Source organism: Ciconia boyciana, chromosome 14 (assembly GCF_034638445.1).
Source record: "Ciconia boyciana chromosome 14, ASM3463844v1, whole genome shotgun sequence".
NCBI classification, from domain to species: domain Eukaryota; kingdom Metazoa; phylum Chordata; class Aves; order Ciconiiformes; family Ciconiidae; genus Ciconia; species Ciconia boyciana.
This window is the reverse complement of record NC_132947.1, coordinates 1,065,133-1,322,529: the sequence shown is the minus strand read 5'-3', so window position 1 is coordinate 1,322,529 and position 257,397 is coordinate 1,065,133. Positions and strand designations below refer to the sequence as shown.

At 59.1% G+C, this 257,397-nt stretch overlaps 23 protein-coding genes across 48 annotated transcripts; 15 read left to right on the top strand and 8 right to left on the bottom strand.

The window, feature by feature from the left end:
* Nucleotides 1-1,822: 1,822 nt before the first annotated feature.
* On the bottom strand, nucleotides 1,823-4,004 carry NRSN2 (neurensin 2). Of its 2 annotated transcripts, XM_072879334.1 has the most exons (3): nucleotides 3,796-4,004; nucleotides 2,441-2,622; nucleotides 1,823-2,329 (listed from the first exon to the last, which is right to left on the bottom strand). In XM_072879334.1, the coding sequence occupies exons 2-3, from the start codon at nucleotides 2,615-2,617 to the stop codon at nucleotides 1,958-1,960; spliced, it is 549 nt and encodes a 182-aa protein (XP_072735435.1). In that variant the 5' UTR covers nucleotides 2,618-2,622; nucleotides 3,796-4,004; the 3' UTR covers nucleotides 1,823-1,957. The 2 variants fall into 2 exon arrangements, with proteins under 2 accessions (XP_072735435.1, XP_072735436.1); XM_072879335.1 differs by lacking the exon at nucleotides 2,441-2,622 and having other exon boundaries at nucleotides 1,823-2,398; nucleotides 3,796-3,865.
* A 1,240-nt stretch (nucleotides 4,005-5,244) lies between these two features.
* SOX12 (SRY-box transcription factor 12) lies at nucleotides 5,245-9,302 on the bottom strand. Its single transcript, XM_072879470.1, has one exon. The coding sequence runs from the start codon at nucleotides 9,291-9,293 to the stop codon at nucleotides 8,403-8,405; it is 891 nt and encodes a 296-aa protein (XP_072735571.1). The 5' UTR covers nucleotides 9,294-9,302; the 3' UTR covers nucleotides 5,245-8,402.
* A 1,605-nt stretch (nucleotides 9,303-10,907) lies between these two features.
* C14H20orf96 (chromosome 14 C20orf96 homolog) lies at nucleotides 10,908-20,036 on the top strand. 3 transcript variants are annotated; one of them, XR_012045171.1, is made up of 11 exons: nucleotides 10,908-11,603; nucleotides 12,001-12,064; nucleotides 12,299-12,416; nucleotides 12,763-12,905; nucleotides 13,519-13,677; nucleotides 14,153-14,252; nucleotides 14,680-14,837; nucleotides 14,965-15,066; nucleotides 15,967-16,141; nucleotides 16,346-16,461; nucleotides 19,339-19,358. XR_012045171.1 is itself a non-coding variant. In XM_072879457.1 (11 exons), the coding sequence occupies exons 1-11, from the start codon at nucleotides 11,566-11,568 to the stop codon at nucleotides 19,397-19,399; spliced, it is 1,143 nt and encodes a 380-aa protein (XP_072735558.1). In that variant the 5' UTR covers nucleotides 10,908-11,565; the 3' UTR covers nucleotides 19,400-20,036. The 3 variants fall into 3 exon arrangements, 2 of the variants coding, with proteins under 2 accessions (XP_072735558.1, XP_072735557.1); XM_072879457.1 differs by having other exon boundaries at nucleotides 15,967-16,050; nucleotides 19,339-20,036; XM_072879456.1 differs by lacking the exon at nucleotides 19,339-19,358 and adding an exon at nucleotides 17,669-19,316 and having other exon boundaries at nucleotides 15,967-16,050.
* Nucleotides 20,037-20,480: 444 nt separating this feature from the next.
* REM1 (RRAD and GEM like GTPase 1) lies at nucleotides 20,481-23,862 on the top strand. 2 transcript variants are annotated; one of them, XM_072878803.1, is made up of 4 exons: nucleotides 20,481-21,017; nucleotides 21,239-21,321; nucleotides 22,514-22,718; nucleotides 22,918-23,339. In XM_072878803.1, the coding sequence occupies exons 1-4, from the start codon at nucleotides 20,702-20,704 to the stop codon at nucleotides 23,193-23,195; spliced, it is 882 nt and encodes a 293-aa protein (XP_072734904.1). In that variant the 5' UTR covers nucleotides 20,481-20,701; the 3' UTR covers nucleotides 23,196-23,339. The 2 variants fall into 2 exon arrangements, with proteins under 2 accessions (XP_072734904.1, XP_072734903.1); XM_072878802.1 differs by having other exon boundaries at nucleotides 22,514-23,862.
* A 3,944-nt stretch (nucleotides 23,863-27,806) lies between these two features.
* On the top strand, nucleotides 27,807-42,243 carry HM13 (histocompatibility minor 13). Its single transcript, XM_072878805.1, has 12 exons — nucleotides 27,807-28,046; nucleotides 29,678-29,776; nucleotides 31,710-31,792; nucleotides 32,786-32,874; nucleotides 33,681-33,766; nucleotides 33,913-34,038; nucleotides 35,867-35,924; nucleotides 36,502-36,585; nucleotides 36,899-36,935; nucleotides 38,016-38,118; nucleotides 38,668-38,753; nucleotides 41,857-42,243. Exons 1-12 carry the CDS (start codon nucleotides 27,861-27,863, stop codon nucleotides 41,936-41,938), a joined length of 1,119 nt encoding a protein of 372 aa, XP_072734906.1. The 5' UTR covers nucleotides 27,807-27,860; the 3' UTR covers nucleotides 41,939-42,243.
* A 5,713-nt stretch (nucleotides 42,244-47,956) lies between these two features.
* Nucleotides 47,957-48,836, top strand: ID1 (inhibitor of DNA binding 1). The gene is made up of 2 exons (XM_072879106.1): nucleotides 47,957-48,341; nucleotides 48,539-48,836. Exons 1-2 carry the CDS (start codon nucleotides 48,021-48,023, stop codon nucleotides 48,578-48,580), a joined length of 363 nt encoding a protein of 120 aa, XP_072735207.1. The 5' UTR covers nucleotides 47,957-48,020; the 3' UTR covers nucleotides 48,581-48,836.
* A 3,508-nt stretch (nucleotides 48,837-52,344) lies between these two features.
* LOC140659589 (bactericidal permeability-increasing protein-like) lies at nucleotides 52,345-57,047 on the top strand. Its single transcript, XM_072879406.1, has 15 exons — nucleotides 52,345-52,501; nucleotides 52,674-52,788; nucleotides 52,885-53,013; nucleotides 53,113-53,268; nucleotides 53,400-53,463; nucleotides 53,578-53,638; nucleotides 53,804-53,895; nucleotides 53,984-54,196; nucleotides 54,322-54,381; nucleotides 54,814-54,981; nucleotides 55,918-55,985; nucleotides 56,283-56,325; nucleotides 56,574-56,637; nucleotides 56,725-56,801; nucleotides 56,879-57,047. Exons 1-15 carry the CDS (start codon nucleotides 52,345-52,347, stop codon nucleotides 56,918-56,920), a joined length of 1,509 nt encoding a protein of 502 aa, XP_072735507.1. The 3' UTR covers nucleotides 56,921-57,047.
* A 2,620-nt stretch (nucleotides 57,048-59,667) lies between these two features.
* On the bottom strand, nucleotides 59,668-77,505 carry BCL2L1 (BCL2 like 1). 6 transcript variants are annotated; one of them, XM_072879400.1, is made up of 3 exons: nucleotides 77,311-77,505; nucleotides 75,619-76,269; nucleotides 59,668-60,161 (listed from the first exon to the last, which is right to left on the bottom strand). In XM_072879400.1, the coding sequence occupies exons 2-3, from the start codon at nucleotides 76,159-76,161 to the stop codon at nucleotides 60,024-60,026; spliced, it is 681 nt and encodes a 226-aa protein (XP_072735501.1). In that variant the 5' UTR covers nucleotides 76,162-76,269; nucleotides 77,311-77,505; the 3' UTR covers nucleotides 59,668-60,023. The 6 variants fall into 6 exon arrangements, with proteins under 6 accessions (XP_072735501.1, XP_072735500.1, XP_072735502.1 ...); XM_072879399.1 differs by lacking the exon at nucleotides 77,311-77,505 and adding an exon at nucleotides 76,988-77,144; XM_072879401.1 differs by lacking the exon at nucleotides 77,311-77,505 and adding an exon at nucleotides 76,471-76,904 and having other exon boundaries at nucleotides 75,619-76,264.
* A 573-nt stretch (nucleotides 77,506-78,078) lies between these two features.
* TPX2 (TPX2 microtubule nucleation factor) lies at nucleotides 78,079-92,928 on the top strand. Of its 6 annotated transcripts, none has more exons than XM_072879392.1 (18): nucleotides 78,079-78,324; nucleotides 83,988-84,164; nucleotides 84,436-84,561; nucleotides 84,764-84,884; nucleotides 85,441-85,572; nucleotides 86,051-86,101; nucleotides 86,235-86,357; nucleotides 86,797-86,930; nucleotides 87,260-87,417; nucleotides 87,845-88,016; nucleotides 88,168-88,306; nucleotides 88,839-89,055; nucleotides 89,285-89,383; nucleotides 90,110-90,286; nucleotides 90,430-90,576; nucleotides 91,135-91,246; nucleotides 91,906-92,093; nucleotides 92,515-92,928. In XM_072879392.1, the coding sequence occupies exons 2-18, from the start codon at nucleotides 84,062-84,064 to the stop codon at nucleotides 92,623-92,625; spliced, it is 2,310 nt and encodes a 769-aa protein (XP_072735493.1). In that variant the 5' UTR covers nucleotides 78,079-78,324; nucleotides 83,988-84,061; the 3' UTR covers nucleotides 92,626-92,928. The 6 variants fall into 6 exon arrangements, with proteins under 6 accessions (XP_072735493.1, XP_072735495.1, XP_072735492.1 ...); XM_072879394.1 differs by lacking the exon at nucleotides 78,079-78,324 and adding an exon at nucleotides 78,644-78,797 and having other exon boundaries at nucleotides 91,927-92,093; XM_072879391.1 differs by lacking the exon at nucleotides 78,079-78,324 and adding an exon at nucleotides 78,645-78,797.
* A 9,162-nt stretch (nucleotides 92,929-102,090) lies between these two features.
* On the top strand, nucleotides 102,091-110,809 carry MYLK2 (myosin light chain kinase 2). Its single transcript, XM_072879469.1, has 11 exons — nucleotides 102,091-103,811; nucleotides 103,949-104,268; nucleotides 105,334-105,439; nucleotides 105,680-105,773; nucleotides 105,942-106,051; nucleotides 106,612-106,753; nucleotides 107,051-107,121; nucleotides 107,384-107,512; nucleotides 107,888-108,040; nucleotides 108,425-108,557; nucleotides 109,054-110,809. The coding sequence occupies exons 1-11, from the start codon at nucleotides 102,091-102,093 to the stop codon at nucleotides 109,132-109,134; spliced, it is 3,060 nt and encodes a 1,019-aa protein (XP_072735570.1). The 3' UTR covers nucleotides 109,135-110,809.
* A 3,310-nt stretch (nucleotides 110,810-114,119) lies between these two features.
* FOXS1 (forkhead box S1) lies at nucleotides 114,120-116,332 on the bottom strand. Its single transcript, XM_072879325.1, has one exon. The coding sequence runs from the start codon at nucleotides 115,525-115,527 to the stop codon at nucleotides 114,169-114,171; it is 1,359 nt and encodes a 452-aa protein (XP_072735426.1). The 5' UTR covers nucleotides 115,528-116,332; the 3' UTR covers nucleotides 114,120-114,168.
* A 175-nt stretch (nucleotides 116,333-116,507) lies between these two features.
* Nucleotides 116,508-120,898, bottom strand: LOC140659550 (interferon regulatory factor 4-like). The gene is made up of 8 exons (XM_072879326.1): nucleotides 120,045-120,898; nucleotides 118,835-119,024; nucleotides 118,632-118,675; nucleotides 118,236-118,338; nucleotides 117,801-117,902; nucleotides 117,322-117,717; nucleotides 117,048-117,166; nucleotides 116,508-116,930 (listed from the first exon to the last, which is right to left on the bottom strand). The coding sequence occupies exons 1-8, from the start codon at nucleotides 120,216-120,218 to the stop codon at nucleotides 116,790-116,792; spliced, it is 1,269 nt and encodes a 422-aa protein (XP_072735427.1). The 5' UTR covers nucleotides 120,219-120,898; the 3' UTR covers nucleotides 116,508-116,789.
* Nucleotides 120,899-122,797: 1,899 nt separating this feature from the next.
* On the bottom strand, nucleotides 122,798-132,098 carry DUSP15 (dual specificity phosphatase 15). Its single transcript, XM_072879140.1, has 7 exons — nucleotides 131,689-132,098; nucleotides 129,922-129,955; nucleotides 127,649-127,731; nucleotides 127,153-127,202; nucleotides 126,415-126,489; nucleotides 125,793-125,964; nucleotides 122,798-125,621 (listed from the first exon to the last, which is right to left on the bottom strand). Exons 1-7 carry the CDS (start codon nucleotides 131,707-131,709, stop codon nucleotides 125,409-125,411), a joined length of 648 nt encoding a protein of 215 aa, XP_072735241.1. The 5' UTR covers nucleotides 131,710-132,098; the 3' UTR covers nucleotides 122,798-125,408.
* A 111-nt stretch (nucleotides 132,099-132,209) lies between these two features.
* LOC140659639 (uncharacterized) lies at nucleotides 132,210-139,654 on the top strand. The gene is made up of 6 exons (XM_072879507.1): nucleotides 132,210-133,209; nucleotides 134,121-135,391; nucleotides 135,967-136,152; nucleotides 138,070-138,129; nucleotides 139,069-139,262; nucleotides 139,523-139,654. Exons 1-2 carry the CDS (start codon nucleotides 132,210-132,212, stop codon nucleotides 135,323-135,325), a joined length of 2,205 nt encoding a protein of 734 aa, XP_072735608.1. The 3' UTR covers nucleotides 135,326-135,391; nucleotides 135,967-136,152; nucleotides 138,070-138,129; nucleotides 139,069-139,262; nucleotides 139,523-139,654.
* A 5,729-nt stretch (nucleotides 139,655-145,383) lies between these two features.
* Nucleotides 145,384-147,197, bottom strand: PDRG1 (p53 and DNA damage regulated 1). Its single transcript, XM_072879142.1, has 5 exons — nucleotides 146,967-147,197; nucleotides 146,762-146,837; nucleotides 146,567-146,641; nucleotides 146,120-146,200; nucleotides 145,384-145,792 (listed from the first exon to the last, which is right to left on the bottom strand). The coding sequence occupies exons 1-5, from the start codon at nucleotides 147,048-147,050 to the stop codon at nucleotides 145,710-145,712; spliced, it is 399 nt and encodes a 132-aa protein (XP_072735243.1). The 5' UTR covers nucleotides 147,051-147,197; the 3' UTR covers nucleotides 145,384-145,709.
* A 5,694-nt stretch (nucleotides 147,198-152,891) lies between these two features.
* XKR7 (XK related 7) lies at nucleotides 152,892-161,350 on the top strand. Its single transcript, XM_072879239.1, has 3 exons — nucleotides 152,892-153,337; nucleotides 159,755-159,954; nucleotides 160,055-161,350. Exons 1-3 carry the CDS (start codon nucleotides 152,892-152,894, stop codon nucleotides 161,005-161,007), a joined length of 1,599 nt encoding a protein of 532 aa, XP_072735340.1. The 3' UTR covers nucleotides 161,008-161,350.
* A 3,662-nt stretch (nucleotides 161,351-165,012) lies between these two features.
* Nucleotides 165,013-169,024, top strand: CCM2L (CCM2 like scaffold protein). Its single transcript, XM_072879289.1, has 10 exons — nucleotides 165,013-165,042; nucleotides 165,334-165,501; nucleotides 165,824-165,907; nucleotides 166,014-166,197; nucleotides 166,924-167,378; nucleotides 167,501-167,636; nucleotides 167,778-167,841; nucleotides 168,041-168,188; nucleotides 168,365-168,503; nucleotides 168,741-169,024. The coding sequence occupies exons 1-10, from the start codon at nucleotides 165,013-165,015 to the stop codon at nucleotides 169,022-169,024; spliced, it is 1,692 nt and encodes a 563-aa protein (XP_072735390.1).
* Nucleotides 169,025-170,984: 1,960 nt separating this feature from the next.
* Nucleotides 170,985-181,183, top strand: HCK (HCK proto-oncogene, Src family tyrosine kinase). Its single transcript, XM_072879129.1, has 13 exons — nucleotides 170,985-171,083; nucleotides 172,786-172,909; nucleotides 173,349-173,391; nucleotides 173,664-173,763; nucleotides 173,912-174,010; nucleotides 174,166-174,269; nucleotides 174,691-174,840; nucleotides 175,305-175,457; nucleotides 175,781-175,963; nucleotides 176,456-176,532; nucleotides 179,045-179,198; nucleotides 179,469-179,600; nucleotides 180,981-181,183. Exons 2-13 carry the CDS (start codon nucleotides 172,787-172,789, stop codon nucleotides 181,181-181,183), a joined length of 1,521 nt encoding a protein of 506 aa, XP_072735230.1. The 5' UTR covers nucleotides 170,985-171,083; nucleotide 172,786.
* A 1,602-nt stretch (nucleotides 181,184-182,785) lies between these two features.
* TM9SF4 (transmembrane 9 superfamily member 4) lies at nucleotides 182,786-201,442 on the top strand. Of its 2 annotated transcripts, XR_012045133.1 has the most exons (19): nucleotides 182,786-182,941; nucleotides 189,384-189,497; nucleotides 191,107-191,206; nucleotides 191,618-191,786; nucleotides 191,866-191,995; nucleotides 193,001-193,124; nucleotides 193,954-194,072; nucleotides 194,213-194,324; nucleotides 194,824-194,894; nucleotides 195,328-195,460; nucleotides 196,010-196,091; nucleotides 196,199-196,274; nucleotides 196,642-196,725; nucleotides 196,927-197,102; nucleotides 197,456-197,519; nucleotides 198,123-198,242; nucleotides 198,781-198,870; nucleotides 199,266-200,244; nucleotides 200,558-201,442. XR_012045133.1 is itself a non-coding variant. In XM_072879128.1 (18 exons), exons 1-18 carry the CDS (start codon nucleotides 182,852-182,854, stop codon nucleotides 199,413-199,415), a joined length of 2,004 nt encoding a protein of 667 aa, XP_072735229.1. In that variant the 5' UTR covers nucleotides 182,786-182,851; the 3' UTR covers nucleotides 199,416-201,442. The 2 variants fall into 2 exon arrangements, 1 of the variants encoding a protein (XP_072735229.1); XM_072879128.1 differs by having other exon boundaries at nucleotides 199,266-201,442.
* Nucleotides 201,443-202,925: 1,483 nt separating this feature from the next.
* On the bottom strand, nucleotides 202,926-217,400 carry PLAGL2 (PLAG1 like zinc finger 2). 2 transcript variants are annotated; one of them, XM_072879130.1, is made up of 4 exons: nucleotides 217,302-217,400; nucleotides 214,153-214,262; nucleotides 212,238-212,633; nucleotides 202,926-211,305 (listed from the first exon to the last, which is right to left on the bottom strand). In XM_072879130.1, the coding sequence occupies exons 3-4, from the start codon at nucleotides 212,498-212,500 to the stop codon at nucleotides 210,084-210,086; spliced, it is 1,485 nt and encodes a 494-aa protein (XP_072735231.1). In that variant the 5' UTR covers nucleotides 212,501-212,633; nucleotides 214,153-214,262; nucleotides 217,302-217,400; the 3' UTR covers nucleotides 202,926-210,083. The 2 variants fall into 2 exon arrangements, with proteins under 2 accessions (XP_072735231.1, XP_072735232.1); XM_072879131.1 differs by lacking the exons at nucleotides 214,153-214,262; nucleotides 217,302-217,400 and adding an exon at nucleotides 213,826-214,132.
* On the top strand, nucleotides 217,389-222,568 carry POFUT1 (protein O-fucosyltransferase 1). The gene is made up of 7 exons (XM_072879132.1): nucleotides 217,389-217,614; nucleotides 217,712-217,833; nucleotides 217,991-218,173; nucleotides 218,760-218,872; nucleotides 219,563-219,755; nucleotides 220,023-220,265; nucleotides 220,700-222,568. Exons 1-7 carry the CDS (start codon nucleotides 217,461-217,463, stop codon nucleotides 220,886-220,888), a joined length of 1,197 nt encoding a protein of 398 aa, XP_072735233.1. The 5' UTR covers nucleotides 217,389-217,460; the 3' UTR covers nucleotides 220,889-222,568.
* A 342-nt stretch (nucleotides 222,569-222,910) lies between these two features.
* On the top strand, nucleotides 222,911-236,653 carry KIF3B (kinesin family member 3B). Of its 5 annotated transcripts, none has more exons than XR_012045120.1 (10): nucleotides 222,911-222,969; nucleotides 228,034-229,472; nucleotides 230,054-230,155; nucleotides 230,825-230,947; nucleotides 231,059-231,177; nucleotides 231,409-231,522; nucleotides 232,199-232,304; nucleotides 232,514-232,692; nucleotides 232,960-233,623; nucleotides 233,733-236,653. XR_012045120.1 is itself a non-coding variant. In XM_072878974.1 (10 exons), the coding sequence occupies exons 3-10, from the start codon at nucleotides 228,090-228,092 to the stop codon at nucleotides 233,051-233,053; spliced, it is 2,220 nt and encodes a 739-aa protein (XP_072735075.1). In that variant the 5' UTR covers nucleotides 222,939-222,969; nucleotides 227,548-227,638; nucleotides 228,034-228,089; the 3' UTR covers nucleotides 233,054-236,653. The 5 variants fall into 5 exon arrangements, 4 of the variants coding, with proteins under 4 accessions (XP_072735076.1, XP_072735073.1, XP_072735075.1 ...); XM_072878974.1 differs by adding an exon at nucleotides 227,548-227,638 and having other exon boundaries at nucleotides 222,939-222,969; nucleotides 232,960-236,653; XM_072878975.1 differs by lacking the exon at nucleotides 232,960-233,623.
* Nucleotides 236,654-237,729: 1,076 nt separating this feature from the next.
* ASXL1 (ASXL transcriptional regulator 1) lies at nucleotides 237,730-256,257 on the top strand. 6 transcript variants are annotated; one of them, XM_072878954.1, is made up of 14 exons: nucleotides 237,739-237,862; nucleotides 238,488-238,749; nucleotides 242,238-242,310; nucleotides 242,785-242,867; nucleotides 245,748-245,856; nucleotides 246,983-247,103; nucleotides 247,179-247,276; nucleotides 247,616-247,709; nucleotides 247,997-248,149; nucleotides 248,564-248,727; nucleotides 248,833-248,929; nucleotides 249,419-249,524; nucleotides 249,991-250,606; nucleotides 251,348-256,257. In XM_072878954.1, exons 4-14 carry the CDS (start codon nucleotides 242,812-242,814, stop codon nucleotides 254,276-254,278), a joined length of 4,545 nt encoding a protein of 1,514 aa, XP_072735055.1. In that variant the 5' UTR covers nucleotides 237,739-237,862; nucleotides 238,488-238,749; nucleotides 242,238-242,310; nucleotides 242,785-242,811; the 3' UTR covers nucleotides 254,279-256,257. The 6 variants fall into 6 exon arrangements, with proteins under 6 accessions (XP_072735054.1, XP_072735053.1, XP_072735055.1 ...); XM_072878955.1 differs by lacking the exon at nucleotides 242,238-242,310; XM_072878953.1 differs by lacking the exons at nucleotides 238,488-238,749; nucleotides 242,238-242,310 and having other exon boundaries at nucleotides 237,730-237,862; nucleotides 247,997-248,128.
* The last annotated feature ends 1,140 nt before the right edge of the window (nucleotides 256,258-257,397 follow it).

Below are 257,397 nucleotides of genomic sequence, written 5' to 3'. Positions count from 1 at the left end.
TGGCACGCTGTGCGCGTGTGCAGCCTTGGCACGGCTCAGCACCGTGCTGAAGGTGGGGGCCACGGCTGTGCTTGACCCCCCCCCACGCCTGCTCCCGGCCATCGCGGCTTTGCTGGTGGCACAGTCCCGCAGCTCCCCGAAGGCACGGGGTTGGGCACCCGGAGCTGACGGCGCACATGGAGCCCCGCCAGCAGCATCCCAGGCAGCCGCATCCTGCCACGGCCACCAGCTGCGCTCCTGGGCACCTCCGCTCTCGGGCCCTGGAGCCCTCCTCTTCCTCTCCTGCTTACCAGCACCGCCGGGCGCTTAACTGTGCAGCTCTTCCTCCTCATCCTCCTCGGGGAGCGGTTGCCCACGCCGGAGAGCACGGGGTGTCCGTACCTGGGAGCTGTACTTGCCCTTGGTGGAGCCGAGCAGCCCCCGTCCCGCAGCTCCAGCGGGACGAACGGCCCGATCCGCCGGGGCCGGCAGTCAGGGGGCACGGCGCAGAGGGACGGCACGCGGGGCTGGGGGCGCAGGGGCTTTGGCCTCACTGGCTCAGGGCTCCTCCAGCCGCTTCCTCCAGGCTGGATCCAGGCTGGGCTTGGCGGCCGCCCGCTCCCGTCCCGTCCTGTCCGTCCCTGCTGCGGCTGATGCCGCTGTGAGCCCAATTGCAACATTGCGGCCGGGCCCGGCTCCCCTGCCTGTGCTGCCCGCCCTGCCTGCCCCACCACCCTCCCCTTGTGTGACCAGTATCAGCACCCAACAAGAGCGTGGAGACGGGCCCTTCTCCCGCTCCCTGTCCCCCCCTCACCCTCCCGCCCTGGTCCCCCGCTGAGGCGATGGCTGCCCTGCTGCGCCCGAGCCTGGCCGGTGTGACCGGGTCCAGCCCAGGGTTACCGGAGGAGCTGCCGGGTGCCACCGGCCAGGTCCCTCCACCCTGGCTCTGCTGCGGCACGGTCACACTCTCTGACGCTGCGGGAGGCGGCGCGGGGACGTGCCAGGCCACAGGCCGTGCCAGTCCACAAGAGCAGCTCGGCTTTCTCGAGGACATAGGGCCAAGCCGGGGGAACGGGAGGCAGAGTTTGGGGCCCTGGCACCCCCCTGGTGCCCGCCGCAGCCCGCCCATGCCGGCAGCGGGTGGGCGCCCCAAGGGCCACGCGGGCCGGGGATGCCGGGTGTGCTGCACGCCTGCGTCTTGCAACACACAGGTTGCCGTGGGGTGACACAAGGCCCTGGTGGGTCCCGGCCTCGGGGAGACGTGGGACAGGAGCCTCACGGCAGCGGGGAGCGCGGGCAGCCCCCGGGCGAGCGGCAGCGATGGCCCCAGGGGCTCCAGGTGGTCTCTGCTCCCAGCACGGTGCAGCGAGGACCCTCCCGCCGAGACGCAGCAGCACCCTGGGGTGCAGGGGTGTCCCAGGGGAGCTGGGATGTTGGTGGCCAAGGCAGGCGTGGGGCTGCGCCGGGCCGGCAGGAGAGGGCACGTGGCTCCGTGTGCCCCCGTACACCGTGCCCCCTGCTCCATCCCCACACCCTGTGCCCCCCGGGTGCCCACCGCTGCGCTCAGCCACCAGCAACGGCCTCAGCAGCCTCCGACAGGGAAACTGGGCCAAATGGTTTCGTTCCTGGGTTCTGTTCTGGTTCCACGCTGAACTGAATGAGGTGCTGCCGGCGGCGGGGGCCGGCGGTGGCTGCCACACGAATCCCGGTGCTTCTGACGCAGACGCAGCAACAGCCACCGAGCCGCCAGCGAAGGGATTTCTCGGCATCTTTACTGAGCAGCGGCAGCAGCGGCAGCTGCGGAAGTCGGGGTGCGGGGGCCACAGGGGGAGGGGACGGTGGGACGTGACAGCCATGCCGGGACTGAGCCGAATGCTCCGCGGTGCTCACCGCAAACCGGCTCCAGGTGATCCAGCCGGCTTCCGGGGTGCAGCACGGCTTGGCCCCGTGCCGGGTGTCACCCGTCACCTCCCCGGCCTCAGGTGTCCCGCCGGGGCTGGATGCCGTGAACACGGGAGACGCCGAAGGGCATCGCCGTCCCCACCGGGGCGAAGACGGCGGGGGGGCTGCCACACAGAATGGGCGAGAGCTGCTGCTCGTCTTCCCGGGGGCGGCGCGGGGCCAGGGCACAGGAGAGGAGCCCGATGGTGCCCAGCACCCCGGCCGCCGCGCACAGCGCCGTGCCCACCAGCCGGCACGTCCCCAGCGCATGGTTGTACCGTGCCGCCTGCACGTCCAGCACCACGAACTCCTCTTCCCCGATCCCCTCCAGCTTCGGGGGCGCCAGGAAGCCGGCGGCCAGCGCCGCGACCCCCACGAGCAGGAACAGGGTCCCCGTGGAGAGGCTCACCTGGGGACGGGGGCACCCAAACGCCATGGCGGGCTGCACGCCGCGCAGGATGCGGGCGGGGGGGTGCATCTGCAGGGGAAGGCAGGAGGAAGGGGTTTCGGGGTCTCTTACCTTCCAGATGAGGGGGGCCCAGGCTCTGTGGGGCAAGGACCCCTCCCGGTCCCTGTCAGCGCTGGCCCTGGTGCAGTCCTCGTAGAAGAGGTGGAGGTAGGAGCGGACCCCGTACCGCTTTCCCTGCGCCGCGCTGGGCCCACGGCCGCAGCTGCAGTCCGGCTCACGGGCGGGCATCGGGCCTGGGGGGCACAGGGGGGCTGGGCCGGGCCGTGGGGACGGCAACGGGACCCTGGGACCCCCAGTGACTCCCCTCCTGCAGCCACAGCGCCTGCGGGGCTGAGTCGGCTCCTGCCCTCACCCCAGGGTGCAGGGTGGGGGACAGGGCACCGGTGCTGGATGCACACCCCCATGCAAGGGGCCATTGCCTGTTTTGGGAGCACCAAGAGGGACCCCAAGAGCAGCCCCCCCACCCCCCCCCACCTCCCCGCAGGGCTCTGTCTTGGCCACCAGAACCCAGCCAGGGCAACGAGGCCGAGGCCACATCTTCGGGGTGACCCAGAGCATCGCTGCCCTTATCCTGGCGGGGCTTCCGCACGGGATGGACGAAGGGAACCCCCCCGCTGCACCGCGGGGACCTGCCCGTCCTGGGCCAGATCCAGCCCCGGCACAGCCCCGGCACAGCCCCTGCCGCCGTGTTGGCAGGATCAGGCCCGACATCAGGCCATCCGCAGCCACCCAATCGCCGGCGATGGGGAAGGAGGGGCGGTGGCAGGGAGGGATGCGGCCACCTTTGGGGTGGCCAAGGGGCCGCTGCTTTGCAGGAACACGGGGGACACGGCCACCACATTACAGGGACAGGGCCACCACGTCGCCTCCCCGCTGCCTGCCCAAGGATGGGGCATTGCCATGGGAACTGCCTGCTCAGCCCTTGCCAGGGCAGCCCCGCAGCCAGGCGTGCGGGCGCGGGTGCGGGTGCGGGGGGGGATGCGTGTGGAAATGTCAGCCCGGAGGAGGGCGAGGGGGGGGGACCGGGACCCTTTCGGTGCCGGCTGCGGCGCTGAACAAAGCCCTGCGCCGGAGAGGCCTCGCAGGGGGAACGCGCTGCCCGTGGGGCTGGCTGTCCCCCCCCCAGCACAGCCCCAGCCCCTCTGCCCCAGCCTGGGTGTCCCCAGCAGTGGGGACACGCTTGTCCCTCCATCCCTTCTCACATGCAGGGGTCTGGGGGAGTCCAGCCTGGTGCTGCCGTGGTTTGGGGGGGCGGGATTCACCCTGGGGACCACCCTGGTGTGCCCCTGGTGCCCATCACTTTGCCCCCCCCCCAGGCTGGCCTCATCCTGCATCCCCCCGTGTCCCCACACAGGCTCACCTCTGCCCACACCCCTGCCCCCCAGCCCTGCCTGCTCCCCCCTTACCTCTGGGGGGGCAGAGGCCTCAGCACATCCTTCCCTGTCCCAGTGCCGTCACCAACAGCGGTCCCTCTGCTGTCCTCGTGTCCAGGAGGGATCCCACGGCACCGTCCACGGGTGGGCAGCCAGGCCCCAGCTTCAACACAGCCCCGGCACCGTCCTCCCCCACAGGGACTTGGGGTGGGGATGGCAGGGGGGGCCGTGCCGGGGTGGAGGGGAGCGGGCAGAGCGGGTCCCCGCTGCCAGGCCGGGAGCTGCCGCTGCCTGCGGAGCCGGCGAGATGCTGTGTGCAGCCGCTGTGCGTGACTCAGAGCCGTGGCGGTGACATGTGCACGTGCCTGCGCGGGCAGTGCCGGACACCGGGCACCGGGCACCGGGCACCGGGCACCCAGCCCCGCGTGGCCTCGGCCCGTGGCGAGGTCAGGAGGGCAGCAGCGATGGCCGGCGAGCCAGGACCAAAGCCACGGGCCTCCCTGCTCCCGGCCGAGCCGGGGGCTGCTGTGCCGCCAGGCGGGGGCATCGCTGCCCCCGCGGCTTCGGGATCGCGGCCGGGGCACCCCGGAGCCCGGAGCGGTGCCGGGTGCTGTCCCCTGGGGCTGGCGGGGTCACTGCAGCGCGGCCGCCCCCCGGCCACCTCCCCCCCTCCCCCCCTCCCCCCCTCCCCCGCCGGGCCGGTGCGGCGGGAGGGGCGGGCGGTGCCCGGGGATGCTCCGGGCTCCCCTTGTTGCCGTGGCAACAGCTGCGGGGGGGGGGGGGAGGGAGTGACGCAAGCGGCGCGTGCCCCCCGTGCCCCCCCCCCCGCCGGGTCCCTTCCCCGCGGGGCCGGATCAGGGCCCCGGAGCCCCCCGATCCCTTCCCCACGGGCACTACCGGCGCTGCCCCCCCCCGCCCCACGGGTGGAGCTGACGGTGCCGTGGGGCTGCGTGTGCAGGGAGCGGGCACAGCCCACGCGTGCACAGGCGTGCACGGAGCACACGCGTGTGCGCACACACGCACACACACACACTGTGCATCCACGCAGCGGGCAGGCACGGACAGCCTGCACACGCACGGGGTGCACGCGCACGCCACGCGGTGCTCACACACGTGCAGGGAGACGCACACGCAGGCGCATACGTGTGCGCACACACGGGGACACACGCTCACACCCCCCCCCCAGCAGCGTGGCACTGCTCCCGGGGGACGTCCGGCCCGCTCTGCCTGATTGAGGGCGACCCCCCCCAGGGGACGGTCAGGGCGGGGGGCCCACGGGACACGCGGTCAGGGTGGGAGGCCGCGGGCTGGCGTGGGCACCCGTGGACCAGGGTGGGGAGCTGCCGTGCGTGGGAGCTGGATGCCGGCCCCTGGGAACCCCACATCCCCTTGGGGATGCCGCAGCCCCCGGGGAGCCCCGCAGCCCCCGGGGAGGAGCGAGGCGGCGCAGGAGGAGCCGGAGCCGTGGGCAGCAGACCAACACACTTTATTCCATAGTCACAACAGTCAGGATAACCGTTAGCCGAGCTTCCGCAGAGCCGGAGCAGGCCGCGTCGCACCCCTCCGGGACGGGCCAGGGGCCGGGGCTGCCCCTCGGCTGAAAGCCTATTTCTCCAAGACACCAGATACAGGAACCCTTCACTAACACGACACTACAGAGGTGACCCCGAGCGCTGGCGCCCGTCCGCAGGCTGCGCCGGGGCCCCGCCGGCTCCGGGGGCCCCCGGCCCGCTCAGCCGCCGCCGGGGCGGCTTCTTCCTGAGAGAGGTTTGGTTTATTTTTATTATTCATTTTTTATTATTATTATTATTATTCGCTTTGTCTCTAGTGATGATGGGATGTCGCACGCGCACGCACACACGCTCGCACACGCATGCCAGCCAGCACCGGGCAGCGGGGAGGCGGGGGGCGCAGCGGGAGAGGGCCGCACGCTGGGGGGGTCTCTAAGCACTAACAACCACACGGCACAGAAAATCCACCACTGTCCACAACGGTTCTCCCCCAACAAATACACCCAGCGAGTCTCGAGGAGGGGGCAGGAGGGGGACGGGGGGCGGGGGGGCGACGGGGACGAAGCGGATGGTGTTGTGCTTGCGGCCGGGGCGGGTGCGCCCCGGCTCTGGCTCCGGTTCTGGCGCTGACCCAGAACCTGCTCCTGAGGAAACGTTTCGCCTGGCAGTCCGTGGAGGGAGCACCCCGGCCCGTGGGTGATGCACGGCACGTGGCGGCCGCGTGCCCCGCGAAGGCACCGAGGTGCTGGGCGAGATCTGTGCGCGTCAGAGAGCCCCAGGACCCCGCGGGAACCCCAAACCCAGCTCACGCGTGGGAGGGGGCTTGGGGTGCTCCTGGCACGGGGCTGCCCGGGGGTGGGAAGGCAGAGCCCGCCGGGGCGGCGGCGAGGCGGGAGCAGGCTGCCGGCATCGCGGCTGGCCCGGCGCTTATTTGGCTTTTCCAGCTTGGGTGGGACTGGGTCCGGTGGGGAACGGCCTGGGGGGGGGGGGGAAGGGGGGGGCAGGGACGGGGACGCGCTCTATACGGGGAACACGTGTCTGATGCGTGACGCCCGCCTGCCTCCGCAGGCTGGCACCCGCACCGGGGCTACTGAAACACCGTGGCTAACGCAACGCCGACACACACGCACACAGCTACCGCTACACACCGACACATCTACAATGCTGATGGCTGACCATCGGGGAGGTGCCGCCTGGGGACCCCGAGGCCACCCGGGACGGGGCTGGGGGACACCGAGCATCCCTGCAAAGGGCCTGGGGACACATCTCTCCCTGCGCCACGGTGCCTGTCCCCACAGCCGAGCCAGAGCCACCGGCACCTCTGGCAGTGGGGCCAGGCGGGTCCCCCCCCTCCGAGCTGCCCCGGGGGGATGCCAGGACCCAGCGGGGGGATGCCCTTCCCCTGGTCGCGGCTCTGTCTGGCCCCACGGCATGGGGCAGCCTGCGACCGGAGGAACCGGCAGCCCCAAAACGAGGAGACAGAGCCCCAGGGAGCGGGTGCCTCGCTGCCCCCAGCACCCCACTGCCCGGGAAGGGTCCGAGGGGGTCCCGCACACCCAGAGTCCCTGGGGAATGGGGGGCATGGGGGACCTCAGAGGCTGCTTCAAGCAGCGGTCCCTGCAGAGCCCAGTACAGCTCCTCCGGGCGCTGCCAGCCCCTGCCACGGCCACGTCCCCGGGCCTGGCAGCTCGGGGTCGCCGGGGTCCCCGCCAGCACCCCACACCGCACAGCCGTACCTGAGCACAGCCCCTGCCCCACAAACGCAGTCTGCGGCAGCCGCCGAGCCGGTGCTGCAGCCACGTGCTCCTTGGCAGCGAGAGGAGGCGGCTCGTTGCAGGAAGGAGCCATTAGGAAAAGCAAAGAAAAAACCGGCTGGAGGAACCGCTGCGGCAGGACCTTCCCTGCCGGGAAGCTCCTTGGCAGCACTCCGCCGGGATGCCCCTGCTCTTGGCACAGCCGGCAGCGGAGCACGGCATGGTGCTGCGTGGAGGAACACCGCGCCGGAGCATCGCCCACACCCCACACGCCCACCGGTGTTGGCGGCTGCTGCTCTCAGCCCCGTTTGGGTGGTTGCTTAAGGCAGATTTCCCACAGCATCCCTTCCCGGCCACCCTGCCCTGCCTGCTCCCTGCCACCCCGGCAGCATCGCCCACCGCGGCCAGGCACGGTGGGACGCGGCTCCACCGGCCAAGGCGAGCCAGCCACAAGTGGGTCCTGCGTGGGCACCGGCTCCAAGGCTAAAATGGGGGCTGGCTGCTTCAGGAAGGGCTCGTCCCTGCCGGGGTTCGGGGTGGCTCCGGGCACGGGCTCCCCGCGTGGCACAGCCTCCTCTGCACAACTGCCTGGCGAGAGGAACAACACAGCCTCCCGCGTCCACGTGCGGATCACGTGCGCGCAACTTCGCTCTTCCCAAAGCGAGCGGCGGGGAGCGCGCACCGCAGGGAAAGCGCAGGGAAAGAGCCGGTCCTGTGGGACACCGAACCCCGGGACCCCCACGAAACAGGGCGTCGGGCAGGGAGGGCTCCGCGTGGCTCTGCCGCCCCCGGACGCGGTGCAGCCGGGGATCCCTCCCCAAGGGCTGCAACAAGGAAGAGGAGAAAATTGAAGCCGTGCTTTAAATGCAGTCAAAAAGCAAAAAGAATCGGCCATTCACCAAGGAATGGGGAGGGTGGGATGGGCACCCAGAGCCAGGGCTGGCGTGGGTGCTCCCGCTGCCCGGAGAGCGGGAAGTGGCCGGTGGGGATGGGAGCGGCCGGGAGCAGCCATGGCCGGCAGTGCCGCAGCGGCCAGAGCCACGGGGGGAAGGGGCCAGGCGCGGGGCGCTGCCAATGAAAACCCGATTAGACGCTCGCATTTCACGGGCAAATAACCGCGGCGGCCAGCCACGCGTCCCGCGGTGGCGAGGCGAGGGCCAGACAGACGGACGGACGAGGAGTGGGTGTGTGCCAGGGGGATGGGGTGAGCAGGGAGCTCTGCCTTCCAGCGGCTTCAAGGCAAAATACCTGATTCCTGCATGTAAACAGCTGGTTTCGGTTCTTTTTTTTTTTTTTCTGGGGTTTTTTTTTTTTTTTTTTGATACGACCTGATTGTGGGAAAAAAAAAAAGAGCGTTACCTGCAGAGCGCGGGACTCAGTAGGTAAAGACCAAGTCTGAGATGCTGGACATGAGCCAGTCCCCCGCTATCATCTCTGTCACCTCGGGCGTGCAATAGTCCGGGAACTCGAAGTGCGAGGAGCCTCCCCGCGGGAAGAGGTCGTGGTCCTTGTCGAAGACGGACCAGTCCAGGGCACCGCAGGCGGCACTGGCGGGGGCCCGCCCGGGCAGGACCCCCAGCAGCTCTTCCTCCAGCTCCTCGTCCGAGGAGCTGAAGGAGGAGGGAGGGGACCCGGCCGACATGGGAGAGGGGGACCCGCTCTCCGGGGACCTCCCCGGCTCGGGGCAGGCGGCGGCGGGACTCGGGGGCGCGGGGGGCTCCTGGGGGCCACGCTCCCCGGTGGGTGCCCCGTGCCAGGCGGCCGTGCCGGGCACCGTGGGGGAGTCCTCGGTGGGCACCTCTGGCGTGGGCTCCTGCGGGGCGTCGGGCGGCTTGGCGGGCTGCCTGCGGCCGGCAGAGACGCGGCCCAGCACGGAAGGCTTGATCTTCACCGGGAGCCGCGGGCGGGACGTGGCGGTGCCCACCTTGCCCTTTTTCCGAGGCCGGTACTTGTAGTCGGGGTAGTCGGCCATGTGCTTGAGGCGCAGGCGCTCGGCCTCCTTGACAAAGGGGATCTTCTCGGAGTCGTGGAGGAGCTGCCAACGCCGGCCCAGGCGCTTGGAGATCTCGGCGTTGTGCATGTCGGGCCACTGGTCCATGATCTTGCGGCGTTCGTGCTGCGACCACACCATGAAGGCGTTCATCGGCCGCTTGATGTGCCCGCTCGGGGTCTTGCACCAGGCGGGTTCAGCGTCGCGGGTGGGCAGTGGGGTGCAGGGCTCCCGCCGAGCCTCCGCGCCCCGGCCCCGCATGCCGCGCTGCACCATGCCGGGGCCCGGGACCCCCCCTCCGCCGCCGCCTCCTCCGCCTCCTCCTCCTCCTCCCCGCCCGCCGCCGCCGCCTCCCCGCCCGCCGCTACGCGCCGCGCCGCGCCGCCCCCATTGTGCGGAGCGGGCGGCGGCGGCGGGGCGGGGCGCAGGGGGCCGCGCCGGGGCCCGGGGGCGCACGGCGGGGGCGGCTCCGCCGGGGCGGCGGCCGCTGTGATGCTCCGGAGGGGCCCCGGCCCGGCCCGGCGGTCTCCGGCTCGGGGATGCTCCGCAGCGATCCGGTCCGGGGATGCTCCGGGATGCTCCTCACCGCTCCGGGGATGCTCCGCACCGGCCCGGGGACGCTCCGGGATGCTCTGTCACCGGCCCGGGGACGCTCCGGTTCGAGAATGCTCCGCGCCGGCCCGGGGACGCTCTGCACCGGTCCGAGGATGCTCCGCGCCGGCCCGGGGACGCTCCCCCGGTTGAGTCGGCGGATGCTCTCGGTCGGGTGCGGTGCGGGGAGGCTGCGGCGGGTGCGGGTCGGGGGGTGCGCGGGGGCGGTGCGGGCAGCCCGGGAGCCGCACGCCCCCCGGTGCCGCTCTTATAGCCGCCGCCGCCCCGCCCCCGGTAAACACCGCCGCGCCGGTTCTGTCAATGGGAGGCACCGCCCCCCCCGGCCCATTGGCCGCGGGGCGGGGGGGAACATCCGGCTCGGCCAATGGGCGCCCTCCGGAGAGGGGTTGCTGGAGAGAATGGCAGGGCGGCACGCCCCGGTACGGCCGCCCGGTAGCTCCCGGTGACCCCGCCTGAGCAGCACAGCACCCCGGGTGACCCCCGGTACCTTCGCACGAGCGTCCCGGTACCCCGGTGACCCCCCGGTACCCGCCCGGGGATGCGCCAAGAACTGCCAGTACCCGCTGCTCCCCCGGTCTGGGCAGCCCGGTGCCCCCCACCCCCGCACGTGGGCACCCCCAGGAGCCCCCACACCCCTCACGGCCCCCCCCCGGGGAGCTGCACCCCGGCCCGGGCACGGCTCTGCCCGGCCGGGACGCTGAGCATCCCCCCGGGACGCTGCTCCCGGACCCCGCCCCTGCCGGTCCACCCGGGGCGCCCACTATCCCCGGTCCCCCCGGCAGAGCCCTGGCCCGGGACAGCCCCCGTGTCGTCCCGCTGGGGCTTGCGGCGCTCGGCTCCCCGCGGCGTGGGAAAGGCCGGTGCCTTCGTGGACGCGTGTGTGTGTGTGTGTCCCCCGCCACCCACCCCAGCGGCGTCTCCCCGGGGCTCGGCTCCCGGCGGGTCAGAGCAGGGCGGCGGGGAGCGGGGACGGCGGCCGCCGGGCGGGGAATGCGGTGCCCACGGGGCGGCCACGCCGCTCTCCCGGTGCCACGAGTGGGGGCCTTGTCCCCCGCGGCGCGGCGCGGCCCGGCCCAGCCAGGCCCCGCCCCTCCCGGCCTGGCCCCGCCCCCTCCGCGGGGCTGCGGGCGGCACCAATGGCGCGGCGGCGGCGGCCCTGTTGCCCCGGAGACCGCGGGCTGCCCGCCAGGGGCCGCGCCCATTGGCTGCCGCCGCGGCGCGCGGGCCCGCCGCAGGGCGCGCACCCATTGGCTGCGCCGCCGCCGCCAGTTGCTGTGGTAACAGGGGCCCGAGCGGGGCCCGGGGCCGCGCCGCCGCCCGCGGCCTGCCCCGGGGCCTGCGGCCTGCCCCGGGGCCTGCCCTCCCGCGGGCCCGCTCTGAGCCCCTGGGCCCTGCCCACGCTCCCCCCGGAGCCCCGCTACCCGGGGAGCACCACACAACCCCCCACCGCGGCTCCCCCGTGGCGCTGGGCCTGGCAGCCCGGGGCCTGCGGGCGGCGCCTGCCCGAGCCGTTGCCGCCCGGCGAGGCCGGAGGCCGTGCTCGGCACCGGGCACCCGCCACGCGGCTCCCGTACGACCCTGGCACCGTGCCCCGGCTCGGCCGTTCCCCCCGACCCACAAGGCTCTCCGGGGCGGCCGGCCGTCGCCCCGTGCTGCCACCGCGGGCTCTGCTCCCTCCCAGCCGTAGCGGCCCCGCAAGCAGCCGAGTCCCCGTCCCACGGGGCCCGTCTCGCAGGGCTGCCCGGTCCGGTCCGGCCCGGCTCCCACCGGGCCCGGGCGCCCAGACCCCTCGGTGGATCCCGCCCCGGTGGATCCTGCCCCTCTGCCCCCGGGCTCCTGCCGTGCGGTGCGGGGGCGGAGCCGGCAGGGGGCGCCCCTCCCGCCCCTTCCCGTGAGCGCGGGCCCCGCCCGGCCTCCGTACCCGCCTGCTGTCGCCATGGAGACCGGCCCGGGGCCGGCAGACGGGGACGCGGGGTACGGGGGATCCCCGGGGGGCCGTGGGGTAGGGGGGGACGATCCCCGGGGGCAGGAGGATGGCGGGGGGCCATGGCGGAGGGGGTCCCCGGGGGCGGGGGCTCCCGACGGGACAAAGGAGCGGGCCGGGGGGGTCTCCCCGTAGGGGACAGGCAGGAGGACCCCCCGTGGGGCATGGAGTGGGGAGGGGGGCTCCCCGTGGGGCAAGGAGGAGGGGTAGGGGGGGTCCCCGTGGGGAAGGGGAGGTAGGTGAAGATGGGGTTCGCCGAGGGTACCATAGCCCAGGGGGTGTCGCTGCCCCTCTGCTCCGACTTTGGACCCGCAGAGGCTTATCCGTGGGGACGGGCAGAGCTGCGGGGCTCAGCCTCCTCCGTGGGGTAAGGCTTTTTCCTTCCAGAGCCTGTGCGGAGGTGGATGCAAAGGGCCGGGTCCCGAGTATCATGAAAGAGTTCAAGAGAATAGTAAGTCTCTTGTTCCCGTGGGGGTTATGGCGTTTACAGCACTGCGGTTATAAACGCAGCGTCTCTCAAACAGGCCTGGGGCTTGCTGCTGGTAAAGGGCACGAAGGGACACCTGGATGCCCCAGAGGAGTCGCGGAGGGGAGTCGGAACTGTGGGTCACGTCAGAGAGGTCTCTGCTCACAAACCTCCTCTGACTCCCCGGTCTTTTCTGTGCTGCTGTCCTGCTGAGTTTAGGCTTACGGCGAACGGCAGAAGGCAGAAGCAGAGGGGAGGAGATCTCCAGCCCGCGGGCCGACTTTGCCACCCCTCACCAATGAGGACAAGAAGAAGAAAGGGGAGAAGAAAAAGCCAGGTTGGGGGAGATTCCCTTATACACTGTCCCTGCCCACTGGTGCCGCTTTTGCATTAACCCAGTGCTTTCTGCTGGGAGACATTCGGCAAAAGCCACAGAAAGAAAATTACCCAAGGGGAAATGCTGAGAATAAAGGGGGAGAACTAGAAAAGACCAGGGAGCGCTTTGTCAGCTCAGCTCCCGGGCTGTAACTGCGAGCCGCTTTTGCTGGGGCCGCAGAAGTTTTGAATTCAGTCTCTCAGTTCTTTACATTTCCCTCAGCCACATACGACAGGAGAGAGTAGATGTAAGGCGTTGAAACTGGACTGTGAACTAAGCACAGGCCTCTTTTTTTTTGTTTCACCAGTTGCATTTATGCTGAGTAAAAAACCACCCTTGCCTTCGGAGACATCATCATCCCAAGAGAAATACAGCAGTTTTACTCAGAGGAAATTAGCGCTTAAGAAGGCTGAATTAGCTAAAACCTTGGAAGAGATCAAAATTACCACGGTACGTGCAACATATAGCCAGTGCTGAGATGTTAAGTAGCAAATCCATACAGTTACCCTGGCTGCCTTTATGGAGGAAATTCTAGCGGTCTGACTCACTCTTGCAAAATGGCACATGTTTATTTATTAATACACTGGAGGTAATTATGCTGCTCTGCTTAATGCTGGTGAAATCTAACCTTGATATCGTCTATCAAGAAAAATTAAGAGAAACCAGGAGAGAGTCCAGACTGTAGCAGGAGGAGGGATGAGATTTAGGAAATGTGACCTGTTAGAAAAGACTGTCGGTATCAGATTTTCTCAGTCTAGCAAAGAGAAGGTTGAGGTGGAGGACGTGACCACAGCTTTTTAGGAGGTGAAAGATGGTTATAAAAGAGACGGTGATCCTGCAGCTGGCAGTAAGGAACGTGGGAGCAGGGGTGTGCTGTTGGGGGAAGTCAGAGTGCCTCGGCACTGAGGCTGAGGTTTGTTGTGTGATGCCGGGATGGCCAGCGCCTTGTTGGTGCTGTTACCATGGGACAGGAATGTCCCTGGGCTGGCAGACGATGGTAAGAAAACTTGGGGCGGGTGGGACTGGAGGAGTCTGCAACACTTTAATCTACAAATTCCCGTAGAATCTGACCAATCTGAAGAAAAATGCCGTCGAGGAGCTGAAGCAGCGCAGTGCCCGCCTGGCAGAGGCCAACTGCCGGCTGATCAAGGACATCCAGCACACCGATGACAGCACTGCCAAGCAAGCAAGGGTCTTACTGCAGCAGTATGAAGAATTTCAGGTGAGGCTTTAGGGTTGGCCAACAGACCCGATGCAGGAGAATGCAGAGCTTGTCATTACTCGTTAGTACTGGAGAAGGGTCAGGAGCTGCCCGGCCCCTTCCCCTGCGCCGAGTGTGACTGGAGCATCCCCAGTCCTGGGGGGACCTCTCTGATGCCCTGCAAGGTGCCCTTTGTTTTGTGCCTGTGTTTTAAAGCCACGAGAGCGCCCTCACTCTGACCGTCCCAAGCAACAGTAGTCACCCCTCTAACACCCCAACTACATCCCTCCATAATGTCCTTGGCTCCAGCTGGCTCCTGAAGCACCACGCTGCTCCCCAGAGCAGCTCCCGCGCACGAGCTGGCACCAGCCACGGCGACGGATTCCTCTGTGCTGCTAATGCAAGCAACAGCACGTGAGAGGAAGGTCAGGGATGGTGCAGGGGGACGTTGCAGAGCTCTGTGGAATGAGCAGTGACTGGATTTCTCCCTGTGCAGAGGGTGAAGGCAATGGTGCAGACCTTCAATCAGAACCAGCTGGATACAGCAAGGGCAGAACTCCAGGAAATGGAGAAAACAATGGAAAAAAATCTGGGAAGTGAGTTGCTCACATTAGCATGAAGTGCAGTCCGTACAACCGTGTTACCTTTGCTTTCCATCTTCTTAGGTTACAGACACTGTGTTGATCTTATAAATGCCAAACAATTCCATTTCTGAAAATGAATCCCGTTTGCTCTGTGGGGATGATCTTCCCGTCAGCCTGTCAGGAGGCAGAGAGCCCTGTGACACCCGGCAGCCCGTGCTCAGGGCATCGGAAGAATCGCCTCCTTGGCAGCTGTTTGCACTGTCCCGTTGGGGCAGGATCTGGTCAAGGTGCTCTGATGTGGGGTGGCCGTTCCCACTCCCCACGGGGTGTGTAGTCTCTGTAGAAAGAAAGACTCAGGCAAATGCAGGACGGACTCCTTAGCTCAGTGAAGAAGCAAAGCTCTGGAACCCCTGGGTTGAGATTTTCTGTTTTCAACCAGAGCTACAGCAGCAGCTGGATGAAGTCACATCAAAGGTACACGTTCTCCAGGACGAGCTCAGCATCCTGCGGACCTACCTCGACGGGCAGTATCTGGAACAGGCTGTCCAGATAGTCCTTCTGCAGCGCAGCATCCAGACCCTGAAGGAGCAACAGCAGGTGCTGAGACCTCTCCTTCCCTGCAGCATTGCCAGGGGGGAAGGAGAGGGCAGGGGAGGAAGGAACGCAATGGTTATCTTGCCTGACGCTCCTGTTGTTTCTGTGCACCGCTTCCTGCCGTTCTCAGGAGGAGATAAACAAGACTGAAGAAATGGGGAAGGCCATCTTGGAGGAATTGGAAGAGAAGGCACGGGCGGAACAAGAAGCGCTGTTACAGAAAGTCGTGGAGGTTTGTGGAGTTCACGTGACGTCCCAGCGAGGGGGATCAGTGTCTGGGAGCTGGGAGACAAGGCAGGGGCTGCCGCACATTGCCCATTAGCAATAGCATGGTGCAGCCAGCACCCAAAGAGTAACAGAGCATCGCTGCTCCCCTCCTGATGCCGTCCTGGAGCTGTTTGTCAAGCTGGGAGGGTGCATGAGAAGCGCTTCTGAGTTGCTGCTGTAGTCCGATGTGTTGAAAGCTTCTCAGACTCGCTCCTGAGAGTTTGCCGCGTGGAGGTGAGTGCACTGTGACCCAGCATTCACCCTGCTTTTATGGTCCCTGTTTTATTACATTATTTAGGTAGCTGCTTCGCTAATTGGCTGTGACACCACTGTGGCAGCACACATATGTTTATAATAAATTCATGAGGAAATTAAACTATATGCAGCACTACAGAGCAGGGACTGCTCTTGTTCTTCCCAAAATAGGAGGAACTCCTGTTGCACGGTTCCTGCTCGCATGATGTGCTTAGCACTTTTCCTGGGTTAGCAGCTTGAGAGCACTAGGAAAATAATTAATTACTGACTCCGTTTACAGCCTGCTCTGATGCAGAACTGCTGCGCCCTTTTACAGGTGAATTTATAAGGACGGTGATATAAGTTACCCAAGCAATATTAATAAGCTTTCCCTGGGAAACTGAACTGGATCTCTTGAGTTCCTCAGTCTTGTTCCGTGATCAGCACAATGTGATCTCAATGACAGTCTCTTTCAGGAGCTGGAACCCAAACCTTGTTCGAGCAGAAATCATTTTCTTGAAGAGTGACGCATCTGGACACGGCCAGCATTGGCAGCCGGCAGCGGCAGGGTTTCATGCCGGTGGTTACTGTGGAGTTTCTTCAGCTGGTTTTCCTCTCTTCGCCCACACAGGAGATGTTGCTGCACCAGGATGGCCTGAAGCAGATGGTGATAAACAATCACGTTCTGCGACGTGAAATACTGAGGCAAAGGGAGGTGAGCGAGCTGGGGAAGAGCCAGCACAGTGCCGCAGAGCCAGCCACCCTCAGCCCTTGCCCTTCGTGAGGATTTTGTCTGCCTTAGTGGGGTACGTTGCCTTCCATTTCCACTGGAGTCAGTGGGCTGTTAGGCCATCCTGAGGACAAGCAGTCCAGCAGGTATTTCAGGAAGCCTGTTAGGGGCTTACTTGCGCGAGGGATGTTTTCTAGCTTTGCTGTTTGCAAAATCTCTCAAACTTTAATTCCTGCTTCTCTTGCAAAGTAAAGAACTCTTAGAAATGTCATTCATTCAGATTATTAAGGACCTGGAAGAGGAGATTGGTGAGCTGAAGAGAAGCATCCAGACGCTCCGCCAGAGTGCAAGAGACCCAAGAGAGCTGATCTTCGCTGATGTTCTCCGCAGACCGAAGTAAGGCTGGTCAGTGGGCACGCACAGCCCTTTCTCTGTGGCCTTGGGTTGCAGAGTCTTTGGCACTGAGCGTTAATAACCTTACCCCATTGTTTCCACAGACGTCACTGTGAAACCTACACCCAGCCCAGGGTATAAACCCACGGTTACGTTGGGTTCTGCTTGGGAAGACGGCTGCAGGGTCTCGTGGTCTTGCCTAAGAGCAGCTAGGAACTAGCCGCAACTCTAACACTGATGTGCTGTCAGCCTTGGTCACATCACATCTCTCTTCTGGGCTTCCCTTTGTGCAGCCTGCAAGTGGAGATCATTAGTGGCTGCAGCCGGGGACAGTCAGGACCAGCAGAGCTTTCCAAGGCCTTTGTGCCTATGCTGACTCTTACTTTATTGCTGTTTTCACTTTGTAGTTGGGGAAACAAAACTGAGGGAAGGGGGCAGGCTCCCACGGAGCATCCCTGTCAGGGCAGGTCTTGCCCATCGAGAGCCGCCGTGCTGGTTGTGTGAAATGGCACCAGCGTTCTGTGAGAACAAAGACAGACAGCCATTTCCCTCATATGTAAAAAAATGGATTGGTGACATTAGCTGGCGGCAAAAAGGCAAAACTTTGTTATCTTTCTCACTGCTTTTTCCCTGCCCTGGTTCACTGGTAGCTAATTACTTCCTGAATGGAGGCTGTGGGTAATCCCCACTCCTGCTTACTGGTGCGTGCTGTGCTGATACTGGATGTAAGAATTACAAAGCGTAAGGCGAATCCTCACTTAGCATTGATGGGGAGAAGGCCCTGCTAGCTCGATCACAGGAATACCAGGCTCTCCTCTCCAGGGTCAGACCCAGACGGGCCAAGTCTAGGCTGAAGCATACCAACAGCCAGCTGTGACAACCTATTTTCCACCATACCCACGGCAGGCTGAGGGCGTAACGCTGCCCCTTGTCCCGTGGCAGTGGGGTCCTGCACAGACCAGGACAAATCGCAAAAATCACAAATGATTTAGAGCTACCGAGGTGCCTCGGCTTTCTGTGCTGTCTGCTGACCAGGGATACAAACCTGAGAAAAAAATGGGTCGAATGTGTTTAAATGTCGAGTGTGCTGTAGCCTGAAACGCATAGCTGTGTGCAGAACAGCGTGCGTATGCGTGTTTATTTACAGCAACTGCCTATACAAATTGTTCTTGGCACAGAGACGTCTGTTAACAGAGTCATTCCTTTCCAGCAGGTCCCGCCGCTGCAGGTGCAGGCCAGGCCCTCAGCTCCTCCGCACCTCACGTGCACAGGGGGGTTATTTTGCGTGAAAATATCATCCCTAGCGATGAGCAGACGCTTGCCCGGCAAACCGATGGTGGAGCGGGCAACGAGAGGGGCTGGATCTCCTGCTCCAGGCCCTGGGTTTTAGCTGGAAGCCGGGTTTGGCTGCAGCACTGCGGAGGCATGAGCTGAAGCAGGAGGAAAGCCTGGAACGTGTCAGGAGACCGCAGGGGGAGGCGAGCGGCTGCGTGATGGATTAGTGCAACTTAATTTTTTTCCGATTAAAAAATGATAAAAAAAAGGGAATTAATTAGCCTCAACAGCTGGTGGGGCTGGGGTTACTGAGGGTGGCTGGGAGAAGAGTTAAAAATAGCAGGAAGGCCCAAGTGGAAAGTTTCTGTAACATCACAAGTCAGGCATTTGGTGCTTACCCGCCCTGACAGGCGGGAGCCCGTGCCAGAGCCCTCTCCGCCATCCCTCAGCCCTTTCCCACTGACCTCCCTGCAACTTTTCACACGACTTCACCAGCCCTTCATTTTTTCTAATTAACCCTTTGGTTCCAGACACCGGATTTACTTCTTGAAAGAACAAAATCAGACACGAGCTGCGCTCAGCCTGGAAGTGGAAGGGTGTGTAGGTGCCCAGGACTCTTGCTGGCCCTCCGTGGGTCCCTGTGTGCTGCTGGCAGCGCGTGGAGCCCGGAGGAGCTGTAACCGCCTGCGTATCCATTCCCGTCTCCATTTCAGTTTCCCCTTGTTAAAAATCTTCTTGCTCCAAGGGGCCCCGGGTGGATTTCACCAGCAGCTTCAAGCCCTGCGCTGGGGGCACTCTGGACACACAGTTTGTCCTGGACTGAGATGGAGATGGATGAGAGCAGCTCTGAGCAAGCCCAGCTTGCTGTGCTTGTCCTCTCTCTGCGAGAAAGCAGATGTACCTAGCTGCTCCGATGGGCTTTCTTCGCTTCTGTTTGTCTTTTGGGATTAACAGTGAGGGGCGGCTAATTTCATTCCTTCTCCCTCTCAGAGCCCCAGGGGTTACATCTCGCTCTGCCTCTCTGGGAAGGCCAGCGAGCACCGAGCCTGCCTTGCAGAGGGCTCAGTCGCAAGCACCGTCTTAAGACGGGGCTGTGGAGCTGGGCCCAGGCTTGGAGCTGATTTCTTTTGTAGGCAGAGTCGTTAGTGGTCGGGCTAGACCATGAAGGGTGAGCCGAAAAGCAAAAAGGAGCTGGAGGTCGGGCTGTGCTCTGCTTCATGCTGCACAGGGGCTGTGCACAAGAACCCTCATCTGGTTTTCAAAGGTTTTTCCTCCCTGCTCCCACAGCTGCTCGCTTCGTCCTGTGTCCCACAACAAGCGTCTGGTCCCTCCCCACTGAAAACCGGTCCCAGACCCTGGGGACACAGAGAAGGTGGCACAGCAGACTTCCCTCCACCCACCTCCTGCCCTCTGATGCCGGGGCTGCCGGGCAGGGGATGGGACACCTCCGAGCCCTGAGTGGGCCGCACAGAGCATCCGAGCAGTCGCCCACCTCCACGCTGCCTGCGCAGGAGCTTCTCCTCCTCCTCGCACCGAACCAGCCGAAGCACGGTGGCTTATTCCCGCTCTTTGCTTTGCCCTTCCTAACTCTGCTCTCTCGCTCAGGTGCATGCCGGATACCGAGGTGGTCCTCAGCATCCCCGCCGAGGAGACGCCACTCGTCTGACGCTCGGCCGGGCTTGGATGAGGTGCCGAGCTGCAGAGCCCCTCTTTTGCCGTCAGCACTTCGCCGTCCCAGCCCCACTCAGCCGCCTTGAGGACTCGCTGATGTGGTTATACGGTGCAGTAAAGGTGTGACCGTCGTTCCCGGCCCACGTGGGCTGTGCCGCGCTCACGGGCTGCAGTCCCTTGGAAGGAGCACTGGGCGAGCCCCGCGACCGCAGCTCCCGAGGAGGCATCACCAGCCCTCCCGCACTTGCAGCCCGACCCGTTCCCTTCGTGCCATCGCAGTAACCCCGGAGGGGTTGCAGCCAAAGCCAAAAGGGGCCTTCCCGTCGCTGCGTTCTGACGGTGAGGGGTGTCCTGGGACTGGCCCTGCGGCCATGAGGCTCTGCCAGCACATCCCAGTGTGGCCCGGACTGGTGTCCCAGCACGGCGTCAGACTGGTGCCCACGCGGGGCCGGTGCTCGGGCAGTTTGGTGCCAGCGCCAGAGGTGCTGCAATAAAATAAACGCCAGAGGTGCTGGCTCAAATAAAACCAGCTCCTCTTCTCGCCCGTGCCAAGAGAGCCTCCGGCCACGCTTTCCGTCACCGGCCCTCGGCCACGGTGCTGGGGCATCTGCCGAGCAGGGCCCGAGCAGGGCTCCGGGTGCCCGGCAAAGCACAGCCCCACCGGGCACCGGGCACCGGGCACCGGGCACCGGGCAGGACCGGCCCGGCTCGGTTCGCTCCTTACTTGGCGAAGCGGTGGAGCCGTGCGCTGCCCCGCGCCGCCGCGAGATGGAGCCGGGCCGGGGCCGGGGCCGCGGGGAGCACGGCCGTGGGGCTCGGGGGACCGGGCGGACCCTGCCCCACGGAGGAGGGGACGTGGCGGAGCCCCCACCCGCGGCAGCGCATCCCGCCGCGGCGCGGCCGGGACGTCCCGGTGCGAGCGCCGGCCCCCGCGCTGCTCCCCGGGACCGAGGGGGACGCGCCCCGGCGAACTCGCCGTGCCCCCGCACCGGGAGCCCCGCGGGGACCTCGGGGACCGGCCGGGGCCAGGACCGGGGCCGGTGCGGGCGGGGGTGTGTCCGGCGGGGGAGGGACCGGGCGCGGCGGAGGGGCTCCACCTCCCGGGGTTTAAGGCCCGGCCCGGGCGGCGGCGAGCCCGTCCCGCGGAAAGTTGCGCCCGAGCCACCGCCGGCCGGGACGGGCACCGGCACCGAGACTGACACCGGGAGCGACACCGGGAGCGGGGCTGCCGGGGGCCGCAGGGAGCCGGGGCCCCTCGGGGCGGCCTCTGCCAGCCCCGCTGCCCTGGGCGCCGGGGATGACCCTGAACACGCAGCGCGGGAGCAGGAGCCCGCTGCGGAGGAGGGCCAGCACCCCTCTGCCACGGCCGGGGGTGCCGGGTGCCGCGTCGCGGGGCGAGCCCTGCCACCCCCAGCTTGGCCACTCCGCGTCCGAGCCCGGTGGCCGGGCCGCGGCACCCCGGGGCAGCTGGTCCTCCGACTCCTCGGGCTCCTCCGGCTCCTGGGAGCCCCTGTACCGCGTGGTGCTGCTGGGGGACCCCGGCGTGGGCAAGACCAGCCTGGTCAACCTCTTCGCCGGCGTCCAGGAGCGGGACCTGCTGGAGCAGCGCGGAGGTGGGTGCCTGGTGGGGGCTGCTTGGGGGTCCCTCCGCAGCAGGGTCACCCACCGCCGGGCCTGGAGGAGGTGGCGGGGAGGCAACGCGCGTCCGGGCTGCGCGCACGGCCCCGTGATGGGAAAAAACCCGTGTGCGAGGCGGAGAGGAGCCCGGCAGCGGGGCCGAGGCCCGGCTGCCCGGGCATTGCCGCGCCGACCAGGCCCTCCCGGTGTCTCGCAGAGGCCGCGTACAAGCGCACGCTGTCCGTGGATGGCGAGGAGACCACGCTGCTGGTGATGGACGCCTGGGAGCCGGAGCAGCGGGTACAGCGGGGCCGGGGCTGGGCGCTGCGGGGAGCCCACGCTGCCAGCGGGGCCGGGTGAGCTGGGACGTGCCCGGGGGACGTGGCACGGGCACAGCCGCTGCTTCGGGGCCTCTGGGCACCGCAGAGATCTCCCTGGGGCTTCCCTGGCCGTGTCCAGGGCTCACCGCCTTGCTGCAGAGCGGGGGACACAGGCTGGGCAAGACAGGGGCTGGGGTCACACCTCTGACCGGCTCTTTGCCCACCTTTCCCCGGCACGGGAGGCTGCCCACCGTGTTCTCGCCGGTGGGGGCTCTCGTGGCGAGGCACCGCGAGCGCAGGAACAGCCGTGTGGGCACAGGGCGCCCCTCGTTCGAGGGGGAAGAAGGGGCTGTGGGGAAGGAGTGTGGTGCCAGCCCACTTTGAAATGCATGGAAATGGTTTGGGAACGGGGCTGAAGGAGCTGACTGGGCAAATCCACGTGAGGTGGTGCCGCCAGCCAGGACACGTGCTTTAGCAGGCAGAGCGGTGGCCCTGAGAGCCTGGCACGGGGCATTCCTTCCGCCCAGCGCACGGAGGAATCTCCTGGGCAGAAATGCCAGCGCCGCTGTCACTGCCTCCCTCGAAATGCCTCTTTGCCTCCCTCCATGCCAAGGCCTGGCATTCCCGCGGGTGCCACCGGGCAGCGACCGGTCCCCAGGAGCGGGGACGGAGCCGGTGCCCGGGCTGCGCACGTGGGCGCAGCACCTGCGTGGGCTGGGGCTGCGTTCTGGCCGTGTGGCTGCGCTGTCCGGAGATGCCCCAGCACCGTAACACCCTGACAGCGGCCCTTTATTTCCGCTATCGCTTAATCCCACCCTGCCCAGCAGGGACCGGTGCCTGGTTCACGCAGGGTGCTGCACCCATGACGCCGGCGTTGCGTGGCGGGGGGCGGCTCTGGGAGGTGCAGCCCCAGACCCCCCGAGCCAAGCTGAGCCTACAGCCCCGATTTGTTGCTGATAGAGGAGGAAACTCTCAAACACCCCCCAAAATCAGGAGCTTTTAATCTGCATTTTATTAACGGGGCCACATGTCTGCTCCCCATGATGGGGGGGCTGGTGGGGTGCGCTGGCAGGTCCCCTCAGTGCCGGGGTGCTCTGCTGTCCCCCAGCAGCGGTTTGGGCTGCCAGCAGCCCCTGCAGAGCAGTGACAACTCGTTCCCCATGCGGTGGCAGGGTGAGGAGAGCTGGCGCCGCAGCCAGTGCCTGCAGGTGGGGAACGCCTACATAATCGTCTACTCCATCACCGACCGCGGCAGCTTTGAGAGCGCCTCGGAGCTGCGCATCCAGCTCCGCCACGCGCGGCAGGCCGAGGACATCCCCATCATCCTGGTGGGGAACAAAACCGACCTGGTGCGGTGCCGCGAGGTCTCCGTCGAAGGTGAGCGATGGTGGGGGGGTTCTGGCTGGTGGGGACCCCTGGGGTGGCCCTGCACCCCGGGCTCCCTGCCCAGCTGCTCCCCCTGCGTCTGTCCCCTTGTCCCTGGACGTGCAGTCGCTGCCCCGCACGCAGCAGCGCCCGTCCCCCAGCGCCCGGGGTGCCAGCGGGGCCGTGCCCCCTCCCTGCCCTTCCCTTGCAGAGGGCCGTGCCTGCGCCGTGGTGTTCGACTGCAAGTTCATCGAGACGTCGGCGGCTCTGCAGCACAACGTGGCCGAGCTCTTCGAGGGGGTGGTGCGGCAGATCCGCCTGCGCCGAGGGGGCAAGGAGGCCCGAGCGTGCCCCGCGCCTGGCCAGAAGCGCAAGGAGAGCCTCACCAAGAGAGCCCGGCGCTTCCTCGACAGGCTGGTGGCCAGGAACAGCAGCAAAGTGGCCCTCAAAGTCCGCTCCAAGTCCTGCCACGACCTGTCCGTGCTCTGAGAGCCACCGCCTTCCCATCCCTCCACACACGCAGGCTGGGGACTCTCCTCTCTGCCAGCAGCGTGGCTGGCGGCTCCGCAGAGAGCCCAGACAGGGCCGGAGCGATGCTGAGGACGTGGAGCTGTTTTAACCAGCGCTGAGGGATGCCTGGGGTGCTCTGGATCTGGCCTCCGGGAAGGGGGACAAGTGGGGCCGGATCCCCTGGGCTGCACCCGTGGAGCAGAGGGTGGGACGGGCACCTGTGCTTGGGGTGGTGGGATCCTGGCTTACAGAGGCTCCTGGGGAGCCAGCGGTGAGGGGTGGCCATGCCCCAGTGCTGGGCTGCCTGCAGGGCTGGAGCCGCTCTGGAGGCTGCCGGGAGCGTGGCCAGTCCTGCTCGTGGTACCCGTCCTTCGCAGGGCAGCAGGGACCGGTGAGGGCACCGTAGCGGTGTCCACCTCAAGGACATCCTGGAGCCTGGCCGGGGAGAGGAGCTCGGGGAGCACCGGCAGCATCATCTGGCACCCCTGGCCCCTCCATGACAGCACTGCACCGGGGCTTTGTGCCACGTCTCCCTGGCTCCAGCGTTTCTCGGACTGAGGTTTTTCTGCTGTCTCTGTACTGGTGCAATGGGGAAAACCCTCCATCTGCAGAATAAACCACGTCAGGGAGGTGCTGGTCTCTGCTGGGTCCCTGCCATGGGGAGCCGTGTCCTGGAGCCGTGGCTGGGGACCAGCCTTACCAGCTGAAACACCTCGGGGCAGGGCGAGCCTCCGTCCGGGGCTTCCATTGCCCGCCCTTGGTGGAAGACCTGATTCCTCACCCAGTGGTCGCAGCATCTGCGATGGCAGAAGCTCCCAGCCCCGCTGCACCTCCCAGCTCCCAGCCGGCTCTGGAAAAGCCTCTGGGAAGGGCTGAGCTCTGCTGAGGTGCAGGTTTCAAGCCCCTTCGCCCCGTGGGAGCCGCAGCCCGGGCAGGGAGCCGGGCGCTCGGTGGCTCCTGGTGCCCCAGGAAGGGGCAGGGAGGCAGGAGCTGAGCAGCACGGCACCGGCCGCAGCGCGGTACAGCCGGGAAGGGACGTGCTTGACTGCAGCGAGCAGCGAGTGACCCTGGGCACCCGGGGAAGTGATGCTGGAGCCGCGTGGGCTCTGCTGGTTGTTTTTAGGCTGTGCTGCCCGCGAGCAGCCGGGACGCCGCAGGGTAGCCTGCTCAGCAGCCCCGGGCCCGGCGCCAGGGAGGATCAGCGGTGCCTTCCCTCCACGGGTCAGGTCGGGAGTTTCCACTCGCTCTGCGGCTCGAGCGTGGGGAGCCGCTGGCCGTGGCCGGCGCGGTGCAGCCGAAGAGGGGGTCACCGGTGCAAAGGGATGGGGCAGCACCCTGTCCCTGTGGGAAAACAGTCTCTCCACGGGTGCAAACCCCAGCAAGGGCTTCTCCCTGACGGCTCTGTCCCCAGGACCAGGGAAGCCCGCTCAGGCTTTTCTCCGTGCTGCTCGGTGCCTCCCTGAACCGTCGGTGACCGTGGCATTGCTGCTCTCTCCTTGCTGCGGCTCTGGCTCCGGCTGCTCCCCGCACCCCGGTTCCTGGTGCTGCTGGACGCGATGCTGCGGTTCGCACAGCATCAGCCACACCGGGGCCGGGGGCCGCACGCCAAGGACAGGGGCTCCTTGCTGCTGCTGGTCCCTCCCGCAGCTGCAGCCGGCGCTTCCCTGCGGCAGGAGGCGGGGGGGGCCACGGAATGGAAAGTTGGCAGCCGGCAGAGAGGGGAGTGGAAAGAATGAGCTCAAACCTAGAAAAATGCGGCCGCGCTGGAGGGTGGGAGGAGAGGCCAAGGGGGGCCACGGCGAGGCGCTGGGAAAGGAAGGAAGGAAGGAAGGAGGAGGTGCTGGCGGGGGTCTGGGGCAGGTAGTGCGGGGGCTCGGCGGCCCCAGCCCCTCCAGCAAGTGCTCTCGGGGCCGCCCCAGTGCCCCCCGTCCCTGGGTGGCCATCGGCCCCAGTGCAATCTCCCCCAGTGCCACCTGCTCCCCGGTGCCGTTTGCCCCTGTGCCAGCCCCCGCCGGTGCCATCCCCCCCAGTGCCATCGGTCCCAGCGTGTGCAGCTCCGCTCACCGCCTCCCTGGGACAAGGGACCCCGCTGGCTCCTGGCTGGCATGCGGCCGCGGTGGGATGCCAGCCCCACGGGTTGCCCCGGCCCTCCCTGCACACCAGCCCTGCTCGAACGGGCTGCGGAGTCGCGACTACTTTTTGCTCGATTTCCTCAGTCCATGCACAAGGACATCCCGGCCGCCTGCGGCAAAACCCGCTCCCACCCGGCAGACAGTGCCGTGCAGAGCCCCGAGCGCCGGTGCCGAGCCAGATCCAGGCCCTGGGCCAACACTGGTGGGTGCCACAGCCGGACTCTGGGCACACGGAGATGGGCTGTGGTCCGACTGCTGCCCCTTCCTCCTCCAGCCCCCTCACCCATCTCCCGCGAGCCCCCGGTCCCCCCGTCTGCCACCAGCCCCGAGGGGACAGCGTCTGCAGCCCGCGGGGACAGAGCAGCCGCCGGGACGTGCAGAGGTTCATCTTCTCATGGAGAGTGGCTAAGAAAAGCGGAGGGGAGGAGGGCGGCTGCTGCTTCAGGTTCTGGTTTAACAACCCCCTGAAACGCCAGGCGCGGCTCACCCCCCGCCAGCCTTCGCTTCGGGCTCCCCCCGGCTCGGGATGATGCTCCCACCCTGGTTAACCCGGGTTTGGTGCAAAAAAGAGCTGAATCGGGCACCTCGACTCCCTGCCCTGCCGTGGCAGCGCCCGGGGCCCCGCTGCTCCCACCTGCCTGCCGAAGGAGTGCCGGCGGGGGGGTTGCACGTTCCTGCTTCCTGGGGACATGGTGGAAAGCAAGCGGAGCTGCTGGTCTTGCTCCTCGGGCAGAAACCAAAACCAACGGGGAAGCTTTGGGGGATTCCTGGAGAGGGGCTTTGGCAGCCCCCACCTGAGGGGGCTTTGGCGCGGGGGAGAGGGGGGATTGTGTCTTGCAGCCCGAAACAGAGCTGGAGTGCTGGAGGGCTGCGGCGCGGGGGGCGAGGCAGGGAGGGGAACCATCGCCCTCGGTCGAGGGTTCACAAGCCAAGCTGGGAGTTAGGGGGTGGGTGGGCACCCGAAGGGGTCCGTAAGGGGCTGGGTGAGGGCGTCAATAAGGGGGTCAGGAGCTGCGCTGGGCCGTGGCAGGCAGCAGGGTGGGACGCAGCGGGGCGTGCGTGGGCACGCTGCCTGCTGCTGCCTGCTGCTGCCCGCTGCTGCCCTTGGTGCTCGTCCTTCTCCTTTGTGGGAGAACTGGTGGCAGGGAGGGGACAGCGTCCCGGGCAGGAGGCCAGCCCCGCAGAGAGGGGCTCCCGGGAGGCCTTTCCATCTGCCCTCCGCCTGAAACACGAAACTATGAATCACCCCCGCTCCTGAAATAGATCCCTTTTTTTTTTTTCTTTTTCTTTTTAAAAAGAGGAAAACATTCGGGGAAAAAAAAAAATTAAATACTTGCTTTTTAATCCCTGCTGCACTCCCTTCCCCTGCCCGTGGCTCGGATCTAAACCGGGAGCAGCACCATTTAACTTTGCTCAATCTTTATCTTCGCTGGTGTCTTTGCTTCCGAGCAGACTCTCGCCCCGGCGAGGGCGAGGGGGATGCGCAGGAGGAGGAGGCTCGGTGGCACAGCCGGGCTGCCAGCGGCTCGAGAGAGGAAGAAATATTTGTGAGGAAAACACACATTTCAGCCAGTTTTCCAGCAGAGCCCTGGCCCCGGTCCAGCGGCAGGGAGAGTTTGCTCTCTGAGGCATTTTTACAGAGCGGGCGTTCGCCGAGTGTGGCCACGGGCGGGCTGGGAGCGGCCACGGGGGAGGGCCCGAGTGGTCCTCGGGAAATGGCGAAGGGTGGGAAAACCCAGGGCTGGACGGAGGAGAAGCCCGGGAGCCCCCGACCCAACTCGCTCGGGCTGATGGCAGCTGAAGCTGCCACCGTCCCCCTCGTGGCACTCGTGGCTGGGGGCTGCGGGGAGCCGGGCCCCCCTGCCCGCAGGGAGCCCGCCGGTGCTCCCGCCCGCTCCTCGCACCGCGGGGCCTGGGCAGGGAGGGACGAGCCCGTCTTCAAAACCCGCTGCCCATAGGCAGGCAGCGCTGCCCTGCTCCCCCTCGCCGGCATGGCGTCGGAGACGGGATAAACAACCGTAAACCGGGATAACCCCGGGCTGAGGCGGCGGCCTGCGCACAAGCGGGCGCGGGCCGTCCCTCAGCGGGACCATCGGCACCGCTCCGTCCCAGCGGCCTCGGGCTGCCCTCGCGGCTCCCGGTCCGCCCTCGCCCGAGGCCCGGGAGGGGAGCGGGGGCACGGCCTGCCCACACCGGGGCCCTTCCGCCACCAGCCGTGCCCTGCTGGGGGAGGCCGGCCTGGAGAGCGGCCCCGAGCGGGGGCGCGGGGCCCCGGGCCGAGCCCGTGGCCGGCTCTGGGGGATGCGGGCCCCGGGGGGGGCCGGGGCCGGGGCCGGGATCGGGCCCAGCCGCGCTCAGGCCCGCTGTCGGTCTCCTAGCAACGCGGCCCGGGTTGCCGGGGGCGTAGTTAAGCGTCGTCGTCGTCGACGACGCGTGACGTGCTTCCGGTCGGTAAGAGGACGTGTCCCTGGCGCGCGCGGGCCGGAAGCGGACCGCGGTGGGAGCAGCCGCCATGGAGGAGGCCGCGGCGCACAACGGCAGCGCCGCCGGGGCCGGGGCCGGGGCCGGCTCCCCCGCGGCCGCCCGCCCGCCCGCCACCCCCGAGGGCATGGCGCTGGCCTACGGCAGCCTCGTCCTCATGGCGCTGCTGCCCATCTTCTTCGGGGCGCTGCGCTCCGTCAGCTGCGCCAAGAGCAAGGTACCCCCGCGGCTCCGGGGCAGACCGGCCCCCCCCCCCCCCCGCCGGGGCAGCCCCCTCCGCTGCACCCGGGGGCGCCGGGGTGTCCAGGCCTCCCGTGCCCGGCAGCGGGGGCTGCCCCCCGCCCCTCCCGGGACACCCTCCGGGGGCTCTCGGCCTTGCCCCCCCCACTGCCCCCCGAGGGTGTCCCCTCTCCGGGGCTGCGTGGCCCCCCGGCCCGGCCCGCGCTGCCCTGCCCCGGCCCTGTCCCCGGAAAGGCAGAGAGACCCGCGCCCCGGTGGAGGCAGGGGACCCCGGGGAGAGGTCTGGCCTCCCCCGGGGGCTTCTCCTGCCCCCTCCTCGCTGTCCCGGTAAACTCCAGCGCTGCAGGACTCGTAACCGCCCCCGCAAGAGAGGCTGTGTTGGGGGGACTCGTGTGTGGCTTTGCTCCCCTGCCCCGCAGCACTGGGGCTGGTCCCCGGGGTGCTGCCGCGCTCCCCTGCCCTGCCCGCACTGCCTGCCCTGCCCGCACTGCCCTGCCCACACTGCCTGCCCTGCCCGCACTGCCCTGTGCTGTCCCTGCAGCCCATCGTGCTGCTCTCTGCATCTCCCGCCTGGCCTCGGGTAGCACCTGGGACTTAAATTCCAACACTTCGGCTCCTGAAGCTCAGGAGAGGGGACCGTTGTACACAGTCTGATTTATTACTATTTTTTAAAGCCCCTTGTCTGCCCTGAAGCCTTACACCGGGGGTTTCAGCTGATTTTAGTGGAGTTCCTGGCAGCCCAGGCAACCGAGGTCTGCGAGCAGGGCCTGGCAGTGGTCCCGGGGGGGATTTCTCTTCGCTCACACCACAGGGAGCCAGTGGCACTTTGGGCACTTGCTTCTGTGCCGCCGAGCGCTGCGTGGCAGCTGCCGTGCCCGCGATAAGCTGTTGTTCCTTTGCAGGGTTGCTTTGCATAAGGGCTTCCCGCTAACGTGCGCTACGTCCGGCGCTGGCCGCAGGTGTTTGTCCGTGCGAGATTAGATCTCTGAGCGGCAGCCAGCTGGGCAGGAGAGCAGGCAGGGGAGCAGGCAGCCCTCCGCCTCTCCTCTGAAAGCTGAAGGTGTCTCGTGGGAAATGGCTTGAAAGGGGGCTGGTTCAGTTGGTGCAAAGATGTCTCAGAAGGCGAAAGGGGTTTAGAAATGTGGAGCTTTTGAGCACAAGGAGTGTCCCAAGAGCGAGGTGAGGGATGAAAAGGCGATTGGAGGAACGTCACTCGGAGGGTGATCGACATATGGTGTGCACAGATGGGGAGGCTGACGGGGACGGCCGGGCGTGAGCGGCGAGGGAGCTCGGCTTCCCTCTGGGCAGGGGGAGAAGGAACAACGCCAGCGCAGTGGGCAGGGTTTGTTTTTTTTTTTCCCCTTCTCCAAGAGGAAAAAAAGCAGTAAATCGTGGCAGCCCTTGGAAGGATGAGTGCGAGGTTTGCTTTTTCCATCTCAGGCTCTGCCTGTGACACAGCCCTACCTCCAGGAGCGACGGGGGTCAGCGGGTGCCCTGCCCCTCTCAAAGCCTCCACGGAGCCCTGCTCCTTGTCTCTGTTCACCTCCTGCTCAGGTGGGATGCCAGAGCAGGGGCTGACCCACTCCTGTCCTCTCCTTCCTTCCCCAGAACTCCTCAGAGATGCCGGAGACCATTACCAGCCGAGACGCTGCTCGTTTTCCCATTGTTGCCAGTTGCACCCTTCTGGGGCTCTACCTCTTCTTTAAAGTAAGTGAGCAATGCCGGCAGGCGCCGGAGCCCGTGCCTGCCATCCCTCCCGCCTGCTCAGGAGCTCCCGAAGTGGGACTGACTCGATTTTTGGCTTACCCTAGTTGGGGGCCCTTTAGTGTCGGGACGAAAAATGTGTAAGGCTGCACAGCTTGAGCTCTTCAGTGTCAGCACGCAGGAGGACGTCAGTTCTCACCGGAATTGTAACAGCTTGGGGGAAATCAGAGCCTGTTTGTGCACAAGTTGGTTCTGGAGGGCTGCCGAGGGGCCGAGTTCTCCCCTGAGCTCTGCCTGCCTCCGAGGGCTGACCTGATGGTGCACGGTCTGAAACCAGAGGGTGCCAGGGACTGCTGAGTTGCAAACGCTGCTGTCTCTGCGCTGTGCTCCGTGCTGTGCTTCCGAAGCTGTCTCAGCTGCAGGCCTGGGGGATCGCTAGCTCATGGGCGAGCCCCTGTGTGTTCAGGTGAAGTATTTTAGACGTGGAGAGCCCACAGGCAGAGTAAGATGACCATTCCTGAGTCACAGATAGGAGATCCCAGCAGCGGGTGCTTTCGGCTGTGTGGAGAAGGTGTCTTGGCTTAAAGCACCTTTGGCCGCCCGTGCATGTCTGGCGTGTGGCTGAGCTCCTGGCCCTCCAGCCATGGGGCTGCCAGCACGGTGCCGTCCTGTTGACACGGCAGCTTCCAGCCCCGCTGTCCTGGGCTGCCTGCGAGGCAGAAGGGTGCTCCTGGCTGGCCAGGTGAGGTTTAATGTGCAAAAGTGGGAATATTTCAGTTTACAGTCCCTTCTCCGCCCTTCGCAGTTACCGCACAGCAGCCGACTGATGCTGTGGGCTGCTGCCCTGGGTTGAGCGGCTTTGTGGGCTGACGGCCGCGCCGTGCAGGTCCTTACCCCGGTGTGGGCCCGGGCGCCGGCCTGCGCTGCGGCTACACTGGCAAGGCGAGTGTGTGCCGCAGCCTGCACAGCCACAGAGGCCAGCTCTGCAGCAGCAGGCAGGATCAGGCCTCCCTAGCAATATGCCCCGCTGTCCCAGCGATGAAGTTTAGCCTGTGTGCTCGTGGAGGCTGCAGCTCCTCTTGTAGGTCACCAGTAGCAAAGCTGAGCATCTGCTGAGCCTCTCCTGATGGGGGGGTATGGAGCGACCACCAGACCCTGCTGCCGGACCCCTCTGGCCACTGAAAGGACGCCCTGCAGCCCCCCCCTTCCCCGCGACCCATGTCTCGGGACACTCCTCTGCCTCCTCAGGTGCCTTTTCTGCCTCTTGCTCCTGGCTGGGACAGAGACACCAGGGAAAGCAGTGCTGAATGTGCAGCGTGGCCCCACTGAAGTAGCTGCACGATCAGCAGCTCTTCCTTTTAATATCTGCAACCTGCCATGAGCTCTCGTATTCCAGCATCCCCCCTCCAGGAGAGCACAGAGGACCCCGGGGTCCCCCCGCGCTGGGCTGTAGGGGTGTGATTCGGCAGTAAGGCAGCGTGTGTGTTGGAGGGCAGGATTTCTAATAATACCCTGTTTAATTAGGGCAGGACGCACTCGGCCCGCTGCAGTAGCGAGGTGGGGGTGCTGCTGCTCCCCTCTGCCGGGGCAGCCCCCGGGAGCGGCGCGGTGCCTCGCTCCCTGCTCCGGCTCGCTCTGCAAGGGACACACCGGGGAAGCTCTGGCCTCCTTTCTGCAGCGCAGGAGTTATTTTTTGACCCAAGCACCTCGTAGATGCGTGACAACTCGCAGACCCATTGTGCTTGTTCTGTGAGCATGCGGCTATTTCTAACGTATTTCACATCAGCGGTGGAAGAATTTGGGTTATTCCAGCTATTCTTCTCGTCTCCCCAGAGCACTGGCACAGCAGCTGCCGATCGCAACGTGAAGCGCTTCCTCATGCTGTAGATGGGGAAGACGCTGTGGTAACTGACCCCTCCCTGGATTTGTCTTGCAGATATTCTCTCAAGAGTACATCAATCTTCTGCTTTCCATGTATTTCTTTGTGCTGGGGATCCTAGCCCTGTCCCACACCATCAGGTACAGCAGAGGGAAGGGTGCGACTGGGGTGGGGGCGTCTGAGGCTGCCCGCTCTGCGAGGCAGCGGGGTGTCGAGTTTATTGGGGGGGTTTCTAGAGCACCATTGCCTTGCGGCAGAGCCAAGTCCCAGCTCGTGGGGTGTTTTCCTTCAGTGGTGTGAAGGGCTCTCCAGGGAGGCAGGCCCAGAGCATGCTGCGAACCCTTCCTCATGGGGCAGCCAAGGGCAGAACCAAAGCCTCGGGGGTCCCAGCAGTCTGGTACCCCATGCAGCATCACTGGGAGAGCTTGTGGAGGTGTGGGTGGCCACTGTTGTAGGAGCCGCTGTGGGCTGGCACAGTCCTTGCTGCCCTGTGGAGGGGAGAGCTCCTCAGCACGTGTCTTCCTCTTATTGGGACGGCTGAAACAGGAGGCTGGAACTCACGATAACGTCCCCGGCCTCTCGTGCCGATGCTTGGCGTGAGGTGTTGAAAGCTCAGGCTGTTTCAGTAACTGAAAAAGGAAACAGGAAACCAGTTTTACTGAGCTCTAGGACATGGGGGACCAGCTGCTTTCCCTAGACTGGCACTGTGGCATGGGCTTTGCCCCCTCTCCTGGCTCTGCAGGAGGGCTGTTTGGTGGTGGCACAGCCAGTTCGGGGTGACCAGACCCATACGGTGCCAAGGGGCTGCTGGGGGGCAGAGGGAACCTGCTGGGGTCTGGGTGGGCCCTAACTTCTTGCGGGTGATGCTTTGTGCCTGTTGCAGTAGAGCATTTTGGGGGACCGTCACATAGGAGCAGATCAGACCTCTGGGGAGGACAAGGTCCCACGTCTGCGGCTTGGTGACTGAAGCTGGGGCTCTTGCCAGTCCCTGACGTGGCGAAACCTGGCGTTTCCCTCTCTCTGGAGGGGGTGTGGGCCGACATCCGTGCTATGATGCCGACACGCAGAGGTGCTGGGCAGCACATCCTGCGGGGTTTCCGTTGAACTGCCCTTCTCTACACCTCTCATTTCAGCCCCGTGATGAACAGATTCTTCCCTGCAAATTTCCCCAACAAACAGTACCAGCTCCTCTTCACCCAGGGCTCCGGGGAGAGCAAGGAGGGTACGTTGACTCGCCGGTCTCTCTGGGGGCCTGAATGTTTTCTGCCTTTACTGTTCTGTTTCTTGCTCACTTGGTGTTTTGACTTTCAGCCCTCTGAAACAACCTTCGCAAAGACTTGCCTCTGGCTCCCTGCTCTGCTCCTGTAGCCAGCGTGAGCCCCGTGTGTCCCTGCAGAGCTGGGGCTGCCATGTGCATTTTCTCGCACCGGCTGGTGCTCTCCCTCTGTGCTGCCTCCGGCTGGCAGCAAAACCCCAGAAACAGATCCCAGAGTGCTATAGGAATGGAGCTATGGCTGCTGTTAAATTCACTGCCTTTATTTAAGCTCCTTGGATAGCATAGTACTGACTTTTTTGTGCTGCCTTAACTGGTCTGATTCAAATCTTTGCACTGGTAGAAGATGCTTTGATAAGTATCCTGCCCAGTAGCTTTACTGGTAAGGGAATGCTTCTTCTAGTGATACCACCAGGAGTTAACTGGTGCAGGAAGAGGGATAAGATTTGCCTCTCCCTGCCTTAGACAGTGCCTGAATCCAGTTTCCTTATTGACAGAAGGATCGCAGATGCTGTCCATGTGGCAGAGTCTGGCTGAAGGAGAAGTTCCAGGCTTGCCAGGGCCAGCTGCTCGCTCGCATGCAGTTTGCACGTGTTTACCGTGGGCACAGCCATTTCTGTGGGTACAGTCCCCTCGTTTGGGATGAGCGCTGTGGTCTGTGTTGCTCCCCAGCTGCAAAGTCACTCATCTCTGCCCTGCGTGGGAAGGGGAGCTGCCTGGGCTGTCCAAAATCTGACTTCTCTGTTTTATTGCAGAAATAGTGAATTACGAGTTTGACACCAAGGATCTCGTATGCCTGGCCCTGAGCAGTGTTGTGGGGGTCTGGTACCTGCTGAGAAAGGTAAGCGAGCCGCAGCCCTTTTGCGGGGAGGCCGGGGACCAGGCTGGATGAGACCCAGGCCCCTTTCCACGCAAGGCCTCTGCGGACTGAGGCCGTGGCTCGGCATGTGCAGTGGGACCCAAATCTCCTTTTCCTGTCGTTCTCAGCACTGGATTGCCAACAATCTCTTTGGGCTGGCGTTCTCCCTCAACGGGGTGGAGCTGCTGCATTTGAACAACGTCAGCACTGGCTGCATCTTGCTTGGGGGCCTCTTCATCTACGACGTCTTCTGGGTAAACGGGAGCGTTCCCCGGGGTGGACGCGAGTTGCAGCCGTTGGCGGAAGGCATGTGCGTAGCGTTATGCCTCTTCAGAGGCAGCACGCTGGCTGGACACACGTTTGCAGTCAGGATTTCCACTTTCTCAGCCCAAAGGGGTGTGGTGGGGATGATGACAGAATCAAACAGTGGCAGAACGTGGCTCAGCAAATGCATTTTCTTTTAATCTCCGGTTTAGAGAGCCTGGGGCTGGCAGGGATCTCATCAGGGCTGTTGTGGGGTACCCCGACGAGCGGCACATCCAGTTCTGGTGACCTGTATTCCCCACTAAGGTCCTCCCAATGCCTGACAGAGCTGCTGGGTGGGCTGGAGGATGAGGCTGCTCTGGGCTACGCTGATCCTGCTTGTACGGGCTGTGCCTCGGCTCTGTCATCTGCCGGCTTCATTAGCATCCTTCTGTTCTCTTGCACAGAGGACCAAACACTGGAATGCCTCTTCCCCTCAGCCAGTGCAGGGCCCTGACATCTTCATTTTGAGGTTTTCCTTCTCTCTCTGCAATGGGCCTGGATGCGTGTTTCTCCTTGTAATGTCCGTATTTCCCAGTCCTTCCTGCTGCCTCCACCTTCTGAGTTACTGTATTTCCAAATGTCTGAGAGCCTTGTATACCTTGAGGTCTGTCCAGCAGCTCTGCAGCTGCCTGAGTAATCCTTCCCTATTTAAGCCTGGCTACTGTGTGTTATTTTGCACTTGGCCGGTGCTGCCCCTGTTTCTTAGGCTCGTTAACAGTCTGGGCTCTGTGGTTCGTTAGCCTGTGTGCCACTTCCTCCGCTGCTCTCAGCTGCAGAGGACTCAGCCTTCTGGCTTAGCACACCCAGTGCCTTGCGCCCTGCTCGGGGTGCAAGTGTCTTCCTGGCGCTTCGGAGACAGTGAGAGCGCAACTCTCGCTGCTCTCCGCTTCCCGGCTGTCTCCTGCCTCGGCTTCCCCGGCAGGTCGGTGTATTGCCGGAGCCTCGTGGAAGGGCCATCTTGAAGTGGAGACCCTCTCAAAGTGCCCCTCTGCAGAGACCGGTTGCTTAGATCTTAGCATGGATTTAATCACAGTGAGATCCAGGGAGGGTTTCAAGGAGGAAGGAGAACTGCTCAGTGGATCGATGATGTGGCCCCCTGCATAGTCTTGGGGCGAATTTGCATGTGACGCTTTTCCCTGGTCCCAGTGTGGAGTCCTGTCACTCCGTGGCCGTGCCCAGAGCTTGCTGCACCTTATGGGAGTTAATCTGATGCCCAGTGCTTCCTTTAAGGTTTCTCTTTAATCCCGAGCTCTAGGATCTTGCTCACCTGGTGCTAACCAGCACCTGGTTTATGTGCCTGCCGCTGGTATAGCCAAGTCTGGAGGCTTGGAGATGAAAAGGAGCAGAAATAAGGGTGGTTGACCTGTGTGTTTACAGTCCATCCCCCAAACGATGCCAGTATTTAAAGCTGATAGTGCAGTACAAATAAATGACCTCGGAGCAAAATGCAGCTGGGAGCTCCTGCCCTCAGATAACATTCTGCGTGGTGGTCAAGCTTTCCACTGACTTGACTAATTAGAGCTGAACCGACCCGCAGGGGTAGGTGTTGGGGAAGACTGGGTGGTGGGCAGCACCGTGGCTCTGTGATGTGAGCGGTCTCCCCGGCACTGCTCTGAAAGCAGGACGGCCGTGGCATGCTCACCTCCTCGAGTGCTGTCCTGTGCCTTCTCCCCTGGGTGGTGGGCTCACTTGCAGGACTCCTCTGCCCGCAGTTTGGTGGCTCTTTGGTTATTTTCTGCCACTGTGGTCACCCCGGACTCCTCTGTTTGCCCCTAGGTCTTTGGCACCAATGTGATGGTGACAGTTGCCAAATCGTTCGAGGCCCCAATAAAACGTGAGTAGATCTTCCCCGTGTGCTGGAGGAGGGGCTCTCCGTTCTGCTGCGGTCGCTGCCCCGTGCACTCTCTGCCTTCTGGAGATGGCTCAGAAGGTGGGACGTGTACAGGAGGGTTTCCTGCTAGGGACCCCTTAGACTGCTGCGTGGTGCCACCGACCTGCAGGGAGCCGGGCCAGGTCTCTGGAGAGGGATGGTTTGCAGAGCCCTGAGCTGGCTGGGTTAGTCTGCACCCCCAGAGTGGGCAATTTCACCTTCTCATTTTAAAAAAAAAAAAAAAAAATCCTCCAAAAAAGCAGCAGGAAGGGTGAATTTCTGCTGTTGTGGAGCGTGCAGTGGTTTGGGTCCTGGGAGCTGGGGCTGAAACCTGCACATGGGGCTGGCCCCAGACCCATTGGTTTCCCATCCCAGAGTTGTCCCAGGAAGGAAAATGGGGGAGCTGCAGGAGAGAAGGGGGCCGCGGGCGGGAACAGGGGTCTTGCCCTGCTCCGGTCCCTTTTCGCCAGGCACGGCTGTGCTGAGGTCTGCTCAGCACAGACGTTCCCCCCCTCACTGTTCCTCCTTCTACTCCTCGTAGTGGTTTTCCCTCAGGACCTGCTGGAGAAGGGGCTGGAGGCCGACAACTTTGCCATGCTGGGTCTGGGAGACATTGTCATTCCAGGTAAGGACAGAAGAGGGGGGACACGACCGGGGTCGCCTGTCTGAACGGGCTGCGGGGAGCTGAGCGGGTGCCTCGCTCTGCCTTTGGCCATGCCAGAGCCCTGTGGGCCACCTGCTGGGTCTGGGGGCTGCGTGGGCTGGGAGCTACGTGGACTGGGGGTCTCCCACCAGGTCTAGGTGCTGTCCCGGTCCCTTGTGCCACGAGAGGGCACTGTCAGCCCAGACACGGCACCCGGAGCCACTGCGGGTCCTGCCCTGCCTCCCTCAGCCTTCCCTACGACTTTTGTCCCCTCACTGTCCCCTTCTCCCCGCAGGGATCTTCATTGCCTTGCTGCTGCGGTTTGACATCAGGTGAGTGGGCGGCAGGGAGGGGTCTCCGGCAGGTTGGATCTTGCAGCATATTTGAGCTGCTTTTGTAGAGGAAAAAGGGGAAGGGGAAGCCAAGAGTGCAGTCGTGTGCTGCCCTCCGGGGCTTGGCGTGGGGACTTGGGAGAGCGGCTGGGACGGGGAGGGGTGCAAGGGGAAGCTCTTGGAAGAGTAGACGTGAGCAGGGCTGGCTTTGCGGGTAAGTCCTGAGCGCTGGGGGTGAGTTGTTTGAGCTGATGGGTGTTGCTGTATGCGCAGCTGGGCGGGCAGCACGTAACAGCCCCACAGAGCCTCGCTGGCTCCCTGGCACCGAGGAGGGGAGGGCAGCGAGGGGAAACGGTGACGGCGTGGGAAAGAGCCGGGGGTGCTGGCACCTGGGAAGTGCTCGTGTGGATGCAAATCGGTGCCTGGCAGTGCTGGCTGCCTCTTGGTTGCTGTTGACGTTGGGGGAAGCGGCTCCTTCCTACGCAGGGAAGCTGCACCTGCCTCTGGGATGTAGCTTTCAGCAGTTGCCCCACACCGAAAGTCTCCGGCTGGGGAGCTGCTGGGAATGGGCTGCTTCATGCGACTGCGGTGGTGTGGTCCTGCTCCCGCTGCTGTTGCACAGACCCTCCGGTCTGTGCCAGCTCTTCCAGGTGTTTCCACCCACATCCTGCCTGCACCTGCTGGGAATCCCAGTTCCTGCAGCCTGCCCTGCGATAAAACAACATGTGCTGAGAGCGGGGTGCCAGGGACCGGCCGTGCCTCCCCTGAGAAGGTGGGACCCTCTCCCTGGGTCCCAGCACTGATTCTTCCCTCCCCAGTAGCCATCCAGCAGCAGGATCGCGCACCTCCTTCCCTTCCCCAGCCCCTCACCTGGCTGTCACCCCATCCAGTCCCGCACAGCTCCCATGGGACCGGGGGCTGTGCTGGTGGCAGGCTCTGCGCTGGCCCGAGAGCACGGGCAGAACACGGCTCCCCGTGCCCCAGCGTGGTGGGAGGTGGCTGAGAACGCTGGGCCAGCTCCGTTTCGGCCACTGGCATCCCAGACCCGAGGTCACCGAGCTCTGCTCCCTTTCCCTACAGCTTGAAGAAGAACACGCACACGTACTTCTACACCAGCTTTGTGGCCTACATCTTCGGGCTGGGCCTGACCATATTCATCATGCACATCTTCAAGCACGCCCAGGTGAGCTCTGCCGTGCCGCCTCCCGCAGATGCACGTCCCAAGCGGGACACGCCAGCTTGGCCACGAAGTTCCTGCATCGTGCCAGGAAAAAGTAGATGCATTCCTTCTCTTGGCTTTGCTTTTCCAGTGCCTGCCTGTACCTTTCTCTGCCCAGAGCTTGTGTGCCTGGCTGGAGCAGAGTCCTGTTCGGGGCAAGGCTGGTTCGGGCAGCTGCGTTTCCAACAGCACCTCAGCCAGACTGCCCTCTGTTTTTGTGGCTCTTTGCAACCAAGCTGCCCCTGAAGACCCACCCTCCGTGCTGCAGAGGGGCCCTGGGAGCCCACACGCTGTGGGTGCTTTTGCTGGTCTGCATGGGGGCCCTTGGTGTGTTCGTGGCTCACGGGGAGAGTTTTGTGCTGCTGCAGCTGTAACTTGGCTCTCAAAGCCACTTTCTGGGGCGTTAACCCCTCTGCAGCACTGAGAGACGCCGTGGCTGCAGAGGGGACAGGGCCAGCTCCTCACGAGGGGTGATTTGTGGTTTGGTTTAACAGTTGTTTTTCTTCCCGACAGCCTGCTCTTCTGTACCTGGTCCCCGCATGCATCGGATTCCCGCTTCTTGTGGCCTTGGCAAAAGGAGAAGTAACTGAAATGTTCAGGTGAGCGTCAGCTGGGGACGGAGCTGTTTTGCCCGCGGCGCTGGAGCGCGTGAAGCGTGCAGATGTTCCCACGCCTGGGCACAGCTGGAGGGACGGGTTCATCTGGGCATGCTCTTGGGTGTGCGCGTGCATGTGCGTGGGTGGAGGGAGCGGGTCTGTGTTTGTACACGCCGGCCCTGGCTCCAGCCACCTCCTCGTAGCCGGGTGGGAGCTTTGGTGCGGTACCAACAGGCAGGCAGCATCTGGTATTGCTTTACGCCCCGGTGACAAACCCTTCCCGTGCGCTGGCAGGCAGGGGAGGGTGGGACCGCACACCTGGTGTCGAGATACTTGGTCATTGTGTCCCAGGGCTCGTGGGTGGGGGAGAACAGAGCCGGATCCAGCTGCGAGAGCAGCCAGGGCTGGTTTGAGCACATCCCAGCCTCCCCGCTCGGGTGAAGTATCCTGGTTTGCAGCAGTCTCCCTGCCCCGGGGACTGTAGGTGCAGAGAAAGGGGTCTGTGCTGTGCTGTTGCGCTCCGGCCCTTCTCTCAGCCTGCCGCGCTCCAGGCATTTGCCTGTTGGCTGTCAGCGGGCGGCTTTGGTCTCCTGCCTGGACTGTCCCCTCTGAGCTGTGTGGGGCATGGCCTGGCCTGCCTGGGAGCTGTTTCTCCACTGTGCTCGAGGCTCGGTCGTGGCCCAGCGCAGTTGCTTGTTTGAGGGCGGCTGAAGCAGAGGAGGGAAGGGAACATCCATCCCAAAGCAGGGCTGTGCACCCCCAGCCTCCCCGCTCTGGGGGTGCCCCTACCCGCGGGGGCCTGCCCGAGCCCCCAGCCTGCTCAGAGGGAAACCAGCACCCGACCGGGGCGCAGCGGAGAGCCGGCTGCCCTCGCCTGCTTCCCCTCCCCTGGGAGATGCAGGTATGCATGTTCCCACCGGGCCGTCAGCTGGGCCGGCTCCCCAGCCCTGCCGCACCTGCCCGTCCTTTGATGTTTGCTTCTGACGATTGCTGCTGCAGGCACTGAGTGTCCTGGGATCATCCTTCCTGTGCACCTGGGATCCTGCAGCCGCTCTCCCCAGTGCCGTGACTCACCGGCTGAGAGCCGCGCCACCGGCCGAGCCTGCACCAGGAAACTGGGGAGAGACACGAGCTTTGAGTCCGGCCTGCCTGGCAGCAAGGCACCCCGGGGAGCCTTGCAGCGGGCATGGGGGGGCTAATGCACCCGCAGAGCATTAGCACAAGCTGCTCCAGCGGCAAAGCGCTGCCTGCTGTTTGCGGAGCGCTGCCAGGGCAAGCGCAGGAGGCCGGGGGGTTGCAACCTTGACGGGCTCTGGGGTTGGACCCCCTTGAAGTCACTCCAGTTGCAGGCAGAGGAAGTGGGACGCGACGGGACTCGTGCTTGGAGGGCAGTGGCTCCCACCGCAGGAATCCCCCCAGGTGTAGCTCCCCTGCGCAGCGTTGGTGTGTCCTGCTCCTCCCCACGCTGATGGCAGCCCGGAGCTGGCAGCTCCCCTGTGGTCTCTGCCGGCCGGCTGCCTGCACGCAGCGAGCTGCCTGCGCATGGTGTCTCGCAGCCGCCGGTGGCTGCCCTGGGAGAGGGCAGCGAGGCTCTGATGCAGTGGCGAGTACAGGCAGGGCTGTGGGGAGGGTGTGAGCGGGCAGATCCGCGCTGCAGGCCTGGGGAAGGGGTGCCGATGGAGCGGAGGTGGGCGACGTCGGGATCAGTGGTGTGGCTCCCAGCCTTGCTGAGCCTCCCTGGGCAGGCAGTAACCTTCGCTCTGCCTCCATCAGCTCTCAGCGGTGGGAAGCCCGTCCCGTCACTCACACCAGCTGCAGACGCGCTGTCCTCGAGCGGCAGGAAAGGGTCTGCCGCATCCGTCTGCTGCCCGCACAGCCCCTGGGCCGCTCTGCCGCTGCCTTCCCAGTGCCCAGGCTTGCTCTTCCGTGGGCTCTGACTGCCTGGCTCTACTCATGCCAGCAGGACCGGCCATCTCCTGGGGTCTCAGCCCTCGCTCTTCCATGCTGCAGCCCTGCCCTGGGGTCTGCAGGCAAGGGGAATGCAGGCAGGAGCCTGCCCGCATGGCCCCGTGGCCACCCCAGCCTGAGCTAGCGGGTGCTGGCAGCCGGAGGGGACAGCAGGCTGCCTGTGCAGAGCGGTGGGTTCGCAGTAGTCTCGCTCCAAAACTGTTCTGCTTTTTCTCTTCTCTCCCCTCCCCTCTCCTTTCTGTCCTCGTCTTCCCCCTGTCCTCTCCTGCTTCCTCTCTCTCCTGCAGCTATGAATCCTCTGCTGAAATCTTGCCACACACACCAAGACTTACCCACTTCCCCACCGTGTCCGGCTCGCCGGCCAGCCTTGCTGATTCCATGCAGCAGAAACTGTCCTGTCCCCGCCGACGCCGGCAGCAAAGCCCTAGTGCCATGTAGCAATCGCACGCGGTGCCCTTTCTCTGTCTGTCGCTCTGGCCAGGTAGGGGCTGGTCCCGGCTCTCCCCTTTCCCCGGGCAGAGGCAGTAGCTGTCGCCTTGCTGCTGCGGGCCGGCTTCTCTCGCTGTCTTTGAGGGGAGACTGTGAAGGGGGAGAGGATTTGACATCTCTGCCCTCGTTGTGCTTCCCGCTGGAAGGCAGCGCTCCCGGGTTTCCTTTGCCAGGGCCCCAGGGATGGTGCTGGGGGGTTTGCAGCCGGAGGAGCAGTCGTGTGTGTGTGTCCCCCCCCGGCTAACCGGCCCCACAGGCATCGGTGCTCGGCCCCTCGCACGGCAGCGGGGGGACGCGTGGTGCTATCCAGGATATCCGATGGCACTCTCGGGAGCGAGGACAGACCCCCGGGCACGGAGCTGGCCTGAGGGCTCGGCCGGGGGAAGCCCCAGCCCCTGGCTGTGTGCACCCCAGCACTGAAGGTGTCGGGGGGGGGCGGGGGGGGTGACAAGGCGCTCATCTCCCTGCCCGGGCTCTGCCCCCTCGGGTTTCCTGTGCTGGGGGGCTGATGGCCAGAGCCCATCCCCTCCTCGGCACCGCACGGCCGCTGCAGCAGCGCAGACCCCCGAGCCTGGGCTGTCCCTGCCTGGCACGGGGCTCTGTCCTCAGAGAAGGTCCGGCCCCACTCACTCCTCCCTCTTGTCCCCAGCTACGAGGAGAGCTCTACCCCCAAGGAGGTGCCGGCGGCCTCCAAAGAAGAGATGACAGAAGCCGCCAAGAAGGAGAAGTGACCTTGCCCACGGGCAGTGCCTGGCGCCGCTGGGCTGGGGCCCTTCCAGACCCTCCGCAAGTGACAGATGACGAAACAATTGTGCAAGAGCATCGTGTTGTGTGTGTCGGAGCAGCCACCCAGGTGGGGTATCGATGTACGCCGCATAGCCACCCCCCCGCCGGCCCCCCGGGGCCGCACCGTCACCCCCCCCCACCTGTTTATCTCCTACGGGGGTACGAGGCGGGTGGGGGGCAAACCACAGTCTGGTTTTTAAATTTTGTATTGTGCATTTGCTTTCTCTCATATTAAACCATGTCGAAGGAAGCAGTGCTGGTCCGGCCGTGCTGGGGCCGCGCCGGCAGCCCTTGCCTTGGCCACTGCTCCAGTTGTAGCCGCCCGGCCAGTGCCGGGATCAGCATCTCACCAGCAGCCTTGTTCTCCCTGTGGGGCCCGTGGCCGTTGTCTGGCTGTTTCCAAGTGACCGTCCCCTTCCCCCTCCCGCTCCTCCGCTGCTCGGCCTTCCCTTGGCTGGCCTCACAGCCTGGCCCCCTCCTCTGCAACACCCAGATTTAGGGCTGCGGTCGCTGACCCCCCCCAAGCCTGTCCCCGGGCAGCTTTGAGCTGGGGTCTGGCCCTGGAGCAGGGTGGGTGAGCGGGGATCGGGGCACGGGAACCCCGTGAGATGGGGACGTGCTCGGGGTCGGCAAGCTGGGGCTGAGCCTCCGCGGCCTGGGGGAGCGGGCGCGGGAGGGAAAGAGCTGGGTGCCCCAAACCCAGCCCCAGAGTGGGGTGAAGAGAGCGCGGGCTGTTCCCCCTCTTGCAGGGAGCCAGCCCCCAGCCTGCGCTCCCTGGGGCTGGGACAGGCAGCGGGGCCGGTGCAGGCAGCGGGGCCGGAGCGGCTGCAGGCAGGGGCAGCTCCAGCAGCCGCCTTGGCTCCCGCTGGGGCCGGCTGCCGCGTGTCCCGCAGCACCGGCCGTGTCCTCCTTGCCTGCCCTCGGGGCAGGCGTGTGGAGGATCCTGCATCCCTCTGGCCGTGCCCACTGCCAGAATAAATAGAAAGTGTTTGCCGGCTTGGCAGCCCCTCCACAAAAGCCATATTGAACCATTATTTCCCGCGTCGGCTGTGAGCACTAAAAGTGGCGCCTCGTGTTCTGCCATCTAATGACCCTTCACAGCCTCCTACAGATGTTTTCTATGACTTACAGCTCCTTTTCCAACAGCCCTGTCCGCAAAAACAAGAGGGGCCACTTTAATTCCAATTAAATACCTCCAGCTAAGCAAACAGTGTGCAGCAGGGCCTGGGCACGGGGCGGCCGCCAGGCCCGGCCCACGGAGTCACTGAGTCTAGACTCCAGATGTGATTTCACCAGCCTCCAGTGTCCCGTGGAAAACGACGCTGGCTCTGCCATGGGGCGCAGCACCCTGCCCCGAGCCGGGGCCCCGCGCACCGCCGCGGCGTGATGGCGCGTGCCCCCCGGTGCGGGTCTGGCACCGCGTCCCGCGAGGCTCTGCGTCCTCCCCGGCTCCGGGCGGTGGGAGCCTGATGCCGCCGTGGCCTCGCACCCATCCCCGTGCAGCCTCCGGAGCCCCCGAGCGTGCAGGAGGAGGCTCGGGGTTGCACATGGTACCCCCAGCCCCGGCATCGCCCCGCTGCCTCCCTGCGGAGCCTGGGGATGCTCGTGTCGGCTGTACGTGCGGTGGGAGCGCGGCAGCGAGCCAGCAGCTTGCCCAGGGCTGCGGGGAGCGGAAGGCTTGGGGAGGGGAGAGCGGGGTCGCCCCTCACCCTGCCCGGCCGATAAGCCGGGGCTGGCCGGGAGGAAGGAAGCGTGCTGGGCCTTGCGAGGAGCCGTCGGCGGAGCCGGCGCCTCGGTGGCCCCGGGCTCGCTCGCCCGCTGCACCTGGTCCCTGCAGCACCTCGGTTCCCGGCACTGCTGCGGCCACACGGCTCCACTCTGTCTGGGCCGCCGCTGGGCCACCTTCCCCTCGCCGCGGGGTCCCTCCGGCTCGGGGGGGCTGCGGAAACACGAACGCAGCGGCTCCGGCAGGAAACCTCCGTGCACGGAGCTGGGCCCAGCCGGGGCAGGGGCTGAAGCCGGAGTCAGCCTGCCCTGCTGCCGGCAGCCGTGGGGTTTGGGGCGATCGCCTCCTGCCCGTGGCCCCTCGGGGCAGCGATTCGGGTGCCCGCTGGCGAGGGGAGCCCCTGGGTGCCCTCTCCTCCTGCCAAGCTCCTGCCAGGGATTGCAGCAGAGCGGGATGCGCTGAGCTGGGGGTGCACAGGGGGCACCCCTGGGTGCAAATGCCCGGCAGTGGGATGGTGGTTTCATGGGTGGGGAGTGCCGGTGCCCGTGACAAGGGGGGGGACACTGGGGCTACTTGTCCCCACAGCTCTGCAGAGCCTCCCCACCGCGGCCGGGAGGGCAGCTGGTGGGATGGGTGCCGGGTGCCGCAGTCCCCGGTGCAGCACCTCATGCCCCACCGTGCAGGGCCAGGGATGCCCGGCTGTGGTGGGGGTACCGGTGGTGAGAGCCGGGGTCCTGCGGGGTGGTGGGTGCCAGCAGTGGCGCCTGGCCAGCGGCCGTGAGCGGGGAGAGGAAGCAGCCGAGAGCAGCCCGAGCCCCGGCCGGCCGGTGAGGAGGGGCAGGAAGCTGGAATAAATCCCAGGAAGGGCTGCCTGGCTCCAGCTGGTCTGGGCTGCAGCGGATGGAGCCGGGGACGGGAAGGGAGAAGGCGGGAGGGGAACGCGCAGGGGCTTTCTCAGGCTTCAGCCCTGCTCCAGCTGTGCGGTGGGTGCCGGCGGCCCCCGCTCAGCACCGTCCTGCGGGCACAGGGGGCTGGAGGCCCTGCACAGCTCCAGGGCGGAGGTGTGCGTGTCCCCAAGGCCGATCTGCAGATGGTATGGGGTGAGGGGACCTGGATGGAGCCCAGCCCCCAGCCAGGGCAGGACCAGCCCGGATTTGGGGGTCCTGTTCACTTGGGGGGGCCCCCAGCCTGACCCGTGCTGTCCGTGCTGCCTTCCCTCCTCCTGCTCGCAGCCCTGCAGAGCCCTGCGCTCCCGAGCGTGGGGCTGGGTGCTGCTGGGGTGCCGGCCGGCCCCCGTCCCCATCATCACCGCGGCACAAGCAGCTCATGGCGGCCCCTCGCCGGCCTGGCGTGGCCGTGCCCTGTGTGGTCCCGGCGGGGCGGGGGGTGGCCGGGGGCTTTGATGTGCTCGGCTGCTGGGCAACCCCTGCTCCGCGCAAAGCAGCCGCCCCCCCCCCGGCCGGGCTGAGCCCAGCCAGCGCCATATGGCCGAGGCCGCTGTTACCGTGCTGCGCGCCCCGTTCCCAGAATTGACATGGAAATTAAGCTATCCGTCTTGCCGGACAACACCGGCCGCGCTGGCCGGCATGTCATGCCGGGACCCCGCGCCCAGCTGTGGCCAGGGCAGGGTCCCAGGGCCACGCCAGCAGCCCCGACCCCCGCACCCCATCCCCGGCCGCAGCACCCCAACACGCAGAGAGCCGGGGTGAGGGCATCCTGCAGCCGGGGGCATCCCAGGGACCGGGGCCACCAGCAGCTGGGGCGGCCATGCCACACGTGCCACGACACCCACCGCGGCAGCGAAGCCCGTCCCGGTCCCCACGCCGCCTGGGGTGGCCAGTGGTCGGGGCTGCGGGCAGGGCGCCCGCCGGGGCGCGGGGGCAGCTCGTCCCGGCCACGGTGCATTGTTGGTGGCGCAGCTGGCGGCACCCGGCCGGCCGGCGGCACTGAAAGGCATTCCTGCGCACAATGTCCCCGGCCTCCCCGCCGCGGCCTGGCTGCCACCGCCAGATGGGGGCTAATTAGCAGCTTTGAGAGCCGCGGTGGGAACCGGGCAGCACCAGGCCCTCCGCCGAGCCCTGAATGGAGGGGGCGACCCCAGCGCCGTGCCCACCCTGGGAACCGCCGCCGCACCAGGACGGGGGACACAGGGAGGAGGGACGGAGGGAGGGATGGAGGGACAGAGGGACGCAGCTCCCCCCAGCCAGGCTGGCAGGGTTAAAGTCCATCCATGCTCTTCAGGATTGCTGCCCCGCCAGCGGAGGAAGAAGAGGGGAGCCTGGGGAGGCTGCAGCCGCCCTGAGCATGGCTGGGCACGGGAGGGTCTGGCCCCCAGCCCACCCCCACAAAGGGCAGGACACCGTGGCCCTCTGCACCCACACCAGGGCCAGCCCGCATGACACGCTCTCCGGCCAGGAAGGGCACAAGGTGTCCGGGCTGTCCCTGTGGCCATGCCACCATGGCGTGCCACCGCAGCGGTGCAGCCCACCCTGGCAGCCCCGTCCCCCGGCGAGCGGGGGGCAGCTGAGCACGGCACAAGGCCGGGGTGCGCTGGAGCCGCGCTGTCGGGGTGCCCCAGCCCCGCGCCAGCTTTGTTCGCGGCGGAGCCCAGCGTGGCTTCCTGCTGCTGCCAACAACGCGGCGGCGCAGCCGGGCCCCGCAGGGTACGCGGGGGGCGGAGGGGGCTGCTCTGGCACCCGGGCACACACATCGGTGTGCAAGGCAGGGGTGTACGTGTGCGCGAGAGTGTGTAGGTGTGCATGCACGTGTGTGTGTCTGTATGTGCATTCATCCATGCGTGCCTCTGCGTGTGCGTGTGTGTGCGTGTACTTACGGATGTGTTTGTGCACGTGTGTGCATCCACAGGTCCGTGTATCCGCGTGAACCTTCCCATGCGTGTGTTTGCGTACGTCCGTGCATCGGTGGGCGCGTGCACGTGTATGTGCACGCCTCCATGTGTGCACACACACGCTCACGGCCGTCTGTCTGTGTGTCGGTGTGTCTGTACACACGTGCACGCTCATGGGTGTGCGTGCAGTGGCTCGAAAGGCCGCGGCTCTGCCTGCTCACCCCCTGCTCGCTGCCCCACCGTTTCGGGCTGGTCGGGGTGGGCCGGGGGGGTCCTTGCCAGCGCTGCCCCACGAAGCTGCGGGTCCGGCAGGTCGGGGTCCCGCTCGGGGCCCCCCCCGGGCTCCCGGCCCCGCTGCTGGCAGGGCGCTGGGCGGTGCACGTGCGGGGAACGAGCAGTAACGCTCGTTACCGCCCGGATCGGGAGCCCTCCGGGGCTGGGACCGGCTTTCGGCTGCGGCTCGGGACGCGGGCAGCCGCACCGGCGGGACCCCCGCCCGGCCCCCCCGCCCGCCGCAGGAGCGTGCTGGCAGCCCACGGCCCCGCGCTGCCCCACGCGAGTTGCACCCAGCGCCCCCTTCCGCCCCTGCCCGCCCCCCGGTGCACCCGAGCCTGGAGACCCCCGCCCCGGCAGCCGCCGCCTCCGCGGAGGCTTCAGCCCCGGGCCGGGGGTGCGAGCGGGGAGACCCCGGGCCGGGGAGACCGAACCGGGGGCGGGGGGCGCGGGGTACGGGCTGCCGCCGGTGAGGATGCCCGTACCCCCGCGTCCCCGTGGGGGTCCCGGTGCCCCCGTGCCCGGGCCGGGCTGCAGGTGCCCCCCCCCGCCCCGCCCCGCCCCCGTCGCCATGGGCACCGCCCGCGAGGCGCCGCGCTGACAGCGCGCGGGGTTTTATGAATGGGTGACGTCACGGCCCTGGCGTCTAACGGTCTGAGCCGGCGGGGAGGCGGGGGGGCGGCGGGGGGCGCGGGGAGTGCAGGGGGGCTGGGCGCCTGGAGGGGCACCGGGAGGCCTGGGGGGGGGCAAGGGGCGAGCGGGGCTGCGGGGAGCCCCGGGGAAGGAGCGGGAGCGGGGGCTGCAGGGAGCCCGACACCGGGAGCCCGCGGGGCGATTACCCACGTGAATGGCGGGGAAGGTGTCCGGGCGGGCGGTGCTCGCCCGCGCTCCGCACCCCGGTAGCCCCCGCACCCCTGGGACCCCCGCGCCGCAGCCCAAGTCCCCGCCGCCCTCTCCCCGCCACTGCCCCTTTAAGGCGCCGCCCTTCGGTGGGGGGGGGGGCGCATGAATGGGGCGGGCGTGGCTGTCCCCGCCTCCGCGGCGCCGCCATTGGCCGCGGCTCTCCCCGAGGCCCCGCCCCCCCGTCGGCAGCGCTCTATAATTGGCGCGGCGGGGCGCGCGCTCAGCTGTCCGCCCGCAGGGTCCTGCCGCCGCCGGTCGCGCCCCGCCGCTCCTCGCCATGAAGGTCGCCGCCGCCGCCCTCTCTCCGCTGCCCGCGGGCGCCGGCGGCGCGTTGAAGGCGGTGCGGCCCGGGGAGGCCGCTCGCTGCGGGCCGGGCCCGGGGGTGTCCCCGGGGGCGGCGGAGCAGGCGGCCGCCGCGCTGCTGTACGACATGAAGGGCTGCTACTCGCGGCTGCGGGCGCTGGTGCCGACGCTGCCGCGGCACCGGCGGGTCTCCAAGGTGGAGCTGCTGCAGCATGTCATCGACTACATCTGGGACCTGCAGCTGGCGCTGCAGCGCGGGCCCCCCCGCCCCGCCGCCGCTGGGGACCCCCCCGAGGTGAGTGGGGACCCCCCCCGGTGCCGCTCTCCCGCCGGGCTGCACCGGCCCGGCCGGGTTTCCCCGGACGCCCACGCTCTGCACCGCGCTGTCCCCTCCCCGGGGCTGCTCTTTCCTCCTGCCCCCTTCCATCCCAGTCCTCCCCGGGACCCCCCCGACCAGCACTGACCGGCCGCTTCGCCCCCCCTTTCCCGCAGGCTCCGTGCATGCCCGCTGCCGACCGGATCCTGTGCCGCTGAGACTGCTCCGGACCCGCCACGGACACCCCCGGGACCCCGGCCCCGAGCGCCGTGGCTCGCCTGCATCCCGGGGCCGGCGGGCCCCCTCCCCTGGCGGGGCTGCCCCGGGGGGGCCCCCCGCAGCCTGGGCAGGGGCCGCGGGACGTATCCTTCTCAGATTGCTGAGAGCATTCCCCGTATTGTATATTACAATGATGCTGGAGAATATTGTTCTACAATAGCTGGAGTTTTGTTATTAAACAAGCCCTGATGACCAGGCACGTCTCTGCTTCCTACCCACCTCCCCCGGGGCTTTGGGGGGGGGCTCTGGGCTCTGGGGACATGCCCCCAGGGAGTGTGGAACTGGGGGGAGTCTGTCTGGACCAGTACGGGCTGGGTGGGTGTGCTGTGGGGTACTGGGGCTGGGCCCCTGTGGTGGGGCTGGGGAGGGGGTCTCCCACAGGCTGGTCCCGGTTGCCCCCAGTGTGCTCCTGTGGTGGGCCTGGGTCTGCGGGGGCCTGTCCCCGTCCCAGCACTGTGCCCCCACCGAGCCTCTCCTGGGGCCCAGTGGCTCCTGTGGGGTCCGTATCCTGCTCCCTCCTCTCACTCCCTGGGCTCAGACGTGGGGTGTCGGGGCAGGCACACAAGGAAAGATGGTTTGCACCCTGTTTACTGCCGTGGGAAGAGAGCAGCGCTGGGGTGCGTCTCCCCTGGGAAGGTGCCTTGATGGGAGGGGACAGTGCTGGGAGCCAGGTGGGGGGCTCCATGCCCAGTGGGGGAGCATGGGGTCCTGCTCTCCCTGGGCAGCAGTGCATTGGCAGCACGGGCCTGCCCTCGCCCCCATTCCCAGCAGGGCCACCCGTACCCCACAGCGTTCCTGTGAATGCCACAGTCACTGCTGCGTCGGGGCTGAGGCTGGGGGGGGACGACATTGCCATTGTGCTGCCCAAAGGGAGAATGGGTGCAAGCCCTGGGGTGCTGCCTCTGAGGTTCCGGCTTGCCTTGATGCAACCCCTGTGAGCCCTGGACAAACTTTTTGGGAGAAGGAAATTGCGTCAGGGGTTGTGCAACCCCCCGGGCTGGGGGTGCCCGGGGCAGCAGCGCTGGCCTGAGCTGCCCCGTGACTCATGAACGCCTCGGGGGACACGCTGCCTCCCGCAGCAGATGTGTACGGACCTTCCTGTGGACCTGGTGGGGGTAAATTGGGGTGCCTGGGGGAGCTCCTGCTGCCCCTGGGACAGGAGGCCAGCTCGGGGCTGCCCTGGCAGGGCCCTTCCTGCCCCCCGGGGTCCTGCAGCTGGGGTCTGTGGGGCTGGCAGGGGTTGCCCAGCCCTGGCTGCAGGTGTGTGCACCTCCGCACGAGCATTCGTGTGTGTTTGCATGTTCACAGGCACGGTCACGGCTCCGTGTGCCCCTGGGTGCCCGGTCACGGTTCCCCAGCCCGGCAGATCCCCTGGCAGGGCGGCGAGCAGGGGCAGGTGACTTGGGGAACCAGGACACTGCCTGGCCCGGCCAACCTTATCCTGGCTGTGACACCGCAGCAGGGGACACGCCGGGGGAGCCGTGGGCTCCGGAGCCCTGTGGATGAACCCATCCGTCAGCCCCGGTGTCCCCTCTGTCATCAGATGGGTGCCCTCCATCGCTTCCCAGGGTCCCCTGTATCACCCCCCCAGTCTCCCCTCCACCCCTCAGGTTCCCTCTGTCATCCCCACTGGTGTCATCCCCACTGGTGTCCCCCCATCACTCCCTGGGACCCCTCCATCGCCGCGGCAGCCCCCGGCCCTGCCGGCTCCCGCCCGGTCCCGGAGCGCGGCGCTGCCGGTGCCGGTGCCGGGGCAGTGGGTCCCTCTCCCGGTGCCTGCTTGCACTGCACGGCCCGGCCCGGGCCACCCTCCCGGAGGAGCCCGGAGGGCCCCGGGGCCTGGGGGGGGCTCCGCTGGGGCCGGGGGCGGTGCGGGGGGGTGCTGGGGCTCTTCCCCACGGCACAGCGGCTGCATCCCTGCCGTGCTCCCCGGTGCCGTCCTTGCCCGTTCGCTGCCGGCAGACGTGGAAGCTCCGGCTGGAGCTGCGGAGAGAGGGGCTCCGTGCGTGCCGATGCGTCCCCCCGCATCTCTGTCCTGACCCCAAGCCCCGTGTGTCCCACGGCCGAGCCCTCGAGATGCAGCCCCGGCCATCGTCCCCCCTCGGGGCATGGGGACGCGGCGTGGCACTGCCCCAGGGCTGTCGCGACCGGGGGCCTGGCACCGCCGGGATGGCCAGAGAGCAGGGGAAGGGGCTGTGCGGAGCTGGCCCAGGCTCAGAGCGGGGCTGGCAGGGCTGAGCCGCCTGCCACGTGCCAGGATGCCGGATGCGGCCGCACCAGGATGCACCAGAGAGCCCGAGGGTGGGCCCAGCCCTGCGGGCACCTGCGGGCACCTGCGGGCACCTGCGGGCACCTGCACCCCAACTGATCCCTTGCTGGTTTTATGGCACCTGATTCATCCCGGAAGGGATTAGGGACCGGGGAACTGGGTGACGTTCTGGTCCAACCAGCCCGGCCACCCCGGAATGGACATTGGCGTCAGAGCTGGTCCCTGCTGCTTGCTGCCACGTACGGCCCTGGGGACATGGCGGAGCTGGGACCCATGGTGGGACCCGCGGCCCCTGCGGCGTGGGGCACCGCAACTGCCTGCCACGGTGAGGCTTGGTGCAGGGCAGGGGCACCCGGGGATAGCGGGGCCATGGTGGGCGCGGGGCTGGGAGTCAGGGGCAGCTCTGGCCTTTGGGATGCTGCCGGCGGCTGTGGCCATCACTGCAGCCGCGGTTGGTGGCACTGGGTGTCCTGGGCAAGCAGGTGGCTGCTCTCGAGGGGTCCGTAGGGTGCATTACACAGGGCTGTGGTCCCTCTGGCGAGGTCAGCTGTGGGCCTTATGTCCCCCCATGGTGCTGGAATGGGGCCCTGGCCCCCCTGTAGGGATCCCTGGGTCCCTGGTGCTGTCCGCGGGCTGGATCCAGGTGGCAGCTGGAGCCCTGGCAGCCATAGCCCATGGCACCGTTCAGCCGGAGGGGCTCACGGCTGGGGGACGGTCCCGCCGGTGGCAGGTCAGGGAGCGCAGACGGTTCCTCCCCTGCGGCCGGGGCTTTTTGGAGGGGATTACACAGTTCTGCTCTCGCTCTGACTGTCCTGACCTTCTTGTCACGTTGCGGCCCTGGGGGCTGCCACCGTGCACCGACCGCCCTGACCCCCACTGAGGCTCGGGGTGCCCCCGTGCAGGGTCCCCAGAGCCCTTCCCAAAGCGGGAGCAGCTGCTGCTCCCTGGTGCAAGCGAGCTGAACCCCGTCCCCCCGGTGCATCCCCCCCACCCTGGGACCGACTCGCCATGTTCTCCCGCTCCTCCATCACCCTGGGCTGGGCATAGCCAAAGCCCCTTGGGACCCTGGCCCAGCTGGGTCCCTGCGTGTCTCCCCACGCTGGCCACGTGTCCCCCCATGGCGAGCCCTGGCCAGTGCCCCTGGCTCCTGTGCTCCTGTGCTCCCCCGGGGCAGGGTGCCGGCAGCGGCATGGCATGGGACCCTGCCTTCCTCCGCTCCCACGATGGGTGAGAGTGGGGAACAATGGGGGAACCAGCTTCCCCGCTGAGTCATGCATTGGGCAAGGCCGGGCTTTCGGCAGCCGGTGTGCCGCGGTGGCCCCCATGTGTGCGCAGAAGGCTGATGTCACCCCGGGCTCTCTGTCCCCAATATAAGTCCTGGCTGGGCTGGTGCGTGGGGACGGGGTCTCCGCAGCAGCCGAGCATCCCACAGCCATGTCCTCTGCTCCAGCCTCCAGGTCCCGGCACCATCCCCAAGGCACACCGGGGCTGTCGCGGCTCTGCCTCCTGCTCCTGCTGACTGCCTGCGTGCCCGCAGCCGGCACCAACCCCGGCATCGAGGCCCGGCTGACCCGGAGAGCGCTGGAATTCGGTGGGTCTCGCGTCCATGACCACCTGGGGGGAACTGGGCAGGGGGTGGAGGGGGACCATGCCCAGGCCGCCTGGGATGGGGGATGGAGGGGTGCCCTGGACCCCGCTGCTTGCCCCGCTGGCACCCCAGCCCCTTCCCTGGCGCCCTCTCCCAAATCCCTCCTCTGCCCCAGGCCGGCAGTTTGGGCTGGAGCTGCTCCGGTCGCTGCTGCAGAAGGAGCACAAGCTGAACCTGAGGGGCTCCTACCACAGCCCACTCCTGGGGACGCTCACCTACACCGTGCCCCGGTAAGAGCCGCCCGTGGGGTCCCTGTCCCCATCCCCATCCCTGTCCCGGCCGTGCCCCGGGTGCAGCCACAAGCCCAGGCTGCCCCTGTCACACAGGATCCACATCCACGAGCTGCAGATAAACGACTCCACCGTGGACTTCGTCGAGGACGTGGGGGTGAGGCTGACGGTGCAGCGCGCCCGCATCCGGATCAGCGCCGAGTGGGGAGCTCAGCTGGGCGCCATGTGAGTTCTCACCCGCACAGGGCACAAGGACGGGGACCTGGGTGGCTCAGGGTGGCTGGGGTCCACCTCCGTCCCCGTGCTCAGCCGCTCTGTCCCCAGACAGGACAGGGGCTCCATCGAGCTCCGCATGCGTGACCTGGCTGTGGCGGCGGTGCTGGGGGTGAGCGTGGATGGCAGCGGCCGCCCCACGGTGTGGAGTGCTAGCTGTGACGCCCACGGCACCGACCTGCACGTGCAGTTTCAGTGGGGACACAGGTGATGCCGGGACCCCCGTTCCCCTCCTGTCCCCAGCACATGGGGACTCCCCGGTGCCCCCGGTGGGGGGGGTGAGCTGGGGGAGGCTCGGGCACCCCGGGGTGATCTGAGGACCCCGCTCTGCCCCACAGCTGGCTCTACAACCTGCTGGCACCGCTGCTCCAGAGAGTCCTGCGGCAGGAGCTGAACAAGCAGGTGGGTGCCCGGCCCCTGCGCCGTGGGGATCTGGTGTCCCTGTCCCCCCCGCCCCAAGTGAGCAGCCTGGGGACCCCCATCCGTGCACCCGCTGACTCCCTGCTCTGCTTCCAGCTCTGCCTCGAGCTCCGCAGGGGCGTCTGCAGGCTGGAGGCTGCCCTGAAGAACATGAAAGGTGAGTGAGGGGACCCTGGGGACCGGGGCTGGGGCAGGAGGGGACCGGGCACGGTGGCCCAGGTGATGCTGTGGGGGGGCTGGTGCGGGGTGGGGTCTGTGGGACTGGGGGCTGCAGGAGGGGCGGGTGGTCCGGCTCCCCCCAACCACCCCCGTGTCCCTGCAGTGTCCACCCAGCTGGACTCCTTCGTCGCCATCGACCACTCCCTGCTGGGACAGCCAGCCATCACAGCAGAGCACGGGGACGTCGCCCTCAAGGTAACGTCACCCGGCGTGTCCCTGGGCCGGCTCCGGGAACGGGGCGCGGGGGAGCTGGGCTGAGCCTTGCGTCCGTCTGTCTGCACAGGGAGAGTTCTTCAGGGTGGGCAAGCACCAGCAGGGACCCTCCTCGGCGATGCCTGTGGCGCTGCCCGTGGCGCTGCCTGCAGCTCTGCCCACGGCGCTGCCCACGGCGCACGAGCCCATGCTGCTGCTGGCCGTCACCGAGTTCGTTGCCAACTCGGCCGCCTTCGCGTACTTCACGGCTGGGGCCCTGCGCAGGAACATCTCCAGTGACATGGTAGGGACGGCTCCTGGGTCGTGGCTGCGGGGCAGGGCTGCCCCCCCCCGGGATCCCACCCGGGTGTCCCCGCGCCCACCCGTGCCTTGTGGCACCAGCGTCCCGACCCCTCTGCTGCCTTCCAGCTCCCGCGGCGGTTCCCGCTCCAGCTGAGGACCAAGAGCATGGGGGTCTTCTCCCCACAGGTGGGCGCAGGGCGAGGAGCAGTCCCCAGGGCTGGGCAGGGTGGGATAGAACATGGGACGGGACAGGACGCAGGAGGGATGGGACACGGGATGGGGCGCAGGAGGGCTGGGACAGGACGGAACGCAGGCAGGATGGGACACAGGAGGGACGGGATGCAGGGGAGATGGGGCACGGGATGGGACGCAGGCAGGGTGGGCGGGATGAGATGCGGGATGGGATGCAGTTGGGAAGGGACACAAGCAGGACAGGACGTGGGCAGGTGGCCCATGGGCAGGACAGGAGGCGTTGCCCACCCTGCCTGCACCGAGCCCAGGGCAGGGCAGCGATGGGGCACACGGGCCCCGGGCGGTGGTGGGGGCCAGCTGGGAGCCTGGGCTGGTGCCCGCGGTGCCCGCATGGCTCCGTGCCAGCCCAGCCCTCGTCCCCCCCAGCTGCAGGAGCGCTACCCGGACCAGCCCATGGAGCTGCACCTCTCGGCCCGCCGGCAGCCCCGGCTCTCCTGCCGCCCCGATGCCCTGCACGGGGCCCTCTTTGGCTCCGCTGAGGCATTCGTGGTGCTGCCCAATGCGACCTGCGTCCCCGCCTTTCTGCTGAACATCGTGAGTGGCCGGTGCTGCCAAGGCACTGGGTCTGCTGCCTGCGCTCCAGGCCGGGGCCGTGCTGGGTGACGCTGGGCAATGCTGGGTGATGCTGGGTGATACTGGGTGGTGCTGGGCAATGCTGGGGTGATGCTGGGTGACGCTGGGCACCACTGGGCAATGCAGGGGTGACGCTGGGCAATGCTGGGTGACGCTGGGCAATGCAGGGGTGACACTGGGCAATGCTGGGTGATGCTGGGCAATGCTGGGGTGATGCTGGGTGATACTGGGCAATGCAGGGGTGATGCTGGGCAATGCTGGGGTGATGCTGGGCAATGCTGGGTGACGCTGGGCAATGCAGGGGTGACGCTGGGCAATGCTGGGGTGACGCTGGGCGCCACTGGGCAATGCTGGGTGACGCTGGGCAATGCTGGGTGATGCTGGGTGATACTGGGTGATGCTGGGGTGACGCTGGGCAATGCTGGGTGATGCTGGGCAATGCTGGGGTGATGCTGGGCGCCACTGGGCAATGCTGGGTGACTGGGCAATGCTGGGTGACGCTGGGCACCACTGGGCAATGCAGGGGTGATGCTGGGCAATGCTGGGTGATGCTGGGTGATACTGGGCAATGCAGGGGTGATGCTGGGCAATGCTGGGGTGATGCTGGGCAATGCTGGGTGACGCTGGGTGATACTGGGGTGACGCTGGGCGCCACTGGGCAATGCAGGGGTGACGCTGGGCAATGCTGGGTGATGCTGGGCAATGCTGGGGTGATGCTGGGCGCCACTGGGCAATGCTGGGTGATGCTGGGCAATGCTGGGGTGATGCTGGGTGACACTGAGCAATGCTGGGTGATGCTGGGCAATGCTGGGTGACACTGGGCAATGCTGGGTGACGCTGGGCAATGCAGGGTTGCAGGCACTGCCCTGGTCTTTCCAACATCTCTTCTTCTTGCAGGACGCCAATGTGACGGCGAAGCCGACCATCACCGGGAACAGGCTCGGGGGCACTGTGAGCCTGAAGGGGTGAGTCCCCAGCCCCCTGCTGGGTCCGGCCGCTCCATGGGTGTCCCTGGGGAGCTCCCCCCACTCTCCACCTCTGGCCTTTTGACCCCCTGGGTCCTGTATCGCCTGCTTGGACCCCATCCTGCCCCCAGCTCTTGGCCATGCCCACTGCCCTGGCACTCTTACCGCAGCTAAGGTGCTCAGCTGGACCCGCTCTGCCAGGCTCTCAGCCCTGCCATGGGGCTCAGCCCATCCCTGCCCTGGGAGGGGACGGTCCCTGTCCCCGTGCCTGGCTCTCACCCTGCTCTCGCCCTGCAGGCTCAGTGTGGCGCAGGTGACATCGCATGTGGGCCCGGTGGAGGTGAGCAGCCATGGCGGGGGCACGGCGGGGCAGCCTCGGGGAGCCTTGGGCTCCCGCCAGCCTGGGAGCAGGGGCTTGGGGGGCTGGGGGCTGGGGTTTGGGGGTGCTGTGGACCCTGTGCAAGGCCAGCGCTGCTGAGCACTTGCACAGGCAGTGGGTGCAGCCCTGGCAGGGGAGCTGAGCCCTGCCTGCGCCACGGCCCCCTCTGCCTGCCCCGTGCCGGGTTCAGGGGGCTGCCTGTCCCACAGGTGAAGAGGCTGGAGACCCTGCTGAAGTTCGGGCTGTGGCTTTTCGGGGTGCCCCAGGCAAACAGTGAGTGCTGTCCCCATCCTGTCCCCATCACCCCGCTCTGGCTGCTCTGGGGCTGCCCCCCACTTCACAGCTCTGCTCTCTCCGCAGAGCGGCTCCAGGCCGGCGTCCCCCTGCCCACCCTGCACGGCCTCAGCCTGCTCAACCCCCGGCTCTCGCTGCAGGAGGTGGGTGCTGCCACTGTCCCCTTACCCTGGTGCCCCCCACGTCCCCCGTGTCCCCCTCTCACCCCGACTCCCCACAGGGCTTCGTGCTCATCACCACAGACCTGCAGCACGAGTCCTGAGACCAGCCGCTGCGTGGGAACCTACCGGCCCCCTCCGCAAGCCATGTCCCTGTCACCGTCACCGCCCCGCTGGCAGCCATGGGGGAGCCGATGCCATGGCGGCCCTGTGGCCGGCAGAGCCACCCGGCTGGGGGACCCACCGACCCCCCACCTGCCGGGGGGGTCCTTGGCAAGGATTAAAGCTGGGAGTGTGGCTCAGCCTGGTGTGGCGTGTGCGGTGTCTTGGGGAGCCCCCGCAGCGGGGTCCCCCAGGCAGGGTCCCATTCCCGGCTCCGAGCTGGGCCATCGCCGTGTCCCCGGCTGCGTGGGGCTCTGGCCGTGCCCGGGTGAGGGTCCCCTCCCCCGTGCCGGGGCTCCGGCAGCACTGCCGGGCGTAGAGGGGTGGGGGGCCGGGGCTGCGTGGGGGGCTCCGAGGGGTTGGGGACAGGGCTGGTGGCCCTGGGGGACCGGAGGAGGTGACCCACAGCCCTCGCGTGTGCTGGCCATGCGGGTGCCCTCCGCCCCCAGCAGCGGCCGCTGCGGCTGCAGCTCCACGGCAGCTTCCCCCGTCGCCCACGGGATGGTGCTCGTGTCCGTGGCCTCCCCCCGCGTCCCGCCGGCCCACGGCCGCTGCGGCTGCCGCCGGGCCCCGCTCTGCCCCGGCCCCTGTGCACCCCGAAAGGGGTGGGGGGTGGGGGTGTGGGGGTGTCGTGGGGAAGGGATCGTCCTGCTGGGGGTGCCCCCCACGCTTGGGGCATCCCGAACAAGCCCCAGTGTTTGTGGGACCGAGCCCACCCGTGTGGGGGTCAAACCATGGTGAGATGAGCCCCCCCAAAGGGAAGGCGGTGCTGGGGGGAGGTTGCCCCTTCCCCATCTGAGCGGGAGCAGAGCCACGGGGCAAGGGGCAGCCCAGGGAACGCGGGGGGGGCTGTGGGACCCAGCAAGGCACCCTCTGGGACGCAGGGTCTGCGAGCCCCCCGCCCTCCTCACCCCCTGCCCCCAGCCCAACACGGTGTGGGTGCTCCCTCTGCCTGGGTCCCCACGGGTGCCGAGCCCACAGCCTCAAAATCAGCCTTGTTCCCCCCCTCCCCAGCCCAGCCAAGAGCCTGGACTGGGCTCTCCCACCCAGCTGGCGAGGCCGCAGGAGCGTGACCCCAGTGGGAAGCGGCAGGAACGGGCAGGGGTCTGCCCCGAAGCTGCCTGTGATGGAGACAGGCAGCCGCGCACCCCGTGCCCTGGCAGGGAGCACCCCGCCACGCCAACCCTGCCCAGCACTGTCCCCTTGGGCCAACAGCAACCAGCCCCAGAGCCCCCCACCCCTTCCCCAGGCAGGGAGAGGACCCCTCCCCTTCCATCCCTCCCGCTGAAGGCAGCTCCTGCCCAAAGCTGCCCCAATTCCCCCTCCCCACCACGCTCACAGAGACCACAGCACCATCAGCAGCTTCAATGACAAGAGTTTATTAGTGGATTCACCTCCACCTGCAAACCGAAGCGTTCAACGGGCTAATGCTAATCCTCGTGCTCCCCGCGCCGGGAGCGGATCCTACGCGGGGAGCGCAAGTCCGTGCTCGGCAGCCAGACGGGACCCCCCGCCCCGGGAGCCTCCGGTTCCCCCCCCCCCCCCCCGCCACCTCCATCCCACCTTGGCCTCTGCAGGAAGCACGGCTCCACACATAAATACGGACAGACAAGATAACAAAAATAGCATTAAGAATATTCACAAATGAATTAAAAACTACTCGGATATGTACAGCAGAGCGCGGGCGGTATGTACACAGACAAGCCCGCGTGGACAGCTGGGTCTGCCGGTGGTGGTCTCCGAAGGACGAGGGGTTATTTTTGAAGCTAATTTCAGCTCAAAGCCCGGAGGTCCCGTGCCCCGGCGGCAGCAGGAGCAGCACGGGGAGGGATGGGGGGAAGCCAGGCACCTCTGCCACTGCACGCACCCGTCACAGCCACACCACGGGGACAGGGATCTGCCTGCGCTATGGGGACCCCAGCAACCGGGGCAGCACAGGAGAGGCCAGCGGCTCCCCTTGTCCCCAAAGAGGCTTCCCGGCGGCGGGGACGGCTCTCAGCCGGTGCCAGCCCTCGCTCCCAGCTCCCCTGAGCTCGCACCCCCACGGATCGGTCACGGTGGGGCTGCTCCCAGGGCTCTGCCTTCCTCTGCGGCCATACCCAGGCCGAGCAGGAGCATCGCTCCCCCCTGCCCCTTCCACCCCCCGGCTCTGTATTCCTGCACTTGCTGGATGCCACGGCCCCGGCTCTCTGGAGAGCCCCTTGTGCCAGGGCAAAGTCCTCTCCCTCCTTGCCTGCCTCCTTCCTTTGCCACCCGGAGGAGCGGGCGTGGGGAGGGACGTGCACTGGCTCACAGCAATCTACATTCAGAGGGAGGAGGAGGAAGAGGAGAAGGATCCCTTGGAACCGGGCACAGCCCTGGGCCTGACACACCATCCTCACCAGAGACCGGCCTCAGCTCCCAGCAGCTGCTGTCTGGGGAGAAAGGGGCTTGGGGGCTGATGCGAGGGCCGAGCTCATCACCCCCGGCCTCTTCCTCTTCCTCCCGGCTCTCCCCCAGCCACAGGGACAAGCCCTGCCTGGAGGAAGCGAGGTCGGGATAGGGACGCTGCAGGGAAGCTCCGTCCCGTTCAGCAGCCTGCCTCTTCCCGGGGCCTGAGCACGCCGGAGACGGGGGCACGGAGCCTCGACCCTTGCTCTGGCTGGGGAACCTTATATTAGTGACACATCTACACACACGCACGCACTCACACATGCAAAAATAAGTCTGTTTATTGTCTTCAAAGTGATCTAGAGGACCCTGCAGGGCTGGGCCACCTTCTAGCCAGTACTCCCCCCAGCTGCCTGGATCTCCCCAGCACTGGGAGCTGTTGGCTGAAGTGCTGCATTGGTCTCAGAGCCTTTAAAACACAACGGAACGGTAAATAAGACAGGCTACGATAAAAGGAGCTGGCGGCACGAGGGAGAAAGCTCCGTAGAGCGGGGCGCTCGCCCGGGAGGCGGAAGGGCTGACCCCCCGTGCCGGTGACGGTGCTCGGGAGCAGAGTGTAGTGGATGTGGTGGTGAAGGCGCAGCCGTCCTGGCGACGGGGGGACTCGGCGGTGGGTCACTTGCGGCTCAGCAGGGATCCCAGCAGAAGCACTCCTGCCACCGTCGCCCCGGTCAGGAGCCATTTGTTGAAGGTCTCCTGGCCCTTCCTCACCTCGGCAGCAGCATCGTTCCCGTAGAGGTCCACAAACCGCTCCTGTGGGAAGACAGAAGCAGTGAGCAGAGGGGTGCGAGCGGAGCACAGAGACCTTCTCTGCCGCTTTTTGGGACTCCTTCCTCCTCTGCAGAGCGGCCCAGAGGGGAAGACGCAGAGGGAAAGGGCAGGAAGGCAAGCAGGCTCCTGCCAGCAGGAAAGCGGTGGTGAGGACCAGGCAGATGACAGACGCCTTGTGCTTCCTTGCTCTGAATCACGCACAGAGGGCGATGGGGGAAGCACAGGACCAGTCATGAGAGAAGTGGATGCCAGAAAGGATTTGCAAGGAGAATACCATGCGGGCAGGGCAGGAGGATGCATCACGTGCTCTAGGCTCTCTAAAATTAGCATCGAAGTGTGATAGAAATCATTGCGGCAGGAAAACGCTGGGCTTTATTCCACGGCCAAGGCCTGGGGGAGCAGCAGCAGGGTTGGTGCCCACGGTTGCAGCAGGAGCCCACACCGCACATCCCCCTGCTGCTTTTGCATCCAAAGCAGAGCGCCCTTCTCCCCACTGCCGCGTCCCGGCAAGGCAAGCTCTCCCCTGTCCTGGCCATCACAGGTTACTCTGCAGCACGATCTGAATTTCACGAATCCCTGTGGCGAAGGCAGACACTGGGTCGTGAAACTCCTGCCTTCCCCCAGGCTTCAGGAGAGCAGGCCAAGCAAGAGGCCCGGCCAGGAATGCAGTCGCTCCGGCCCGGCTCGTCCGAGCCAGCCACCTCCGGTCTTTCAACTCCAGCAACAGCAAGAGCAAAGCAGAGTTCAACAGAGCCATTGCACAGCAAACGGCCACAGCCTCTCTCCCTCCAAGAGAGGCGTGTGACGGGGCTGGGGACAGACGGACATGGCCTGGACTGGGGGAGATGGAGGGCAGAGAGAGAAAGAGAAGACTACCAGAGCTGAACTGCTCCCGAAAACAAGGCTCTCAGAGAGCACGTCTGTCCCCTGTGCCCATGCAGCACCCCCACGGCACACCGTCACCCCTCTGCTCCCCTGGGCCCCGGGACCACCGTGAGGATAGCTGCTTGGGTCCCTGGGCCGCACGCGCTGCAGGGAAGGAGGGATCCTCAGGCAGGCTACATGAAGCAGGGAACTTTATGCCCCAGCAGCTCTCAGGTTTATCAGGGCCGAGCAGGAGCACCGGGGCTAGAGGGAGCTGGAGCTGTGAGGGGGAGCGGGAGCTGTGAGCTCTGGGCTGAGGGATCACCGGCAGCTCAGAGCGCCGGGCAGCTCGGCATCAGCAGGGACTCGACGCTGCCGCACCTTGAGCCCATCTTCCCGGCAAGGTCCCCTGTTCCCTGATAAGTGAATGCAGTTCCAGTAACGCGGCCGCTCTGGGAAAGCAGAGATAAGCCCGGCTGACGCTGTGCTTGTGTCACGCCTTACCACAGCCCCCCTGGAGGCAGAGGCAGCATCCCTGCCTACCTGGGTCTGGCAGCTCTGCCTGCAAGCTGCCTCCCATGCCTGCCCACAGCCTGCGATGAGCTGCAACTGCTGCCACAGGACCTGCGAGGGGTCTGGTGCCCGGATCACGGCTGGGATCGAGAGGCTCTTTAGGCAGGTGCCTCTATCACTCATGGAAACATGGTGCCAGTCCCCTGGCTCCCCTAAAACAGCCCCAGCATGGTCACAGCTTGCAGGGCATCTCCTCACCTTGCCACACGCACACGATCAAGCTCACACACAGCTTTTCACAGCAAGGCATGCAACAGACATGCATGATCGCTCCCAGGGAGCCGGGCTGTGTCCCTCTCCTTGGCCACAGGACTCCCCGCCACGGGGGATCAGGTACTTGAATAACCACCCAGGCGAGCTGTGCACCTCAGCACCCGCCTCTGCCCCACCAAAGCTCTTCTCTGCCTTCCACAAAACACCATCACCAGCATCTTGCAACTTCCCCGGCTGCCTTTCACACCCCCTTGACCGTGAGGAGGTATCAGCAGGCCCAGGGGCAGAGAGCTGGGACAACAGGGACTTCACTAACTCACCTCGGGGCATGTCACTGCTGCCGCCTCACTCTTGAGTCCTCTTCAGGGATGTGACAACCGTCCCCATGACTCCCACCACCTACACAGAGCAGCAGAAGGCAGCTCGCTTCCCACTGGGCCTGCCAGCTGGCGCAGGCTCTGCGGAGGTGTTGTGTTGCATCCCGGCCCCGCAAGAACGGGCAGGACAGCGGCTCACACGCAGGTGCCGTCCAGTGAGAAAGGTGAGGGCTGCTGCTCACTGCCAGCCCCTCTGCCCGGCTGCTCGCCCAGGGCAATGGCCACGCAAACAGCCAGTAATGTGCTCCAGGAGAGGGATGGGAGGAGAGCCCAAACCCACGGAGGGAATATTTTTAATTATGGCACAGGAAATCTCTCTGCTGATAAGCGGTGATGAGCAGTGGAGCGGTGACAGAGCACGGCAAGTGGCAGCAAACCAAGAGCAGGCTGGCAGGGATGGAGGGCACAGGGGAACCAGGACAGAAGGCACGGGCTTCTCCAAAAACACCAGCTGTGGAGTGCCTCCACCGCCCCTGCAACATCCCTCTGTACCGGGGCTCCTGCACCCCAGGGAAGGTCCTCCCCTCGGAGGCACGTCCCCGCCGCACACCCACAGCACCCGATCTTGCAGGAGCGCTGAGCAGGAGGAAGGAGGCTGTGCCCCTTGTGATGTACTCCCCAGAAAAAGCCACTTTGCTTGGGGATTCGGTAAAGCCTGCCCCACCGAGCCCCACGCGTCTCCACAGGCTCCTCCTGACCCGTGGGAGGGGACGTCCCCACGGTCCCCAGGAAGGCTGCGGAGGTGGAAGGGGCCACGCAGTCACCCAGCCTCTCCGCAGGGCTGGCGGTGGGGCAGGAACCAGGAGAGGCCCCCCACATCCAGGGCAGAGAGCCGGGGCTGGCAGCCGAGCCTCTGAGCTGCCTTCTTGATGGTAAGTGCTGCCGAGCTTGGGGAAAGGCAGTTCCAAGAAGCATGTTTTGAAGCCCTTACTTCTAAGAAAAGAAAGTGTTTGCTGAACAAGAGATAAATGGCATACGGCGAACCGAGAGCTATCGGGTGCTACAGACGGAGAAGAGCACAACAAGAGCTCCGCGCGGGCAGGGAGGGGACATAAGCCCCTCTCCTTCCCTTGGGAACAGAGCAGCAGCTGCTGGAGTTGCAGCTGGGGGCCCCAGGGGACTCGGGAGGAGAGCGCCTTGCCCTTCCTAGGGGAAACCGTCCCCAGGAGCTGCGATAGCTCAGCCCCTGCACAACTGTGATCCCAGATGTGTCCCCTGGGAATGGTGATCCCAGACCAGGGGGAGTGGGAAAACAGGCAGAAGCGTCCTCCCTCCCCAGCCTGGGGGCGGGTTGAAGGTTAAGGAAAGGCAGCTTGCTCAGTTCCCACACTGCCCCAGGCCTCAGCCGCTCTGCACCTGAAGCCCAGCACTCCCAGTACCGATTCTGACCTCTCTGGCCTGGTGTTTGGGATTGCAGGCTTGCCCAGACACGTCCAGATATTTCTGGCCTCCCCCAGTCACCTTTATCTGAGAGGAAATATTTGGAATTCCTGAGTTGCTCGCAAGGACTACGGTAGCAACAGCACGTCAGTGTCTCAACCACCCTCTCCGTGTGCCCGTGGGCCTCTTCCACCCCAGAGAGGACAGGCTGTTCCACGGCCGAACACCCGTCACATCCCCTTCCCCACCCCGGGTGACAGACACGTCCGAGAGGAGGATGCTCTGGGGCAGGCAATGAGGAAGCAGCGAGAGGTTATGCCTACGCAAAAGGCAATCCCCCGGCTTTGCCTCTCCTCCCCCAGCGCTGGGGAAGGACACAACGTTTTCTTGCTGGAGCCTAAACCAGCACTTGCTGGGGGGGCTGCCCTCCAGCTACACGTGCTGCTTGCAGGAGACAGAGGACCTGGAGATCCAGACTCCACCAGTGCCCACCACCATGCAGAGCTGGGGTAGGGAGGTTCTGCAGTGCCAAAGGCTCTTGAGACACCTGCAGTGCCCCAAACCGCAACGCACCATCGGGGGGACACGCAGCAGCCATTTAAACACTGCCCAGTGATGATACATGACACTGTGATAGAGAGAAAAGAGGAGTAGGTCTGACCCAAAGCGCTCTGTCTCGGGGGGGAGAGCAGATTAATCAGGCACGAGGTCTGTCTGAGACAGTATTCACATCCTGGCCTGGAAATGGGAAGGGGAAGACCCAAAGTTTCAGCTTCTTGCTGGTACCCACCCCCAGAGGTTCAGCTGGTTTCATTCACCAGCACTGCCGGACGCAGCTCCCCCGGCTGAGCGGGAGGGAGAACAGTTGCTAGATCCCATTCAGGGTGAGGAGAGCAGAGCAGGTTCCTCTTTCAAGATAAGCCCCTACACTGGGGGAGACAGGATTCAGCAAGCGACACCAAATCATGAGGGCAGGTGGAGGAAGCACATGTGGGCAATGAATCCCCATCTGGTCTTTTGTGAGCCAGGGGGAGAGCGGGACAGGGAGGGTGGTGGCTGCTGGGGAGGGCAGAGTTTGGGTGCTCAAAGCTTCCCTTGCACAGGGAGGTGAAGGGTATGGAGGTCACCAGGACACCGGCATGAAGCTCTGAAAACCAGCAGAGAAGAGACTGGCTCTACCGGGACTATTCATGGTGAACCAGTGGCACCTTGACATGAAGACTCTGCCTCCAGCAGGAGCTACACCCCCGATACCCAGCCAGCCTGTCTTTGAGAGAGACACCCGCAGCAGCCAGCGCCGCACATACAAAAGCCTTTCCCACCCAAGGATCTTGATGTGTTTTATCAAAAATATATAGTTGGTTCTCCAAAACCTCCTGCGGGATAAGTCAGCATTGTTCCCAGACAGATCAAGAGAGGTGCGGAGAGGTTAAGTGCTTTCCCTAGAGTTGCATACAAGCCAGCAGCATGAGCCACAGCATCTGACTCCCAACCCAGGCATTCTCATCACGAGGCAATGTTTCACTTAAAAACAAGGCTGTTTCTGTTATACCTTCACCATAACTACAGCTGTGTTACTGCTAAGAGGTCTAACACCAATAGCCGGCCAGGAGTCGAGTCATCTGGATGACCAGACATTTGTTAATGAGATGCTGGGAACAGTTTTGTGCTGAGCAGCGAGACAAGCACGGAAAAAGAAAGGCAGCAGCTCAGCGCAGACCACAACAAAGCCCTGCATCGACAGCAACCTGCTCCCAGAGCCCCTTCGGGCTGCCAGCTCACCACATGGGACTGGCATATGCAAACCTGGAGGTGAAGCACAGGGGGGAAAGGCAGCTGAGATCTTTCAGAAAAAACCCAAAAACATAAGTATTCCCAAAGGCTGCCACTAGGATCCTGTAAACACAGCTCGGCCGGTCCCTACATGCTATGAAAGTGGAAGAGACATCCTGGACGTCCCCCCTCCGCCCTGCTCCCCCAGACACTGCACCCACGTGTGGCCCTGACCACCCCAGCCCTGTCTGCAGCCCAGGCCCTACAGGAGGGCAGCAGGGACACCAAGCGTGGCCTGCCCCAGGCACACAGCACTGCCTGCAGCGTCGGGACTGGAGGTCAACGTGAGCCCCTGATTCAGGCGCATCATGCCAAGGAAACCTGCCATCCAAGGCAGAGGTCTCGGAGCTTCTCCAGACCCCCAGCTTCACCCCTCTGGTCCCTGTCAGCACCCTGGGCAGGCTCGGGATGGGGTGGAGAAGGGGCTCTGGGGACACGGGGAGGGAAGGGGGCTCTGGGGACAGCACACTCGCAGGTGCAAATGCTCCAGAGACCCAGCTCTAACTGTTATGCAAATGGTGACCTCCAGGGAAGCAGCTGCTGATCTCCATGACAATGGCAGGGAATGCCACCCGCCCGCTGCCTCTCCAGTCTCTCCTGCCCTGGGAGTTGGGTGCTGGGGTGGCTGCAGGCACTGGGGTGCTGCCCCTGTCCAAAATCCAGGGCCCTGCATGCAGAGAAACCCACGACCCTGAGGGATGCAGCCATAAACTCAAAAAGGTTAATTAAATAAGCACATCCCCGCCTCGCTCTCCTCTCCGACCGACCGACCTCGCCACACACCGAGCCGCCGGGCTGCAGCCTGCGTGGGACCAGCAGGGAGGCTGTCCCTGGGGCCTCGGCCTGAAGCCCAACAAACCTGCGGGGCTTCAGCCTAGTAAGGGCCAGAGGGCTCTTTTCTAACCAGAAACAAACCCTCACTAGCACATTCCAGCCCTAATCCTCGCCGCGGCAGCCTCCTGTCAAACTGGTTTCATCACCAGCTCCAGGGAACCTGCAATAACCCCACACCATTCAGCACAATTTCAGCATTTTCTAAATACATGAAAGGGGCTACGGTGACAGCTGTAACCCCCGTCCCTGCCCCGGGAGACTGCTGCGCACAGCACGAGATGGAGAGCAGGGAATTGCGCTCTCTGTTCCAGAAATCTGCTGAAACATTCACGTGTATTAAAGCAGGAGATGGTGCGAATGACTAATCTACTTGCATCCATCTTTCATCAGTGTTTCTCCCAGAACTAACCGGGCGGAGGACTCCCGAAGGTGCCAAAGCCCCGGCCGGCATTGGGCGCGCTCGGCAGCGGGACGGCTGGCAGGCGACAAGGCTCCGGTACAAAGGCACAGCGAAGAACACATTGGCTGAGGCGGATCCACTCAAGAGATTAGCACCTGCTGGGAATGGGATTGTTTTCCAAAGGGCATTAAGTGGAATAGTTCGAGGAAAGACGGTCTCTCTGATGCTTCTCCCCACCGGACAGATGGTGTCTGAGCCCCGGCAGGCAGAGCAGCCTGCCTGCCTTTTGTGCGAGGGGCACGCTCGGGGGGCAGGGGAAGGCTCCTGCTTTAATTTCATGGTTATCTGCCGCCTGCAGTGCCGGGGAGCCCGAGTGCCGTGGCCAGTTCACTGCACCGGACAAGCGCCTCGGCAGGGTCCCCCACACTGGGGGAATGAAGCTCAATTTTCACCTTGTCATTGCTTTTCCCAGACGTCACAGCTCCTGTGCAATCGTGCCCTTGTGTAACTGTGGGGAAACCTGTGCCAAGGAGACGTGCCGCGCTCACGAGTGCCCGGCTGTGGAGCCACGTTCCCTCCTATCCAGGGGCCGAGTCGTGCGATGCCGACAGCTCTCCCCGGCACTCAACCGCTCCACGAGCCTTACCCCAAACCCACCCTGCAGGGAACGGCAGCATCACCAGAGCCCGAGCGAGCGAGGCTGGGTGCAGGGACGGTCCTCAGGGGAGCTGGGTCCCGGGAAAGGGCTGCCTGGTTCTGCCACCTCGAGCCACTCATCCTCCAGCATCCCAGAGGAGCACTGGCCAAGCCTCACCACTTCCCGCTTCACCCCCAGCGCCTCACAAGGCTTCTGTAATTCTTATATGCCACTTGAATGAAAAAGGGGAAAGGGTGGAGGTGCAGGAAGGGGAGGAAGATGTGCTCATTCTGTTTTCACTTCCTGTTAGTCCACATGAAATCTCGAATGATTCAGGCCACGAAGTCCCTTTTAGCAAAATCCTTGCTGACTTGAGGGCAGGAAGCAGAGTAGGCAGCTGATGCAGCAAACGCGAGAGAGAGCAGTGCAGCACAAGAAGACTTTGTGCTCTGCCCTGGGCTCCTCCATACGTGTTGTTGCATGAAATAATCACTGGCTGGTGCACTGGAAGCTTCTAAATGAGGTCAGTTGCTCTAATAAAATATATTAGCTCTCCGGCAACTTTAACACACTGGTGAGCCACACCATTACAAGATGGAAGCACTTGCAACACTGCTATGATGGCTGATTTACAGGTAGCAACACCTCATTTTCTCCATACATAAGTCATATGTCATGCAGACACTACCCAGGGCCACATACACACCCAGTTCCCACATCCCAGCCCAAACCCTGAGCCAGCTCGCCATGAGTTACACACACAGCAACGTCATGTACTGCCGCCAGCCGTGCTCCCTGTGCAACGCTTGTAGCCTCCCCAGCCTTCCTCAGCCTCAATGATGGCAAAAACCAGAGACGCGCAAATGGTACTAGTATCGTTTGGAGAACTAATGAAGCGATGCAAAGAGCTGTCCTGCTCCACCTGAGCGTGGCCTTAGCTGCGTTCAAACCAAGCCAGCTCCAGGCCAGCCTAGGCCTCTTCTCTGAGCTTCCCAAAAAGCCCTTCACCCTCCAGCAGAGAAGAAACCCCTTCCATGCTCCGTCGTGAAGCAGTCAGCTCCAGCAGCTCCCTCCCCTCAGGCGCACAATCCTACCCCCAACAGACAGGTCCCTGCATGGCTCTGCCCGTCGGCCCCTCGCACACCTCCCAGTATGAGCAGCTCCTGCTCCCGCTCAAAGCCCTGCCTGCTGCCAAGTTGCAATGTTTTGGAGTGTTTGATTTCAGTCTTAAGAGCACCTGGCTGGCAGCAGCACAGGCAGGGAGAACCTGCCTGCTCTTTGTTCTTGGCCAGGCGGAGTATGGAGCAGAGGACACCTGCCCCGGTTTCCCCCTGAGCTCAGGACCAGGGCTGCGAGCTGGGGAGCTCTGGGTCCATCCTAGATCAGGAGCAGGGCTAGAAAGGCTGAGCCTGGCCCTGCTCCCACTGGAAGCTCCTCATCTCCAGGGCTCATCTCCCTGAGCAGGATACTGATGCCAGAAGCTAGCTACTAATTGGATCTACTTAAATCAGAAGCTACGTCTGCAGACACAGCTGAAACACAGGCTTGAGCAGGAAGGAGGATAACGCAATAAATTCAAGCAGCTCTCCCCAAGGGAATTGCACAGACCCCTGAAACTTCCCTCTTTGCAGATACAGCCTATTACCCTTCTTTGGGCAGGCTGTGTAAATGTAGGGGCAAGCGACGGTCGAGAGAGTAACCAGCCCAAAGCCTGCTGAAACGCCATGCTCACCCAGCTCCCCGCTCCCAGTAGCAGAGGGAAAACAGACCAGTTACAGCACAACGTTCGAACAGTCCCCATGGCCACGGGAGCCTCTCTGGTTAATGCTCCGAATCCCTCTCCTCCCTCCCTCGCTACCCCGGAGGCAGGCAGCAGCGCTGAGTGCACTGGGTTTCCCATTAAAGAGATCCTGAGAGACAGCACTGGGCTGGTACACGTGAGCACGTGTCCGAGAGAAGACATGGGCGGCTGGAGAGATGCTGGCTGCACGGAGGAGCTGCAGCAGGCGTTCCCGCCTGCAGGCAGTCCTTCCCAGCACTGCTCAAGCCCTCGGATTCTTTTTGCTAACTAAATTAAACATGAGGATAAAATAAGCAAAATACCTAAAAATAAAAAATAAACCGAGCATTTCTACAGCACAACTAGGTCACAGCTCCCCAGCATGAAAGTCATGGCAGCCACCGCTCAGCCCCTTGAGCCTCCCCAGTTCAAAACTGACATCTCTCTTAAAAGGCTGCCTCCCAAAACCCACACCTGCTCCCCGGTAAGCCCAGCTGGAGCCATCTGCTAACGGCTCTGCCTCCCGGCAGCCCTCTGCCCCCTCCCCTCGCCGGGCCGCTTTGCTTCTGTGGCAAAGCGTAACCCTTCTCCCCACCTGAACGCAGCAAGGGCCAACCCACACCCTGAAGCTGCCCCGGTGCACCCAGCAAAGCCCTCGCGTCCCCCTCCACGGGCACACCGCAGGAAAGCTCTTGCACGCCTCTAGAAAGCACATTCACTAACTTAAGCCCTTGGCATCCCAAGGACGATTAGGAGCGGGACTTCAGAGAGATCTCGCACCAAACACCCCTCTGCACATCCTTCAGGTGGGGAGCAGGGAGGAGGAACCGTTTCCTTGTCCAAGGCCAGGGCAGCAAACCAAGGAGTGCCCTGGCACCGAGGGACACCGCTTCCCTTTCATGCCTCCATTATCTGCGTTAATCTTTAGCTGCTCAGAACAATAGCGTTTAAGGGTAACATCCCTCTCGGGAGGGTGGAGGAGAGCGTCGCTGCTTTCCTGCCATGCAAAGGCAGAGCCACCCCGCAGAGCATACCTCGGCACTGAATCAGCCAGCAGGTAGCTCAACATCCCGACTGCTATGGGGGTCACCAGAGGGGAGAGTGCAGTCGCTCCCAGCCCCTTTATGCTCCCACGGCAGAAGCCACCATTAATCCCCCGCCTCTCGGTTCAGCAGGTCTGCAACACTTCTACAACTGATATCCATCCCTTCCCTTCCCCCAGCTCCTCCTGGGAATACTCCGGCTTTACAGCTAGTGGGGAAAGAGCTGCTAGAGAAATACTCCTTGTAACGTCAAGACGGGACTGTGCTTACAGCCGTCAGCAGCTTGCTAAAAGTCAAAGGAGAGAAGCTTAAGCAAAGGCCTCGAAGCATCGTGCCACCACGCAGCCTGTAGCCAGTGTGGGCCGCAGGCGCATTGCCACTCCCAGGGGTAAACCACGTACACAGACCATACAGGAGCTCCATGGAAATCAGGCGCAGCACCCCAGACACGTACAGAAAGCTGCAGTTTCCACAGGGGAAGAGAGAGCACGTTGCTCCCTCCCACCCCTTCTGCTGCGGTGGGCCACTCTATTGCTGCTGAAATGGGGAGACCCCAGGCAGCGCTCAGGGGGACCCAGCTCCAGTTTCAGAGAAGAGCAGGATGATCAGGAAGACTGACATTACCAAGAGCAGCTGTGAACACAGAGCAGCAAGAAACAGTTTGTTAATTATTTCACAGGTCTTTTTTTAAATGACACTCCATTCTTTGGATTAAAGAACCTCAGAGTGCTTTACGAATCTGAGTTCCCAGTGGCTCCCCTGGGAGGGAAGGAAATGCTATCCCTTTTGCTGAAAGACCACGGGGTTAAGTGGGCTGCTCTGAGCCACAGCCAGCGATGGGCAGGAGCTTTGCCTTCCAGGCGCCTGCTCTAATCACAGATCTAAGGAACGTAATCAAACTGCACCGCACACCGAGACGCAGCAAGGCAGGGCCCCAAAGAAGGCGAACCAAGTAAATGGGGTGAAGAGCAAAGCTCTGAAAACTCGCCTCTGCATCGTTCTCGGTCTAGCGGCAGGAATGCTGCTGCGGGCCGAGCAGGAAGCTGCAGTGGAAGTCACTCCAATGGCATTTCCTGGAGAGCACTGCAGAAAAGCCTCCCAGGTCGCAGGCAGGGCGAGAAGCTCCCAGGGATCTGTACGCTGAGCCCAGATCTCCAGCTGCCAGCGAGAATACAGCTACCTGGGACGGCCACGCCAGGCAGGACAGCCCGAGCCAAGACCCTGCCGGCAGCGACCGGCAGGCAGGCAGTTCCCACAGCCAGAGAAGAACACCCAGTACTGTGAAGGGACACAAGGGGACTCAGCTGGCAGGACGAGAGTATTTTTTTCATCCCAAGCAGGTGATGACAATGGGGGGCTCGTCTCAGCTGCAAGGGATCCAGACTGTAAAATAATTACAGAGGACAAAGTGGAAAGCAATAGCCCAGCTAAGCTTTGCAGCCCACTGGTTGGGATTCATCTCTAAGACAGCAAAGCGTGACCTTGGCCATGCAGAGTCACCTCCTACAGCCAGCTCTGCCGTGTGCTGGCCAGCAAGTGAAAGTGATGGTTGCAATCTCAAACGGGATTAGCAGCGCCGGGGCATCCTTGAAACCCAGTGTGTTAACACTCAAAACGGCAGAGCTTTGGCAAACAGCGCTCACCCCAGAGGGAGCTGCGTTCCCCATAGGGTGCAATGCACAGCTGTGCCTCTTCCACGCATACCATGCACACCAAGCTCCTCTCCGAGTCTCAGGGCACAACAGCAGCAGAATTCAAACTTGCACTTATCTCACACTGCCCAAAAAGCTCAGACCGAGGAGGCGCGAGGATCCTGGGGCACCTGGGATCACCGATAACAGGGTGGTTGCAGGGAAGGCTTGTGAGGGATACCTGGGCAATGGCAGAAGGCCAAAAAACATTTCTGAACAGCTGAGAATTAAAGTCTAGCTCTCAATCTGAAACCATTGAGAAGGTTGGAGCAAGAGCACAGGATGAAATCCCATCTGCATTCTGTCATATGACACAGGCTGAGTCATTTCCTATCATTCAAGAAAAAAATTAAAAAGATAGAAAATGAGTTTGTTATATTGACATCTTCTAAGGGTTTTCCCCAAACAGAACCACAAGCTTCCAGTCTACCGCAGAGTGACAAAACACGTATGTCCCAGCACACTGAGCCCTGCGTGGCCAGGGCCGGCCGAGAGCCCGGGATGCACAGAGCCAACACGGGAAGCAGCCCATCCTCCTTCTGCCCAGCCCAGCCCAGCTTGTTGGGATTCACATGTCACTGACTGGTGACAAAGATGCCATTTGCTTTCAGTCCTGGCCCAGCACACACCCTGCAAACAGGAAACCTTTTGCCTCTATGTCCACAGATCTACCTCCAAGCCCCCACAGAACACCCTCTTTAAACCTCACTCTGAACATAGATTTAACCTTGAAAGAAAAGCTGTCATCCACTGGAGGGTCACAGCCAGGCAGGAACTACTGCTCACTTTCCTTTCTCAAACAGATTAAGCACGGTCAGTACATCTCTGCCTGCCAGGCTCTCTCCTGCTCACCCTGTGCTTCCCCCTCCTGCATTCCCACTCTCCAGATTCCTCCCCCCATGACTCCCAGTCCCCACTGGGATCACTGTTTGAACTTCACAGCTAGTGGAATCTGGTCCTGGCCAAAGCAACTGCCTCAGGAAAGCCTCCTCTTTGGTTCTGATGGCTTACCAAGGCAGCAGCTCTCTTCTGGCTGGTTATTAAATGCCCTCCTCAGGTTGTTCTTGTTTGTTTTCTCAGGGCCAGACTGCGGAGAGGAGGGCAAACCAAGGCAGGGCCAGTAAATGCAACAAAACACACCCATGTTAGCACTACGTAGCGAGATTTGCCGTTTCCCCCTCACCTCAAAAAAAAAGGTTCCTCAAGAAAAATGCTACAGCCCAGCACACAGCAGCCTTAACAGGCTCCTCTCCAAAGGCAAACCTGCACCCCGCAGCCATCCTACACTTGCCTTTGTTCCACTGGTGGGGAATGAAACAGAGCTTCCTACGCAACCAGGCTGTGTGACTTGTGATGGAGCCGCACTCCTTCCCTCTTTCAGAGGGGCTTTCCAGGAAGAGAAGTGCTGCAGTCCTCCAAAATGCAAACCACCTGGTCCCTGCCAAGCAGGCCTGCCAGAACTTGCATCCCTCTCACCGGGACCTGCCTGCTGCACCTCTTGGGAGAGCTTTGTTTGTATGGGACAGGCTCTAACAGCTCAGATGCACCGAACAGCCTCCCTGTGCAAACAGGGCGGCAGGAGAGGGACCGCTCTGTCACAGTAAGTGCAGGCTGGCACTCTCTTCTTGCAGGGAGAGCTGGCAGCAGGCCAGCAATTTTCTCCCCGCAGCTGGAGTCACGCGAGAGTGAAGCAGAGCATCCCCACGCACGCCCCACACGTGAGGCACTTGGGAGCTCTTATGGCCCCTGTGCTACCGCTGCACCGCGCCATCCCTTCGCATGGAGCGGCACGGCTTCCACCCTGCCCTGAGAAGGGACACGGTGAAACCTGAGCACGGAAGAAAGCTACAGCTGAGATGGCAAACAAGCACGGGTCAGGGTTTGCAACAGGCTGGCAGCAGCCATACTGCCCAATCCTTTTTTTTGGTGGCTGGTGGCATGGGATCCCCAGCACTATGCCCTTTACCACTGTGCCTGGCCCTGCTTCAGCTGCCGGCACAGCCCGGGCAGCAGCACAGCCTGAGCAGTGAAGTTAGAAGCCCCGTTCAAGGTTAGAAGAAGAGAGCAAGGCTGCTCCCCTGGGTGGGAAACATGGCTAGCAGCGATCTTCAAAGCAAGAGCTGGTGGGCGGGTCAGGTAGAGAGGAGTCCTGACCCTTCTGCAATCTGTTGAACAAATATTTGCTCCAAACAATGAATTTACAGACAGACACAAAAAAATTGAAGAGTCTTAACCATGATGGTTGGGGGTGGGGAAGAGAGGGAGGAGGTATTTCATTCTCTGCAAGCAGGGACCAGTGATTTTCCACCAGTGATTTAATCTAAATCCCCCAGAGAGTTCATTTACAAAAAATCAGATTGCATTATCGCCTAGGTCTCCAGGATACAGCCCAATCCGTCACTAACAGCAACAGCCACACTAGCTTGGAAACCTCAATTTGATCACTCAATTCCAAGACTAATCTGTGGCTTTAAAAGCCAAAGCCAGAGGGAGGGGGAAGGAACTCAGCATTTGGCCAGGGCTATCTGCAGGATGAGAGAGCTAATGGGCCAGATACAGCCTGATGAAATGGCTAGCAGATCCTGGGTTATTAATCGAAACCAAGCTCCTCTGCCTGAGCAGCCCCACCCAGGCAATGCCCCAGGGCGGCCGCATTCCTGGAATTCCTGCACCCTGGGTGAACCCACTCCCCCTCTTCTCCGGGGTCCCCAGCATGGCCGGCCAGGCACGAGGAGCCGGGGAGCTCTGCGGGGCTGGCAGGAGGGTGCGGAGCACAGCGCTGGGCTCAAAGCTTCCTGCCCTCTCCTTGAGATGCAGGGGCCTGGTGATGGACTATGAGATGGAGAGGGCTGAAAGGCCTTAGCTCACCAGTAAGGCAATTCCCCACCGTTTAGATGCTAATGCCTGACAGCATGAGCTCTTTCCAGTGAGCACCAGTAAAGGTTACACCAGCAGGGAATCACTAAGATGCAGAAGCAAAAAGAAAACTCGGACATCTGCAGGTCCTGTACCTCCCACTGGCAGTCCCCGGCAGCACCGTGCAGCCGGACCCGGCATCTCAAGAATGCTTCCTGAAGAAATGCTTATTCATGTTAATACCTCACCACTGAAAGCGTACTGGGGTTTGCTGCTGGGGCAGCTGGGAGCATTGCTCCCTGCCAAGTAAGAAGCAGCTGCAGGTTTAGCAGCTCCCCAGCGCAGAGGTTGCCTCCACCTCAGCCCTGTCTCCCACCGCACCAGCTCAGACAGGCCCAGCAGCCCACCCACCCACTCGCCCACCGAGATCTGCTGTGGGATTTGCTTCACCGTGAGCACGGCAGAAGGCAAGGTCCTGTCTCCAGAATGAAGAAGTAGATGTTACCCCGGCAGACCGCAGGCCGGCCCGCTGGAGCACTGTGCACTCGGAGAGGAGGAAGCTCCACTCCCTGCTGTTAAATGACACCAGGAACATGCCTGAGAGCAAGGGCTCCCGCCTGAAGAACAAGCTTGGATGACATTAGATTTCCAAAGGCTCTTGGAAAACAGATCTTTTACGTAACATCCAGGGAGAAGGAGAAGAAACAGGGACAGAGAAGGACACGTCTGAGCATAAATTGTTTGTGTCATTGCGGTGGACTGACCCTCTTAGGGCAGAGCCTCTTGTTAAGAGCACAGAGGGAAAGGCCACACGCCCCTGTATCTCCCCTGCAAGGTCTAGGACACACGCTAGCATAAACATTGCAGGCAGCTCCGCTCCGGTTTGACCGGCACTGCTGCCGGCCTGGAGCGAGGGAGGATGCGGGCAGCCATCCCCACCGGGGAGAGGAGTTCTTACCCATCCGCCATTCTCCTGGATCCAGGGATCTAGGTGGTCGGTCAAGTACGTGGTCATCCAAGATACAATGCGTCCCACCAATACCCGCATCTCCTTGTCAACGCTCTCCACACACAAGGCTCCTCCGAAGGAGAAGAAAGCCACGATGCGACCCCAGTTCACTCCGTCGCGGAAGAGTTCATTCACTACCTGCTCAAAGCTCTGATACGCCGTGCTGAGGGTGATGTGGAGCTGGGAAGTGAGGTCGCTGAAAGCCCGCCGGTACCTCAACTCAAACTCATCTCCCGCCTCTCTCAGCGCCTGCCTCACATCGGCTGCGTGGACTTCGAGGCTGCTCCGGTGCACGGCGGCTCCGTTCACTACGTGGCTGGCGGGTGGGTGCCAGGAGGGGCTCCCGTTGAGGACGCCGTCCATCTCGGCCTCCTCCGCTGCAAAGTCAGTCCTGTTCCCATCCTCCTCCTCCAGCTGACTCCAGCTGTATCCCTTCTGCGAGAGCTTGTAGGAAACAAAGTCAATCACTAACTCCCGGTTACTGCTGGACATTTTCACACCTGGGACGCCCTCAATGAGTCCATGGTCCGGAGCAGAAGCAGATCAGCACTTAGCAGGTCCCGACTCCACTCTTCTTCACGACCGATGGAAACATCTGACCTTTGCACAGACAAACACCAGAAGAGGAGAGAGGCAAAGAAACGGTTAACACTACAGCTTTTAGATGCACCCCTGCCATTAGCACCGATAGCTTATCGTTAGACTGAGGTCATCCCGCAGCTTTACTCCAAGATTCAGGGCCACCGAATTGAAGCCGCACGGAGAACCGACTGCGACACCCCCCCTTCCCGGGAAACCAACCTCGAGCCCCAGGGGAACCCCCGGTTCGCTCCGAGCAGCCCCCAGCCCCGGGGTCTCACCGGGTGCAGGCACCGCCTGGCAGGCCGGCTGCGGGCCGGGCCGGGGCGGAGGCGGCTCTCGCTCTGCTGGAGCTGCGGGCCGGCCCGGCCGCGCTCCGCCAGTCCCGGAGTGCCGCGGAGGCGGAGGCAGCCCCGCCCCGGCCCCGCCCCCGCCCGTTAAAGGGCCCGGCTCTCCCCGCCCCCCTCCGCCGGCGTTGCCCAACGGCGGCCGGCGGAAGCGGGCGGGCAGCGTTGCCCAAGGGTTACGGCAGCCCGGTGCGGGGCCCGGTTTGACGGTAATGGCGGCGCAGCCCCTCCCGCCCCGGGGGTTAGCTCGGCCGGGCGCGCCGCCGTGCACAGCCCCGCCCTCCCGAGGCCCCTCGCTCCCCGCAGGCGGCGGGGAGCCGAGGGGATAAAAGGCTGAAAACCGGCGAGTCCTCGCCGCCAGGGCCGGCCGCCATCTGGCCCTGCGTCCTTACGGGAGCGATTCCGGTCACTCGCTGCGGTTAGCAACCCGCTGCCGCCGGGGCCGGGCCGGTGGCGCGCCGGGCCGCGGCAGGCGGGAGGGCCGCAGGGGGCGGCCTGCCCCCCGGCCACCGTACCGCCCCTCGCGGCCGCCGTACCGGGGCGGGGCGGGGCGGCGAGCACGGGGCCCGCGCACGAGGACGGCGCCCACGCCGCCCGCCCCTCACTCACCAGCCAATCACCCACCGGGAGAGCCCCGCGGGGCGGGGCCCGAGAGCGGGCTCTCCTATTGGCTGAGCCGCGCGTCGCTCACGGCCTGCCCCACTCCGCCCCTCACCTCAGCGGCCGGTGGAGGGTCCGGGTCCTTCCCGCCCCTGCCCCGCGGGCCCGGCTGGCAGCGACGCCGGGGGTCGCCGGGAGCCCCGCCGGGCCTCGGCCCGCTCAGCAGTCCCCGGGCTCCTTCCGCATCGCCCGTCAAGCGGCCGCCGCGCTCCTGGGCCGCGCCGGGGGGGTGCGGTAGGGTGGGAGGGGGCAGGAGGGGGCGGTGCGCATGCGCACGGTGCCGCGAGGCTGGGCGGGGAGCGGCGCGCATGCGCGGGAAGGGCGGGGCTGGAGCGTCGGTTAGACGGAGAGGGAGAGGAGGGCGCCTGCGCGGAGCTGTTGGTGCCAGTGCGCAGGCGCGGAGTTGCCGGACGGAGGGCGGGGCTCTGGCGCCCCCTGTCGGCTGCGCCGGGCCCTCGGAGGCGCCGCCAGGCCCGTGGGCAGCCCCGGTGCCCTGGGAGCTGCGGCCTCCGCCCCTGCCACGCCACGCGGGTACGGTAGAGCCTGCTGCCACGGCCGCCTGTCCCCTTACAGCAGCTCGGGACTAATGCGTGATACTTTTTTTTTTTGCATCTTCGCAGCGCTCCGGGAGCCTGCGGCCGCCCGCTGCGCCCACGGCGGGATGCGGGCAGCGTCGAGGCGGCGGAAGGCAGCTGTGGCTCGGCCCTCTCGTCGGCAGAGCCCTCCCCTGTTAGCAGAGCCCGCTGTCTGGCTTTCTCGCTGCTACGGGGAGTTTAATGCAGGCGCAGGGGTAGGTAATGTTGCCTAAAGGGCACCTGCCCCCAGCAGCAGGGAGCCCGACTGCGCTCGCTGGAAGGGGCGGGTGGTGGAAGCCACCTTCCCTGGGTCAGGCGGTCAGAGGAGCTGATCTGGTGAGGAGCAGCCGGCAGCGGGGGGAAGGCAGGCAGGGCTTTGGGAGTGCGGGCAGGCTGCCTGCGCTTGATCGAGGACACCTGCGGCGGGGGAGAGACAGAGGCCTGCTACCTGCTTACTCACAGCCGCAAGCCAGACGCTCCAGCGATCACATAAGGTACAGCCGTGGTACCAGGGCCCGGTCTCCCCTGCCGCCACCGGTCCCGAGGCCGCCCGGGCCCGGCGGGGTGTGGGCACCGGCCCCGAGCCGCCCCGCCCGGCCCTGCTCGGGGGACCCGCCTACCGGCAGCTGATAGGCCGCCTCCGAACAACACTCAAAGCGCTGCCTCGCCTGATTGGCTGGGCGCGCCCCGCGCAGTGCTTTGTGGGAGTTGTAGTTTGCTTTCTGGCCGGTGTTTGTGGTGCTGTGCGCGCGGGCACTACGTTTCCCGTCAGCCTTTGCGGGCAGCGCTCGAATCCGCGGGGTGGAGTTTGCTCATCCGGGTCTCCTGGCCTCCTGGCGACCCGTCCAATCGGCACGCACCAAGGGTGTGCCCTAGGCGTTGATTGGTTGGTTCGGACGGAGGAGCTGTTTGAAATCCGTTAACGGCGGCAGGCAGCGGTACGGCGCGCGGCGGCCGCGGCGCTGAGGTGAGTGGGAGCGGGTGGGGGTTACCGGGCACCGGGCGCCCCCCGCCCCCCCTCCCGCCGTGGGGGGGCTCTCGGCTTCGCCTCACCTGCCCCTCTCCCCTGGTAGATGCCGTCCGGTAACGGCGACCTGGGCCGTAGCCCTCCCCTGTGATCCGATCGGGGCTCTCCGGCTGTGGGGGATATGGCTGTGCCCTGGGCTGGGCCGTGGGCCTGCTCCGAGTCCAGGTGTCGGTGACACGGCTCCGGCCTCTCGCAGCACTGTGAGGCCAGAGGGCGCGGCTGGGAAACGGAGGGGGGAAGCGGCTCCGGGCGCTTAGCCCGTGCCCGGGTCCGCTTTTGTCGTGGCCTAACATGGTGGCTGGAGGGCAGGAGCCCACCCGGAGCCCCGTGGCGTGGGCCTCAATCCCCGAGGGTTATAATTACAAACCCCGCGTGCCCGTGGGGCTGAGGGAGCCGGGGCCTGGGGCCGGCCCGTGGCTGGGCTGCGGGAGGCCGGCGGCGGGCGGAGCCGCCGTGGCGAAGGGCTCCCTCCCTGAAGAGGGGTTCGCAGTACTGAAATAAGCCTTAGGATGGGGTAACTGCCTCGTGGGTAAAATAAAGTTGCGTGCCGAGCTGTGAGTGTTCAAACAATCACAAAATCCGACGAGAGGCGTGTGCCTTTCACCATGAAATACAGCGTGGAGCAGCCTGCCCGCTGCCCTGTGTCAGTAACTCCTCGTCCACACCGACTGCTCAAAACCTGAAGCGTGCATCTTAACTTTGGGGCTATGAAAAACTAGGTTACTTCTTCTCAAACCCAATCCTGCTTCCTAGGAAAAGGAGGGAAGAAAACCAGGCAAAACCTGGCTTAAGTAACAGAAAAGGTATTAAGTTAGTTATTTTTATACAGCACTTTTTTTAAACTAGAGGAGCTTCAACTTATCTAACAACAAGTTGAGGTTATACTGGCTAAAAATAATTTATTTTTCCTTGAACAGCTATTCTTAGAATGTCCCATCTTCATGTCTTCTAAAACTTGTGGGATCTCATTTACGGAGCGTGAGATGTCATGGCTGTTTATTTTGGGCTGTTGGAAGGGAGGTGGGTCTGGGCCGCCGTGGGCAGAGCAAAGGCTGCTCTGGAGAAAAACTGCTGCTCCAGTACCTCGCTCCTTTTGCCGTAGGCTAATGACGGCAGGTCGGGGTGGTCCGCAGAGCTCTCTGCATGCTCATCTCTCACCTGCGTAGAGTTAAAGAGTCTCCAAATTTGAGTATTACATGATGGAACAGCAGTGTTGCCTCTGTTCTGTACCCGGGATGATGAATTCAGTGTTGATTCCGTGCTGTGGAAAAGTAAGCTTGAGCTTTGAGTGAGGAGTGCCAGAGAGGAAGGAGAAGCTGTAGATCCAGAATTTGTTAAAAGTGTTCACTTGACACCACTCAGGGAAAAGCAAGGATGACTTCTGTTAGTGGTTGCTGGCATAGTGCTGAAGGGGTTCACATGGCGGCTCTGTGGTGGGATACCTTCTGACAGGACTGTATCTCTAGAGGCAGTTTCCAGCCCCTTGTAATGGTCCAATTTACATCTTAGCCCGTGAAAAGCATCTGGGAACTTTGCCTGGATTATCATCTCTATAAAAATGAGGGAAAGCTTTGGGTTGCTGGACAATAAAGAAGCTGCCAGGCTGAATTAAGCAAGTTGCCTGGTCAGTGCGGTGTCCTGCGTTCAAACGGCAGTCGATGTTGAATGCCCAACAGAAGGCACTGGAATTGCTGCAGCAAATTGCCGTGCAGCTTCCTCGGCCTTGAGGAAGCTTCTCTTGCCTATTCCCAATTGTCCATCTTGGGTTTTGAGGCTTGTGGATCAACTGGCTTCAGATTTATCTGCTAATGTAACTCGGAATATTGGTTTTGTGTATCTGGTACTATTTTTTTCCCTTTCCAGTCCTGTTAGAATTTAGAGTAAGTAACGCCTGCAGCATATGAAGCTCCAGTGGTGTATTGTGATAAGGTGTTTTCTCAAGTTGACCAGGGGCTTATCTAATTACATTGCAAGGCGGCAAGAAAGAGCAGGTCTTCTCTGCACCTTCCTTCTGTCTGTCCCTTGCTGCTCCCCCAAACCCAAACTCCCCCATTCTCTCTCCTCCTGACCTCTAATTTCTCATCTTGGAACTGGTTCCTCTCTCTGACACAAAGGCTCACCCGGCCGGGAGGATCTTTGTCCCAGACAGTGGGTGCTGTTATTGTATTGCCTGATGACCATCAGTCGGTGCTGGGCTGCTGCTCTAAAAATAAGAGGCTCTTTTGGTTAGGTCACAATTGTGAAGTGCTCCCTTACGACGCTCTTGGTGCTGAGTTTCACGTGCTGCAGCTAGGCCAATACTGGGTAGGTCTTGTTGGAGTTACTCCTCTCCAGCCTTGTCCACCCTAAATGTTTTTGGCAAGAAATTAACAACTACATTGAGAAAAGACGCTGAGGACATCTGTGATGGAATCATGTCAGCATTTTAAAGCTAATTTGGATTAGAGCGAGGTGTGAAGTTATTCCAAAATACCTATTGCACTTGCTGTTGGATCAGTCTTATTCTGGGATAGGAATGCTTGTTCCAATTTAGCTTAATCCTTTTTCAAAGCTAACCAATCTAAACTAGGCCAAGGCACTCTTCTGGAATGTGCCAAAGAGTAGTTGCTCAAAAGAAACCTGATGTGCAGAGAAACTCGTCCATCGTCTGTTCCTCTTTGTGGATATGGTTGTGCTGCTCTGTACAGAAACCGTGTGGGGTCGTGGCCGTGTAGCACACTTAGGTCAGTGAGGGGAGCAGACCTAGAGAGAGAATTAAGGTTTTAGTTAGGCAGTCACTTTGATAAAAGGAATTTGGGCTATTTTTGAAAGCGAGAGGACCGGATCCCCCTCCTTTCTTGCACCAGTGGTGGTGTGAGCAGCTCTCTGCGAACCAGGTGAAAGCTGATTGTGTAGAACAGGGGTGAGGGTTCCCTGGCTGGCTCGCTGCGAAGCTCTGCGAACACTAGTGTCGACACAGGAGGTGATGGATGTGGGGGAGAGCAGGGTTATGCTTTAAATCTGTGCCGTAGTTATGTAGGATTGCAGTGTGTCTGTAATGTGGTAAAGGCACACAGTGCCTGCTAATTAGGTAATGTCCCTATTAATTAGAAGAAATTTCTGCACCTCGTTTCTGGTGGAAGAGTGCCACAGTGGAGAGAAAGAATTTTGCCTCCTGTTTTTAAAGAAAAGATTGAGATAATGGTGGTTCTGCTGTGAAAATCATGATCGGGTGTTTTTAAATGCCTCAAGGGAGTGGGCAGCAGGCTTCGGGCTGTACTTGGCTGAGCCTGTTCTGATTGCAGAAGCATTGTGGTGGGCATACTGGAGTGATCAATCACCGTAACGTTCCTGAGTGACGGGAGCTCGGTCCCAAGCTGAGTCAACGGGTGGAGGAGCGAGATGCCTTTCAGCAAACTGCTGCTTCACAGTCAATCCTATTCTGCGCAGGCCTCGGAGGGTACGTAGGGATTTGAAAAGCGGATGACGTGAGTTCATCTGACTGAAACGGACCCTCTGGAGTTCAGTCACGATAACTTTTACCTCCCTGCTGGCTCTTTCAAGAAACTTGATGTATGAAACTGTGGCATTGATGCACTCCCCTTCTTTTCATGACTGGCTATTTGCTTCCATCTGGGAGGGAGAGAGAGAAGGGGGTTGGTGGTGAGGTCAGAGATGAGGGTGCTGACACTATGAAAGAATATGGACTTTGCACAGTAAAAAGTTGGAAAGTGCAGCAGCGAAGCAGTGGACACAAGTATCTGTGAAACACGATGCCTGGAGCTCCGGCTCGGTGGACTGACTGGGGAGGGTGAGGGGAGAATGCAGATGACGCATTTGATTTTTAAAAAAGTGGATAGTGTTGACAGAAACTCTATCTTGATTAAGGGTGGTAGGAAAGCATTCGATTCCAGCCGTGTCTTGAGCTCGGTTACAGTTGGTTTTGGCTCTGATTCTTCTGTTTGCCTTCTTTGGGTCCTACCCTGACATCTTCACAGTCATGTAGCTGATGCTTCTCTGCTGACATTCTTCCCCTTAACTATTGCAGTTCTGTGCTGGGGAACTGAAGGCTTCTCAGTGTAGCTGTCTTCGGGAGGGAGGGCTGATGACTTACTCTTGAACATTTTCTTATTTATGGAGCATACAGTCTGGGTTGAACCATGTGTGGTCTGCCTAGACAGATGGTTTAGGTCTGAGACTTTGTGGATTAAGAATACACTGCTTTAGAGTTGGTTGGACTCATAAAAGCAAAGTTCAGGTGATTTCCTTAGGGAGTGTTTTATAACACATCCTCATGGGCTTTGCCTTGCAGCTGTGCGAGGCATCATGAAAGCACAAAAACACCTTTGCAAAAAGGTTTTGTTCCGATTTAAGGGTTTATAACTTTGTCGCTGGCTTTATTCCTGTTCCGCTGAGTTTAATATCACCTGTTGACACAGGGACTCCTCCTGCTGTCCGTGCTCCAGTAATTAACTGCAGGGACTGTTCTTGACACAGTCACAGTGCTTGGTTTGTTTACAGCCTGGCCAGCATCGGGGTAGTGCTGTGGAACGTGGCAAGCGCCCTACACTGCCCATCTTCCTACTTTTTGCCCAGTAACAATACTCTACAGAACTCTCTTCCTGCTTTGGAAAACAATTTACTCTGTAGAAGAGCATGTTTGTGTCTTTAGTTCTTGTTTGTAGCCCTTCAGAGGGAGAAAGGCTGCGCTTTGCAGGGCGCTGGGGTCAGCCTCGTCATCAGGCTCTTGCTTCATAAATCTGTGCCCTGGTAAGGGTAAGAACTTTTCTTTGCTGCCTGTGGTGAGGGAGGAAAGGACAAATCGGTCACACTCTGGAAAAGCTTTGTACTTTACTTCCTTTTAAAAAATACAATTCCAGCACCTACAGGTACCAAGAAAACCTTCAAAATTTGATCTTTTTGATAGCTTTGAACCTGAAAATGTCAACAGTGGTAAAACTTCCTTAGCTTTGCCAGTCAGCAGTAGAATAAAAAACTGCATTGCTTATGAGGCATTCCGTCCGAAGGCTGTGAATTACAAGACAGGAAAATGTACCAAAGACTGTCCCAGGGTCTATCTCTAGAAACTGTGCAGAGGAAGAGAGGTGGAGAATGATTTAGCTGACACCCGTGTTTGGTTTGGTATAACAGGTCACCAATGCTTGTTGTCTAAAGGACTGTAGCAGTGCAAGCAGAGGACTCGCGGGGACAGCGTGAAGGTGAAGATGTCTCACCCGGAATCTCGCTATTCCTTTGATGTCCCAAACCCTTGCATCAACTTTGCAACTCTGAGCGATGATGATGTACATGATGCAGACTCCTGGTTTGGTAAGTTGCTTCCAACTCCTTGATTTGTTTTCTCTTTGGATGAGGGCTTGGCATGATCCTTGTTTTGGGCCTGGCTTCTGTGCCAGTGGATTAGTCATGTTGTTAACTGCATCACTCATCGTGCATGGGTGTTTGTTTTGTTTTTGTATTTAAACTTTGATTGTCATCTGTAACTTGCCAGATGACTCTGTTAACATCATAATGATATTCTGAGGTATTGTTAAAAATTCCTAACATAGTATGTATAGTGAAAGTCTCTCTTCCCTCACAGACCAAAAAGCCAATCTGGAGAATGTCCCTCCTGCAGAAAACCTGGCAGAGGTCTCGCAGAACAGCCCTGCTTTTTCAAAGCCTGATATTAATCTGTCTTCTGTCACATCACAAGGAATAACAATGAGTAAGCTGGCATGGTGCGGGGGGGAGAATAAATTTTACCTGCTTTTCACTGGCAAAATGAAAAGGCCTCAATCTGGCTTTTGTGGGACCATCTTCATATATTGTTGTCTAGCAAGGTCTCGTGTGTTTTCACTTCAGCATTCCTCTCTGTGTGTGTGTATGTATGTGTATATATATGAGCTGACATTTGTCACTGTTCTCAGGTGAAAGCCATGGTGAAGAGGACGGTGAAGCAGGATGTCTGCAGGCCAGTGTGATTCCTCAGAATATTGTTGGATCCCTGACAAGCTGGAGAGCTGCTGCTCCTGCAGAGGCCTCTCAAAGGTGAAATACTTGTCTTCAGTTTGCATGAAGATTGATGACGGTGTAACTAAGCGGGTCCTTGCTCTCAGGATCTGCAGTTCTAGCTGTTTGTGGGTCATCCTATGGGTCTGAAGTTCTCCAGCACAGAGATCGTGTACTGGGACAGCCGATCTGCTTGCTAAGCTGGAGGGACAATCTCTAGGGGTGGAAATGTAATGCAGTGTCTCACATACTTGTCAAATGAGACTTGGTAGCACTAGGAGCTTCTGGAATGTGAAGATATCTGAAACTGAAGTGGCTTATAAAGTTTCTTTGTTTATATCTGCCAGAGTTGTGCAGAACTCCTTCTTGATATGAACGCAAGGGCCTCTGTATGCTCATATATACCAAAGAATATTAAGTTTATGGATTGTTAAACTTAAATAATTCATGCTGCATTTGGATTGTTGTGTTAAACACAGAATTTGCATAGGGGGCATGTTGGGGTTAGGTGACGCACTGATTTAAAAAGTGTTGTACAGATTGTGTGTCTTCAGACCTGTGGGAAAACTAACCTCCATTTTCTGTTCTACTCTAGAGCGAGTAGAAGGCAGGCTACAAAGCAGAGAAAAACACAGCAGCACAAACAGCCAGCTAGAATCAAAGTGGAGAGAAATGCTAATGCCTTGGTTAATAAGGAAGATGTTCCACCCCTGAAAAAAATGAGAATGTACGTCATCAAAGTCCTTCTGTTTGGGCTGGGAAGGGAGATACAGCTGTTTCTTTGGAAAGGATTTCCACATGACTGAGGGGGTTCTCACAGGAATGTTAGGGGGAGGTGACCGAAACCTGATTCCCAAGAAGAAATGGCTGTAAGACCTGAAGGAAATGCTCTGTTTGGAGGTAGAGATGTGAATGAAATAAGCTTGGGCTTCCTACTCCATACTCTGTGTCTGTCAGCTAGCTTTAAATTTGGCCTAACTTGTCCAGCAGGAAGTCGTCAGGCAGTCATAAGCTATGAGAGAGTCGCAGCTAAAATATTTCTCTAATTAGCTTAACCGCTAAGATATCACATGGTGATAAGCTTGAGGGCAGGAAATTGAGTGCGATCTTTCAAATGCTGCTTTACCTAGATGAACTACAGTACACCTACCTCCTCAAGAAAAGCCTGAGTTCCAAAACTCAGTAATTCATCTTCCCTTCTACAGCCTTAGAGTACCAGGGAAAACTAGACGATCTATACCTGGGCCCGTGGTGAGGTAAGGCCAGTCTGGCATACCTTAGAACTCACCAGGTGTTGGGATGTTATGCATGGTGGTGAGGGCTGCAGGTGATCTTTCATTTAGAGCACAGCTAATTTGAGTGGTTTGCCATAACAACCTGTTACTTTAGTTCTAGCAGCAGAGAGAAACTGGCAGAAGTATCCATGAAGAGAGAGCCCTTGCAGAATCCTGACCTCTCCCCAGGGAGAGGGAAAAGCAAGCTGGCCATCCCCTCCACGCCAACAATGTTAAAGTACGTAGCTTTCTTGTGACTTGTCTTTGCTAATCACAGTTGATTTAGGTGACAGCTCTGGCTAGAGTGTTTTCAACTTCAACTTAGCATGTGATGGTATCACATTTAGTAAACACCGGATCAAGACAACAATATTAGGATGAAATGTACTTCACCAACTGAACCTGTGCAAAGGAAAGCTTTTGTTTTTAATTTGAGGAAAACATTGTCTTGCTAATGGATGAAGCGTGCATACAGCAAATGCATATGCAGGATAGCAGTTAGCTGCAAGCTTTCTTGAGCAAAAAAAATCTAAACAGATCTTTTCTAAAGAGTATACTTTTAGAACGAATGATGCTCCTGCAATGAAGTCGGAGATAAGCATGTTCCTTGCACTAACATCATGCTAATAACCAGTGAAGCAAGAAGGCGTATCTCAGTCTTTAACATGCTTTTGCAGGAGGACCAATCTTTCTGGCAAGCTGAAGAGTACAGAGGAGCAGGAGCTGGAAAAGATGCAGCAGTTGCAGCGGGAGGTTATGGAGCTACGGAAGAAGAACGAGGAGTCTCTGAAAGCAGCTATTGCTGGAGCAGGTGGGCTCTAGCTGAATTGCAAATTGAAGCTGTACTGGGCTCAGCTGGAGAGTGCTGCGTAGAGCTGTACAAGTACCTTTAAAAACAAACATTCCCGATTTTGTAATAAGTATTAGGATTATAGGGGGCTTTTAATGGAGATCAGCCCCTAAACTGCCTGGAAACAGGTTTGTTTGGTTTTTTACATGTTTTGAAAGGTTATAGATGAGTTCTCCAAAACCTTTTCAAGTTGTTAGAAAGTAAATACTTCTTTTTTTTCCCATCTTTTTTCTCCAAATCCCCACCCCACCCCAAAAGGCTTCCAGACCTTACATGCTCTCTTTCTTTAGGACAACCTGTGAAGAGAACTGTTGGTCAAGTAACAAAGCCAATTGACTTCCACTTCTGCACTGAGGATAGAATTAAACAGCATGGTGAAAGCCAGCCTGGGAATGAGTACAAGGAAGTGGATTTTGCAGCGGTACTGAGAAAGCATCCTCCTTCTCCGGTGAGAACCAGAGTATTTCCAGCAGTCAGCTGACTAATTATTGACATCACTTTCTTTCTGCTTTTGCAACACACGTGCTGCTGGTAATCCACAAAGAGGGTTACCATAGGAGAGGCGAGCATTGTGCAAACGTAACTGTTTGCTCACTGTGTATCTGCATTGCCACAAGACTCTAAAGGACCCTTTTGAAAAGGGCCCTTTAATGTCATATCTTTTGGTCATTACGCTTTGTGCTTTAATCTTCATACGGTTTCCCAATATGACTAGCTTGTACGTGTTCAGACAGTTAAGACTTGTCTCTAATGTTAAGTGTTATCTTCTTTTCAATAAAGGGAAGGGACAGATACTGTGAATTGGTGGGGAAAGGAAATGTCATTGAAGCATCCTGTGTTAAACGGCCATAATGACTGTAGTTTTTTGTCTCCAGGGGCGAATGCCGAAGGGATGCACTGTCCCCAAACCTTTCAATCTGTCCCAGGGAAGCAAAAGAAAACTCGAAGAAACCACATCAGAATATGTGTCCCTTGCTGAGCAGGTAGAAGCATTCCAAAAACGCACCCCCTCTCGTTACCATTTGAGGAGCAGGAAATCTAACGAAGGTGAGCAGTCCTGGCTATGTCCGGCCAGGAGGCTGTCCACAGAGATGGTGGTAGAGCCAGAAAGATGCTTTGACTACTCTACTGAGCCAACAGTCTGTGTCTGTTGCAGGCCCTGCCATTAACTGCTAGTCTCTGTGACTTGAATTTATAGGCCCAGTTCCAGGAAAGCTGGTGAAGGCTCGGCCTACAAACGCTAAAACGCCAGTGCTTCTAACAAAGCAGCGCTTCAGACCCGTCACCTGCAAAACTACAGCAGAGTTAGAAGCAGAGGAAATAGAGAAAATTCAACAGTAAGTAAAGGTTTACTCTAGTCCTCCAAGAGAGTATTGTACCACGCTGGAAATATCTTTCAGATGCCAAAACACCACTCCTCAGGAATCCCCTTTTTGTGTAAAAAGAATGATAGCATAAAAACATTGAGATTCTTTTCGCTTGTGCATAATCCTGTGGCTCTGATTGTAGGCATGTGAAAAGTAGCCAGTTCATTTTGAAGAAAGTGCTCTTAGGAGAACTGATCTTGGGTTGAGTGCAGCTTATGATTAGTAAAGCAAACCCAGTACAGCCTGCGTACACTTCAAAACTCTCCTGTAGACAAAGTTTTGGATTTCCAGGAAAGCGATCCATAAGGTTTTCCTTAAAGTCTTGCTGTTTCAAAAGCAAAGGAGGAATTGCGAACTAGAGCTGCACGCTACATAACGTGTGTGGCACAACTGCTTCTGTACCTGACTATTACTCTTTTATGCTGTGGGAGAAGCCATTTGCTAGAAGCTGCATCTTGCCATGTACAATATGTCGGTGACTATCTCCGTCTTTCTTGTGTAGGTACAAATTCAAAGCACGAGGACTCAATCACAAAATCTTTGAGGGTGGACCACTCCTGCCCAAGAAACCCCCTGTGAAGGAACTCACGCAACCAATTGGCTTTGAGTTGGAAATAGAAAAAAGGATTCAGGAGCGTGAGAGTAAGAAGCAGCAGGAGGAAGAGCACTTTGAATTCCATTCTAGGCCATGTCCCACGAAAATCCTGGAGGACGTTGTGGTAAGAAGTTTAATAATACCCAGATGTGGGAATTGGGACTGAGGTGGCAATTAGCTTCAAAATGTCTGTTGCTATGTTGCATTATGTATTTAATAATCTTCAGTAAACACTGTTTGTCATTAGGTAAGAACTGTAGTGGGTACGTACTGTGCTATGTCAGGTTGTTTCTCTGTAGTGCTTTTTCTTGGCACTTTGGCTTGGGTAACTCTTTACTGGCTCTTCTGAACAGGGCGTTCCAGAGAAGAAAGCGCTTCCTGTTACAGTCCCCAAGTCTCCAGTCTTCACCTTGAAAAGCAGAACCCGAATGTCTGGCAGAGATGAAGAAAAGGTAACTGCTGTGAATGGGCTGTAGTCGAGCCTTCTGGTCCCACCACGGTGACTGCCTTGGCCTGCCTGCCATACCTCTGCCAGTTGGGTGTGATGGTCTGGTTCAGTTAGCCCCTTCCCTCCTGTGAGGCAGTTCCTCCAGTGGTAATCTTTCTCTGTGCCATTCCCTTCTAACGATCTAGTCGCTGCTACTTATTTTACAGAAACTGAATTCTTGTACACGATGAAATAACTCAATTTAAACACGAGGGCACTGCCTAGGGTTTCTGAGGTGTTGCTGCTATGAATGAGGAAAGTAAACTGCTTAGATCTCTAAAGGACATTGCCCTTCCCTATTCTGTTATTGAGAAGGGCAGGTACTGCACAAGATCTTTCTTCTCCCTGCAGTCACTCTAGATCCCTGGAGGTGGGGAGCAGCATTTGGCGTGCATCGTGTCTTTCCTTCTTTCCCTCTTGTGAAGAGGACATTAAAGAATTACAGTCTAATTTGCATCAGTACTAGAACTGATAGCGGTTTGGAAAGAGGAAGAACTTGCCTGAAGCTCAGGATGCCTGTAAATTGGTAGTTTCTGGATTACTAATTTTTGCAGTGTCCAGAGTGTTTGCTTGATGCTGTTGTGACCCTTATTGGAGGAACTCTAATATTCATGGCTTTGTTTGGCAGGAGCTGTAGTCTTTCTACAGAAATCTGGTGCTGTGTCAGATCCTAACGCTAATATCCCTTTAGGAAAAAGAGGTGGTGCCTGTTATCAAAGCTAACCCTATGCCACATTATGGAGTGCCCTTCAAACCTAAAATGCCAGAGCAGAGGCATGTGGAAGTTTGCCCCTTCTCCTTTGATGCCCGTGACAGAGAGCGGCAAATACAAAAAGAGAAAAAAATAGAAGAATTGCAGAAGGAAGAGGTAAGAACGAAAAGCTATCTTGGATTCCACTCCTTAAGTAAAAAAGGTGTGGCAGGACTTGCCTCTTGCTGTTGGCTGTTAAGCTTCCAAAGCTTCCTGCCTTTCAGGAAAGGGCAAGAAACATTCCAAGTTGTTTCTTTCAGGTGCCGAAGTTCAAAGCACTACCTCTGCCTTACTTTGACCATGTTAAGCTGCCAGAAAAGAAGGTCAAAAACCCAACTCAGCCTGAACCCTTCAATCTGCAGATTGATGAACGGGGAGCTGCCAAGCTACAGAGCTGGAAACAGCAGGTAGGATGAAAAGGATAACAGGTATGACCAGACTTAAAGCAGCTAGTGGAGTTGTGATCGACTTCAGAAAGAGTCCTGCTTGAATTGAATCAGGATCTGAGTTTGAGCAATGAATTATCCTGTTGTTGGCATGAGACTTGTGCTATGGGTTAAAGATTTTGGTGGATTTGGGTTTTTTTTCTCCCTTTATGGTAAATGATGGGATTTACCACAACTGCATGAAGAGCTGTGGGGTATTCTCTAAGCAGCACTTATGTGTAGCTGGATCCCTTTGACCACCTCTGTGCTTGGGGATTTATTGACATATAAATAATATACTGCTTGTCTCATGTGAAGTCTGCAGGGGACACCTGAAACTTTCTTCAGGCTATTTTTGGCAAAAGTAACTGGCAGGCAACAAGCGACACAACTTTTTGGCTTTAATATAATTTTCTACGCAAATTATTTGATCTAAGTCACACTGGCTTTTCCAGTGTTGGGAATGCTGAAGTCATCTGGGGGTCAGGGAGATGGTCTTTTCGTTATGCCTGGCACTTGATGGGCTCTCTTCTCTTGCAGCTTGAAGAAGACTTGAAAAGGCAGAAGGAGGCAGCATGTTTTAAAGCGCGTCCCAACACAGTGGTGTACCAGGAGCCTTTTGTGCCTAAAAAGGAAAATAAGCTGTTATCAGGTGGAGTTACAAGTACTTGCTACACAGGCTTGGCTGATAACTCAGAACTGATGCTATTAAACGATGTGTAGACTGGCTGTTGCCTCTTCTTTATCAGCACAGCCAATAGTGCTGTGCACTTAATCAACTAATTCCCTAACAGCTTGTGTCCCCAGGGAGCAGGGGAGTTTCCTTTCTGCTGCTCCCCTGTCCTGCACTAACATGGCAGCTGTATTTTACAGCTATGCTACAATTGGCAGATGATTGATGTGTGCTAGCTTGGGATAAGGGTAAAGAGTATGCAAGGAGCTCCCTGTAGAGACAGCTGGCATTTCTGCAGCAGCTGTCGGTCTTTTCCTCCCATTTCTGATGAGATGAAGGCATCTACAGCTTAGGGGAGACTAAGCTTCGTAGGGTATAGAACCAGCCAAAAGCTTGTTTGTACTAACAATTGTGTGCTTGCTCCCTCCTATGAGAACACCCGTGATGGGGTCACGTCTGCATTAACACTGCTCATGTTTGGGCGTGAGGTTTTCTCTTTTCCTGAAGCCTGGAGGTACCTACTAACTACCCTTGCAAGGTGAAGCGCTCCAGAGGGAGGCTTCCATTTGACACTAGTACTGCTCTGCTTTACCTGACTGTCTTTGCACCAATGTTATCTCCTCTATTTCCAAACTTAGAGAGCCTTTCTGGTTCCATAGTTCCTGAAAGCTTTGAGCTGGCAACAGAAAAAAGAGCTAAAGAGCGGCAAGAATTTGAAAAACGACTGGCAGATATAGAAGCCATAAGGGAGAGGCATCAAGAGCAGGTCAGACAGCGACAAGAGGAGCGTGAGAAGGAAGAAGTTGCTAAGCTAAGGCAAGAACTGGTAAGTGAGCTATTTCTGAACAGGGGCTGTAAAGTAACCCAAAGGGATGCGTGAATGTACTAAATGAGCTAATGTCAATGTTGAGCTGCATTAAGACTGTCTTTTCAAGTTTCCCTGTTGCAAACCGACTCCTCATTAACTTTACAACTGGTCTTAAAAAAAAAAAAAAGGCAGTTCTGCTGGGATGGCTGACTTCTGGAGATGTACACGTGTAGTCATTGGAGCAGAATGATCTTTGCAAAATCCACAACCCCAAAGCGTGCCTTGCATGTTCCTGGTGGCTCGCTCCAGTGCCCTAGGCGGTGTGGTAGTCTTGTAGACAGACACCTGCCTTCATCCCACCGATGGCTCGCCTGCAAGTTTCAGCTTCATCATAACTGCAACCATTTGCTTCATTTTGTCCTTGATTTTTTTTTTACAGGTTCACAAGGCAAACCCAATACGCAAATACCGCAGCGTAGAAGTGAAGCCCAGTGATCAGCCGCTGACTATGCCGAAGTCTCCCAACTTCTCGGATAGATTTCGGTGCTGATGTGCAACCATGTGACAGTAAGAGGGAGACCGCGTCCCTCTCCACTCTCTTGATAGGCAGAGAGGGAACAGTTGTTTTTACGTGACTGCTCAGTCTCAACTCCTACACTTGGGTCCATTATTGTTCTATTGAGTAGTTTAACTCCACTTGAGGCAGGTGGCTGAGGCACAGCATACAGGCAGTGCCATGGGGTCTCCATGGCCTCCCTTCATATCTAGACATCTTGTTCTCTACAGACTAAACCAGGTTTTGCTATTGTATACAAATATTGTGTATTTGAACTAAATAAAAATTCCTAATCTGGTTGCTGTCTCTTGCTAGTGAGCTGAGGCCCTTTCCTGCAGAAGAGTTTTCGGTAAAGGACACTCGATGAATGTACAAGGATGCGCGCATCTGGAAGAGCTGCCTTGTCTTTGTACATCTAAGTATTGGTTTCAAGTGTCTGTTTCTTAGGCTTTTAGTCTGTATTAAGCTTGAATTGTGTTAAGTAATGTGAGACTTCTGCAAGCCAGCGTATTGCAGGTCTGACCTTTCTTGTTGATGTTTAGATGAGTGCTAATATGAATGTTGCCCACACTTTAAAGTAGTTCCCTGTGTATATTAGAGCATTAAACCTTCTGCTGTTTTACAGCTGAAGTCATTCTATTTGAGGAACCACTTAACTGGCAAATGACTTGCTGTGAGCTGCCTCCCTGGCTCCTGCCAGCGCAGTTATCTTGGCTAAAGACGCATCATCTCCCAGCCAGTCTTGCGCAGCTAGCAGAACTAAATATAGACCAAGTGCTCTAATGTGCTGGAGGACAAAACTCCCAGCATTGTGAAGAGGTGATCAAATTTAGATTAAAATTTACTAAGAATTTTTTTTAACCTTAGCATTGTGTTACGATTTTTTTTAACCTTAGCATTGTGTTACCATTTTCTTATGTTTTAAGACTGTGTTTTAGGCCTTTCCTTGGACTTGTCTTAACAAGAAAGATAACTCCAAAAGGCTGTGTGAGGGCAAGAAGGGCTTAGGGATACAACTACATCAAAATGATGCTCTTGGACGCCACTGCTGCCCACTGACGTGTCTGTGTTGCTGTTACCTTTCTGCTCACTCAGGTGACGCTGTGGTGCTGTTTCCTGAGCTGAGAAGGGACTTGCAAAAAAAAAAAAGGCTGGTATGGCAGGTTGCTGGAGCTGTGCTCAAAGCCGTTGGCAAAAAGAATGAGAGCAAGCCCTCTAGTTCAGGCTTAGAAATGCAGAGAGCTCTTTGGGCTGGCTTGGCTTCTCGTGGCTGTAGTGACACGGAGGCTGTGCCTCTGCTTACGGGTCTCTTACCTCTATTGCTTGCTGGACCCCGTGTGAGCTGGGCTGCTCGCTGCTGTTGTGCTGTTTTGAACAGAGGAAAGCAGGAACCAGAATTAATGTGTCCAGGTAGGACAAACTGCTTCTTGTTTGGGGGTTATGGAAAACATTTGCTCTCATTTCCTCTGAATTTGAATACGTTGGAGAAGTATTCTTAGAGTGTGTGGCCTTTTATTCAGATTTTTGTTTGGGTGGAGAAGAGGAGGAGTTCAAACTTGTTAGGTGTCAGACTCCAGCCGCGGCGTATGGTAAAAGGTACTGTCTCGTTATCCTTGCTGAAGTGTATCAAGCAATTGCTAGTGTTTTACTCCTAATCTGAGAGAGAGAGGCAGAAAGTCCTCAGAGATCTAAATTCAAAGATGAACATTTATTGTATCTGAGGATGATGTTTCTGCGGGGATTCTCCTAAAAAGTGCAACGCTCAAGGGGTACGATTGCAGAACAGCAGCTGCAGTCTGCAGCCAGCAGCGAGCAAGCGTTTTGTACAGGGTACTGAACTTCAGTGCTTCAGAGAGCACCAGCCTCAAGCTTTTATTCTGCTTGGATTACAAGAGAGGAAAAGTCACCCCCACTGAAACATAAAGATTCTTTAAAAGAATAAAAATAAAGGTATTGTGCAGTTAATAACTGAGGAACTGGAGAACAAGGTATTTTGAGGACACGTGTTGGTACTAAAGGATGAACGACCCTGTGACAGCACAGCCTCTTCACAACGGTGAGCTGAGAGACTAAGTTTGCCAAAGTTGAAAAACTTTTGCCAAAGTTTCATCTTTTTCCTTCCTTTCTCTTGAGGATCTTTATGTGGCTGTGGCAGAACCAAGCCCGAACGGTTGCCCCAGTCATACAGGATGGCTGCAGCCACATTTTGCTGACTTTGCCGATAGCCCCGTGTCGCTGAGCTGAGGGTAACGGGGGCGATGGTCAGCAGCAGCCTGGCCCAAAGGCTGTTTGTCACGGGTAACTGTGACAGCCCTGCTGACGTACAAATTACAGGTATGACTGGAGCAAGAGGAGCTTGTAAGCATCCTCTTCCTGCAAACCGCTTGGATCTGCATGGGTCTGACAAAAGGCATGCAGATTTTCTCTCGGTCTGGCCTCCACTTTGTCGCAGCGGAGCTGTTCCGTGGGATCTGCTGGACGGGGACGTGGCAGGACCTCGAATGTGCAGTCAAGGAAACTTCTGCTGTGGCTTCGAGTGCCAGCTCCTCTGGAGCAGGCAGCGCGTGGGCAGCAGGAGCAGCAAATATTTACGGTGAGTCAGAGGAAAGCCTGAATGATGATGAGCTGCAGAAGAATGTAAAGGCAAGCAAGATAACAAGACTGCTGAGCTGGAGCAGATATCGATCCCTGAAGGATGGAGCAACTGGATTGCCAGGATGGCCCTACATGGCCTCTGCTTCAGCCCCGAGGAAGGGTTTGTATGCCTGACAGCTTGTCAGTTTTTTTCCCAACGGTATCATTGGGTCTAATAAAAGGTATTACCTCTTCCTGCAAACACGGCCTCTTATATTCCTCATACACTGCAAACTTAGTGAAAGGGAGCCTCGGGCTGCCGCGCCGTACAAGGGTATCGGGCGTTTGGCAGAGCTCTCCGGAGTCGCCCAGCGCGTTCTCACAGGCTGGTGGGTGGCGGGTGGTTAGTGTAACCTGCCCTCTTAATTCGGAGGAAAGTGGTGACATGCTGGAAAAACTGCTCTAGCGTAGAAAATGTGTGAATGATGGGTGTCCTGGAGGAGCTGAGTGGGTGAGGACGGGGTTGGGTAAGGCTTCAACAGGGGCAAGTGATTTTCCCAGTCTCAGTAGAGCAGAAGTGGGAGAATAAAGTTACAGGACTAGAGCAGGAGATCAGGATTTAACCGAGTGCTGTCTTAGCATCTGCCTCTAGAGTCAGGGTAGGTTGACAAACTGATGTAAAAATCTATAATCTTGCTGTGTGCTTTTTGCAAAAACATTCTTGTATGCAAGAACTCACAACTCATCACCTTTATGAGCGTGCCCTGGCAGCAAGTGGGGCTGGAAGGAGGGGTGATCGAGGGGAGCTGGACCTGCGTACAAGATCTTCCTCTGATGCATTTCTGGTTGAGTTGTTACCAAAGTAATTTGCTGAACTCAGACTAGAGCTGGAACTAAAAGAGCCGATGTTTTTCTGGACTTTTATGTTGAAGGGCAGCTGAGAATTGCAAGATGTTATTAGCTGGTGAATGAGATTCTTACAAAAAGGCTTGATGATGCTCTCAAAACCACAGCTTTGGTTCTCACTGGCCTCTCCCCTGGGCTACCTTGTTGGCTGCCAGCGTGGCCTGGCATGAAGCTGGCAAGGACAGCCTGCGCGTGGGCAGCTCCCGGCAATTTGGATCGGTGCTCCCTGGTGTCGCTGCTGGCAGCCACGTTGCTGTCCTCGAGCTGCTGCGTAGCTCTGGAAGCTCTTTTGATGATGTTGGGATTTTTTCCCTGTCTTTTCCCATCACCTTGATGGGACCTGTCATGACACGAGCGCAGCTCATCCAGGGAAGTCCTGGGTGCTGATGGAAGCAGTTAAGCTGCTGACCGCGTGCCTGGGTTGGTCCCCACCGGGACAGGCAGGCTGGCTGGCTTGTGTTACAGTGGCATGGCCAGGATTCAGGTGGGGATGTTGTTCTCGCCTGCCCTGACGCTCAATTTAGACGGGGTGTAGGGTTTCCTGGAGAACGGGCAGGGCTTGGCTGCGCAGAGAGTCTCCCTTACCCGTGAAAAGCATAAAGGTTAAAGTGTGCTGCCGAAGTTGTGACAACCGCGTAGCTAGGGAACCGGCGTGCTTGATGCTTTGCCAGATATCCCCAGGACAGGCTGTTTTCCAGCTGCAGCCAATGTAGACTCTGGCTTAAGTTCCTGAATGGGGAGGAAAAAAAAAACACAACTCCAGCTTGGTGGAGGTTGGTTTGCTTCTGTGCTCTGCAGAGACCTGGAGCACCGTGCTGCTCATTGGGGTGTGGGTTTTTTGGACCAAGGCATCTGAAATTATAGTGTGCAGCAGCTATTGTCCTTCGATACTACAAATCTTTCTTGCGAGGGGACTGTTTTGAGCTTATTTCCCTTTGCCCACAAATGAATTTTATCTTGTAATAGTGCCAAACCACGGAACGCTCATCCTTCACACGTGCTTCGTTTGGAGAACCATTTCTCTGGCTCCCCAGCACCGCAGTGCCCGCTCTCAGAGCTTTGCTTCCTCGCCTTGTCCCAAGGCTTCGCACCCAGACGCCAACCCTGACTCTCGGTGAGCGTGTGAGATTGCAAGCACCCCGGGAAGGCTGGCTGGCGTCCAGGCAGGTGCTCCTGCTCTCCTTGGAGAATTTTATCCCAGCTTCCATTGCACCAATCGGTCCGAGGGGGCTGCAGGGCACGGCTGCGGCGCGGGGGTGAGTGGATGTGCTCCTTCCCCTCCCCTGGGCTTGCCAGGAGGGTGCAGAGCCGAAGGCTGGCAGAGCGGTGGCAGCGCGTGCCTGAAGTGACATTGGTGGCCTCCAGGTACCTGGCAGCCCTCGGCTGGAGGAGGGGAGAGGCAACATACTGTATGTTGGCGATGACAGTCGGTGGGCAGAGTCTCTGCCCAGAGGCGCGACACCTAGCCAGTTATTCCTGCTGGCGTGCCCTGCGGAGGCCGAGTTGGGGGACTCCCACTCGCCATGGGAGCGGTGGCTGGGCCGGGAACGGACGGTGCGGGTGCCACGGTCCCCAAGAGCCGTGGATGCCAGTGATGCTCCAACCTCTGCACATGCGCGACTGCATCAGCACTGCTGGTTGGAGCCGTGCACGTGCTCCTGCACGATCCCTGTCGGTTCTCACCGCACTCCAGGTCCTGCCCCGATGTTGGGAAGAGGGAGGCTCACCAGCTCCAGTGCGGAGCCGGGCTTGCTGAAGCCACGAATCTGAGCCATGAGGGCCAGAGCGGGGAGAGCCCGGTGTCTGCTCAGGAGCCCCTGGCTGAGTCCAGCCAAGCAAGCGTTGCTCTTGCATTGAGGTGGTGCTGGCAGGTGCCAGAGATGCTTCTGCCACCGCGCCGCTGCCGAGGGGCTGCTCGTTTTGCTGTCGCAACTAGCTGGGCTCGGGAGGAGGCAGCTCCAGCCATGAGTTTTGCTTTCTCCTTAGCTTACACCCTGCCTGCGAGCTGCCTGGGCGACAGGGCTGCAAGCCGCTGCCGGAGGCTGCAGCCACCAAGGGGGCGGGAAGGGTCCCCCGTGCGGTGTTGCAATGGGGGCGAGCACCGGCTCGCTCCCCTGCGCTCCAGCAGCCACCCGAGGCGAGAGCAGCATCCCTGCCGTGGGCGAGGTGGGTACCAGCCTTGGGCTTGGGCTGCTGCCCGGGGCAGGGGAAGGGCTCGGGGGGCACCTTTTTTTCTCCCCATGCGCTGCTTGCTGGGGGTCTCCTCCGCAGCAGTAAGGAGGACGGCAGTCCCGCCTGCCCTGCTGGCTGCTCTTGCTGTGTGACGCTCATTTGCGCTCCCCCGGCAGCTGCCCAAGGCCATGGCCATGGCCATGTCCCCATCCTGGCTTGCCTCGCTCTCAATGCCACGTGTGATGACGAACGATGGAACGAGGATTGAGAAAGAATGCAAGGAACCGATATGGAGCAAGTAAAAGTTAATACAGCGACCCTGAAGAGACAAGGCTGTAAATCTAAGATAAGGGAAGCATCTGCTACCCCACCAGTCGCTGCAGCAAACTACTCGAAGGTAATCTATCCTCATCTTAATACAATTGTAATGTTAAAATACACACCCCTAGGGAAAGGAAACCTAAGTTTGGCTGGCCCCCCCTGGTTAGTGAGCATGCGTAGTTGAATAAGAAAGTAATATAACTTTAAGATGGATATGTAGCACAGTGATAATGTAATGACAACATTACCCGGTTTTGTAAAAGTATATAAATGTTGTAACTTTGCAAGGAGGGTGTGCTAGACTTGTGGAGTTACCACCTAGCACCCATCTCTGCGCAGACATGAAATAAAAAAATATCTCGGCTCTGTGTGTTTTTCGGCTTCTCGCACACCGGGTAAAGAACCCAGATTTGGGACAACGCATGTGAACCACAGCTCACAACGCATGTGAACCACTAGCAAAGCCTGACCTCGCTAGGGGCTGGGATGTGACAACGTGGAGCCACGCCGTCCCTTCCCCTGTCTGGGCAGCGTGGCATCCTCCCGGGAGGTGTTACGGGCGAGGTGAGTGCCGCTCCCGGGACGCCGCTGCTGCTGCCTGTGTCGGTGGCCTGGGCTCAGCTTGGCCGTGCGTGAGTCCCATGTGGGAGCAGCCGGGCTTGGTGTCTGGCAGGACTCGAGCTCCACGTGGCCGCGGGACAGAGAGCTCGGGAGGAGAGACCCGGCCGTCAGCTGGCAGGGGCTGAGGCTGGAGGAGCCCGTGGTAATCTCAGCCTCCCCAGGGGCACCCGGCTAGCCTGGCCCTGGGGAGAGCCCCGCTCCCCCAGCAAGTGCCAGTGCTCGGCCCTTCGCTGCCCGGCCGCCGGCAGAGCCCAGCGGAGGAGCAGGGTGCCCGTGCCCGCGCCCGCGCCCGGCTGGGGTAGCAAGGAGCGATGGGGAGCGGGGCCAGGAGGATGCCTGGTGTGAGGCAGCTCCAGGGGCCGCTGCCTGGCCCCTGCCAGCCTCTGCCTGGCCCCTGCCAGCCTCTGCCCTCTCTTCTTCTCTCACTGGGAGTTGCTCTCGCTGCTTTATCACCTGTCCCCGAGCCCTGGGCTCCCCTGACCCCTGCTAAGGAGCACCAGCTGCGGGTGAGGAGCCAAGCCCTTCCTCCTCCACCCTGCGCTGGCGTTCCTGCTGCCCTGACAGGATAAATGGATGTTCTGGGGTTTTAATAGTTGGTATTATTGGAGTGCTTTTGCCTGGCAGCGCTGGCTGGGGAGGGCTGGGTCCAGTTACCCGGGGTTCCTCCTGCAAACCCCCCCCTCCTCCCCCGCCTCTGCCCCCAGCAGAAACCTGAGCAGCGGGCGGGTGTCTGCACTCTCTTGGTGAGCAAGGCTTTCCCCACCTTAAGGTTCAAAGATTTAAAATAAATGGGGCTCTGCTGGGTGGGGGAACCAGGCGGAAACCTGGCATAGCCCTTGGGAATCCATCGGCTTCGGGACCCGCCGTGGCCGTGCCGTTGCCCAGCTCTGCTCGTGGACTCGGCAGGCCCTGGCATGGCGCAGCCCGCGCTGCCCCTCTCCCCAGGGGTTCTCCATGCCCAGGTTCAGCCCCGCGCAGTCCCTGAGGCCGTGCCCTGGGATGCAGCACCCCAGCAGCCCACACTGCACCTTCAGCAGGGGCTGGCGACGCCTGTGCAGATCAAACACAACCTGACCCATCCAGGAGCCCCCAGCTCCTTTGTTTCTTTCCCTGATCCCAAATTTTGCAGGGAATGAGAGTCTTTCAACTGGTTCCCAGAGGAGGCTGCAGCCGCTGGCCAGTGCCCGTTCCCAGCTGCTGCCAGTCCTGCTTCAGGGACCGCAGCGGTGCCCAGAGCCGGCAGTGCCCGCAGGTGCCGCGTCGTGCTCGCGGAGCACAGGGTCCTCCGGAGCTGCTCTCCCCAAGGGCTGGCACCAGCGGGCAGAGCCTGCCGCAGCTCAGCGGCACGGGGGGACGGCACCGTCACTGGCTGCTCCCGGCCACCATCCCCATGGAGTGGCCAGTGGCTGCCTTGTGTCACCTGTGGGCACCTTGGAAGCACTTGGCCACTTGGACCGTGTCCGGCTCGGCCAGGCCACCCCCGTGGGATGTTTTTGGGGTGCTGCCGTGGCCGGTGCCGGCCCTCCCTGCGGTGCCATGCCGGGGTAGGAGGCGGCTCCGTCCCCTGCGCCGTGTCTGTGCGTCCCCGGCCGGCGGGGGACAGGGAAGAGTGGCGTGTCCTTTGAATGGGCTCCAGCAGTGACAGGTGCTGGGAAAGGCGAAGCGGGATGGCTGCCGCTGCTGTAAAGGATCCTCCTCTGCCTGCACTAATCCGGCTCCGTTACACCCGGGATAGAAGAGGCTGCTCCCTCCGGGCGCTGCCACAGTGCGGATGCTGCCCTCCTGACCACCCTCTTCTGCACTGGGACCCAGGTAAAGGGGCCGGGGGGGGTCCGCATGGCTGCCCGCTCGGGGCACGGCAGTGGGAGGTCCCAGGGAGAGCGGAGCCCCCAGCCCCGGGAGGAACGTGTCTGGCCCCCCAGCCTCCCCGTGCTGAGCTGTGGGACATGGGGCTGCTCGGCTGGGAACCGACTGCTTATAGCTCCCGTCCCCAGTAAGACCAGCAAGCGACTCCCCTGTCACTGGGATGGTCGCTGGTGGGTTTATTCTGGGGCTCGGCTGTCCCAGGCTCTGGACGGTTGCACAGGCTGCGTGTTTTGGGACAGGGTGAGGGGAGGCGGCTGGGCTGGGATGGGCAGCGGAGCCCAGGGCAGAGCGGGGATTTAGGGAACGGGCGCTGGGCTGGAGGGGCCGGGGTGGCGGCTCGTGCTGGCATGGTATACGTTGCATGCAGGTATACGGGCGCCAACAGGTCCCCTTGGTGGGGACCGCTCAGGCAGGAGCTGTGGTTACTGATGGGCAGCGCTGGCGGCTGCTGGGGCTGGGGGTCCGCGTGGCCCCCGAGCAGACAGGGCTCTGCCCGAGCGGCTGGATCTGCCTGTGCGGTTCGGGGTGGGCAGCGGCGGGGCCGTGCCGGGGACGCTCACCTCGCCTGATCCCCACCCTGCCAGCCCGGGGCCGGAGCCACCGTCTCCTGCCCGGCCCTGGGGGGACGCGGCCTTAAATTGGCACCCTGGCCACGCCGGCTGTTTGGACGCTGGAGGCCCCGTGGCAGCGACAGGTGCCGGCGCCAGGCCATCGATCAGTCACTGCCGAGCGGATACCGAGGCACAGTGGGACGGTGCAGGGACCGGCGGCCACGTGGGGCCCCCGGCTCGGTGCCACCGGGCGGCAGGGGCACAGCTCCCGTCCGGGTGGCAGCAGCTCGCCCGTCTTCTGCAGGAGCAGGGCTGCTGCCCGCGTCCCACCGTGCCCCTCTGCGGGGCGTCAGGTCTGGGGAGCCTTCAGTTTCTTTCTTCTCTCCCGCAGGAGCCTCGTCGAACCGGGAGCGTCGCAGGGCAGCCGCCTCCTGCCCGGAGAGTCCTCATGGAGCAGGGCAGCGGGGCGGGCAGCACGTCCGGCACCGGCGGGGCCGGTGGCACAACCCAGCCGGTCCCCGCAGCTCCGCAGGCTGCCCAGCCCCAAGGGGGAAAGGCAGCACCCATGGAGGGGACGGTGCCGGCTGCCACCGGGGCACAGGATGAAGGGAAGGATGAGCCCAGGAAGGAGAAGGCTCCGGCTGCTGCCGCGGCTCAGGATGGGGGACAGGCAGAGCCTGGGAAGGAGAAGGCTGCGGGAGAGGCCGGAGGAGGGAAGGCAGAGCTGGCGGGGGAGACGACCCTGACGGCTCCAGAGCCGGGGGATGGAAGGAAGGCCGCGCCGTCAGAGGAGGCTTCAGCTGCACAGCGCGATGGAGGGCAGGCAGCATCTGCGGAGAAGGTGCCGGCTGCTGCGGAGGCTCAGGATGGGGGGAAGGATGAGCCTGGGAAGGAGAAGGCTCTGGCTGCGGGAGAGCCCAAAGGAGGGCAGGCAGTGCCCGCGGAGGGGAAGGGCCCGGCTGTAGCAAAGGCTCAGGATGGAGGGAAGGACAAGCCCGCGAAGGAGCAAGCCCCTGGTGGGTTAGAGGCTGAGGGTGGTGGGAAGGCAGAGCCCACGGAGGAGAAGGCTCCGGCTGCAGCGGAGGGTGAAGGAGGGAAGGCAAAACCCGTGGAGAAGACAGCCTCGGCTGCAGCACAGGCTCGGGATGGAGGCAAAGAAGAGCCTGCAAAGGAGAAAACCGCGGCGGCTGCAAAGGAGAAAACCACGGCGGCTGCAAAGGAGAAAACTACAGCTGCTGCAAAGGAGAAAACCACAGTGGCTGCAAAGGAAAAAACTACAGCTGCTGCAAAGGAGAAAACCACAGCGGCTGTAAAGGAAAAAACTACAGCTGCTGTAAAGGAGAAAACCACGGCGGCTGCAAAGGAAAAAACTACAGCTGCTGTAAAGGAGAAAACCACGGCGGCTGCAAAGGAGAAGGCCCCGGCGGCTGCAAAAGCTCAGGATGGAGGGAAGAAAGCTGCAGAGAAAACCCCAGCTGATAAAAAGCCTACAAAGGAGAAGGCTCCAGCTGCTGCAAAGGAGAAGGCTCCAGGTACTGTAAAGGCTCAGGATGGAGAGAGTAAAGTGGCAAACACAGAGAAAGCCCCAGCTGCAAAAAAGGCTCAAGATGGAGGCAAAGAGGAGCCTGCAAAGGAGAAAGCCACAGCTCCTGCAAAGGAGAAGGCCCCAGCTGCTCCAAAGGCTCAGGATGGAGAGAAGACAGCAGCAAAAGCAGAGAAAACCCCAGCTGCAAAGAAGCTTCAAGACGGAAGCAGAGAAGAGCCTGCAAAGGAGAAGGCCCCGGCTGCAGCAAAGGTGCAAGACGGAGGGAAGAAAGCTGCAAAGGTGGAAAAACCCACAGTTGCATCAAAGGCTGAGGATGGAGGCAAAAAAGAGCCTGCAAAGGAGAAGGGCCCAGCGGCTGCAAAAGAGAAGGCCCCAGCTGCTGTAAAGGCTCAGGACGGAGGGAAGAAAGCTGCAAAGGTGGAACCCCCCCCAGCTGCAGCGGAGGCTGGGGATGGAGGCGAGGAGCCCGCAGAGGCAGCGGCCACGGCTGCTGCGAAGGCTCAGGGTGAAGGGGAGAAAGCGGCAAAGGCGGAGAAGACGGACGAGCAGCAGCAGTCGAGGGGCCCCGAGCCCCCGCGCCCGGCTCTGCTGCAGAGCCTGAGCTGCCCAGCCGCCTGCCAAAGGTACCCGCACCCTCCTGGGATGGGGTCCCCTCCCCTGGCTGCTCCATGGGGAGTCCCGGGTCCCTCTGGGCAGAGGTGGGCGCTGGGCTCGGGGGGTGCTGGCTGGGCTCTGGCTCATCTCCTGCTCCTGCTTCCAGGGAGGAGCAGCCCTGGGCGGAGGCGGCAGTGATGGAGATGATACCGGAGGAGACGGCAGCAGCGGAGCCGAGAGAGGGTCCGACGGAGCCTGGCCCTGCCCTGCCAGCCCTGGGGGACCTGCAGCCCCCCATCCCCGCGGGGACCCCTGGCACCCCGCAGGAGAGGACATTGCCCGGTGCCACGGGACAGCCCCCGGATCCTGCTGGGGCCAGGGAGCAGCCTGGCCCTGGGGGGCAACCCTCCTCGATGGAGGCAGAGCCACCCCCCAGCCCCTACCTCACCCCCGATTTTGGGAAGGAAGACCCTTTCGAGATACTGGGTAAGGCTGTGAGCTGCCTGCCTTGGCCTCACGCCCCGGGACCCTCTGCGGGGTGGCATCCCGGGGTCCCCCGCAGCCCTGCCTGCTGCCTGCGCTGCCTTCCCACGCTGCCAGCTCATGCTCTTGGCTCGTCGCCTGCCCGGTGGCCTTGGAGCTCCAGTTTCACTGTAAACAGGGCTAAATGCGTCGCGTCCCCTCCCCAGGCTCCTCCGGCCGCAGCCTGGCACGGTCCCCGCGGCCGGGGCTGCCCGGGAGGAAGAGGAGGCCAGGGAGCGACAGCCACTGCCTGGCCGGTGGCAGGGGACGGCGCGTCCCCGTGTCCTGCACCCCTGTCCTTGCGGGGATGGCAGGGCCGGGGGGCTGCTCCCGGCCCGGGGGCAGTGGGTGCTGATGGGGCTCCCTGCGAGGCCGGCTCCTGCCCTCGCGTGGGGAAGGGTGGCCCAGGACTGGGTGCGTGGGGTGCACCGTGCGTGGGGTCTGCCCTGGGAGGGTGAGCAGGACGCGGTGGCGTAGAGGGGTGGTGGCCCGGAGAGGGTGACACACAGCAGCGTGGCCTGGAGAGGGCGAGCGTGACACGCGGGATGGTGGGGAGCCGTGCAGCCGGGTGGGTGCCGTGCAGTAGGGTGGGTGCCGTGCAGTAGGGTGGGTGCCGTGCAGTAGGGTGGGTGCCGTGCAGCCGGGTGGGTGCCATGCAGCCGGGTGGGTGCCGTGCAGCTGGGTGGGTGCCATGCAGTAGGGTGGGTGCCGTGCAGCCGGGTGGGTGCTGTGCAGCAGGGTGATGCTGTGGGCAGTGGCAAGGGACCCGTCAGGGGATGCCATCCATGTCCCCTGGTGCAGCGGGCACCCAGGAGACTCTGATTTGTAGCCAGGCACTGGGTTCCTGGCCGCATCCTGCACCCACGGGCTTGGCTGTGCTGTGCTGCTGGGTGCCTGCCTTCACCCTGCACCGAGGCACCGGCGGCAGGCTTGGGGCACCCTGGGCCTGGGGAGCACCTGGGTTGCCCAGCGGTGGGGTGTCCCAGCCGGGCAGCTCCCCTTCTCACCCCAGCCCTCCTCTCTGGGCAGACGATGTCCCTCCGCCGCCGGCACCCTTCGCACACCGCATCGTCACCCTGCGGTCTGCCAGCGTCAGCTCCCAGTTCAACCTCAGCTCCAAGGATATCCTGGGAGGGTAAGGAGGGGCCCCACGAGGGTGCGGGGCACCCGTCTTTCCCCCGGCACGGCCCCGAGCTGCCGTCCAGCCTTGGGCGATGGTCCTGGGCTGATGGGACGTTTCTGGCCGCGATGGGTTGGTGCCTCAGGCAGGATGGGTGCGGAGGGGAGCATGGGGCAGCACCCCGGAGCAGTGTGGGGGTCCCCAGCAGCCTGGGAGGCTGATGGCGTCGGCATCTCTCCCTCTCTCCCTCCCCAGGGGCAAGTTCGGCGAAGTCCACACGTGCACGGAGAAGCAGACGGGGCTCAAGCTGGCGGCCAAAGTGATCCGGAAGCAGGGCGCCAAGGACAAGGTCTGACCGATGCCGGGGCGAGGGGCTCCTCCTGGCCACAGTGCCACCAGCAAGTGGCATGGCCAAGGTTGTCCCTGGTGTGTCCCCGGTGCTGTGACACAGCCTGTCCCCGTGCCGGTGGCTCGGCCAGGGCTGACACCCTGCTCTGCCGTGGGGATCATTCTGCAGGAGATGGTGCTGCTGGAGATCGATGTGATGAACCAGCTGAACCACCGCAACCTCATCCAGCTCTACGACGCCATCGAGACGCCCCGGGAGATCATCCTTTTCATGGAGTTGTGAGTGCCGGGGTCGTGCTGTGTGGGGCCTGATCCCTGGGTGAGGGGCACCATCGCAGGGGACGCTGTAGCGATGGAGCAGATCTGACGGCCCCTCGCCAAGCAGAAGGGGTTGGCCCCAGGGAACGTCCCTCACCTCGCCCATCCCCTCTTGGCCTCCTCCTCATCTCGCGCTGGGCTCGGAGGCCGCCTCGGGCTCTGCCTGGCCGGGACAGCATCTTCTTCCATCACGGCTGCGTTGAGGGTGGAAATGACCCAAGTCCTTCCCGCACAGCTCCTTTTCCCCCTGCCCACTTGCTCCAGGGAGGCTGGGGCTGTTCTGCTGTACAAACCCCGGGCGAGCTGGGGTGTTTTGGGTTCACCCTCCCACCCCCGTGCCTGCCTTGGGGCGGGTGTCTAATCCTAGCACGCACGCATCCCACCATGGCTCTGCTCAGCCTCTCCACCAGCATCTTCATGGTGGGGCTGGGCTGGGGGTCCCTGGGGTGGGCAGGGGGCTCCGCAGGAGGGTGGCATGGGGCAGGGAGCCCCGGGTGACCCCGTGGTCCGTCCCCGCACAGCGTGGAAGGCGGCGAGCTCTTTGAGCGGATCGTCGACGACGACTACCACCTGACGGAGGTGGACTGCATGGTGTTCGTCCGGCAGATCTGCGAGGGCATCCGCTTCATGCACCACATGCGCGTCCTGCACCTCGACCTCAAGGTGCGGGGCCGGGGTGGCAGCAGGGGACAGCCGCTGCTGGCAAGGCTGGGGAAGGCCGGGGTGCAGGGGGAGCAGCGGGTGTTTGCAGCCACCGAAGCGGGGAGCGCTGCCTGTGGGCCCGAGCCCTGCCGCGCTCGCGAGGGCAGCGTGTCCCCGACGCCGGCTAGCCGTGAGAGGGATGCCTGCAAGTCGGTATCGCTCTGGCGTGGGTCAGCCGCAGGACCCGTGGGCTGCCAGACCCGCGTGCTGGGGACGTCCCCTCTCGGCGGTGAGGCGACGATCTCCCTGTCCCCACAGCCCGAGAACATCCTCTGCGTTGCTGCCACTGGGCACATGGTGAAGATCATCGACTTTGGGCTGGCTCGAAGGTGCCGTCTTCCCTCCTCGGCTCCATCCCTCCTCCCTGTCCCCCTCCCACCCTTCGGCCCCGCACGCCCTCGGGGTGCTGGGAGCCCCAGGACCTGCTCTGGGCTGTGGCTTTGACCGTGACTCTGGCCCTGGCTCTCCCTGGCCCTCCCTGGCCGTCACGACAGGGCTGGGGAGGGCAGTGCCTGCTGGGGAGGGGGACACAGTGGTTTGGGAGAGCAGCCTGTCCCCCTCCTGCTGACTCACCCCCTCCCCCGGCTGCAGGTACAACCCCCAGGAGAAGCTGAAGGTGAACTTCGGCACCCCCGAATTCCTCTCTCCCGAGGTGGTCAACTACGAGCAGGTCTCCTACTCCACGGACATGTGGAGCATGGGCGTCATCACCTACATGCTGTACGTCAGGGCTGCACGGGGGTGCTGCCAGCGCCGTGCCGGGGTGCCGGGGCAGAGCCCCCCCAGGCACCGAGCCGTCCCCAAGCCGTACATGTGCCCCCGGCACCCAGGTGCTTGGTGGGCTGGTGGAGGGTGCTGGGCGGGGAGATGGGGGGCGGGGGCTGGGGGGCAGCGAGTGGGGCCAGGGAGCGTCTGTGCCCATGCGTGCAGGCAGGAAAAAGCTCAGCCCAGCTGCAGGCAGGAGTGGAGCATGGTCCCGGCAGCCCCACGCTGCCGCCCTTCTGGAGAGCCCAGCCAGATTGGCTCTGTCTCAGGGGGTTTTGGAGGTGCCACAGCCCGAGGGCACCCGGGTCCTCACCCCCCCTGCACCCTCAGGCTCAGCGGCCTCTCCCCTTTCTTGGGTGACAACGACACCGAGACGCTCAACAACGTCCTGGCTGCCAACTGGTACTTCGACGAGGAAACCTTCGAGAGCGTCTCCGACGAGGCCAAGGACTTCGTCTCAAACCTCATCATCAAGCAGAAGAGGTGCGAGGCCGGCAGCCGCCGGGGGGGTCCCGGGGTGGGCATCCCCAGAGCTGCATGCCCAGCCCCTGGCTACCACGCGCTGCCCTCTGCGCCGGGGCCAGCAGCATCCCCTGATGTCCTGTGCCAAATGAGCCTCGCAGGGCCCTGCCTGGCTGCTGGCTGTCCCCGGCAGAGCCCCGTGTCCCTCCAGGCTCTCCTGCCCCAAGCGGGACGTGCTGGACCACACGGGGTCCTGCCCAGCCCCACCGGTCCCTGGGCGCATCCCTCCGGCTGGTTCCTCCCCTGCAGGTTTCTGGGGTTTTGGGGCTCTTGGGTGGCTGGAGAAAGGGGTGGCTGGGGCAGAGGGGCTTGAGCAGGGGTGACCCGGGCTCCTCTTGCCCCCAGCGCCCGGATGAGCGCTGGCCAGTGCCTGCAGCATCCCTGGCTCAACAACCTGGCAGAAAAGGCCAAGCGCTGCAACCGCCGGCTCAAGTCCCAGGTGCTGCTCAAGAAATACGTCATGCGGCGGCGCTGGAAGGTGCGCAGGGTGCGGGGCCGGCGTGGGGAGGAGGGTCAGCGCCGTCTGGGGGAGCTGGTGGGGGGGCTGGCAGCCTGTGCCCATCCTGGCAGATGGCATCTGGGACATGGAGGATGGCTCTGTCTCGCTGTGCTGCTGGCAGCTGGGACACAAGGGCTGAGGACCCCTGAGCCTGGAGGAAGGGCTGCCCAGCACCAGGGTCCTTGCGTGGGTGCCCCCAAGGTGGGACCCCCGTCAAGCATAGATCCCTTCGTGGTGGTCTCCCCTGAGCCGATCCCAAGAGCACCTTTTAGGGGCAGGAGTGGTGTCAGGACAGTGTAGGGGTCCTCCTGCCTCCCTCTGCCCTGCACTCCCCTCCCACGCAGCCCAGCTGAGGGGGTGCCCCGGTGGCTGCCCGCTCCCCAGCCCGGCTCCTCACCAGCCCCGGGAGCAGGATCTGGCTCAGCCTCCGGAGCCGCAGCCCTCGCAGTAGGATGAGCATGTCTTCTCTTTACAGAAAAACTTCATCGGGGTGTGTGCCGCCAACCGCTTCAAGAAGATCACCAGCTCGGGGTCGCTGACGGCGCTGGGTGTCTGAGCGGGGGCTCCCGGGGGGAGCCTGAGCCACGTGTCAGTCAGTCGAGGCCAGAGAGAAACCGCTTGAGAGGGTCCCACGTCAGTCTTGCTTCTGGATGGCAGCAGGACCTCGCTGGGGTCGGCCCCTGCCCGCTTCCCACGGCGGGGGCCGGGGGCTGGAGCCGCGCGGCCCCCTCCCTGCCCGTGCTGCTGCCAGATGGCTGCTCTGGACCCCGTGCCGCTGCGGCGCGTGCTGCACCCCTGCTCCGTGCCCCATGCCACCGCCACCGTGGGTGCTGCACTGCTGCGTCCCCTGGGGCTGTGCCCTGCCTTGGCACCCCACGGCCGCGGGACCGCTCGTGGGCTGGGACCCCGCCGGGCTCCTGGCCTGCACCCGCCGCTGCGGAACCGCTCTGCCGAGCTCGTCCCACCCTGGGCGGCATCGCTGCGCCGGGGACCTGCTGCTGGGGATGCCGGCAGCACCCGGGGCTCCAGCCCTCCCCGTTCCCATTGAGCCAACGCTCCCATCTGGATTTCCTCGGACTGCGAGGCCGCTCCTGAGTGGTGGTTTCCGATCTCATCCCTGGCCCGGCTGCGCAATGCCCGACCTGCAGCATCTCTGCTCCGCTCACGCTTCCTTCCCATGGCCTCGGAGGAGAAAGGTCAGCCCGGCGTGAGCCCCGCTGCCCGGGCCGCCCTGCGCGCTTGCCGCTACCTCGGACCCAAAACTTGTGTGCTCTGCCTGTAAATGCCGCAGCCCTGCCTTGCCTTCGCTGTCGCTGGACCCCGAGCTGCCCGACCTCCCTTCCCAGCACTGTGGCTTGGCATGGGGATGCCGGAGGGCAGGCGTGGACCCGCAGCCCTGGTGCTTTGGCACCGGAGCCAGGGCCAAAGCGCCTCCTCCTTGGCTGGCCAGGCGTGCGGGAGCGGAGCTGGCCCCGAGCTGCTGCTCACACAGGAAGGGAGGAAGCGGCGAGCACACTTCCAGCAGCATCCCCAGCTGGGAGCCAGCGAGGGAAGAAGGAGGCTTTGTGTTCCTCCTGCCCTCCCTGCCCTTCGGCTCTGCCAGCGGGGGAAAAACACAACCTCTGCTTCACCCGTCCCCGCCAGATCAAGATGAGCGAGGCGTCCTAATGTAGAGCAGCTGGACCGCGCTCCCCCGCTCCTGCGAGCATCGCTCCAGCCCTGACCACCAACACACAGGAACTGACGGTCGGCGGCTGCGGCTGCCAGCTCCCCACACCGCGCGGGAGGCGGGTGCTGCCCCCCGCTCCTCTGCCTCGCCCCGACCCCCTTCCCCTCCGCCTGCGCCCCTCGGGGCTCCCTGGTGCTGCCGAGGGACGGGCATCCCCCCGGGCTTTGCAGCTTCCAGCCTTGCCCACTGCCGGAGGGGCTGGGGGGCTGGCGGGGGGTGGTCCTGGGCTCCCCCTGCCCTCCGCTTTGGCTTTCACTGTGGCCGAGCCCCCCGCCAAGCCGGGGCTGTGTGTTCGCTCCGGGGCCGCCTGCGCCCTCTGCGCCTGCTGGAAAAACCCTGGGGAGAGACGGGGGGGAGGCACCGGCCCCCCCCAGCCCCACCGGCTGCAGCAGCTCAAGGGGCTTCAGGCTCATCCCCGCCGGGCAGGGGACGCGGCTCACGGGGCCCTGCCCAACGCTGGAGCCCTGCCCGGCTCTCGCCTTCTTGTAAATAAATGTACAGGTCTGCCCGCAGCCCGCGCCTGCCATGCTTCTGCGGGGGGCCGCTCCCGGCCCCCTCCCTGGGCCACTGCTCCCGCCTGCGTGGGCCACGCAGCCGCAGCCCGAGGGCTGCAGACAAGCGAGGAGGGGATGGGAAGTGGCGTCTCGTCCCCAGGGTAGAGGGGACAGAGAGGGGCCCCGGCTGTGCTGGGGACAGGGACCGCCCGGTGCGTCCCGGGTGGGGTCGTGCAGCCCACGGTGCCGAGGGGTTCGGGGCTCTGCACCCCGTGGCTGTGCAGCAGCGACCGGCTCTGAGCACCCCGGGGTGCTGGGGGAAAGGAGGGAGGGATGGTCAGAGCCGTCCTCACGGCTTCAGCATCTGCCCAAGCGGGGTGGGATGCCCAGGCGAGGGCTGGTGGGGGGCCGGTGCCCCCCTGCCCAGCGGGGCAGCAGCCGGCCCGAAAGCGGTTAAGGCTGCCCGGGCCCGGATGCCGGCTCCCGCCGCGGGAGTCCCTCCCAGCCGCTTCCTGCCGGCAGCCTTTGACCGGTTCCTGTCGGTGACCACCCTGTGGGCCTGGAAGCCAGCGCGGCCCCATCTGGTTTGAGTTACGCTCCGTGGCGGTGACGTCTCCTTCCTGTCTGGCCCCTGGAGCCGCGCGTCGCCCCGGCCCCGGCAGGACACAGGGGCTGCAGGGCCCTGCTGCGGAGTGGCCCGCGGGGCTCCCGGCCGGGCTGTCGTCCCCAAACGCTCCTGGTGCCCTGAGGCGCTCCGGGGGATCGGTTCCTGGACGCGGCCCTGCGTGTGCACGACTGCGGCACGGGGATGCACGGGCACATCCCGGTGCCCCGAGCCCAGGGTGGGGGACCCCCAGCCCGCAGCCTGGTTTGGCCCTCCTCTCCTGCCCCGGGACCCCATGGGGGCACCCACGATGCCTCCATCGGGGCTGGAGGAGTGGGGCCGTGGGGCCGGCACCCACGGGAGCAGCCATGGCCCCGTCCCACGCTGCCGGCCGAGGGGCAGGACAGGGCTTGGGAGCCCCCGAAGCCCCGGGGAGGGACCGATCCTGCCAGGGCCGATGGGCACAGTGACAGGGCTGGTCTGGTCCAGCGCAGGCCATGGCAGCCAGTGCCATCCCGTGTGTGGGGTGTCCTTGTCACCCCCATGGGCACACAGAGCAGTCTGGGGTGTGTGCATGCGTGTCCGCAGCACCCACCCCGGGAGCCCTGAGCACTTGCACAGAGCAGCACCCTTTCCCCGTCCCTGCCTGCACGCCGTCCCTGCGGCACCCACCCTGCCTGCACAAGCAAGGAGCCCCGCAGGCAGCGCAGGGAGGGAAGGGGAGCGGGCAGACCTCCGGCAGCGGCAGCAGGTTCACCCTGTGACCGAGTACAGCCCGGTCCCCGGCCGCGGCACGGCCCATGCTGGGAGTGGGCAAGTGGGCCAGGGGCCAGGCCACCCACCGTGAGCCAGGGAGGAGGCAGGGCAGGGAAAGCAGCGGGCCCACGGCCGGGAGCTGGGAGCCGGGATGGGCGCGGAGAAGGGGAGTACCGGGAGAGCGGACGGCCCTGGTCTGCGTGCCCAGGGCGGTGCAGGCAGCCGGGCTCTGCGGGATGGGGGTCCCCATCCCCGGGGGCTGCAGCTTGGGGGGGCGATGGGATGCACCGCGCGATGCCACGCTGCTCCCAGCGCAGGGACCCCAGCCCGGGGCACCGCGTGGGGCCGGGGCCATGCGTTCCCAGGCGGCGGCGAGAGCCAGGGCGGGCGATGGGCCCGGCCGCGCTGCGTGGGAACCAGACGGCCCCTGGGCACGGCTGCAGCGCTCGCTTCCTCCCGCGCCCCCGGGGACCGTGCGAAGGAGGGGGCTGAGGTCAGCCGCGCTCGCCGCCGGCCGCTCCGGAGACGCCAGCATGATGTAGGCGCTCAAATATTGTTTTCCACTGGGGAGGGGAAAAAAAAAAGGGAGAAAAGAGAGGCCCAGGGCTGAGTGGCCATCCCCAGTGACGAAGAGCAGCCCCCCCCTGCCCTGCCCGGGGCTGGGATGCGGCCACGGCCCAGCAGCGACCGTCTGGGGGCTGATAACGGGGCTGACGCGGCCACGGTGCTCCCGGTCCCTGAGTGACGCCAGCGCCGTCCCTCAGTGCCAGCGTGGCCCCAGCAGAGACCCTCGGGACTGGCCAAGCTGGGGTCTCGGGAGGGCCGGGGGGCTCTGCCACAAACCTGCTCCCCGCAGCAGCATGGAGAGCCCCCCGCCAGCCTGGCATCCTCCCCCCGTGCCCGTCCTGGGGCTGGCTGTGCCATGGGGTCCGGGCATTGCTGCTCCTGGGGTCCCCCCTCTCCCAGCCTGGGGTGGGCATGACGGGGGCATGGGCACGGCCCCCCGCTTTGCCAGCATCACTCTGGCCCCACTCCAGAGCTGCGGAGACGCTGGCCCGGCTGTCCCAGCGGCGCGTGGGAAGGGGCTGGCGGCCAGGTCCCAGCCTGGGGCTGTGTGGGGACCCCCACCCACCCTGGGGGCCACCCAGCTGGCACAGGCCCCCGTGCCCAGCCCGGCGTCGGCCGTGGTGACTCAGCCGGTGCCTCCTCACCGGCAGCCGCCCCGTGTGATTCAGGTCGGAGGAATCTGCTTTCCCCGGCCATTCCCATCGCAGCCGCAGCCCCTGGCACAGCCTGGCTCTGGGGGGTGCCCTGGCCTCGGGGTGTCTGCAGGGACCGGCGGGACCCCGGCCAGGCACCGGCAAAGCCCTGAGCAGGGACAGACAGGGGAGGGAGCCCTGTCCCCCCCCCAGAGCAGAGCCCCCTGCACCGTGCCACCGTCCCCGCTCCTCCCTGCCGTCTCTCTGGGGCCATGCGGGTACGCGAGCGGGGCCACACGCTGAGGCTGGTGCCGGTTGTGCCATGTGTGGCACCCAGGGCAAAGCCTGGCACTTTGAGCGGTCCCAGGCGCAGGGAGGCAGCAGCGGGGCTCCGTGTGGGCCCGCTCCTGCCGCAGCACGTCCCCCTGCCCCTCACGGACGAGGTTCCCTCCCGCTACCCCGGGATGGGGCTTCGGGGGCTCCTGGCCCCGCATTGTGGATGGACCTTGTCCCCAGCATCTCCCAGGGACACAGGACCTGGGTGCGGGTGCCCTTACCCAGGCCATGCCCCAGCCCCCTGCGGCCTCGCTGTCCAGCCGGTGATCGCCAACGGAGGGGCCAGCAGGGATGAGGGCTGTGCTGGGTGGCCTCGGGACGCATGTCCCCCAGCCAGCCCCCGGGCTGGGACAGAGGGTCCCCGGCTCGCCCCTGCCCACCCCGAGCGGGGCACAGAGACCACAGAGGCAGCGTTCGGGAATTTGCTTTATTCGGTGCCGGGACTGGGGGTGTCCCGGGGTGGGCCAGTCCTTCACTCGAAGAAGAACATGCCGGGTGTCCGGTAGAGGCAGGGGGGCAGCCCCAGGGGGTAGCCATTGCCCCCTTGCAGCGGGATCGCACCCCCCGGCCCCCACGGCTCCTTCTGGTTGCCCGCCCGTGGCCCCGCAGCCCCGAAGGGCGGCTGGCGGGGGGCGGCAGGGGCCGGGGGGGCCGTGGCCAGGAGATGCTCCAGCGCCGTGCCGCACGGCCGCTCCTTCACGCAGAAGCTCAGCGCCTGCACCCGGCACTGGTAGCTGCCGCCCAGCGCCTCGGGCCCTGACCGGCCGAAGGAGCCGAAAACGGGCAAGGGGGGCTGCGCGTAGCCCTCCCCCTCCAGGAAGCAGGACGGGGGGGGCTTGCCTGTGCCCAGGAGGGTGCCAGGGAACACGGGGGGCACCTGCCCAAAGGGCTGGTCCGGCCCCAGTCCGGGGGTGGCCGGCTCCTCGCCCTCCAGCTGCCCTGGGGGGGTGCCTGGGGGGGCCGGGGAGTCCTGCGGGGGGTCCCTGGGCTGGGCGGGCAGCAGGGCGGGCAGCAGGGCAGGGTGCGGCACCGGGCGCTCGTCGGGCAGCGGATACTGACCTGGCCGGGGCAGCTGCAGCGCCGCCGGGAGCCCCCCGAAGACAGTCTCCTTGGGCGGGCGGCTCTCCGGGGGGACGAAGAATGGCCCCTTGGGCTGCGGCGCGTCCGGCAGGTACAGGCAGGGCTGCCTGGCCTTGGGCGGCTGCGGCCGGGTGCAGGGCTCGGCGCACCCCGGCACCCCGGCACCCTCGGGCAGCGTGGCGGGGCTTGGCAGGCGCCCCGTGGCCGCCGGTGAGGCGTAGCCCCCCTCTGCCTTCCCCTCCTCGGGCAGCGGGGCGGCAGGCGGCCCCCGTGCCCGGTGCCTGGGGGGCTTCCCACGCCCCTCGTCCCCCTCGGTGCCCGGTGCGTCCCGCAGGCCCTTCTTCCTGGTGAAGCGCCGGCGGCGCCGCAAGAAGCTGCCGTTCTCGAACATGTTGTAGCAGTCGGGGTCGAGCGTCCAGTAGTTGCCCTTGCCCGGCTTCTTGTCGTCGCGGGGCACCTTGACGAAGCACTCGTTGAGGGAGAGGTTGTGGCGGATGCTGTTCTGCCAGCCCTGCTTGTTCTCGCGGTAGAAGGTGAAGCGGCCCATGATGTAGCGGTAGATGCCGCTGAGCGTGATGCGCTTCTCGGGCGCGCTCTGGATGGCCATGGTGATGAGGGCGATGTAGCTGTAGGGCGGCTTGGTGGCCTCGGGGCCGGTGGGTGGCGAGGGGCCAGGGAAGGGGCCGCCGGACGGTTCTGGGGCCAGTGGGCTGCGCAGTGCTGCGTCGCCGACGGGGAGGTCCGGCTGCATCCTCCTGGCCAGCCGCAGCCGTCCCGTGCCGCCGCCGCTCCCGCTCTGCCGCACAGCCCCGGCACGGCCCCGTTAAAACCCGCCGGCGGCCCAGCCTCCCGCGCCTGGCCGGCGAGGGGGCGGCGGGCCCCTCCTCTCCGGGGCCGCCCAGGGCGGAGCGGGGCTCCACCGTCCAGCGCTGGTCCCTGCGGACAGACGGACGGACGCGCCGCCAAGGCCTGCGGCCAGCGGCCAACGGCCCCAGGGCTGGCACGGCTGCGGCCTCCCCAGGGCAGGGGCGGGCAGCGCTGGCCTCAGCCGAGCCCCGGGCACGGCCCCCGGCTCCCCCAGCCCCTCTTCCCACGGGAGGTTCCCATGACCTGGGTCTCATCCTGCCCTGCCCATGGTGCGCAGCCAGGCCCCGGCCAGGGACGGCAGGGGGCTGAGCGGGGCGGTGCTGGGGGCACTGGGGCCGCTCCCCAGCCGCCCCCTGCCCGCCCCAGTGCCGCCAGCCTGGGGCTGTGCCGGATCCTGCGCACCGTGCCAGACCTCTGCTCTGTGCCAGGTTCCCGCGCTGTGCCCAGCCAGGACATTGCCTCCAGGCGCAGCATGGCCCCCACCTCCCAGGAGCGCCCCTCCCCCGCGCTCCACTCACCAGGGGAAACTGAGGCACGGGCACCGAGTGCCTTTGGGACAGGCTCCTGCGTTGCCGGGTTGGCAGAGCAGCTACCAGGCACCTCGCCACTGCCCGCACCCCCGGCCAAGGGGCCCGGACCCGGGGCAGGACGGGTCTTGAGCCAGCACAGGGGCAGGGGGGTCGGCTCACGCTGTCCCCCGTGGCTGGGGCTGAGCCGGCTTTGCCCACAGCACGAGGCTCTGCCTGGGCTCGGCTCCCCCAAATGCCCGTGCGCCCCTCGGACCGGCACCAGCCCCCAACACCGGAGCCAGCGGTACCAAAACACAACCTTTATTTTGAAGGTTTGTGAATGGCGAGTCCCCGCGGTGCAAGGTGCAAGGAGAGAGCTGGCTCTGCCCCGGCTCACCGAAGAAGCACGCAGCAAATCCCACCCGGGCGGGCTCCCGGCAGCTCCCAGGGAATAAATACAGCGATCTGCGTGGGGACGGCAGCTGGGCTCTACCCCGGCCGGTGCCCGCCCGCGTCCCGCCCCGCAGCGCCGAGTGCCCCGTCCACGCCAGCTCAGGGAACAGCGGGGCTGCGGGGTGGCAGAGCATCCTCCTCCGAGGCTTTGTCGTGTCTGGGCTCTCCTCCCGCCCGCCCGGGCTCAGGGCTGGCAGAGCTGTTTGAGGACGCGGATAATGTGGCTGGAGGCACCGGGGGTGCAGGTTTGGGGGGAGTCGCGGAGCAGCGTCGGCCCCATGCGCTGGGCGTGATGGAAGAGCTCCCGCGCGAACACCGGCTCCACCTGCGGAGGCACAGAGCCGACGGAGGACGGGCGCAGGTGTCCGTGTGCCCCCGAGACCGCGACGGCCCCGGCGCCCGGCTCGGGGTGCCGCGAGCGCCAGCTGCGGTGCATACTCACGTGGGCCATGATAAGCTTTTGGAAGTGGTGCCCGGCACTAGTGGGGTACTCCTCCCCGAAGCACAGGTGGATCTGGTACTGCGGCATGGGCTGCCCGTGGCTCAGGTACCCCCGTAGCTCTGCAAGACACCGGCCCCGTCAGGCGACACGGGGTCCCCGCGGCCCCACAGCAGCCAGGCCGGCGCAGGACCTGCCCCTGTTCCCGAGGGGACCGGGGTCTCCCGGGGCAGGGGCCGGCAGAGCCGTGTGCCCGGAGCGGCAGGCGGGCACTTACGCTGCAGGAACTGCTGCGTGTCCAGCAGCTTGTAGGTCTTCTCCCTCTCCAGCTTGTTGGGCCAGTCCCTGTGCGGGGCCAGTGGCCCATTCCAGTACACCCTGCCCTGGCACTGGCGCTTCATGAAGACCCCCTCGGGCGCTACCCACAGCAGCACGCCGCGCTCCAGGTGGGGCAGGAGCCGCTCCAGCACGTCGGTCATGCTGGCCACCCGGCCACCGCTGCCAAGCGCCCGCGGCGGGGGGAACTCGATCTGCTCCATGCAGGAGGGGCCGTAGAGGCGCTCGCTGTCGGCCGGCACGGTGCGGGAGGTGATGCGGCAGCCCTCGGCCGTGCGGGTGGTGACCTCCTTCACCAGCACGTCGCAGTAGTAGAGGCGGACGTGGAGCCAGCAGTCTGGGGTGAGGGGAGGGTCAGCTCCTGGGCAGCCTGGTCCAGGGGGGCCACCCAGGGCACTGCCGGGCCAGTGCGGCTCCTACCTGAGTGGTTGACGTCCTCCACCGGGAGGTAGGATGGGGGTCCGGGAAGGAAGTGGCTGTGGGTCGGGTCCCAGCCGTAGAAGACTCCCCTCACGAGGTACCCTGGGCCAGGGCAGAGACGAGGTGGTAAAGGGACATGGGCAGCTGTCCCCGAGGGCTCCCGGGTGCTGTCCTGGCCCCAGCCCCTGGGCCAGGCGGGCAGCAGGGTCCTTTCCCACCGCTGCTGCTCGTTACTGGGCCTCGTTAAAGCCCCTAAGTGCATGATCAAGTGGCTTCGCTGGGGCAGGGAGGGAGCCCCCAGCCCCGGTCTCCATCCCCACGGGCATTGCCTGCACAAGGGACGGGATGCGGGGCTGCGGAGAGGGGGGTCGCTCCTGCCGGGCAGCGCGTGCTCCCTGCCCCCAGCCCCATCCCACTGCCGGGGACCCTCCTCACCTCGCTCGGCCGGGTGGGCAGAGAGCAGGGGCAGCGGAGACACGTGGCACATCTCCATCGTGCCCTTCTGGCTTTCCTCCTCCGGACTCCCCGTGGCGCTGCCCTGGGGAGGAGAGCGGCTGCGGTGAGGGCTGAGCCGGCAGCTGAGCCCCTGAGCCGGCTCCTGCCTCTGCCGTGGACCCTGTGTGCCGGCAGATCCCCTGCCTGAGCCTGGCAGCTGCGTGGCACAGGGGACCCTCAGCGATGCTCAGGGGAGCCAGCTGCCCCGCGGGACAGACACAGGCAGTGTGCAGGCAGGAGAGCAGCCGGTGGACGACGTGGGATTTGGGGCTCCCACCTTCTCCAGCCCGCAGGCAGCCCCTGCGGCAGACGGCACAGGGCGGGGGGCTGGCTCACCTGCTGATCCTCGCCGGCTGGGGACCGCGTGTCACCGTCCCTCTCTGCGGAGAGCAAGGAAAACCCACTGAGCCCCTGGCCATCAGCACCCGGAGAGGAAGAGGAGTGGGGAGGGTGATGTCTGCGGGACACGGGGCTCGTACAGGCACGGCGCAGGCATCAGCCCCAAGACTGGCGCAGGAGGAGGGATGGCAGGGACGCACCTGTGTCCCGGGCGCCGTCGGACACGATCTGATACACCTTGTAGGGCTCAGAGATGTCCAGCTGGCTCCGCTCGGGCACCTCCTGGAAGTCGGTGCTCTTGTTGAGGGCGCAGCGGAGACGTGTCTTCCAGGTGGAGGGGTCGGCCTTGTCCGTCCCCTCATGGTACTTCCCCTTGTAGATGGCCCAAGCCTGCCGGGCAGAGGGTGCCCTGTGCTGCGGGGGCTGCCTGCACCCCGGCCCCCCGCTCCGCTGTCCAGGGGGGCCCACGGGGGTGTGAGTCCACTGGGGCTGGGCGGGGGGCGGCGGGAAGCTGGGGCTGTGCGCCCTGGGGGGGCTGCGGGGAGCTGGATGGTGGGACGTCCTGGGAGAGGGCACGGAGCCGGGCGATGGGGAGCTCTGGGGATGCGCATGGAGCTGGACAGGGGGTCCTGGGAGAGTGCACGGAGCCGGGTGGGGGTCTCAATGGTGTGCATGGAGCCGGGTGGGGGGTCCCGGGAGAGTGAACAGAGCCGGGCAATCGGGAGCTCTGGGGGTGCGCACAGAGCTGGGCAGGGGGTCCCGGGGGTGCTCACGGAGCCAGGCACTGGGGAGCCCCGGGGGTGCGCAGGGAGCCGGGCGGGGGTCCCGGGGGTGTGCAGGGAGCTGGGCGGGGGGTCCTACGGGTGCTCAGGGAGGCAGGCAGGGGGTTCTGGGGCAGTGCCCAGAGCCGGGCACGGGGACCCCCGGGGGTGCACATGGAGCCGGGCAGGGGGTCCCGGGGGTGCGCAGGGAGCCGGGCACTGGGGAGCCCCGGGGGTGCGCAGGGAGCCGGGCAGGGGGTCCCGGGGGTGCGCAGGGAGCCGGGCGGGGGGTCCTACGGGTGCTCAGGGAGGCAGGCAGGGGGTCCTGGGAGAGTGCACGGAGCCGGCTGGGCGGTCTCAATGGTGTGCATGGAGCCGGGTGGGGGATCCCGGGAGAGTGAACAGAGCCGGGCAATCGGGAGCTCTGGGGGTGCGCACAGAGCCGGGCACGGGGAGCCCCGGGGGTGCGCAGGGAGCCGGGCACGGGGAGCCCCGGGGGTGCGCAGGGAGCCGGGCACTGGGGAGCCCCGGGGGTGCGCAGGGAGACGGGCACGGGGAGCCCCGGGGGTGCGCAGGGAGCCGGGCACTGGGGAGCCCCGGGGGTGCGCAGGGAGCCGGGCACTGGGGAGCCCCGGGGAGCCCGGGGTACCTTGAAGAGCGCGGCGTCCTGCTGCTGCCGGTAGTCCTGCTTGGCCGCGTGCTTCCAGGGGATGCGGAAGAGCGTCCGGTGCCGGTTCTCCCAGCGCAGCCCCGGGTACCGGCCGCTGTCGATCTGCGCGATCAGCCACTCCTTCAGCCGCATGGGCGCCCCCGGCTCCGCCATCGCGGCCCCGCGCCCGGCCCGGCCCGGCCCGGCCCGGCCCCGCCGCCCCGGGGGAACGTGTCGGGGCGGCGAAAGCGAAAGCGCGGCTCCGGCTTTCACTTTCCCTTTCCCGCCCGACGCCGCCGGCTCTGGCTGCGCCGCCGGCCCGGCGAGGCGGGGAGGGGGCGGCCCACGGGAGAGGGGACGGGGCCACCCGCGGGAGAGGGGACAGGCACCTCACACCCACGGGAGAGCGGACAAGGCAGCCCACGGGAGAGGGGACAGGGCAGCCCATGGCGGTGGGGACAGGGCCACCCGCGGGGGAGGGGACAGGCACCTCACACCCACGGGAGACGGGACAGGGCAACCCACAGGAGAGGGGAAAGGGCAACCCATGGGAAAGGGGACAGGGCAGCCTACGGGAGAAGGCACAGGGCAGTCCACAGGAGAGGGGAGGGCACCTCACACCCACGAGAGAAGGGACGGGGCCACCCGCGGGAAAGGGCACAGGCACCTCACACCCATGGGAGAGGGGACAAGGCAGCCCACGGGAGAGGGGACAGGACAGCCCATGGCAGTGGGGAAAGGGACACCCATGGGAGAGGGGTCAGGGACGCCCACGGGAGAGGGGACAAAGGCAGCCTATGGGAGAGGGGACAGGCACCTCACACCCATGGGAGAGGGGACAGACCCACGCACGGGAGAGGGGCCAGGGCACCAGAAAGCACAGGGGACTCCTGTGCACCCCTGCACCCCCCAAGTGCCTCCCTTCAGACTTTCAGGACTCCCGCCCACTCCCTGCAGGGGACAAGGGACTCTGCTCCTCCGTCCTCCTGCTTCGGGGACCAGGACACCTCCCTGCCCCAGGGGCCGTGTCCTCCCGTGGGACCAGCATTTCAGCCCGCGGGCGTGGGGAGCTGCAGGAGCTGGCACGGGGTTTCCAGGCTGGTGTGAGCAGTGCTGTTGCCCCATCTCTCGAATCTCTCCTCCGCTCTAACACTCACATCTGCCTTGTGGGGATCCGGGCGCTGAGTCGAATGGGAACTGGGTGGGAAGGGCCGAGATGAGCTGTGCCAAGGGCTGCCGGGGGCCAGTGAGGGAGCCTGACTCATCCCGTGCCCGCACCAGCTCCCCGCCCGCCGTGGGGTTCCTGGCAGAAGCTGTCCCCGCAGAGGAGATGTGGCGCCCGTGGCCGTGGCGCTTCTGGGCACCGGCCTTCCCACGCCCCGGGAAAGAGCTTCCCCCGCCTGCGCTGCTCTGCGGGGAGGTGGGTGCACGTGTTGGTGCACACATGGGTGAGATGGGCGTCAGTGCCAGGAGAGGGTCGGGCTCAGCACAGGGTCCCAGACAGCCCCTTTGCTCCCGGCTGGCTCCTGAGCATCCTTCCTCAATGCCACCGCTGCCAGAAGGGTCTGTCCCTCCCTTCAGAGAGGAGCCCGGGTCAGCCGTCCTTTCAGGAGGAAGCGGGATTTCACCTCGCGTAGGGCAGGGATGGAGCTGGTTGGCACCAAGCACCGCCTGACTGCCCTTGCGAAGGGCCGTGCTGGAGCAGGGCTGGCACCGTGTCCCCTGCCCACCCCAGCAGCTGGGTGGGCTTGGCCCTCTGGGCTCACCGGTGTGACACTGGTGTCGGCTCCTCCATCACCGCTGCAGAGCCGTGCGTCGCTGCGCGGAAACCCGTCTCCCCCGCCCGGCTCGCAGCCCGATGGGTCTCCTTTCGCAGCCCACTGGGTTTCCTTTCCAGCTCTGAGTCAGAGAAAGTCACCTCTCGCGGGGAGGAGAGGCGAGGCTCCCGAGAGCTGACGGGCTGCTTGGGGCTGCAAAGCCTTGAAATGAATAAGCACCAACACAGCGCCCGGCTCCGGGCTTTCCCGCAGGGCGCGGGGACGGGGGCATGGCCGTGTGGCACAGGGCACGCGGGGCCACGCGGGGGTGTACGAGCCAGCCACGCTGGCAGGGGTTTGCTCTCCTTACCGAGCCTGTCCATTGCCCCTTTGCCGCAGAGCAGAGCCTGCCCGCCCTGCCTGCGCCTGCCTGGGGCGCGGGGCCGCAGCTAAGCCAGGGTCTGCCTGCAGCGCGGCTCTCCCTGCCCGGGAGGAAGAGGAGGCAGCGATGCCAGCACTGCGGCTCTGGGCACCAGGAGCTCGGGGAGTCCTGGTTTGGGGGGGGGAGGGGGGGTAGGGTAGGACCCCCCTGGCCTAGCCAGCGTTGGGCCATGCTCGCCCTCACCCTGGCAGCCCGTGGCCATCCTGCTCGGTGCTGCTGTGGCTGGCCTGGCACCCCGCCACGCTCGGGGCGGTGCAGGAAGCCGCTCTGCTCTCCGCACCGCGCCAGCGAGGAGGGGATTTCCAGCCGGCTGCACCTCTGCTGGGAGAGCGCCCGGGCCCCCCCTGCACCCCTCATCCCAGCAAGTCGGGGCCGTGTTCCAGGAAAAGGGCCCAGGACTGACCGAGGGAGGATCCACATCTCCCTTTGGGAAGCGGGGCGATGGCAAGGGGTCATTGCGCAGCCTCTCTCAACAGCTTGCGCAGATCGCATCCAAGGATGGGAGATAATTGTAGCCGCCGGCTCGTTAGCCAGCCCCAGCCCAACAGGATGAGCCTTTATCAGCCAGGGATTTCATCTCATGTGACAGCCACGCGGTGACGTGCAGGATCCCAGATCTAATTACCCCGGCATCAGCGAAGATGCTCAGGAGCCAGATTCCCTGCTGTGTTGCTCCCTGCGCAGGGAAGGCAAAGCCGCTTAACGCTTAAACTTTTCATGCTGAAATGGGCTTCAAAAGGAGTCAAACATTAACTTGCAGTTAACCCTGCCTTCACCTGGGTTTTTCCAGTTGTGCAAACCAGAGTTGCCAAAATAAATACATTTTGCTGTGCCACGGAGCTGGGCTGGAGGTGCCATTGCTCGGTGTTCGGCCTCACCGTGGGTTTACAGCATGAACAAGGAAACCCTGGGTGTCAATGCCTCTGCCCAGCGTGTCCCAGCACGGGGCTGACAGGAGGGTGCAGCCATGCACGAGGCACGCATCCATCCCTGGGGCGCTGGGCCACCACCCTGCTGGGCGCTGGGTGGCCAAAGGGTGCCAGAGTGCCCTGGCCTGGGGGTGAGGGAGCGGGGAGAGCAGCCTGGCAGGAGCTGGGAGGAGATGGGGACCCCACGGCGGAGGGTGCAGGAGCAGCGGAGGATGATGCACGCCCAGTTACTCCGTGGGCGCAGCGTCTATCCAGCGAGGGGGGAGTCGGGCTCCCAGCCTGCCTGGGTCACCCCGAGGCAGCGCCCAGCCCGGCAGGCAGGTGCTGGCAGCAGGGACGAACCACAGCCCTGAAGCTCTGTGGAAGTGAAACGGGAGCGGGTGTGCGGGTCCTGCCAAGGGGCTGCTTACACAGGAACCTCCGGGCTCCCAGGAGCTGTGGGACCCTCCTAAATTACCCTCCCGTAAACGAAGGGGAGGTTTCGGGTGCCAAAAGGTGGAGCGTGGCACGGCGCAGCAGCCCGGGGCGGGGGGCATAACACCATCTCAGCCACCAGCCCCTCCTGCCCCTGCCGCTCCGCGCACCCCTTGCAGCACCCGCGGCGCACGGGGCCCCGCGCTGCCCGAGCACCGGCACGGCGAGCACCAAGGGACCCTCGGGACGCCCAGCCGGCTGCTCACCTTCAACCACAGCCGCCAGGCAGGGGGAAACGGGCGATTATTAATTACTGATGGGCATGCCCTGTCCCACGCTGATGTCTCCTGGAAGCAGCCAGGGCAGAGGCAGTCCCTGCTTCCCGGGAAGTTTCTTTGCTCTGGGACCCCATGCCTGGCACCCCAGCACACGCAGAGCTGGAAACCTCCCTGCAGGCACCTCTCCCTGTTCCTGTCTGGCTCCTGGGGGACACCCTCCCCCGTGGGAGAGGGGTGGCAGGGATGAGGGGGACCCCAGAAACAGGCTCTGGCTCCCAGCAGGGGAGATGCTGATCACCCAGCTGGGCATCCCCAGCATCTTCCCCACCTGGGACCTTTCTCTGCCCCAGAGAAAGCTGTAAATAGGACAAGTCTGGGGAGGAGCTGGGGCTTGTGATGCTCAGCTGGTGCCTGGCTCCCAGTGCTCCCAGCAGCCGGAGCCAGCAGGCTCCTGGACCTGGTGCTCCTGGACCCGGTGAGCGGAGAGGCTGCAGCGAAACAGGCTCCATGTGAGTGCCCGACCTCTCCTGGAGCAGACCCTGTCCCCACAGAGAGCCCTGCCGTGGCACCCAGGTTTCTGGCCTCTCTTGTAACCTTCCTGCAAGGCAGCAGGGTGGTCCCCTGTCCAGGCGTGCTGGTGTCCCCAGCCCGCTCCTTCCCCGCTCCTCCCTGGGCTGCAGAGAGCGGCCAGCAGCAGCCTCCAGACCTGCCCCACGCCAGGACCTTCCTCCTCAGTGTCCCCCTTCTGATCCGGCCATCGCAGGGGAGTCAGACTGCGCCCCAGGCAGACCATGGAGAATAGGTGTTTATTACTGGGGGGACACAGAAAGTCTTTAAGCAAAATGGCTTAAGGCTCTGCTTTAGTGAGGTCTGGCCAGGCTAAATGCTTAGTTCCCACCTTTTAAAGATTGTGCCCTGGGATGGGTGGGAAGGGGGTGCAATGGACTCCTAAAGCTATGGTGCTTGCTCAGGGCTTGTGCTTGGCCGGGCTGGAGCCAGACCCTTGCCTGGGAGCTGGTGTGGTGGCATTACGTGCTAATGCACCCGCATGTCCCTGCTCTGCCGCCGCCTCGGCTCTAGGAGCTTGTGCTGCTGGTGGGAAAACCGCTCCGAGGGGAGTGCTGGCTCTCCCGCACCCTGCGCACGCCGAGGGCCGTGCAGCGGGTACCCAAGTGCTAAAGCTGCTGTCGGCATCACCTGGGTGCCGGCCCCGCGGCAGGAGAGACCCCCTCTGTCACTCTGCTCCGAGCAGGAGCCCGTGGTGACCTGGGGGCAGAGTCCTGTGCCCTTCACCAGGCGTCCCCAATACGCTGGATGCAAAGAGGCTGAGCCCACCGAGCGCTGCAGAGCCTGGCAGTGCACGCGAATCCCCCCCCAACAGCTGAGAGCCGGGACAGAGGATGGCACGCTCACGCCCCAGAAGAGAAGAAGGAACTGGGCATGGCGCGGGTCCCCTGCACAGTGCTCCCCTGGCCCGCTGTGCTGCGGCTCCTTCGTCTCTCTCGGGCTGTTGGGTGATTCTTGCTGCTCTCCCTCGGCTGGGGTCACTTCAGACAAGCCGGGATGCAGGAGAACGTCCTCTTCACCCGCAGCAGGAAAGGAGTCGTGCTCCTGATGTCTCTGGCTCTTGGGACCAGTCCTTGCAGAGCTCCCTCCATCCTGGATGGCCCTCCTCTTCCCGCTGGCAGCAAGGCCTTTATTTCTTCCTCGTCGTTGAAAGGGGATGTCCCATACCTCTGCTTCAGGTGCCTGCGGACCTGGGGAAGGAGGGAAAAGCAAACTAAGGTGCCTGTTCCAAGGGCAGGTCCAGGCCTGCCATCAAGGGGAGCAGGGAAGCAACCTGGTCCCCTGGGGACTTGTCCTTGCTCTGAGACCCGGGGGTAGGCTCAGCTGCGGAGCAGAGCACGGGTGGCAGAGGCTGGTCCCACCTTGCGGGCTGCGCCGCCGCCGAACTCAGCCAGCTGCTGCCTGAAGCCGGGGTTGGGGTTGGCGACGGGCCGGACGGTTCGGACGGCCTCCAGCACCTCCTGGCAGCTCAGCTCCGTGACGGCCATGACGTAGGCGACGACCACGGTGGTACTGCGGGAGATGCCGGCGAGGCTGGCAAGGGAAAGAGCAGAAGGGCTGGTGTCGGCGGTGCACTCTGACACCACGCTCGCCCCTTCCTCCACCCCTGTGCTTCAGCTATTTCGGTTCCTCTTCTCCGAGAACTTGCTCTCCAGGAGGCCTGAGCCCTTCCAAGTTCCTCTCCATCAGTGCCTATAAATACCAGCTCCTCCCTGGGGAAGCGAGAGCAGCGGCCGCTGCTTGGCTGCCTGCCCCAAACTCGCTCAGCTGCAGCAAAAAGCTGCCCCATCTCCAGGGCTGCCTGGATCCCGCTGGGTTTGAGTCACAAGCCATGGCCGAGGGTGCACCCTGGGTGGATCCGTGGGCACGGAGCCCCCTGGCACAGGCTGGCTTTGATCAGGGGTCTGCAGCCAAAGTGGGGGGCTGGATCTTCTCTGCTGTGCTGGGGGGACATGGCATCAGGCATGGCGAAAGAAATGTTACCAGTGGACGAGGCAGTTCCCTCCGTGCAGGCGACACTGGTGGATAAAACTGATGCATTCCTTGAAGTGCCTCTTGCTAGCAGGAAAAATAAACCAGACAGAATAAGGACTTCAGGGGTGGAATAGGATTTTTGGGCTGCAGGCAGAGCAGCCCTGCGCGTTTGAGGATGAAGCACTAACATAAACTGCCCGTTGCTTTACAGGCACTGCCAGCAGCTGCTGAGACCTGAGCAGCTCAGTGCTGTCGTTTCCCAAGGCAAGGTGCACGGGCCAGCTCATGCCGTGCTGGGGACGGGAGCTGTGCTGGGGACGTGCGGGGCTGCCCTGGGACGGCTGTGACTTGTGCTGGGGCAGCGGGAGCTGGGCTGCTCACGCCTCCGGCTACGCCAGCGCCCTTGGCCGGCTCCACACCCTTTACCCGCTCTCCCCCCACTCCAGGCACCTCCCGGGGGGATGCTCGCTGCTCCTCTCCATCGGCGTTGCAGAGGGGCTGCCCCTCGCCTCGCCCGAGGGCCGGGACCTGCTCCCCAGCGGTTACTGAGCTGGGATGCTGTTGGGGTCCGGAGGTGGTCCCCAGCACCGGGCCATCGTGCCTCCAGCCTGTGGGTCGCTGTGTTTGAGGAGCTGGAGGCGGCACCTCAAGGGCTCGGGGTGCCGTGAGCCCTCACCCCTGATCGTCCTGCGGAACCCAGCCCTCCCGTGTGCCCCGAGCCAGCCCAGGCCTCCCCGGGGTACTCACATATTGGCCTCGGGGGTGTCGGGCAGGGGGATGCGGAGGTAGGTGATGTCCTGGAAGACACAAAAGGAAGAGGAGAAACTCGGGTGCCGCGGCCGGGGTGTCACGCACGCTTGCAGCCGGTCTGGCAGCGCCTTTGCTCCTCGCCCCAGTGCTGCCTGTGGGGCTTCGCTCCCCCAACGCGGCATCCCCCTGCGTGGGGACGGGGCCGCTCTCTCCCTTGGCAGGGGGAGGGCAATGGGGGACAGGCGGCTTGTGGGAGGGGGTGGGAAACAAGATGAGGCTGGGGAGCTGGAAATAGTTTCCCGTTAGTGTTCAAGGCCAGGCTACAGTCATAAGACGGCCAGTTTCCCATGCCGGGGGGGCTGCCCAGCTCCTCTGGGACCACTGAGAGGGGAGAGGTGTACGTGCCGTGGGATGCCCAGAGGGGGAAGGAAGATGCTGCAGCATGGAAGGAGCTGCAGAGATTTACACGGTGGCGTCGGGCGTGGGACCCTACCTGCAGCAAGGGCTGGGGAGATTCATGGATCGAAACGATGTGGGTGATCTTGTTCCGGCTTAACTGCTCCAGGTCTTTGGCATCTGAAGGGTAAAACTAGATATTAGCATGTTCTCGTTTCTTAAGTTTCTCTTCCCACAAGTGCATCCGCCGTGCTCCTGCAGACAGACAGCACACAAAGCTTTGCTCCAGAGGATCTGCTACATCACACCCTCCACGTGCAGCAGCGCAGACACGGGCAAATATGCAAATGCACCCTGGAAATTTGGAACGCAAACCCCCTGATACCAAACCAGAGACCTCCTCCCTGTGAAGGCACTCGACCTTGCTGCTCATGCTGGGGCGAGCATTTACACCCGCATGGAAAAACTCCCTCCTTCGCACGCAGGCAGCTTCCCGCCTGCCTGTACTTGTCCCCAGCGTGGGGAGGAGACGCACGCTCTGCCTGCACCTCCCCTGCGCAAACACGCACACGGCAATGGGACCCGCTGCAGCCTGAGGGATCTGCTTTATCTCGTGAACTATGGAAGTGGAGCTGCAGCGGCTCGTATCAACCCTGACTTTGGCTCGGTCTGTCTGAGCTCCCCTTTAGCACCCGAGGGATCTGCGGACAACACCCGAACAGCGACTCGCAGCACTCCGCGTGTCCTCGCTGCAGTTGCACACGCAGCATCGGGTACCCTCAGCCGACTGGGGCAGTGACCCGCTTCTCGCTAACGCTTCAGCATCCCTGGCTGTGACCCTGGCCGCTGGTCCAGCACAGCGGCTGTTACGCTGGGAGGGGAGCGTGCTCGTCTTGCTGGCAGAGCAGCTTCGTAGCCATCTCCTTTTTATGCCACGACCAGCAGATGCTGCACGAGCGGCTGGCGAGGAGGACTAACATTTTCCCATCTCGTCGCTTTGGGTTTCTAAACTTTCACGTGGTGTAAAACCTTGGCTGGGGAATCCAGACCGCGATGTGCTAACGGCATGATGTGAATTTTAATAGGCGTGAGTCTCGAGAGAGACGCTTGCGGGCGAGCCGTGCCACGTGCGGTGGGGACCCTCGTGGGGACTCGCACAGCACCCGTCACCTTCCCACCCGCCTTGGGCAGGCAGAGTGATGGCAATTGGTGACACCGGTGTCAGGGCTTACAGCGGCCGGAAAAGCTTTCAGCTGGAGCAAATGTCTCTGTGAGCAGTCAGAGCTTAATGTAGCAGGCCTGAAATCTCTGTCGTCACCCTGGATTACTTTGTAGAGCGAAGCTTGGGTGGCATCAGGTCACTCGCAGGAACCCCGGTGATGAACCTGGGAGCCGGGTGCCCTTGTCTCTCTGCCCCCAGCAAGCCGCAGTCCCCCCAGCCCACCCCATGGGGTGCAGAGAGCACAGGGCTGCCCCGGCCAGGGCTGCTGCTCAGGCTCTCATGACATTTTCTTAGCAATTCATACCAGTGGTTTTAAACCTTCTCAGCACTTACAGCAGGAATCAAGCTGCCAAAAGAGCCATTAGGGAGGCAGGAGCACTAATAAATGCTGGTTTGTCGTGGTAGATGCCAGCACTTGGTCATGAATTGTCCCCTGATAATGAAAAACCCCTTAAAATAGTGAATTGGTGTGAGAAGGGGTGATTCTGCCTCTGGGAGAAATTCCCTCCCGAGGGTGGACAGCCCCCCCCTGCATCTCCTACAGCTGTGAAACTGGGGTGCGTCACCCTCAGCGGTTCCGGTCCTGCTCCCTCGCGCTGGTGCGGCACCGCCAGCCCCTCTGCTCCCGGCACGGGGTCCGCACCAGCTCAGGCGCGTGGCACAGCCCACTGCAGCGGGTGAACTCCCACAGGACTTGGGGGTTTTGAAATCAAAAGCCTGGCTTGCCCTGTGCCGCCCCGCGTGCCCCCGTCCCCTCCCAGCCTGCCCAGCTCGCTGCCTTGCGCAGGGGAAGCAGGACGGCTGCGAGGGCTTCCCGGTCCCAGCCGACAGCGTCACCCCAGGGACAGGCTGCCGGGACCCTTCCTGCCGAGGCCACGGCCCCGCTCAGCCCCTTCCCGCCGTGTGTCCCGAGAGCCCAGGGCAGCCGTTAAATACGGAAACCAAAGTGAAGGCAGAGGGTTTCTGCCTTGTGTTTCCTCCTGGTGCCTCCGCTCTTGCTGCTGCCAACACAGACCAAGCGGCAGAGCGGAGCACGCGGCGGGCGCTGGCAGGGGGTCGGGCAGCGGTTGCAGGCAGGGAGGCACGAACTCAAGGAAGCCCAGCTCCCCGACTGCAGGACATCTCTGCGGTGGTGGGGCTCCGCTTACCGATGAAGTTCCCAAGGTAGAGGCCGGGGAGGATCTGCGGAACACAAGGAGAAGTGGCGGTGTGAGCAGCACCCTTGTGCCGTGGTACCCACCGCACCGGGACCCCCCGCGGGAAGCAGCGACCTCGGCCGGAAAGGCCAAAGTTCGGCCATGAACATGACCATCACCAGCCCCGCAGCCCCGGGGCCGGAGCGGTGCCGGTGCAGCTGGCCATGGGTGCTCCCGGCGCTGCCGCTGCTCTGGCATCCAGCACGAGGGGCTGGATGCAGCCCTGGCACCCCAACCTGCGCAGCCGCCCGGCGCTGCACCCTCGCAGGCGCTGGGAGTTTGCCACGGCTTTTTTATTGCTCCTCTTGCTTATTATCAATAAATTATTTGTCAGAGCTTTTTATCTGAGCTCAGCAAGCTGCACGTGCCTCCTCCATACAGCCTTGGACTATACCCATGCAGAACTCCTACTGTCTGAGGGACGGGGCAGCAACAGGCATGACGAAGCCTGGGGGGGAATGCAGTGGTCCCCCCCCCAGCCCCAAGCTCTGCTCCCCTCACTCTGCACTGCAGGGAGCCCGCTTCTAACAGCCCAGGAACAGATCGCTCTGGACACCGTGTCTTCATCTTATTTTCCTTGTGAAATTCCACTTTTCACGATGAAAAGACAATTACTTGACAACGCCTCCGTTAATCACACTGTGGCTGCAGAAGCGGGATACCTTGCATCCCTTCTTACCTGGAGCTATTTTATATTTTCCCTTTCTCCCAGCCTGGGCAGCGAGGCTCCCCGGGCTGTTCACCCCCACGTCTGCCCGGTTCCCCTCCAACTTCTCCCTGCTGTGATGTTTGGTGCCCAGGACCTGGGCAGGCAGAGGTGATCTCTGCCAGCACAGCTGGGCTCACGCTTATCTCACTGCCTGCATTGGGAAAGGTTTCTCTTGGTCAAACACCTTAAAGAGGGTTTTTTAATGATTCCTAAGACTTTAGATCATCTATCGACAGGGCGCCTTTCGCTTGCAGCTGCGGCACTGAAATGAGCTGGTAGGAGAGTGTCAGTTAGCAAGGGCAGCTCCCAAGGGCAGGACACCGAGCCACAAAGAGCGGCACGTTCCCGTCCCCAGCACCCTTCTGACCCGCTCCTCGCTGGAGAAAACGGGGCAGTTACAGCCCCGTCTGCAGCACCGGGCGCTTCTCCAGATAACGACCGGTTATGGGGCTGGGGAGGGGTGTTCCAAGCTTAGGAGCTGGAGATTCTTGCGGGAAGGAGGTGTCTCTGTTCGCCTGCGACAAGGGGAAGTCAAACGACCGTAAAATAGCGCCCGTCCCCTCCGCCCAGTGATGCTGAGCCCCACGCACAGCCCGGCCCCGCTGAGCGGGGGGTGCGGGACCGCCGGGCTCGGGGTCGCACAGGGCTCCCGGTGCGTGCTCGGGAGCCGGTGCCTTGGTTTTTAAAGGCGTTGGGAAAGGTTCCACCGTCCCTCGGAGGGGCTCGCTGTCACCCCCCCGTCCTCCACACCCCCCGGGTGGCTGTTGGGACACCCCCGTCTGCCGGCTGGCGCAGCGTCCCTGCCTGCTTCTCCTCCGGTTTCTCTCCGGCAGCGGGTAAACAAGCAGCCTGACAGCCGAGCCCTGTGCCGGATCCGGTGCTGGCAGGTGAAACGCCGCTTGGCACGGCAGAGCGAGCCACCAGGCAAACCTCTCCTGCCTCCAGCGCTGAGACAAACCACCCCGGCATGGCCGGCCCTGCAGAGCAGCCGCCGCAGCACGCCCCGTTACCTGGCTCATGCCGTTTCCCATGGCCGGCAGCGGGTGCCGCAGGGGGAACGGGGTGCGGGTGTCCTTGTCCCCAATGCTGCCGTCCTCCCCGTCCCCAGGCGCAGCCGCTCTCCCTGCTCCGGACGCTCCCCGGTCGTGTTTCCGTCATGAAGAGCTTGGCACCCCTGGGATCACTGCCCGTGGCAGGCGGGCTCGTTCCCAGCTCGGCAAGGCCGAGCAGGCGGTGGCTGCGCCGGGGCACAGGGGACCTCGGCCGCCGTCCTCCGCGGCTCCCGCCAAGGCCCTTCCCTGGCTGCTCCAGCTCTGCCGCGTACCGGCTGCTGCTCTCGCCGGGAGCAGACAAAGGAGGAGAAACTCCCCCTCTGCGCCGTGGCGTGGGAGCGTGGGGGCCGCGCTGGCTGCTGCCTGTCGCCGCTGCCTGCCGCGGCCGCACAAGGCTGCAGTGTTGGGAGAAGAACAAAACCTTTGTCCCGCTCCATCAAGGAAGGTCTGTGCGGCCACGCGGAGAAGCGCCCAGCGCCATGCCCACCCCTGCCTGCACCATGCCTGACCTGGCCTGCGCCATGCCCACCTCTGCCTGCGCCATGCCCGCCCCTGCCTGCGCCATGCCCACCTCTGCCTGCGCCATGCCCACCCCTGCCTGCACCATGCCCGACCTGGCCTGCGCCATGCCCACCTCTGCCTGCGCCATGCCCGCCCCTGCCTGCGCCATGCCCACCCCTGCCTGCGCCATGCCCGACCTGGCCTGCACCATGCCCACCCCTGCCTGTGCCATGCCCACCCCTGCCTGTGCCATGCCCGACCTGGCCTGCGCCATGCCCGCCTCTGCCTGCGCCATGCCCGACCTGGCCTGCGCCATGCCCGCCCCTGCCTGTGCCATGCTCACCCCTGCCTGCACCATGCCCACCCCTGCCTGTGCCATGCCCGACCTGGCCTGCGCCATGCCCACCTCTGCCTGCACCATGCCCGCCCCTGCCTGCGCCATGCCCGCCCCTGCCTGCGCCATGCCTGACCTGGCCTGCGCCATGCCCACCCCTGCCTGCGCCATGCTCGCCCCTGCCTGCGCCATGCCCGCCTCTGCCTGCGCCATGCCCACCCCTGCCTGTGCCATGCCCGACCTGGCCTGCGCCATGCCCGCCCCTGCCTGCACCATGCTCGCCTCTGCCTGCACCATGCCCGCCCCTGCCTGCGCCCATGCCCACCCCTGCCTGTGCCATGCCCGCCCTGCCTGCACCATGCCCACCTCTGCCTGCGCCATGCCCACCCCTGCCTGTGCCATGCCCGCCCCTGCCTGCGCCATGCCCACCCCTGCCTGTGCCATGCCCGCCCCTGCCTGCACCATGCTCGCCTCTGCCTGCGCCATGCCCACCCCTGCCTGCGCCATGCCCACCCCTGCCTGCGCCATGCCCGACCTGGCCTGCACCATGCCCGCCCCTGCCTGCACCCGCCGCAGGCTGTGCGAGACCCCAGCCCCACACACCTCGGGGCTGCCCAGGGGCAGGCAGCGGTGCCCACCTGCAGGCAGGTGACGCAGTGGCCCTGCCCTGCCCTGCCCTGGGGGTTCTGCGTGGGTCTCCCGGGGGCTTTGCAGGGCAGCCGGGTCGGGCAGCGCCAGCGGGTCCCGTCAGCGGAGCGCAGGGGTCTGGTGGGTGAGGGCTCACCCGCTGCCCGTCACCCGCTGCCCCGGCCCCCCCGCTCCTCCCCAGAGCAACGTTCTGGGCCGGATTTTGGAAGGTTTTAGGCCTGTTCGCTGTCCCCCTCTGCCACCGGCCCCAGCAGCCGTGTGCGCCCTGCTGGGCTCACTGGGACCGGGGAAGCGCTGGTCCCCGTCCCTGCCCGGCAGCGGGACGGTGGCAGAGGCAGAGCCAGGGGTCTGGGGACCCCCCCGAGCCCCCAGCCCTGCACTGGCCGGGCTCCCAGGCTGCCTGCAGGGACCCGGCCCCGGGTGCAGCCCCCGTCCTTGCTCCCCCCCCACCCCCCGCCCCGCATGGCCTCCACCTGCCCGGGGGGGGCGGGTGGCTCCTCGGTGTCACAGGGGTAGGGGACAGCCCCGAAACGCCCCTGCCCGGGCCCCGGCCCTACCCCTGCCCCCTGCGGGGTGCCAGGCCGCGGCCCTACGTGGGGCTGGGGAGCTGGGGCGGGGGGGGGGGCACAGGGCGGGATGAGAGGGGATGGGGGCACACGGGGAGGTCGGGGGGGGGGCACACCGGGGGATCAGGCGGGGGCGGGGAGGGGGGACGGGGCACAGCGGGCGGGGGGGGCGGGGGGGCGTCCCGGGGTTCCGGTCCCGCGAGCGCCCCCTGCTGCGCAGCGGCGCGGTTGCCATGGGGACGCGCGCGGCCTGGAGGGCGCAGGCTCAGGCGCAGGCTCAGGCCCAGGCCCGGGCTCGGGCTCGGGCTTGGGCTCAGGCTTAGGCCCTGGCTTAGGCCCAGGCTCAGGCTCAGGCTCAGGCCCAGGCCCGGGCTCAGGCCCAGGCTCGGGCTCGGGCTTGGGCTCAGGCTTAGGCCCTGGCTTAGGTTCAGGCTCAGGCCCAGGCCCAGGCCCAGGCTCAGGCTCAGGCACAGGCACAGGGTCGGGCCCAGGCTTAGGCCCTGGCTCAGGCTCAGGCTCAGGCCCAGGCTTAGGCCCAGGCTCAGGCTCAGGCTCAGGCTCAGGCTCGGGCTCAGGCTTAGGCCCTGGCTTAGGTTCAGGCTCAGGCCCAGGCTCAGGCACAGGCACAGGCTTGGGCCCAGGCTTAGGCCCTGGCTCAGGCTTAGGCCCTGGCTTAGGTTCAGGCTCAGGCCCAGGCTCAGGCACAGGCACAGGCTTGGGCCCAGGCTTAGGCCCTGGCTCAGGCCCAGGCTTAGGCCCAGGCTCAGGCTCAGGCTCAGGCTCGGGCTCAGGCTTAGGCCCTGGCTTAGGTTCAGGCTCAGGCCCAGGCTCAGGCCCAGGCTCAGGCTCAGGCTCAGGCCCAGGCTCAGGCTCAGGCTTAGGCCCTGGCTTAGGCCCTGGCTTAGGCTCAGGCTCAGGCTCAGGCTCAGGCCCAGGCTCAGGCTCAGGCTCAGGCACAGGCACAGGCTTGGGCCCAGGCTTAGGCCCTGGCTTAGGCTCAGGCTCAGGCTCAGGCTCAGGCTCAGGCACAGGCACAGGCTTGGGCCCAGGCTTAGGCCCTGGCTTAGGCTCAGGCTCAGGCACAGGCACAGGCTCGGGCCCAGGCTTAGGCCCTGGCTTAGGTTCAGGCTCAGGCTCGGGCCCAGGCTCAGCCTCAGGCCCAGGCTCAGGCACAGGCTCGGGCCCAGGCTTAGGCCCTGGCTTAGGTTCAGGCTCAGGCTTGGGCCCAGGCTCAGGCTCAGGCCCAGGCTCGGGCTCAGGCTTAGGCACAGGCCCAGGCCCAGGCCGGCTGCCCACAGGGGAGCGCGGAGGCGGCAGTTGCAGCCGAAGGCGGGCGGGGGTAACAGCCTGGAGCAGGGCTCCCAGCGGGCTCACGGCGCTGTGCCCCCGGCTCTTGCAGCGTGTCACAGCCCAGCGCTGCCCGCGCAGGCAAGGGCGAGCACGGCGCCAGCAGGGCCTCCTGCACCCGGGCCACGCGCTGCGTCCCACCTGCCCGGCCAAAGGAGCTTTTGCCTTAACACCGCCTGAGGACGGCGCGTCGCGATAGGCCCTCCGAAGCGGCTGTGTTGCGGGGAGTCGCGTTTGTATCCGTGGGCAGGTTTAGTCGCAACAGGTAAAACTCACAGCCCGGGGGGCCCTGCCCCGTCCTCCCCGGGGCGTTGCTTCCCCTGCAGCACAGCGGCTGAGCAGGACGCGTCCCTGCTCTGAGCCTTCCCGCTCGCCAGCATTGGCACGAACGGAGCTGAGGGTGGTTTGTAGCACTGGGCCGTAACCTGCGGCGGTTCAGGAGCGGTGGAGCTGGGCTGCTGCGGCCCCGGGGGCTAAGCCTGCCCGCAGAGGCGGTTACAGCTGCCGGCGTGGGCAGCGCTGATCAGTGCTGCCTGTCCTGGAGAGGAGCGTGCTGACCACACAGGGAGGCTACATTAGAAATGGTAGAACGTGGATTGTGAGACCTGCGCTGTTCTAGCTTCCCCGTCCACACAGAGATACAGAAAATCAAAATCCAGCCTTCTTCTCCTCAAAGAGAAAGCAGCCCTCAGTGGTATCCATATTTATTTATTTGTCTCCTCGGAGTATGTGGTGCAGTTGATCCCCAGATGTCACCAGAAGCATCTCAAGGGCAATTAAAGTGAGTCAGACTGTGGGAGCATTTGTTGAGCTGAACCTTATATTTCTCTTTCTATTCAGCTGAGTCAGAAGAACTGCTTAGTGAAGAATCTGAAGAGGTTTCGGAAGCAGTTAGAAAGAGAAGCAGGAAAGCTTGAGGCAACAAAATGTGCCTTTATTCCAAAGACCTTCAAAATGCCTTCAGAGTACTATTTGCTTGTGGAAGAATTTCGCAAGAATCCTGGCATCGCTTGGCTTCTGAAACCAGTAAGTATGTGCTCTCCCAGGGAAAGTGAGACAGAGATGAATGGATGCCTTCGTTCTGCGGAGCGAGAGGAAAATGTGCAGGAAATCCACAGGAAGAACTGGGCATAGCAAGGTGGCTAGGAGCAGCAGTGCTCCTGGCCCGTTCCCTGATCAACACGTACTACCAAAACACTTCTTCTTGTGCAACACTTTATTTCTGCAGTCAAAAGACAGCTCAGTTTATTTGTACAGCCAAAGTTAACTCAGTGGTGAAGGTATAAAGTGCAGAGTTCTCGTGTGGAGGAACAGATTGTGCTCCCAGGGCTTCTCGCTGTGGGGTTACAGCCAGGTCCATGCTCGGAAATCTTCCCGTTCAGCTGCAGGTGTGCAAGAAGGTGTGTGTGTGCAGGGCAGCTAACTGGGCTTCTGGTTGAGCAGCGTTCCAGGGCAGCCCCTAAAGCTGGAGCTGTGAAAACATCTGTTTGGTTTTAGGGAAATCCCACTAAGTTAGATGTCAGCCCGTGTTAAGTCCAGCCAACTTACTGAGCAGACTTCCATCCTGAGAATGCAAAGAGATTACGGGAGGCTCCATCAGCAGCCTGGAGCGCAAGGTGGGGTGGATCTGGTTGGCATTAGCTTCTCTCTCCTCTGCAGTTAGAGACCTGAAGGCTAGCCTCACGCTCTGAATCACATTTGTCCCCCCAAACCTATAGCTACCTGGAGCTGTGCTGAACGCAGCAACTTCCCCTTCAGCCAGCGTCCTGGGGACCAAGGGAAAATTGTGTTTCCTTTAGAAATTACGACAATACAACGTGACGCTGAGAAACGCCTGGCTTCTGCCAGAGGATTCAAGCCATTTAACATCATGAGTAGCGTGCCGTGGTGCGTAATTAAAAATACACCCATCTGCGAGACCTGCGAGCGAGCAGCCGCGGTGCTTTGGGCAGCAGGTCTGGCAAGGAGGCTGGGCAGGAGGATTCGCCTTACCCTGCGAGTCAGGCCCATCGGTAAGGGCACACTTGTGAGACGTGAATGGGAGGTAATTATGCAAACCGGCGTGTGAATTACAGCCAGAAGAATAGTAGCTAGTGATTATCTAACTCTACAAATGGGAACGTGTTAATTGGCAACAAAAAACCTTATATTAAGCTGATTTTATGCCCACAACCTCAATTAACGTGGTAAGTAAGCAGAACACAGTAAACAAGGATATATGAAAAGCCTGCGATTACTGAGATTATACCAACACCTTAAATGAAATAGTTTGTGGCTGACCTCAAAACTCACAGACAAGTAAAAATAAACTCCGTGTTACTCCTTCTGGCGGTCTGTGCTCTTGAGCAGCCCCGTGTTGTGACGTCTCAGGTTGCCTGCTCCCACACTCAGACGCAGTAGTAGGTCAGGACGTGCACAGTCACAACACGAGGGAGCCTTGGGGCTCGGGTGGCTTATCTGGGCCGCTCGTCACCCACTTTTAATACATCATGCAGCCTAGGCTGTCTTCGGGATCGTTCTGCTCTTGCTTGCCATAGTTCTCTGACATCTTTCACGACCTTCCTGTTTAATTGAGTTCTTCTGCAACATACACAAATTTAAAATGTGACTTAACAAAATTCCCGACAACATATGTTGCGTTACTTATATTTCTGCAAGCATGTGACAGAGTTTGTTTATTCGGTACTGTGGAACTTCCCCACAGGCTGGCTGCCTGCTCTGCCCTTTCCTCCAGGAATCCTCCTAACGCTTACGAATCCGAGCTTTTTGCTCTAGAGGGCTGTTGTTGGATCCTGCTGCCCCCATAACCTTAAATAAATGTGCTTGCATACAAACAGATGATGAATCAGGTTATGCAGGGCTTCTACACTGAAATGCTGGGAAAGAGCAGGACATGCTAACGTTAAAGCCAGTAACTCTGCTCTTCCACCTGTATGTTGGCAGGTCACAAGGTGAAGGGATTTTCCTGTTCCAAAAACTGAAGGATATCGTTGATTGAAGAAGGTGAGAATGACTCTGTCTTCTCCTTGGGGCATACCCAACAGGCATTTTGGTTTCTTGCTCTTATTTCATCGTCTCCTTCTGCCTGTGACTTGTTCTGTTCTCCTGTGCCTGTCTCGTGCAATACTCCTTCACCATCCCCCAAGGCAACAACAAAGTTTCTTACCATGGCTTTTCCCAAACGGTCAGATACTTTATCTGGGATCTGACTTCTTACACTTTGTGTGCATATTTATATATAAACCTCTGATCTTAGGTACGTCTAACACTAGGCAGCAATATCAGCAACTGGGTTATATTATACATTTCTCTGCGCTTCGTAGGTTGAAAGTTTGACTTGAGAGTTTATGCTCTAGTGACATCTGTAAGTGCAAACCACCATTATTATGCCAGAAATGGATTTCCTTGCCTTAACGCCCAGTTGCTCCTTTCCTCTTCTCCCAGTATATCCCACTGAAGGCCTGGTTATACAGAGGGGGATTTGCTCACTTTTCTAATACATGATTTACTCTGAACAGCAGAGATGAGCGCTATATCCTACCTGTCTGTGTGTGCCGTAAAGAAGGGTAAGAAAAGGACCGCACAGTTCTACTCCTTGGTATTAGATGCATCAGATGAACCTTGTCACTTCTGACTCCTGCAAACACCTACAGGATTCGCTGCTGCTGTCACCCTGTCTCTCTCCAGTCTTTTTTCATTGGAAAACTGGTGTCACCAGATGACTGGCAATGTCAGTTTGACAAATCGGCTAGGACTGAAGTTGAAGTGTCAGTCCTGGTTTTATTGTTGGTGGTTGAATGTTGGCAGCCTTTCTTCTTCCTCGGCTTCGCAGAACGTAAGGACAGGGTGATTCATGGGAGAGAACTTTGATTTCCTATGTGTCACACTTGCTACTGGATTGAGCTTGATAGCTTTCATTGGTTTAACACATCTTCCCAACAGGTGTCCCACCTCAATTTGATGGCTTAGGAGACAGGAAAACTCATCACTTCTCTCCGTGAAAGTTCAGCAGAGTTCGTGCGTGCTCTGAATGATCAAAAGCCTTTCTGGAGCGAGGATACAGCAAGCTGCCATGGGTGAAGGCGCACTGCGGTTTGGAGACGTGCTGACGTGAAGAGCTTCGTGCCAGCCATGAGGTACAGTACGAGCTCAGGCCAGTCACTCGTTCATTTTCCAGATACCGCTCTTGATTACTTCTGATTTTTAATTTTTTCCTGCAATTTTTAGTAAGATATCATCGTGCAGTATTAGACTTAAGCTCAGGTGGCTGAAGCCTGTGATTACAGGCAGGGAAGATAATTAATTGGCACTGGGGCAGAAGAGGACTGTTTAGAGTGAGAGTTCCGTATTTGCTTGTTCCGTGTCTGTTTTGATCCTTATGTCTACTTCATTCCAGATGTTCATCTCACAAATGTGGCAGTGCAAAAGGCCGCATGTGGTTATGATCCCGGGAAGGCGAGGGATACGCGCTGTCTGCGGACTGTTCCCCCGCTGCCTGCCACTGGGGCTCTTCTGGCAGATGCAAGGATGCTGACCTCATCCTGCCAGCTGCCGTGCCGAGGACGTGTGCTGCAGCCGCTCCACTGCGCTGCCTCGTCTCCCGATACCCATAAATGTGATTTCGTTGATAGCAGCTTTAGGAGAGAGGCTGGGCGAGCGTTCTGCTTTAATGTTGCTGTGGAGCTGTCTCGTGCATCTATAAGGCTGATCTTTTTGACTTTAAACCTAATAACTTTCTGGTTAGTGCTCTTCTGAGATGTAGATATCTTATAGCTTAGCCCTTCACTTCTGAGACCTCAGCGGTACAACAAGGTTGACATTGCTGCACACAACTATCACTGTTAAGCTTTCTCTCTCAAGAGGTGGCAGCTGAGAGAAAGAGAGAGAGGGAGGAAAAAAGGAAAGTCGATGGGATGTCAGATTCCTCGTGAATCTGAGATGAGGCTCAATGTTTGAGAGTAATGGAGGATGGTGTTGAACTTCCCCTTTTATGGGCTGCTCCCTTCTAGAAATCTCTCTTGTCTGTTTGGAAAGGAGGGTCTTTGCAGTACCCTGCCAGAAGAGAAGATGTTGATTGCTGTTAGGGAACTTCTGATGGGGACCTGGGGACCTTTTTTCCTATAGATGTACAGTAGTCAAGCCTGAAGAGTTTAACTAACTGCATTGTGGGGCTGGTGGCCCCTACCTTCCGGTCTCTGGCTTTTTACTAAGAATTCTTGCTGGGCTGTGGAGACTATAGGGTGATGATTGAAAAAAATCATGCGGACTAAATGTGTGGTCATCTGTTGGGAGCAGCTCAGTGTGGTTGTTTGGATGTCTCAGGGCTGCAAGCGGTTGATTCAGCAGCTCAGACAGCACTCGACCACCAAGCGTGGGGCAGGGTCGGTGGAAGTTTGTGGATACGGACGACGCTTTCATCCGCAGCCTCCGGAGTGTTCAGAAGGTGATTATCGGTGACAAACGCTGCTTTGAGCTCTACAGCTATGACATCCTGATCCATCAGGATCTGAAACCGTAAGGGTGTTAATAAACCTACAAAGGGTTATAGCATCAGGCCAGCTGCTTTCCCTGGGACAGGGGTGTCTCGTGATGCTTCTCCATCTTGTAGGTGGGAGCTTGCAGGCCGGCTGAGAGTGAGCCAGTCTGGAACTGCAGGTGAAGCGTAGAGAGGTTTGAACTGTTTGACGTGAAGGGAGCTGCCGTCTGGAAGGATACAGCTGCTTTTGCTGGGAGTATCGGGATTTATTAGCTGGGTGCAGCACCCTGTGACTTTGTCTGTAGGATCTCTAGCACTGGTGTCGTGAAACCCTGCCAATTTGGCTATTTCTGGAATATGTTCCCCTAATATCTTATCAGCATATCACAAGTATCACAGCGCTTGCCAGAGATGGAGGGTTACCATCATCTCTTCTCCTGCTTATGTATGTTACAGCCGTGCCCCATCAGCACTGGTAAACCTCCAGCCGGTGCCATTTAGCTGCCAGCACTAGACATAACCTGTGGCTGTGGTGCACTGCCTAGAAGGCAGACCTTCTGAAAGAGGTCCCTCCTGCTAACTGTGGAGAAAAGGACTCCACAGGAGTTGAGGGTATTTGAAACAAAACAACAAAAAATCCTTTAAAACATAATTTGACTCCAGTTTTTTAATACAGCTTTTCTCACTGGCTAAGTGAAAAATACATATCATTAAAGTTCAGCTGAAATTCTCGGAATTTTATCTGCTACGTACGCAACCCAAGTATTGCAACAGCAGGAACCTGAGAGCGCAGCTGACTTGTCATTACAGGAGTTGAGAAAAACAGAAGCGCCAAATAGTACTTCAGAAATGACAAGCAAATAGGATTATTATTCTTTCAGCCTTAATCATGTAAAACACAAGCAGCACCACAGGTAAGGAAATTTCCCTTAGATATGATTTATGTTGACAGTGCTCTCCTACGAAATGGCTTCTCTAATTTATTTTTTTTAACTCTTCCCTCTGACAAGCCACGGTAGCTGGTATACCTGTTACAGCCCTGTGTCCTGTCAGCTTCAGCCCAATATTTCACGTGGTGCCACTGGGGACAGCTTTGTTTCAAATGAGCAGATAAATGCAGCTCAGCTGTGGTCCTGGATAGCTCTAATTTGCACAATCTACGCTGTTCGTAGCCTCACACCAAATTACTGCTTAGGCAGCCTGCGTGTAAAGAGGTGGAGTAACTTCAGCTGGTCAGGGAGCAAATGAATCGGAATGAAAGTCCTCGATGCCGTCACAGTGCCCAGCATCACAGCGCTGCTGGGCTCGCGTAGGAGAGCTATTTGAACACTGCGTTGTGCTAGCAACCTGTTCCCAGGAGACATCCGCATTCCGCCACTAAAAAAAGGGTTAATGCTCATTCTGTGAATTCTCCTCAGCGTTTACTGCTTCAGCTAGACTTTGGTTTTCACTTGTATGTCTTTCTGGAAGCTAGAGGGATTTTTTTTCTTTAGTGCCATCGAGAACAGGAATAGAAACTTTGCAATAAGCTCAGAATGTTCTTTGGCTCGGCGCATGGGAAAGAGCTTTAGGGTTGGATTTCCTATTGCTTCACACTTAACTCCTGCCTGCTAGCAGGGTAATGATTTTGTGGACGGGCGTTTCTCTTTGATGAACCATTGGCAAAACTGCGTGTTTCTCCCTAATTCACTGTTGTCATATCTCCTCAGCTGGCTTCTGGAGGTGAATGCTTCTTCCCCTTCCCTCACTGCCAGTAGCCAGGAAGACTCTGAACTCAAATGTCATCTACTCAAAGACACACTTCATATTGTGGACAGGGAGGGCAGGCAGGCAAAGATGTTTATTACCTTCTAAGGGTTTTTATTACAATGTTTGGAATGGGTGGTGTGGTTCCATGTCTTTCTTGGCAACTGATCATAATACTCTAACCTTTATAGCGATTAAATTATGAATTTCCAGAAACAGAGCAAAGTAGGCAATCCTGCTGCCACTTCGGAGTGGGAAAACAAAGCAGCACAGGGCTGCAAAGGGAATGGAGTCTGGGTCAGAGCTGGGACTTGCACAAGAGCTCTCTTTCGGAGGCCCTTCTGCATTGTGCCTCCCACACTTGCCGCTTCTGGAGCGCGCTGTTCCAAGCAGCTTGTCTTGCAGCGTTTGTGATTGACTTTACAACTGTGCTAACCTCAGATATTAATAGTAGAAAGATGCCCGCTGCTTTCAGCTGTTCAGCTTTGTCTCTGATTGTCTGGGAGTTTATTCCTGTGCGCAGACAGATAATTGTCATTGCTCAGGTACTTCAGTACACGTATTTGATGTTGTAGGCTGACGGGGAAGGAGAAGCGTGTTGGAGGCTTTGACCTGATACGGAACAACGGGCCTGTCAGCAGAGGGGGAGACCTGGGTGCTCCGGTGGATGGGAACGCCATGGCAAACGCACATTTCAGTGGGTACTCATCCAGTGCTGGCAGGGTGCCCTGCTCGCGTCCCTAAGCTAGCTGCACGTCAGCAAGAGGAGAGCGCACACCTTTCGCTCGAGAATAAAAGAACAAGAACGGGCTTGTGGGCTTTTACAGGATTAAGAGACCAAAAGGAGCAAATGCTTTCCAAAAGCGGATGTACACCACCAGGCTGCAGGAGCACTGTCGAAAACAAACATGTAAATGTAGTGGGAACAGTTTTGTTTATAGTCCCGCTTTCCAAGCGTTAAGTCACAGCAGAGTTCTTCATATGCCAGCTTTGGTGCAAAAACCGCTCTCCAGTCACTGTGGTGACTGCTTGCTGGGCACTTTCCTGAAGCCAGTTGTGTATTTTACTGTTGGGAAGTAGTACTCGGATTCTGAAGTCATACTTCCGAGAGGCTGACATGCATTGTAACTTTATTTTGCAGTACGCAGCTCGGTGTGCCTACAATCAGCTCTGGCTGTAGTTTCTAACTAACAAAACACGAGTACACCTTCACCTGAAAGTGGGACGTGACCTCACCTCTACAGGAAGGAAGAGTAAGGTGATGTGTAACTCCCATTAACGTTTTCATTGCAGGCTGCTACGATGATGGGAGGAAACAACTGAAGCAGCTTTTCAGGGATCTTCCTGCACAGCAGAACGTGTAATGATGATCCCAAGCTTGGGATGGGAGAGATCACCGTGGATAAAGTTCATGCTCTCTTCCTCATATCAGGCAGCAGCGGTTGCCACTTCTCTCTGGACACTGCTGGCTCAACACAAGACGCTGGCCGCCTTGCTTCTGAAGGTTTCCCAGCTTGGAAGCTGCCATGGGCTTGAATGAGATATTTCATAATGGCTGACACAAGACACAAGGGAAGCTGGCTTCTCGGCTGTCCATCTGCACTCGCAGAGCTTAGTTCTGTACTGTGTAAGAAAATAAAGGGGCTAAACGCATCCTGCACAGCAAAACAAAGCTTTTAGGGAAGGCAGGCACCTGATCCTCCTACTGCCACTGCTATGGAAACATGTCAAGAGCAGAAAACCTGTTGCCATGATACTGTAAAAATAACCTCGCCATCACACGTTACGGAGACGGTGACTGGCTGTACTACACAGGTTATGTAAGAGTGCGGCTCGAACGCAGGGACTTGGCACTGTGTGCTGCCGCTCGCTTCCAGAAGAGATGCAGTTTTCTGAAAAAGCTACAGGCAAGCTAGTTCAGGTAATAAGTCCGTGTTATTTTTCATCTGTGTATCTGAAACTTAAGCCTGAAGGGGAGAGCCTCGCTTCTTGCAGTTGAACATTTAGGGTACGTGGCGTTAGGTACAGAATTTTAAAAGCTAGATCAAGCAACGGTAGTTGGCTTTTTAGATTTAAGGAAATCACACCTCAGTTTTAAGGGTGTTTTTCAGAACTCTGCAGAATTTGAAGGCTGTGTGGAACCGGACAAGGCAGGGCCGGGCTGCCTGGAGGAGGCACCTCTGACCTGTCAGGCTGGAAGGTGGTCAGGGAGCCAGGAAGACGGTGGTGCCGTGGCTGAAGTTCTGCACGGCTGTGCAGACACTGCAGAAGGGAAGAGAGCGAGGGAGCGGGCCCAGCTCTGCATTAAGCGTCCGACGTTTGACAGAACGGGTGAGCTACCTTGAGAGCCAGAGAAACAAGGACAACGGCTATGTTTAAAGTTTTTAAATTCTATCCAGAAATATCTTTACAGAAGTTCCAAAAAGAAAGGGCTTGGCAGGACCCAGACACTTTCCTGTACACAGAAAAAAATCAAACTCACCGCAGTCCATTACTAAACATGATTGATTCTTTAAAAATCTTCTTATGGTCTTAACCAAGTCGTGCTGGGATAGGAAGTTCAGACTAAGGAGGGTAGCGTGGAAGACAATAAATGTTAAAACCTTTGAAGAAACCATTACTGGTTAAATCAATTGTCCTTTACTACAAGATGGGCTCAGTGACTATTCCTGCTCAGCCCTCTTCAGGCTGCTTTTTTAAAATACACATACATTTTATCCCTTCATCTAGTTTTGAAAGCCTCGTTTCTGTGGTCTCTTGCCTTCCAACTTAACGGAACATGTTTTCCCAGTGAGACTAAAAGGATGCTGCCTCCTCCTGTCCCTCCCTACGCATCTTAAAGAGATTCCTGACATGCTTCAGCTGTATAGTTTGGCCTTGTTTTAATACCACAGGCACACACAACTCCTCTTCTGTGCTTCGGGCACGCTGTGGATTCCCAATTCCTCCTACTCCTGTTCCCGACACAACAATAAACCAGCTCTGAGGCCAAACTCCAGAAGCACTTGCATAGAAACTCACCACAGACACACAGAGTTCGGAATGCCTCGCTGCTCTGATTTTAATAATCCCACTTCCACCCCGGCCACGGGCATTTGCCCAGCGCTGTGTCCCAGCCCATGCCTCCACGCAGCTTTGCCACCCAGGCTGCAGCAAGGAGCAGGAAGGGTTCGCGATCCAAGGAAACTGCAGCGTCGTAGCTGAGGAGCCAAACGCTTCCCAGCACCCACTGCGGACCTTGTCCGAGGCGGGGTCCGGGCACGCCGGTGTCCTCCTGCAAAGCCCAAAGGCTGTGGCTATGGCAGCGTGAGCTCCACAGGTGACAGCCCGAATACGCGGCTGTGACGATGGCCCGGCCACCTCAGCCCTCCAGGATGCGACTGATTAACTTCATTTCCTCAGCGGTCATGGGGTTCAGGTTAAATCCCTTCAGTTCAGCTTTACCTGAGAGAGCACACAGAAAAATCAGGATTTTGCTACAAAATTAAGTGAAGCGACCCACGTGAAACTCTAGAGGGGCTGCGGGGAGGGCAGGGACAGCCCTGGAAGCTGATGCGGGGTCACCCTGGCGTGCTGTGGGAGCCCGTTTAGCGTGCTGGCGGGCGACGGCTCCGCACCAGGAGCCGCACAGTACTGCTGGAGCAGGGAAGGAATTGCAAAGCCAGCGGGAAAGCGGATGCAGAACACACAGAGCTCAGGAGTTTCTGGACCCTCCTGACACGCAACGTCTGCTCCCAGATACTGAGAAGGTTCCAGAACGAGAGCGTTTACCTTGAGCTTCGAAGAGGCGGTTGACTTTCACGCGCAGCTCTTTCCGGAGGTTGTTTATCTCCTCATCCAGATGTTCCTGGTCTGAGACAAGCGGGACAGGAGCGAGGAGCACTGTGGGCTCTGGGGTGCAGGCAGAACCTCCCGCGGGACGCTCAGTGTGGGCGCCCAGCCCCGGGGGACGGGAGAGGGCTCTTCCCCAGCGGCCTCAGGCTCCCCCCCCGCCCTCCGCCGCCCACGGGGCTGAGCCCCGGGCTGCTTCGTGCCCGAACGTGCTTCCCAGGGCGCTGCCTGGACAGCCGGGCGACGGCCAGAATCTGCCTGTGGCTGCCGGTGGGAGGTTTTGGGCCCTTTGAAGCCCAGCGCAGGAGAGAACCCTGTTTATTTTTCTAAAATCTTAGGACAGTTCAGACTATTCGTAGGCAGAGCCTTTTGGGCCGCCCGCCTTACCCTTCTGCAGCATCTCCTTGGTCTGTGCTTTGGGGAGCTCGATGAACATGTTCCCGAAGCAGACCATGGCCTTGCCTGGGGGTAGAGGAGGAAAAGGAAAAGGCTTTTGCAGAGCCGCTTTTCTCCCCGGACACGCAGCCGTTCCTCGGGCACCGGGGCTCACGGGGGACGCAGCCGGCCGGGCCCGGGCCTCACCGTCGGGCTCCGGGTCCTTCTGCAGCGCCCGCAGGGCCTCGCGGTTCCGGTTCCGCTTCACGTCCAGGTCCACGATCTGCAGGGGGAGAGAGGCAGCCGGGGCTCGGGGCTATCGGCGGCGCGGGGGGGGGCGGGGGGGAGGCCCGCCGGGGCTACCGGAGGCGGCCGGGGGGGCGGCCGGGGGCGAGGCCGGGCCGGGCCGTACCTGCTGCCGCGCTGCCAGCACGTCCTCGGCCAGCTCCTCCACCTCGGCCAGGTAGCGCAGCACGAAGGCCGGGTCCCGCGCCATGGCGCTGCCGGGGCCGCTCCGGGTCCGGGGCCGCCCCGGCTCCGTTCCGGGTCCGCCGCGGATCGGGTCCGGCTCCGCTCCGGGTCCGCCGCCGCTCCCCGCCGGGCGGCAGCCGCAGCCACGCAGGCGGGTTCCGCGGCGGGAGGGAGCCGGGGAGGAGGGCGCCCCCTCGCGGCCGCCCCCGGGCGCGGCCCCCGGGCCACGAACCCACGCGAGGGTTTGGAAAACCCAACCCCGCGCCCGCGGGACTGCGGTCACCCCCGTCGCCGTCCCCCGAGCTAGTGGGGACTGGGCCGGGGTGCGGGGCTGGCTATCGCGGGCCACGTGTCTGAAAACACGCGTGGCCGAAAACACGCGTGGCCGGGCTCGCAGGAAGGGGGCGTGAGTGGACGTGGGCGGGGAGGGAGGCGCCCGCCCACAGCAGTGGCGGCACAGCGCGAGGGCGGGATCTCGTCCGCCATCACCGGGGACCCCGGGCGGGCCCCGGCCCCACGGGACTCGCCGCCCGGCGGAAGGACGGAGCGGAGCGTGCGGTGCGGCCGAGCGGCGCTGAGCCCCGGCACGTCTGCCCCGGCGGCGGGGGCTCCCGGCCCAGCGGCCAGCCCCGACCCCCAGCCCCGCTCCCCGCAGCCGGGAGGGACCGTGGGCTGACAGCCCCCCGCCTCGCCACGGGACCCCACGCGCGTGAATTATTTATGCCCCGTCAAAACCCGCCCCCTCTCCGCCCTCCCCTGCCCTCTGCAAGGCACCGCCGTCGGTCTTCTGCCCTGAACGACCCTGCCCACGGGAAGGGGGGAAATACCGCACCTCAAAATGGCTTTAGTCCCCTTCTTTCCACCCCACCCGGCCCACGAGCGAGAGGACACAGAGAAACGGGGTGTCGGCGATGCCGGGAGGCCCAGCACTGATGGCAAGGACTGGCAGACCCTCGCCGGGCGAGGAGAGGGGCCCCGGGAGCCCGCCTGGGGCCGGCGGGTAACGGGGGACGGGGGTTTCCGTGTCCCGTGGCCCCGCTCTGGGCAGAGCCCCGAAGCAGCTCCCTGGTGAAACCGCCGGGTTCCCGGCTCGCAGCCGCCGGCCCGGTTTCCCCTCCAGCCCAGGCACCGCGCAGGTGCTGGTCCCGCTCCTGTCGCTTACCGGTAACGGTGTGCTCCGCGCTTGCCCAGGGCTCTGCGCTCGCAAATAGCCCAGAACGCGGTGAGTGACCTTCAGCGTGGCACTGCCCGGCCGAGGCTGCTCCCCGGTCGTAGTCCCTGCCGGCAGCGGGGCTGGCCACACCGTTACGGCCTCCCTGGCAACGCCGCTCGGCGTCGTGTGATGACGGTGCCGCCATCGCTTCCCCGCTGATGGTGGAGGGACCTCCAGCCCGTCTTGGATCGGTGCTTTTACGGGAGGGAGCCACGGTGACTTCCCCGAGGCAGCGAGCATGGGGTGGGGGAGAGGAGAAACATCTGGGGTGGGGGGGACCTGGCCCGTTGGCTCGTGCCCTTCACGGGACTCATCTTCACGAGAAGCTCCCCGAAGGGTGCACGGTGACCCCCGGTGCTGTGGCACCTCCGGGCTGCCGGAGACGGGGATGGCCGCACAGGGACCGCAGGGGACAGGGATGGAGGGAGCCAGGCGGCGGCTGGCCGGTGGTCACCACACTTCCGTGGGCAAATAATCCCTTAAGGGAGATTACCCAGATCGGAAGATTATGGGCCCTAATCCCATAAGGTCATTTGTTACAGTTAACTGGGGAGAGCTCCTCCGTCCGCGGCGGCGTGTGCTAAAATAAGGCGGCTTCCAGGGGAGCGGTGGAAGCGAGCACTTGCGCGCAGCATCCTGGCCAGCCTGGGAGTGATTCACACTCGGGTTGGGTTTTTTCCTGACATCAACCAAAAGAGGCAGCGGGATTGGGGCTGGGTGCCAATGCTGGGAAATGCTCCTTTTTCGGTGGGGGCGGCTGGCTGGAGATCTACAGACTGGATCGGGGCCAGCTGCTTCCCATCCACCATCGCAGGGTTGGCTCCTGCGGAGTCCCAGCGGGACGCGGGCACCGGGGTCGGCTGCAGGGTGGGCTGCAGGACGTAGGACGGGATGAGGGACGCAGGATGCGGGACATGGGTCTGCTTTTCTCCTGCAGCCTCACACCGCAGCATCCACCGCGGAGTGATTGGCTTCTGCCTTCTGCCGGGCACGAAGGCAGCATTTGATCCTTGTTGCTTTGACGGGATCAGAAGAGAAGAGTGCCTGGTTCTCGTGATGTGTGCTGGGACCCCAGCTAGAGCCGGAGCTACATTTGCCTCCTGGGGGACACATTTTTCAGGCCAGTGACAAAAAGCTCTGTGGGCAGTGAAAGCCCTGTCTGTCTGTCCTGCCGCACACGCACGGACACGGCCTCTTGAGAGGGGTTTGGCTGGGGAGCTCGGAGCTGGAGATGGTGCTCGGGAAGCACGGCCTGGCTGGGTGGTGGCTGTCCCCTTCAGCGGGCTGGACACCTTCTCCCACCACCTCCACCAGCAGCCCTCACGCTGCCCAGCACGGCGAGGGGGAGGGAGGGCTTTCAGAGCCTGTGCGGGAGGGATGGGATGGGGATGGGAATGGGAATGGGATGGGATGGGATGGGATGGGATGGGGATGGGGATAAGGATGGGGATGGGATGGGATGGGATGAGGATAAGAATGGGGATGGGGATGGGGATGGGAATGGGATGGGATGGGAATGGGAATGGGATGGGATGGGATGGGATGGGGATGGGGATGGGATGGGATGGGGATGGGAATGGGATGGGATGGGATGGGATGGGGATGGGATGGGAGGGGATGGGGTGGGATGGGATGGGGATGGGATGGGAGGGGATGGGATGGGATGGGGATGGGGATGGGATGGGGATAGGGATGGGATGGGATGGGATGGGATGGGGATGGGAATGGGATGGGAATGGGAATGGGATGGGGATGGGATGGGATGGGATGGGATGGGGATGGGGATAAGGATGGGGGTGGGGTTGGGATGAGGATAAGAATGGGGATGGGGATGGGATGGGATGGGAATGGGATGGGATGGGAATGGGATGGGATGAGATGGGATGGGATGGGGATGGGGATGGGGATGGGATGGGATGGGGATGGGGATGGGGATAAGGATGGGGATGGGGTTGGGATAAGGATAAGGATGGGGATGGGATGTGGATGTGGATGGGATGGGAATGGGAATGGGAATGGGATGGGATGGGATGGGGATGGGGATGGGGATGGGATGGGGATAGGGATAGGGATGGGATGGGGATGGGGATGAGGACAGAGATAAGGATGTGCTGCCCGTGTGCTGGCAGCAGCGGAGGGAAGCACAGTGACCGTCTGGAGTCACGCACGTCACACAGCGCAATGAAGGCAGGGTTTTGCCAGGGATGTTGGGCCGCATGGAGGGGCAGGGGCCGCGCTCCCCGGGAAGGGGGGGCCTGGCCCAGCACAGGCGTGGGGAAAGCTGCAGCTGAGTCTGCTGCAGCAGGAGGGATCACAAAGCCACGGGCACCTGGAAAACTTTCATAGGGCAGCGAGTGGTGGCTGGTGCTGCCCTCCCCAGCCAAGCTCTGAGCCAGCCACAAATCATCATGGATTTCTCCTCCTGGAGCTGGTGCCGGGGGCAGGCCGTTCGCTTGGAAGCTGGAGTCAGCCCGGGGACCGGAGACCCGTTTGGACCAGTTGCACGTTTATGACTTGCCCTGGGAACCGGGCAGTCAGAGGGACCAGCTGCCCGGCTGCTGCCAAGGGCTGCTTTGCTTTGCTGTGTGTTTTGTTGTGGAAAGAGCAGGGTTTGGTTTCAGCACGTTCCTTTTTCTTCCTTGCAGCACTTTTATGTATGCAGCTAGAAACCCTCCCTGCCTGCTGACAGCTGCACGGGAAGGCTTCGGGGATGTTTATAGGGTTTTTTTTTCCTCTCTCATTTTTTCCTGTGGCTGCTGGGGCTTGTTGTTAAGATAAATCAGACTTCAAACCACAGTCCCCATGTTCTCAGGCTGTGGATGTTTAACTGCTGTTTCAGAGGGGGTGTTTCAGGGTCTGTGAGGGAAGGTGGGTCCATCTCTCCCTGGTTTCCAGGTCCCCTCTTCCTGGTGCCATCACAGTGGCACCGGCTCTGCTCCATTGCCCAGCCAGGACAGAGACTCCCCAGGGACTGAGCCCAAACAGGGCTGGGGCTGGCCAGGCGTCGGCGGGGGCTCTGGCCAGCGGAGCCTCTCCTCTGAAGGGGCCCTGGCCCTGACCGGCAGCGGATGAAAGGCTCCTTTCTTCGGGCTCTGGGATGCTGGGAGCATCCCCTCCCCCAGACAGGCATTTGTCAAGGGGATCTGTGAGGAGCATCTCAAGGTTAGGTATTTAAGTCACATTACCCATGCTAATACATGCAGCACTGAGAGAGCCTCGCCGAGGGCCTGACTCTGCTCCCTTGTGCTGAGTAATGCCTTCCCCCCCAGCTTGCTCCCTCGGTTTTGGGCACCGGGAACCCAGACTCACCCCGCGTTTGCGCTGATCCCCCCCTGCTGCTCCGCAAGGCGGAGTTTGGAATTTGGCCGTGTTTCCCTGGATAAAACACGCTCCCCCTCGCCGCATGCTGCGGCGTGCTCGCCGTGGGCCAGGCTCCAGCCACACGCGTGGCTCCTCCGCAGGCAGACACGCGGGGCTGAGCCTTGGGGGCTGAAATGCAGCGAGCATCCCTCTGGGCCGCGCTGGGGGCTGAAGCTGCCTTCATGAGGCAGCTGCCTGCGTGTGATCACCCTCCCCGGAGACACGCTGCAAGGGAGCAAAACGCCTTTTCCCTCGCAGCAGTGCCGGGCGTGCCGGCACAGTGCTGCTCCTCATGCGAGCACGGGTCCTGCGGCGGTAGCAGCCCCTCGCGCTGTCGGCCAGCCCAGGGCAGCCTGGCTCTGCCGGACACGCTGCATCCCAACTCTGATGGGCAACAAAAGGAGGAGAGATGGTGGGGCAGAGCCGAGGAGCAGGGCAGCATCTGGGCACACGTGCACCCAAACCCCCGTGCCCCAGGTCCACCCGGAGACCTCGGCACTTCACCCGCTTGTGCGGCTCCTCAGGGACTTCCCCAAGTCCCTCCGGGACTGTCCCTCCAGAGCAGGGCTCAGGCCCAGCCCAGCAGGTCCCTACTGGGACTCCCTCAGGCCATCTCGGGCTGGCGCCTGGTGGCCTGTGGCCCTGCCCCGGCCCTGGGGGAGCAGAGGCACCCGCAGCATCTCCATCCATCCGCCCAGGCCCGTGGGGGGGTCCCACCGCCCCGGCCCGCTCCAGGGCAAGACCCATGGGCTGAGGGCTGAGACTCGGGGCCGGGGGAGCCCGAGGCCGCCCAGCAGCTGCCCAGGGAGCTCCGGTCCTTGACGAGCTGGGTGCGGGGTGGCCGGACAGCACGGCCGCCGCCTCGGGGGGTTCCGCCGGGACCGGGGCGGGGTGCGGGGAGGCACCCGCTGGCACCGGGCGGGGAGCCCGGGGGGTCGGGACCGACCGGGGGAGCCGGTTGCCCTTCCCGGCGCGGGCGCGGGGAGGCGACCACCGGCACCGTGCGCTCCCCCGGGGCCCCGCGGCGGCGCTTGGGGGGCGGCTGCCCTTTCCAGAGGGGGAGCGGCGGGGCCGGGGCGGGGGCTCTCGGCGCCGGCCGGGGCGGGGGGGGGCGGGGCGGGGAGGAGGGGATCTCGGCGGGGCCGGGCCGGGCCGGAGCGGGCGGCGGGTGCCGGCCGGCGGGCGCGGGGCGAGGCCGGCGGGGGCGGGCGCTGCCGGGGCGGGCTCGGCGACGCCGTCCTCCCTCCGGAAGTCTCTCCCGCTCCCTCCTTTCTCCTCCTCTCCCCCGACAACATGGCCGCGAAGTCGGACGGCGGCGGCGGCGGCGGCGGCGGCGGCCCGGCCGTGCGGCTGGAGAGCCCGGAGGGCGGCGGCGGCGGGAGGCGGGCGGGCGGCGCGGCCCCCCCGGCGCGGCGGTACCGGCTGCGGGACGGCTGCTGGGTGCTCTGCGCCCTCCTGGTCTGCTTCGCGGACGGCGCCTCGGACCTGTGGCTGGCGGCCCACTACTACGTGCGGGGGCAGCGGTGGTGGTTCGGGCTGACGCTGCTGTTCGTGCTGCTGCCCTCGCTGGTGGTGCAGCTGCTCAGCTTCAGGTGGTTCGTGTACGACTTCGCCGCCAGCACCAAGGACAGCGCCGGCAGCACCAAGGACAGCGCCCGCGGCCCCCGCGGCTGCTGCCGCCTCTGCGTCTGGCTGCTGCAGGGCCTCATCCACCTCCTGCAGCTGGGGCAGGTCTGGAGGTACGGGGGATGGGGGTACGGGGGTACGGGGGTCGGGACGGGGCTGCTGCAGGGCCTCATCCACCTCCTGCGGCTGGGGCAGGTCTGGAGGTACGGGGATGGGGGTACGGGGGTACGGGGGTCGGGACGGGGCTGCTGCAGGGCCTCATCCACCTCCTGCGGCTGGGGCAGGTCTGGAGGTACAGGGGATGGGGGTACGGGGGTACGGGGGGTCGGGACGGGGCTGCTGCAGGGCCTCATCCACCTCCTGCGGCTGGGGCAGGTCTGGAGGTACGGGGATGGGGGTACGGGGGTACGGGGGTCGGGATGGGGCTGCTGCAGGGCCTCATCCACCTCCTGCGGCTGGGGCAGGTCTGGAGGTACGGGGGATGGGGGTACGGGGGGTACGGGGGTCGGGACGGGGCTGCTGCAGGGCCTCATCCACCTCCTGCGGCTGGGGCAGGTCTGGAGGTACGGGGGATGGGGGTACGGGGGTACGGGGGTCGGGACAGGGCTGCTGCAGGGCCTCATCCACCTCCTGCGGCTGGGGCAGGTCTGGAGGTACGGGGATGGGGGTAGGGGGGTACGGGGGTCGGGATGGGGCTGCTGCAGGGCCTCATCCACCTCCTGCGGCTGGGGCAGGTCTGGAGGTACGGGGGGGCTACAAGGGACACAGGGACAAGATGGGGATGGGGAGGACAAGGAGCCAGGATGGGGCTGAGGGGGCTGCTGCGGGGCCTCATCCCCCTGCTGCAGCTGGGGCAAGTCCAGAGGCACGAGGGTATGGGGGTACAGGGGGGCCAGGGGACTGGGATGGGGCTGCTGCAGGGCCTCGCCCCCCTGCTGCAGCTGGGGCAGGTCTGGAGGCACGGGGGTCATGGAGCTGGGCTGGGGCTGGAAGCAGTGGCAGGGTGCAGCAGGGACTTGGGTGGGGATAACAGGGTGCAGCACAGAGGACACAGGTGGGGACGGCGGGGGGGGGAAGCGGGTGGGGATGGCGAGGTGCAGCAGGGGCCCAGGCGGCTGGGGGGGGCATGGGGACCGATCCCTCTGCAGCCACAGCAGGATGAGTGGTGGGGAAGAGCCCCCAGCAGAGCCCAGCTGTGGGTGCGGGTGGGTGTGGGCAGGAGCTGTGGGTGTGGGCAGGAGCTGGCGTGAGGAGCCCGCAGCCCAGCTGGGTGGCACAGGCCTGCTCTCCCTGCGGCCGGGTGGTGCTGGGCCTGCTGGGGAGCCTGCCTGGCCACGGCAGCCGGGTCCCGGGGGAGCGGAGTCCTGCCGGGAACCTTGGGCTCGGATCCTCCTCCCAGGTGCCTCCCCGTGCTCCTGCTCAGAGCTTGCTGTAGTCTGCGGGGTGGCAGGTGAGGAGGTGCCGGTCATCCCCAGCCTGTCCAGGCTTCCCACCGGGGCTGCATTTCTGCTGCCTGCCCCTTCCTGGGCCTGGGAAAGGCAGGCTGTGCAGGCAGGGCGAGCGACAGCTTGGCAGACTGGAGCAGGCTCAAGGCCCTTTGCCTGCGTCTCTGCAGACCCTCCAGAAGCCCGAGCTGATGGTTTATTGGCACCTTCCTCCCCTGTGCCGTGGAGCCGGCACTGCTCCCTCCCAGCTCCGCTGAGCTCCATCCTCAGGGCGCTGGGGAAGAGCCGTGGCTCTGGCACCGAGCTGCTTCCCGGGGAGGCTGGTGTTGGGAGGGGAGTGGAGACACTGGCAAATTCCCGGAACGATGCTCTGAGCAGGCAGCGCTCCGGCTCGGGTTTCGGTGCTGTTTCCCCTCCTGAGCTACTCTGGCACAGAGGCTCCTCCACTCCCTGTTGTTGTCTGCATGCATTCATTCGTCTGCTGCTTTTCCGGGGATGCTCCCGGGATGTCTAACTTTGTTTCACAGTGCAGCGTGCGCTGTCCTAGGGGGGCTCCTGCCCCTTCCCTCCCCAACACAGCCACTGCCTGCCCCTCCCCGATCCCACTCCATCCCCGCGGCAGCTCTCGGGGTACGCTGGCCGCAGGATGGGTGCAAACCCTGCCTAATGTGCTGGAGGGGCTGGTGAGGGAGAGGACAGGAGCTCTCTGGCCCACCATCCGCCGAGCCTGCCTGCAGCCGGCCTTGGCCCCAGCACCCTGTGGGCCATTGCCTGGTCCTGGCCTGAGCTGGGGCCAGCCTGTGGCTGGGGGCTTCGCTCCCGGTGGTGTCAGCCGTGCTCTCCTGATCTGCTGCACCACGAAGGCTCTTAAGCCAATTAAAGCGGTAACTCTCAGCACTGACCCTCCAGGACATGTCGGTCTCAAGCTGCAGTTGAAGCTCTTTCTAATCTTGGGATTTGGGATTAGCTCGGGTGACCAGTTAAATGCAGTTTGCTAAACCCATTAGTGAGGCTGGATCCGGTGCAGGTGGATGTGGCAGTTTAATAAGTGCTGAATAAATGCTGGATGTGAAGGGAAGGCTTCTCCCTCGCCAGGGCACCGTGCCCCTTGCCGAACATCTCCCCCTTCCCTGATTTACCTGCCTCCTCCCTGCCTTGCGATTGCCTCGGTGGGTCTCCCCCCTACCAAATCCATCGCTGTGCAGCCCCGAGCCCCAGTTGTGGCAAAGACCCCCAAATCACAAAAACACAGGGCGCAAAGGCACGCCAGCTCTGAGCACTACCTCTGAGATCATCCCAAATTAAAGCTGCTGCGAGAAGCTGCTGAAGTTAGTTGTTCATGATGCAAATGCAAATACTCTGCCACAGATGCTCTCTGGAGACAGTGCCGGTTGCATGACCGTGTGCTCGTGTAAGCAGCAGCGGCTCGGGCCCCAGCCGGGCCCGTGCCACCGCCGCGCTCGGGGGCTTGCTTCTTGGATGGTTTTGCAGCTCAGGGAATTGTTATCCACTCTGCTCGCAAAAAGTCACCAGCTTTTTCACCAAAGAAACGCCGAAGGGAAGGGATGCTGGGCACGCCACGCGTGCCTCCCATCTGGCAGCGTGCCAGGGGTCCCCTGCCACCTCCGTGGGCTGGCAGCTGGCTGGGGTGTCTCTGCGGGTCCCGTTGCACCGGGGACAGCCCTGCCTGTGCCCGTTGTGCCCCCGTGTTTGCTTTAGCCCAGGGTCACACCTGGTTTGGCTGCCTGGGGGTCACCGAGGACAGACCCGGGGTGCCCTCTCCACTCACAGTTCCTCCCTGAAAGCCCCCCATCAGCCCGTGTCCCCCCATCCTCTGCTGGCTCGGGGCCCTGGTGCCACCCCTCGGTCCTGATGCCAGTCCAGTGGCAGCCCCGCGGGGCACGGGTGCCCTCGGCAGCTCCCTGGGTGGGCTCACGAAGGGTGGCAGAGCTGGGACCCGCAGGTTTCCCCCCGCCCCCGGCCCCTCTGGTCCTTGGGGCTTTGCTCTGCCTGCTCATGAGCCCTCTCCTGAGCCCTGGGGGCACCCAGCTTTGGGGTGTCAGCTTGTCCCACTGCAGGACCCAGCGCTGGGGTCAGTCACTTGCTGGGGGTCCCTGCCCGGCCCCAGTGCGCAGGACAAAGGGCTTTTTAGGGCAGGATCGAGCCTTTCCCTGAGCACCCCGGGGACCCAGGGGGACGGTGGGACGCGGGGGCTTTCATCAGCGCGGTGACATGCCAGCCGGGCTCGTGTGCAGCTCTCCCTGGTGACCTGACTTGGTGGGATGTGTAAGGGATTAAAATGGCTGCAACAGGGAAGCAAATTTCTTGCTTAAATAAAGGATTAAGGGATGATATCCCAAATTACCGTCTAGGAAAATCATACTCCGTATCGCTCACTCTTAGACCAGGGGGTCCCTCATCTTCTTCCATCTGAGGATGACAATTAGCGGATTTGGTTATAACCAGGGCCAGGCTTTTTTCCTCTCACTTCTTTTCTTCCAACACTTGAAAACCGGGGCCAGTAGCTGGGAGCTGGGGGCAAACGGTGCCACCGGCAGCAAACCCGGCTGTGGCGGGGCTCCGGCAAACCCGGCGCCTACCCGAGCCCACCACCTTCCCGCTGCGGGGGGGTTCACTGGGTTACTCTTTGCAATACAAAGGAGGGAGCAATTAGCCCTGAGAGCTCTCGCGGTCGGTTTCTGCCTCATCATCAGTTTTTTGAAAATTAAATGATTTTTTTTCAAGTGATTGATTCTGTATTTCCCATGCAGCTGCTGTGGCGCTGGGTTGGTAAGTGCTCGCCGTACGCTGTCAGCGCGGGGATGTTTCTCTGGGGTGAAACACCACGGGATGATCAAATGCATAACAAATAAGAATCAACATTTCATTCTGGCAAGTTGATGGGAGATGAAATCTCATTTTAATGAGATCTATGGAGCTGACGGGAAGGCGGGAGGATAATTGTGCCCCCGCCGAAAGCTGGGGGAGGCCACGGGTCACCTGTTGAGCGGCTGAGGAGCCGGGGACGGCGCAGCCCCGGGGTCTGCGTGCGGGGTCTGCTGTGCGCCACAGCCAGCGGGATCACGGTGCTGACGAGCCCAATTAGTGAGGCTGATTACAGGGAGAGGATGAGGTCACCGGTGCCCAGGCCTCGTTCACGCGTGGGTGTCCCGGGACCAGCAGCGATGCCCTGCGGCATCCGGGGCTCTGCATCGCTTCTCCCGTTGCTTTCCCCCTACGCTGTGCCCTCCGTCCCCAGGCTGTCCCCTGGTTCGCACCCTGCCAGCGAGGGGGGTCCGTTCCCGGGCGCTTCTTGCGCCGGGAGCAGTGGCTGGCAGGGAGGGGGGCTGGGGGGCAGCGGCCACGGTAGTGCCGCGACGGCCGTGCTGGCCGTGAGCGGGTGGCACCGGGGTGCAAATCTGTGCCGGGAGCTGGGAGCCGGGCAGCCGCAGCCTCTCGCCCAGAGCGGCGAGGGATGGGCTGCAGCAAAAGCTAAAATTAGCTGCTCCCCTCAAGATGGACATTAAAGCATCATTTTGACACCAACGCAAAGAAGCCGGGGGGGGCCGGGAGCTGGGCTGGCCGCGGAGCTGTGGGCTGGCCCCTGCAGCCATCAGCACCCGCTGGAAACCGGGGCGGAACTACTAAAATTGCATTATTTGCTGACAGCAATGTCTTGTCTTGCCCGGCGGCCAGCTCTCGGGGGGGGGGGGGCTTTTTGGGGCTCCTGGCAGGGCAGTGGGAGGGGATGGGGCAGGCGGTGATGGGGCTGCTGGGGCACCATCAGCCTCGCTGGGGAGGACCACGGAGCCCCGTGGGACTGGCGTGCCCACCCTGTCCTCCCGCACGCCGAGGGAGCCAGCAGGGCTGCCCGGGGCGGGAGCAGATGGCAGCAGGGTGGCACGGGGGCCTCGGTGGCCCCAGCTGAAGGCCCCCACCGTAGTCTTGGGGCCGTGCAGCCCAGGGGTGGGAGCACCCAGCTGTCCCTGCAGCAGGAGCAGGGATGGCTCCTGCCTCCTCCCGCTGACGGATGAGCCGAAAGTGCTGGGATCAGGGTTTCTCCCACGCTCCGGACTAATGGAGCCGGCTGGCAGCGCTTTCTGGAGCTGACGGAGAGGCCGTCGCTCTGCGTGACGGTTTCACTCGGCTGGGAGGAAGCTTTATGGCCCAATGTCCTCCCGCTTCACCTTTCTGTTTTCCTCCTCATCTGGCTCCTTCCTCCCCCGAGGCAGCGGAGCCGCCGGCCCATGGTGCAGGCAGGGCTGCCCGGGGATGCCATACCCGTCCAGCCCTGTGTCCCCTCCTGAGGTGCCCGGATCCGGCCCCGTGCCGTGGGGAGGGGGCCCTGGTGGCGGTGACTCAGCCGGTGCGTGCGTCGGTGCCACGCACACCTCCGCTGACCCCCGGCCGACGACCAGATGGCTGGGGCCGATGTATGCCCGCGCCCGCAGCCCTGCCAAGGCAGCGCCGGCACGAGCACCCGGGAGCTTCCCGCGGGCAGCACGGCACGACCAGCTGGTGCCTCCGTCCTGGCCGGGGCAGGGGGAGGCAGGGTGGGCTCTGTGCCATGCGGGACCAAAATATTCCCTTTGCGAAGCAGCCAGACGTGGTGCTGGCTGGGGCACCCCAAATCCACGGGTGGATGGAGAGCAGGGCTGCGGGCGGGATCCCTGGCTGGAGGTGGGAGCCAGACCCTGTGTGGGGGGCGAGGGTGCAGGGGCAGCACCGGGGGGGCTGAGGAGTGGGGCGACGGCTGGGTGGGCACCGTGGTGGCCGGGTGGGCAGCGGGGTGATGGCCAGGTGAGCCGCGGGGCAGCAGGGTGCTGAGCTGGCTTTGCACGAGCTGCCCCTTCCCAGCACCTTGGGTCCCCGGGTGGGACAAGGACGTGCTCAGTATCGCTGCTGCCCTGCAGCCCCCGGCACCCTTGGCACGGGGGGCTTTCCACGGCCCCAAATCAGGGGGGAAGGGCTCGCTGGAGCGGGCTGGCAGCGGTCACGGGGCATGCCTGGCGTGGGCAGGGGGAGGTGAGCTCGGCTGCCCGGGTGGCGGGGGTTCCTCTCACCCTCCCGCCCCACCTCCCGCAGGTACCTCCGCACGCTGTACCTGGGGCTGCAGAGCCGGTGGCAGGCCGAGCATCGCCGCCGCCACTTCTACTGGCGGATGATGTTTGAGAGCGCGGACATCAGCATGCTGCGGCTGCTGGAGACCTTCCTGAAGAGCGCGCCCCAGCTCGTGCTGCAGCTCAGCATCATGGTGCAGCAGAACAGCATCGAGCCGCTGCAGGGTAAGGGACACGGCCCCCGCGGTGGGGGACGGGGGCGGCTGGAGGGGGGACCCTGGGCTGCCGCAGGCTCTCACTGCCCCTCCCTGCTTTGCACCCGCAGGGCTCTCGGCCTCGGCCTCGCTGGTCTCCCTGGCGTGGATGATCGCCTCCTACCAAAAGGTGCTGCGGGACTCGCGGGAGGACAAGATGCCCATGTCCTACAAGGGGGCCGTGGTGCAGATCCTGTGGCACCTCTTCACCATTGCCGCCCGTGCCATCGCCTTCGCCCTCTTCGCCTCCGTGTTCCAGCTCTACTTCGGCATCTTCATCGTCACCCACTGGTGCATCATGACCTTCTGGATCATCCAGGGTGAGACGGACTTCTGCATGTCCAAGTGGGAGGAGATCATCTACAACATGGTGGTGGGCATCATCTACATCTTCTGCTGGTTCAATGTCAAGGAGGGACGGAGCCGCTACCGCATGTGCATCTACTACATCATCACGCTGTCAGAGAACGCCGCCCTCACCGTCCTCTGGTTCCTCTACTACGACCGCAAGACCACCTCCGACTTCGACGCCTTAATCCTCGTCTGCGTGGTCAGCTCCAGCTTCGCCCTCGGCATCTTCTTCATGTTCATCTACTACTGCCTCTTGCACCCCAACGGCCCCATGTTCAGCCCCCGCGCCGGGGGCTGCATTTTCCGGCAGCGGCCGGCCCCGGTGCCGGGGTCCCCCACAGACGCCGTCACCAGCCCCCCCCGCTCGCTGCCGCGGACTACAGGGGGGGAGCGGGACGGGGCGCCGGGGGAGCGGGACAGCTGTGTGCCCGTCTTCCAGGTGAGACCCTGCGCCCCGCCGGCGCCGGCTGCCCGCGCCCCGCGGACAGAGAGGCCCGTCATCCGCATTGACCTGCCCAGGAAGAAGTACCCGGCCTGGGACGCCCACTTCATCGACCGGCGCCTGCGGAAGACCATCCTGGCGCTGGAGTACGCGTCGCCCACCACCCCGCGCCTGCAGTACCGCACCCCCGGTGCCCCCCAGGAGGTGCTGGAGTATGAGACCACCGTGTAGGGTGCGGGGCGCTGGGCTGCGGCGGGGCCCTCCCGGTGCCATCGCGGCCACCCCGCGTCTTTGCAGCCGTTTGCCTTTCCGTTGGGTTTGTTGGCGCTGCTGTGCCGCCGTGCCGAGCACCCTGCGGGTGGGGGCCGGGGAGGTCTCTCGGTGCTATCTCCCCCCGCGCCGCCCTCCCGCAGCCAAGACCCCCGTCCCAGCCCGCAGCGGCTGCCCTGGCTCACCCCGGGGCTCGTCCTTGCCAAAATACCTCACCGATGCCTGAGCCCAAGGCGGTGGGTGCTGCAGCCCCCCAGCGCTCGGCCGGGTCGGCGGTGCAGAACGGGGACCGGGGGTGCCCCCGGGCCGGGGGCTGGTGGCTGCGAGGGGCTTGGGGCACGGTGGGGCACGGCATGGCCCAGGTGGGCGGCACGCAGGGACACGGGTGCCGGGGCTGCCCCGTGCCTGTGCCGCAGCAGGGCCGTGGGGCTGGAGTGCAGCTGCAGCGGGGTGTGTGTGGGGCTCCTCTCACCCCCAGGGAGCTGGGGCAGGGGACAGCCAGGGTCTGGCCAACCCCCCCATGTCTCCTGCCTCCCCCTGCCCTGCGCTGCCAGCTGTGGGGGAGCCCCGTCATCTCCATCCTTGGTCCCCCTGGCTTGGGGCCGAGCCGTGCCCACACTCCATGGGGTCCCTGCTGCCCTGTGGGGTGCAGACCCTGGTCCGGGGAGCCCCTCACGGGTGGGCACCGACCCTGCTCCCCCCCGGCACTGAGCCGGGCCCCCGGCTCCAGCTGGGGCGGCAGGGGATGGCTGCGCCCCATCGTCCCCCCCGCCCCTACTGGAACCACTTCATCTCATCGGGTTTGTTTTCACCTGAATGGTGACATTTTGTGTGACATTTTTCTACCTCCGCTGAGGCCGGGGGAGGCAGGGCCCGGCTGGCACTGCCGGGGGGGCGTGCTGGGCTGCCGGCATTCCCAGGGCTCCCCAAAGCGGGATTCACCCCCCCAGCCCTTCTCCCCTCCTGGGTTTGGCATCACTTCCCACCCGGGAGCGTTTCCATCCATCCCCCCGTCGGCATCAGCCCCCTCCAGCTCCCCACTATAAATGTGAGCCAGGATCCTGCCTGCCCCTGCCTGTCCCTGCCTGCCCCTGCCTGCCCCTGCCTGTCCCTGTCTCCCCAGAGGAGCGGGGCTGCCGAAGGCTCCAGGTTTGAATGTGTCCCCTCGTCCTGCCCGGATCCGTTGGCGTGCCCCTGCCTGAAGGGCTGTGCTGAATGTGCCCCGTGGCCCCCCGGGGCCAGGCGTGTCCCAAGGGGGGGATGATGCGTGTGCATGCGTGTGGATGCGTGTGCATGCGTGTGCGTGTGCGCGTGTGTGCAGGGGGCTGGCAGGGGTTTGCAGGGGAGCTGCCAGACCCCACGGCTCTGCACCACCTCGGCCCCTCGCCCCCCGCACCCACAGCCCCTGTGCCTTTCCCCCCCACACACACACATACCCCCCGCACCGGCCCCGCAGGGTCCCGGCCGCCGGCTGCCCCGTGCCGTGGTGCCAAGCCCTGCCGCGGGCAGGGGAGCGTGGGCAGCCCTGCACCGGCCCCGCTGTGCCACGAGGCACCGAGGCACGCCACGAGGCACCGCGCCGGCCGCGGGGAGGGCTGGTGTGGGGAGCTGCCCCTGGGAACGGCTCTGGCTGCCGCCCACCGGGCTGGGGCGCGGGGTCCCCGAGGGATGGGGTGGGTGCCCGGCTCCATGGCACGGCCGGGGCAGGCGGGTGCACGGTGTCGGTAGCATCACGTTGCTTTTGTTTCCCATTTCTCTGTAGCTGGAAGGCCAGGGTGACAGCGGGCTGGGGCGGGCCATTGCTGGGGTCACTGGTGCTAACTGGTGCTAACTGGAAGCCTCGGAAACCCTTTTGGAGGAGGGTGCAGAGCATGGCAGGGGCTGGGCAGCGGGCCGGGCCCTCCGCGACCCACACCCCTCCTTCACCGCCGGTAACGGGCAGACCCCGGCGGTGGGTGCTGAGCTGCGCCGGGGCAGCGCTGGGCGCGGGGTGGCTCTGCGGGGGGGGTGGTGGTGGTGTCTCTTTTCCTCAGGGAAGGTTGGGGGCAGCGGCCGGGGGGGCCAGGCTGGGGCCGGGGCTCACCCCCGCAGGCGTCGAGCAGCGTTGCCGCAGCCCCCACGCGGTGCCCAGCTCCTCGCCGGGTCCCACTCACGGAGCCAGGAAGCCACCAGGGATGGGCTGCATGGGGACCGGGCACCGGTGTGGGGCGGCTCCCCTGGCTCCCCCGGCTCCCCCCAGCCCCATCCCCTCTCCCTGTCCCCCCCAAAGGCAGAGAGGAGCTGCCAGGCAGGGCGATCTCCCCCTTCACCCCCGGGGTTTGCGTGGGGACCCCGGGGCCGCGCCAGCAGGACAGCAGGACACTTTTCTATGCACTCAAGCCACGGTACCCTCAGCCCTGGGCTGCTCCAGGCAGGGATCTCGGTAGCGGCAGGCGGCACCGAGCCTCTGCCCGCGCGGTGCTGCCCTGCTTGGCGTGGGGGGTCCGGCCGCACGGGGGGCACAGGGCAGCCGTGGGACCCGCTCCCAGCCCCGGGGCTCGGCTGCCCCCCTGCCACCCGCCCAACCTATGCCACGGGGAAGCCAAACCCAGCGTCCCGGTGCCGGTGGCGGCACTGGGATGGCGGCGCCTGCCCACCAGGATCGCGGCGAGGGGGTGCGACCCGGGGCCGAGCCGGGCGCTGAGGCATGGGGGCAGCTCCGGGGGTGCTCGACCTCCCACTGGGGATGGGGGTCCTGGTCCCCAGGGGGTGTCAACCCCGGGGATGGCAGCGGGGCCGCCCTGGCTTCAGGGAGCGGGGAGAGGTTGGGGCCGGGGCCCTGGCCCCGCTCGCCCCCGGCTGGGGCTGTTCGTTCCCGGCGGGGGCTGCCCGGGGGTCTCGGCCACGTCCCTGGCCCACCCCCGGTGCCGGGACCCGGCGGCCGCTGTCATGTACTGTAAATACTCTGTGTGCCACCTTCTCTGGGACCCTTGGCGCGGGTGGGGGGGCAAGCGGGAGGCTGGGGTCCGTACCGAGACTTTTTTGTATACCACAAACTTTTTGTATATTTTTAATTTTGCTGCAACATGAGATATTAAATTCATTTCAATAAGCCCTGCCTGCGGGAACTTGTCCTTGCTGGCACCTCCGGCTCACGCCCCAGGCTCCACAGCGGGACAGGACGTTGTCCCTCTGTCCCAGGGTGCTCGGGGACTCTGGGGGATGAAGCAGGACGGCTGCAGCAGTGCTGCCTGTCCGGTGTCGGTGGCCCTGGCCAGTGCTGGCCCCGGCGTGGCAGCCAGCAGGGAAGGGGTGTGCAGGCAGGATGCAGCGCGCTGGGGAGGAAGCTGCCGGACACGGCCGCTGCCGGGCCAACCTCCTCCCTGCCGGAGGCCCCGATCCCTGGCCAACCCCCAGACCCATGGGGGGCTCGGGCCCCATGGGCGGCCATGGGGATGGGGTGCTGGGTGCAGCTGCACGGGCTCCTGATGGTGCCGTTCCCCGTGCCAGGGTCCCGCGTGGGCAGGGCGGGACAGGGGCAGCGAGGGCCGGCAGCCCCCAGCGCTGCCCCACGAGGACGGGGCTGACGTGGGGTGTTGGGGCAGCGGAACCGGCCCCATGCCCAGTGGGGAGTGAGGGGCGGGGGCTGCTCTGCAGCCGGGTCCTGTGGGCACCCCCAGCCCCAGCCCCAGCGCCTGCTCCGGTCCCATCCCAGCCTACTTCAGCCCCTGCTTCTGCCCCAGTACCAGCTCAGCCCCAGCTCCAGTCCCAGCCCCAGTCTCAGCCCCAGCCCAAGTCCCCGTCCCAGTCCCAGTCCCAGTCCCAATCCCAGTCCCAGCCTGGCCCAGCCCAGTCCCAGCACCCCCCAGGAGGGGCAGGAACTCACATCCCAGCCGTCCTGGTGGAGTTTCCGACACAGGAAAAAGCAGCGGCGCCGAGCGGGGCAGCGGGGGCAGCCGTGCCGGGAGGCAGCGCCGCGGCCCCGCCATGGACTGCGAGGCCAAGAAGGGGAAGAAGGTGCGTGGGCCTGGGGCTGGTGTCCTGGGGGGCTGGCGGGAGGGTGGGAGTGGGCAAGACGCACGGGGATGCCGGGACGAGGGGTCCTGCACCGCCTCCTGCGGCACGGCACGGAGAGGTGGGATCCCCACTCGCTGCCCCCTGAACCGCCCAAATGGTGCAAATTTGGGGTCAGCAAGCAGAGAGGTGCCCAGCCCCTCCTCGGGCACTGGGTGCCTGCAGACCCCGCGCATGGGTGCCGGGGTTGGGTGCCCGGCACTGACGTGTCCCCGTGCCCGCTCTCCCTGCCAGGGCTTCGTGTCGCCCATCAAGCGGCTGGTTTTCCCCAAGGCGGCTCGGAGGCCAGCGCTCCGCAGCAGCGTCTACCGGCGGCCGCTGCACTCGGTGCCCCTCTACCCCCCCGACTACCTGATCGACCCCCAGATCCTGCTGCATGACTACGTGGAGAAGGAGGTGAAGGTGAGGGGGTGGGGGATCCCCAGGGATGCCCGGGGTCCCTGCCTGTGCACGGTCAAGGCCACCACGCCACGCTGAGAGCCACCACCCGTGGTGGCCAGGAGGGTCCTGGTCCCCTCCCTGCCCAGGCAACACCCAGGGAGGGGGGTCGGAGGTGCAGGGAGGACCCCCCATTGCAGGATCTCCCAGGGAGAGGCATCCTGCCCGTGTGGATGTGGGTGCTCTGGGGGAGGCTCTGGGCCGTGGGGTGGGGAGGACGCATGTCCCATCCCCCTGTCCCCAGCCCCCCCCCCAAGCTACCCTGGGTTTTGTGTGTCCCCCCCAGTTTTTAGGCCACCTGACATGGGTGACGGCCTCCCTGAACCCCTCCAGCCGGGATGAGGTGCTGCAGCTGCTGGACACGGCCAGGGTAAGAGGGGTCCCGGAGTGCCCCCCAGCGCTGCCCAGAGGCTGGGTGCCAGGTGCCCCACGCCGCTGGGCGCCCCACGCCGCTGGCACGCGCTCTGCCCCCGCAGCAGCTGAAGGAGCTGCCGCTGCAGACGACGCCGGAGCAGGACAGCATCCTCAGCCTCTCCGCACGCTGCCTCCTGCTCACCTGGCGCGACAACGAGGAGCTCATCCTGCGCATCCCCACCCACGAGATCGCCGCAGCGTCCTACCTGCGCGACGACGCCCTGCACCTCCTCATCCTCAAAACTGGTGCGGGTGTCTGGCCGGGGCCACCGGCCATGGCACAGCCAGCCCCGAGGGCCCGGTGTCCCTGTGCGGGGACCGGAGCCCGGGGGTTGATGGGGAGGTGCTGGGTCTGGCCGGGGCAGCAGCACGGGCTGAGCCCAAAAGCCCGCGCTACCCCCCCGGCTCTCCGAGGGGCTCGGGGGGGGTCTGCTTCCCCAGGGCTGGAGGGGGGCACCGCCTTGGGCTCCCTGCTGGGGGTCCCCGCTCCGTGGGGCTCCCTGTCCTCGGGCTCCCCTCTACCCGGGCAGACAGGTCCCAGCTGTGCTCCCAGCCCCGGTTGCCTTTCATGGCAGGAGGAGGGGAGGCTGGAAGCGACCCCCGTCCCCGTCCCCCCCCGACATGGAGCCCCAGAGGGGTGCAGGGGCTCCGGCGCTTTGATCAGCAAACCCGGGCTCAGCTGCCAGCCCCAGGCAGGGTCCCCGGGGACGGGGCTGTGCCAGGCTGAGCTCCAGCCTGCACACAGAGCGGCCCCCTAATCCCCTGCCCCGCTGCCCCTAATCCCCCTGCCCCAGCCCCACTGCAGCCCCGCTGTCCCCAACCCTCTGGGCCTCCCCTGTCCCCCCCTCACCACCCCCATCCCTCTGCCTCCCACCTGGCCAGCGGGATGGGGCAGCCCCTGGGTCTGGGGGCCACGCAGGGTGGGCAGCGCAGCCCCCCGCCCTGATGCCCGGTCTCTCCTCGCTGCCCCAGGCCTGGGAGTGGACCCGGTCCCCGCCGGAGCGCACCCCGAGGCGGCCCCAGCCAGCGTGCCCGAGGCGTTCCCCGCCGAGAAGCGGCTGGGGGGCTCATGGCCGGAGGGGGGGCGGCTGGGGGGCCCGATGGAGCGGCGGCACACCATCTGCAGCCTGGACTGGCGGGCGGCGCGGGGCGGGCAGGAGGGCCGGCAGGGCGGCAGCCTGGAGCGGCGGCGGGGCGGCAGCTGGGAGCGGCGGCAGCGCGGGCGGCCTTCGGGCAGCTGGGAGCGGCGGCAGCCCTGCGGCGGCAGCTGGGAGCGGCGGCGGGCCGGCACCGGCGGCGGCAGCTGGGAGCGCGGCACCGGCTTCGGTAGCTGGGGGCGGCGGCACGCTGGCAGCAACCCCCTGGACCCCCAGGAGCCCTGCCCCGACGCCTACTCCAACCTCATCATCCTCGCTGTGCCCAACAGGGTGAGCGGCCCGGGCACACGGCCACCCGCCGGCACACGGCCGCTCGACGGCACACGGCCACTCACCGGCACGTGGCCACCCGCCAGCACCCACCCGCCCACTCCCGCTCCCTCCCGCTCCAGGATGCCGCCGAGGAGTCCTGCGCGCTCATCTGCCAGGTCTTCCAGATCATCTACGGGGACCAGAGCATCGAGTGCGTGGACCGCGCCGGGTACCACTACACCTCCACGCCCACGCGGCCCTGGCTCTCCAGCAGGAGTGAGTGGCCGGGGACGGGCACGCGGATGCCAAGCGGGGCGGCACGGGGCTGACGGGCAGGGGCGTGCGGGCACAGTGCGGGGGGCAGGTGCCATGGCAGAGGCTTGGCCCCACTCTCAGACCTCGGCTCTCCCTCCCCAGGCGAGAGCTGCCGCACGGACGGGACGTACGGCTACGATGCCGACTTCAGCTGCTGCAGCTCCTTGTGAGTCTGGCTCCCCGCAAGGTGCCTCTGCACCGGGGTGGGTGCCCCTGCTCCAGGGTGGGTGCCCCTGCTCCAGGGTGGGTGCCTGTCCCGGCTGCAGAGATGCCCCAGCCCTGCCCGACGGTGGGTGCTGTGCGGTGGGGGGGGCAGACGGGCACACGAGGGGTGCCGGGACCCGCTGACCCCCGTCCTCCTGCAGCAACGGCTCCCACGAGACCTTCGAAGCATATTACAGCGGCGCCTCCTCGCCCTCCTTCCACCGGTCCCACCACAGCCTGGCCACCGCCTGCAGCGGCAGTGACCAGAGCGGCACGGGGCTGGAGCAGCTGCAGGACTACATGGTGACGGTGCGGGCGCGGGGACGGGCGAGGGGCTCTGCTCGGTGCCAGCGGCTGGGGACGGGGCGCGGTGGGCAGGTCTGAGCCCCCCACACTGGGGAGCAGCCGGTGGGGTGCGGAGTCGGGGGGCCGGGGCTGTGCGCTGCTGGTGTCCCCAGCCCCGACCCGTCCTTGTGTCCCCGCAGCTGCGCAACAAGCTGTCACCACAGGAGATCCAGCAGTTCGCCCTCCTGCTCCGCGAGTACCGCCTGGGCACGCCGGTGCGCGAGTACTGCGCCGAGCTCCTGCGCCTCTACGGGGACCGCAGGAAATTCCTCCTCCTGGGTGAGTGCCTGGGCTCCCGCTGCAGCCACCCTGTGTCACCGTGTCACCCTAGTGGTGTCCGTGCACCCCTTGGGGACGGGGTGCTGGGTGTGCTCCGGGGCGTGTTGGGACCTCGCTGCTTGCAGTGGATGGGATGGGACGAGCCCCCCTGCCACAGCCGGTGGGGCTGGCTGGCATCGCGCCCCAGCGCTGCCCACCCGGGCAGGGTCACCCCGAGGCTCACGGTGCCCATGGCAGGAATGAGGCCCTTCATCCCCGACCAAGACATCGGGTACTTTGAGACCTTCCTGGAGAGCATCGGCATCCGAGAGGGCGGAATCCTCACCGACAGCTTCGGCCGCATCAAGCGCAGCATGAGCAACACGTCGGCCTCGGCCGTGCGCAGCTACGACAGCTGGTCCCTGCGCTCCGAGTCCGAGTCCTTCAACCGCATGATCACGGACATCACCCATGACATCGAGGCGCTGGCGCGGGATGAGGAAGAGGAAGAGGAGGAGGAGGAAGAAGACAACTACCTGTGAGGGAGTGCTGAAACCCAGCGGTCCCCTCCCCGCTCGCTGACGCGGTGCTGGACCTCCAAGCCCAGAGTTGCCAGGTGCCCAGCTCTGCCCCAGTGCCTGGGACGGGTGATGTTGTCCCCCCTTTTGTCACCACGGGAGGGGACAGGGGCTCTGCACCACCGTGGCAGCTCTCGGCAGGGCTGACGGCGTCAAAGGGCAGCCATGGTGGTGGGGGAGCCCCCGGCCGGCAACGCCATGTGCTGTAATTTCTGCAGATTGCAATTAAACGCTGGGGCTGGGAGCGGAGCAGGTTCTTCCCCAGGGAAAGGCCATGCCGGGGTGGGGGGGCTGCTGTGGCGGGGGGCAAGCCGGGGTGGGGGGGCCGCTCGCAGCCCTGCCAGGCACTGCGCCATTGCTGGGCTAGGCACCCTGTCCACCCCGGTGCTACACGAAGGTTGCTCCCAGAGGCGGGGGGGTCCCGGCTGTGCCGGGCTGGCACCGGGGGTGTGCTCCCGGCAGCGTGGGACCCCGGGGGAGCTCAGAGCAACGTGGGAGGCCAGCTGGGATGGGGGGGCTGGTGGCCACAGCTGACCCGCTGCTGCCTGTGCCACCGGCCTGGGAGCACCCTGGTAAAGCATTCGCCTTCCAACACGGGGGAGCGGCAGGGAAGGCTGCTCCTGCCAGGAAAGCACCTGAGAGATGCTCTGAGCCGGGGCTGCCGGCGCAGCGTCCCCTGTCCTGGTGCCGAGCACCCCGGCGTGAGGGCAGGGCCGGGGGCCGCTGAGATGCAGGCCACGCCGCGGGCAGCCGTCCCCCGTTCCCGTGAGCGAAGGTCCCTGCGACACCCGGCCAGCTGCGAGGCTGCGGGTGTTTCACAAAAGGAAGTTCCTGCCCCGGGACCCGGCTTCCTGCAGCGCCGCCCTGCAGCCCTGCCATCGCCCAGGGACAGGGCTGCGCTCCCCGCCGGCCAGCTGGCCCTGGCCGATGGCCCTCGGCCACTAGCCCTCGATGGGGGCTGTGGGACGGCGCTGCAGCCCCTGGCCGGTGCTCGGACAGGCAGGTGCTGGGGCTAGTGGCAGCAACTTATTTTTTTCTCTTAAAAAATTTACATATGCAAACCCTCCTGCAGGCGAAGCGCTGCCACCCTGGCTGCTTCCTCTGAGCCCCTGAGCCAGAGCAGGGCCTGGGCCCGGCCCTGCCAGCCCGCCACGGCCGGCGTCACGGCGGAGTCGCGGGTCCCTTTGCTGCTGCCGTCCCCGTCCCAAATTGAGGGGTGCTCCGGGTGAACCAGAGCAAAGGCTGGAGCGCTGTGGGGCTGGAGGAGGGCCCGGGAGGACCTTTGGCATGGGGACACCAGGGCCAGGAGAGACACAGCAAAGCCCATGGCCCCCCCGTGAGCCCCGTGCCCTGCACCCCCCGTGCCCTGCACCCCCCGTGCCCTGCACCCCGTCACGGAGCAGTGCTCGAGGGTTTCCTCTTTTCTCCTCCCTGGGGACAGAGCACCAGGCTCGCAGCGTGGCCGGCCTGCGCTCACCCCACTGCCGCCCACGGCCCCGCGCCGGGCGAGGACACAGCCCGGGGGTCCCTCTGGGGTGCCGGGACCCAAATCCCCCCGGGCTCCCGGGGGCAGAGAGAAGGGCTCCGGCACCCTTTGGGAGGACGTAGAAGTGACCCCGATGGCAGCGGGGCCCCCGCGGGGCCGGCCCGGGCTGGTTCTGCTGCCTTGGGGCCAGGGGGTCCCGCTCGGACCAGGGGGTCCCGTTCGGTGCGTGATGGGGGTCGCCGCTCTCGTCCCGGTTTGGGCCCCCCGGGGCCGGTACGGGGAGGTATCGGCCGCGCCCCCCCCGGGGGGCCCAGCGAAGCCGGGGGTCCTGCGGCCCCGGGACGGCCCTGGGGGGCGGGGCCTTACCGGGGAGGGGCGGGGCCTTACCGGGGAGGGGCGGGGCCTTACCGGGGAGGGGCGGGGCGGCGGGCACGCAGCCGGGCAGAGCGCAGCGGCGGCAGCAGCCCCGGCTCCGGGACGGGGACCGGGACGGGGACGGGGACGGGGACCGGGACGTGCCCCGGGACGGCGGCGGAGGTGAGAGCGGAGCGGAGCCGTGCGCGGAGCCCCGAGGGCGGCGGGGTCGGGCGGGGGGAGCCCCGGTGCCGGTCGCGGGCAGCCCGGTCGGTCGGTCGGTCCCTGCCCCGGGCCAGCCGTCGCTGCTCCGTGCTCCGTGCTCCGTGCTCCGTGCCGGCCCCGGCCCGGCTCGGCTCCGCTCGGTGCGGTGGCCCCTGGGTGCCCGGTGGGGAGGCGATGGCGGGGTGTCCCGGGGGGGCACGGTGCAGTCCCGGGGAGGTGACCCCTGCCGGTGGCCTTGCAGGGGCTGTCGGGGACCCGCCACTGCCCGCCCGGCCAGCGAGGGCACGGGGCAGCGAGGGCACGGGGCAGCGAGGGCACGGGGCCGCGGGCAGCCGCACTCTCGGAGCGATGGGGTCCCCCATCCCACCTGGTCCCCATGGCTGGGGACAGCCACACGGGCTGTGGGACACGGCTCTCCGGGGTGGGACGCACCAGGAGCGGCTGCTCCCACCAGCGTTCCCTGCGCTGGCAGGCCTCGGCACTGTGCCGCAGGAGCCGGCGGGAAAGCCATGGCCGCACGGTCAGCGCGTGTGGCGGTGAGCCGGAATGCCAGGGGCGTGGGTGGCTGCGGGACTCTGGGACCCCCCAGAGGGGTTTGTGCTCCGTAGGGCCGAATGCTGCGACCCGGCGTGGGACGGGCACAGCAAATACCTGCCGTGGTGCCGGCACGGGCCGCGGCTGAGTTTCAGCCGGGCGCTCTGTGGGCTTGCCAGGATGGATCCGGCACTGGGCTTTGCCAGCGGCTGGTCCCGAGCCTGAGCCCGGGGCATCCCTGGCGAGGGGGACGTCCTGTCTGGGGCCACCGCTGCTGCTCCTGCTCTGCCCTGGGGAGCGGGGCCGGCCCAGGCTTTGCCACGCTGGGAAGCACAAGGAGTGACCGTGGGGTGCCCGGGACGTGGCAGTGATGTCCCTCGAGGGCCGTGGGAGCGAGGCGGTGCTGCTGGTGCCCAGCTGCTCCCCCAGCGAGGCCGGCGGTGCTGTGCACGCTGCAGGGCCTCGCTCAGCCCTGAGCTTCCTCCTTCGCTGTCACCGCTGGCACCTTCTCCTTTCTCTGCTCCGAGGTCTCCCCCGGCCAAGGGAAGTGCCTTTGTGGGGGTTTCCCCCCACACTCGCTGCTTCTCGCAGCACGTTTTCCTGCTGATGTTCCTTGGGGAGCTGGAGAAAGTTGGGCACTCGCACTCGCCCTGGGCCGGTGGCTGTTCGAGGCAGCTCCACCCTGGCAGGGAGCAGCCGAGGAGCTGTGACCCGCGGTAGTGCAGGGGCCACAGCTGTGCCGAGGGACAGGGGGGCCACAAGCACCGGCGGTGCTGGCCGGGAGCCCCGAGCTGCCAGGGAGCCCCTCCATAACGAGGGTCCTGCTTTGCAAAGAGGCTCTTTCCTGCCGTGATGCTGAGTGCCCGCAGCCCCAGCTGGGGAAGGTGTTTTTGGGGAAGGGCTGCAAAGCTGCTCCGTGGCACACCACCGCGCCCCTTGCCAGGCGCCCCGTCGCCCTGCGGCTGTCACCGACCTCTCTGCCCGCGGCAGCACAGCCAGGTGGGCATTGCAGCCCCGTGCCATGTACCAGCGCCGTGCTGTGCCGGGCAGGAGCTGCTGGGAGCGGGGCTGGAGCAGGGCTTTTGCCTCTGTTGCAACGGCTTCACTTCCTCTCCCTTGGCCGCAGGATGGGTTGCGTGAAGTCGAAGGAAGCTGGCGTCCAAGAGAAGATCATAAAAACTGACCCCGACCCCGGCCCCAGCCTCCAGCAGGGCCATTACGTGAGGGACCCCACGGCCACCAACAGGAGGGTGAGTGGGAGCTGCCGGCCGAGCTGGGGGCGTGGGGCCGAGCCATCGCGGGGGGCTCAGCCCCTCTCCTCGCCGGAGCTGCCAGCACCGAGAGCGGGGCTGGCTGCAGGCGCTGGCAGTGCCCGTGCCCCAGGGCAGGGGGCTTGGCCGTGGGACGGGAGCGCAGAGTCCGGCCCAGGCTGTGCTGCGGCAGGCACAGAGCGAACCTGGTGGGAATTAAGGAATTCTGGAAAAAGAGAGAGAAAAGTGAAGGTGTTTGGGAGGGGGCAGAGATGCCGGTGCTGGGTGGGTTGGTGAGTTGGGCGGTGCCAGCACTGCCCCTCGTGTGCCCCCTGCCCCTGCTGCTCGGGGCTGGGGCCGTGGTGGGGCTGAGACCCCCGTAGGGTTTGGGTCTCTGCCACCCACAACATCACTCTCTGGTTTCTGTCCTGCTTTCCAGAACAATAACGTCCCTGGCGTGGCCGTGCCCCCGCCCGAGGATGGTAGGTACAGGGGGGGCTGCAAGCGGGTGCACAGGGTGGGAGCGTGCCGGGCGAGCATGGCCAGGTCCTCTCCAGCCTGGGATGGATGCTGCCAGTCCCGGTGGGATGGGAGCTCTGGGCTTCCTCGAAGGCCAGACATGGCCGTGGCACGATGAAGATGGAGGTGCTGGGTGCTGCGGGGGTCCTGGTCGGTGTCGTGGCTGCACATGGCAGGGGTGGCCAGACGCCCCATCCCAGCATGGGGGGGTGCCCAGGGAGCTCCCTCGCTGCAGGCTCGGGGGACAGCGTGGTGCTGGCGCTCTACAACTACGAGGCGATGCACACTGGGGACCTGAGCTTCCAGAAAGGGGAGCGGCTGAAGGTGCTGGAGGAGTAAGTGCTGCTGGCGTCCCCCCACCCCGGGGTCTCCTGAAGACTCGTGTGGCCCTGCTGGGGTTTTTTTCTGGAATTTGCCCCTGGAGCAGCCGGCGGTGCCCGGTGCCAGGTGCCGTGGGCCAACCCCATGCCATTTCTGTCGCAGGTCAGGGGAGTGGTGGCAAGCGCGGTCGCTAGTGACAGGGCGCGAAGGCTTCATCCCCAGCAACTACGTGGCCCGAGCTGACTCGCTGGAGACAGAGGAGTGAGTCCATCCCTCGGTGGTACATCCCGGCCCCGTGCTCCCCCACCGCAGCTGTCCCCGCTCCTGCCCCATGTCCTGCCCCAAGCCCTGACCCACGGCAGCCTTAGCTCTCCCAGCCCCGGCAGCGTTCGTTGGTTCATTTGTTTCTGCTGCAGGTGGTTTTTCAAGGGCATCAGCCGGAAGGATGCGGAGCGGCAGCTCCTTGGCCCCGGGAACGTGATCGGCTCCTTCATGATACGGGACAGCGAGACGGTGAAAGGTCCGGAGGGGGCCCACGGCGCGATGCGGGGGAGCGGCTGCCCCGGAGGGGCCTCCCTTGCCCACGCTTGCCTGGCAGAGGAGCTCGGGAGATGCCTCCCCAGCCCGGGGGGCTCTGCTTTGCTGCGGGGCAGGGACTGGGAGTCCCATGCTCCTGCCGCGAGTGTCCCCGCAAGAGCCCGTGGTGCTGCCACATGTCCGAGCCCCACGGCGGGGACGGGGGGGACGTGCCCGTTTGGGGCGCAGACGTAGCTGGCCTCGTGCCTGGGGCCGAGGGGGCGGTGGCAGCACGGTGGGGATGGGTGCTGCAGTGGTGGCTCCGCTGGGTGATGGCACCGTGCGTGCCACGAGCGCGGGGTGGCCGGGCGCAGCGGGGACGTGCCCTCCGCGTGGGGGCTGGCAGCTCACCCCTCCCCGAACAGGCTGCTACTCGCTGTCGGTGCGGGACGGGGACGACCTGCAGGGCGGCATGGTGAAGCATTACAAGATCCGGACGCTGGATAGCGGCGGCTTCTACATCTCCCCACGCAGCAGCTTTGATACACTGCAGGAGCTGGTCCAGCACTACAAGGGTGAGCCCGGGGTGCCTGGCCCCCCCCTGCCCCAGATGGGGCTTTGTCCCCGAGCTGAGCAGCCGCCGGGGGCGTGCAGAGGCCGAGGGGCTCCTGCCCGTCACCGCTGGGCTCCCACTGTGGCTCCGGCTGTGATGTGCAGCGACTCCCGGACCTTCCCCTGGCGCGGTGCCCAGCTTGCTGGCCGTCACAGCCACGGGTGTCGGTGTCCTGGAACGCCCGCAGCGCCTGGGACTCGGCAGGCCGGTGCCCCGGCTGTGCCGGCGCGGTGCAGTAACGCCCGGCGGGGCAGAGTGATGCCGGCAGGGCTGGGCTGTGATGTTCGACGTGTCCCCAGTGTTTGCAGTGGGGCGCATGGTGCCAGGACGTGCTCCGCGGCCACAGAGGCTGTCGTGGGCTCCGCTTCGAAGCACGAAGCGGCCGGTGAGATAGGCCGGCTGACGGCTCTCGGCACTCCCCGGCAGGGCAGAGCGACGGGCTGTGCCAGAAGCTCACCTACCCCTGCTGCGTGCCCAAACCGCAGAAGCCCTGGGAGAAAGATGCCTGGGAGATCCCTCGGGAGTCACTGGTGCTGGAGAGGAAGCTGGGAGCCGGGCAGTTCGGAGAAGTGTGGATGGGTGAGAGTGAGGGGGAGGCAGCTGGGAGGAAGATGAAGGTGATGGTGGAGGAGGAAGGGTGAGGGATGGGAGAGGAGGTGGAGGGATGGCGGGGTGGAAGAGGCAGGGAGGGAGCGACCTACGGGAGAGAAGCACGGGGAGGTGGAGGTGGCCCTGGCCTTCATGCAGGGACTGCTCGGGGCTGGGTGCGTGGGGACAGCCCTGGGCTGCGCGTGGTCTCCCGCCCTCGTGCAGCAGCTCTGTCTGCAGTGGCTCCAAAATCCAGTGCTCCCAGTGCCTGGGCACTGGGCAGGCTGGGAATGGTCTGTCGTGCCGCCCCGCAGCTACCTATAACAAGCACACCAAGGTGGCGGTGAAGACGATGAAGCCGGGCAGCATGTCTGTGGACGCCTTCCTGGAGGAGGCGAACCTGATGAAGACGCTGCAGCACGACAAGCTGGTGAAGCTGCATGCGGTTGTCACCAAGGAGGAGCCCATCTACATCATCACCGAGTTCATGGAGAAAGGTGCTGCCCGAGCCCCTGCGTGGTCGCTGCGGGCCAGGCCAGGCCAGGCCAGGCGGCCGTACCCGGGTGCCCCAGGGATGGTGCAGGATCAGCCCCTCCTGCGTCCCCGGGGTTGGCCGCGGGCTCTGCACCCGCTGCCGGGGCACTGGGAGCGGGGCCGGCTCCTGCCGCTGCGTGTCCGAGCGTGCTGGGGCAGGGTGCTGGGCGGGGTGCCGGGCGGGGGGATGCGGTGACGGCCCTGGGAGAGGGAGGGATGGGGACAGGGGGCAGATGAGGAGGAATGCTCGCCAAGGCAGGAGGGAGCCTGCAGCGGGGCTTGCGTCTCTGCCCAATCCATGGGAGTGGGGTGGGGGGTCAGGTGTGTTCCCTGACCGAGTCCCTGTCCTGCTCGGCTCCCCGGGACCCTGCGCTGCCCACAGGACCTGTGCCACCCCGAGGGCGGGCGCAGGCTCTGGCTGAGCTGTCAGCCCCGGCACCCTTCCCTGTCCGCAGGGAGCTTGCTGGATTTCCTGAAGAGCAACGAGGGGAACAAGCAGCCGCTTCCGAAGCTGATCGACTTCTCAGCCCAGGTGAGAAGGGAGCAGACCTTCCCCAGCTCCCCGCTCCCGCTCCCCCTTGCCCCTGAGAAGGGCGAGCGGGGGGGATCGAGGAACCCAAGGGCTTACCTGGGGCCTGGGCAGTGCCTTGTTTGAATGGGCAAACACTGGGGGTGGTGGGGATGCAGGAAAGGAACCGGCAAGGTTTCCCTGCAGTGCTGCCCTTGCAGCCTGCAGGCAGCCAGCGCCCTGCTCGCCCCGCGGGTCCAGCTGCCTGCACGGCAGCAGATGTACGTGAAAGGAGAAGTGGTGGCTTCCTCCCCGCTAGCCCGTGAACTGCAGCACGGTGCCTCGCCGGAGCTGCACGGAGCCCAAGGGGGTTTTGGCCAGGCTGCTCCTTCCAAGGAGCTGGGAAATCCGTGTCTTCTAAGGCCACCGTGGCTTCTGCAGCCCTCGCAGCCCACAGTGCCATTGTGTTTTGTGGAAGTCGCAGGGGTGAGGGTCGGAGATTGTTTTCACTGCTCACGTTTGCACGGTCCCTTCTCCAGGACGCGCAGGTGCTGGTTGGCGTGGCCCATCTGAGCCCAGGGCTCCCTGGGGAGCAGCCATGGCAAAGCTATCGATTTCTATCCATTGCTGCTGATGTGGTAGTTACCCGCAAACAACACGCTCTGCGTGGTAGAGCCTTGTCTGCAAACTTTGCAAAAGCCCCACAAAACCCCGCGTGGCCGCACGCCCGCCCCGTGCCACCCCGGCACGAGCTGCGGTGCTCCAGGGCGGCTCTTACACCCGCTCGGGCCGTGCCCCTGGGCAGGACCCACCTTACAGCTGTGGCAGCGTTACGCTTCGTGTGCTTAATGTGAACTCTACAGCCCGACCGCTTTGCTGCATTCACAGTGCCTGGGGAGGTTGAGCTGGGCACGGTTTCTAGAAGGGAGCATGGCGTGCTGTGTTACCCCACAGCGATGCCTACGGGAGGTCTGTGGTTCGTTAAAATCAACTGCCTGCCACGGGCTGGGGGAGGGCAGCTGGAGAGGCAGGAGGACTCAGTGAAAATCGTTTTGGGGATATTTTGAGGTGCTGATCTTGAGTACAGCTGAGCGTGCTGTTATACATCTAGCTTTGTGTGTGCAACCATTTGTGCAACCACTGTCCTGTCCCTGCTGCTTCTGCAGTGTCCCCAGGCACTGGCCGAATCCAGGGACACCTTGAGCTAAGCTTGGTACCTCTACGAATTATTTCGAAATAATTCGTAGAGGTACCTGTGCAACAGGAAAGCCAGGATGGGAGCCCAGACCCTGGGGGTTTAGACCAGGTCACTGGCTCCTCGAGCCGGCTGTGCCAGGGTCTGCTGGTCAGCTGTGCGCTCGTGCACGCCATCTGTTCCCAGCAAGCTGGCTCTTGCACACTCGGCTCGGCTCCGTAGCTCAGAGGGGCGGCTTTCTGCAGCACCGAGAACCAAAGGCTGAAGCGCTTTCATGTGCAGGCAGCAGGCGTGCAGGCAGGCAGCTAGCGAGCCTGGCGCCCAGGCTTGTGCTGGGGCTGAGTCACTGCAAGCAAAACTGTGTCTGTGGTCATGGAAATAATCCTTCCGCTCTTGCAGGGCTTGTTTACTTCTGTATTTTGGGTGGAGAGCTCTGTGAGCAACTGCACCTTACCCTGGCCTGGCTTGTGCAGGTGTGACGGGGACTGGGGGGAGCGTCCCCTCTGGCTGCTCCGGCCCCTTCCCCTCCCGGATGCTGGTAGCACCCAGGCATGGGGTAATTTGGCACAAATTTGGGGGTTGGTTGTGCACACACCAGGTCATCTCTGCGCTGATGGGGGCTAATAGCCGCGCACACAGCCACAGCCGCTGTGTGCAGAGACTTTGGAAGGTGGAGCTGGGGGGGGATCTTCAGGGGTCGTCACAGCCATCCCACCCCCAGGCAGGACTGACCCTTCGCAAACTGTTCTTGAAGACCCCAGGCATCTCCCCACCCTCCTCGGGAGACCCACCACCCTGCTTTTCTGTCCTCACCAAGGAAGCTCTGCAATGCTGGCTGACCCTCGCTGCAGCAATTAAAGTCCGTTTGTGGTTCCCTTAGTGCAGAGAGAGGATAGTTTACTCCCTGCTGCTCCCAAGCAGTTGTTGATGTATTTGGAGACTGGTCTCACGTCTTCTCTGAACAGAGAATGATTTACTCCTCTTCACGTCTGCATGGCTACGGATGAAGCAGTTACACCTTGCCCTGTGGACATCCGCAGACACTCGCTCGTGAGCACGTCGGCTCCTCGGGTGCCAGTTCTCACGCGTGGGCTTAAGTGGGTCGTGGTGGGCTGGTCACCCAAACCCTGACCTCTTCTGCAAGGGATTCCCTGCACGGAGAGTGGTTCCCATGCAGGGGAATCGGCCACATCTCCTGCTGTGACTCAGCCTCCTTTCACCCCCTTTCCAAGCACCGGCCAGAAGCAGTGAACCTCTTTCCATTCCTGGTAACAGTCATGTTGGGGAGGTTGTGTTGTTTCCAACAGCCTCTTTGCATTTTTCTCTTTCCCCTTTTTACAGATTGCAGAAGGAATGGCTTTTATTGAGAAGAGGAACTACATCCACAGAGACCTGAGAGCTGCCAATATTCTGGTGTCAGCAATACTGGTGTGCAAGATTGCAGACTTTGGACTGGCCAGAGTCATTGAGGACAATGAGTACACGGCCCGGGAAGGTGTGGGAGCTGCTGGGGGCGTCTGGCCGCTTTCTGAGATGGTGAAGGGTTGTGGGATTCCCTTAGAGCCACTTACCAACGTGTAACCTCGGTGGCCAGGACCCTGGGAGGGACGTGATGTGTAAAGGGGCAGATGAGGGAAGGTCCTCTCATTTGCATCGCTTCACATCTTCCTCTTCTGTTTGTGTGTTTCTTGTTCCCCAAATTTCACCACCGGTTTCTCAGCATTTGGGTTAGAGCTCATGTTTCCCATTGGATCTCTTTGTCCAGGTGCCAAGTTTCCCATTAAATGGACTGCACCAGAAGCCATCAACTACGGGTCTTTCACTATAAAATCAGATGTCTGGTCCTTTGGGATCCTCCTGACCGAGATCATTACCTACGGACGCATCCCATACCCAGGTAAGGAGGTGAAATGCCTCCTCTGATCTGGTTCCAAAAGACTTGCTCCACCTTCTGGGCCCCATCCATGGGATCTGTTTCTCCATGAAGTTAGGTCGCTGAAAACGGAGGGAATGGTGAGAAATCTGAATCTCACACTGGGAGCAGAGCTCTAAGACGGTGCACAGGATCTCAAGATGGCAGTTCTGTCTGTGAGCCATGGAGAGGAGCCCAGAGCACGAGGCAGGCTCTGAGCAGTCTGCACCACTCATTTAGCTACACCTACTGTTTGGACAAGAGCTCACCCAGGATGGATAATTAGGAAGATTTTTCTCCCTGGGAGTCCCCAGTGGACACCAGCTGTTTTCACTGACCTGAAACCCATGCTGATGTGACATGGGCCCCCTCTTCTCAGTTTCCACAAAGCAGAGCTGGGACATCTCATCTGGGCAGCCCACGAAATGAGTCCAGGTGGTGATGACTTTGGGGTGCTCACTGCTTTGGGGAGAAGGGCAGCCACTCTATATACTGCCTTGGGGCTGATCCTGCAGGGAGGTCCTGAGCTCCTCCAGCTCCATGGGAAACCAACAGTAGTCAGGATCTCTAAAAGATCTGGTCTCTCTCTGTTTCTAAAATAGAAGATCATGTTTTTAATGTGAGAGGATAATTGACTTGCCCCAGGCTGTACTGCGTGTCCCTGGGAGAGCGGGTAGCACGCACCGCAGGTTCCTGGCTCACGGGTTTGTGTCGCAGCACTAACACATGGCTTTCTGCCTCCTGCAGATTAAGCATGTTTGGAAGTAGCACACCACTTCAGGGCTGACAGCTGGGCCAGGTGTTTTTGGGAAGGCTTGAACAATCTGTAAATCGTCATCATTAGGAATCGCCTGTATTTTATACTAATTGTTTCTTTGGTACCTTTTTTCCATGGGAAATTATTCTGTACAAGAAAAGTAAAAGCTGCCACAAACCCACCATGAAGGATGTGGGGTGGCATAAAGGGTTGTTGGGGAAGTACCAATTCTGCCGTCACACTAACTTATTTCTATCAGTGACACGGGAAGGAATGGCTCGTTAAAGACTCAGCAGATGAAGAAGTGTAGCCTTTATTTTGTGGAAATTTATACAAAACAATTATAATTCCCATCTGATCTGCTCAACTGGGGTACAAAACTGCATACTACAACGAACTCCGTTCTACAAGCGAGGTGCTACAGCATCGCAGTTGTTCGCGTGTTTCCCTGAGCGGGACTAGGAGTTCCCCCTCCCCAACCCCTCTAACCTGTCCTTTTTCTTCCTAGTGACATTGCCCAAAGGGTGGGTAGTTTTGGGTTTGGGCAGTTTTTGCCTTTAAAAATGGTAAGTCATGAAATGTTCACCTCTCCTGCCCTGTTTCTCCAGGGATGTCGAGCGTGGAGGTGATCAGGGCGCTGGAGCACGGGTACCGGATGCCCCGCACAGAGAACTGCCCCGAGGAGCTGTATGACATTATGATGAGATGCTGGAAGACCAAACCGGAGGATCGTCCCACCTTCGAGTACACGCAGAGCGTTTTGGAGGATTTCTTTACCGCAACAGAGAGCCAGTATCAGCAGCAGCCATAACGCAGGAAGCTTGGTGACGACAGCGGAGACGCCGCACTATGCCCGCCGTGTTAGCGGCAGCGAGCACACGCACCCTGCTCTTCCCTGTCCCACTCGTGATCTGCCTGCGCACGCCTTCCTCTGCCAGCCTGGCCCAGGAACCGGAGCCTTCCTGGTGTGGCTGGGCTGGAAGCGGGGCCAGGAGGAAGCCAGGCTCAGGCCAGCCCTCCGGGGCTGCCGGACGGAGGGAGAAGCGACACGGGGCCATACCTTGTGCCTTTCACACGTGCCTGAGTGCCCGCAAGGCAGCTGCTCCGGGAAGCGCTGGCTGCCTGGTGGTTGCCCGCACGGGCAGCACCATGCGAGGACAGCCAGGGCTGGGCCTGTTTCAACTACAAAGGAAAAAAAAACAGATTATTTTTTTAATCCTTCTGAGATCTTATCATGCTGTTTTGCAGAAGTAGGTGCTTTAGCTGCGATGGCCTCGGCAAAATGCCGTTACGCTCTGGGTGTGCTGTGCAGCGCCCACGCCCCCCGGTCCCTTCGTGCTGGGGAAATCCCAGTGGATTCCCACCTGGGCACGCTGCGACGCAGCACGTCGGCTCGTCCTCGACACAGGATATTGGGTTTTAAATGTCAAGTGCCGCAGAAACGTGTCTCTCTCCTCGCCCTCCTGGGTTTCCTTCCTAAGTAGTTTTCGTGGTCCCCCCGCTCTGCAGAGAGCGAGTTCGGGCGGGGCTGCGCGGCGCGGTGGGCAGCGCGTGCCGCAGGGTGCGGACAGACGTGGCGGTGCTTTACGAGGCAGTCCAGTCCCTGGGCGCATCCCCCAGCTTGCCTTAGGACGAGCTTCTCGAGCCAAGGGCAGCCCTAAGCCGGCCGCCAGCCCGGCCGAGGAGCCCTCTCCCCTCTCGCAGCCGTGATTTAACATCGACCGGGGCACGTGCAGTACCGGCAACGAGCCCCGCGTTCCTTGCACACTCATTTTATGTAGTTGTTTATTTTTAGTATTTAATGGTAGGTTATTTGGGGAAAGGAGGAAGTAATTTTTTTTTTTAAGATTGCCCTGTACCTCTTCCAGCAGGGAGCTTCTGGGCCTGTGATTACATTTTCCTCATATAAAGAGGCAAACACCGTTGCTTCTATGCTTTTATATCGGCTTCGGAAGCTTCTTTTTGTAATCAATAAAGTATTTATAAACCTCTCGTCTTTTGGCCTTTCCTCACGTTCCCCAGCCCGGGCGGGGGGGGACGCGGATGGGGCGAGGCTGGGACCCGCAGCGCCCCTCGGAGCAGGCCCGCAGGCCGGGGCGGGCCCGTGGCCCGGGGGCTCGGACCGGAGGGACCGGGCCGGGCCGTTCCGGGCCTCCCAGCCCCGCGGCCTCAGCGCCCGCACCCAACACAGCGCCCGCACCCAACATGGTGCCCGCGGCGTCGTGCCCGCCCTCCGCGCGAAGGCCGCTGCCCTCAGCAAAGATGGCGGCGCGGGCCGCCCCCTCCCCGGCCGGCTCCGCGGGGCCGGAGACCCGCTGCGGACCGGAGTGGCGGCCCCCGGCCGGCCCTGCCCCGCCCCGCCCCGCCCCGCCCGACAGCGGGGCTGGGCCGGGCTCGGCCCGGCCCCGGCGCCGCCTGCACCGGCAGCACGGAGCTCCGCCGCCCGGCCCAGCCCCGGCCCGCCGAGGCCGCTGTCGCCATGGCGATAAGCCCCGCAGCCAACCGGGCGCCGCTTCCGCTGACGTCCGCCCCGACACGTGGATCCAAGATGGCGGCGTCGGCGGCGATGGTGAGTGCGGCGGCCCGAGCGGCCGGCGGGGCCCGGCCCGGCCCGGCCCCGGTGCGGCCCCGCGTCCCGCCCGCCTCCTCCTCGGCCTCGGCCGGGCCCGGCCGGCGCGGGCAGGCGGCGCGGCTCGGGGGCGGCCCCGGCGCGGGGCGCTGTGAGGGGGCTCCGGGTCGGGCCTGCACCGCGCTGGGAGGGACGCGGCGCCTGGCCCGCAGCCCCGCCGGCCCCCGCGCCTCCCCTCGCCCCGTCCCCGCGGGCTGCGCCGGCCCCTGGCCGGGGAAGGCTCCCCGGTTCCGCCTGGGGCCTTGTAGCTGTCCCGCGTCTCCCCGGGGTGTCCCCGCGGCCTGGGCGGCGGCTGGCGGTGTCACCGGAGGAGGGCAGGGGCGAGCGGGGGGGGGGGCAGAGCTCGGGCCGCTTCTCGGTGCCCGCGGGCCCCGCCAGCCCCGCGCTCCCTCGGCAGCAAAACCGGCTCCGTTGCCACGATTCGCGGCGTTGCCCGGGCAGGAGGGACGCGGGGCCGGGCCGGGGGGCACGGCCGCGGGGCGGGCGCAGACTTTGGGCGCTCTGGGTTGTCAGGAGCACCGGCCGGCCTGTTCCTCCCCGGGCAGCTCTCTCGAAGGGAAGCGCTGGCCCGGGCCAGGTGCTTGTGCCCAGTCAAGAGGCGGTTGCGTTGCGTGCGGTTTTCGCGGGTGTCTGGCAGTGGTTATCGACCTGGGGCGCGAGCGGCCGCTTCACCTCCCCGCGGCTCGGCGTCTCTATTGTTATCATTGAGTTATTCCCCGAGCCCTTGGATTGCTGAAGAGGCTTCTGGTGGGAATTTCCTAAGGTAGGCAAGCGTCGGTGCCACCTCACGGATGAGAAAATGAGCTGCTGAGACGTTAATTATCTGCCTGAAGTCTTGCAGTAGAAAAATGGATTTTCCTCCTTGCTTCCACGCAACGATATTTCCTTGATAATGTGTTGTAAGAGTAGCTGTATGAATAAGTGATGTGTGCTGACACAAAGGTTGCTGTCGGCCAGGGTGAGGGGTGTGGAGTGACTCACGTAGCGTAAAGATTGGCAGAAACCGGAAGGGAGATCAGAAGAGTGGAGGCTTTAATTTATTTTGCTTTAAGCATCTTCACACTCTGCTGGCTTTCTCCCAGGCAGGGAGGAGGGAGTGTCCGAGCCGGCTTTGAGGGCTGAAGATGGTCCTACTGGGAATTTCCTTGTAGCCTTCCCTTTTATGAAAGGCAGAGAAGACTGCTAACAGCTCTCCTGGTGTCAAAGGAGCTCTCTGAAATCAATGTGAATGCAGCACTTGTCTCCTTTTGAAAGGCTTTCAGTGACTCCTGCGAGTGCAAGGGTGAGCTGGGCAGAGGTGCAGTAAAGATGAGCTTCTCCAAACGGTTGTCGAGAACGTCTAATGAGGCAGCCCTCGAAAAAGGGAGGCGAGTGTCAGGCTGGCACCTCGGAGGGGGTGAAGAGCAGGTGCCGTTAGCACCACGCGTGTGCTGTTAATGCGCCTGAGGGTAGAATAAATGTTACATGTGGGAGGGAGCTTCAGTTTGCTCTGTTACATGTGGATTTTATTCCTCCCACAAAGTAGTGGGTTACATCTTTCCTCCCTTTCTGTCACCATAATAAAAAGTTTCGGTCAGTGGAACAGGATATCGGAGCCTTGTGAATCCAGCTGGACAAATGACTCTGCACAGGTTGTGTTTTCCCTGTTTTTCTTTGAAATTCTCTTTGCAAGTTAAAAGCTCTCGATTATGGCTGTTTGATGTCCCTCCTGCCCTTCTCTGCGGAAGAGAAATGGGACAATGTCCATCATCTCATTCATATAATATCCATCATTGTCGCTTCCTACTTCCTTTTCCTCCCTTTTAACAAATACTATATTGTGTTCTTGACTTCACATGTGGATTATGAAACTGTAAGACCTAAACCAGCCCTGATACAGTACCAGCCCTATTAAAATGCTTGCAGAATGCTTGAAATTGCTGCTGCTCGAAGGTTTCTTCAAGTTGTCAGGCTGTAGAAAACGCTTGCCAGTAACCGGGGCCGGGATGTTCTGCATGCGAATGGCCTGGCCGTGGGCCCTCTGGGTTATGTTAGAGCGTGTTGGCAGACTGCCCCAGGGAAAAGCTTCTTGTCGGCTTCTGTTTCCCCCTTCCCTTAAATAAATGTTGGAGTTCAGACTCTGGCAGCGGTAGCTTCAGGGACCGCAAGCCATAGGGAAGCACACACGTGTGCGTGGTAATGGCATAAATGCCCGTCGTAGGGTCTCTTCACGCTTGGTCAGGCTGGGGTTTAGCTAAACAATTGCTCTGGTTTGGCAGCGTGTTCTGTAAAGCTTTTGTGAATTTGCAGAAAATGGCAATATTGTTTAAGTCTTTGTAAATGACATAAATCAGAGAAAGTCTGTCCTGGAATTGTTTGCAGATATTGAGTCTAGTGGTAATTATCCAGAAGTACGTTTGCAGAGAGGGTTTGTGTGCAAGCTTCTGTTCTCGTTGCTGCGCACAGGACAAGAAATACTGCTAGAATGGCTGCAAGGAAGGTTTGAATTAATTTATTCTTCCACCTAAGTCCTTCATTCTAAAGTTAATTGCAGGAATAGGTTTTCAAAATCTTTCAGGAGAGATCCCACAGACTTCAGGATAGTTGCCGTTGCCCTTAGAGGAGGGGTGTGCTGAGTGAGGTGACGATGGGGAGAGCGGCTGATGCCGCTGCTCGAGGGGTGGTTCGTGTAGCTGTGCCTGCGGCAGTGCTGGCATCGTCCTGCCTGCGCCGTGCCCGGTGCTCCCGCGGTGACGTGCTCTGCCGGGTCTCCTGCCATGATTTCCCCAGGTTACTTTCCGCCTGTGCGAGAGAGAAATCTGAGTGTGACTTCTGTCTGGGTCCTGTGTGCAGACGGAATATAGTGACATTTGAAATATTTCTTTCCTTTTTTTTTTTTTTGAGAGAGAAAGAGGTTTGCTTTCCTTCAGCAGGCTTCTTTTGCGTGCAATAGATCACTTCAGTGTGAGTAGTGCTTCTCACCGGGTGCTGTGATTTGGGGGAGAGGGACAGGAGGGGTTGATTGTGCTTCTGCAGTTACTTCTCTCATTTAGGTCAGATTCTCCTAAGAAAGGGTCTCTTGCAAGTGTGTGGCTGCGTGTACGCATGGAGTAAAATAATAAGGCTTAGTCAATCCAAATTATTTTTGTCTATGTGCAGCTGGGTTTTTCTTGATCTGTGCATGTTGATTTTCTTGATCTTGTGCATGTTGTGCTACTGGTTGCTTCATTGTACGATTTCGTGGCACCTTGGATGCAAGACTGTCATCCGAGAGATTTTTTTTTTGGTGCATGTGTTTTGAAACGTAAATAACTGGTAAAGGCCACGAAGGCGCTGTCTCCTGTCTGCTGGAAGTCTGTGCCTCGCCAGGGCTCCGTGACTGAATTAAAGCAGAGCTCCATCCTGCAAGTTTGGACCTTGCATAGGAGATAACTTAGCTTGCAGGCATCTCCCAAATTAGATGATTGCCTGGCCAGGCCCATGAGTTATGCAGATGTTTTGGCACATGTCTGTCTTGTCATTGCTAAGCCGCTGCCTTCATTTGGAGGAGATGAAGCTCATCTGTCACTATGAAAGCAAAGATCCTGGTAAGAAAGGCCCCTGGCTTCAGCCTGCATGTACTCTGCCGGGTTAGGAACCTGCACGGGGCATTTCCTTCAAATTTCACTTCCAAAGCTCCCCCCACCTGTTGCATAGCAGCGTTCCCATTTCTTGCTACCAAATGTTTTTTCCTGGCAAGGCTTTCCCTAGTCCCCCTCCTGTCTTTTCTGTTGCCTGGTGCTGCCTGAGTCATCGTCATCTGTATGCAAAGAGCCTGATTTCTGCCAAAGGTGTCATCAAAAATTTCATCTTCTACATGCTTGCATGTCTCCTGAGCGCCTTCCAAAGTTCTGTCCTAATCTTGTCATCGTGCAAGCTCTTCAGGGCAGGGATGGCACCGGTGTGTTTTTGGGTTTTATTAAGAAATCTTGTGCTGTGTATGTCTGGCACTTCGGTGACAAATGAAGCGAGATAATTGCTACAGGTCACTGGCTGCTGTAGAGCACGATGTAGGACAAGAGTGCCGTTCCCTTCCAGTGCTTCACCCGCCCAGGAGACCTTTTCCTACTCAGTCAGAGGGTCACAGAGCATTCTTTTACAAGATCGGAGAAGGCAAAATTTAGTGAGGCACAGAAAACAAGCACCACATTATTTCAAGGTAGATCAGTATTGAAGTCCGAGCAATTTTAAAAAGAGTGCTTCCCGGTTGCTGCCCAGATGAGGCTTTTTGCCTGCTCTAACTGCATGAAGCTGTACTTAGAACAGGTCTGAAAATCTTTTGTATAAGCAAAAAAGGTAGTTTAGTATTAACACATTTTATGTAGGTTCCTAGCATTTGCATCTTAAATACATTTTAGATTAAAAACCCCCCAATATTTATGATTATTTTTTTTTCATCCTGCTCAGTGCCAGTGATTCTATTGACCCTCGCTGGTGTCTGGGCCAAATGTACATTACTAGCCTCAGGATAAGGGAAAAGGAAGGTGATGAAGAGGAAGGGGGTGTGGGGGCAATAACCACAGATTTTTTTTTCTTTTTTTTTTTTTTCCCTGACCTGATGAAGGATCCCCGTGATGGAGCTGCTTTTTGTCCACACCTGGCTTGTCAATGTGAAGCTGTTGGAACATTTCCTCTGGTGTTGCATGCACGCTGGCTGTGCTCCACTGGTGCCCCGAGAAGGACGCTGTGGTTGTAGCAGCGTAGCAGCCTGTCCCTTCCAGCCAGGAGGAGCCGCCGGCACTGCCAGTGCCCTGGTCTGCGCCCCGAGCTCCTGCCCGAGGTCCCAGACCCCAGGGCCCCTCTGTCTTCCCCGTGGATCGCTGCCGACAGGGAGCAGCCGTGCCAGGGCTGGCCGTTTGGGACAGGCTCTGCGGGGGGCTGCTGGGAGCCTGGAGCTCGGTGTGCTTTCTCCTCTGCTGCCCGTGGTATCCGGCTTGTATCCGCAAGCTGGCCTTGTGTTCAATTCCCTCACGGCCTGCCCAGACGGTGTTAATTGGTGAGAGGGTGGTGCTGAACCCCGGGCCCTGCTGAGCCAGAGCAGGCACCAGGTAGCAAGAAATGGGAACGCTGCTATGCAACAGGTGGGGGGAGCTTTGGAAGTGAAATTTGAAGGAAATGCCCCGTGCAGGTTCCTAACCCGGCAGAGTACATGCAGGCTGAAGCCAGGGGCCTTTCTTACCAGGCTGGTGGTGGCTCATTTCAGTCCAAGCCTGTCTTGCGTGGTCAGTCTGTTTCCTCTCCCTTTCCCTTCTGTATTTGTCTTCCCACCCCTGATTGCAGAGCTCCTGCTTGTGGGCAGAAGAGCGGTGGTTCACAGAGACCGACTCTGCCTGCCCTGCTGACGATGTGCAGGGGAAGCAGCAATTGGGTTTACTATGGCTGCAGCATTAGCTCAAGAGTTGTCCCAAACCAGACTCTGGTTTTGTGTGGTTTTCCAATGGTGCCGTACACGTACATGCAGGGAGTTTAGGAGAATGGGCTGAAGCTAGTAATGCCATGAGATTATATCAGAGTTGATATTCTAATCCAGCCAAGCTGCTGCTGTCTAATACTCTTTAAAGCTTGATTTTCATTTCACAGCCTTCCTGCTCGTGCTCGAGCTGGGCTGGGTTACCTGAGGTAACGGCAGGGGCTGAGGAAGCAGCAAAGTCCATTGAAGGGTTTGCTGCCGTTGCTGTTGTACGGGGTCTGGTTTGTATTGGAGCCCCCGTGGACCTGATTGAACCTTCCAGCCTGACCCGTCTCCCCACTCCTTGAAAAAGGGGTGAAAACTTTTTTGCCGTGTTACTGACCTGTGTTGTGGCCCAGAGGGGTGAGGAAAGAAGAGTGGCATAGGAGGGAGCGGTGATGTGACCGTCCCTTTGGCTGCAGCGAGCGGTTAGTTTGGTGCCAAACCGTACCCTACACTAACTACTCCAGCACAGGTAGTGCATCAGTCTGTAAGCAGCTACAGGATAACTCCTGACTGCAGAGCTGACAGAAATCCAGTGCCAGGGCTACGGCCCTCTTCTCTAGTAATCCATGGAGTTTTCTAACACAGGGGTGTTAGATGGGTGGGAGTAGAAAAGTCAGATGACAGCCTGCTAGATGAAGCGTTACAGATAAGAGCCTTTTTCTTGTGGTTGAGCAAAGCCAATGTTTTCTTAATTGCAGATGAAGAAACAGAGGCGCAGAGAGTGGAAAGTGACTTGATGAGAGTCACAAAACAAAGTTAAGAACAGCTTTTCTGAGTTTACTTTGTGTTTAATCGCCTGACTACACAGCTGTTCTAATGTCTGGGATGAACACTTTCAGTGTTGTTGCCCATCTCTAATGTTGTTCCCATGTTTCTGTTGTATTTTAATGTTTCTTCTCCTTTTTGCAGGAAAGGCTAAGATATATGCTGGTCTTGCTGTTGTTGCTGCATGGTGCAGACTCTTTCTATGTACCTGGTGTGGCTCCTATCAACTTCCACCACAATGATCCTGTAGAAATAAAGGTAGGATGAACTTAGATGGAGCTGCTAGTCTGTTTGGTTTGGGTTTTCTTGTGTTTTGGTTTTTTTCTTCTTTATATCATAGCAGCTAAGTGGGACTTGAAAGTCAAATTTGGGGATTCTGTTACTAAAATTTTGGGGGCAGATATCTTCTCTTTTTCAACAACATTCGTGGAGGGTGTTGAGGATAAGCAGCCCTCAAGTGGTCACTGTTGTCATCGTACCCTGCAGTTCCCAACACGATTCTCTTTCTTGCTTCTGATATCTTCTACCCAATTCCTTCAGCAGTTGCACCAAAGTCCTCAAGATGTTGCTCTATTTGCGAAAAGAGCCCTCTTTCTCACTGTAGCTTTGAAGTTAATTTAATCAGAGATTTTTCTCCAGCATTATACTGACTCTCAAAGTGCTTATAGAGGGTGGGCCTTTAGGTGGTAGGTGAATGGTAGAATAAAGAAGTGATTTGAATCAGACCTTTTCAATTTTTTTTCTACCTGGTTTGCTCATGTTGTGTCTTCAAGTCAAGTGAAATCTGTGATAAGCGCTTTCCAAGTGCAGGCATTTGTCCTTGAGCACTGCAGATCGTACAACCCAGGCTTGCTGAAGAGCTGTTCCTGTGCAGTGTTGCTGGTAGTGAATGATGGAACTGCTTCACCCGTACAGGAAGAAGCCAGGCTTTGTTTCCAGACATCAGCAATTTATAGCCCATTTCATTTATTTTTCTAAAGCTGTGGCCTCTGTCTCAGCAAAATCCAGCACCCTTGGGGATGCTGAGGCTTGCTGCTCCCACTTGAAGCACAACACAATTTGCTCTCTGGCCACAGGCTGCCAGACGTAGGCTATTTTTAAGCAAATGAGACTTGCCTGTGGCTACAGTAAGCTTCCCAGAAGAAGGGGGTATTGGGACGGCTGTTCTCAAAGGGATTTAGTGAGCCAAATGCTTCCTCAAGTGATAAGGCAAGTCAGTGTGTTTGCCAGCGCTCTTCCAATAAATGAGCTTGGCTGCATTACAAAACACTCCTGGTTTTCGGAGCAACTGTGGCCTTGGCTATCGGGGTATGTCTCTGCACTTCCCTTGTGCCATGTGATTTGTGGGAACTCTCCAGAAACGTTTGGGTTTTGTCATCTCCCGTTGTCTTCCCAATCTGATGGCTCTCTGGCTTTCCTTACAGAGATTAAAATTGCTCAACTCTTCATATCACTAGAGGCCAGACCTCTAGGTCCAGCGTGACGTGAAATTTTTTTTTTTGAGGAAACAACTGCGGTCTTGTATGAAATGTGACTCTTGAATCTCTTTCGAGCTCTTTGTTATTTCTTAGAACTTCACTGAGTCATAAATTTGTCAAACCAATCCATCACGCTTCTTTCTTCAAGTGTTTCTCTGTTTGTGAATGAATTGCTACTAAATCATAGTGTAGAGAATGTACAACTAGGAACTGTGCAAAGGGAAAGCAAGCTGGAGCTCTCCCAGGAACACATCTCCTTTTTTTACAGCTTCGCAAAGTGAGCTTTATGGGAGGTGTCTTGAAGTAAGCTTCAGCTTCTGGCTGATGCTGAGAGGGTAGGAAACTCTCTGAGTTCTTTCACGGGGATAATCCTTCCTTTCTTCCTCCAGGCTGTCAAGCTCACCAGCTCGCGAACCCAGCTACCGTATGAGTACTACTCGTTGCCCTTCTGCCAGCCCACCAAGATAACGTACAAGGCCGAGAATCTCGGTACGTGTCTGTTGAACAGCATGTTCCCCAGCAGTAAGTGGGCTGCCATTTAGAGCTGCGTGAGGGTATGTTTACAGGAGTAAAAGCAAATGTCACCTCTCATAAACTGTTTGTGGAGAGCCTGCTTCCTCTAATTTGTTCTATGCTGGCTGTTTGCAAACGAGGATGTCCGAATATTGGAAAGAGGAAACACCTTTCCTGAAGGAGGGCATGTAACCTGCTTCATAAGTAGAGCTTGATACTTCCAACAAAATAACTAAACTATCCTTCGATCTTATCCTTGCATCTGTGGTAACAAAGGAGACTTGCTGTCATCATTCCAGCTGTACAGTGCGCTGCCAACCCAGTGGCAGGATCAGTGGCAAGAAGCCTGGTGGTCTTTCACCCTGCCCTTATTTTCCTGTTTTCCAGGTGAGGTTCTTCGGGGCGACCGAATTGTAAATACACCTTTCCAGGTTTCCATGAACGTGGAGAAGAAATGTGAAGTTCTGTGCAACTTTCCCAATAAGCCAGTCACTCTGACAGTGGAGCAGAGCAAGCTGGTTGCCGAGCGGATCAGGGAAGATTACTATGTCCATCTGTGAGTCACCTCGCGCGTGGGTTCTGTCAGTGGGGATTCTGTGTTGTGGACAAATTTGATCTGAAATCTGTGTTTTCAGCATTGCTGATAACCTCCCTGTGGCAACACGGCTGGAGTTTTATTCCAATCGTGAGGAAGAGGAGAAGAAGAAGGAGAAGGATGTGCAGTTCGAGCATGGATACAGGCTTGGGTTTATGGACGGTAACAAGGTAGAGAATCCAGATGCTGTCTGAGGGGTGCCCGGAGGAGCTCTGGGTGTCTGTCGGAGAGCGTTAGAAGTTTGCCAGAGAGCATCAGGATTGGGAATGCAACCAAAAGGTTTTATAAAGAGCGGAAATGTGAGAGAGAGGTTTCTTACTGGAAGAAGGGGGTGGTGCTGGACTACTGGTACGATAGCCAGGAGTCCTAGCTTTGACTCGCTGTATAACATTGGACAACCACATGCGGTGGTTTCCCCTCAGTAGAACAAAGGCAACGTACCCCGAAGGCTGGCGAATCTTTGACGGCCTTGGAGCATCTTGTATTAAAAAAAAAAAGTCAAGTGTTTATTGGATGAAAAGCTGCTTAAATTTGCAAATGGAAACTTAGCATGTGTATTCCTGCAGATATTTTCCATGACTGTGTGGCCTAAGATTAGCTGTTTGAGTTATCAGATGCATCTTTATCATACTCAAGTGTTCAGTTGCACACGCAGCTCGGATCGCTTGAGCCTAAGTTCTTACGAGTGACTGAACCTGCTGTGCCAGCCTGGGGCCGCTGCCCGTTGTTCATGTAACGGGTGATGTAAGAGCCTTTTGGAAGTGCAAGCTTAGGAGAGTTGTGGGCCCCCACGGAGTCTGGGTAATGCATGTCCGTCTGGTAGAAAAAGCAGGCAGGAAACTTGGGGTTGTAGCTACTGAGGTCTTTCCAATCTAAATTTGGTGATTCTGCTGCCGTGGTTGAAATGTGAGATATAATGATATTTTCCAGGCCAGAAATAGACCAAGTCATTGTCCCTGATGCCTGGAGTGGTTGAGGTGTTACCTTTTCAACATCTCTGTTCTCTCCTCTTGTTCTTTTGGCCTTGGAAAGTGTTAGCCTGATCTTGCTCTGTAGCACAACGCATCTCGGAACAGTTGGAGTCTCTCGTTTTCTGCACTGAAGCTGCTTTCTCTCGGCTTTGCCTGTTCCTCCCTTGGGGTGCTAACATTTTATTTAATGTCAATCTGTTTTAGTTCTACCTGCACAACCACCTCTCCTTCATCCTTTACTACCACAGAGAGGATGTGGAAGAGAACCAGGAGCCCACCTACAGGGTTGTACGCTTTGAAGTGATTCCCCAAAGTATTAAACTAGAAGGTGAGAGACTCTTAGGGAGGGGAGCAAAGGAGAAGAATCTCTTGTAGGGCCAAGAGTTGAACGCTGCTGATGTATCAGGGTGCCAGTCGTTGCTTCTGTTATGGTCTCGGGGCACAGAAATGAGGGAGTCTGAATTATAAGAACAATAAACCCCTTTGTTATTAAGGAAGTACCAAAAATAGAGGGATATCCTTGAAATGCAATCCATGGAAAATTAATTCATATAAAAAGATTGGAGCTTGGGGTTTGGGGTGTTTTTGCACTGTGTCATCTAGCTCCTGTTGTGGCCCAGATCTCCTCCACTGGGACACTACGTGCTAGTCCAGAGACCCACAGAATGTTTGGAACTGTTCTAGGGGGACTGAATGTTAAAAATAATGGTTAGGGGGAAAACACTCCTACCTCAGTGAGCCCAACACAAAACAAGTTGAAGGGACGTTGCTCATCGTGTGTATCATCCTGTGCAACTCTCCTCTGGCAGCAGCAGGCTTTGTTGGAGAGGTCTTGTTTGTCAGCGTTATCATGTGGAATAGGGGATTTGTTCACGATCTAGATCCTTGGCTTCAGAGCCTCTGGCTTTTATCCTTCCAGTTAAGGAAAGCCCTATGCATAGCTTTCCTTAAAGCTTGTTAATGGTGCTCCACTTCCGATCGGAAGAATAGTTTTGCAAACTGCAAAGCAGGCGAGAAAGGAATGAGTGTTTCCCCTGCAGTATTTGGAGTAATTGCAGCCCAGCGCCTTAAGGGTACCGGGGGCCAGGATGATCAGAGAGAGAGGTGGTACCTCGAGGGAAGAGCTGACCTGGGGTGTGCCATGTTTTCCCTTACAGACTTGAAGGCTGATGAGAAGAGTATGTGCACCCTGCCTGAAGCGACGGGCTCTGCCCCTCAGGAGATAGATCCTTCTAAAGAGAACCAGTTGCTCTTCACCTATTCTGTCCACTGGGAGGTGAGGGAGTAATGGGAAGCTGGCTGGCAGCTCACTGCCCCTGACTGGCTGGCAGTTAGTGCTCCAAGTGTCTGTCACAGAGGTGTTGTGGAAGACACTGGGAATGTGCTGGTATGAGAAGAACTTTCCTGTTCTTTCAGGAAAGTGACATTAAATGGGCTTCCCGCTGGGACACCTACCTGACCATGAGTGACGTGCAGATTCATTGGTTTTCTATCATCAACTCGGTTGTGGTCGTCTTTTTCCTTTCAGGTGAGTGAGATGTGTGGGGGTTGAAGAAGGCTTTACCATTAACCTGCAGGGAACTTTCTTTAAGCCTCAGCTGCAGGTGGCTCGAGGAGGACGTGGCCATGTCTGAACCTGATCAGAAGGGGCAGGAAATGAACATTAGCACATAAAACCTGCCGGTTCAGGCAGCGCCCCATGGGGTCAGACAGTTACTCACTTCTGCTCTCTGACTGGGGTAGTTGAGGGAGTGGAGTGTGGGTAACGTGCATCTTGCGTGTCTGTATTTAAGGAAAAAAACCCACAGGAAAGCCACAGTGCCCCGTTCCTGCTGGAATACTGCCTTCCCTGCTCCCTGGGGTTTTGTTCATGTCTTTGCTGAAGGCTGGGGGAGATGGCTAATGATTCAAGGCTTCCTCTCCTAGCCAGAAGTGTGTGTTGGTGGGAGCCATGTAGTTGCACGGTGTGAGAGCAGCACAGCTATGTAGGAGCCTCTGAGCTAAGCTCAGTTTGTGCTTGTTTTCAGGTATTCTCAGCATGATCATCATCCGGACTCTCCGGAAGGACATTGCCAACTACAACAAGGAAGATGACATTGTACGTGTGTGTTCTTGGGGCTGGGATCAGAGAGGGAGGGAGGCACAGATGAGGAGGGATCTAGTCCGAAGGCTTGGATGTATTGTCTCTTTTCTTGCCCCTGTTTTGCTTCAAGCCCTGAAGACGGGAGGGGCAGTTCTGTCATGTGCTGTCACGACACCTTTGGCTCTCTGTGTACAATGGCAGATTGCTGGTTCAGATGTCTTCAGACCTAAGTAATGACTGCAGAGCGTTCCATAAATGTGTGCCCTGGCACTGGCAGTTCAGGTCTGAACTGTTTTAAGCCCAAGAGGAAAGAAGTTTAGCTAGAGTGATAAAATTCTGTAGAAGAACTGGATACAGGGAAATTAACCTCTTAGGCTGGCTGTGGTAGGATGTTTGTTTCCACTGTTAGACCGTATCTAAATACCTTCTTTTCCTGTTGTTGCTACAGGAAGATACTATGGAGGAATCTGGTTGGAAACTTGTGCATGGAGATGTCTTCAGGCCTCCGCAGTATCCTATGATCCTCAGCTCTCTCCTGGGTTCTGGAATTCAGCTCTTCTGTATGATCCTGATCGTCATCTGTAAGTGGCACACGTTGCGTGGGGTGGCTGTAACGAGAAGAGGAATGATGCTCAAGGGCATTTGTGGCTCCCATTGACTTCGACCTATGGCCACCTTAGCTTGAGCGAAGTCGCATAAGGCTGCTTCCTGTTGCGGGGCTGATCAAGGCAATAGGCCTGTGCTCAGCATTTCTGAGTTTCTAGATAGCGTTTCCCAGCTGAAGGCATCTTTTTGTGTTTATGTTGCCTGTTATCAAGACATGAGCCCTGGGTGGCAGTGGGCTGAGAGACGCTTGCACATGCGTGCCTTGCCTTCTGAGCCGCACCTGCTCAAACCTCTGGGGAAATTGAGGCCAAAGCACGGTCTGTAGCTTGAGATCAAAGCCATGGCTTTCTCTGGCCAGTGCTGGAGGCTGTGGATGCGTTATGCTTTGAAGGAAATGAGATCTGTGCAGAAGGCAGAGGTTCCAGGCAGCTGTGGTCTGCACGTGGGACGGGCCCCTGGCCTCCAGATGCTGGCTAGCACACTACATCAGAGCTGCTGTTCTTTGTCCCTTTTTCCCTCTGCAGTTGTTGCTATGCTGGGGATGCTGTCGCCTTCTAGCCGGGGTGCACTGATGACTACCGCCTGCTTTCTCTTCATGTTCATGGGGTAGGTTCTCCGCTGCTCCCCACAGCAGTGCTGTCCTGCCCGCCCCTCCTCTCCCTCTCCTCAACAATGAAAGCTAATTTTCTTTGTCTTGGCTTGTTTCTGTCCAGAGTTTTTGGTGGATTCTTTGCTGGCCGCTTATACCGGACTCTGAAAGGACATCGATGGAAGAAGGGAGCCTTTTGTGTGAGTCTTGTGGTGTTCTGTGCTGTTTATCCAGGTTTGCTGATGGCAAGATATGTGGATAAGCTCCAGGCGTATTTGTGGGTAGCTGCCCACAGCCTGGCTGTACTGCAGAGATTTGTACTGCAGGCTGTACTGCATGGATTGAGGCCTCATAGCTTTACGTGAAAGAGCGAACACCAGAGCACGTACTATAGTAAAGCACAAGGATTGTCCAAGATCCTCCCCACAGCCCATCCGCTGTGTATTAGTGCCGTAACAAAAGGGATGCTTCCTCCACATGTGCCTTGTCCCAGCAATGGACTCATTAAAGAGAAACATCTGGCTGATTAGTCACACGTTTTCTCTTAATCTGTGGTTGCTCTTGCAGACAGCTACCCTGTATCCGGGTGTCGTCTTTGGTATCTGCTTTGTCCTGAACTGTTTCATCTGGGGGAAACACTCCTCTGGAGCGGTAGGTACCACCTTCATCCTGGAGCCTGCTGGATGGGAGGAGGGTGATGGGGCTGTCAGGGACCTGCTTCGTTTCACAGTATCTTTCTAAACGTGGGTGTCAATGCAGTGGTTGACTGGAGAGTTGGTCTGGCCGGTGACTTCAGTCTCCGGGGCAGGTGAGCTGTCAGCCTCACTTTTGTGACTCTTGGTGTGATTCCAGGTGCCTTTCCCTACCATGGTGGCCTTGCTCTGCATGTGGTTTGGGATCTCCTTGCCCTTGGTCTACCTGGGTTACTACTTTGGATTTCGCAAACAGCCGTATGACAATCCTGTACGGACAAATCAGATTCCCAGGCAGATCCCGGAGCAGAGGTGGTATATGAATAAATTTGTTGGGTGAGTGATGAGTGTCTAGGAAATGCGGTGAGTTAAGGCCCTTCCCCTCAGTCTCCTCAGGCTGCTGAACATCACCTTCTGCTGGTCTCTGGACACAGACAGATGGCAGATGTGTTTCCCTGAGTAATGCAGTATCAGACAATCCTGACAATTTTGATGTGGTATGACTGGTGCTTATAAAAGTGGTACGTGCTCAACAGTGCGAGCAGCTGTGCCATTTACTGTGTGAAATTTATTCTAGTAATCTGGAGCTGTAGCGCTTTGGCTAGGAGCGCTCTGTGTGGTTACAGGGGACTTCTAATGGCCAGACAGCTGTATTGTGCTGCTTATGATTTTTCTTTCTCACTCTCTAGGATTCTCATGGCTGGTATTCTGCCTTTTGGAGCTATGTTCATTGAACTGTTCTTCATTTTCAGTGTAAGCATTTAACCCACTTTGCTCCTGAAGAGGATTCCTCTTGTGCCAAAGCTTTTGAAAGGGAGGGGGCTTCCACTGGAGCAGTTTCCTATTCCTGTACTTACTGAAGGGGCTAGCAGGTTCCCTCCAGGCCGTCCAGCGTTGTTTCCAGAGAGAGCTGGGCTGTGGGTCCCTTCAGACTGTCCTCTTGCTGAAGACACCTGGAGATGTCTATGGGACACTCCTTGGTGATCTGAGGGATGGTGGTAAAGGTGAAAGCTTCCTGTAACGTTATGTCAAGGAGGGGTCCTGGTCTTAAGGTGTTCACTGAGCCATTCCAGCTGCTGCCTGTTTTTCACCTTCTATGGACAGGGAGGAATTTGCTGTTCCATGCTAGGGAGGTGGAGGGGAATGAACAAGCTGCCTCAGAGCTGTCTTTGGGCACCTTTTTGCAACCTGATTCCTCTGAAGTAACGTTGTGAAGTGCATTAGATCTGCGGTTTCATTTACACGAGGCTGAGGGGCTCCTTGTTTTTCCTTGGGTTAGCTGCTAGAAGTTAGTCTCGTGTTTGCTGATTGATTACAGTAGCATGGAAACAAATTTCTGCTGTGTCTTTGTTTCAGGCAATCTGGGAGAACCAGTTCTATTACCTTTTTGGCTTCCTCTTCCTGGTGTTTATAATCCTGGTGGTATCGTGCTCCCAAATCAGCATTGTCATGGTGTACTTCCAGCTTTGTGCTGAGGTGAGATTCCCGCATTTGTAGTTTCAATAGCTCAGGGTACTTGCTCCTGGAAAAGCGCAGGTCACGTTATTGCTGCTGCTCAGCAGAAATATAGTGTGGCCCAGCTTCACGAGTGTGATTGCTCTTAACACGTCTTGACTTCAAGGAGAATTGAAGCTACTTGATTATCTGCTAGGCTGGGAACTGTGGTTTCATACCAGAAATTATGCTGGGAGCAGGGTATTTTGAGCTGGCATCTCTTCCCAAAGAAACTATTTCATTCCATCCACACACAAAATGAACTGCAGGGCCAGAGGTGAGCCGTGTTCTTTGGTAGCAGGTGCTGTGATACTGACCTGGCTTTGCTTCACGGTCGGCTTTTCATCCTCTTTCTTTGGAAACACTTCTGTGGCAAAATAGTTCCCTAGCCCCAAACTGTGGCTTTCCTTTGAAGGAAAATGGGTGGTGTTCTCCCTGCCTTAGAGAGGTCACAGCTCCCTTGAGACAGCGACGCAGGAAAAGGAAGCCTGTGGGATAACGAGGCTTTTTACTCTGTCAGGATTACCGCTGGTGGTGGAGGACCTTCTTGGTGTCTGGAGGATCTGCCTTCTATGTGCTGATCTATGCCATCTTCTACTTTGTGAACAAGGTATTGTCATTCCCCTTGTATGAAAGTGCCACCTTTCTAGAGGAGATTGTTGGATTTGGGAAGGGGAGCGGTGGGACTGCCCAGTCCTCGTCCGTCCCCATGCCAGCCCAAGGCAGCTCTCCAGCCAACGGTGTTAACAGTCCTTCCAGCGGGGAGGGAAGGTGGCAAGTGTGCGAGGCCCCTGCCGGCATTGCCCCTGCCGGCATTACCCCTGCGGAGCGGTGTTCCCTCGCCCCGCCTCGAAGGGGATCTCTTTTCAGCTGGATAAAATGAATTGAGGGGAGTGTTTGCTCCCTTTGTCAAATGCCCCTTGCAGAGGGTGCTGCCTGGTTTGGGGAGCTAACTCTTGTTACCTCTGTACTTGATTTTGCTTGTTTTTTCCTCTTCTGTTTTAGCTGGATATTGTTGAGTTCATTCCCTCCTTACTATACTTTGGCTACACCGCCCTTATGGTCTTGTCCTTCTGGCTCCTCACTGGCACCATTGGCTTCTATGCAGCCTACATGTTTGTCCGGAAGATCTATGCCGCAGTGAAAATAGACTGAAGATGCACAGACCCAGCAGAAACCAGACACCTCTGAACGCGTGTCCTCCTGGGAGCGAAGGGGACATCTTCTCCCAACTCTTTTAAGGAAACAAAATCGAGTGGGAGAGTGACAAGAGAAATAAATAACTCCTCGTTTTGGAATGTAACTTTGGCACAGTGTACATGGATTCTGGGCTACTTCTGGGGGGAAAAGGGGTCTGTAGATACCTTACATTTTAACTTTATTATCCTGTTCCATATTTGAGGGAGTTTTTTAGCAGAGAAATATCCCTCTGTATAAGTAAACCCCCTTTTTGCTAATTCATCCTTTTTTTTTATGTTGATGACGAATGGAGTTGAGACAGCAGTGGAAACACTTGTGAAAATGTTTTCTTCCAGCCCCTAGGGTGCTCTAGGATTCAGGGAGACTCTTCGGACAAATACCAGACTGGGTTTCTTTCCTGCCTTCATGTCTGCACAGAAGAGGGAGCTTGACTATGGCAAAATAAAAGGAGCCTAAAGGCTTACCCAGCGTGAGTCTGGTGTGCTCCGACCACAGAAGTCCTGGCTTTTGGCTTGTTTACAATTTGACGGAGGTGCCATTCGGAGCCTGGAAAGTGCAATTTCACCCTGAGAGAGCTTGAGAACTGCAACCCTCGGCATCGGTTCTCCCTCCCTCTGGCCTTGGACAGCATGGGCCGCTTCGGATGCCTCCACTGGAAGGGCTGAGGGAGGCTGGGATTTCCTCTCTTTCAGAAGGTGCAGCCAGCTGCAGCAGGACGTAACGTTCTGGTGGAAGCGACGTGATTGAGCTGGTGCTAGAATACAGGACTGGAAGGATGCGCGAGGTAACTACAAGGGTTTGTTCTGTCGATAGCTCTGCTCCAGCCGCGTGAGAAAACGGGGCAGGCTTCCTTCCCGGGAACCCCGCCGGGATTGCGCAGAGCCCTGCGGAGAGAAGGCTGCGCCGCTGCCGCTTTAGTGCCAAGCGATCGGATGCAGTATTGGGCCTGAGCTGCCGCCAGGCGTGCGGAGGCCGAGCAGAAGGGGCTGGGGGCAGAGGGAGTGGCCCCGAGGAGTTCTCCCATTGCCAGGAGCGGGCTGTCTCACTACCCGCCCTGTGCTCCAGCTGCTCTTGCTGCTCTCTTCTCCTCCTCTTAGATTCTCTACCTCCAGGGAACAGAAAAAGCGAACGCCCCTGAGCTGTATTTTGTTCTTCTCCACAAAACGGGACAGCCGACGTGGGCTCTTCTGCAGCGGGCTCCTCTTTTTCCGTGGCTTGACGCCTGAATCAGCCCATGGGAAGCTCTTTTTAAAAGAGGTTAAAGTTTTTTATTTTGATCACTTCAATGATGTTTACCAGTAAAAAGGTTCCACATTACAGTGAAGGCTCCCTCCATCCCCAGACTAGCTGGATTCAGTCAGGGCTACAGGGGAGATGTTTTTTAATAAGATCTATGAAAATTTTGCTTTTGCTTCTTGCTGTAGTAAGCAGTAAGGTCTCCAAATGACCAGCTGCCACAGGTGACGCCATTCCAACCCAGAACTGTCCAAAGCCCTCCCTGTTACCAGCACTGATGTGCACCCTTGAGGGGTTTGGGGCTTTTTTTAACCCCAGTTGCCATAAGTTTCCACCAGGTCCATGCAAGGACCCATGTCTCTTTCCAACGGCCTTGCCCCCTGCGGGGAGCTGGCTTCCCAGGCGGCTTGACTCCTTGGCACTGAGTCTTCCCAGCCTTGCCCAGTGGCTCCTTCAGCCGCCCGTCATGCCAAAGTCTAATCAGCCAGGAATCAAGGATGGAAAAAGGGAGCAGGGGATGCGCGAGCCAACTGTGCTGTGGAGTCCTGCGTCAGTTCTGATTTGAGATCCCTCTCTGAGATTTTCGTTGATTTTTTTTTTTTTCTTTTCTGCCCCCGCCCCAGTGGAGAGGCTCAGCCAGCATTGATTTCTCTCCCTTCCCCGAAGTGTTTTCTCTGTATTCTTTGTAATTTTTAATGTATGTATTCTTTGTGTCCTATTGTAAATAAATCTGCCATTGTCCTGTTGTCCTGCTCTCTTGGGTTCTCCTAAGCCACCTCTTGGGATTTTCTTTTCATAACACTTGGCCTGTTCGACACCCGTGTGGTCTCTGACGTGTGGCTTCAATCAGAAGCGGAGCTTGGCATACACTGTGGTTTTCTCTGTAATATTTTTCTCCTGGTAAACTTGACCGAGCAGTAAGTTTTTCCCTGTGTGCCATGTCCTGTATACTGCTGTATATTGTAATTAAAACGCCACCGGCCAAGGCGTTTGGATCTGTTTCTCGCCGTACTGCTCTCGTGTGCTACACAGTAAGAACACGTAAGCAACTCTGCTCTCGTGTGTGAAATACGTTGTTTGACTTGCGTAATGCCAATGGATAGAGCAGCAGGACTGTCAGATGGCTGACGGGCTGGAAGCGTTGGGCAAATACATGGTGCTGTAGGGCAACGGAGGTGGGAGTACAGTTAAGGAGGGAGCTGCCGTTTCCTTCCTCTGAGTAGTATTTTGGAGGCGTGTTGGTGCTGTGGAAGCCGGACCTTCATCGTTAGCTTCCACCTTGATGTCTTTCCCAGTGGTTGTGTGTTTTTGCTGGGGGCATGTGTGTGGCAGGGGAGCAGCAAGCGGCTGTTAGAGATGCTGACTGCGGGAGGAATAGCGAATTCACTTTTCTTCTGATGTTTTGCCCAGCAGAACGATGGATCTGTGCAGCCGTGGCTGGTAACAGATTACAGGGGTGCCAGTGTTAGGGGTTGCTGAATGTATGTGACCCCGATCAGCCGAGACCAGAGCAGGCAAATACCTTAAAACTCAGAAATCATCAGAATAGACCCTTCTCCCTGTGAAAAGGGCAAAGGAAGGCTTCAGCTCCACCAACAGGACAATCTGTGCTGAACTTGGTTTTCATTTTTAGGCAGACAGAGAAGCAGTGCTGCCGTAGTCATGTCCTGTTATAGCCTTCTGCTCTGGGGGAAAGCAGTGCTGAGGAAACAGCACGTATTACCAGTGGCTGCATTAAGAATGAAAACTAGATCATACCTAGAAAAGTACCCAAACACAGAAAATGGCTGTCAGCTTTTAAACTGTGTTCTGAAGAGAGATTCCCGAGAGGGCAGGATACTCCTCGCCCTTTTTTTGGTGTCAGGAGACCGTCGTTGCTTAAGCTGGAAGGTTTGGTTCTGGTTCTGCTGCCTTTGTGCAAGGCGCAGTCCTGGGGAGCTGAGCGTGTCAGGGTTATTTGGAAGGGGGAGTGGGCTGTACTCGTCTGAAATGCTGCCACGTGGGCTGGTAATTTCAGTGAAACCCGGTGACCAGAACTTTCTGTCTAAGGAACATTGTTCTCTTTGACAGGAGATAATGGTATCGGCTGTGCAGTGAGCCGTGTCTTTTTTTGGGTCTAAATGTCTGTGTGGATTCATGTAGGGAACCAGGTCTTTGACTTGCCTTATGAGTCTGTCTTTACTCAAACAAACCAAAAACCCCATTCCCCTCCAAGACGACACCCAGGGCAGATAATTCAAATGCTTTTAATAAACAACTTCATTATAAAAAATGCTTTCAATTTGAACTTCATTTTGCAAGACAAGGAAAGAGCTAATTTTAGTGATGAACTGTACATTTCCTAATGGCACTTAATATTTTTACAATTTAAAAACCTTGTTTACAGCCCCCAAAATACTCCATTAAAAGAGGTTATTCACTGTGTGTAAAAGTGCTAGAAAGTTTGTTTTTAGAAAAACAGTTGAGCTTTAACAATGGGAAGCTTCTGGCTTCGGCAGCTGTAGCTGCAGGAAGGGGGTCAGGCACTGGGCCTGTCGAAATCCAGCACAAGAAGAGACCGTGTGCACTGCAGCCCCAGGGAGAGACGCTGCATCCCTCCCATCGGCTCCCAGGGCTGAAAACGCCCAAACCTTCTGCCTTACAATGGGACGTTTGCTGGCTCCGGATCAAACGCTGCCCTCCGGTCAGCCGCTCGTGCAGGGGCAGCCCTGCCCAGGCGACGGTTCTCAGCGTGACTCTTGGCTGCAAAGGCCGCTCAGTAGCTTTTCCTCCAGCAGCAGTTTCGGAGCCCAACTGCTCCCAGGGGGGAGTCTTCGTGGCTTCCACAGGTTCCCTCTGCTGTCCCTCTCGCAACCACCCGGTTGTCAGACCACCTCAAAGGCAGACATCTCTCGTTTTTTGTTCAATATCCTCATTTAAGGAAAATACTGGTACAAATGTTACAAAACAACCTTTCTAAAAATAGTTTCTAGATATTGGGGATCACTAGAGGGGGAAAATCCAACAACAGTCAAGGCTGAGGCACTCAGTAGGGCAAGAAGTCATAAACTCAAGACGGGCGCCTAGCAGAAGTTACGGCATCTGCCTGTTCCCAATGCCAGCTGTCCGCTCGGATGCGCAGGCTTGTGCACCACCTTCAGTCGCATCGTGAAGCAGGGCGTGCTGGTGAGTTCCCTAAGCAGAAGCTTATGTCACCTTCAAGTGCAAGACACTGAACTGCAGAGGAACACGGGCTGCCGGGGCAGATGCTGCTACGTGAGCTGTTCACCTGGCTGCTAAACCAGCCAGGACCCATGTGCTGAGCGACAGATGCTGTAGCTGTTCCTGTCCTGCAGGCTTCACACAGAGCTGTCCCTTATCGTCTCAGTACATTCTGTGTTAGAGCTGGTTGTCCACTTGCATAGTAGTTTCAAAGAAGGACACGGTATGTGAAACAGATGGTGAGAATGACGGTGAAGAGAGCCATTAAAATGAGGGTCGGTTGTTTTTTAACAAGACACTTTCATGTTGAGGATTACTCCCCCAACTGACAATGAAGAGCTGACCTATTTAATACTAATTTAAAAAAAATTATTCCAAATTCCCTATTCTTTATCTTCTGCAGTGCCTTTACCTTTCCTTGTCACTGTGATCTCCCACTACAGAGAAGCTCCCTCCATGTCATGGACATTCTAGGCACCGGTGGGAAGGACTACCGCAGACCTAGCTTCAACTACGAGCACACAGTGAGGAAGATGCTTCCGTCTCTTCCTGCAAGCCTCCCTGTGCACATAAGAAATAAAATGTACTTTTGCCAGGAACGCGAAGCTTTGTAGATTTGTGAGGAGCAGAATATGGTCTGTTTTCTGGGTATTGTTTTCTGATTGCCAGTTCAATTTTTGCTTGACCTGTTTCTGTGGCACTCTAAAGCATTTAGTGGCGAGCGGTCTGTGTAACCGTGTGGAGATGGATCCGGGTGCAGATCACACAGGAGCCTGCTGAGGAGGTGCTCTGGGAGAAACCTCCTCACCTGGAGCTACGGAATGCCTGAAACCTGTGGAAGGATTCCTAAAGGATCCTGGTTATTCACCAGGATGAAGTGAGTACATCCCGGGGTGGGGAGAATTGCATGGAGGTGAGCCTGACGCGAGCGTGCATTGATTGTGCGGCAGGGACAGCAGAACCTGAGAGGAGGCTACTGGCACCGGAGACGTGGCGGTGGTAGGGGGGCCAGGTGAGGAATGGGAAATAGCGGTCCTGTAAGGAAGCTGTGTCAGTAGTAATGGCGTGTTTCCCTGGCAGCTCTCAGCTGCTTTGCAGGGGAGGCTCGGTATTGCTGCGGCCTGTTGGGCACAGAAAGGGTGAGAGGGGCCGGTGATACGAGTGAAAACACAGTCGGGGTTTCCCCGAGTCCTGGTCCAGCAGACCAGGCTAAACCAAACTGCCTTCTCCTACCATGCGGGTGTCGGGCAGGATTGTATTCAGAGCTTCAGTTGGCGATTCCTATCTCTGAGAATTGGGAAGAATATGAGAAATGTTATGAAAAAGAAGCAAATTTTGGATAAAGATGGAAACCCGTAAAGTTTTAATGAAGTGGTTCTGTTCGAGCCATTCAGCCATTTCACTCTTTGGTGGCAGAATATCTACAGGGCTTGGGCAGGCAATTAACTAAAAATAGGCACCCGAGGGAGAATTCAGTGAGCCTGAGTAACCAGGATTAGCGAGGATAAGCAAGAAGGTAGGGTGATGGGGAGAGCATCTTTGAAGATTTCTTTGTAAAAAATTTTAATTGCAGGCAGTAGAAAATGCCTCTGCGGGGTTATTCTTTCCAGATAGCAAAGGTGATGCAATGGTAGAGAAAGGAAATGGGGATTTTTCAGTGAACTGCAGGAAATCTTCCAAGCAGCTGCTATTCACCTGTCAGCAAGGAAGGAATTAAAGAACAAAGAGCTGAGCTCCCAACAAAAGTACTGAAATCATCAATCTACCGGAGGGAAAAAAGGGATTCCCATTGAAGTGACAACATTTTTCAACACTGAGGCTAAAGAGCAGGCACTATTGTAAGACAGCTGAACAGGGTCTGTCAAAACGCTGTACGTGGATATTCTGTCAAGTGAAATTCAGTGGAAGCAAATGCAAGTTAACATGTTGTTCCTTCATACAAATGGATTTTGAGCGAGCTGTAATCCCATGGGGAAAAAGATCTTCAGACTTTCACACAGCTCTAGAAATTTGAGCCTGGGAAGGACTGGCTAGGTGAGTTAACCCTCTGCTGCCATGGAAATGGCTTATGTATTTTCTAACGAGCGAGCTGGAATCGTTCTTATTTCTAGTGGGACATTATGTCCTTGCCCTTTTGAGAACCTAGGGTCTGACTGATAATCGCTGGCATGTTCGTGTCCTGCCCTTTCACAGACTTGCGCTCTGTGATTTTATATCCTAGTTGTCTGCACTGTTCCTATTGGTCTTGAACCGTCCCCAAGTCAGCCACACTTTAAAACATTTCTTTACTTAACTAAACCCTTCTGACCAATTATTTGCTGTAGTTGCTCCTCTTGGGCTCAATCTGATGCCACCTTTCTGCTACAGATGTGCCTGGAATAAAGATGTCATAACGGGCTGGTTCACAGGGCTCTCCCACTGAAGAAGTCCTTCATTTAGCACCTAAAATGCTCTACATCTTTAGTGGCTGCCTTGTGCTCTGTCTGTGGGGTAAGAGCATGAGACTTCTACTGGCATAATGGCATTACAGGTGAGTTTCATCAGTTCTGACTGGTTCATCCTCTGAGTTATCTCGCTCTCGTACAGCTGGTGCTTACTCTGAAATCTCAGTGCTTCTCTGCTCGGTGTAAAGCCCAGCCTAGCTTGCTGTCTCCTGTATTCACCGAGCCTCTTTGAAAATACTGCTTTAAAAACTCCTCTCTTCCATCAAAAGCATTTTGTGCCTCCCAAGATGGTTTAATGTGTATTTGTCCTGCTGACTGGCAGCAGTCTCCTATACCCGGAGCCCCTAACTCGTGGTCCTTGGTGATCGGCCAAAGAATGCCTGAACATAACCGCAATGCTTGGTCCTGCGTCCAGAGATGCTATGGGTCTGTTTCATAGTCACCATCCTTCCCTGCAGCCTCCCTTTCCCTACGTTAATAATGATCTTAGGAGAGAAAGTAGCATGTTGACTTAAATATCCCTAAACCTTCATTTCAAACAAAAAGCCTTTCTGGGATGAGACTGTTGGTTTTTTTTTATGTCACCTAACTAGCATAATGGCCGCCATTCCCTCATGCACAGACGTCCCGCACGCAAACAACAGAACAGTTTTCCAGGCTGTGCTGCAGCTATCATCCTCCCAGTGTGGCCAGTTCACCATTGCATTTTACCTACAGCTGCATTAGCAGGAGCTTGTCTAAGCTGACTTCTACTGATTTTTGTAGCGGCTCGGTACGCAGTCCCTAATGAACTTAGGTTCCCAAAGTGGTGTAGCTTGGATGCTCAAAGTTTTTTCTCACGGGCAGGTAGAGGCTGTTTGCTAACTAGCTTCAGGAAGTAAGTTGTTTTGTGAATTGTGTACTTGGTATTTCAAATGGAAGTAGCCTCATTAGTTTTAGACTGGCTGACAAAATACTTGCAGGTTATACGCTCTGTTGTGGAATGGGAACTTCAAATCCATTTCCCAGTGCAAATACCTGGTATTAGCTCCAGCGTGCCGACTCTGGACATGCTCCCTTTGCTGGTTTAAACTTTCCTTTCACTGACAAATGTTATTGCAATTCTGCTTGTTAGAATAGCTGCGGAAAGCAAATCACACGTGCAAATAATAGCAAAATGAATTCCATTTATTCTTTGACAGACTACTGGTAGGAAAAAGATGCCTGGCTCTAAGTTTAGCTACCACTGCTAAAGGAATTCCAGTGATGACATCTGTTCAGAGTACAATGCAGGCAAAAAGCAAGAAAGCCCAATGTTCTGAAACAGAAGGAGGTGTATGATGGCATTGCATAAATCTGATAATCCTCACTTGCCGTGAGTGCTCAGTTCTGACTATTTATTTCTTAAAAAAAAAAAAATCCTCTCAACTGAGGACAGGGATAAGGCTTGCATATCATTGATAACAGTGTGAAACTCTTTAATTTGCAAAGAGAAAAGCAACAGAAGACAGGCCTGAGGTATTCAGTGACGGTAAACAGAAGACTAGCTGAAATGCCCTATTTACCTTTTCTATGTTAGAGAACAAGAAGGCACTCGTTGAACGTCAAAAGGCAACATTTTACAGTGGAGAAAAGGAAGTACTGCATTTAAGTCGGGGAGATCATGGCCACAGGATATTGCTGAGGTAAATAAATCTTATATTACATTTTGATACAAAAGTATTATTTGCAGCATTGCTGGCTAACCTAAAACAACTGATCTATGTTTTGGAGACTCAATGGATCACTAAACAGTCATTCTGGGAAGAATTACTAAACTAAATTAAAAATAAAATTCTTGAGCAAAACGGAAGGGGGACAAGCCTATGAACAAACGAGGCGCAGCTAATGTCACGCTGTGGGATCAATGGCTCAGCAGAAGGTAGTATGCATTGACTGAAATGGATGTGCTCTGGGGAGATGAGGGAGGACAGCATCTGGCTTCACTGAGGAGCTGAGATAACAGAGCAGAGGTAGATTTTGCATTTTCTAGATTTATGGAGAACAATATGGACAGATTTCCTGGTTTATATTGGCCTACAATGGTTCCTCCATGCTGAGGTATGAAGATCCGCCTGTCTATATTCATAAACATGCACCAACGTATAGCGAGATCGACCTCCGTGTTACCACCTGCAGTTCAAGTGCCCAGGAAAATGAGAGCAGGAGATGATTCAGATGCTAAATGACATCAGCAGCCGGCTGCCGCTTCACAGGGTAACCCTTCTGCCCTCAGTAGGTAGACAGGCCATGGAAGAATTTAAGAGGTGAGGCAGGGAGCAGGGGAAGCAGGACTTGAACTTCAGGAGACAAGGCTTGAGAAGGAGAGAACGAAAAGGCCAGTGGAACCAAATCCTAAGTGAAAGGGTGACTGCAGGCTCACACCCTCAGCATTTGTTAGAACTATTAGTGTTGGGGAAAACGCTTCAAATACACTGATAAAGAGTACATGAAGCTGGGACCAATTTTTCCTCCCGATTCCTGGATGTTATCACCCTAGGACAGAGGTAAAAATACATCTCTTGAGACTGCTTCATGCATAAGCCAAAAGGGTACTGACCTCACTGAACTGCTGTGGTAAAAAAAATCTAGAAACTCATACTCTGTTCCTCATCTCAAGGGAACCTACGGAGCGGGGGCCTGCAGCCTGACCTCATTCACGCCTGGTACGACAGTACTCGATGCTGCTGGCCCCGAGCTCCTAACCCAGCTTTTTCACATGCTTTGGTTTCCAGAACAGATGCACGATCTGTTTGCCTGTGGAAGATATTTAAAAGGGCTCTATCCATACACCACAAAAACAAGCTAAGTTGCGAGAGCTGCTCCATCCCCTTGACATGTGGATAGCCAGAGAGAAAACGTGGGAAGCTGCTGCCTACAGTGGCAGAGGCTGAAGTGGTCCAAAAAGCAGTGTATTTCCCCATGGGGGAAGAACATGATAAGTGAAGAGAAATCAGTGCAACCTGACTTCGTTGTGTAAACAGTGTTCTAGCTACACCAGATACAAACCCAGTGTATTCTGGTGCCTCCTATTTTTGTAATGGCGGAAACAGATTTGTGTTGTGTAAACAATGTTCACTGTAATGATTTTAACCTAATGGCTCTGCAAAGAAGAATGAGGTGATGTCTCTGAATTCACTATGTAAACGGTCTTGTTGCTTAACACTGATGTGGAGGAAGCTGTACTCAGTGGGGTAAGCTGTATTAGGTGATGGGATGAGAGGTAGTGGGGAAGGACAGCCTCTTCCCCGTTGGCTTCATACAAAGCAGGTATCCTGACTTCTCCTCCTTCTCCATGTGGAGGTGTTGGCTGTTTTGCCAGAATTGCAGTGTGATAACATGAAATGGAAGCTGAACTCTTCAAAAGTTTAGCCCAAGATGAAAGAGTCTCAACTCCTTCTCAGGGACAGTCCCTTCCCAAAGAGGAACATAGCTCCAGGATCTCAGGGAAGGTCAGTGCTAAGCGCGGCTCCTGATTCACAGATTAAAAATTAGATAAAATATATCCAGTCTATTAGCTGAAATCTTTTCGCTGTACAGGACTAGGACTTGCATGGGGATATCTGCTGTTCCAGTCCACAAGTGCTCCCTCGAGATCAGAAACCTCCTGTCTGAAACAGGCTTGCAAAGCTTTCGCACCCCAAAGGGAAGTAAGAGTTGTGCGTTTTTAAGGCTCTCCACAAAAGGGTGACTGAAAGGTCTGTTCTCCAGTGCTATTTTCAGCTTATTGGAATGCCTGGTGGAAACGTGGCAGCGTGGTTGTGCTCAAGCTGGAGGTGAAGACAGGGGGCAATGAATGAAGGGGCCCAAAGTTCAGCGAGGCCCCAGCTCCAGGAGATTCTTGAGGTTGATGTTGCAAAGTGGTAAGCACTGGCTGTGTCTCCCCCTGCGAGTAGCCCATGACCAATCCCCCTGATGATACAGGTGGATTGCAAGCAGGAAGATTTAGGGGGAGGAAGCCAAGAAGATGAGAAAAGTCCATGTTAGCAGCACAGAGAGCCTCTGAAAGGTTAGCAGGGCTCTTGGAAAGCAAAGCCTCATCCAGGGGGGGTGGCTGAGGCGAAGAGGACTGAGGCTCACCAGATGAGAGAGACAGGCTGCCAGGGAAGTCTGACAAAAAGCTGTCCACCTCTACTTTGGGTAGTTTCTCAGGCAAATATGAGGTAGATCCAAGCTGATACTTTGGAGGAGGTTGCGGTGGGGAGGAGATGGGAGAAGAAGACTCCAGAGGATAGCTCATTCCCATTGGAAGAGAATTAGGAACCAAAGAATGGGGCATCCCTGAGCTTGGCATGGTTTGGAGATGTGTGCTGTACATGCCCACAGGCAACATGCCAGGGAAGCTCTTACCACCTATCATGTCTCTGGATGCCATACACAGGACGGGACTCAGCTCTTCTTTCACTGCGACAGATGAGCTGCAGCTTAGGAGACCCAGCATGTCAACTGGCTCTGTCTTAATCTTCAGCAGTTCCTGGGAGTGGCTTTTCTTCATGTGCCGGGTCAGATGATCTTTCCGCCCAAACCTCTGAGCACAGTACTGGCACAAGAAGTCCTTCCGCCCCGTGTGCACTACCAAGTGTCTCCGCACATCTTTCCGGGTGTAGAAACGCCTATCACAGTGGTCACACGGGTGCTTCTTTTCCTTCGCTCCACCAGAAGCCCGCCTAGAATGAGCTTTGAGGTGCTCCAGCAGGACTTGGGTACTTTCAAACGTCTGGAGGCATACCTTGCAGCTGAGATCACCGCTGGCAGCTGCGTGCATGGCCAGATGTCGCCTGAAGCCGAGTTTCGTGTTGTAGTTCTTGCCACACTCGGGACAGTGGAGGGCCTCCTTGTTGGGATCGTGGGTCTGCAGGTGGTTGCGAAGGTGATCTTTCCGGTGAAACATCTTCTCGCAGTACATACACTGATGAGGCTTCTGAGCAGAGTGCGTGGCCATATGCCTTTTGGGAGAAAAGCAGGAAAGTTTAGACTAGCGTCCAACCCCTAAGAGAACACGCGCTACTTTTTCAAAATTTTCCTCGTGTTCTACACTTTATGCCACAAAAATCCCAGATGCCATTTTACTGCCACTGAAGGATGCTGCCCTGACAGCCTGGGCGGCAGGGCCTCTCCAGGCACAGAAGCACAACATTTCAAGCAACAGTTACAGAGTCTGTCTCAGCAGTGCCCGTCCGCCCCAGAATGCATCACCTCCGCACAGTTATACTTCAGTTGTCTACTCAACTCCTGTTCTCTCTGTTGAGGCTATCAAAGGGGGAAATGACAAAGAAAACCTTGGTAGTTTATGACAAGAAATGCTTGTCTGCTGGTGAGATGGCTTCATTTCATCAGGAGGCATCAGACTGTGGCGATGGCTGTTGACAGCCACTGTGGACTGATTTCACCTTGGTATCTTACACTCTCTGACACTGTGGTTCATCTAGTTTCAAGTTCCTAGTGATCATGTCATTTAATTATTCTCTGCTATATTTCAGTACATAAATAGGAACTCTACTTCATGCTACAACAATAGCTGCCACAGAAACATTCCTGCAATTAAAGTTAGAGGTAGGGCTTATGAAATGTGAATGCTATTCTTGCTTTTCATTTTTATTTTTAATCTGTGAACTTCACTTTCTGCTTCAATTTCCTCCTTAGTAAAATAGAAAACAGCTTGAGCTCAGGATAAAGTATTATCTGAGGTTCTTTGGAAGGTGCTTAAAGAGATGCCAAGTATGGTAACGTCTGGGACTCAACTGCTTTGCAAGGTAACAAGGGCATTCCCCCTCCTCCACCTTCTCAGAAATTCAAGCAAAAAAACACGATGGAGGGGTTTTCCCCTCTCTTCTGGTAGGGGAGCACTGTTCGGCAGAGGCACTCGGCAGTTACCTACCTATATAGCTTGTACTTAGAAGCAAAGGCTTTGCCACAGTGCAGCTGAGGGCAGTTGTATGGTCTCTGCTCAGTATGAGAAAGTGTGTGAGTTCTCAGCTTGTCCACATTAGTGAAGGAGGTCTCCGATATTTCACATTGGCATTTTCCCTGACTTTCGGTCTCTTCACCTCTTGGTCTGGGGACTAATTTCCAGCCTGTCTCTTCCTCCTCCTGCTTTGCATCTTGAATCCAGTTGGGAACACTGGGAAAAAATGCCGTCATGGCAGGTCTAGTAGAACATGGCCATGTCAAGCAGAACTTGAGCCTGCAGGCGTCTTGCCGTGGTGCTGTCCCGGTGCAGTTTTCAGTTGGAACCCTCTGTGACCAAACTGCTTTAATAGCAAAACATCTTCATCTGAAATCACAGAAGGGTTGGTGTTAAGACACTGCGTCTTTCACCCATGCACACAAACACGTGTGAGCATTCAACAAGCATTATGAACATGAAGATGCATGTTCACAGACATGGGAAACTCCCATCTCCAGAATGTGTTTCGTTCTTTTCTCCCTTAATCCCTGTTACCTGAATAAAGTGATGTTAAACTTTTTCTGAATTACATTTTTGCAACTATGAAGAGCCGGTGTTACCTGTTACATGCATTTTCTCCTGAAATATTGTAGATAGGTGCCTCTTTGTAGCTCTAAATACCTCATCTTTCCCCGTGTGTTTTGTGGATCGCTTCTCATCCCCTTTTTTCATGTTCTTCATAGTCTATTCTCACTTGCTCTTGATCTTTCCTTATCTTAGAATCTTAGAATTCCCTTCTAGAGCTTCTCAGAGAAACAAGGTTCTCTTGTATTTTTTTTTTCCATCCACTCTGCTACCAACCTGGTGCACTAGTAAGACCATCTCCTAGCAAACCAATCTGAATTACCACACACGGGTCAACAGGGCTGGGGAAGAAAACTTGCTATTATCAGCAACAACACACTTTTTTCAGGAAGGCAACAGATGCTGCTTCTCTTCAGGGTGTGATTAGTCATTGTATTTTCACTTTTCTAACGTGGGGCAGATTCTGCCTCTCTGGATTAGCAAGTTCTCTACAGTAATGAGCAATTTTTAATTTTTTTTTTCTTTCATACTCTCATCCATTGAACATGGAAGCTCAAACTGTTTCTTGTTCCACAAAATATACCTCCTGTATGCTCTGCTGGCTTTCATGCTGATGAAAATCTACATTAATCTCTCTTAGCAGGTTGTTCTTGAGTTGTGTTTGTCTTGTTGGTAAAGTACTGCATTTTTACATGGTTCTACCAACATCTAAACTGGTAAACAGTGAGCTGAAATAAAAACCTCCGAAAAGATGTCTTTCACAGAATTTAGCTGCCTGAGAAACTCTTCTTAAAATAGCATCAAACCCTCAAGCTCTTTCTCACTCCATGATTGCTTCAGAGGGAGGAACTTCCTGCCTGCACATCAACACGAGTGCCAGTTGTGGGCAGGATGTGCAACTACGAGGGAACTAACCAACCCCCATTAAGAAAGTGCACCACTGAACGTTATGAATAGCTGAAATAACAATAACTGTAACTACACCATCACTCACAATGCCATGAATGGTTCCCTCGGGATGGAAAACACCGGGAAATGGGACGACTCCAAGAAAACGTGTCACTATGAGGTTTGGAAATGTCCATTAAGAACAGAATTCAGTTTTGTGCGGGCTGAAGCTACTCAGGCAGAGCAGAATGATAAAGGACTAGAACTGCTGAGGTGCCACTTTGGTACAACCCAGTGTGATGTGACGGCTGCTCCTACCCCTCAGGGTGCAGAAGTCCTGCGGTTCAGAGCAGTCTTCCTTTGTAGGTGTCTAAGACCGTGAACATTTCACCTCTGTATGAGATGTGTGCCGGAAAAGAGAAATGTTCTCTACCTCCTGCTTCAGAGCTGTGCACACGTTCTGGGAGCCTCTGCCACTTTCGCCAGGTAGTTGCTTCTTTCCCTCTGAACAAGCTCAGCCATCTGTGCCAGTTTCAAAGCTACCTGAAAGAAGACAGAGTTTGAATTTTGCTGTCTTTAATAGTAAGGCGCATAAACTATCTATCGCCTTCGGAGCAGAAACCCAAACCCAAATGAGTTAAGACACAATAATTTCTGTAATGGATTATTGTAAAATTTCACCAACCTTCCTTTAAAATGTTAAGGTTCTAGCAAGAAAAAGGATTCTACCTATTTGGGTCTGTTTCTAAGTCTAAATGCATGTGGTAGGACACTCTGACAGCTGTGGAACAAGAAAGAAAAAACAAGATGAGGGTCTGGCATAGTATCAGTGAAACACAGTAGCAGTGGAAGGTCAACAACATGGCTCATGCTTGGCTACAAAACTCTCTGCATGATCTCTATGTTTACATTTTTAAAAACTCCATTAGTTTCCTTCATTTCCCCAAAGAACGTTTCCAATGTGCTCCCTGTTCGCTATAACTCTGCAGCCACCAGGGAGAAACAGTCACAGCTGCCTGGAACCACTTCACCTACACTTGTTCAGAGAACATCTTGTACGTCACAGCCTTCGTACCAGCACTGGGAAACCTGATTATCTTGGAAAGTTTTGTACTAGTGCTGGAAAAACACATCGAGCCTATGCAGCTCCCAAAATCTCAGATAAGTCGGTTACAGAAAACCCCCATCACCAGATGAATCTTCCTCTGCTTCAGTTCTACAGAGGTTAAGAGGTTGGCAGGGTGAACACAGAGCTGGAAAAAAATGTGACCCCCCTGAGAGCTGGATTCCCACTGGCTGCCAACTTATATGAAATATTTCATTACTACAGTCATCAGGTTTGTGCAAATTCAAGCTAGAAGAGCTCATATAAGCTGATGGATCGTATGCTATGTATGAGACTCCAGCCACTTGTCATTGCACAGAAAACAATGAGGTATGGCTGAGCTGGTACGTAGTACAAAAAAGCTCTCGGGCTTCACAGAAAGTCCCTGGGATAGAGTCCGCCACCTGCTTTGACAGTTTGTCCCACTGTTTAATCCTTCCCAAAGTATGGTTCAATGATACAGCATTTCTGCACAGTTTCCGCCCCTCAAAGTCACTCCTGTGACACGGAGCACCGTTCCTCGGCTGTGCAGGAAAACCTTGTGATCTAGGCTGGGAACCAGACAGGGGAACTGCCCAGGTTAAAAATAATCAGGAAAAAATAAAAAGGAGCCTGGATGAGTTCTCTGACCAGACCGACAGCAAAGCTGTGCTGACCTGGCCGGAGCGGGCATGCAGCAGCTGTGGGAGGCAGGGACACGGGCCCTGGCAGGCTGCCTGACCAGGTGGAGCTGCCCTTTCTCTTTTCTAAAGGGCATCTCTTGTGTCTGATTTGTATTTGTCCGTCCTGGGCTTCTACCTGCTGAGTCCCGCTGTGCCTCTGCTAAGGAGCTGCTCCAGTACTGTCACTTTTCTTCCTGCAGGGACAGAGAAGTTGGCCTAGGGACTCCTGTGTCCCCAGTCCCCACCACCCGCTTCTGCACTGCACTGGCCTGGCTGTTTTACAGCTGGTGTGGCTGAAAGAACTTACCCAGCTGAAAAGTAACAACTTTTTAAATTTTTCCTCCCCCAGCCAGACCAGTCCCCCACTCAGGTTTCCTACGCTATTTTAAGTTGTTAAAGCTTAAACTTGCTCGAGCGGAAGGTACCAGCTATGTGGCAGAAAGCAGAGGCCAGAATCCACGGTGGGCACTCAGCCTCAGCCCGCTGTCGTGCCTCAAACCCAGCTTCTGCAGCCATCCCAGCTACAGCATCAGGCCTGGCACCGGCCCGGCCGGCGCACGGGTGCACTCAGGCATGTATTGACTGTCCTACCCGATGACCAGTGACCGTAACGCCTTAAACTGCTGCAGCAATGTCCCTCGGCGCAGGTCTCTCAAAGCCCACACGCAGCGTAACAAAATCACCCCCTACTTTCCTCACAGTGTTCTGATCAAGTCCAGCTCCGACCCCTGACTGCAAGGTACTGCTTCCAGACCTCAGATCGCTTTTGTGACTTTTCTACATCCTCTGCCATTTTCCAATATCAGGGGTTTTTAATTATAAGGGAGAAAAAAAGTGGATACCAGACCTAGATACAGTACTTTGGTACTGGTCTCGCCAATGCCACATCTGGATGTAAAAATCACGCTCCTACCTCCTCACGCATCTTGCATTGACCCTTTTTTTACAGTTTTTTACAGTCACAAACACCAACTCACGTGTCATTACAATTCCCTGATTTCCCCTATGAAAAACATTATTTTCTTGCAGTGAGCGACTGTGGCTGTTTCTAGATACATGGGTTTTTACATCCAAACAGGTTCATTTTTCTAGTTGAGCTGCTCGAGCCTCAGTATCAGTTTTCCCCACTCGAACACTTACAGATTTTGGAAAAACTCTGTGTAAAGTTTGCATCTGCTTTTAAAGCCCAGGGAAAAGCTGCTGCACCTTTCCCACAGGATGTAACCAGACACACCATTCCCATTTCAGATGGGAAAATCATCCTTTTCACCCTCCACTTCCCTGACATGACAACAGGCGCGATTTTAAAAGCCCAAATCCCTTCCCTGCACCTCCGGGAAAGCCCCAAACGCCAACATGGCTCCGGGATGATTTATTTATACTACAAAAATACCGCTTTTTTCACCCACTCAGCCCCAAAGTGGCTGCAAAGCCCCCAGGAACCCTCCGGGGCAACTCGTCCTGCCCCCCCGCACCCCCCCGGCAGCTCCGCCGTTTGCACCGGGAGGGAAACGGGAGCCCCCCCTCCCCTCCGGGGAAGGGTCCGTGGATGCGGCCGAGCCGGTGCCAGGGGGAGCACACACGTGCCGCTGCCCCCTCCCCCCCCCCGTTACCATGGCGCAGCCCTGAGGGGAGGGAGGGGGAGAGGCGGGGCCGGCCTACGCCCCCCTCCCCCTCCCCTCCTCCTCCTCCTCCTCACACGCCCCCCTCTCCCCTGAGGGGACCCCGCCGCCGAGGGGAGGGGGCCGCCATGACACCGCCCCTCGCCCCCCTTCCTCCGGTGCCGCTCCCCTTCCTCCCCCGCCCCGCACTCACCCCGTTCCCCCGGGCCCCGCCAGGCGCGGCTCCGGCCCAGGCCCCGGCGGCCCCATTGTGCGGGGCATTGTGGGAGTGACGTCGCTCTCCCGCTTCCGCCTCGATGGTGGCCGCTTCCCGCTAGAGAGGCCGTTCCGGCGGGCCCCGGGGCATGCCGGGATGGGGCCGCCTCTCGTCGGCCTCCGCCGAGCCGCCATGGCGGCGCCGCCGGTCGTTCTCCTCCTCCTCTTGCTGCTGGCCGTGATGGCGGCGGGAGGCGGCGCGGCGCCCGCCTGGGACGCGGCCGGTTACCTGCTCTACTGTCCCTGCATGGGTGAGGCCCTCCCGCCGCGGCGGGCCCGGCGCGGAGCCCCCGGCGCGGAGCCCCCGGCGGAGGCCCCGGCTGAGCCCCGCTCTCGCCCCTCTTGCAGGCCGGTTCGGGAACCAGGCCGAACACTTCCTGGGCGCCCTGGCCTTCGCCCGCGCCCTCAACCGGACCCTGGCCGTGCCGCCGTGGATCGAGTACCGCCACCACCGCCCGCCCTACACCAACGTGAGCCCCCGGGGGCCGGGCGGGGAGGGGAAGCGGGGCGGCGGGCCGGGCGGTGGCCTCTCCCCGTGGGGCGAGGTGCGGGCCCCGGGGGGAGGCTCGGTGCCCCGGGCTCGGTGCCCCGGCGCCCCGTGAGCGAGGCGGTCGCTGTCGCCCCCAGCTGCACGTTCCCTACGCGGAGCACTTCAGGCTGGAGCCGCTGCTGCGGTACCACCGCGTCCTCAGCTTGGAGGAGTTCATGGAGAAGCTGGCCCCGGTTCACTGGCCTCCGGGCAAGCGAGTGGCTTACTGCTTCGAAGCGGCGGCTCAGAGAAGCGCTGACAAAAGCACTTGTCCCATGAAGGTGAGTCGCTCCTGCGTCCCCGCGGGCGCAGTTTAATCCTACCGCTCTTCCGAAGGGAACGGCTGAATCGTTCAGGTCGCCATTGATTTGCAAATTTGGGAGTTATCCACCCCGAACCCGCCCGCCTGGCGTCTGGCATTCCTCTCGCCGCTTACCTGTGTGGCTTGCGTGCTTGTCTTTGTCAGCCAGTGCTCGGGGTTCAGGAAGATGGGCTGTGTAAGGAGGTTTTATCACTCCGGACTCGACTGTAAGGAGAACAGACTTGTAGCAACAAAGCTTATCTCCTACTGGTCGCTGTGGTCCAGTTGTCCAGCTGTTTTTTAAAGCAACCTATTTTAAATACAAGTTTGAGAGCTGTGGTGTTCTTCTTTTAAGACAGCCTTTGCGTTAGTTCTCGGTTTGCTTTCTGTAACGGCTTTCACTCTCTCCTTCCTGTGGAGCTGTTATGTGACAAACAGGCGGCTGTATTCCGTCTGCTTTCTTCCTGTAACAGAAAAACCCCTCAACTTTGCACCCCAAGATCTTGCTAGGTCTGCCTTCCGGGCTCAGCGTGTGCACTGAATGAACACTCATCTTCCCTTTGCAGGATGGAAATCCATTTGGTCCTTTCTGGGATCAGTTCCAAGTGAATTTTGATAAGTCCGAGCTCTTCAAGGGAATCTCCTTCAGTTCCGCGTACAAGGACCATTGGATCCAAAGGTAGCGAGAAGATGGAAAAGCGCTGGTGTGCCACTGTAGAGTAACTCACGGAAACAGTTGTGCTGGTCACTGTGTAAAGCCTTTGCATTTTGGGGGAGAGATTGAAGTGGTTAGCTAGCAATATAATTAAAAATCTTGATGCTTTTTCCATTAAATATTTGCTGAGCACCATCTTCCTGTGGGCAGTATTAGGGGTGAGCTCTGTTAGGCTGATTGATTTCTGAGCCAGTAATATTTAGTTATTATTTAGTTAGTGTTTATTGATTATGTAATTATTCTTCAAAAAGAATTTGGTTCTCGCTTGCTGATCATGAACTGTGTTGTGCTGGTTACCTCATGTTTCAGAGCCGCTTTAGCCATGTCGGTAAGTTGGGGTGACAGAATTGCTCTAGTCCGGGGTGAAAATGTGAGCTCTCATCGCTATGCGTATGAGAGTCTTATCTTTTGTCTCTCAAACACCACTAACTCATTTCTTACCGGGTCTGAGGTAAAACGCAGTACCTAGCTTTGCTTCAGCGTCCCGTTCATGTGGCAGAATGGTTAGGATTCATCTCGGGTAGGTTTGGAGCGATAGATGCTGCCTGTTCCAAGGTGTTCATAGTTCCCATTCTAACCTTCACAGTAGTCTTTGCGCAGGGTGATGCATGCAAGGTTATGTTATGTTTCGGTCTGCTGGGTTTTTTTCCGTAGGTTTTCACCATCTGAGCACCCTGTACTCGCCTTACCTGGAGCTCCGGCCCAGTTTCCAGTCTTAGAGGAGCACCGACCCCTCCAGAAGTATATCGTGTGGTCTGATGAAATGGTGAAGAAAGGAGAAGCCTATATTCATTCTCTGCTGGTCAGGCCCTACGTAGGAATTCATCTGAGGATCGGCTCAGACTGGGTATGGCTCCTGCGTGAGGCTGGCTGCTGCAGCTCGGGCGGTTGCCGTAGACTGGTGGCTAACGCTCTGTGGAAGAAGCTGCCTGAAGAGGAGCTGTGCTTCTGGGGTGGCCGCCTGAACCCTGCTGGCGTCCAGTAACTCGCTGTGTGTTAGCAGTGCCGTCGGGATTCCTCCTTCAAACAGGCCCTAACGCTGCTGGGGGACGCGGTGGTGTTTTCTCACACTTGCCATTCAAACATGATATTTTCTCTTTTATTTTTCCAATAGAAAAACGCTTGCAATATGTTAAAGGATGGGACGGCCGGGCCGCACTTCATGGCTTCACCACAGTGTGTGGGCTACGACCGAAGCTCTGCGGTCCCTCTCACCATGGACATGTGCCTGCCAGACCTCAACGAGATCAAGCGTGCTCTCAAGCTCTGGGTGAAAAAGACAGAAGCTAAATCTGTTTATATCGCTACCGACTCTGAGCCCTACACGACGGAAATACAGGACTTCTTCCAAGGAAAGGTAAGTCTTCCAGAAACCCATTCTGGCAGGAGTGCTTTAATAAAAACCTTCCTTGGATTCTGGCCCGCTGCTGCCATGGACAGCAGGCAGGCGGTTGTGTAATATTTTATTCACAGACAAATATTGGCAGCTCAAAGTAAATTTTGCTTATAGCAATAAAAATTATACTGTAAAACTCTTCCTTTCCTAGACATTGAAGAGCATTATCCTGCATGGTAGTAAATTTTCTGCTTGAAAAAGACCTCAATTAAATTAAACCTAAGTGATTTTCAAAAATGTTTTGACATGTATCTATTCATAAATGAGTTATAGGGCAAATTAAGACAGGATCCACTCTCTTTTTGTTGTACATTCCCGTTTCTAATATTACGCCAAGGCATTTGGATTGCAATAATAGACGACTGGATTCATTTGCTTTCCTTGTTTCCCTGCAGATCAAGGTTGTTAGCTTGCAGCCCGAAGTGCCTCAGATCGATTTGTACATTCTTGGCCAGTCCGATCACTTTATCGGGAACTGCGTCTCTTCGTTTACTGCCTTTGTGAAAAGAGAGCGCGACGTGCATGGAAGACCCTCTTCGTTTTTTGGCATGGACCACCCACCAAGATTACGGGATGAATTCTGACCAAAAGAGGAACAGGCTCTGTAGTTCTCGGGGCTCCGAGCCTGGTACCTTGCCGAGGGACCGCTCGGTGCCGACAGCGTTCTCCTGCCTGCAGAGCGCGCTGCCAGGCTGCCGCAGACCTGCTTCAGCCCCGTGATGCTCCTCACAGTCGCTTCTAGACTGTTCTGTCTGACTTCTCCTGTATTTCCAGTGTGAGGCCAGACAGAAGAGAAATTTTAAACCATGTAGTTTATAGGAAACTATAAACTATATATAGTTTTTAAGATGTAGTTTATATAGTTCTCCATTCTCACTATTTGGGCTTTGGCAGCAATCACGGTGAAGCAGCTGCTCAGATTTCCTCTTCTCTGTTTTTTTTTTTTTCCGTTAAATTTACATTTTACCTGGAGATGTTGTGAAGCTTCTTGTCCAAAACTGACCATAAGTTCTTTTTAAGTGCAAAGTATTGTCAGGAATATCACGGTCCCTAGAAAGGGAGCGCAAGGTAAAGCTCAGGACTGGAAATTAGCTCTGGGTTTTATCAAGTACCGCTGTTGCCTTACTAGACCCACGTCACCTCAGTGCCTGGGTTCCATTCCCCGTTCCGCTGCCAAAGGAGATTTCGTACCTGCTTCGCAGCAGTGCTGGGGGGCACCGTGATCTCTTCAGCGGCGCTAGAGAAGCGCAGCAGGAACAGTTTTAATGTGGCAGCTGCCTCTTCAGCCCCTCTTTGTGTGGAACTGGGGAGAAGGCGTTTGCGGGGACGCAGACGGGAGATCTTTTGTAGCCAGTCGAGAGCTGGAGATTTAGGGCTCGTAGCTTTGTAGCTGTTGACGTCAGGTGGAGGTCTGTGGTAGAAAGGAAACTGGGTTTGAGCTAAGACTTTTAAAGTAGCCGTAGTGGGGTTGGTGTACGTCATACCTAGGTCTGTGTTAACCGTTTCTGTTTTCTTGTTTTTGTACTTTGTAAAGTAACCCCTCTGCCAGCAGAACCCTGCTCTGGGGAGCAGCTCCCGGTGGAGAGAACTGGGGAAAGCGTTGGCTGGTGGCGAAAGAGCAGCCCCACACCCTTAGTTTGGCCCAGTACAGTTCAGTGCTGGGAACACTGGTAATCCCGATGTGGTGACGCTTGACTTGACCAATGCCCGTGACTGTTATTTTATTTTTTTTGTCCAAAGACCGAGTACAGAACTTACTGTTCTCTTTTTAAAAATGCCGATTAGGTGAGTCTGTGGTACCAGAGCTGGCTGCCTCTAGTGCACTCCTGCGGTCTCAGTGCTGCTGTCTCAGCGTTCACTGGGGTTTAACTCTAAATGTCTTTTTGGTGGTGGGTCTTTCCCTCCTTGGAAGTGTTCCTGAGCTCTGAAGGAGTTGGAAGGCTTAAGGGGGTGAGCAAAAAAGGGCTAAATGAGAAGGTACCCCAAGGGTCAGGGGGGCAAGGACTCGTCCCTCGTTTCCTCAGTGCTGGCTTCCAGAAATCCCTGGGGTTTGGTGGTTCCGGGGCCTCTGGCCGCGGCCCGGGGGAGCTGGGCGGCCGGACACCGGCACGCTGCTCGGCGATACTCGGCTCGGTGACCTTGGGTGAGGCCGTCGGGGCTGCCTCTCCGGGCAGCGTTGGGAAGACAGTGTACCGAGAGGAAATGCTGGTTTTCTTAAAAAAAAAAGTATTTTTTGTAATAATAAACACTTGATTTTGTATTCACTCGCATTGCACCGAAATTCCTTCCTCCGTTGCTGTGTTCCCGCCTCAGCGTCCCTTCGGCCGGGCGGGCCCGGCTGGGGCCGAGCAGCCGCGCAGCGCTCCCCTGGGGCGGAAACCGGGACCTTCAGGGTTCCGGGAGCGCGCGGTGCGTGCGGGCCGGGGCCGGGGCCGGGGCCGCCGCCAGGCCTCGGGGGGGCGGCGGCCCCTTTGTCCCGGCTCCATCCGGGCCCCGCCGGCGGCGGGAGGCGGCGCGGCCGGGGCCGGTCGCTACGGAAGCGCCGGCGTGGGGGCGGGCGCGAGCGTTGCCAAGGAAGTGCGTCAGGGCGGGGGGGGCGGGGCCGCGCCGCCGCTTCCGGTGCCGCGGGAGGAGGCGGCCGCGCGGCTCCATGGTGACGGCGCAGGTGAGTCCGGCCCGGCCCGGCCGCGGGTGCGTGGGCCCCGCCGCCGCCCGCGCGTGTGCGGCGGGGGCCCGCCCCGAGGAGCCGCCGTGGCCCGGGGCGCTCACCCGAGGGCCGGCCCGCCGGCACCCGCCGCGCCCCCGGCGCCGCGCGGGTGTGACAGCGCGGGGCAGCCGTGGCCGCCCCCGTTTGCGCGGGTGGGCACGGCCTCGCCTGCGGGGCTGTCGGCCGGGGCGGCGAGCGAGGGAGGCGGTGGGCCCTGCCCGCGGCCAGGCTGCCTTGTGGCGAGGCCGCGGGCGGGGGGGCCCCGTTTGGGCGGGTGGTCCCGTTTGGGCGCGTGCCCCCCCCGCCCCGTCGCCGCGCCCCCTCGGGCACGGCCCGCTGTCCCCGTCCCCCGAGCTGGGGGCCCAGGTGTCTCCGGGATCCCTTTCCCGCCGCGCCCGGTGTCGCAGCTGCGAGGGCGACGGGTGATGCTGGGGTGAACCCGTAACCAGAAAGGAACTCGGGGTCCCGGCTGCAGCGGGGGTCCCGTACCCGCCGCCTCCCCCGGGGAGGGGGCCCCCCGTGGGGTGCCGTGCTGGGGCAGACGGAGGTGACCACGGTAGGTGAGGTCGGGGCGCACAGTGCCCCGGCAGCGGAAGGCACGCTGTGCCAGAGGTGGCACATGCCGGCCCAGCTCCGGCAGCGGCAGCGGGGATGTCCTGTTCGGCCCGCGGTGCGTCCGGCGGGGAGGCGAGAGGAGAACGACAAGGGAAGAGACGGTTGGCTTACAGAGGAGTAACAGACACGAGCGACTAAGCCAAGACGTTACGAACCCACGAATATTTGAAAGATTTAAACTGCAGGAAAGCGATGGAATTTTTTTAAGTGGTACCTGGGGATGCGCGGAGAGACGCGAGGAACGGGTTTAGGCAGCGTGCCAACAGAATCTTCCTGAGATCTTTAAACTTAGGCCAGGAAGCGGAGAGGCCTCAGGACTTCAGCCTGCCAGAGGCGGACGGGATAAGTGATGCGTGCCCAGTAAGAGCGTAGCGTGCCTTGGGCACGGCCGGCCGAGCGTCGGGTCCTGACTCCTGAAGGTTTCTGACGAGAAGTGGTTACCTTAGCTTACATTCAGGTTGTGGCATTGCTTATTTTTTCAGTCAGAACCTCACATTAACTGCAGCAAACAAAAATGCTGTGATCTCTGCCCACTCTCCCCTCTCGGTCATCTGGAGCACATCTTCAAATGCATTCATCTCAGCCTTGACCTTGACGCTTAGGTACCTGGCCCAGGTCGCTTTAGGCTGAACTAATTTCATGGACGAAGGCCCCTCCCTGTAGCAGGAGAGCGAGTGGCACTGTGGCCTTCCCAGCTCTGCTGGCCATCCCTGTCTGGCCGCTCTGGGCAGCTCAGACACTGCCGTGGAGTTTCTGGGGAATACAAACACTAATTGGTTTTATTTTTCGGTTACGCACTTGGGTAAGTCTGAGAAGAAACATCATTTGTTATGCTTCCAGTAAACTTCACAGCAGCAGCTAAAATAATTGGAGACAAGTCGTGGTAGGTTGCTGTGCAAATAGCCCAAATCAGGGATGGAATAATTTATCTGTGACTATAAAAAGAGACTTGCTAGTGAAATGGGGAAAGGGTGTCAAAAGATTGTGAAGCTCACGTTGATGAGATACACCCAGAGGAGCAGCAAATACGCAACATAATTTTTCTTCGATGTATACCTCTGCCAAAGCTGTCACAGAGGGGACACGCTGGATATTTCACTTTTAACTTCCAGGTGAGCCTGTGGACGGCAATGTATGCTCTTGTAAAAAAGCAGTCTGTGTGAAGATTAACTTAATTCTGATCATTTGATGTTAGTCAGCATCACTTACAAAGCAGCACTTCTCATCAGAATAGTATTTCAGCTGTTAATTATATAAAATAAATCAAGGCTCTGCTTTTCAGAATTCATGCCTAATTTGAGTATTTGCCAATGTGACCATTCACTGTAATAAAGCAGATAAATGAAGCATCGGTTGTTAAGTGAACTTGTCCAAAAAAATTGGCTCCTGGGAACTTGAGCTATAGGAATACCTCAGGAAGGTGTGGAAGGGGAAGTGTGCATTTGCGTATACACCTATTCATGGTGATTAGAGGGAGAGATGCTTTTTATGCTTCTGCAAGGCTTGTCCCCATTTCACGTGTTCTTTCTCCATTGGTATTCTAGAATACGTGTTCCTTGTGAGTCAGGCAGTACAGTCGTCTTTATTTGGAGTTGTCAGTTAGGAAGGAAATGTTTTTATTCAGTAGCAATCCAAAATTCCTGTAGTAGTTTGAATTCACTGTGCAGGTGGTGAAGTGCTTCTTCTGGATGATTGTCCAGTTTGTCAATGCCACGCACGTTCCTCATCTTCCTCCTGGTAGCTACCGCGCGCTTTCACGGGAGTAGTGAGGACAAGGAGCTTCCCTTCACAAAACCAAGGAAATTCCGAAAGCCATACTGAGGTTTCCGTACAATTCTTAAACTTGTTTATTTGTTACTCTTGTGTTATTCTTTGTAGTGCAGATTGACAGTCTGGATTTTGGGCTAGAAATGTTCTGCTTCCTTTCTCAGTCCTCTCGCTCTGCTCCTGAAGTTCTCTGTCACCTTGTTTGAGAAGCTCTCCTGAGACATGCAATTACTGAGTAAAAAACAATTAGACAAAATGCATGGGTTGCTGCAGACCCAGCAGGTCAGACCCAGCTGCTGCCCAGCGGAGCAGCGAGAACGTCCTGAGGAGGCCAGACTGAATGCGTGCCAGCGCTACCTGGGGTTTCCAGTGTGTATTAGTTGTACATTTAGTTCCAGTTGGCAGAAGGATCTTGGAGCTCTTCCTGAAAGATATTTTTGGAAAAAAAAAAGCTTATTAGAAATCACACGGCGTTCCACAAGCTGTGCCGTTTAGATCTTCCGTGTAAGGCTGTCGCTTTAGCAGTAACACAGTCTTTTTGTTCTGTTTTAAATGGCAGCTCATTGTGCTAATGACTGGGGGATGCAACAGCGTTTCTTCCTCTCCACCCAGAGTCATGAAGGACTCGGATCTGTGAAGTGGGTTTATGGCAACGTGAGTTTAGGCTGATGCTGAATCTTGTAAACCTGGTTCAGCTGGAACACCAGAGCAGGAGCAAGGAGTGTGTTTCAGTAGGTCAGCGTGCTTGGGCAGAGCTGGCTTTTATGGGAAATCCTGGTAAAAGTATATTGCCAACAGAAAAAATAATAGCATTGATCTGTGTGTACGGTTGCGCTTGAAGTATCTAAAGCGAGTACGGTTGTCTTCAGCTTCCCCATAAAAACAGATGCGCGAGTTCTAGCTGAGGAGGACGCTGGTGTTGGTTTGCAGGATCCTTTCACAGAGGGCAGTCACATTACAGAAAGAGGAGGGTGGGCTGGAAGGGCTGAGTGCTTTATGAAATTTTTATAAGAATTGATATGAAAGGAGCTTAAACTCACCTTCAAAAGCCTGCGAAGGGCAAATCCTGGCAGGTGTCCACTTCACACCCTGATGTCCTCTGGTTGCTTGAGCATTAGACGAGGCCTAATGTAGGTTACTCCACCTTTACAGCTTTCCCTTCTGCTCCCTGCTGAATGCAAGCGGGGAATGCTGCTCTCTGTTTAAGTGTGCTGACGATACTTGTGCAAAAAATACAAATGCAAGATCCACATTGATCAGGACATTTGGAAGTGGAACAGAAAGACGAGGAGTTCTGGGGCCGTGGGTGTGCTGAGAGCGGCCGTCCAGCGTCAGGGGGGAGCGGCTGCGCCTCGCCTGGGTGTCCCCCGAGGCAAACACAGGACCAGGAGTGACTTTGAACGTTGGGGTGTGAAGGGCCTGAATTTACCGGGCTGCAGCAGTGGCCTTGGTGGGGGCACGACACAGACTGAACAGGCATCCTACGGCAGCACGCACCCGCGCCTCGCTGCAGTTAGGCAGTGGAAATATTCCTCTTTGTTGCCCACTGATTTCGGAGCACGCCCCACTGGGGTAATTCTCTCCCCTTGCTGGTTTGTTTTCCCATATTTGCAAGCGTTGGAAGACTGTGCTACGTTTGGCTGCTTTAATGATTTCCTTTGTAGCGAGCTAGATTGCAAGACTGGGTGAAAACTTCCGTGTAAATTATTTTCACTTGATTCTTGATAGAAAGGAAAGGTAACGTCAGTTTTCCCAAGTGTGGAAATGCAGACTATTCAGGGGATGCCTGGAAGTGGACAGACTATTTACTGATTTTATCTGGAATCCTCGCAGCTGCTGCAGCCCAATTAGGGATCTATTATTCTGTAAGGAGGCTTCTAGAAAGTGACTTTGAAAGTGTAACGCACAAGAGGAAAAAAGCATTTGGGTGGCATTCCAGGGAACTGCTGTCATTTAAGAAAACCCAGGCATAGGTTTTAAACCTTCTGTGGCAGGATGGTCCTGATGACACATCACATCACATCACGTGTGAGGGGATTGCAATATAAACATCTCAAGAATATGAGAAGATTTCATCAATACTTAGGAGGTGTAAGAAGAGGCGAGTCTGAAATACTGTATTTATAATTTACAGTCTCTCTTGAATTTTGGTAGGTAGGTGAAGCACTTAATCAAAGCACCTGACTGATTCCCTTTCAAGAGCCTGAACGATACGGAGAGAGCAAGCCTGTACTGGATTTTCAAAGTATGAGATTTAAAACAAAAAGCCTGACCGCAAAGGGAATCAATGGCAAAGTATTATATTATTTTTATAAGCAGTTTTAAAAGCATTATGATTATTTTTAAGTGTCAAGAAAAGGATGTCTACCAACTGTAAAGATGTGATTTGATGAAGATTTTTTGCAGCAGAGCTTGTAGAAATGATACCGTTTGATGGACAGGCTTTGGTAAAATAATACTGTCTCAGTTCAGGCCTTTCTAAAGTTTTCATGTTGCACCTTATTTTTATTCTTCAAAATCCCTCGCAACTTAATGAATGCAAAACGCTGCTCGAATAGATGAGTCGAATCTTTGGCTTTGTGAAAAATTGGCACCTGCAGAAAACTGCCTTCACATATTCCTCCTTTGTTTCTGTTTTAGGTTTCTGGCACGGGATCATCCACCGATCAGATCACACCAGCCACAGACCTGCTGTCATGTCTAAGTTAAAGAGCTCTGAGTCTGTTAGGGTGGTGGTACGATGCCGGCCAATGAATAGCAAAGAGAAGACAGCTTCGTATGAAAAAGTTGTTAACGTGGATGTCAAGTTAGGGCAGGTCTCGGTGAAGAATCCGCGGGGAACATCTCATGAACTGCCTAAAACTTTCACCTTTGATGCTGTGTATGACTGGAATTCCAAACAGGTTGAACTCTACGATGAGACCTTCAGACCTCTTGTGGACTCTGTCCTGCAAGGGTTTAATGGGACAATCTTTGCGTATGGGCAGACTGGGACAGGGAAAACGTATACGATGGAAGGGGTGCGTGGTGATCCTGAAAAAAGAGGGGTCATCCCCAATTCATTCGATCACATCTTCACCCACATCTCTAGATCTCAAAATCAGCAATACCTAGTTAGAGCTTCTTATTTGGAAATATACCAAGAAGAAATCAGAGACTTGTTATCAAAGGATCAGTCCAAGCGGCTGGAGTTAAAGGAGAGACCAGACACAGGTGTATACGTTAAGGATTTGTCCTCCTTTGTTACGAAAAGCGTCAAAGAGATAGAGCACGTCATGAACGTGGGAAACCAAAACCGCTCAGTTGGTGCCACCAACATGAATGAACACAGCTCTCGATCGCATGCCATTTTTGTGATCACTATCGAATGCAGCGAGTTAGGACTTGACGGAGAGAATCACATCCGTGTTGGCAAACTCAACCTGGTAGACCTTGCAGGCAGTGAGCGGCAAGCTAAGACCGGAGCACAGGGGGAAAGGTTGAAGGAAGCTACTAAAATCAATCTCTCTCTCTCAGCTTTGGGCAATGTTATCTCTGCCCTAGTAGATGGCAAAAGTACACACATTCCGTACCGGGACTCAAAGCTGACTAGGTTACTTCAAGACTCATTAGGTGGCAATGCCAAAACCGTGATGGTGGCCAATATAGGCCCTGCCTCTTACAACGTAGAGGAGACTCTGACAACACTGAGATATGCCAATCGTGCCAAAAACATCAAGAACAAGCCGCGAGTGAATGAGGATCCTAAGGATGCTCTGCTACGAGAATTCCAGGAAGAGATTGCTCGACTCAAGGCACAGTTGGAAAAACGGTCTATTGGCAAAAGAAAGAGGAGGGAAAGGAGGAGAGATGGTGGGGAAGAGGAGGAGGACACTGAAGAGGGGGAGGATGAAGGAGATGACAAAGATGACTATTGGAGGGAGCAACAAGAAAAGCTGGAGATTGAGAAGAAGGCTATAGTTGAGGATCACAGCTTGGTAGCAGAAGAAAAGATGAGACTGCTGAAAGAGAAGGAGAAGAAAATGGAGGACCTGAGGCGAGAGAAGGAAGCAACAGAAATGTTGAGTGCTAAAATCAAGGTAGAGTTCTTCCTTGTCATACTTTTTGAAAGCAATTTATTTAGGCTGTGGGGAGAATAGAGGGTTTCCCAATTTGGAAAGATATTTCACAAGAAGTTTCCAGGATAGCGATTTGTGTTTAGATTGGAAGATTTTAAAATAAACTCTTTCTAGACAGAAGTTGAAATTTCCACCATTAATTAGATATTTCAATATTCATGAGTTGTTTCATTGTTCTTATGTGCTGATCTCGTAGGATCTTACGCAATCAGCACAATAAAATGTGATGATACATCTTTTCATAAGCTGTAGCACAAAAAATGCTTCATGTCACAGATCATTAACAAGTTTTTTACAGAAGAGGACGCTTTTTGGTTCTCCAGCTTTGCCGTGCATTGCAGCAATGCGTAATTCTAAGCAAGTTACTGTTTCGTTAATCCCACAGTTTTATCGGAATTTTAAGAAATAGTAATTCTTGTAGCAGCTGACTTGAAAGAGAATGTTCAATAAGGGAGCTGCCCTGAAGAAGTTGTATCCGTAGGAGAGAAAGTTATATTCTGTGGCCACTGAGAGAAACTTATAACCTTGGTTTTTCCTTTCAGGCAATGGAAAGCAAGCTTCTGGTGGGAGGGAAAAATATTGTGGATCACACAAATGAACAGCAGAAAATCCTGGAACAGAAACGACAGGAAATCGCAGAACAGGTACAAGGAAGAACATTTGTTATTTTGTCTAAAAAGCCTAGCTGCAGAACTTTTATAAAACATTGTATCGGGAGAAACGATAAGAAAATTTGCCCAGGGTTAACCCTACAATTGGTTTGATGGCAATCATTAATCTTAAAAGAAGGGGGGAAGGGCTTGTGTCCTATTTGTCATTGTATGAAACATGTAAATAAGGTTTATAATAGTTTTCTTCCAGCTTTTCATGTTAAAGATTTATGTCCTATCATGATTGGAGCTGTCTGTAAGTGAAAAAATAATTGGAAGACCTCAGAGAGTGACAGTTTAGCTGTTAGCTGAAGGGAGGGATGTTTACTGTGTGCTGAAAGTTTCTTTTCTGTTGGTGATTCTTTAAGTGCAATGACTGGTACGAATTGATGAAAAAAAAAAAAGAATCTGAACACGACATTTAATTCCTTTAACTGAAGCTTGAGCACTTACTCACACTATCTGATTTTGGTAGCAACATAAAGACAAAGAAGAGTTAATGCTTCTGGTCTTTCTAAGGCAAGAGATAGGAAGAACTAGAAGCTAAAGCAAAAGCCCTGGAACCCAGGGAAGTAAAAACATCCTGAGCGTTAGTTTCATGTATCTCAGCCTGGAGGTGGCAAAGTAATTGTGGTCTTTAATATTATACGTCACGTTCTTCAGAAACGTCGGGAGCGAGAGATCCAGCAACAGATGGAAAGTCGGGACGAGGAAACACTAGAGCTGAAGGAGACCTATAGTTCTCTTCAGCAAGAGGTGGACATAAAGACCAAAAAACTCAAAAAGGTAAAAAGAAAATTATTCCATGTCTCGTGGGTTAGGAATAAAATCAACTCGTGTGTGAAAGTGAAAGGAACATTGGCAAGTTATGACTTTGGCTCTTGTTGTCTCTTCCAGTTATTCTCCAAGCTGCAAGCTGTGAAGGCAGAGATCCATGATCTCCAAGAAGAGCACATCAAGGAGCGCCAGGAACTGGAACAGACCCAGAATGAACTTACCAGGGAACTGAAGCTAAAGTAAGTCCCACCATTTCATTGCCTGCTATTAGCTATAACAGAGATGGTTTCTTTGGGTGGGGAGTGGAGGGACTGCATTGCACGTGCTTGTGGAACAAGATTTAAACATGAGAAAACCAAAACATTCCTCCTTTTCCAGGGCTGTATTAAGTCAGTGGGAGAGGAGCAGTGGCGAAAGTCATCTGCTAATTATGTTTCTTGTGTATTTCCCATTTTTGTGGCTGCATGTAGGCACCTGATTATTGAAAATTTTATTCCCTTGGAAGAGAAGAATAAGATCATGAACAGATCATTCTTTGATGAAGAGGAAGACCAGTGGAAACTGCATCCCATAACCCGTCTGGAGTGAGTGTACTCCTCATCTTTTCTTGAGATGGAATTATAGGTCACAGAAAACCCTCTAATTGCCAAGAACAAGGTACCCCAAAATAGGGGTTCAATTGGGGATTTAAACTGGCCCTCCAGAGTTCGTAACTTCTTGCTGCACAATAAAATAAAAAATTTTATTCCTCTTAGTAGGTTGAATAAAATAGGAATGTATGGTTAGGAAAATTCTTGGCAGATTAGGATTTTTCTTCTAGATGAGCCCAATAATTATATGTAAAATATATGTAATAGTGCATTCGCCATTAAAAAAGCAGTAAATTCCTGTCATATTTCTTTCCTGGTTTAGATAGGAAAGCTTTCATCATTATGAGAGCCGTGGCTAGATCCTGACTCTCTACACGGAAAGTTCTCTACAGCAAATTTAGAAAGCTGGGTGCAGCTGAGTGCAGCTGCGGTCTGTATAGTAAAAATAGGTAGCAATCCTCCCCTTCATGCAGGGAAGAGATGACACGGGATAACTATCTTATCTTCTTGTCTCTGACTGTAGAGAGCTGTTCCTGCAAATGCAGCCTAGGTAGTTTCTGCTCTCTTTAAATGTATTTCTGTGGGGAATTTGCAGATGTTTTAGCTCATAAACTCCAAGAGGAGTCTTTGGTTCTGGTGTATAATAGACCGAGTATCCATTTTTGTCTAGTAACCAGCAGATGATGAAAAGACCGGTATCTGCTGTAGGATACAAAAGGCCACTGAGCCAACACGCCAGGACGTCCATGATGATTCGTCCAGAGGCTCGGTACAGGGTAAGCCCAGATGTGGTTACAACCTTCGTGTGTTCACCCTCCTGCTCGGGGGAATGTGCATTTCAGAGGACTGTTAGTTCTTCTGTGGGATGTAAATTTTTACAGTGTCCTGCATACATTTATAAAGTACTTCAGAATAAGCTTCTGGAGGGAAAAGAAACAATTTGTGTGAAAAAGTGCAGGCTTTGATTCTGCTTTCACTGTCTCAGGCAGAGAACATCGTATTGCTGGAACTTGACATGCCCAGCCGAACAACGAGAGACTATGAAGGCCCAGCCATTGCTCCCAAAGTTCAGGCGGCTCTAGAAGCAGCTCTGCAGGATGAGGATGAGATACAGGTGGACGCTTCAACCTTTGAGAGCACTGCAAACAAAAAATCAAAACCCAGGTGAGTTGGACTTTTAGTAAGCAGACCAGCCAACAGTAGAGGTGCAAGTACAGTTGCTATTTGTCAGCACGTCTTGCCAGTGAAGTTAAGGCGAGCTTAGCTGTAAAGCAGAGAGAGAGAGAAAGGAACAGAGGACAGAAGTGAAAGCTGAGACTGATTAGAGAATAAATCCAGTCAAAAAATTCAGCTTTTGGAAGATTAATTTTGGTGAGTAACAGGTGACATTGTTGGGGCTTTTTGTTTATTTTTTCATTTTTACTTCTTCAGGCCTAAAACTGGAAGGAAATCAGGGGCATCCTCTTCAGCAGGCACCCATAGTTCTCAGCTCTACCCACAGTCCCGAGGGCTGGTTCCAAAGTAAAACCAGCAGTTCCTCTCCAGGGCGCCAACAGCCTTTGCCTTCCGAGAGCAGAGCCAAGTAAAAACCTGCAGAGAGAACTCCCAGCCAGCCTCCAGCCCCTTTCCCCTGGAGATGGCCTCTTTGCTGTTTAACTGACTTGTGCCAGTCCAGGTGCACTGAGCCACAGGAAGATACGTGCTTGCAATTCAGCATTTGGCCTCTGTGGGAAAGAGATTTTAGTTAGGAAATCAGAAATGCATGAGGTACGTTAAAGTGTATTAGAAGCAATGGGAAGCATGGGGATCACCTCACAGCATCACCGTCTCTCCTTCTGCACTAGCCCTTTTGCTGCACTGGGCTTTTTCGCTGTCGGGCAATAAGAAGACAGAGTTGAAAGTCATCTCAACAGAACCACCGCTCCAGAGCTCCATAGTGAGAACCAAATGAGGTTAAAAAGCAGAGGATCTGTTCAAACTTGACTAGGTGCATAGTTTTTCCTCTTCCTGCTTGAAAGACTGGCATCAACATTTGGGGTTAAGAAGTTGGTCTGAACAGGCAGGATGGCAGCGGTCAGCATGTCCTCACCACCAGGTAGCTGTGCCTCCCTTTAGAGCTGTAGGACAAAAAAGGGGTCTTGAAAACAACTTTGCGCTCTCTAGAAAGGAAGCAATAGAAACTGAAGTCCTTTCCTTGTTTACAGGCATAACTAAGAGCTTCTCTAAACTGACCTCCTACAGACCTCACCCCTACCAACAGGAACCACCTTGTCAAAGAATACATCTGCATACCAGTGCCAGCTCCACAGCTTTCTTCCTCTCTCTTGCCTCCATCTTTACCCCTGGCATTTCAAACCAGTGTCCATCCTGAGACTTTAAACTGCGGGATGGCGTACAACCATTTTCTCACATCTCCCGCTGTCGTGGGAAATGTAGCATTGGCTCAGAGCTATCTTCCTGGCGGGCTCACAGGGCTGACTCTGCTCTCCCCTGCAAGCTGGGCAGAGGGCAGAACACCGTCACATGGAGCTGCCTTTGGGTGCGCTCTTCTCGTAAGCGTGCTCCCTTCCCTGGGTGTCTAAGGAGGTTCAGCGTTCGGTACCTTTTGTGCCTCACCTGTTCCACATTAGAAGCTTTCCCTTTGCACCTCCCAGCCCATGCAGAGCCCGCTGGGAGTGACAGCACATGTAACCGAGTCTGGGTAATGGAATCTGGTGTTAATTCCAGGGGTTTGACTTTGAAAACAAGGGGGGAAGAACTCCTGCTTTTGATGGTCTCTTTGCAAAGCTGCCCTATGACTAAAGCAGGCTCCTGTAACGCTGCAGGCTGGTGTGGCAGGCTGAGGACAGAGTAAGGTGTCCCTGTCCAGTGTCTCACAGCTCACTGTAAGTTTTAGTTCACTGTATATTGAGACGTGGGATGTCACTTTTTCTGGTTGCTGTTGGCTGTCATCCTATGAACGTTTTTACCTATTTCCTCTCCCTCACTGATGACTTCCTCCAGACTGACATGTGTGAGTGTATGAGGACTGGCCTGGTTTTAGAAATGCTCTGATGTGTGGACTCTGCCTTGTGTGCTCGTTAAGTATCCGCTGAGTGATGTCACCCGGGCTGGAGAACTCCATTCTGGCTGACCCCCATGAGCAGAAGGAACCCAACGCTCAGCACAGCTCACCTCTGCATCTTGCGGGCATGGTGCCTCGGTGAGCCAGCTGCCCAGGTGGGCCCGGTTAAACGCTAACTCGGCTGCTTTGATTCATGGAGTGCTTTTCTGGACCACAAGATTAATATATATACATATATATATATATATATATTAGTTTTGGTGGAGGAAAGAGGAGTTTGCTTCTAATCGAGAGAGCAGGCATCTGACAAATTTCTTTCAACCTGAACATGGAAACCTGGCATAATCTTCCTTTTTATAAAGCACTGTTTATGTACAGAGAGCCTTTTAATTGGCTCTTGTTGCATAATATTATGTCACCTTCTCTTCCCTCCCCTCCCTCTTTCTAGCACATAATCTTCTGTACTTTGACATTTTAAAATATGATTGTATGGTGTAAGTGCTCAGAGAATTGAAATGAAACAAGGGGGGGGGTCTAAAACCTGAAAGAGCAACAAAGTCTATAACCACATATATGTGCATAGCAATGTACACATATGTTTTATGTGAATATGCATCCACAGACACATCTGTGTCTGCACATGCGCACACTTCCTCCGTTGCTACTATTCCATAGGGAATTCCGTATTAAACTCATATGCTGGAAACTCCCCTTGTGGCAGGACCGGTCCCGTGGAAATCAGAGTGCAGACCCGAACTGTTCTCGTTTTAGTGTTGATAAGCTAGCTGGTTAATACGTCAGAAAGGCTCTGCTTTTAATTCTGTAGAAATTCATTAGCAAGGTGAAAGAAATTCACTAGGGTGGAAAAAGAATAAAACTGCATATTTAGTCATTGTATTTAAATTGGAGCTGTGGTTGGAGATTCAGTTAGTGTATTCATGGGCAGTCTCAGATTGTTACAGAAGCTTTTAGATTCTCATTCCGATGGACTTACCCTCAACCAGATACTCAGTGGCACTGATATTAAGATAAAACACATTGTCTTAAGCTGTACAAAATGTACTGAGCTCTGGGTTGAAGTTTTTAAGAAACATTCCTGCCGCGTTTGCCCCTCTCTGAGTGTTATCTGAACCATCTGGGCTTCCTGCAGGTTAACGGCCAAAGACAGGAAATCCAGCCAACTCCTGGAAGAGGCCCTCGGACAGTGTGCGCCGTCATAGTTTCTTCGTAGGAATGTTTCACATCCTCCTCGTCTTTGCTCTGATATGTATAATGGGATCTTTTTAAAAAAAAGTGACACGCGGCAGAAGTCAGCCCTTGGCTCTGGGAGCAAGCACTGCGTGACACTGAAGCATAGGAATTAAAAGCACTTTCTTAAAATCCTTAACATAGGTCTAGCGCCTTTTTAATTGCATGCTGCTTGAATCTTCTAAAACATATACCTCTGTCAGCATCTCGGGCTACGCTGATGCATTATACAGATCAGATCAGACTTGCGTTCAGTATTTTTTTAGGTGTAGTAAGTCTGCCTTCACTGAACATAGAGTGCTTGCCGAGTTTCAGCGAGACACTTGCAAACCTGGATCTGTCCTCTCTTCTGTCTGTAATGGTTAACGTGCACCAGGCTTTGAACGCTTCAGTGCGACTCCCCTGGATCTGTTTCTGCTGTGTTAAAACACAGATCGGAAAAGATAACCTGCAAAAGCCGTAATTAGATGCAGAGATGGAACTGAAATGAGAACGCTGGTCCTGTCTGTGCTGCACGGTGCAGCGGTGGGTTTAACTCTGTGGTCCAGGCGCTTATTACCTTCTTCAGGCCCTGTTCTTTTTGAAACGAAGTGCCCGAGGGTCTCCCCGCGGGCACGGCTGTCCATGAGAACTCACAGCTCCTTGGAGATACACTGATCTCCACCTTCTCTTAGGTGATCTGTAGACAAAGAACCTGTCAATAGTTCTGTCCATAGTTTTACAGCTTGTATTTATTTGTATCATCTCTTTTGTCTAGGAATGTAAAGTGACCCTAAAATGCAATGTGTAATAAAGTCAATAAGATTTATTGCATCTCTTGAATCGCGCCCGTTTTTCATTCTTAAATTTTAAGTAATGGCAGGGATCATTGACTTCATGTTTTACAAAGGTTTATGTTATTTTTCTTCCAAAAAAAAAAAAAAGTCTCCGGGCAAACTAAATTATTATTAAGCGGTAAAACGTAAGTAAGAGTAGAAGTGCCTAACGCTGTGCTGCCGTCTGGCACACGGCCTGGCGGCGGCACCGCCTTCGGGGACGGCGGCGCTGGAAGGGCCCGGGCCGGGGTCCCCCTCGGGGGCGGCTGAGCCAGGCGGGCCTGCAGCCCCCGGTGCTCCTCACTAGAGGGAAGCAGCGAGGGCGGCGGCGATAACGGGCGCGCAGAAGGAACCCTATATCCAGGGCGGTTCGGCTCCCTGGGGAGAAGTAACCTCAGGGCATAACCCGGGTCCTGAAACGCGAAGAGCCGGAGCCCTCAGCCGGGGAGCAGCGAGAGGCCGCGGCCGCCCGGCCAGAGGCAGGCGGGGGCCGACATCTTCCCTCCTCTCGCTCCTCACAGCGGCCGCCCCCCGCCCCCCCAGTTTGCCGGAGCCCGCTGTGCCGGGGCCGAGGACGGCGGTCACGCAGCGGCCTCCCGGCCCAGGTGGGGCCGCTCCTCCCGCCGCGGCCCGGGGGAAGGAGCGGGGCTGCCATGAGGCGGGGGGCGACGGCAGCGGCTGGTCCCGCCATGCCGCGCGGCGCGGGCAGCGCCCGCCGGGAGCTGTAGTGCGGAGGCGGGGCCGCGGCGGAGGTGGCCGCGGGGACTACAACTCCCGGCAGCCCTTGCGGTTTGTTTTCCTTCAAACGGGGCCCAGGCCCGCCGCCAGCCTCGCGCGCTTCGACCCCGCCCCTTCGGTCGCCGCGCGCGGGCCCCGTCGTGTCCCGCCGCGGCCACCGTCGACGAGCCCCGCCCCCTCCCCCCCGCTCCCAGCCCTTTGACCCCGTTGTTATGTCGGGCCCGAGCCGCCGCCGCCGCCTCCCGTAGCGCCCGGAGCCGCCCCCGCCTCGCGCCCCGCCCGCCCCGCCCCGCGCGCCCGCCGCCCGCCCGCGCGCCCGCCCCGCCCCCGCCGCCGCCCGCCCGCCGCCCGCCCGCCCGCGCGACTAACGGTCCGCGCCCGCCGCGCCGCCGCCCCGCGCGGGAGGAGGATGAAGGAGATGAAGCAGCGGAGGAAGAAGGGGCGCACGTGGGCCGAGGCCGCCCGCCTGGTGAGGCGGGGGGGGGGGCGCCGGCGCCGGCGGCCGCCTGGCCGCGGAGGGCCTGGGGCGGGCCCCGGGGAGGGGGCGCGGGGGCTCCGACGGGCCTCCCCCGCCCGGGGGCTGCGCTCGCCGCCGGCTCCGGCCCCTCCTCGAGTAACGGGGCCGGCGGCGCCGCCCGCGGCGGGGGTGGGGGGGGGGGCGGGCGGGGGCTGCGCCCCGGCGGCGCGAAGCCGGGGACCGGGTCTTCCCGGGGGCGGCGGCGCCGGTGCCTCCCGGGTCCCGCGGCCGGTGTCTCCGCCCCGCTTGTTTTCCTTCCTCAGCCGGGTGGGGAGGAGGAGAGCCCCGGGGGGGGGGGCCGGGGCGCTGCGGGGGCGGTGCGAGCGCAGCCCCCGGCCCGCCGAGGGGGCTCTGGGACGAGCTGCCCGCCGGCCAGGGGTCACCGGGGCCGCCGCCTCCTGCCAGGCCGGCGGCCGGGGGGCCGGGCCGTGGTGGGTCCCGGGCCGGGCTCTTGGGGAGGTGCCGTCCCGCAGCGGTAGCGGTTCGGTGTTTGCTGCCTCGGTTGTTGCTCGCAGCCCGGCACGGGCAGGGCCGGGGCCGCTCTCGGTGTGAGAACCGTTCGTTTTCTTCCTTTCAGATGGCTTAAGGCTGAGCGGGAGGAACCGGCGCCTCGGGAGAGAGGCCTGGCCTGGAGCCTGGGCAGTGCCGCTGTCAAAACTTTCTGGTTTAATTACCGAGGCTGCAGGTTTCTGCCGTGCACCAGCGGTGCCCAAAACGCAGGCGGTGGGAGCGGCGTGCGTTCGGCTGCCTGTGCCGGTGCCGGTACTGAGCCTCGGGGTCAGCATCGCTGCCGGCAGACCGTGTTTTGTCGCTTTTGGTTTTAGGAGACGTAGCTGCGGGTATGTCTTTTTGTCTTTGAGAATCTGCTTGTTGAAGGCTTAAACTTCCAAACCCAGATCTGCTTCGATGGCGTTTGCGTAGGTCTGTCGGAGTGCTGCTGTCGTTTGATGGTCGCAATGGGAGAAGGGTAATTTCCCTCCGTGAGGCTTTTAAGCCGTATCTGTCTTGAACCCCCTTTGTAAACAAGGAAATATAAAAAGAAAAATAACTTCAGCGTCTTTCAGGTAGCGAATGTGAACTAGTCAGAAGTTTGATCTAAGGGGTGCATTTGGAGGTGTTTAGGCTCGCTGCTTGCCACAGAGTGCCGATGGCCGCTGCTCTCCGCTTCTGCGGCAGGTTGGAAGGAGCTCGCTCTCTTTGGCCTCTGTCTCGGAGCTGCTCTCTCTCAGTGACGCTGATCCGTGCAGGTACGGGAGTGCCAGTACGTGGAGTAAGGGATGATCCGACTGCCTGTGGCCGGCGTGAACGGACCTCTGCGGTTTCCTCCCCGTAGCCCTGTCAGTGGTACTCGACTTGTGAGGATCCGGGGGTACCTGCAGTGTAGCATACGGACGTCTGTAGAAAGGGATTTGCAGGGCTTGCGGGTGCTTTGTTTCTTTGTTTTTTCTTGCGTGTGTTTATTTTGTTTCTGCCTGGCCAGGTTATGTGTTGGAGCACATGAGCTTTCAGAAGGAACAGTACGGGTGAGTCCAGCTGAGACTCGTGTCTGGTGTTGAGGATGTCCAGGATAGGTCTTGGTGCTCCTTCTCAGTAAGATTTGTTTGGCTATCAGAGTGTTTTCTTTCCCCTTGCCAAGAGGAAACCTAATCAGACAAGCATCTCTTCCAGCAACTTGCATAATCTTTTGTGTGTAAATTATAATATTTTAGACCCACATGACTGTGCTTGAAAAACTGGGAAAGAACATAAGCTACCCGCTGTAGAACCTCACTGCAGGAATCTGGAGGTCTAGTGCTTCATTGCGCGTTTCTCTTTGAGATCCTGGTTCTGTGAGCCAAGCGCGTCACTGCAGGTGGCAGGGATGCTTTCCTGGTAGGTGACCTCGGGGGCAGAGGCAATGCTAGGTGACCTTGCACAAAGTCACCTCATTCAAGTGTCCTGAGCTCTAACAGGTGGAAAAAAAAAAAAATCAGTATTTATAGGCTGCCCAAAGCAGCACACGAGGCTGTGACTCTGAAGCTGTCTCCTAGTACACCTCCTCACCCTCATTGTGCGATGGGGAAAGGTTCTCTTCACACACACAGTTCCTCTCGCCTGTCTTTTGGCCAGAACCTCAGACGCAGTGGGTGCACGAGATGTCTAAGCCTCAACAGCATCTCAGAGCCATTGATGAACCAGAAATAGAACAATCTCATGCTAGATTATCCACTTAGAGAGACCTACAGTTGCGTAGCTGCACTTCCAGCTTGCAGGACTGATTGTAAATCCACTAAAAATAGATCTTTATTTAACACTAGTGTCTTACATGTGCTCCCTGTCAAAATGCTTTTAATTTTCCTTTCTGATGCGCACAATTGTATTTTGTGTTCCTCTCGATGTTTCTGAGAATCGTAGGCAAAAGTGCTTTTCAGTGTTGCTGCTCCTACAGAGCTAATACTATGCACATTCCATAAAATAAGCGTTTAAAGATTCATTTGAGCACCCAGAGCCGTAGGACTATACAACAAGTGCTGTTGGAGCTAGATGTCTAGTAAATTAATTGAGGGAGTGACATAAACTTCCATAATTAGGGACATAGGAACCCTTGACTATCGGTATTATAAATAGTGGAGGGGAAAAATATCTTTTTGGGGGTAAGGAACAGCTAACGTTGTTGAGGTTGTAGGTCCTGATGGAAGGGTGACGTGGCACAGGCAGCCTCAGGCTGGAGAGGGATGGAGGGCCAGTGCTGGAGGTTGGGCTGCGGTGGCTGAAGCGGCAGGATCTTCTCTCCCCCAGCTCTTCCATTAAGCAGTCTGTACACTTAATATAGCTGTTGATTGGAAATTGTTCCCCTGAGCATGGATTCTTTTATCTTTATGTAAATGCTCGTTCATGCTCAGTTTTGGGCTGTGTATTTTGCTTGCTGTGTCTGCCACTTGAGAGAGGTTTTATAAGCTGTGAAGAATTTCCTTATTTTTCAGAACAGGCATGTTCCATTTTGTGAATCTTGCACTGAGCTTGGGAGTGATGTGTTTCCCCTTGTCAGCTGTCTGCTCCCTTTGAGTGACGGGGGTGACAGTTCACGGGGAAGGCATGGAAACGTCGTAACCTATGGAGGTTTCTTGGTTAGTGAAGGAAGAAGTGTGATGGAACTGTATCGACTCGGAATTAAAATTGTTTACTCTCCCTGAATATGGCTTATCACTTTCTTTGATCTTTTCTTTAAACTCCTTGTGTTTTCACTGTGGTTTATCTCAGGTTATGTAGTTCTCAAATTTCCATCCCCTACCACGTCAGCACCACCGATGCTTATGGTCTTCAGGCATCTGAAAAATACATGTTGGGTGGATATGACTTAAGAAATTCCTTTTATCACAAAATATAGTTGAAGTGCAGAACTACAATGAGGTAGGCTGGGGTTTTCTTTACTTGCGGAGGTTGGAGATGGTATGGAGATGCCAGTGGTGCCCTGCACAACATCTCTTTTGCAAATGTCCTGTCCTGTGACTCCAGAAGGCAGGCTGCAGACTTCGTGCCTTGCCACAGTGCTGCAGTGACTCAGTTCGAGATGTTGCTGGTATAAATGGGGCGTTTGGGTTCCTCCACTGGCTTCGCACGCAAGTCAAACTGAAAGACAGCATCGTGTTGCTGACTCCTCTAAAGCATGGTGACAAAAGAAATCAGGATTGTGCATCATCGTGGCCATTACATTAGGGGAATTTAGACCACAGTTACGATCGAAAAGTTCCCAAGTGAATACCCGTTGCTGCTTTTCTGGGACGTTTCAGGCCACGTCCTGTGCCTATATCGCTGGTCTTTTTGCTCGATCGGACCCAGGGCTCTGTTGAGTTCAGCGTCTTTTGCATTCAGAGAGCAGAGCTGTCTGCTTCGACGGAAGGCGCAGGAGACAGCGCGTTAGGCAGCTGTAGGGTAATCTGCTCCCAAAGAAACATCGTGGTTTACATCTACTGCAGCTTATTTTTGTTCATTGTTTCCTGTTTATGTGGGTAATCTTCTTATCCACAGAAATGTCCGGTCCTCTTTTTGAATCCTTGAGTTCTTGCTTCTAGACATTTTGGAGCAGTAAGTTCCACAGGCTTTTAAAAAAAAAAAAAAAGTAATAGCCTCTTTAGTTCTTTGCATATAAGTGACAATTCTATTCTTCACATAATATATGGAAGGATGAGTTGTTATTTATTGTATTGCCTTTTTAATATCTGAATTTACTCACTTTCTTCCAAAGGCAAGCAGTCCGAATCTTTTTAGTGTCTTTAGCCGTAATTTTTTTTCCACATCCTTTACTGTTATTGTTGTCCTTTTCTGAATTCTGTCTTTCTCTGACAAGAATTCTGACTCTTACCCGTGGTACCCTTCTTGAGATGGAGCGAAGATGAAATGAATGCAGTAATCCATGGAAGGTACGCTATTGAATTATGTAGTTGAACAGTAATACTTTTATTGGCAGAAAAATAGTGGATGCTTTATTGAGAGGTAGGAAGGTATATGGCAGGGAGAGCATTTTACATCACGAGAGGTCGCTAACCACTGTATGGTTTTGAAGGCCATATGTGGCAGCAGCTCGGTCTAATGTATATTGAAGTCCGTGGTAAAGCTTCCACTGGTTTCATGTTATGGGGTCAAGGCCAAATTCTGCTGCTTTTTGTCTCCTTCGTGTTTGTATTTCAGTTAATTAGGGACCAGATTAAGGTAAGCCTTTTGTGATGCTTACAGTGATCTAATCTTGAGGTAGCCTGAAATTTTTAGCGTGTGTCTTTTGCAGATGAATAAAATTTTAAGAGGCATATTATTGGATCTGAACCGCAGCTTATGGAGTAGTTCTGTGAGTGCAGAAGCAAATTCTGTAATGACACGTGGTCTTTCTCTCTTTTCAGGTGCTGGAAAATTACTCTGATGCTCCTATGACCCCAAAACAGATTCTGCAGGTCATAGAGGCTGAAGGACTAAAGGAAATGAGGTTAGTATTGATGATCTTGCCTAAAACATAGTGTGGAGCATGGGGGAGACTGCATATGAAGGCTTGTGTTGCTTTGTGCAATTCTGCCTCATCTTCAGCCCACTTTTCTTCTTCCTTTTTTCTCTTGCCAGCATGGTAATTTCAGATGACAGTATAGACATTTATGTACAGGTTGTGGTTTGGGTTTTTTTATTTGACAATAACTGGAAGCTGTTCTTGGATTTTTTGATAACATACAGGGTTCCCTTCATCCATCTATTGTAAAATAAATGCCTATTGCAGATCAGACTCCTGCATTGTGTTGTACTTACCACTTACTTGTATGGTTCTCTCATAAGTAGCTCCCAGTAGTTTCTGCTATTGTGACTCTAGTTTGAGAACAGTTTAAGTTTTGTCTCCTCTGGTGTTTCATTTCTAGAGCAGACACTGCGTTTTAGGAGACTCAAAAAAGTCATCTTTATTTTATATTACTATACTGGCTTCTGCTCAGATTTTCGAGCACCGTGATAGCGCAGCTCACGCTGTTGCGGCTCTTGACATTGACTGGAGGAGATGCTCATCTCAGCGTGGGTTTCATATGGAAAAGAACCTGATACGGAGCCTCGGAAACGACAGGAGTGGGAGACTCTTTTCCTTGGTTAAGTTCCTGTGAACTTCCATCTGTTTCTGTGACAGTAGTAGAAGAGAAATACAGAGTGTCTTGCAGATCAAAGAAAGTAGGTAACCGTGATAGTCCGAATGCCTCAGTTAGTGCTGCGTGGCAAAAAAAAACCCAAAACGTTTGACTACCAGGGACAGAAACAGCAGCCTCTTTTGGCTGCTGCCCATTGACTTCTGGGGAGTCCAGATGCGTGGACTGTTTCTAGTCTTGCTTCCCCCTCGCCTTGATTCTGTGGACTGTTTTCCACCGTGGTGTTTGTGTTTCCTGAACCTGTACTTTACCCAGCTACGGAAGGTAAACTGTTTTCTTCTGGGACCTAACAACTCAAAAAGTTAGCTTATTTCTGCTCCTTATTTGTGTCTGAAATCAGGAAACAGCTGGATGGTTTGAACAGTGAAAACTGGTGATGCATACAGGGGTGTCGTGTGTAGGAGTTGCCATTGTTTGGAGAGGGACGATGCCGGCTTGTGTTGCTGCATCGATACCGGAGCTGTTAGAACGCCCACCTGCCACTGGCGATCCTTGCCGAGGAGATCTTCGCTGGTTTGGGTATGGGTGGTGGTTTCACAGCTCTGAGCAGAATTCAGATGGGCTTTTAATGAGGACCTTCATATAGCTTTGTTTTAATCCATACTCTGCACCTTTCTGACATCAGTCCTTTTACCTAAGCAGATGGTTGAAGATCTACGTGCAGAGGCTGTCCTCTGCTAAAGGTAATAGCAGGTCTCTTTTCACACACATAAATTATCTTGGTGCTCTCCCAGTTTTGATAAGTGACCTGTCACAGTATGTAACTAAAGACCAGATTTTGAAGCATGTGTCAAGTTAAATCCCACGGAGCTAAATCGTTCCTTTAAAGGCTGGTGTTTTTCCCTTGGGATATCTGCTTTTTCCTTCCCTGGTCACTAATTCTCTACTTTAAGAAAAGACTGTTTTCTTCAGAGCGTAATTGTTCACGGAATAAAGGCAGTGATCCTGCCTGGCTAAATATGCAGCCGACTTTGCTGGTACTTGTATAGAAGCTCTTCCTGAAACTCCATTTCCTGAAGGAAATAGCTTGGTGGCTCGAGATGTTTTTCCCTTTGAATCCATACTGAGCCAGCGTTCCCTGCTCTGGGGGTCACGCCGGTCTGTTGGGAGGGCCGTGTTCCTTACGGGTGGCATTAAGGGTCCTGCGTGGCTGATGCTCGAGCGAGGACACTTGGGCCCAGCACCATTGCTGAGTTCTAGCTCCTAGGAGAGTTTTAATTGTTTGCTGCTTTTCTCAATTCGGGGAAAACTATTTATTTTGCCATTCTAAGAAAGTGTGCTCTGTGGCTGGTTAGCGTGCTCGGAGCGTCTGTTAAACACAGAAGGGAAAACACTGTCTAACAGGACAGAAGGCTGGAAATTTTTTTCATAGTATCTAAAAGTGATACAGGGTAATTTTGTCTGTTGCCGGGGCTTGTGAAGAAATGTCCAAAAAACAAACGCGTTCAGGGTGGAAACAGAAATTGTTCTAAGTTTTCGATTTGAGAATGATTTTCTTTGAAATATTTTGTCTCAATCCAGTTTTCAGTTTCACTTTTAATAATAATGACATCGATAATGCCTTAATGTCTCTTCCAGGTAACTTTCTGCCTGCACATGTGTGACTTAGTGGAAAATATGAGATTACGTGGCAGAGAAGTTCCATCAGCGTGAGTGTAGGATGGTTGCTTTAACCAGGGAGTTACGTAGGACTTGACAAATTAGTGCATCAGACCTTTTATATCTAACTCTGCGAGTGCAGTTTTGTCTGTGACACGTCAGGGAAGACATTCCAGAAACGCGTATGTGTACAATTTATGCTGGTTTTGTTTACATCTTTCTGCTTCAGAATAAATCTGGGTTTTTTGTAAAATCAATCCGACTCTGAAAGTTTCAAGCAGAGAAAGGGAGGAGACAGGTAATAAAAGTTAGAAATGTCTAAAAATGGCTGGGAGTAACTTTAAAATTGGCATAATATTTCCCGTTTTCTGCCAGTTGCTTCGCTGTGATGTGTTGAGGCTGATGTACAGGTCAAAAAGGAAAACAGTAATACTGTTCTGACTGAAGTGCCCATCCCATAAAGTTAATGAGCATCATCTGTGTTCCCCTCAGTCAGCTAAAGGATGCCCATTTAAACAGATCTTTCAGGCTGTTTTCTTGGTAAGGCCATTTCTTAAAACTTAACTGTTTTCTGCCTTTCTGTGTTTCAGTGGCACTTCTCCCCTAGCCTGCCTCAACGCCATGCTCCATTCCAATTCAAGGGGAGGTGACGGACTCTTTTACAAACTGCCCGGACGCATCAGCCTTTTCACGCTCAAGGTAAATGCTGAGTTCCTGCCCTCAGCTGAGGGCCGAGGTGCGAGTTCTGCTTATTATGCGTAGCTGAGTGTTAAACTGTCACTGAGCATCATCTGAGCTGAATGTGCTGCATGTGAGATCGTCATGTGAAAGAGTGTCTGGAATTCATTACTTCATTAGAGCTTGTACCTTTCAGCTATATTCAGTCATATATGATAAATTCCTGTTAAAGCCCCCTATTCCTTGAATTGCACAAGCAAGATAAATCCTCTTATTCCATACTTGGTGTCCAACTCAGGTGGCTGCTTATCGAAACAGTCCCGTTCACTCCTTTTCTGCCAGCCACGAGGGAACACAGCCAGCCAATAAATTAAATTGGTCCGAGAGCTTGTAGCTACAAGTAAAATCTTGACAGGAGAATGTGTATTCATTCTTCTGGTTGTTTGTTTTGTGTCCCACTGCATTCTGTGTGTATTTAGCATCACCATTTTCCTCAGATGTTGAGGTCTCTCTGGAACGTTTTTTATTTCTAGTTTATTGTCCCGGTAATCTTAAATGTTGAAAATGTTTCCAGTCTTAGACTTTTCTTTTGCATTGTTTTGTACTGTTGGATTCCCTGATAAATATCAGCTTGATAGACAACAGGTATCTCAGCTATTTAATTTGCATCTTGTTTTTCTCCTGCCAGAAAATTTTGTTGAATTGCTGTATTTTGCTGAAAATAGATGGCACTGAAATGGTTTTGATTATACAAGTAGTAAATACATCTCTTAAGCTTACTGTCTTAGTATTTGGCTACTCTGATGCTACCTGTTCTTTCGTCATAAGAATGAGATACTTCTCTTTAATAGAAACTGCTTCCTTGCAGAAATTTGCAACGAATTATTAACGTTACGTATTTTGGATATGTTTGAGTTACTCGTCTAGGAGGTGTCTATGAAGTCTGCTGATAGTTTAGATGACTTCTTTTCCGCTATAAGCCCAAATATACTTCAAAATATCTTTCTGCATCAAGGATTAAAATAGGGAAGATGAAAAAAATTAAGCTTAAAAACTATATCTGCTAAACCGTCCGTTCCCATTGGTTTCAGTCGTAGTGGTTGGGGAGGGAGGACTGTAGCCATCCCAGTTCTGTTTGCCCATTTAGAAGGATGCCTTGCAGTGGTCTCGGAATCTGTCTGTGCCAGAAGGGGAGGAGCTGGAGGATACAGCAGATGCAGAAAGTTGTGAGTCCAATGAAGCAAGCACTGTGAGTGGTGATAATGATGGTAAGTGTCTAACGACATTAATCTTGAACTATAGGATCTACTTCTGTGTCTGACCGAGAGCCCATCTCTTTTCAGTGTCTCTTGATGAAACCTCCTCTAATGCCTCGTGTTCCACCGAATCACAGAGCAAGGGACCCGCTACTACCAGGGAGAGCTACAGAACCGCCTCCCAGGTAGGAAAAAGTGGGACTAATGGGAAGCATGAAGATTCTCAAGGGGAGCTTTCATTACTGCCTGCTAGCTGGGTGAGCGTGACAGACTAGTTGGGCACAGGTGCCTCAGAGAGTTATGGGGCTGTCTCCTTAGGTGGGGAGTTTGCAGTAATGGGAGGGATCACATACAGGGAGGTAATTTTGGATTCTCTGCTATTCATAAATGTAATGGCACCTGAAGATTTACCTAGGAGCTGGGTAGTTCTTTAACTGGGGAACGTGCTGCTTAGAAGCTTATTTTACCCCTCCATTAATGTCTTTGTTCCTTTGTTTTGTTTTTGGTTTCTTTCTGGACCACAGACAACCAAACAAAAGAAAAAGACTGGTGTAATGCTGCCACGTGTTGTCTTAACACCACTGAAAGTAAATGGGGCACACATGGAGTCTGCCTCTGGTGAGCATTGCTTTTGTTGTGGTGGTTTTCTAATGACGGCATAGGTAGCTCTTAATTGTCCGTAGTTATCTAGAAGTTTGCCTGAGGATTTCTTTAGCACTTGGTGAGAATGCAGGGGACTGTAGAGAGTTGTGTACATGTTTAACGCCATCAAAATAGCTGCTAACTGGGTAATACCCTGTAATAGTGGATCTGTTATCAGCAGATAATTCTTGTATGGTAAGCCACTCTCCAAGTTGGGCTTCTGCTGTTCTTTGCATATTTTTATGAAATTCGTTTGCTTTTAGGCTTCACAGGAAGGCATGCTGATGGGGAGAGCAGTAGCACATCCAGCAGCAGCAGCAGCTCTTTGGCCCTGTGCAAAGCCACCTTGCGTAGCAGAACAGAAATAAACAGGGATCCTCCACAGCTTCTGAGAGGTATCCGAAAGCCCACGGCTGGTAGGTGCTTCTGATTAAAGTTAGAAGAATAATTGGCCATAAAAGCAGGCAATGGTGAAGTCCATATATATCTGAGAAAACGCCGAGGTTCTCTTCCTTCAGAAGGCGTATGACAATCTTAAGGCTCACAAGCCAGACCTTCCTCCCCCAACATTAGTGAGACAGTTGTTTAAAAGTTTGCCTACTCTGAAGAGCAGCATCGAGAATTGTACCTGAATGGGACCTCATATCAAAATTCCAGACGCACGTCTATTAATTAGTGTGTTTGAGACTCTTTCTTCATGCTTGAATACTACAGTCTTTTCTCATATATCTTGCTCCTTTTGCTGTAGTAGTTTGACATGAATTTCTTGCCCATAATGCTGAAATACTTTTATACAACGTTTATTTTATTTGCCTGTCCTTAAACTACAGGGCAAATGAAACGAAACAGGGGTGAGGATATTGACTTTGAAACACCTGGTTCCATTCTTGTCAATACAAACCTGCGAGCTCTGATAAACTCCAGAACCTTTAATGCGCTCCCATCGCAGTTTCAGCAGCAGCTTCTTTACCTCCTTCCAGAAGTTGATAGACAGGTATGAGGGGGCAGCACTTGGGTGTTTTCCATTCACTGCGTTGCCTCTTGCTTGCGGAACGGCTGGAGCAAATGGTTTCTGTTTGTCCTGGGCTTGTCCCGTTAGGTTGGGGCTGACGGGCTGATGCGTCTCAGTGGCAGTGCTCTGAATAATGAATTCTTCACCCACGCCGCGCAGAGCTGGAGAGAACGACTAGCTGATGGTGAGTGGGTTTGCTTTCCTAGGTGGCTGGAGAATAGGTACTCATTTTATGGGATTTTTTTGTTTTTCTTTTACAGTTAATGAATGGGAATTTAGTCCAGCTTTGCAGTGTATCTGGCTATGTTGCCCCCAACTTTTCGTCTTTTTTTTTTTCTTTAAAATCAAAGATGTGTTTTCCTTTGGTGCCATGGGACCTTCCAAACAAAGTGGTGGAGGTGTAAAGTAGTACCAGACTTATCTTTCCTTAAATGGTGGCCTGTGTCTGGTAAAACATGATTTGTTTTTCAGGCTTGCTTAAGGCTGTGGGACCATTGCCCTTAGGGAGTTGCAGGCAGCACGTGGATCCACAGTAAAGTGGAGAGCAGGGCAATAACAGAAAATCTGTTGCTCGTATATATAGCCACTGTACTATACTGTTAAAACACAAAAGGTTGCATTTGCAGAATCAGTTTGGTTTGGAACTGAATTTCAGTCTCTTGCTTCCACGTAGGTGAATTCACCCATGAGATGCAAGTTCGAATTCGGCAGGAGATGGAAAAGGAAAAGAGAGTGGAGCAATGGAAAGAGAAGTTCTTTGAGGACTACTATGGACAAAAGTGAGAAATTTTACCTCATCTATCCTGGTTTATCTGTGTTTGTGCAGGTGGCAGCGTGTGTTTCTGCTTGTGGATACCTGAGAAGATGCAGCATAATCTCCTTGAAAAAATACAGGTTGTGGGTGAATCATTCAGGCTGTTGCTCCACGGAAATCCTTGGTGGAATTGGCTGGGTCACAGCAGAATTTTGTAGCCTATTTTGTTTCCAAGACAAGTTAACGTTACTCGTTTTCCATCACAAATCTTTACATTTTCTTATTTTTCTCTTTCCCTGTGATAGTAATGTGGGATAGCAAATGTATAGGTTACCTCACTGCAGGCTGACTTGATGAGGTTTTGATGAGTCTCTGCTTTGTAATCTGTTTGTTACTCTGTACAGTGGTGACAGTACAGCTATAACTAAAAGATGAAATGCTTAAATTAGATGGGCTTTAGCTTTTAGCTAGTTTTTATGTTTGCCTCATAGGTTGGGCTTGACCCAAGAAGAATCCCAGGAGCAGAATTTGGTGCAAGAAGATGCTGAGAACAGGACAGGACTGTCTGTGAAAGGAGAAGCAAGGCTGCCGCGCAGTCCTTCTACACGGCAGAGAGATGGGCACTTCAAGAAACGCTCCCGGGCCGACCTGCGATGCAGAGCCAGGAGGAGCCTGTACAAATTGCGTGAACCTGAGCAAACAGAGACTTCCAAAGAGACTGCTTCTGTGGGGCCAGATTCGTCTCTTCATAAAGAGACAAAGCCTGAGATAGACCTGAAGAAAGATGAGCTGACGAGCCCTTCGGCTGCAGTACTGAAGCCGGAGAGTTCAGAATTGTACCTCTCTCCAGAGGCTTCCAAATTACACAGTAAATCGGAAGATCTGTCATTGGCAGCTGCAAACAGAATTCCCAGCTTGCCCCAGGAGAACTCTGCTCGGGAGTCAAAGGACCAGAAGAGGAAATGCTTTGAGGAGGCTGCCTCTGCATCCTTCCCCGAAAAGAAGCCCCGGCTTGAAGATCGTCAGTCCTTTCGTAACACAATTGAAAGTGTTCACCCAGAAAAGCCACAGCCTACTAAAGAGGAGCCAAAAGTCCCACCCATCCGGGTAGGAAAGAGAATTATAGCTGCTTGGTATCTCAGGGCTGTCATGCTCAGTAGCATCAAAACATTATTAAAATGTCAAGTGTTGTCATCTTAAGAGGGGAAGTGGAAGGGTTTCATTGGTAGAGCTGGCTAAGTACCTCTGATTACCGCAGTTTACTATCTTATTTAGACAGGCAAAGAATGGAAAAAGATTCCAAGGTCTTTGCACAAGAGCACGGGGTAACCTTGACTTACTCTGTTGGTTTGCATTTCTGTGGATACAGAAATCACTTTTCCTGAAACTAGCTGACTTATTGCAAAAGAGACCTTCAAATCATGTTCTTTATCCTGTGTAGTTTCTCAGTTCCTTTCCTTTCGGGCAGAATCTTAGTATTGCTCCTGACTTTTCCCATTTTCACTAGAGGTTTCCATCTTGTCATCTTCAGGGTAGTCATCCTGATGTAAAGGAGACCATTTTGATTTCTGAAGATCTGAATGCAAACCACTCATTTTGTATTTGTCTGCTGGCTCTGGTAAAACAATGTTAATATTAAGTGAGCTTTACATATCGCATGACAGAGCACATCAGCAGAGGTTACAGGGAGCATGCTACTTCTCTGCCAAAATTAGCTTTTAAGTTGGGATTTTAAATTTTTGTTGAATTCTTGTGATAAGAATTGTGATGAACAGATGCTAATAAAATACGTTTCACTGTCTGAAAATGGTCAAGTGTTAGAACTAATTGCTTTTCCCTTTCTTTCAGATTCAACTTTCACGTATTAAACCACCCTGGGTGGTTAAAGGTCAGCCCGCTTACCAGATATGCCCCAGGATCATCCCCAACACGGAGCCCTCCAGCCGGGGCAGGACTGGGGCCAGAACACTCGCAGACATTAAAGCCCGTGCTTTGCAAGCCCGAGCCCAGCGAGAAGCTGCTACAGCTGCCATTGGAGGTGGGGGTGGCCCAGGTGGAGGGAGAAGCACTGACGAAGGAGGTGGTGGAGGAGAATCCAGCAGCCGGACAGGGCACAGGAGATCAAAGAGAACTCATGGAAAGCGTTCGTCAGATCTACAGCGAACACAATTACTGTCGTCTCTCCATCTGAACGGAGAAAAGGCTAACTCTGAGGTGGCTGCTCAGGAGGCTAGCACAAATTCCTTCCTCTCTTCAAGACAAGACCCCTTTTCTTCAAAGAGCGAGGGAAGTGGCGTTCTGGAACGCACTGCAGGCACTAGCTCAGGGGAAGCTCAGCCTGGTGGTGGTTCACCTAGAAGGCAGTTCTGCGATGCTTTGATTGGGTCGTCCTCAGACAATGCGACTTCTGAGAGGCAGGAGGAAAGCCCTGAGCAGCTCGTCTGTGACCCAAGGACCGAAACCCCATCTTGTGTTGCATCACAGGAGAGGCAAAGTACAAAGCTGAAACGCGTGGTTCCTCCAGTAAACGGTCTGTCTTGTTCTCAGGTGCAGGGAGCCGTGATCAGTCCTGTGGGAGATAGGGTTGTGCCAGAACTCAAAGATGCCAGCGCTCCCGCCGTACAGCTGGATTATCATTCTGACGTAAAGGAATATTCCTCCAGTTGTCCCGCTCTTCTGCCAGAATTGTCATCAGGCGGTAAAGAATGCCAGGAGCCAGAAATGGTATCTAGATTTAGATTTAACGGCTGCAAAACGTTTGTGGAAAAATGTGTCGCTGATAGTGATAACTCAAAGACAGTGACTCCTGGAGTGGAGAAAGCAGTCCCTGCACTGTATAACTTTTCACACCTGCAGGCAGAGGAAGAGAGTGATGGCAAACTAAGTAATGAAGAACAGAATACAGGGTCTCTGGTGAAACCCTCTTTACACGATGACTTTATTTCTCAGAATAGGATAGATACCTCTGAAAAACTTCTGCAGCTGAGGGAGAGGTGCCCCAGAACAGAACCAGAAAATGCACGTCAGCCACTGAGAGAGACTCCAGAGTTCAAGACGAACGGAGATGATGAAGTACAGAGTACACACAGTGAAACAACAGATACTGCTTCAGATTTTGAAGGTGACGTAGCTGATGAGAATATAGAGATGGATGTATGCTTCAGAAGTGTCAGCTGTAGGGAGGTGGCTGGGAAAGAATCCTCCTGTCACAGCAGCACTGAGAGATGTGGTAGGATTAGATCAAAGTCGTCTGTGGAAACAGATAGTCTGGCCTATGCTATGGACTTCCCTGCAGTCGCAGCGATGAGCACTGCACCTCCATCTCAGAGATGGGGACCACATGCACCATTGCCTCAGAAACCCGAGCGGCCGACAGGTGCTGCTCGGCCCGTGTCCTCTGTTGAAACCAACAACCCTTTGGTGGTGCAGCTGCTTAAGGGGAACCTTCCACTGGAAGAAGTTCTCCCAGTATCTCACGCCAACATCAAGCTGGAAATCACGCAGCCACCGCTGGACAAGCAGTCAGAAAGCCTGTCCCTGCAAATGGAGAGAGGTAGCAGTTGCTATTTTGGCAAAGAATCTTCACCAGATGTAGGAATAAAGACGAGTGCCCTAAGCAGGAGTGATGACTTCCACTCAGTGAGATCTTCCATAGATCCCCAGGAGAAGAAGTGCGGATCAGGGGCAGCGTTGCCTGGAGCAGAGGATGCGGAGGATCGGTCTATTCCAGAAAAACATTCCAACGTTGGGTCGACTTTAAGCTGCCAAGACCAACTGGCAAATGTGGCAAGTGCCTCTCAGAAGCCTGAAGAGATGGGCCCTCGGGAAAGAACATTTTCTTCCTGTAGCTTTGAGGAGCAAAAGGAGTTGCCCAAGGTCCATCGGGTGCCACAGCGCAACCCATTAACAAGTGTCATCACAAATAAAAGTCCGGAGAAGTTGAATGCCTCTACGGAGCCTCAGTTTTTATCTCCAACTGTAACGCCTCTTGGTCCAAATCAGACAGGGGGTACATCGGTCAATAAAAATTATGTTGGAGTTCAAGGCAAAAAACTCTTTGGTTCTGGTTTTCCTTGCAACCCCAGTGTTAGACTCCATCACTCCAGGGCTTTGGATCAAGTTTCAGCCATGGGAACCTTGTCGCCCAGCAAACAGATTCCTCTGAACAAGAGCTGTGCATCAGGAGAAGGAATGCCAGCTGCAAGGGACGAATGGACTTCAAAGCAGCAGACCAACACCCTGGGAGGAGTAAAAAATGAGAATGTGTTGGCCTGTGGCAGCCCAGCCAAGAGTAACGCGGAGAACCGGAAGGATGCAGCACAAAGCCCCGTGGAGCTGACTGAGCATTTGCAAAGTGTTCCGCTGGTCATGGACTTGCCATTTTTTAAGTTTTCGAGGGAACCAGGAAAAGGACACAATCACCCTTTGGAGCCTTCTTCCATACCCTCTCAGCTCAATATCAAGCAAGCGTTTTATGGGAAGCTTTCTAAGCTGCAGCTTAATTCCACCAGCTTTAATTATTCATCCAACACTCCAGCTTTTCCCAGAAGTCTTGCTGGAAGCATGATGCAGCTAACCCACAAAGCGAACTTTGCTGCAAACCATAATACGTCCCTTTCTGTGCAGATGTTTGCTGATAGCAGCAGTGTTGACGAGATATCGTTCAAGTGCTCGTGCAGCCTTAAAGCCATGATCATGTGTAAAGGCTGCGGGGCGTTCTGTCACGATGACTGTATAGGACCCTCTAAGCTTTGTGTATTGTGCCTTGTGGTGAGATAATAAATTATGGCCATGGGACAAATTGTATATTCAGTGTGTGTATTTTGATAACGACTGATCCTAAAACCTGTACACAAAATACTATTCTGTTTATAGTAGAAATGCTATTACACTTTGTTTTGGTGAGGAAAGTTGACTTGCCTTCCCACTAAAATCTACAGCGCAAAACCCCTTCTTGCTCACGGTTACACTCCGCTGTCCGGGCTGCGCCCCACTGGAGTGATCCTTCTGCTTAGTGCTATCGTGGAAATACTGATTGTGCTCTGGTACGCGTGCTGAGGCGAACACCTGAGTGAGAGGCAGTTTGCTGTGGCAATCCGTGGACCCTCTGCCGAGGAAATCTTTACATCCAAAGGAACTGGAACAGGGTGTTTTCTATTTCAGGGCTGCGCTAGGTGAGGCCCTACAGTCTTCCACTCTCCCCTTCTGCCATCTCCATTCTTGGTTTGCGTGGGAAGTACCGCTGTACAGTAAGTGTCAGCAAAGAGCTGCTCTGCAGGTGACGGTTCTCTACGCTCTTTGGATGCTACAGCAGAACGTGGTGCCCAGCAAAGCACTCTGCCGGGGGCTGTAGAGCCGTATCCAGCTAACCTATACCGGATGGAGCCGACTCGGAGGATGCAAGAAGAGGAGGGAAAAAAAAGTGGCAGGTGCCAACCGAACGCCTTCTGCTGGTCTGCAGGACGATGTGTGGCCCGGGGAACTGTGTGCCTGGCTGAACTCTTGGACCAGCCGATGTGACTGCCTCTTTTGGCTGGCTTGCCACAAACTAGCGTGAAACGTCAGAGGTTCCTAGAAGCTCATTTATGTGGCCAGCGCTCTCTGCATTGCAGCCCTGCAATGAGGACCTTAACGTGACAGCATCTGACCACTTGCAAGCGTCTAGCTGTGCATCTGTGTGACGATCATCTAACATTTAAAGCAGTGTTTTTTCCTTTTTTTTTATATTTTCATTCTTGGATGTATAAAGTGAATTATTTGGCTCCTGTAAGTATCCTCTATGCATCTGTTTGATCATGTATTTATATGTTGTACACAGTACTGGCCAACTCTGTAAATGGATGTAATGTACATAGAACACAAAGGGTTCTTTTTTTTCCTTGGATTTTCAGGCTCTACAGCAGTATTGCATTAAAGTGGTGTTAGTTATTAACCTGCATCTGTAGTCAGAGCCACTGTATTCTGTCTTGCCTAACGTGAGGCTCAACATGCAAAGGTGTCTCGGTTCTGACAGCCTCCCTCTCTGCCCGGGCCTCCGCGCTGCGCTGCGCAGGTGGACTGTGATGTGCGGACTCGGGGGTGACCTGATGGGATTTGCCGAGTCGAGCGTACTTCACTGGTCGCTCCTCTAAGCTACCGCCAGTTGTTGCTGTAACTGAGCTCCTCGAGCGTGGCCATGGCTGCATTGCAAGAAGGTGAAAATCCTTGTGCATCCATAAGATTGAGAGCAGAAACGTGGCTCTTCCTCTTTGGAGCGATTGCAAATCAAGAGTGAATTGCTTCAGTGGGGGAGAAGTCAGCTGTTTTATTTAAGCAGACAGTAGCAAGAATCGTAGGGGGTTTATTTTTATTTTTTCTTCTTGTCCCTTTTCTAGCTCTATCTTACCTCCCTTGACCATGCACTTTTTTTTTTTTTAACCGTACAAGTCCCTATTTGAGATGCGAGCCTGAGGGATGCAACAAGTTTAGTCTCGGAAATGGTTTATCCTTAATGCATCTGACAGCCTCACGTTGCGGGAATGAGAGCGCAACGCCCGTGCGCACGCACCCCGGGATGAGCGGAGCTGCGGCATTGGCGAAGGCGGAGCGGAGGTGTGAAACCTGCTTACCAAAGATAGGGAGCGGAGCCGGGGGGCTGGCTCTGCCTCCTCTGGGGCCACTGTAGCGTACAGGTGGAACTGGTCTGGTTTGCAGAGCCCTCCGGGGGGGCCTGCTCATGTATGTCCCTTGTGCTATTGGAAAAATAAACGCTCTGTAAAACCTGCACTTGTGGTTTCAGTCCTCTGTTTCTGAACTCCTCCTCTCTGCTCTCTGAGGCGATATTGCTTTTCCTGTCCTCTTTTTTAACTGGGAGCGTTCTTGCCCTCTGCTCGGATGATTCAAAAGGGGGGCTGCGTTGCCGTCTCGCCCTCGTTAAATCGTTTTTTACGCGCTTACTGAAGACGGCGCACCCGCTGCAGCCGCTGCGCCTGGCTCTTGGAAACAGGACCCTGAGGGCTCCCAGAGCAGCAGCGTGGTTGCGGGATGCTGCGGGAGCGAAGGCTGCGGCTGCGCGAGCCCCCCCGCAGTAACGGGGGGAGACCCCTGCCCTGCAGGGTGACGCCTCTGGGCAGCAGCACCCAGACCGGCCCGCGTGTCGCCCGGCAGAACTCGCTGCTGCTGTTGCCTGGCTTTTCTGTTACCGTCTTACTCGATGGTTGGATAAATGGATCTGAAAATGTTTTCTAAAGAGCGTAACAACATGATACCAGTTATACTGTTTATTGAAACTACCTGTAAACTTCCTTTATTGATGCGTCCTTTCTCTCTCTCTTCTAGGTAGTAAGAAAAGAATAACGAATTATTACATTACGTGTCTGGGCCCTGGTCTCGTTGCGTGGATCTTCCGCAAGGCAGACGGTGATCTCATAAACTGGGCAGCGGGGCTGTGGGAGTGTTTAGATCCGTATGGGGATACAATATCTGACTTCCTTACGTTCTGTAGTGCTGCAGCGTTGCAGAACAGCGGTGACAGGGCCCAGTTCCTCCCCGTCACTAATGCCAGGGCTTGGTGGGCAGGAGTGCAGCAGCAGCGAAGCCTAGCTGCTGCTTCTGCTTGCTTTAAACATCTTGGTGAGAAGGAAAAGGGGGCAAAGCTGAGCATCGCTGCGTTTGAGTGCAAAGGAAGCTCCGTCCCAAGCGTGGGAGAAGGTTTGTGGTTTAGAGCTCTGCATCACTCCCGTCGGGAGTCAAGATTCACCTGTATGTGAACGTCGGTCCCGGCTGCAGCCCTTTGGCGGGAGGAACCGACCCGTCGGAACCCAGCCGACCTCAGACGTCTCCTGCACGCCGGCAGCGTGCTGCGGCACGAGCCGTGGGTCTGCGCTAGCGCCGGAGCCGTGGCCAGGGCTGTGGCTCTT

What these genes read in the sequence shown, in the direction of transcription:
- PLAGL2 (XM_072879130.1), bottom strand. Translation starts at nt 212,500, where the DNA reads ATGACGGCATTTTTTCCCAGTGTTCCCAACTGGATTCAAGATGCAAAG. An exon ending in TCTAAGTACAAGCTATATAG is followed by an intron (nt 211,306 to 212,237) that starts GTAGGTAACTGC and finishes TTCTCCCAAAAG; the next exon opens with GCATATGGCCACGCACTCTG.
- KIF3B (XM_072878972.1), top strand. Translation starts at nt 228,090, where the DNA reads ATGTCTAAGTTAAAGAGCTCTGAGTCTGTTAGGGTGGTGGTACGATGC. An exon ending in GACAGGAAATCGCAGAACAG is followed by an intron (nt 230,156 to 230,824) that starts GTACAAGGAAGA and finishes CACGTTCTTCAG; the next exon opens with AAACGTCGGGAGCGAGAGAT. An exon ending in ACCAGGGAACTGAAGCTAAA is followed by an intron (nt 231,178 to 231,408) that starts GTAAGTCCCACC and finishes GGCTGCATGTAG; the next exon opens with GCACCTGATTATTGAAAATT.
- LOC140659589 (XM_072879406.1), top strand. Translation starts at nt 52,345, where the DNA reads ATGTCCTCTGCTCCAGCCTCCAGGTCCCGGCACCATCCCCAAGGCACA. An exon ending in GGCAGGAGCTGAACAAGCAG is followed by an intron (nt 53,464 to 53,577) that starts GTGGGTGCCCGG and finishes CTCTGCTTCCAG; the next exon opens with CTCTGCCTCGAGCTCCGCAG. An exon ending in TGCCCTGAAGAACATGAAAG is followed by an intron (nt 53,639 to 53,803) that starts GTGAGTGAGGGG and finishes GTGTCCCTGCAG; the next exon opens with TGTCCACCCAGCTGGACTCC.
- HCK (XM_072879129.1), top strand. Translation starts at nt 172,787, where the DNA reads ATGGGTTGCGTGAAGTCGAAGGAAGCTGGCGTCCAAGAGAAGATCATA. An exon ending in CGGCTGAAGGTGCTGGAGGA is followed by an intron (nt 173,764 to 173,911) that starts GTAAGTGCTGCT and finishes TTTCTGTCGCAG; the next exon opens with GTCAGGGGAGTGGTGGCAAG. An exon ending in GTTCGGAGAAGTGTGGATGG is followed by an intron (nt 175,458 to 175,780) that starts GTGAGAGTGAGG and finishes GCCGCCCCGCAG; the next exon opens with CTACCTATAACAAGCACACC.
- LOC140659550 (XM_072879326.1), bottom strand. Translation starts at nt 120,218, where the DNA reads ATGGCGGAGCCGGGGGCGCCCATGCGGCTGAAGGAGTGGCTGATCGCG. An exon ending in GGAGGACGTCAACCACTCAG is followed by an intron (nt 117,718 to 117,800) that starts GTAGGAGCCGCA and finishes CCCTCACCCCAG; the next exon opens with ACTGCTGGCTCCACGTCCGC. An exon ending in AAAAGCTTATCATGGCCCAC is followed by an intron (nt 116,931 to 117,047) that starts GTGAGTATGCAC and finishes GTGCCTCCGCAG; the next exon opens with GTGGAGCCGGTGTTCGCGCG.
- HM13 (XM_072878805.1), top strand. Translation starts at nt 27,861, where the DNA reads ATGGAGGAGGCCGCGGCGCACAACGGCAGCGCCGCCGGGGCCGGGGCC. An exon ending in CTCCGGGGAGAGCAAGGAGG is followed by an intron (nt 32,875 to 33,680) that starts GTACGTTGACTC and finishes GTTTTATTGCAG; the next exon opens with AAATAGTGAATTACGAGTTT. An exon ending in TCTGGTACCTGCTGAGAAAG is followed by an intron (nt 33,767 to 33,912) that starts GTAAGCGAGCCG and finishes TGTCGTTCTCAG; the next exon opens with CACTGGATTGCCAACAATCT.
- TPX2 (XM_072879392.1), top strand. Translation starts at nt 84,062, where the DNA reads ATGTCTCACCCGGAATCTCGCTATTCCTTTGATGTCCCAAACCCTTGC. An exon ending in CCTGCAGAGGCCTCTCAAAG is followed by an intron (nt 84,885 to 85,440) that starts GTGAAATACTTG and finishes GTTCTACTCTAG; the next exon opens with AGCGAGTAGAAGGCAGGCTA. An exon ending in AAATCCTGGAGGACGTTGTG is followed by an intron (nt 89,056 to 89,284) that starts GTAAGAAGTTTA and finishes TCTTCTGAACAG; the next exon opens with GGCGTTCCAGAGAAGAAAGC.
- CCM2L (XM_072879289.1), top strand. Translation starts at nt 165,013, where the DNA reads ATGGACTGCGAGGCCAAGAAGGGGAAGAAG. An exon ending in AGGCCAAGAAGGGGAAGAAG is followed by an intron (nt 165,043 to 165,333) that starts GTGCGTGGGCCT and finishes TCTCCCTGCCAG; the next exon opens with GGCTTCGTGTCGCCCATCAA. An exon ending in TTCAGCTGCTGCAGCTCCTT is followed by an intron (nt 167,842 to 168,040) that starts GTGAGTCTGGCT and finishes GTCCTCCTGCAG; the next exon opens with CAACGGCTCCCACGAGACCT.
- XKR7 (XM_072879239.1), top strand. Translation starts at nt 152,892, where the DNA reads ATGGCCGCGAAGTCGGACGGCGGCGGCGGCGGCGGCGGCGGCGGCCCG. An exon ending in CAGCTGGGGCAGGTCTGGAG is followed by an intron (nt 153,338 to 159,754) that starts GTACGGGGGATG and finishes CACCTCCCGCAG; the next exon opens with GTACCTCCGCACGCTGTACC. An exon ending in CAGCATCGAGCCGCTGCAGG is followed by an intron (nt 159,955 to 160,054) that starts GTAAGGGACACG and finishes TTGCACCCGCAG; the next exon opens with GGCTCTCGGCCTCGGCCTCG.
- FOXS1 (XM_072879325.1), bottom strand. Translation starts at nt 115,527, where the DNA reads ATGCAGCCGGACCTCCCCGTCGGCGACGCAGCACTGCGCAGCCCACTG.
- REM1 (XM_072878802.1), top strand. Translation starts at nt 20,702, where the DNA reads ATGACCCTGAACACGCAGCGCGGGAGCAGGAGCCCGCTGCGGAGGAGG. An exon ending in CCTGCTGGAGCAGCGCGGAG is followed by an intron (nt 21,018 to 21,238) that starts GTGGGTGCCTGG and finishes GGTGTCTCGCAG; the next exon opens with AGGCCGCGTACAAGCGCACG. An exon ending in CCTGGGAGCCGGAGCAGCGG is followed by an intron (nt 21,322 to 22,513) that starts GTACAGCGGGGC and finishes ATGCGGTGGCAG; the next exon opens with GGTGAGGAGAGCTGGCGCCG.
- C14H20orf96 (XM_072879456.1), top strand. Translation starts at nt 11,566, where the DNA reads ATGGAGACCGGCCCGGGGCCGGCAGACGGGGACGCGGG. An exon ending in CCCTGAAGGAGCAACAGCAG is followed by an intron (nt 14,838 to 14,964) that starts GTGCTGAGACCT and finishes TGCCGTTCTCAG; the next exon opens with GAGGAGATAAACAAGACTGA. An exon ending in TGTTACAGAAAGTCGTGGAG is followed by an intron (nt 15,067 to 15,966) that starts GTTTGTGGAGTT and finishes TCGCCCACACAG; the next exon opens with GAGATGTTGCTGCACCAGGA.
- DUSP15 (XM_072879140.1), bottom strand. Translation starts at nt 131,709, where the DNA reads ATGGGAAACGGCATGAGCCAG. An exon ending in TGGGAAACGGCATGAGCCAG is followed by an intron (nt 129,956 to 131,688) that starts GTAACGGGGCGT and finishes TGTGTTCCGCAG; the next exon opens with ATCCTCCCCGGCCTCTACCT. An exon ending in GACACCCCCGAGGCCAATAT is followed by an intron (nt 126,490 to 127,152) that starts GTGAGTACCCCG and finishes TTTTCCTGCTAG; the next exon opens with CAAGAGGCACTTCAAGGAAT.
- TM9SF4 (XM_072879128.1), top strand. Translation starts at nt 182,852, where the DNA reads ATGGCGATAAGCCCCGCAGCCAACCGGGCGCCGCTTCCGCTGACGTCC. An exon ending in TTTCTCTTCATGTTCATGGG is followed by an intron (nt 196,092 to 196,198) that starts GTAGGTTCTCCG and finishes GTTTCTGTCCAG; the next exon opens with AGTTTTTGGTGGATTCTTTG. An exon ending in ACTTCCAGCTTTGTGCTGAG is followed by an intron (nt 198,243 to 198,780) that starts GTGAGATTCCCG and finishes TTACTCTGTCAG; the next exon opens with GATTACCGCTGGTGGTGGAG.
- LOC140659639 (XM_072879507.1), top strand. Translation starts at nt 132,210, where the DNA reads ATGCCCACCCCTGCCTGCACCATGCCTGACCTGGCCTGCGCCATGCCC. An exon ending in GCAGCGGTGCCCACCTGCAG is followed by an intron (nt 133,210 to 134,120) that starts GCAGGTGACGCA and finishes GCTTAGGCCCAG; the next exon opens with GCTCAGGCTCAGGCTCAGGC.
- ID1 (XM_072879106.1), top strand. Translation starts at nt 48,021, where the DNA reads ATGAAGGTCGCCGCCGCCGCCCTCTCTCCGCTGCCCGCGGGCGCCGGC. An exon ending in CCGCTGGGGACCCCCCCGAG is followed by an intron (nt 48,342 to 48,538) that starts GTGAGTGGGGAC and finishes CCTTTCCCGCAG; the next exon opens with GCTCCGTGCATGCCCGCTGC.
- MYLK2 (XM_072879469.1), top strand. Translation starts at nt 102,091, where the DNA reads ATGGAGCAGGGCAGCGGGGCGGGCAGCACGTCCGGCACCGGCGGGGCC. An exon ending in TGCCCAGCCGCCTGCCAAAG is followed by an intron (nt 103,812 to 103,948) that starts GTACCCGCACCC and finishes TCCTGCTTCCAG; the next exon opens with GGAGGAGCAGCCCTGGGCGG. An exon ending in TCATGCGGCGGCGCTGGAAG is followed by an intron (nt 108,558 to 109,053) that starts GTGCGCAGGGTG and finishes TTCTCTTTACAG; the next exon opens with AAAAACTTCATCGGGGTGTG.
- ASXL1 (XM_072878952.1), top strand. Translation starts at nt 237,803, where the DNA reads ATGAAGGAGATGAAGCAGCGGAGGAAGAAGGGGCGCACGTGGGCCGAG. An exon ending in ACACATGGAGTCTGCCTCTG is followed by an intron (nt 247,710 to 247,996) that starts GTGAGCATTGCT and finishes GTTTGCTTTTAG; the next exon opens with GCTTCACAGGAAGGCATGCT. An exon ending in GAGAGAACGACTAGCTGATG is followed by an intron (nt 248,930 to 249,418) that starts GTGAGTGGGTTT and finishes GCTTCCACGTAG; the next exon opens with GTGAATTCACCCATGAGATG.
- BCL2L1 (XM_072879400.1), bottom strand. Translation starts at nt 76,161, where the DNA reads ATGTCCAGCAGTAACCGGGAGTTAGTGATTGACTTTGTTTCCTACAAG. An exon ending in TCCAGGAGAATGGCGGATGG is followed by an intron (nt 60,162 to 75,618) that starts GTAAGAACTCCT and finishes GTCTTCCCACAG; the next exon opens with GAGCGGTTTGTGGACCTCTA.
- PDRG1 (XM_072879142.1), bottom strand. Translation starts at nt 147,050, where the DNA reads ATGGCGCGGGACCCGGCCTTCGTGCTGCGCTACCTGGCCGAGGTGGAG. An exon ending in CAAGGAGATGCTGCAGAAGG is followed by an intron (nt 146,201 to 146,566) that starts GTAAGGCGGGCG and finishes CGCTTGTCTCAG; the next exon opens with ACCAGGAACATCTGGATGAG. An exon ending in CCGCCTCTTCGAAGCTCAAG is followed by an intron (nt 145,793 to 146,119) that starts GTAAACGCTCTC and finishes GTGCTCTCTCAG; the next exon opens with GTAAAGCTGAACTGAAGGGA.
- NRSN2 (XM_072879334.1), bottom strand. Translation starts at nt 2,617, where the DNA reads ATGCCCGCCCGTGAGCCGGACTGCAGCTGCGGCCGTGGGCCCAGCGCG. An exon ending in GGGCCCCCCTCATCTGGAAG is followed by an intron (nt 2,330 to 2,440) that starts GTAAGAGACCCC and finishes CCCCGTCCCCAG; the next exon opens with GTGAGCCTCTCCACGGGGAC.
- SOX12 (XM_072879470.1), bottom strand. Translation starts at nt 9,293, where the DNA reads ATGGTGCAGCGCGGCATGCGGGGCCGGGGCGCGGAGGCTCGGCGGGAG.
- POFUT1 (XM_072879132.1), top strand. Translation starts at nt 217,461, where the DNA reads ATGGGGCCGCCTCTCGTCGGCCTCCGCCGAGCCGCCATGGCGGCGCCG. An exon ending in ACCGCCCGCCCTACACCAAC is followed by an intron (nt 217,834 to 217,990) that starts GTGAGCCCCCGG and finishes TGTCGCCCCCAG; the next exon opens with CTGCACGTTCCCTACGCGGA. An exon ending in AAGGACCATTGGATCCAAAG is followed by an intron (nt 218,873 to 219,562) that starts GTAGCGAGAAGA and finishes TTTTTTCCGTAG; the next exon opens with GTTTTCACCATCTGAGCACC.